Below are 288,358 nucleotides of genomic sequence, written 5' to 3' on the forward strand. Positions count from 1 at the left end.
TATTTATACTAATATTAAAATAATATTTAAGTCTCCTTAATTTTATATGATAGTACTTCAGTTATAGGAACAAAAAGAGCAAACAGAATTAAAGGACTTTTTCTTTTCTTTGGGGGAAGAGGACAGGGCATGCTTACTTGGATGTGGTATAGTTATATTATATTAAAAGAGTTGCAATATTACCATTATGTTTACTTGAATGTTAGCATTGTTTATCAAAATACATATAGGTTTCAACTTTACAGAAGGGGGATTTTCAGTGATTATTTTTATGTGTAAAAAGTAATGTGTAGCTGTTGAGAAGATGAGTAGGTGAAGGGCTTGCTCAAGCACAATGATCAGACATTGGATCCTTGGAAGTCACATAAATGTTGGACAGGTATAGCGGTGCCTGCAATCCCAGAAGTCAGGAAGTAGAAATAAATCTTCAGAGCAAGCCGACTACTTCAATTAAATAAACCAATGACCTCCATGATCAAATGGAAGAGTGTGTGTGTATGTGTGTGTGTGTGTGTGTTTCAGAGGAATCAAGGGAGACATCTCTACCACTGGCCTCACAAGTGTACTCATGTGTATACACACATAGGAGAGAAAGAAAAAGAGATTCGGAAAAGTGTGTAACTAAAGAGAATTTTTGCTAAGAATTAATAATCCCAGGTTCTTCAGATCTCCAAAAATGGAGTCTCCAATTTTGTAACCAAACACCCTAAATCCACCAGTCAGTGAGGGCAGAGCCACGAAGCACAAACAGGTGATACAAGTCAGGCTTATCCCTCTGAAGAGATGCTCAGCAGTCAAAAGCACCTTTAGAGGACCTGGGGTTGGTTTCCAGCACCCACGTGGGGACATATAACGCTATCACTCTGGTTCCAGGGGAACCATTGCCCTCTCCTGGCCTGTGCAGTCATCTGACATATAGGAAGTGAACTTACATACATACCTTCGGGTCAAAAATTCATACACAGAAAATGAAAGTGAATAATTTTTTAAATACAGGTTTATTGCTTGAAGAAGGAAGGAACACACCACAGTGCTGAAGATGGAACTCAGTTGACAGAGTACTTGCCTGGAATGCTTGAAATCCAGGGTTCAATGCTCAGCACGGCACACAGTGCGGGGAGGGGTATATACCTGCTATTCCAATACTGAGGGAGGTGGTAGCAGTGAGATCAGAAGTTCAAGGTAATCCCTGGCCAGCCTTAGCTACAGGAGACCTTGTCTTGAAAGAAAATAAACAACAGGAAAATCAATATTAAGATGAGTGGGGAGGCTCATGTCTGTAATCCTGGCATTCAGTAAACTGAGGCCAGCCTGAGTCCTGGGCCGATCTGAGCTAGAGAATGTGATCTTGCCTCAAAAGACACATGGAGAGCCCAGTGTGATGTGGCACACCTTTAATTTCAACACTGGGAGACAAGAGGCAGGCAGATCTATGAGTTCAAGTCCAGCCAGGACTACAGAGCATGTTCCAGGATAGCTAGAGCTACATAGAGGAACTCTGTCTTGAAAATCTTTGTCTTGAAAGAGAGACAGAGACAGAGCTAGAGAGGAAGATCCCCCTACCCAAAAAAAAATACAACAGCACACTATAGATAATTCACAAAGCAGTATCTTCTTCAAAAAAATTAAAATGCATTCATTAGAAATTTGCACACTGATGTTGGAAATACTCGTTCAAACATGGAAAGGCAGGCACAGTTCTGTCATGCAAAGCCCATATTCATATGCATGCATGTTCAAACAAAATTATATTTGGAATGCCTCCAGTAGATTCTTTACTAATCCAGTAAGCATGAGTTTCTCCACAACATATAAAAATAGTGAATCCAAGTAACTCGTGACTTGGCTAATTTGCTACATGTTTCATGGAGGTTCTTAGTGAAAACAAAATCCAGACGCTTTCAAGGTACCTTAACAATAATTCAAATGGGCAGAAGCCTTGGCCCTAAACAGCACTGTAACCCAGGTCTTCTAGAAGGCACAGCACTTAGAAGGTGGAGGTAGTAGAATCAAGAATTACCATTCTCAACTACAAAGTGAGTTTGAGGCCTAAGTTTCAAATGTTTTTGTCTCTAAAAGAAAATGTTATTCATATGAACAACTTGTTCAAAGGCCTTTTGGTAACCTTCTTACTTTAGTGTGTAATGTTTCAGGTATCTCACCTTGTCTCTGAGCTCAACTTCAGATACATCTTGTACCTGTACCTCTTTGTTTATTGAGAATGGCAGCTCATAAAGGGCACGGAATTGTCAATAAAGTGCATTACTAGGATTTTTGCTCATACAGGATTCTACAGTGACATAAATTAAGGTACTACAGTGACAGAGTCAGAAGCTCCCAGCCAAAAGCGTAAGCCCCTCCCTCCCCAAAGGACCTCTAAAATTCTAGATTCTACTCATAAAATACTCTAACTGCCCTAATTGCTGGGCCCTTCCCCAAAAAGTTCAATCTCTGGGTGAAATCCCAACCATCTCTACCCTGGAAAGCTCCACCCTGAAAAGTTCCACCCCTTTCCCAAGAAACTCTACATAAGCCCTGCATCCTGTTCAGATTGCTGCTGTTTCTCACCTGAGCAGAGGCAGCCACCCTCCAGGATTTTTCCTTTCTGATAAATGTCCTGTGTGAGGTTTGTTGCTGTAAGCATTGCAGTTCGAATAGAAAGGAAACTGATAATTAGGAGCCAAGGAACACCACAAAGCCACTGTAACAGTGTAACGGCTTACCGTTCTGCTCCAGGGAAAGGTTCCCCAGAGCAACAACTCTGGCCGGTTGGAGACAGTGTTAGAGTTCTGCTCTGCTCTGCTCCAGCTCTGCAGAAAACTGTTACTTCTCTGCTCAGCTCCTTTCCTGTAGAGGAAAAGACTCGCCCAAACCTCATTCAGATTCCCGATGGCTGCATCTGCCAGGGTGGAAAAAGGCAACTCCTAACTGAACCAGTACAGGGCTAATATAGGACTTCTTAGGGGCAGAGTCTTTCAGGGTGGAGATTCTCAGGGTAGTAAATGGCTGTATTTCAATCCTTGAGCTTGGACAAGCTCAGTCATTAGCTGGATTTCGTGCTCAGGGATTCGATGGTTTTCCTGCTCCGAGATTGGATGGGTTTTGTACTGAGTTAATCAGAGGCAGAGTATGTTTCGTCGGCCCTGGTTTCATGGCCAAAGTGTGTTGTTTATTTAACTGGCCCTTTTAGCCTTTTGACTCTGGGTTTCAGGGCCAAGGTGTGTTTCTTTGGCTGGCCCTTTTACCCTATATTCGTGCAGTGTGACGAATACCACAAATATTTGTAGTATTCCTTGGTTCCTGCCTGTGAGGATATCTTTCTATCCAAGCTGTAATTCTTACCAGAAGGATACAAAACCTATTCAACAAAAGGACAACCATTCTTAGTACTGGAACCTAGCTAACTAATCAGTGCTAGTGAAGTCGTGGCTATTGGAGGAGAATCTACAACCACTAGTTTATTAAACCAGCATAATACTTAACAATAATCTAGAGATATTTAGCTTTACACCCATAGATAAGTGCAGTTTTTACCCCAATCAAGGACTCTTTGCAGCATAGGAAGTACACTACAGAAAAGAACAACCAATCAAAATGCCAAACTGTAGAGCCCAGTACCAATGAATACAAACTGTTGAGCCCAGTACCAATGAATACAAACTGTTGAGCCCAGTACCAATGAATACATCTACAAAACAATCCACAGATAAGGCCCAGAGAACATTGCAGAAGATGGGGTAGAAAGATTATCAGACCCAGAAGGTTGAGAAGTTTGCTGTGATATTGTCTCCTCAGTAACATCGATGCTATACCTTAATATCTTGATGTGGGATGCCCTTCTGTATGCTGTGAATATGTCCTATTACCATTGGTTAATAAAGAAGCTGATTTGGCCAATAGCCAGGCACAATGAAGCTAGGGAGGAAATCCAAGCAAAGATAAAAGGAAAAACGAAGATGGAGTCTGGGAGATGCCAGCAACCACTAGAGAAGCAAGATGTGTATTAACAAGCCACTAGCCTCGTGGTAAAATATAGACAAATAGTAATGGGTTGATTTATATGTAAGAGTTAGCCAATAATAATCCTGAGCTAACATGCCAAGCAGTTTGTAATTAATAATTAAGCCTCAGAGAACTGGAGGGCAGGAGAGAAACCTCCAGTTACAATGGCTCACCAGTATGACTGCCCAAAAGTGAGTTGAACAAGGATGACACCAATGGACATACCAAATTAGACAGGGGACTGCCCACAATGTTTCAACCATACACAAAGAACTATGGGCAACTGAGGAAAGCTAGGAAAGAATACACCACTGTCCAGTGTCAAATAAGCTGCCCAGAAGGTACTCAAGTAATATTATCTGGAGTGGACAGATTATATTTAGGAATATGCATGTGCATACATATATGATTACACTAACAATTAGTAAAAAAAAAAAGAGGTCGTGACCTTAAATGAGGCAGATAGGGTTATTTATGAGGAATAAATGGAGGGAGGAAAGGGAAGAAAGAAATGTTGTAATATATTGTAACTTCAAAAATTAAAAAATTATAAAACAAAGTAATTAAAGTTTTGGTCACACAAAACCCAAAGTTACTTGCTGAAAGGGGACTATATTTGTACATGTCCTGAAGATTCTACCAAGTTCTAGGGACTTTGAATGTGGAGGCCTGAAATTATGAGCCTATTTCCATGTTGACCAAAGGTCAGAGTGTTGGGATTTTTCTCTAGTTTCTTCAAGGTTATTGTGCTTCTACCTCAAGCAAAGGCTCCACTCAGGGTTAGGGTTCAGAGAGTTCTGCTCTCTCAAGGTTATTGTTAACAGACACAGCTAAGAGCCAGACCTTGTACTCCAGGAATAGAGAAGTAGATTTGTTCCTACCTCAAATAAAAGTCCAAGGATCCAACTAAACTCCATATGGAGATAACTTAGGATTCCACCCAGGGAGTGCTTTACCTACAGAATGTTTTGGTCTAGAGTGTGAGCATGACTTAGTGACATTTTTTTTCCAACAATAGAATGTTTAATTATGAATGTAGCCTGCAACTTTCAATTGGTATGTGCATTTCCTATATCATGTTAATGCAGTCTTTTGTCTTCCTCCTACTTTTTGGGGTCAAGGGTATTTTAAGCAGTTGGAAATTAAATGGGGGTAAATTTTCAGTACTCACTGGAGCATCCCACCATGTAGGGTGGCCTTTCTGCATGCTCATAGGCCATGTGTCAAAAGCCCCTTAGTCCACAACCTTAGCTCTCCATGCCACGCTAAAACCGGCTCCCAGACTACAGAGGCTGCATCTTGGTGAGTCCCTTTTTCTTGTCTATTCTATACGGTTTTGGGAGCCCCATTCTTACTTACTTTTGTCAATTATCAGACTCTTGTGGAAGCCGGATTTTTTTCAATTATCAGATTCTTGTGGAAGACTGGGTCTAGCTGAGATGGACTTTGTTTGCTTTAGGGATGCCTAGCATTCAATTTTCATGACCCCATTAGGCCTAAGAGCTATTTTATTGGACACGCTGTATTAGACCGAGGCCATGTGGTTGGGCATAGACTTTAAAATGGGTGCTTGCAGTTCAACGCCAGATCCACTGTTGCCCCTGGGATGCCTCTTACAAAATCTTTATAAATTGGGGCTGTCCAATACAATCTGTCCCTAACAACTAATTTCCCTATGTACTAAGATTTGGCCTCAAGGTTCCCAGGTCCAGGGAGAGCTCCCCAGATTGTTCCTTGAGCAGCAGAGGAGAGGGTGCCTGAACTGGCCTTATCTCATAGCCACACTGATGAATATCTTGCATATCACCATAGAACCTTCATCTGGTGATGGATGGAGATAGAGACAGAGACCCCCATTGGAGCACTGGACTAAGCTCCCAAGGTCCAAATGAGGAGCAGAAGGAGGGAGAACGTGAGCAAGGAAGTCAGTACGAGGGGTGTGTCCGCCCACTGAGACAGTGGGACTGATCTAATGGGAGCTCACCAAGGCCAGTTGGACTGGGACTGATGGAGCATGTAATCAAAATGGACACTCTGAATGTGGCTGTCAATGAAGGCTTACTGAGAAGTCAAGGACAATGGCATTGGGTTTTTATTCTACTGCATGGACTGACTTTGTGCAAGCCTGGTTTGTTTGGATGCTCACCTTTATAGACCTGTATGGAGGGGGGAGGACCTTGGACTTCCCATGGGGCGGGAAACCCTGATTGCTCTTAGGACTGGAGAGGGAGGGGGACGTGGGGAGGGGGAGGGAAAAAGAAGGTGTGGAGGAGGTGGAAATTTTTAATAAATAAATAAATAAATGAAAAGATTCGGCCTCAATACTATCTTGACAATGGGATGCGTTGGCCACCACAAGGAAGTCTTGAGCTTACCACCCTCCAGAATCTAGAAAAGTTTTACCGCTGTAAGGACAAATGGGCTGAGCTTACATATGTCCATAGTTTTTGGCTCTGCATTCTTGCCCTACCCTTAGTAGCCAGTGTCTCACAGCACAGGTCTTGGTAGTTAAGGCTGCAATGCCTCCAAATTTGGGGTCATCTGGGAATTGGGACCCCAACAATTCCAGCTGGACCTTGCAGCCAGAGGCACTGGCCCCCTCCCTCACTCCCTCAAGCCCACACTGCCTAACCCCCTCCTGTGGAGCAACAGTCTTCACATTTCTCTCTTTCCCTGTCCACCCCCTACATTGAAAATCCAGAAGTTCAAGGTCAACCTTACCCACCGTACTATTCCCCTCCCCTTCCTACCTCATTTTCCTCACCCTTGGACCCCCTCTGCTCACTGGGCTAGCCCCTCCCAATCCTCTCCAGTCTCCTCCCACACCAGATCCCACCATAGCTCCGCCCTTCTCTGCCCTCTCTGGGAAGTGGCAGGAGTCAATGGCAGTGTGAAAGTTCATGTTCCCTTTTCTCTTCCAGATCTCTCTCAGATAAATAGCGGCTAGGTTCCTTTTCTACTAACCCTTCTGCTTATTTATATTCTACTCTCACTCCTGAGGAGCAAAATAAAATTCAGGTAGCAGCTAGGCAGTATGCAGACCAGACTCATTTGGTAGGCAATACAGTCCCCGGGGAAGAGGTGGCTCTGTCAGCCACAGAACCACACTGGGACTACCAACCGGGCCAAAGCGGCCAACAGAGGAGGGCCATTATGGTTTGTTGTCTCCTTCAGTGTATGCCTCAGAAAAAGTAGTTAATTTTTACAAACTACAAGAGATTACACAGCTAACAGATGAAAATCCAGCCATTTTTTTAAAGTTGGTTACAAGAGATCGTGTTCCAATATACCAGGCTAAATCCCCAGTGGGAGCCACGGTCTTGGCTACCCATTTTATTTCTCAGTCAGCACCAGATATTAGAAAAAAAGAAAGGTTGGGGAGGGACCCAAACCCCTGTATGGGAATTGGTGAAAATGGCCTTTAAAGTTTTTAATGCCTGAGAAGAAACAGCTGAGTCTTCCTGACAGGCAAGGCTACAACAAGCAGCTAATCTGCAGGCTCAGGCCTTAGCAGCTGCCCTAAGGTCACAGGAAGGGGGACAAGGGAAGTCAACCACAAGGCTCTACCCTGATGGAGCCCAGCCTAAGTCAACCTCACAGACAAGCTGTTTTAAGTGAGGCCTAAATGGTCATGTGGCACGATATTTCACTATGCCTCTATCGAGGTTATGCCCTATCTGCTAGCAACGAGGACACTGGAAATCACAATGTCCCTGTGCAGGCTTGTCCTCTATGCCATACCATGGAGGTCTGGCCTAACCAACATCAGCAAGTGAAACCAAGCCAACCTTTGAACTTCTCAGCCTTGCAGAGGATTGATGCTGCCCAGACTTGGTATATCCTGTAACCCTATCAGAGCCTAGGGTAAAGTTGCAGGTAACGGATAAGTCCATTACTTTTATTTTGGACACGGGAGCTACCTATTCTGTTCTAACATCTTACTTGGGCCTTACGTTCCCTCACCAATTTCAGTTATAGGGGTAAACGGGACCCATTCCTCTCCACTTAAAACTTTGCCACTGCCCTGCATTCTTGCAGTACAATTTTTCTCTAATTCTTTCTTAGCGATACCTGCTTGCCTTTACTGGGTCAAGATATCCTTAGCTGCTTCAGGCCCACACTCACTGTGGCCCCCACACACTCTCCTGACTTACACTTTCTTCTCACTTTAATAGCCTTCAGGTTCCTGCCCCAGACTGTTCTGTGCCTACTCTCCCTGATCCAGTAGAGCCCCAAGTAAGGGAAAATTCTACTCCTGTGATTGCTACTCACCACCAGTTAGTGCTAGTTCACCTTAAAGACCCTTCATCCTTCCCTTCCAGATCCCAGTTTCCTGTTTCTGAAACCCACCACCAAGGCCTTAAGCCTATCATCACCCGTCTCCTGTCTCAAGGACTTTTAATTACTATCAACTCACCTTGCAACACTCTAATTCTTCCTGTGTGGAAGTCCTCTGGTGCTTACCGCCTTGTTCAAGACCTCCGCTCATAAATGAGGCAATCATTCCGGTTCACCAAGTGATTAACAACTCTTACAATCTCCTGTCTAACATCTCTCCTACAACTTTCTACTTTACAGTTCTAGACCTAAAACATGCCTTTTTTACTGTCCCTTTACACCCTGACTCATACGTCCTCTTTGCCTTCACCTGGGAGGACCCTGACTCCTGGTCCTCCAGACAGCTTACGTGAACTGTTCTCCCTCAAGGTTTTTGAGACAACCCCCATTTCTTTGGCCAAGCTCTGGCTCAAGATCTCTCAAACTTTGATGCACGTTCCAGCACACTCCTCCTGTACATGGACGACCTACTTCTCTGCAGTCCTACATTGTCTCTGTCCCAACAGGCCACCTCTGTGCTCCTGAACTTCCTCGGATCTCTGGGATATCAAGTTTCACCAGATAAGGCTCAGCTATGCTCTCCTACAGTGGTATATTTGGGTGTTCAACTTAGCCTGGGGTCTAAGACCCTCACCTCTGACAGGGTGCAGGCACTGTGCGATTTACAGCCTCCAACTACAGGGGCTCAGATCCTCTCATCTTTGGGTATGTTGGGGTTCTTCCGTCACTAGATCCCTAACTTTTCCATTACAGCCAAACCTCTGTACCAGGCAGCCAGAAAGACGGCCACGGGCCCTCTCACCCACCCAGCCATCGTCTATCGTCACTTCTCTCTACTGCGAGACATCCTTCTAACAGCTCCTGCCCTTGCTCTTCCAGACCCCACAAAGTCTTACCATCTTTATAAAGATGAGAGGTCAGGAATGGCCACAGGAGCTCTAACCCAATAGGCTGGGCCTTCGAATCAGGCTGTCGCGTTTTTTGTCCAAACAGTTAAACTTACTCGGGAGGCTCTCAAGATTGCCTTGTCTGGGCCAGTCACGGTATATTCCACCCATTGCCTATTAGACCTTCTGAGACACTCCTCTCTCTCCCTCCTTGGGCCTTAATGAGTCGAGGCCTTCCACTTACTTTTTCTAGAAAACCCCCAAATTACTTTGGCTTCCAGTCCTGCCCTAAACCCCGCAACTCTCCTTCCTGTTCCTTCTCCCTCTGGTACCTCCTCTCACTCTTGCCCAGAGGCTGTAATGCTTTAACCTCACCCCTGCCTGCCAGGTCTTCAGGACCAGCCACTTGCAGATCCTCTACTCACCCTGTTTGTTGACGGAAGTTCCCTTATAGATAAATCAGGAAACTGACAGGCAGCGTATGCAGTGGTTACGTCCACTGACGTAGTCAAAGCGACCTGCCTGCCAATGGGAACCTCATCACAGAAGTCTGAATTAGTTGCCTTGACTAGGGCACTCCAAATTGCTAAGGGCCAATGGGCTAATATCTACACTCTAAATATGCCTTCTTGATAGCCTACATTCATTCTGTACTGTGGAAGGAAAAGGGTTTCCTTACTACCAAGGGCACTCCCATAGTTAATGGACCCCTTATAGCCAACCTTTTGGAGGCCCTCCAGCTCCCCACAGAAGTAGCCATTATTCACTGTCAGGGACATTAATCCTCCAAGGATCCAGTGGCCTTAGACAATGCCAAGGCTGACTCAGCAGCCCCCGGGGGTTGGCCTCCATCTCCTTGGACTCCATAGGACATATTTTCTTCTTAACTCCCTCCTATCAGCCCTGTTACCAACCTAAAGAGAGGGATGAGCTTATAAAAAGGGGGCGACGAAAACAAAGGATGGATGGTTCTATTTAAATAACCATCTCATTCTTCCTCAAGACCAGGCATTGTCGATCATTTCAGACATCCACCAGACCTTACGTATAGGCCCCCAAGCTTTGTCCCGCTTCTTGGAGCCCCTTTTTGACCCCACCCATCTCCGAGATTCTAGTTTACAGGTTCACTCCTCCTGCCATACGTGTGCCCAGGCCGACCCACAGGGGACTCTCCACATACGTCAGTCTCTACTCTAGCTTCGCAGATACCAATCAGGCGAAGATTGGCAGGTTGGTTTCACTCATATGCCTACTCATAAAAAACTCCTATCTCCTAACACTTGTGGATACTTTTCCTGGATGAACAGAAGCATTTCCAACCTCTAGGGAAATAGTTGCTGTGGTGGCTCAGATACTCCTGGACCACATTATTCCTAGGTTTGGTGTCCCACAAACCATCCAAATGGACAACAGGCCAGCCTTTACTTCCAGGGTTATCGAGCTTGTATCAGAAGCTCTCAACATCTCCCGGAAATTCCACACCCCCCTACCACCCACAATCCTTGGGAAAGGTGGAGAGGACCAATGGACTCATCAAGCAACAGCACCAAGGTCTTCACTGAACTCAGGTTATCTTGGCCCTCCCTTCTCCTCATTGCCCTCACTCGCCTCAGGCCCATCCCACATTCTCCTATGGGCCTGAGCCCCTTTGAGCTGCTTTATGGCAGGCCCTTGCTCCTTAACTATCATCTTCCAGTCCAAACTCCTCCACTGGAGGGATACCTACCCTACCTCTCCCTTTTAAGGTTCCCTTCTCCATTCACACGCTGACCGTTGTCTTCCTGCCCCAATACCAGTGGACCCTAATGCTTCTAAACCTGCCCCGCTCTCTCCAGAGGACAGAGTGCTCTTCAAACAGTTAACTCCTAGGTCTCTTGAACCTCGATGAACAGGACCTCACATGGTAATCCTCACCACCCCTTCAGCTGCCAAGTTCTTGGGACACCCATGCTGTACCATATTTCCAGGCTCAAGCGGGCACCTACTCAAGACACTTGGTCTGTCCAGCAGACAGGACCTGGTTTTCCAAGATGCCACAATGAAGGACCTACTTGTTCCTCATCCTGGCACACTCATCTTTGGTGATACAAACAAGATGGGTAAAGACATCTGCCTTCTCACCTCCCCCAAGGAACAGATGCCTGCATCTCAGGGATTGTTGCAAAAGGAGCGACAGGCTGAGTTTCGGCCCGGATCCCAGCTCCCTGACTAGTTTACTCCCGAAATAATTACACAGAAACTGTATTCTTTTAAACACTGCCTGTCTCATTAGTTCTAGCCTCTTATTGGCTAACTCTCACATTTTGACTAGCCCATATCTAATAATCTGTATGCTACCACTGATGCGGGAGAATTGTCTGTATTCTGTCAATCATATTTTAATAAAACGCTGATTGGCCAGGCAGGCAGTATAGGCGGGAAAACCAGACAGGAAGTAGAGGTGATGCAATGAGAACAGGAGAATTCTGGGAAGCAGGGAAGTTCCTCTGCCATTCCTGCGCAGACCACCGAAGAGGCAAAATGTAAGCTGTCACACTAAGAAAGGTACTGAGCCCATGTGGCTAATGTAGATAAGGATAATGGGGTAACATGAGTTATAAGGACTAACAAGAAGCCTGACCTAATGGGCCAATCAGTTTATAACCTTATGGAGTCCTGTGTGTAATTTCTCTTTGGAATTTGCCGGCTGTGGGGTACTGGGCGGGATGGAAAACCCAAACAAGCCGGCCCTTCATGTTACACACCACGAGGTCGTGGCTTACCGGCATGAGTCTAGCCAGTGTCCGTCTTGGGAAGGGGAATCATGGTGTCTGCCTGACTCTGCTTCCTTTCTCCTAGCATTCTGTTCTGTCTACTCCACCCACCTAAGGGCTGGCCTATCAAAAGGCCAAAGCAACTTCTTTATTTAACCAATGAAAGTAACACATAGACAGAAGGCCCACCTGCTCCAAGGGATGACTGTAAACAAGATGCCTTTCCAGCCACATCTCTTGCTGAGCGTGGACCCACCAACACCCAGCTTTCTCCTTCCCCACATTGCCCCATGCCCGCAGGAAGTAGCCAGACTTGAGTCAACGCTACTTTTTCCTAAGAGAGCCTAAATGTTAGTCAAAATATCACCTCAGCTTCCTGTTACCGCTTATACAAACAGTCTGGAATGTAAGTCCCAGTCTCTGGCCTCCATCTTGGGAGGCCCCATCCCTGTGCCCACCAAGCCTTGACCCCTCCCCAGAGGAGGGTCAAGACAGTCCACCAAAACCTTGACCACTCCCCCAGTCTATTTAAACTGCTTCCTTGGAAAGTTCCCTCATGGTCCCCCCTTCCTTCGTGGTCATGTTTGCAGCATCCCGCCCCCCCCCTCAGGAGGGGCCACCCAAGAGTACAGGAATCTCATTAAACCTGGATATTTTTAAATTTGGCTTGTTGTGATTTGGCTTGATTGGGATTTTTGCGTCGGCAGAGAGTTCGCATTAGGAAATTCTTAACACTATCCTATATGTTTCTCTGTTTTATTATTTTCATTCATGTTTTCATATTCTTTACTGTATTTCTAATCCCCACGCCTTTACCATGGCAAGAGGTATTTTTGTCGTGTCTGGTCCCTGACACTTGAAGCAGGAATTAAAAATTAGACATGTTTGTGTTCCTATTACTACCCCTAACTCTTAGGATCAGGTTTATAGTGGTGATTCAGTAAGTACATGATGAAATGGAAATTTTAATTTGCATAATTACTATATAAAATATTGCAAAGACTTTTTTGCATCTATATTTTAAATAGTTCTAAAACAGAACAAAGTATCAATTTGGGGCAATCACATAAAAATAAAAGATAATGTTATTTTTTATTGGTCAGCATATTTTATTGTAGTGCTGGCCTCTGAACCCAGGATTTCCCACATTAGGCAAGTGCTATACCTCTTGTTCACTATACCCAAGTGCTCTATTCTCAGCTCTCTTTTCATGTATTTTGATATAGACTCCCACGAAGTTACCAAGGCTGAGCCTGAACTTTCATCTTCCTGCCGCAGCCTTCTGAGTAGCAGGCCTCACACTTGGGCCCCATTAGATGGGAGATATTTTCCTTACCCTTAATTTTGCTTTGTTTTGAAAAAAGTAAGCATTTGCTATAGATAGCTCCTTTTCTCTTAGTGGTAACTTCAAAGACAAGGGACAAAACTAGAAAAGAATTTTAGAATCAATGTTAATTGTACAGCAGAAAAATAGAATTGTAATAGATTTACTAGTTTTACAGTATAATTTGTAAATCTCTTTTTAAAACATTGGAAACCCATGTCAATAGCTAAAGGAATACAGTAACATGTCATACTTGTTATGATGTTATAACAAGTATATTATTTTTGTGAGCTTAAATATAATATTTTTGTGAGCTTATGATGTTAAAACAAGTATATTATTTTTGTGAGCTTAAATGTAATTCACTCTGAAATTGCCTGGCGCGAGCGAGAAGGAAACACGGAACATGCAACAAACCCACTTAGAGGTTTATTAGAGGGGGTGCGTTCAGGCCTTGGGAGTCAGTGTGTAGAGAGAGAAAGAGAAAGATGGTGCATCCATCGTTTCAAAAGCTGCCTAGCACGTGCACACAGGGGGTTGGTGTGACTATGTCATACACAGGTGACAGGCTCATGCATGCGTGCAAGGGCTTAACTGAGTCATCATGGACATAATCATGCATGTGCACAAGGGCTTAGCTGAGTCATCATGGACATAATCATGCATGTGCACAAGGGCTTAGCTGAGTCATCGTGGATATAACCATTCCTGTATGTATGTGGGTCACATGGGGCCCTTTAACATTCAGGCACCTCCACGTTCGAGGGCCTATTTGCATGTGCATGGTTCTAGAACCCGAAAGTATGAGCCTTATGTGACTGAAATCACTCATTACACACTCTTTTCCTTAAAAACAAAAATTCAGATAAGAATGTCATATATCCCAGACAGCCCTGAAACTCATTATATAGTTGACTTTTAACTCGTCGGACACTGATTCCTCTGTGCTGAGATTACAGGCATTCACCACCACTGCTGGCTTTGCTCCTTTTTCTGTAAGCTCGCTTTGCTGTGTGTCTCTTAAATCAGAAACTATGTGTTAGTGAATTAAAGGAAATAGGTTAAGGAAATTTATACAAGATTTGACATTAAAAATACTCTAAGCTGGGGATGGGGGGATTGCCCAGTAGATTAAGCATTTGCCTTTCAAATGTGAGGACCAGCATTAGGATGCCCAGAACTCAAGTGAAAACCTAACATGCCTGTTGGGTACCTGTAACCCTGCCCATTACTCTGAACACAGAGATGGGGGAATCTCCTGATAGGCTGGCTAGTTAGCCTAGCTGGTTTCATTGAAATGATGTTTCAATAAATACACTGGAGAGAGATTGAGGAAAACATCTGCTATCAAATTTGAACTTTTACATGTTTATCACACTTGTAATCATGCATATATACATGAACTCAAAGCATACATGCAAATACACATACAAAAAGTGATTTCAAATTGCATAAATAAAATTAATACCTTATTCTTCTGCTTCCTCTTCTTCCTTTTGTGGTAAGAACACATTGTGTCAGATTCTATAATTTTCTCACAGCGTTAAGGTCACTAGGATAAGGCTTTTAAAAATGGGAAGATTTACCCAAAGCAAAAAAGGAATTCCCAGTACTGTGCTCTTGCAAGTTCCTTTAGCAAAGAATAAAGAGCCTCTCTTTGGAGACCAAAGGGTAACAGTGCTAGTAAAGCATGTCCTCTGATTGCAAGTCTTGGGCTGCAGGTAATATCTGCACTTAAAATACTTAGAATCTGTCTACAAATAATACAAAGCACATTTTAAAAACTGTTGCACAATGACAAATATATTTATTTTTAAAAACCACTGAAAATTTTCCTGTTAATTTCTTACTTCTTAGTGCTGTCTAATTTTCATTCGACATCTTTAGTAGTATCTCTGTCACCAAGTTGTGAATTTACACTTCCCTATTCTAGGAAGACTAGAGCGTGTTTTGTTTGAATTAGCTCCATTTAGCAGCAGTGAAATGTGATCTAAAGATGAGGTGAGGTGGGTGTGGTTATGCACGCCTGTGTTCACAGAGCTTGAGAGGCTTAGAAAGGAGGGTCATCACTTTGAACGTGATAGAAGAGAAAGTGGGAAGTAGTCTACAAGATATAGGCACAGGAGACCAGTTCCTAAGCAGAACCCCAGGAGCGCAGACAATAAGAGAAACAATGAATAAATGGGACCTATTGAAACTGAGAAGCTTCTGTAAAGCAAAGGACACTGTCAGTAAGACCAAAAGGCTACCTTCTGACTGGGAGAAGATCTTCACAAACCCCTCATCAGACAAAGGTCTGATCTCCAAAATATACAAAGAACTCAAGAAACTAGACACTAAAACTCTAATTAACCCAATTAAAAAATGGGGTACTGAACTGAACAGAGAATTCACAACAGATGAACTTCGAATGGCCAAAAGGCACTTAAGGTCATGTTCAACCTCCTTAGCAATCAGGGAAATGCAAATCAAAACCACTTTGAGATACCATCTTACACCTGTCAGAATAGCCAAACTCAAAAACACCAACGATAGCCTATGCTGGAGAGGATGTGGAGTGAGGGGAACACTCATCCATTGTTGGTGGGAATGCAAACTTGTGCAGCCACTGTGGAAATCAGTGTGGCGGTTTCTCAGGAAACTGGGAGTCAACCTCCCTCAGGACCCAGCAATTCCACTCTTGGGAATATACCCAAGAGATGCCCTATCATACTACAAAAGCATTTGTTCAACTATGTTCATAGCAGCACTATTTGTAATAGCCAGAACCTGGAAACAACCTAGGTGCCCCTCAATAGAAGAATGGTTAATAAAGGTGTGGAACATATACACATTAGAGTTCTACTCAGCAGTAAAAAACAATGACATCTTGAATTTTGCATGCAAATGGATGGACATAGAAAACGCTTTACTGAGTGAGGTAAGCCAGATCCAAAAAGAGGAATATGGTATGTATTCACTCATATGTGGATTCTAACCATAATTAAAGGTCTTTGAGCCTATTATTCGTGATCCTAGAGAAGCTAAATAAGAAGGTGAACCTGATGAAAATCACGTAGCTATCTGCCTGGAGATTGGAAATAGACAAGAGTCCCAGGTAACCTCGGGTGCATGGGGGGTGGGAGGGTTGTTGGAAGGGGAGAGGGTTATAGAGCAGGGAGTAGGGGAGGAATGGGGAAAGCTAGGTGGACTGGGATGGGGGGAGGGAGGAAGGATGGATATGAGATCAGGGAAGAATATATTTCAACTAAGGGAGTCATTTTAGGGTTTACAGGAGACTTGATTATAAATGGGATCCCAGGTCCAAGGAGAGATCCCCAGATTGTTCTCTGGACAGAAGAGAGGGTGCCTGAAACGGCCTAGGCCCATAACCATACTGATGAATATTTTGCTTATCACCATAGAACCTTCATCTGGCGATGGATGGAGACAGAGACAGAGACCCACATCGGAACACTGGACTTAACTCCCTAGGTCCAAATGAGAAGCAGAAGGAAAGAGAATGTGAGCAAAGAAGGCAAGATCAGAGAGAACCTTCATCCGACGATGGATGGCGATACAGACGGAGACCCACATTGGAGCACCGGACTGAGCCCCCCAAGGCCCAAATGAGGAACAGAAGGAGGAAGAAAATGAAAAAGGAAATAAGGACTGCGAGGGATGCTATCACCCACTGATACAAGGGGACGGATCTAATGAGAGTTTACCAAGGCCAGTTGGACTGGGACTGAACGAGGACGCAATCCAACCAGATTCTCTGAATTTGGCCGGATTCTCTGAATGTGGCTGGCCCGGAGCCTTTCTGAAAAGCCACTGACAATGGCACTGGGACTTGTTTCCTCTGCATATACTGGATTTTGCGGATCCAGTCTGTTTGGATACTCACCTTCCTGGACCTGGAGGGAGGCGGGAGGAACTTGAACTTCCCACAGGGCAGGAAACCCTGACTGCTCTTAGGGATGGAGAGGGAGGAGGAGAGTGAGTGGGGGGAGTGGGAGGGTGTTGGGAGGAGAGGCGGAAATGGAAACTTTTATAATTTAATAAAATTACTTAAAAAAAAAAAAGAAAGGAGGGTCATTAGTTTGAAACCACCCTGAACTGAACAGTGACTTGTACACAGTCAAGTGTACAAGTCTTGTAAGACTTGTAAGGGGGAGACTGGGCAAGAAGAGAGGGTAGAAAACTTGACTGCAGTTTATGCCAGTGGGGGGTGAAGTACTTTGCACTCTGCCTCTAAAAAAAGGGGGGGGGGGAGAAAAAAAACAGTGAAGACTTTTGGAAGCAATGTAAATTTGACATCTCAAATGCAATTTTGAAAGTTCTAATAACAAAAAAGAAAAGGTAAATCTCAAACATTATGAGAGTTTATTGTAAGATTCGTTTAAAGCAATACTGGAGATGGGAATACCAGGAACTATAAAACTATCTTCCACTTTGGCTTCAGAGATCGGAACACTAGGAGGAACAGAAAACCACCCGGAGAAATGTCGTGTTAGCAGGAGCACGAATACGCATATCCGCCCTCCTCCCCGCTCCCATGGCGCCGGCTTTAGGCCTGAAGGACTTCAGCTTTGGGTGTGCACACACATCCTCTGCGGACCCTGTCACCACTCTGGAACCTTCCTCTCCTTCTCTGTGAGGAGCCGAGGCCCCCACCTCGGCCACGCCCACTTTCTGACACGACGAGGCCACGCCCCTCAGACTCCCGCCCCGCCCAAGGCCCGGAGACCCGAGGCTCCGGAAACGCCTCAGCGGATGCCGGGACGTGATCGTGACGTCAAGCGCGCGTCTCTGGTCTGGGTCGTAGTGTTGCGCGGTCGCGGTCGCGCGTGGCCGCGGTCTCCTGGTGTGTTGCTGTTGCTGTCCCGGTGTCGCTACCCGCTAGGGCTGCACCATGTACCACAGCAGCAGTCAGAAGCGGCACTGGACCTTTGCGGGCGAGGAGCAGCTGGCGCGCCTGCGGGCCGACGCCAACCGCAAATTCAAGTGCAAAGCGGTGGCTAACGGGAAGGTGAGGTCGCGCAGGGCAGCCCCTGCGCCCACGCGAGCGGCTGCGGGAACTTGCGGCCTCTCCTGAAGTCCTCGCTTTGCTTGCAGGCGGGCGGGCAGGGAGCGCGTAGCGCGCTCCTGGCTGGAGCCGCTGCACACAGACGCGGGACCCAGGCTGGCCATGACAGGGACGACTAACATCCTGGGAAATGGCCACAATTAAGCCTTGGGGGATGTCGAGTTTGTGCAAGACTCGAACTGGTCACTTGTCCTGCAGGATGTCAGGACAAACCATTCTCAGTAGTTGGCAAGAGGGGCAAAGGATGGTCCTGCAGACACAGCCGTTGTTGCTGAGTGGGAAGTCAATCACAGGCAGAAAATCATGGTCGTTGTGGGCAAAACTGTACCTGTGCTACAGGGATTGAAGAACGTAGCCAAGGAACTTGTAAACGGAAGCATAAGGTTGAAACTCATGCCGAAACTGAAGGGAGTCTTTCCAAGACTTGAAATGGGGAAATGACTCGTTGGGTTTGCTTTCCATAAACAACCCTCACGCACAAGGTTGCACCAGGAAAGGAAGTAGACAGTTGACACAAGCCAGTTGAACGGGGTTTGATCTATGGTCCTCTCCCCGGGTCTTCTTTCTGTTGTACTGACTTAAGGTGACATTATACTAACTCCTACAGATTTCAAGTAAATAATATTTGCACTCCCAAAACAACCAGGTAGCAAATATACTGAGTCATTTGTTGCTGATTTCTTTAGATTGTGTGACACAGTGATTGACTGAAAAAATGGGAATCGGGAGATATCCAACCAATGAAAATAGTATCGATTTACAGATAATGGTATCAAACCTGGGACCATATTGGTACATGCTCTGTCATGGTTATTTAAAGATATTCAACTGATATTTGGGAAATTGAGAGATGACAGTTTAAATTCAGGTTATTTATTTTGCTTATTATTTCCTACAATATTTTATGTAATGCTTAGCAAACCTACAAAGAGAAAGTGGTGTGATGTATTTTCCCTTTATTGAAGATAGAAATCAAATTTAAGCAGGACGGAGAAGACGGTTTTACGATTAATTCACTGAATTTATGTTGAAATGTTTGCTTTGTTTAAAGGTTCTTCCAAATGATCCAGTGTTTCTTGAGCCTTATGAAGAAATGACACTTTGCAAATACTATGAGAAAAGATTATTGGAATTCTGTTCAGTATTTAAACCAGCAATGCCACGCTCTGTTGTGGTAAGTCATGGTCATAAAGTATAATGCCTTAGCAAGCTTGTGAGAACTGAACTCTTCTAAATTTCCTGTTAAATTCTTTCTTTACTCTAGAAGACTCTCCTTAGTTGTGCTTATTTTTGTCACATTTTTTTCAAGTAGCAAAATTGTATTTATGTTAGAATTATCCTTTATGTTAGCGTAGTCTTAACTATAGAACTAAGTAGGCCCCCAACTACATAACAGAAAAAAAAAAAAACCTAGTTGTTTCTTCTCATATTGTGGTCCAGTACAGGCATCTCAGCAGGAAGTGGCTCTCTTTAGTCTTGGCTAGAATCTCAGGCTCCTGCTCTCTTGTGCCCCTAACATTGGATCACCTTGCAGTCCTCTGCTTCTGAATGGACAAGAGGGAAGTCTGGAGAAGGCATGTCCACTGTTTGAACTCTGGGCTGAAAATCGGCAGACATTCCACTAATTCTGTTGACAGACAGAAGCAAGACTGAGGAATGTGGCGTCTGCCTCGATGCTCATTTCCCTGTGTCAAGTCCTGAACAGTAATGGATCTTAAGTGAAAGTTGTGTATGAGTCAGCTATAGTTTTTTTGTAAATATTAATATATTCATACACGTATCACTATGAGTGAGAAAAACTGATTTTTGTGAGATTTTTAAATAAAGGCCTTACATCTTAAGTAGCTATATCTTGTGAATAGGGCCTCTTCAACGTCATTTCATAGTCTGTTGTACAGTTTGTGACATCCTCATTTTTTTTTGGAAAAAGAAAAACCATTTTTCTTCTGGCCATCTTGACTAGAGAAAGTAGAATTGGGATCCGAGTATAACTCGAGCATTCTCAGTTCTGCGCATCTCATGCCTGTTTGAAACCAGCCCTTGCCTTTCAGCTGCAGCCCCTGCCCTAAGACATTTGAAACTTTCACTAGAAGTCGTTAGAGCTTTGTCTTTGGTCTTATTACTGGTTTCTTGGCAAGGTAGTCTCAGGTCATATCGGCCTTGTTCCAGAGAACGACCTTAAACTTGTAATTCAATCCCTTCAACCTGACAGGCTTGTAGGCTTGTAGACACTGCAAATCTAGTATTATTTACTACTGGAGTGCATGCATGCCTGGCTGGCACACTACCAACTGAGCTGTATCACAGGCTTAAATGGCTTAGGATTATTAGTTTATATGGTTCTGAGTGTTGTGTTTCCTACTAGAGAGAGTGGTCAGTGGTGAGAAGGAATAAGTAACTGGTATTAAAAAGCTAAACAACGAAGAAGTAAAAAAGCTGGTGTTAAGGCTTGCTCTCTCAAGCACCTTTGCCTTGCTTATTACTCTCATGGCTAGTTGTAAAGATCAAGTATTAAAGGCTGTTTTTAAGGTGAATGAATAGAGAAGAACTACCTAAGATTATCCATTTTTATAGTAGAAAAAAATGGAAGAATATTAAATACACATATTTATAGTTTATTTTTAAGTTGCAGACTTATCTGAGAGATGAAATAGTCATGAATAGTATCAGATACAGTTGTTTAGTTTCTATAATGAAATTTGGGTTTTGTCTTTTTCATTATGAGAGCTGTAGAATGAGGTGGTAGGATTAAATTATCTCTTTGGGTCAAGCAATTCTTGAATGAATGTTACAAAATTTGTCGATACAATGAATGCAATTTTTTTGTTGTTTAACATAAATTGTTAGCAAATTTTAGTAAAGGATTTTTCCTGATATCAGTTAAATAAATGGTTATTTTACTGTTTTGTCATGTGATAATAATAGTTGAAGATTCAGGTAGTCCTTAGTTAAGTATAGCCTCTAACCTTTGATAAATGTCTGAATAAATCAGATAACTTGTGATATTATTACTTTATAGAGGTAGCAATATTTTACTAATGTGTTATAAGGATTGGAGTATATTGATATTTTTGAGATTCACACAGTGGCTTATTTATTGGGTGGGATGTACCAGGCGGCACGAGGTGCTGCGGGTTGGCGGCAGTCGTCGTGGCTCACCACAGATCTGGAGTGACAGTCATTTTGTTCTGTTAGCATTTTTCCAAGATTGGGTAACCTGTGATCACTTATTTTAATGCTTAAATTTTTTCTGATTTTAAGTATTCATGTTGCTCTGAATTCTGACAAACATACACACACACACACACACACACACACACACACACAGAAAGGATTGTTCTTCGTAGGCTGGGGACAAGTAGCTGAACATAAAAGAGGCTCCTTTGATTGTCATGTTTTGTTCTATTGCATCCCAGCTTATTTTATACAAGCAAAATTCACAAGTATTGGTGTGGAGAACCTTTTCAAGTAAGCCTGAGCATGAGTCAGTAATCTTTTCAAAATGTAACATGGAACATGTAAGTAGATCCTGCTTTTATAGATGTGTATATTTCTTTCTTTTAATCTTAGGGTACAGCTTGTATGTATTTCAAGCGTTTTTATCTTAATAATTCAGTAATGGAATATCACCCTCGGATAATAATGTGAGTATAAATTTGTCTTTTTGTTTCATTGAAGATGTTTATAATGTGTGGGCATTTGTCTGTGGGAATTATATGAGTTTATTGACTTAATTAAGGACAGTTTAGTCTTGAATTTTTTTTTTCCCTATTTGAAGGTAAGGTCTCCTTCCTTGCCATTATCCTCTATATTGCTAATGGCATTTGAACTGCTATTTGCCTACCGTTCACAGAGTTTTTCTTAAACCTAGCAATTTTACTAATACCACTGTCAGTGGCATCTTTATGCTCCCGATTGTTCAGGCTAAGAATCTTCTGTAGTAATTCCTTTCTCCACTCCCATCAGTTTACAGATCCTGTAGCTTCATATCAATTTTGGTTAAGAAAGGTATATTTTGTTTCTTCTCTTTGCTAAGCATTATACTTACTAAAGATAAGGACAGAATTAGTATAGGACTCATCACGGAATTTGCTGTCATTCATGCTTCTGTTTTTGTTTTTGTTTTTCCCACTCTGTTCTCACCACCTTTATTCTGTGTGCTCTATTTTCCCGCTCTATTCTCACTACTCTGTTCTCAGGCCTTTATTCTGACTTGAGCTTCTGAAAGCTGTGAGCAGTGGCCTGCTTACTAGTTCCCCTCTCTGAACTTAATTTAGTACTCAGGTGAGCTTCCTGCTTGTCCATAAGCTGTTAACTCTACTCAAGGAACTTGAGACTTCTACTGACGACCTTCTGCAATGTTAATTATGTTTACCTGTCTTCTTTGGTCACAAGGTACATATATGTGTACTATTCTGTTTTTAAATTAATTCTTCATTTATATTTCTTGATACACACTACTTTTATTCTTTATTTTGTTCCAGTTTCTGGCTGGATTATATGAAATAAATGTTGACTAAATGCTGTAGCAGTATTAGATGATGGCTCTATTTAACTTACCATTTCTCTTAAGTCTCCTAATGAATAAAAGTTTGAAGAGGAACTCATTTTAACTTACATTTCATTTTTTTAATGTCCTGCAGTGTCTAGCATAGTCACATGTAAATATTAAACAATGTACAAAGTACTTTACGGAATATTTAGGTATTTCTGCCCTCCATTATTTCTTCATGTAGGCTCACTTGTGCATTTTTGGCCTGCAAAGTAGATGAATTCAATGTGTCTAGTCCTCAGTTTGTTGGAAATCTTCGGGAGAGTCCCCTTGGGCAAGAGAAAGCACTGGAACAAATTTTGGAATATGAACTACTACTTATACAGCAGCTTAATTTTCACCTTATCGTCCACAATCCATATCGACCCTTTGAAGGCTTCCTCATTGATATAAAGGTAAACTTACCGACAGGAAATGAGCTAATATATGTACTCCTTTGTTATTCTGTGCTAAAAAGATCTGAAAACTAACTAGTAATATCAAGTTGCAATGTATTTGCAACTTGAGAGTCTGTGCTGGCTCTTCTAGAGTAATAGTGTTCAAACATTAATGGGCCTTAGAGTCCACCTGAAGAGTTTGTTATCTTAGATTGTTAGATAGGAATTTCCAGGTTTCTGGTTTATTAATCTGTTGTAGGAGATTGTGAGTTTATAGTAATGCTCTTAAAGAATTATGGTAACTTCTAATCGATGTATATTGTCATAGATCTGGCCCTAGAGACTTACAGAACCTTAAAAAGGTACTAACATGAAACTAAAATGTAAATGGCTCCTATTTTTAATGTTTTATGAACTTAGGTCACAAATATAGCACCCAAATTATAAGTAAATAGCTGGGTCCTCGGGAAGTTTAGGCTGCAGGATCACTTGAACCTGGAAGTGTGAGACTAGCCTGGCAATGTAGTGACACCGCGTCACTAAACATGTAACACAGATATGTTCATGTGCATGTTTTATGGATAGAACTTATATTCATGTATTTATATGTGCCGTGCATTGATACATAGGTAAATACTGACATAGTCAACTTAAGTTGTTGAAAAGTCTAAGTAAAGTTGAAGAGAAGTCAAGAACTGGTTTTTCTCAGTTAAGCAACTATGGATATTGTTTATGCTAAATATGTCTGAGCATTCAGCCTGGAAACAAGGCAGTACATGACAACTTTCATAGGCCTTACAGTTAGTGTGTTAGATAGCTATTAGTGTACTAAATTTTATAGAGGGAAATATAAAGACTCCAAAAGAAGATGGCCAATTGAAAGGCAAGGAAGACATTGCTGAGAAAGCATTACTTGAAGTGAAATTCAAATCAAGAGTAGGAATTAGGTGCCAAAGGAACATCCCACCAGAGACCTTCCTAGTGGATCCTTCACTGGCAGTAGAACCTAAGGACAAGCAGGCAGAAAGAGGGCCTTCCTTCTTCCATGCCCTGTGAAGGCTTCCAGCAGAAGGTGTGACACCGATTAGAGGCAGATCTTTCCACCTTAAAAGATCTGGTAAAGGTGTATCTTCCTACTTTAAAAGTCTGGATTAGATGGGGATCTTCCCCCTTCAAATGATTTCATTAAGCAGAAATCCCTCACAGGTATGCCCAGCCATTTTTGGCTTCATTTAATTCCTGATGTAGTCAAAAACAGCCATCACAGCATCTGATAAGACTGGACATCTGTATGTGTCATGCATTTTGCAGAGAGGGGTAACAGTGAGGACTACTCATGGCAGCTGAGCAATGAAGAAACTCCTAAGGGACTAAAATTTATACAGGGTTGTAGGATTCATAGAGAAAACAAAGGGAGTAGAGTGTGCTTCTGTAAGAAAGCACAGCAGCTTTCTAATTCTGCTCAGATCAGGCAAAGAAAAAGTAGGTTAATAATGTTTGCTGAATTTAGTACCAGAAAGGTCATTTATGATTTTGTTGAAATTTGTCTTTGAAGTGTAGAAGGAAAAGAAGATTGGTGGCTTTGTGGGAATAAATTGAAAGAGAACAGACTGTAGAGATGGTTTACCAGTAAAGAGACTTAACAGGATTCAGTTTCCAGCACCTACATGGCAGCTTATAGTTGCCTGTAATTCCAGTTCCAAGGGACCCAGTGCCTTCTTCTGTCCCTCTTGAGCATCAGACATGCATGTAGTGCACAGACATACATACATGCAGGTGCGTGTAGTGCACAGACATACATGCAGCAAATACCTATACATATCATATGCATCAAAGTAAATAAAATTTTAAAAAATTATAATGAAAAGGAAGGAGAAGTCAGAATTGTGTCTGGCCAACTTGGGCTACATAGTAAGATCCTGTCCAGGAAGGGGAAAATAGGAAAAAAAAGTGTGTTTATTATAATTTTTTTCTTAATGACTAGACACATTTTGAGACACTACATGAATATGTTATTGTGTGAATTATGTCACTATCTTCCACCTTTATTGTCCTTGGCTAAGTGTACATGCATGGAGCAGTCATATGTTCTCATAACAGTGGCCTCTGTTACTCGATTATGGGCCTGCATGATATATTTTATAATTAGAGTTATTACTAATAAGTAGAATATGCTCTAAAATAATAATTTACAATATGTAGTGCAGTAGTAACATAGACCAGTAACGTAGTTGCTTATCATTTTTCAGAATTTTGTAATGTACATACTTGTGTCTTATGCTGAATTGTAGTCTTGTTTGCACAAGTATCACTACAAACGTACTTGTTATGGATGTGAAATCACTAAATAATAGGAAACATTAGAGCCTTGTAGAACTCATGTCTCTTACTATTAAAAGAAAAAACTGTTTTGTTCTCTAGAGATGGATACTTTGCTTTGGTATGGATCTTGGTTTATTGATACAAGTTTTAGGTCAATTTTGTTATATGTAATTTCTGCTCCTGACTAAGGCATTGTATTTGTACAGTTCGTTTAAAAATGCAATGTATAATTAAGAAGTACAGGTTAGTAGATAATCATCTGTAGTAGTCAAGATTATAGTCTTGTTAGGTTTTCTAGATAGAGATAGATTTCAGTTAGTTAGGTATTCTTCAAATCTTTCAGAGACCTTCAGAATATGGCATTTAAATGTTTTAAGAACTTAGAACTTTTCATAACAATGAGACACATCTGCTCCTGGCAGCACCAATCTACTTCAAGAGGAAGATGGGCATCAAAGAGTCTCCTTATAGAGTTTGCTAGCCATTTGGGCAAGAAACTGCTCTTGCCTGGACTGTTTGATGAACTGAACATGCAGGACCCACAGGGAGATGACTGCTAAACGTGCCTAAAGGTGAGATAATCCTCAAGGTTCCTGCTTCATGAAAGAGTCTGCTAGACATTCTGCAGGACACAGAAAAATATGACTGGCAAACTGCCAATATAGATGGAACTGTCTTTGAAATTTCCTGCTTAGTGGAAAAGTCTGCTGGATATTATGGGCCTGTGGGCTGAGGATGGATGCCCCAACGGTACAGAAGAAGTTTGGGTGACTGTCCAGGCAGCGAGATGTCTCTGTCAATTTTGTAGCACAAAATTTGCATACGTAACTTCAATTAAACAGTTTCTCTCTGAAGTGGAATAGGTAAGATGGATGAAATACTGAATGTAAAAGTGTTTAGTTTTGCAGAAAAGATTGACACGTTTCAGTACTGATCCAAGGAGCTAGTAATTTAAAAAAAGACTAAGGAGGAAGCAGAGACCATATAGTAGAGCTGTGGATTCTTTATGAACAGTATACAGGAAATTAGCATGGGGTTTGAAATGATACAGTTGGCCTTAGAAAGGGGGACAAGCTTTTGTGTTGATATGAGAAAGGGAGAGTCTGGGTGAAGATGCTGTTGTATCTGAGGATTTGGTGGAAATAGTGCTTTTCCTTTTTAAATGCAGAGATAATTTTCCACAGAATGATGGTTTTAAAGTCTAGTAAAGACATTAAGGTAGAAATACTAATCATCATCAGTAACAAATGGAAGAACAAATTTTCTAGGAAAACATTGGTAGACAAAGCTGAGAGAACAAGATGAGTAAATTTGGATTTATAGTAGTATCCCAAGACCGCTTTTGTAGATTTTTCTGGCAGTGCCCAGAAAATCAAAAGTATAGAAATTGGATTCATATACTGTTGAAATTGGTGCTTGCTGCCTTTCCAGAGTTACTAAGCTCAGTTCCCAGCACCCACATCTGGTGGCTTAAAATTGACTGGAGATCCGACACAACACCCTTTTCTGCTTCTGTGGGCACTGTGCATGATGCATACACTCACACAAACACAGATAAAAGTAAAAATGAATCTTAAAAAGTACAGGAAAGAAGTGATTGAAAAAAAAAAGAAGTGATTGAAGACTCTGATAAGTGGGATCAGGTGAAAGAATTCATACCCCAATGGTCTGAGGTTTGCAAGAACAGCATGAAGAAATTAAGCAAAATCCTGAGAAAGGGGGCATCTGCAGTCCGAATGGAGTGGTTCCATTATTTCAGGGTCAGACATTTGGGGAAAATGACTTGGCCATGTGTGGCTCCACATTTGAACTTGATATTTACAGGTTGTCTTACTGCTTCAGGACTTGACTATGAGCATCTGCAGTCGGACTGTCTGAGGGATTGAGACTTAAGTAATTGACAGGTGCTGGAAGGTCTCAGATTTTGTGTTCATAGTCTAAACACATTTCTTTAGCTATTTGGGAAGGCTGATGGGTCCAAAATCATGTCCATTTATTTTCCCCAACAGTATACATTAGGACATATTTGACATTAATTTGACATTACAGTTGCCTGTATTGCCTGGCTCAACTTTACCTGAAAGTAATACATCTTGGATCTGCCTTGAATGCAGTAGAAACTCTAGGAGCCTCCCCATCTAACTTTGAAAAGGACTAAATTTGAGAATAATATTAAGTATTACTGTCTTGAAGCATGTGTTTCTGTGTTGTTCTTATAGGCATATATCCAAAAGTATTTGAAAGCCATATCAGAGAAAACAGAATGAAATGTTGAGAATTCGATGTATGTAATTAAGCTACATTCAATTAGTACATACAATCTAACAGTGAAAGATTAGTTTTTGGGACATAGGAAAGGAGCTACTTTCAAAAATCATTTTTTATTAAGCCTCTGCTAGTTGCTGTTATGTTTTTTAATGGTTCTTGATCTTCAGTAAACTCTCAGAAATGGTGACATCTGTATACTTTCCTTCTAGACTCGATACCCCATGTTGGAGAATCCAGAGATTTTGAGGAAAACAGCTGATGATTTTCTTAGTAGAGTTGCATTGACAGATGCTTATCTTTTATACACACCTTCACAAATTGCCCTGACTGCCATTTTATCAAGTGCCTCTAGGGCTGGAATTTCTATGGAAAGGTATCAACTTGTTTATGTTAATTCAAATTTAAGTTTTACATCTTAGTAGAGTCTGAGTTTTTAAGTAGGGTTCATTAGATGATTGTCTTTGTATATATAATGTCTTATATCAGCTAAGTTTCATGACTGAAGAAATGAAATTGCCTTTAAAAAGGTATTTAATAAAGTGCTATTGAGCTAAGAGAATACATTCTGACGAAGGTAGAAGAAGTGAAACAGATAGTTTTGGAAGACAACTATAGCTCTATGACAGATTTACAAGTTGATGAACTTGTAAATGCAGCAAATCTGCTTTGTTATATCATTCATGTGTCATAGAGTATGTGTAACACATTCAGTAAGGATTTGTAGAAGTAATGTCTTAGGGTATATCCACATGAAAATTGAAGTTGAGCCATAAATAATAATATACAGCACATACACAGAGATGCAGACATTACAGTGAGTACTTTATGTGAATTAAATCCACTTAGTTTTTTAATATTATCTTATGCATATATTAATTCTTAAACTTGTAACAGTACTATAGGTATATTACTAGAGGGCTAGAAGAATAGTAAATTAGAAATATTTATTATATTCCAGTTATCTTCAAATTATACTAGTTTTTATTGTTTATAATTTCTCTTATGACAATGTTTTTATTTCATTTTTATAAATAGCTGAAGGAGGTAAAATTTTCTAAGCTTAAACTATCTTATATACTTACAGTTTCAAAATACAGTGGTAAGACAGTAGCAAACATGAACAGATGTAATTTAGTTTTTGGCCTCCCTCATTGGGAATATTTCTTATTATTATAGAAGTACCAATATTCCTGATTCTCAGATACCATATTTTATATAAGGCAGCATATATACCAAGCTAGCTTTATATAACTTAAATAGTTACAAATTTTGAAACACATTTGCCTCTAGGGTAAGGGATTGTGACCACTTTTTATCTATGTATACATGTAAATATATGCCATGAGTAGAAGTGCCTATGAAGACAAGCGAAAGGGTGTCAGATCCCCAGAGTTAGTTAGGTAGTCATGAGCTACCAGGTATGGGTTCCGGGAACCAGACTTGGGTCTCTAAAAGAACAGGATGTACTGTTAAACATTGAGATATCTCTTCAGCCCAAGTACAACTCTATGTAGATTTAATCCTATTGTGAGTTATATCCCATTTATTTACTAAGCAGACATTTAGTGAGCTTCTGCTATGTTACATTTAGGAATACAAGAATAAAACCCTGCACTAAATAGGAAAGACATCCATGTCAATAATTGACTTGTCTTGTTAGGTGTGGAGCCTCTGTAAGAGATAGCTTATCTTTAATTCCAGCATGTAGGAGATAGAAACAGGAATGTCAGGAGTTAAAGCTTGTCTTCAAAAGCTATAATGAGTTCTAACTGGGCTACATGAGACTTTGTTTTAAAAAAAAATCAAATTAGAATGATATAAAACTGAAAGAATAAACAGAAGCATAAGGAAGATGCAAAGGTGTAAGAAGACAAGAATAAGGAGAGTAGTTAATATGTACCATCATTACCAAAACCAAAGTTTCATATATAGTTTAATCTAGATAGTTTAAGATACTGTAATAACAGTTCTTAAAACTCTTTATTCATAACCTATTTATCTGGAAGAAAAATTACTTTTCATATTTATGTCTCAAAGATCTAGGATCATTTGGGATGATAGCACCTATACATGATGTATTTGCATGTAAAATTTCAGAGGAATTAAAATTTAAACAAAATGTAATTAGGGTTTATAAAACATTCATAGAAAGATTTTAACATGTTTGCTTTGGACTTGATAAGATGTAATAGAATTACAAAGCATGACATGATATCTTGTTGATAGATTTCTTGCTAATGTTCAAATCCAGCCACAGGTAGAGTGACATTGTTACTAAGGGGGACCATATTCTCTATCTTCTACCTTTGATCTTAGTTAATCTGTCTACAGCTCACACTTCTCATGAATCACAAAAAAGTTAGGCTGAGAGAATACCTATATCGAACATTTAATATAAAATGACACATATTTGTCATTAGTACTGTTATTTTATCTCTGAGAGGTTATACATAATAAAATTTAAATGAACTTTGAACAGTACACATCCCTTAAGCTAGCAAAAAATGGTAGTAAATCTTTCAGACTATAATAGCTGTAGGTTTTAGTACTGTGGAGTTTTCCAATATTATGTAATATTTTTTAAGTAAGTAATTTAAAAACTGTACTTGATGAAATAAGCATGGAGGGAAATAATTTATGCCTTGTCTTTTCAATGTGCTGTGTGATCTCAATGTGTTAAAATGCCGTTTTTTTTCCCTTCAATAGCTATTTATCAGAGAGTCTGATGCTGAAAGAAAATAGAACTTGCCTGTCACAGTTCCTGGATATAATGAAAAGTAAGTGCTATTAGCAGAGCTGCTCTCTAAGTAAATGTTTTGGTATTTAATGTGCAGTGGTAGATTGTTTACATTTACTTTTATTAAATTACTGTGTCATGATGCATTGAAGATACACTGGTGAGAATAAATAAAAGGTATATGGAAGGAAATCCTTTTTATATGTAAAAAGAGAATATGACTTTCAGATTTAGAAAAGGCCTAGTCAAAACAAGGTTCTTTTAAAAGTATCTCCAAATATGTGAGAGATATTCAGATCCAAGGGAGCTAACTGCCAGCCAAGTTTACAAAATAACAGATATTAACTAGTTAATTATGTTACTAATACAAAGGCAGTCATTTTCAAGTGGAGTTGAGAGGGATCAAGTGTCAGTTTCAGAAGACACTGTTAACAGCTTGGAGTTTGATAAAAATGTAGCTTGTCAGATGAGCCTGGATTAGGATTTGGTGGTAGAGCTTCTCTGGCATGTTCCAGTTTTGGTTCAGACCCTAGCACCAAAACAACAACAGCAAAATCACTACCACCACAACAAAAAGACATGACGGGTGCTACTAAAACAGTGGGCCCAAAGGGAGGTCTATGTCTTATCTGTGGAACCTGTACTTGTTACCGTAAACGAGAGTTGACGCTGTAAATGCTAGTATCATAGCTGCAGGTGCTGACTTGAGTTACTGAAGAGACGAGTCCTCGTGAACAAAAGGCAGAGATAAACTTGAGACAGACATAAAAACAGTGTCATGACAGCAAGAGGTGCAGTCTTGGCCTTAAAAATTGTAGCCGTCTAACAAAAAAAAAAAAAAACCAGAGTGCTGGCAGTCATCAGAAATGAACAAACAGAATAGATTTTCATCAGTGCCTCCAGGCAGAATTTAGCTCTTTGCCAATACTATGATTTTGACTCAGAAACAGATTTCAGTTTCCTGGACTCTGAAGAGTGAGCGAATACATTTCGTTTCTTTAATACATGAACTTAGTGATAATTTTAATAGTAGCCTTGGGAAACTTTTTAGGAAGATTTTGATAACACATACTAAAAACTTAGTAGTGCTGGTATTGAGGAATCAGCTTTAGAAATTCTGATTAGAATTTCTGCTTAGTTGACTGGCGCATAATACACACACAGACAAATACATATATAGCATATATATCACTCATATGTGTTTTTTAGAATGTAGCCCAGGCTGGACCTAAGCTTGGAATCTCTTGCCTCAATCTTGTGAGAGTAGAGATTGTAGGATATGCCACCATACTCAGTTCTCCGTTACCTGTCTTGGCAATTATTTCATAGCTACTGAGATGTACTTCAGAGGTAAAGGCGTATTCGCCTTTTAAACCAGTAAAATACAGGACTGCAGACCTTTATTTAGGTGATAGCAAATGTATATACATTTTAATGTTTATTTTAAAAACTGGGAATCGAGGTATGCAGTTCTCATGCCATGGTATGATTCTGTGAAGTGATTTTGGAGTAATGGAGTAAATGTTTAGTTTTTTTTTTCTTTGCATAAACTGTAAGTCTTCATATTTACCACTAGAGGGTTCACTTCCAAAGCTAATTGTGATTTGTAAGTTAGTTCCTAACAATTTGGTAGAGGAAGATACATAAGGATAATACACTGTTTATTTGAAGCTTAACGTTTAATTACTGGTTTCTCATCTTTATTTTGTTCCATTTTAAATAAATATGACACAAGGATACTGCTTCAGAAAATACTCAGCTTTAATATGAAGGTATATATAAATGGGGCGGGGACAGATATTGCCCTAAAGATGTTGACATAAGTACCAATTTCCAGTTTAGTTACCAGTCTGAAGCACATGACCATGTTTTCCTAAAAAAAAAAATCTTGAAATTTTTATCTAATTTATTATGTTGAATACATTAGAGCATATTCGGTTACAGAGGCATCCTTTTTTGATAAAGAAAAGGTATATTCTTAGGCACCATCTGTTAATGAATATGATTGGTGGTACAGAATAAAGAATATTTACTAAATCACATAGAGATTACTTCAAATGCCCTAAATTGAGCAAAGTATAAACATGGAGGTACTTATAAAAATACTACCTAAGTCATACAGCATGCTTATATTCATGCCTTATACTGAAATAAATAGCAGATACCTATTACTTGAACTTAAAAGACTATTGCTTCTTGATTTTAATATAGAATGCAAATCTGTCTTTTATTTCCTAAAGCATGTTATCTTCCTTTCTTTATATGAAAGCAAATTTTGTCTTTTTGAGACAGGCATAGCCCTGGCTGTCCTGAACTCCCTCTGTAGATCAGGGTGGCCTTAAACTCAAGAGATCTGCCTGCCTCCGCCTCTGCCTCTGGAGTGTAGACATTAAGACATGTACCACCACACCCAGCTTAAAACAGACATTATTAAATATTTCTGTATCTCTATTTAGGCATGAGAAACCTAGTAAAAAAGTATGAGCCACCCAGGTCTGAAGAAGTTGCTGTTCTGAAACAGAAGTTGGAGCGATGTCATTCTGCTGACCTTGCGCTTAATGTGGTTACGTAAGTAGTCAGGACTCCAAAGTTATGTTCATAAAGTCATTGAGTTCAACTTTATTTAAATTATTTTACAGGTACAAAGTTTTTTAATCTTGGGACCTAAATCAGACATATATATTTCAATTTAGTATACTGATTTTGCTTGTGCCGGGAGTTGAACCCAGGGTCTTGTCCTCATCCCTAGACTGGCCGGACGGTGTGTACATTTCTAGTGGGAGCAAACACAAGAAATATTTGGCTTTCATCCCACAGTTCTGATTCTGATCATTACTGTGTAACTTGGCTTTTTTTTCCCACTTCATGGAACTACTGGGAGTCAGTCTTCTATGAGATCCTTAATCTTTAATTTTTTTTTTTAACATCCCTGTAGTTGGTTTGAAAAACAAGTATACTGTTTTAGACTTAATCTTTGTTAACTAGTAAGGTAACTAGGCTCATTTCTGTTTGAGGAAACATTGTATCAGAGAACCAAAAAAATGTACTTTGAAGTTGCTTTTTGTAAGTATAAGAGCATACTTAATTTCTCTTAATTTATAGGCTAGTGTGGAATTTACCATAAAATCTGTTATGCTCTGCATAAAAGATCCCAAGATTTAACTCTTTTTAAACATGCCATAGCAATAACGCAAGTAAAAGAATTTATCTTTTGTGGACTGACTCAAAATTTCTATTATTTATTAACATGTAATGGGAATTAGCTGAAGAAATTATTGAAGAAATACTAACAAATATGTATGGAAAGCTGAAGAGCATACCAAGGATTTCAGTGCAAGGTAGCCATGACTTAATTCCTTAACTGTAGTTGTAGGAGAGGACTACTCAATGGGTGTACAAAGTGTAAATTATAGGACTGTTGTCTTAAAGCTGTGGCTTCAAGTAAATCTTGAAATCGTATGGTTTCAGTATCGTATTTCTGATATGAAGCCCAGCACCCACCAATCTATCCCCCACCTGTTTTTTTCTAGAAGTAGAGTTACTAGAACACTCAATGCCCTTTAGTTAATGTAATTATTTTGTTTTCATTCTATGGCAGAAAAGTTAAGTGGCTATGGCAGAAACTCTGTGTGAGTCTCCCTCTTCCTCAGGGATCCTTGGCCATCAGTCCATGAATGAGGAGGGAGTGAATCAGGGTTTAGATGGCTGTGAACATGAACAGAAATAGCCTTCCGGGAGACTGCTTCAGTGTTACAGCTCACCTTTATTCCAGAGTAAGACACACATATAAATGGGAACAGCAGCTGGGGCATCACCTTATTTGCATTTGGCAACGGGCTCGTATCAGACAGCTGGAGCACAATTCCTAGCTATTAAATGGACAGCAGAAGGGACAGTATCTGCAGGGATCTGTGTCAAGGTCAGGCCTCTGAGCCTAGAGCCTGTTCAGGTAGGGAGGGAACCCTGCTAGAAAGGGTTCCTCCATTTTGCACTGGGCCCAGAGAGTTGTCTGGACATGGACTGCAGACTTAAGTGCAGGGTACTCCAACTTGTAAGGCCTGCAGACCTTGAAGTACTTACTAACTTGTCCTCCTCATTCAACTACTAATTCTGTTCTAGCTAATAATGGAAGGGGTCATCACCCGAAATTTTCAGTTAACAGAGATTACATTTTACTCCAAGTTGCCATTTGCTTTGTACTCTACCAAAGAAATTCTACATTCCTGTGAAAGTGTTTTGAGTATTTCTTTATATAGGAAGAACTTACAAAAATATTACAGACATAGGTTTTTTATAAAATACAACCAAAATTTCTACAAAGTAAAATAGACTGAAAATTTTAATTTTTAAATTTTATTAGATTTAGTGGTCAAAGCCTGTCAGATAGTTGTGTGGCTTCTAAGTACACAGTGTACTACTATCTCAGTGCAGGCTGAGAACACCACCAAGTAGCATTACTTCAACACAAAGAATTTATTTTCCTTGATCATTAGGATTTTTGCCTCTATTTTTCATTATACAGTAACTGTATTCTTCTGTGTTGCTCCCTGAATAAAAACCAAAGTTCCCTTTGACCAAACTGCAAATCTAAATCATGGCCTCAGAAGTAACTTACCAGATGGGTCTATTCTCTGCCTATCTTTTCTGTGTATAAATGCATGAACTACTTTGTGTGTCCACGTCATGCATTTAATATTACTAATCTTTTACTCTTGCAAGTCTGAGTAAAGTAAAATAAATAAATCACCTTGGTCATTCACATTTACCCAATCACTATGTATACTGTTTCCAGGTTTGATAGCCATTTAAATTTTTTTCTGCATTGTTTCTGATATCTTATGCTTTCTATATTCTCACCTTTAAATTTTTAGTATTTATTTTATATATAGTATTTTCACTACTTTGATACTTGCTTTTTAAATAAAGAAATGTTTATGAATGGTAAGGTTTCCCCCTCCAATATTAGTTTTGTGTAGTTTGCTTTTGAATATTTCATGGTTTTCTTAGATGACAATTTTTTATCATAGGTAAATTCAAAGATGTAGCAAATGATTTATTTATTGTGTTTGAGTACAGATGTAAGTGGGTGCCTGTGTAGGGCAGAGGACAATCTGTTAAGAGTCCTCTTTTTCCATGTGGGTTGGGAGAACAAACTTAGGCTGTCCAGCTAGCTGTCTAAACCCAATAAACCTGTCACTAGATGTGTGGAGCCACTTTTGCCTGTCTGCTTTAATCACTGATGTATATGATACCACTCTCAATACCATAGCTTTTATACTGTACCTTTTTATTGTTGCTAGGCCTAAAACCTAGTGGACCTCAAACTCTGTCCTCCTGCCTCACTCACTCCAGTGTTCACATTTCAGGTGTGTACCACCACTGGGCTCCACTTTAGTATGCTTTTATAACTGAGACAAGCTCTTCCAACACATTTTTCCTCTAGATTCTCTTTGCTATTTCACTGTAAGCTCAGGATTATCCCAAAATCTCATTAGAGTAACTGGTACTGAGTTTTATAGCTATACTCAGCCTCTTTATAATCTTTGCAGGTTCTTGCTACAATGGGTTAAAGTATTGCTTTCATAGTCACAAATAATCTCAAGTTTTTAGTGCCTGTTATTCAGTAAAGATATATTTTTGCTTTTGAAGATAAGGTCTCACTGAGTTAACCTAGGCTAGCCTGAACGTAAAGCTGTTGCCTCAGTGTGAGTGCTGGCATTATAGCTGTGAGCTACCATATTGGGTTATAGCTCACATATCCTTGCTGGTTCCTGTTTCATATGTTGCCACCATCAGTTTTGCTAATTGCTTAATTATAGGAAGAAGAGGAAAGGCTATGAAGATGATGACTATGTATCAAAGAAACTCAAACAAGAAGAGGTATGTTTACTCCTAAAGGCAAACTTTTATATAATTTTTACATTTTTCTGGCATGACCTAAGTTAAGATGTACTGTTCTAGAGTAGTGTAAGCATTATAGACAGGTGGGGCCATACATGATTTTCTCTGTAGCTTTGGAATCCGTTCTGGAACTAGCTCTTGTAGACCAGGCTGGCTTCGAACTCATAGAGTTCGAAGAGCACTGCCTCCGGAGTGCTGTGATTAAAGATGTGTGCCACTACCGCCCAGTTCAAGGGGCCATAAATGTTTTAAACACTGTCCTGCTATGTAGCTCAAACTGGTCTTGAACACCCAATACTCTTACTTCAGTCCTCCCAACGAGTATCTCTGAAGTTTGAAATTACAAATTTTTACTCATCTCTTTATGTGCAGTCTGAATCAAGAAAAAACAAAACCAAAAAGAAACTTTATTTGAAAGATTTATTTTGGGTACCAGTCAGGGTGGTTAGAATCCACAGCAGGGAAGGTAAGGCAGAGGGCGAGAGCACTTGCAGCAGTTGTTTGTTGCTTGTTACAGGACTGACCAGGAAGAGGAGGACGTTGTCTAGCTTTCTTTTTTTTAAGGGATTTGTTTTTTTTTTTACACTACTGTATGAGCCAGTTCTAAAATTTGAAGAGTCCTTCCTATGTTAGAAGGCAGTGGTGCTAAATTTAATCTTATTCTCGAAGGATTCTTCCCCCTTGCCCTACCCATTTTTAAAATTGTCTCTGAAAGTCAAAAATAAATAAGGAGAGGCAAAAGGATAGCCTTCATAGAACTCCTGCTTAGAGTGGGTGGCTGAGTCCTGTCATAAAAGTCAGGAGCTGAACTAGTAGCACACTCCTGCAGTCCTAGTCCTTGGAGGGGCAGGAGGATTTAAGGCTGGCTGCAGCCCCAGGTGGTCTCAATAAGTAAATAAATAAATCTACAGTAGACTGTTGTCAGTCAGCATTTTCTCAAAGGGAAGTAAAAAAACTGGCTCACTGCTTCAATGTTACCCTTACCACATTTTTTTCCCCCTAGGAGGAATGGACTGATGATGACCTGGTAGATTCTCTCTAACCATTTGAAATGACTACAGCAGTGCTAAGCAGCAGAAGTAGGAAGCATGTGTGACATTTAACTTTCTTTTTAGTACAATGTGAAACGTCAAAATAATTAAACCTTTCTAATATAGTTTTTCTTTGTGATCGTTTTATATAAAATATAACTTCAAAAGAGGCTGAACATCATTTATTTTGGATAATTGTAACTAAGTTTAGTAGCAAAATGTCCTCCTGTGGTGGCCGAAGTCGTAGTGCGGTGTACTTCCTTATGCTGTTTTGAACAAAATGTGATTAAACAAACCTATCCATTTAAAAGAACTACAGAAAAACCAAACTTAGTAACAGTAAATTTTAGAAGTGCTAAGGAAATAGTTTTCATTCTCCAGAAGGTCTTACAAATGGCTTTTCAAAATGTTTCCTCAATAGACTGAACTATTTATGAATTACTGTGAGCTATAGAGTGTATTGGGCAGTTATTTAGTGCTTAGGTGCTAAACCTTATTCTAAGTTAAATAACTTAAGTTACTGACATCTGGGTTTAAATAAAATTTTTGAGTCTAGATAAAAATCTTAACCACAGGTAAGTTATAGCAAATTATACATTCAGTTTTATCATTAAATGATTTATAAGTGAATCAATATAAAATAGGCATTACTGTCACTAGAAATTTGTAGATGAAATAACATTCAAAAGCTTAAAAATGAAATAATATAAAAACTCACAACATGGAATTACATTATTTAGATATACCTTTGTTTTTCTATGACTTTCATGAATTATACTTCAGTTCTAGCAAGTAGAAAATGGAGAAGACCGTGATGTCTACTCCTGGTACCCACAGCAGTGCATGTATTTGTTGTTTGTTAACACTGTCGTAGTGTAGCAAGTAGTAGATATTGCCTTAGGACCAAAGTGAAGATAGGTATGTGTTTATTAGGCCAGTATTTTGTTTTGGTTTCTGGTTTTTGGATTTTTCTCTACTCCCCTCCCCCTGCGAAAACTGCCTTGAAGGAACTATGAAACTCAACTACCTCAAATGTAAATCTACCCAAAATCCACCCAGCTTTACACACTCGAGGATACATTTCCCAGAGGGTAGGTAGCATTTTAGTTCTGTCTAAAATAATGGTGATTTATGCTCATGTTCATCTCTAATAATTACATGTATGGCTTGAGTTTCTGTTTTCTTTCTTGTTCTGGAGTAAAACTGATAAAATGTAATGCTTTATAATAGACTGAAAACCAAAGCATATACGTCCAGTATAATTCAAGTTAAGCAATATGATAGACTATAGACAGAATTGCAAATGTTCAGCATGTCTTCTGTTCTTTTAGAACACTAAAGTTTGACACCAAAGCACAGTTCACATGTACCTCTGAATATTTTCTACCCAGCTCCATTAAAAAAAAGTCTGAAAGGTCACTAACCACCTAGCTACCACAGGGCCCATGAAGGTAAGAAACAAGCTTCCCACTCTAATTTAAGACACGAGCATGTCAGTAAAACACAAAAATAAGGATAAATCTTTCAGACTTCTTTAAAAATAAATGGTTAAAAAAGAAAAGCATGTCTGAAATGGTGGATAGGCCATCATGGCTGAACAGTCAAGTACAATTATTGAGGATAAACTAAAATGCTTTAAACTTGACCTATTTTTGAAAGTCCTTATCTACATTAAACAGTCTGTAGCCCTTCCACCTTGCAAACCAAGGAAATAAGATGAGTTACTGTCATAGTGCAGCCAATAAGAACAGGAACTATAATGGCTTACAGAGAAAAAGGGACTGCATTGATTACAACGCAAAACACAGTTTGTGGTTTTTTGTTTTTGTTACTACAGTTAATCTGGCTGAAACTAAATAAGGACAGTAATTTCGCTTTATGGCTACATTCAGACCCATATTTAAGCCAGGGAAATCTCAATAGTAGTATCTAACACCTTTCAAAAGAATACATTGAGGCCTCTTCAGTTTGTTCCGCAGCAAAGGGAAATAAACCCTTAATTATTTAACCACTTTCAGTATATACAGTATCTCTGAGGAATGCAATCAAATGTTTTTGGAATCTAGGCCTTCAGGAAAACATTTTTATTGAGGGAACATTTTATTAATACCTTCCTTGGTGTTTCTTTTTAAACAAAAACCTATTCTCTTTACTAAGGATAGTCTGATACATACTGTTTTTAAGTCTTCAGCACAAGACATGTTGCTTAACAAGTTGTACACTGAGTGAATAAATAAAATCCTTTGTGAAAGAAACAATTAATAAAAATCCTCCTGGGCTTTATTCTGGTATTAAAGCTTGAACTATCCCTAAGCAGAAGAAAATTAGAATGAAGTTAAATAGTAAGATGATTAATTATGTAGGCTATCCCTTGGTTTATTTTAACTTAACCCTGTGTATACTTCACAAAAAATACAGACATAAGAACAGGTGAATTATACAAACTAAATTATCCAGCAGTAAAACACGTACAAGAAGTTCAAAGATGTATAAGTTGTTAAGTGGCTGATGAGGTTGTCTGCATAATTAATATAGTAACAAAAAAATCATCTTAGGGTAGACACAAGTATTCTAGCAGTTTGTCTAAACATAAAAGACATCAGTAATCTATAAAATGGTCAAATGGGTAACATGCATTGATTGGTACAATGACCAATAATATTTATTGAATTTAAACTATTTACTTGTAAACATTTTAACAAAACCATGAAATCTAAATACAGTCTTTGACAATTTCAACAAAATAAGTGGTATGTTTAAAAAATAAAGCTGATGAGCATATATTCATCCATTCTATATATTGTCTTTCAACAGTTCCAGGAAGAATAGCACAGTATTTTTAAAAAGTATACAGCAAGATTGTTCCTATTATAATGTCAAACTCTGGAAACTGTAAATACAAATAAATTCAGTGAACAGTCAAATGGTCATATTCTTTAGAAGGAAGAAATTACAGTAAGAACAGTCTGCAATCCAGTTAAATTCTGTTGTCAATAGAATGTGTTTTCTTGGTCAGTTGATTTCATAGTTCGTTTTCCAAAAGACAACAAAACTTTGGCAATGGATATACTGAAAATATATTTTCAAAGTTCAAGACATAGCTTTTTTTTCTTTATTGTGAAAGTTGAACTGTACACCAAGGCTCAGAGTTTGGTAAAGATTCCATGTGGAAAAAGTGCAAATATTCTGCACAGATAGCTTACAAAGGTGCTGGCAGTTATTAGCCAGCAGAATCTTGGGTTTTTGTTTGCATAGCTTACACATCACTGGAATGTGGAAAGGTGTGCTAATTTTTTTTTCTTTCTCTTTTTTTTTTATTTTTTACTTTTTGGCAAGAGCAAAGGAGACATAGTGATGTGAATTCCCATGTTGGGCGTGCTGATCCATGCAGAACAACAGGCTGCTACCTGACATCATTGGTTTTTGTATACTGGTTTTGTTTTTGTTGAAGCAGTTCTGTTATAGCCAGAAGTTTTTTCAGTACATGCTAGACACAAAGAAAAACAGTGTGGGTAAAAATCATTAAGCAGAGTCCAAAATTTCAACACAAAAATTTTAATTTAATAAAAACTATGTCAAACCAATAGGATTCTTAAGGACCTAGCATTCTACTCCTTTCATAAAACTGAGTTCTGATTACTTAAACTGAGCATGTTTAGTTGTAACCAAGAAAGAGACAATCTTATATCACTTTATATTTGCCATTATAAACCTCAGTCATAAACTAATGTTTTCCAATTAGAACTCTATTATTTAGACTGTTTTCTAAACTTAAAAAAAAAAGTGAGGATTCTAGAATCTCAGGTTAAAAAAATAATCCATAATCACTGTTTTAATTTCTTTGTGAAATCTTTGCCAGACAGGAAAGGGGTGCAGTGGTAGCATATAGGATACATGTACCCTGATTTATACTTCCCCAATGCCTTTAAGCTCAAGAAAGACTGTCTGTCTCCAATGACTAACACTAGGTCAGTTAAGAACCCTTCCCAGGTCTAGTCCTTATTTGAATATACCCCTACATCTGTTGGCAAGGACAGCAGAAATCTATTATGGACTAATATTTTTTTAAGGTGTGAGCTATGATCCACACCGACTTGAATCACTATAATAAAAGTATCAACTGTAGACATTTCTCAAAATTCCCATATATTTCTCCTGTGTTTGACAAGTAACTTCACTCATGTATACTTGGTGTGAGAGTTGACTGAAGGACTAACACGCCTTCCTACTGACAATAATTTACTTGGCAATTTTATGTATCACTTGCCATTTTTATGTGTACCATCTTTTATGTAAAAGCATTACCATTCTGTAATGACCTACCTGCTGTGCACCACGCTCATTACTGAGTGTTCTCAGTTCATCTGAATGAGCTACACAAATCTCATGCAGGGCTGCTAAGTCACGAGACAGGTCAGTTCTAGAATGTTCTGTAGTGTCCGGAAGTTCAGGTACATTCTTTAAGGGAATCATAAAACTGCATTTAGAAATAAAAATCCTTGAAGTCTTTTCTAAAATTATCCTAACTACGTATAAAGCATTGATTTTCCTAAAAATTTTTATTCAAATAATTCTGCTAAACAGGTTCTAGAACCTCTATTCACAATGAAGGAAGCCGGGTTCCATACTCTTCCATAGGATAACAGTTATCTTGAGTTGATTTTTTTTTCTTTTGAAATTTAGAGCATATGTCAAATAAATAGTAACATCATTAATTGCTGATTTGGATACAATTTCAGTGCTTAGGCTGAATAAAACTAATTTACTGTATCTAAACTGACGAGCATCTAAAGAGGAACTACATTAAAGTGTAATAAAGGGTTCCTTTGCAGTTTCTGTAAACTACTCAAGATAAAAATGTGGGATCACTGGGCATTATAGTGTTTAACATTCGTGGTGTAAATTACCCATCATGATAAATTTATACTACTGTATTACCTTAAATGCCAGTAATATTTTAGGCCTTAAAAACTGAACATGTTGTTTATTAATCTTAAATGTATTCTACATTTTAGTTACAGTGTTTGTTAGACACTCCTAAAAGTTAAAGAGCGTTTTAGTTGTTTGGAGTAAAGAAATAACTCAAATGCATTCATTTTAACTGAATCACTGATTCGTTAGGTGATTTGAAAAATAAAAAAAAAAATCGTAAGATGAAACCCATTACAATCTTGCTTCCCTTCACAGAGCTTGAAGATTAGTAGAAACAACAAAAAGTCCAAGGAAAACTGACTAACTATATTTTTATTAGAAATACTCCAAATGGAATTTTCACAGGAGTTTACACAGAAGTTTCTTATAAATATGGAGCTTATTATATTGTGCTTACTTGCACCCCCCTTTTTTGTCAGACTGGTATGATAGTGGTGACATGTGCTTTGAAATGAATCACTGAGTTGGAATATACTAATGTAGTCGAAAACATAAGACAACCCAGTCTCCAATAATTCTGGTGACATAAACCTGGCTCAACAGAAATATGCTATTTTTGGCCTTTTTTTCTCTGGGTACACACACTAACAATATGAATAAAATATTTGTTTTAAAATTCATTCAGTCCTTGAAATGTATCTTTGGAATGATATAGAAAATTTAACTTACTATTTAGGGTCTCAGAGATTATATTCTTTAATTTTGTGTCATAATTTTATTTATAAAAATTCAAACGAGTTCTAATAATTACATTTTCATGTAGTTCTAACTAACTGGTTTCAAATCTTATTTTAGCTACAACTTAAAAGAATGAAAAGATGATCTAAAATATGACTGGTTGAAAACCACAATTGTGTATGCTTGTGTAAGCCATTTATGCAAGAGTAAGTGCACAAAAAGATTTTACTTTGAACTTCTGATTTTAAAATCTAAAGGTTATTGCCATATGACTAAATTCTCAAAAAGTGTGAAAATTATATACATACCCCAAGTTCATCTAAAAACATGATCATGCGATGTTTATTGCTTTTGATGAATGGATTAACACCTTCCATATAAGGTTCCTAAAAAATTAAAAACACAGGCCTCATGTGCCTTAACAAAAACTGCTTTACAACAACTATCCATAAAGCAAGAATTACTATATGAAACTTGGTAGAATTAGTAAGCTGTTACAAATTAGAAATCATTAAACATAGCTTGGCAGAAACAAATTATGCATATATTTAGAATTTATTATTGATGAATTATGAAGAATCCAGCATATTGTAGGGAGTTAAGAAACAAAAGAATTTCCTATGATTGCAATGGGACAAAATATGCCATGAATTTCAGATAAATTCAAAAGATGTTACAATTTATCGGTAACACAGTATCAACTATAAACCTCAAATGTTCAATTGGAAATTCCAAAGATGTAGGCATGAAATTTCTAAGACAGGTAATGAAACATAAAGAGGATTAACTTTGGGGCTGGAGAGATGACTCAGTATTAAGAGCACTTGCTGTTCTTACAGAGGACCAGGGTTTAGTTCCCAGCATTCATATGATGGCTCCTGTCATGTTGTAGGAAATATAGTGCCCTCTTCTGGCATAAGCGAGCACCAGGAACACAGCAGAGTACTTATATGCATGCATGCAAAAATAATCATACACATAAAAGTAAATCATTTTTTGGAAAAAGAAAAATTACTGAATTTGGCAAGAAATTAAGAGGAAATTGCCTATTTAGGCAAAAGCCTAAAATGTGTATTTAATTATTAATTATACCCCAAAGTTTACAATCAATCTGAAAGGAAGTATAGAGAATGCATTACATCTAAATATCTGACAGAGGACAGCATACTAACTAGTGGTTGGTAAGAGAGCAGTACATACTTCTGAGTTGGGCAAGGAGTTACAAAAGGAGGTAATTGTATTATTCCAGTATTTACATAGTAAACTGTTTTGAAGATCGAGTATGTTGATTGTGAAATAAAAAGAAAACATTTAAAATGTGGTCAATGAATTTTAATATCAAAATATTTTTACCTTAGCTCCAAATTCCACAAGGTTTGCTAAATTCTGCACAGACTTAGCCACTAATGTCAGTGTTCTTGCAGCAATAGGAGATGGGGAATCTAGAAGAGAATTGGGTACAACTAATGACACCAACTCCAAAGGTACATTGAGGTAAACCATTATAAATTTAGCACTTTTAGTTTTTCTTTACTCTTAGGCACTAACAATCCTTTACTCAGAATATATTCAGAATAGTCTGAAAAAACTGAACACATTTTTAAGTGCTTCTTGTTTTGTGAACTACAAACTTGATTAATTCCCAACTGGCTTATAATATTTCAGAATAGTTCAAAAAGCTGCTTTATTGCTAAGAAGATTGTCACTCTACAAACCTTTCAGAACCATTCACAAGGCTAATTTCAACCCACTTAGGGAACCATTTTGTAATCTTAGCAGTTCCCTGCTTCTAACATTAATAGTTCACTTGAAAGATCAGTTTTTGAGCTCATGAAAAACTTCCCTGTAGAACACGGAAAATGGAATACAGAAAAGAATCTGTAGCTACCAAACCAGAAACTGACAATTAATCCCCTCCCACCCCCGCTTTATTTCTCTTATGTCCTATGCTGGTCTAAAACTCAGTCTGAGACAACCTTGAATTTCTAACCTCCTGCCTTTTCTCCTTCCTGAGTTTCATCAGGTACAAGGCATTGAACCCAGGGTCTCATGTATGCTCTGCCAGCATCCTACCAACTTGAGTTACTTACCAGCCCAAGATTAATAACTTCACATCTTATATTCTGACTGTCAGAATGGCCAATTAATATTATATAACTGGGAAATCTGGTCTATCTTCTTTGTTAGATGTTTGCATCTTAAAAAAAAAGAAGTTCAGCTTACAGCAACCTGATGTAGACTAAGGACAAAAGAGGACTCCTAACCTGTAAACGCTGTAAGTGTGAGAACCAGTGGGCCAGTAACGTATCTCAGTGCCACCAAGCCTGATGACCTAATTTCAATGCCAGGCACTCAAAGAGTGAAAAGAGACAATCAACTCCCAGAAGTTGACCTGTGACGCCTGTACATATACACTTGTATGCTTAAAGTAAAAATAGTGCAAACTAAAGTCACAGAAACAGAAAAAAATCCAACATGTTGGATACTAAAAGAATAAAGAAGGCAGGGGATGGTGCATTAGTGAGCTTTATTTGTGTCTTAGATGTTTTAAAATCTGATTTAAAGTACAATATTTTTTTTCAAATGTTATGGAAGTAATGAAGCTTTTCCCAATTTCAAAGTTTATTAAAAGGTATTTACCTGAAATGATATTAAACATCCGTGGACTCAGGATAGCAGGGCAGATAAGCCGAAGAAAAACAAAACCACTAATTGGGAGGGAAAAATCTTTTAGAAAACTGTATGTTTACAGTATAAACATAAAAAATTTAAACTTAGAACCACAATCTTTACTTTCAACATGGGAAAGCCTAAACACAGTCATTAAAAAAACTGTAAGGCAAACATAATTTCAGATTAACTTTGGAATACTTGTTTATTGCAGATTAGTAATTTGTTTTTTCCTGGAAAGTACTGTATTAAAACACTGAGAACTGCTGAAAGATTATGAGGATTCAAATAAATGTTTTATAGATAGAGAAGGTTCCAAATTACCCACTTTCTTGTCTTTTTAAAGTTTATTTAAATAGAAAAGTGTGAATTAAGATGGTTGTATCAATATTGCTGCCGACTTATATAAACATTGGAATATGCTGTAATTTTCAAAGACTCCTTGACAAAATGCATACAATAAACATTTGAAAATTCTATACTTAATGCAAGCTTATAGATACCCTACTCTGCCTCCTTCCATCAGTAGTATTAAGTGTATGTTGTATTAATTTTTACTTCTTTTAAAAAAGAATCTTCGGTAATAATTAACCTTACCAAGCATTAATCCCCAGAGTTTATAAAATTCCTTACAGCAATTAATAAATAACTTTACAATTTAATATTTATTCTTAAAGAAGGTTCCTATATAAGGTTTACTGAAAATATTTTGATACCTAACTAGAAACCTAAATTGACAACATTGGTCCATTAGTAAATTTCAGTGAAAATGTATTTTTGAATTTTTAAGGTAATTTTAAATTAAATAATACATTGGTACGACATAATTTAAAAGCTTATTACCAGGAAGAGAAATCACGTTAGGCATGAAAAACCCCTAAAGCACCCTGCCACATTAAATTCAATTAAAGGATTCTCTGCTGTACTACTGTAACAGTTACACATTTAAAACATGTATTATACATAACAGCTTCATGTCCACCACATACAACTGCTCAAACAGTATGATTGCAATTTTTCTTCCTACAATTTTTGCATGTGTCTTAGTGAAGCTAACTAGGAGGGGTTTTGGCTGGCCTGTTTTATTCAGAGGTAGGAATCAAATCCAGGAGCTCTGAGTGTTAAAATAGTGCCTTATCTCAGAACTATGCCCTTAGGCCACTAATAGAAATTCTGCCTGCAAGAAAAGTAGAAGCCTCTTGACAAAATTTGTATCAGAAATGTGTCCTTAAAATTCATATTTTACATGTAGGGTGACTGGCAATGTACATTACCTATAATTACTAGAAAACTGTATTTGATGCATTTCTACTAAATTTCTCACCACTTTGTACTGGCTGAGGTATGCTTAACAACATCTTTGAACAATATTAACATATTAGGTAGTCATAGGAATTTTGCATTAGTTCTGCTTGGCTTTTAACCACGTTTGTAACTTAAGCAAACAATTTAACTCTATATATGATATGAGCTCTCAAATTAGCTGCTAAAGCAGTTCTTGATGTATGACAGACTAAATGAGAGCTAGAATGTATAGTTGGAAATTAGCTTGGAATCACAGATGTTCAAATCAATTAAAATCTAGATGGTTCAAGTACTGCACTTCTCCAGACACCAATTTCCTCTGTCTGCCTACACACACAAATCAGTGTGTACTGCATACAGTGACTATGACAGATGACAAGTGACTCTTACCTAACAACTCTTGTTCTCATGGTGTTATTTGTAGGCCACTTACGCTGAACAGATTTCTGCAGACACCCATAGATATATCTCAGTGTCCTGCCAAAATAACAAAAACATCTCAATACAGAAAGTTAGTATCATCATCATAATGGTGATTTACTGGCAGCCAAAATTTTAATTTACCCAACCAGTACACCATATTTTAATTCATTTGACCTTCTCATCTAAAAAAGGTATTTTGTCAAAAGTAAAAGAAGCATATTTAGTAACGAGTGTAGAAATATAATGCAGTATGTTTGGCTCCATTGATTTTAAGTTCTATTAGTAAAAACTATGAAACAAATTATTAAGCATGAGAATATAGAGGAATTAATGTGGCACATATTCTACTATTTCACATCTTCCATATAAACAAGTGAGTCTACTCACACTGACTTGTAAGCAGACATGATACTGGTATCTTGTGTAAATACCTGACTTTGGTTTTTCTTTCCTGGGAATCTAGTGCTAGACAAGAACTAAAACTAGATTTACAAATATTGTCCTCAGATCTGAGACATGTTATTCATTATCTAAGGTACAATATAAGCCAGGTTTACTCAGTCCATATGGACATACAGTTTATTTGTTTCTATTTTCCTCTTTTGTGAGACAGGACCTTGCTATGTGGCTGAAATTCATCATCATCTTGGCTCATCCACTTCAATACTGAAAATACAGGCAGGCACCACAAAGTTTATATTTTACTCTTGCTTTTTAAACCATTATTTCACTCATCTATTCCTTTTCCTTAAACGTAATCCATCTTTTTTGAGGGGAGATAGAAGTTTCTCTGTGTAACAGCCCTGGCTGTCCCGGAACTCACTGTGTAGACCAGACTGGCCTCAAACTCAGATCTGCCTGCCTCTGCCTCTCAAGTGCTGGGGTATTAAGACGTGTACGGCCACATCCAGTTCATAATCCATTTAAGGATTAAAAATCTCTAATACCAATACCAGTAACACCAATAGAAAGCATTCTTTAAAAGAAAACTTAGAAAACACAGATGCATTAATTTTTGGCAAACGATCTGACAACTTACGGTGGGAGTATTTCTGAAGCCATGAATATTTTCTCCACAAGCTCTGAAAGTATGTTCAATAAGTGTGCTAAATTAGTGTTCACATCTTCATTCTTCTCTAACTTTGATGGACTTAACTAAGAGAAGGAACAAGCCAACAAATTCATTTTGGTGACGGTAGGCTCAGGTGAGTAGTGGCCAATGAGCAGTTATTGTTTCAAAGATGTCAGCTCTTCCACATACGCAAATTCCATTCATTCTCAGTCACTCAACCAAATAGTAAGCCACTCCTTTCTATTTGTCTGAGGAAAAAACTTTTTAATGAGGTTCAAAGTAGGAGCTAAGATAACCAAAATGTGTAAATAGAATCATGAACACTTAAAACTTTTCAAGTACAACCCCCACCCCCAATTTCTGTGTTCTGATATGCCAGATGTACCTAAAAATCTGAAATACTTGTCAACTCTCATAGTAATTACTGGATTATCCTCAGCTTCTAACAATAAAACACTCATTTTGTTATGGCAGAATTAACATCTGACAGGTCCAAGTGTTACCAAGTACTTCCTTATTTTACTGACACCCTCTCAAGGCTTGCTTGATACAGTCTTCCTTTATAATTGCTCAGTAGCGCCCATCAAGTAGAATAGTTATATAAGCAGGATTCTGCTTATAAACTTGCACTAAAACCTTAATCATCTTTAAAATAACTCATAGAGACCTCTAAGGAAAAGATGTTACACTTACAAGTTTTTCCTTGAGTCTGACTTTGCATGCCAACATAGCACTACAAATGGGAAACTCCATGTCTGACTTCACATGATGGGCCCAAAGCTAACACAAGCCTCTTAGAACTCGGGTAAAATTAACTTCAGTCATAAATAAATTTTATGTGTAGACTTAAGTTCCATTCTCAAAGTTGTAGTTTATGAAATAGTTCCAAAATCTTAAAATACATTTTTTTTGGAATATGATACTCAATATGAATAACCAAAGTCCCTGGAAGAATGTTCAATTTATGTTACACACATTTTCTTAAAGTAAGGTAAACTTGGTCATTAGTAGAAATTAGGAGAAATGCCAACAAAGCTGTGAGTGCATGTACAGTCATGAGGTTTTGTGTGTGTGGAGGGGATTGTAAATTTATTATAGAGAACATAACTGTGTTGACAAATTTAGAAATAATGTACTTTCCCAAAGCTGTAATTCATTAAAATACGCCATTTGCAGCAAAGATTAAAACAATAAACTCTTACCTCACATGATTGCTTGCTTTCCATTATTTTTAAAATGGAGTCTTTTAAAGCATGATGAACAAACTGTGTGGCAGTGGCTTTCATATACTGCTCCATCAAGGTACTAGCAAGTGTTGTAGCTCGAAATAGGGTAGTGGCTTCATCTACACAAACATGGATGTTAGATGATACTCAGAAAACTGTACTAATACAACTAAGTTGGAAATTATTTTTCTTCAGTAACATATTTTTTACATAAATATTAATGAGAAGAAAATGAATACATTAAAAGCTGTGAAAAGCACAGTGATATGTCCTTTAGCCTCAGAACTGCTACAAAATCTAGAAATAAAATACAGGTGCCATCTGACTTCTACTCAGAACGTCCGAGTAAAACCTGAGGTAATAATAAATACTATGTATGCTACTGTTGATACTCACACACTGAGTCTGGACAAAGAAATCATTTTCTTACAGCTTCTAATACTTAATTTTCCATGACAGAATTAGAAACAGCAACCCATTCCCATATTAAACAAAGAATCTCAGCTACTTTGTAAAATGATTTAACAGTTTATTATGTTTAAAGACAGACCCCACATATTTGATATATAAAATTGTATTTTTACGTTTTTTTTTTTTAAAAAATCACACATCCATATTACCTTCCATACTTATCTCTCTGTCATTTAGTGTGCATAACAACAATGATTCAAGCTTTTCATGAAGAAAAATCTTCAGTAGGATGCTGGCAAGTAGTGTTCGGTCTTGTCCACATACATGTGATAAAGCATAGACTACATGAAGTTCCTTTTGTAGTATAAGCTAAAAAAGACATCAAAAAAATGCTCAAAGTACATAGCATTATGTATCCTTGGAGACCAATGGGAAATATATGTAAGGTTAAGTGGAGGAACATAACTACTGAATACAATTGATAATGGAGTGAGTACGTAGCCTATATATTTCAAGCCTTGTAAGATCAAGATCATACAAGTTTTTTTTTAACCTCTGGTTACTAGCGTGTTACTAATCTAGGACATTACTATTTAGCTTAATGGATTTTTATTAAATAGTTTAACATTTATATTTGTTGATAATTAGACTTCTAAATAATACCTCTTTAAATTCACTGTACTCTTCTTCTGGCATGATTTTTTCCATAGAGTATCGTGCCCGAACACGCAGGGATCCTGGTTCAATACCTTTTAGTGGTATATGGGAGCTGAGCAGAAACCATTCATCTGTGGCATGTCCTTTCTGTAATCTGCTCAACTGGCAACGCATAAATACTACAAAGAAAAACCACTATGGTCATACAATTACATTTTCTCAATCACTTTCCTGTAGTTTTAAATGCTTTTCATTAAGCAAGTTTTCAATACTATCACAAAGTCAACACTTAACTGCTTACTTTTTTCATTTAAAGGCCTGCTATGTGACATTCTGTCATAGGCTAGGGATATGGGATTAAGAAATGGTTAAACCACGGTGTCTGACATGCGTGGAAAATGTCTTATGCTATCAAAGAGGGTGCAATGTAAGTACAACAGTAAATAATATTTTCAACACATGGATATGTAACAGCCTAGAGGAGTTAAAAATCCATTCCACAGGAACCCATGAGTTGAGTTAGCTAGGTTAGGTAAAAGGGTAGAGCAATAAACACCAGAATCAAAATAGAAAGTATGGCTTTCTTTCTGTGCCATTACTAGAATTTTGTCATACAAGTAATGGAGAAATAATTACAAATATAAGCAATTACGGAATAAACATTTTACTCAGAAAGCTTCAGGTTTTGGTCTATGTCTGTCAGTACATATCACTGTTTACCCTAAAGCAGCCTAAGTTGTAAGACGGCATTAACCTATTTCACCCTGATATGAATCACTAAATTCCACTGCAATCTGTCCTACCAACAAAAAAGGAGGATGTGTCCTGCTCAGAGTACAAACAGAGCACTGGATGTTACAACAAATAAATGGCACACCTCAACATTCTGTGTCGTATTTCTTTGCAGGACTAGGGATTAATCTCCAGGTCACTGCAGGCTAGAGAAACTACCACTAAGCTGCAACTCTAGTCTGTAACAGAACCTTTTGGATTTCAAGTGTAGGAAATAAGGGAATCTAAAAAAGGAAAGAAGATAAAAAATGATGACCACTACCATTTTCTTGTCCTATTCTCTGGGTAAGGGAAAACATATTTGCATATCTGAAATTGTAAGGACTATATCCAGCACATTCACTTTAGCCATTTTGTTCTATCCTTCATAGTCTTGGGATAGTCAATGTCTAGTAGTAGACTGCATAGCATGTGTTTCATCTGCATCTTAGACATTTCAATTATACATTCTAAAAATATATACAACATGCTTTCATTACTTTAGAAAGCTTGAAATCAACTTACAGATATCTGGATCTTTGCTTTTCTTTGTTTTATTACTAAGCGTGATTTCAAATCTATTGATGTCAGGAGGAAGATCACTAAAGAAGAAGAAAAATTAGAAAACAATGTTCTAGTATCAAACTACCTTATTTTTGTTCAAAAATTCATTGTGTAATACTTAAAACAAGATTTACATTATTTGTTACACAAGAATGTTAATAAATATACATTTTCCAGTAATCTTAAAATTTCCTAAAACAATAATCTCTTAAAACAAGATCTAGAAAATATAGAAAACATTTTGTCATCACTTTTCAGTAGTTCATCTTTATTAATGAAGATGAGAAATCCAACAAAAAAATATTCTTAAAACACCTAGAAAACAACAGAAACTTAAACAGCATGAGGAAAATAGGGCTCTAAAGACGGATTAATATGATAAAATAGGACTTACTCAAAGACAAACTCCTCTGACCATACTGGGTTTTGCCCCTCCCTTGCATGAGTTTTTGCTACTTGGACACTATTCAGGTAGATGTTACAATATGGATTAGTAAAGTGTTTTACTGGGAGCTTGTGGGCTTCTTCAATATGTAAAACAAGGCTGCTGACCTAAAGAGAACACAAAAATTCATACCCAACATTTTAAGACCTATATATAAACGTGAAAAATAGTGACTTGTTTTTCTTAGTATTTCAAAAGACATAAGCTTTGCTAATCAACTGTCACCACCCATTTCCATACTCCAAATATCATAGCATGTTTATCATGAAGATTTTACTACTCTTAAAAGAGTCCCTGGCTAAGATGTTTTTAAGACACTGATTTTAAGGATTGTGTTCCATGAAACTAATGTATTCCCTATATGGGTGCCAGAGAAGTTCACCTACCTCCTACTATTTAACACTCTCTCTACCATTAGTTGTCACCTTCAGCAAATGTGTCAAATGTAAAAGACTGCATGCTGTGTTGTGTTAAGGACTGGAAACAATCCTTAAACCTACAGCACATTAACTTAGCTATCAAAGGGGATTGAGATATTGGCTGTTATTATATGTGTACAAAGATATGTGACAACTTGTATATATTAAATAATTGTGTGTGTGTGTGTGTGTGTGTGTGTGTGTGTGTCCTTGGGATAAAAGCCAGGGTTTTTGTTACAGAGTATTTAGTTACCTAGTAAAAACTGTTTTATACGTCCATGAAACAGGCTGTTAAATTCAACAAGCTTACTGGAAATTAATAGGGGCCACTTTGCACTGTCTTAACTTTCTTCAAAATTCTAACCACATTAGAGTTTGACTATTTCCAGTTATCTAGAAACCACTTTAATGAAACAACGAAAGAAAGATGTGAAGGCCAAGTAATAAGGGATAAGTCAGTTATGGTGGGTGGCTCATCCTTGTAATCCTAGTGTTCAGGACACTGGTGCAGGAGGATCACTGCAATTCTGACCCCAGCCTAGGCTACACACAAAACCCCTATCTCTAATGAAAAAAAAAAAAAAACAATTAAGAAAAGGTAATAATGCAGTACATATCTAGATAACAAAACTTGACTTCCTATAAACAAAAATATGCACAAAGTTCACGTTTTAGTTCCTAAAAATTGTCTAGTCTCAAAAACAACTATACCATAAAAAACAAGTTTTAAGGATACTCCTGTGAGTATGATTAACTCTTCAGAAGTACCTTTCTTTGATTCTACCTGAGATAATTTTCCAAGTGGAAAAAAGGTGCACAAAATAGTGTGCCTTGCTTTGACTTGTTCTGTTAGGAGCTGGCTCAGCAGACTGGAAGCAGAGCATGTACATAAAGAAGTCTCTTTCATAGAGCAACTGCTACCAAGTCAAACAATGACAGCAAGGTGTAGAAAACCTCAAAGATGAATAAACCTTTCTACTCTTAAGAAATGTTGGCAAAAGTAGCAATGTATAGGCAAAAAAAGAACTAAGTGATATATGAAAATAAGACTGTTGCAAGTCAGACACGAGGAAGTTTCACCTGACGAAGACGTTTATTAGATGTCCCTGGGCTACTTTTTCGTAAACTGCAAAATGCTTGCAAACCTTTCATCCAATCCTAAAAAAAAAAAAAAAAAAAAAACAGTATTGCAAAGAAACATGTATGAGTTTATCCAATTATCAATTTACTTTCTTTATATTTAATTATTTCCATCCCTAGACTGCCATTTTGAATCTCAGAATATACTAAACTGTAATTTTCTGTCTCAGCAAAACAAAACAAGAAACAAAACAATATTAGTTCTCTCACTCTAATACTTAAGGGTCAATCTAGGGTCCACAGGGATCTAGTCATGCAGTTCATATTCAGGGCTGAAAGATAGGTTCTATTGTCAACAAAGCCACTATCATTCACTTAATTCTGTTTGTTTTTCATAGAGTCTCCTCAGAAAGTCATATTTGTACAAAATATATTTAAACCCTCCAGAAATATTACAACTAGCTGGCTTGCTTCTGAAATATATGGAGGATGCCTCGAACTTATGGAAATATAATTATTTGTAAAGGATTAGTTTCAACTGAATTCACAGAGTATTTAATGGTGAATTTTAAATGTCACTTTTTATATCTAAAAACCCTTCACTGTGTTTTGTTAAAAAGAAAAAAGAAACAAGAACAACAAAAACTTAGACAGTTTCTCACTTGTTAGAGTATTAAGATTTCAGACACACTTTCTTAACATTGTCCCACAGTAGTTTTCTACCCTAGTTAATAAAGTTAGGCTAGCACAAAGATCTCAGTAGTTCAGGAAACAGTGATCTTACCTCTGCTTGTTCTGGAGTTTCTCCTGCAAAGTAAAAGATGTAATGTTCTTCACTAAAGTGTTGAACTACTATCTGAAAACAGTTTGGCCTTGGAACACAAACAAAAAAAGTATTAAGAAACTTAAAAAAAAATTATTAAAGTATTTATACAAGCTTTAAACACACAGCTAATGATTTAAGATTGTCATAATTATTAGAGAAGTAGGTAATTAATTCTGCCAGATTAAGATGCCACGTGCATATGTATTATAAAATTGAAATTTCATTAGTCTTTCAAGGTTTAAACTAAAAAGCAATATAAATTAATATTAAAATATAGCAAAGAAAAAAGTAAAAAAATAAGTAGACTTTCTAGAACTATACATAACTTATATGCAGAAACTGTGTACATGCACTGAAAAGTAAAAATATTAATATTAATTAACTAATTATTATTAATTATTAAATAATTAAAAATATTAATGCTTGTCTCTAAGCAGGCTGAAGGTAGTTTGAATGTTCTTTCTGTAATTTTCTATTTTTTTTCACTAAATCAAAAACACCATCTCCGTACATCACTTGTTCTGAAGGTTAATGACATAGCAGGGATCATACAATGTTTGTTCATGTCTTCCCCTAGTATGAACTACTACAAATCATTTGTCAGGTAAGTATATAATACTTAATAATTTGTATCTGTTTTGCAGATGGGCTGACTTTACAGTTAAACTGGATAAATCTTAATAAAATGTTTAACAAGGAAGGGCCTTTTAAGTTTTCACAACTCCCTAAATAATACTTCTATATTATTTTAGACAAATATTTTTATCATGTATACTTGTAAAAAAGTTAAAATTTTTTATGCTTGGGAAGATTATGAAATAATGGAAAATGTGAACTGAGAATTTCTGATCTGAATATAGTCTGACTGAGATCAACCCTCAAGACTAGAATAACAAATGGCCATGCCATGTGACAATATACAGAACAACCAAAATTGAGAAATCTGAAGAGAAAAACTCATTTTAAGGGAAGTTTGACTTTCCCCATATTGTTTCCTTTTCAACCCTTCAAAGTTATTGATTCTGAGGTCAACGTGTCAAAAAAAAGTAGCATGTGAAATGGTAGACCAAAAATCCAAGATTTCCAGAGTGACGAGAGAGGAAAGTGAATCTCAGGTCCTTCAAAAATGAAGCTTTCATGTTAGACTCCTAATGTTGACTGTGTCTTCACATAAGGAAGGCTGCCTTCCCAACTTTGGATCAGTCTTCACTTGACCCCCAAAGGCTTTAAGAACAGTGTCTTCTAGAACCAGTAGCATTACTCACAGCTTTTCACACACAACATCCATCATTCATTCAGACAGAAGCATATAAGAGCAAAGTGCTGGGAAGAAGCAATGGAGTGCATGCTCAGCCTTAGATAGAACACCGGTTATCAACGGCAGAGACTCTACCAAGGTTTAGGGAATTATCACGAAGAGCAGGGAAAATATAATGGAGAAGGAGTGTTGTAAAAGGCTGCTCTCTTGACATGGCATGGTGGTTGCACATAACCCATAGCAACAGTAGTTACCTCCTTAAAACCTGCACAAATCAAACCAGTTAAAGATTCCAGTATGCAGCAGGAAGGGCTCCCAAAGCCCCACTCCTAGCTAAGGAGCTACTAGCAGTTGATGGTTATAGGGAAAAGAAGGTCACCTTTCTTTAGAAGTGTGGTCACTAAAAGGTTGTCTATGCCCACGTGGAAGAGGCCATGATCAGTTTCATATGGGCAGAATTAATTAGACTCGGTGGGTTAAAAAATCTTTTTAAGTGTTTACAGAAAATTGCCCAAGAAAAATTTAATATCCAATGTAATAGCTTTCCTTTTAAATTACATTAAAAATGCCAGAGTGAATTACTCAGTCTATGGAGAAATAAGTGTAACAGCTCTGCCAACAATGGTCATTAGAATAATGGTCACTGAAGCAACTTCCAACTTAAGCTCTTAAAATGTTTCCTATATAATATACAGCATTATTAAAAATTCGATGTTTAATATGAAGAAACAAACAAAATCTGGGAAAAGTGCATAACCATGCAGGCAAACATCTACACAAGCAATGTTATTTCAACATTTCCTTATCAGAAGACAGAGCATGCATACAGATAAAAATAATACCTTTCAAAGAAAGCTATTGCTTTCTTTCACATTAGACTTTACTTGAATGCCACAATTCTATATATTAGGCTTTATACTCTCACACCAAGCATAAATGTGCAAAGCATGTTAAAAGATTCATATGCCTTTTTGTGCTTTGATATTTGTACTTTATAATAACTGGCAACTGGTATCAACATAATTTCATCTGTTCTGTTATGTGATAAGGATATCTTTACTCTCATGAAAAGAAAGACGCTTTGCTGATTTGCTTTCCTGGTCACTTCCCAATAAAGGTGCATACAAAAGAAAGTTGACCCTACCCAGCCTATTTCAGAAACAAAGATCTGTTTTCTTAGAGGAGAGGTTTTTACCTGTTTTCACAAACATATCTTTTCCTATCAGGTTTTGGACCTGGAATCAGTTAAGTATTCATAACTAAGATGCATTTAGAGTGTCATACTTACAGTTAATTTCTACAAGGAACTCTACACTAGAATCAAGAAATGATAATACAGTGATGGTACGTGTGTGTTTATTTTCCAACTGTTAGAACACAACTTTATTCTACCTTATTTTTGAAGAAGTTCACTCTTTATTCAATAAATAGATGAAGTTAGAATTATTTTCACAAAGAGGATATTTTCTACAGAACATATATTTTAACAAAACTCCTTTTAACTAATATTCTTTGATATCTAACAGTCATAGTCTGATCCTTTTTTCATATAAAAACAAAACATATGTAGCTGAAGCACCCTGGATTTTCTTACAGCCTTCGTATTTTTAAAAATGAAATTGTTTAATATGTATTCAGGTCCACAGACAAAAGCTATGCCTATTGCTTATGTTCAAGAACAAAAATGTTTGATTTGGTAGGCCTCAACTGGGTCCTATATCTTGCCCCATGACACTTCTCTCTACACTCTACTGCTGACAGCTGGGAAGGCAGTAACAATATCATTTCCATCCTGACTCCTTCAGTGGATCTTGTCTCATGTTTCTAAAATCAAATGACATTTCTGCTTCTAACTGGTTCCTTTCGCTCTAGTAAAGATACTTTTGTACAATAGTTTTTCCAATCAATATGGGAAGATTGTGACTGGAAGGTCTTATTGCTCCAACCCTAGTCTTTCATTTTCTGAGTGTGTTAGGGGTGGAATTCTTATCCTTATCATCATCCTGTTTTATTTTAAAAAAGGAAGAAAGAATAACAAGTGAATTCAAGTGAATTTATGAACTACTTCAATAGCTAGCTAGTCCTACTGAAAGGCCATTCCAAAGATGCCTGCCTGACAGAGTTGAATTGTCCACAGAGCTTAGTCAAAAGTTAAGAAAAAAAAACCTTATAATCAATCAATCAATCAATCAATCAAATTTTAGACAATTTATGTTCTTAAAATAGGTTATACTTCAAACAGTCTGAAAATATCCACAATTTTTATTACTACAACAATTTTAAGAAAAACCAATGTCTTACCTGCCAAATAGACTATCATGGACAACGTAGACGGAACATACACTGAGATCTATTAACCCTTTTGGTTTTGTAGCTCGTTTTTCACTTTCAAAATAAATAAGTTGGGCATCACTGCCCTCTAAGATAAAATATAAATTTTTCCAGCGTTTTCCTTTGCCTGTTGAAAAAAATAATTCTCTTTCCTTAGGAACTAAGAAATAGTATTTCAGAATACAAAAGAATTTAAATATATTTCAATTTTCATTCTAAGACTAGGTCAATCAATATATTATTACAAAATCCTATACCTGCGTAGAAAATAGTTTTTTTTGCTATTATTGCTTGCTTAATGAATTAACGAATGGTGGGTGAAGGTCACCATAATACTTTAACTGTGTCTTCAGAAATTTATTATTATAAAATCTTCAAAATTCCTATTTTAGAGTAATTGTTTTCCACCAACACCCACCCCTCAATATCAAACTGACATAGATCTATTTAAAAAAGAAGAAGAAGAAGAAGAAGAGGAAGAAGAAGAAGAAGAAGAAGAAGAAGAAGAAGAAGAAGAAGAAGAAGAAGAAGAAGAAGAAGAAGAAGAAGAAGAAGAAGAAGAAATAATTTAGTACCCTGAAGGCTAAGTGCTACCAGGAATTTCTCTAAGAAACCACAGGGAAAGCCTGAAACTAAGTCAGGATGTAATGACATACTTGGAATACAAGCTTGTTCTAAAACACTGTTTAGAACGTGGACTTAATCTCAAAGTTTGAAACACGCTCTGTGTAAGCTCTAAACAAGTATCTGTTACTTATAATCAATGACAAAACAGCTGATTATGCCTTACAGTAAATATTATATATATTTATGACTATCATATGGTGACCACTAAAATCCCTAAATTAAATTCTTAGTCCTAACAGTTGACTTACTCTTCTTCAGGAGGTAACCTTTCTTAACAATGTTTTTATAAAAGGCATCCTTTGTTTTACGGCGAATTGTATTATAGATTTCCTTTCCATCGACAGTATCATTGAGTACTTGTTCTTGATCCTGAATTGTAAAGAAACATTAAAATTATTTATGAAACCATATCCCATCACTAATTAAAAAGCAAGTGAAATATTTCTGTTAAAATCTAAATTTAAATCTTACAAAGAAATTCCCAGAAAGCTTATTATTTCTTAAGAACATGCTTCAAGGGCAAATGCTATTTCAAAACCTCAGTGAGCCTGTGTATTCTACATCAAATGAAGCTGTTTAGAAAGTATCTACTTATTCCAGAATTAACTGGCAAATCAGGAGGCAACATGAATTAGAGCAAAGTCATGCTGGTGAATACTATTATCTCTGAGAAACACCAAGTTGAGACTAGAAAACTAGCCAGTTGATTCCGGACAGTCCCCACGTTAACCCTCAGTTCAGCACACAGGACACAGAACACTGTCACATCCACACTTGGTATGTCTTTTCTTAAGTTTTTTATTTACATTTTATTGCTTTATAAATAATACCATTAAAAATTTCCATTCTTTACAAGCAATCTGAATTAAGAGTCTTTTCTTCCCACTACTTCATAGCTTCCTCTTGTTTCAATACTTTAGATGCCTATATCTTTTTTTACACTAAAGTACAATATTTATTATAATCTTTACATAGTTCTTTTTTTTAAGGATATTTAAAGCCAGACTACATTTTTCAGTTCCCATTCTATTATGTATCAATGATGAAATGTTTTACTTTGAACTCTTATTTTTCCTGTAAGTTCTAGGTCTTTATTGCTTGATTTTTACATAAAAGGCTTCAGTAATGCATATAAGACAGCTGACATCAATTGTTAAATTGACTAAAGAATTATGTCACAAAGAATGTACAAAAACATGATCTTCCTATATAAAATAATTTTCAATTGTATCAAGGTATGTTAAGCTGAATGTTAGTCTTCCTATTCATTAATAGCAATTCTTTTATTTTTGAAAGACTACTATTTTATGGTATTTAGCTATTTTGGGATGCTCTGCAAAGCCTACTCAACTTATTGTAAATACAGAACATTAAGCCATTTTCATGATAACCTTTATGTTCTATTTTTGGACATTATACTGTTCGTTTGCTTATTCAGCAATTATGCCCAGGCACTAAGATGGTAAGAAAGAGAAGCATTAATTACCTGATATAAAGGTGACAAACTATGGTATGCATGCTAAGTTGAGCCCATTTGTGGTATTGTGGTTTGAACCTAGGACATTCTGCATGCTAGGCAAGTGCTCTACTGCTCAATTATATCACCAGGTGCACCACCTCCAAACCTAGTCCTCAGTTTTCGTACAAAAAGTTTTTCTGAACCTCAGACATGTTTATTATATATTGTCTGTAGTTCTTTTCAATTACCAAGGGAGACTTAGCATTTGTAATTGATTGGACATAACCTGGACCTTTTGTCAGTCCCTGGTAAAGACAAGGATGCAATGGTGAAATAACCCCTTCTCTGTTGTATCACCGTTGTCTTTTAATGCACTGCCAGGTATTACAGCATCTTTAAAAGGGTTAAAAGGACACTTTCTTATCTTTTGTTATTAGTCATTAAACAGCTAATTAAAACTTTATAGACTTTTTTATCTTCTGCTAAGAATGGTAAAAAGGAAATGAGAAGGAAAAAGAATGTTCACCAGAACAATGAATGAATTTAAAGAAATAGCTGTACTCTGCGTTCTATAGAGAGGAAAATGACTTTAATAACAAAATCTCTTACTATGATATATACAATGAAATTATTCATATTTGTTAAAATTTTTACATCCTATTTATTCATAAGGGTAGTGAATTAATGATGAAAATTATATAAAAGGTTTATTAAAATAAAACACGTAAAAGATTAGAAAAAAAACACTGGAACATTTTACTTGGTATCTGTAAGTATAAAAATATTTTACAATTAGAGAACAATAAACCCTACTTTTCAACAAAATTTCCTTCAGTGTTTTCAAAAGCATCAGTTTTGATGAGGTGAACCACATTCGTGATATTTAAAGTTTGTTATTAGTACTGATTTTAAGAGCCAGAGTAAATACAAGCAGGACTTATCACAATACACAAGACAGGCTGTTCCAAGTGCACATAGAGAAGCTGAAGAGAAGTTAGCTGCACTCCAAAGACTTGCTAATTTAAGAAAGCTGTGAGTATACATGAGGAAAATAAAAAGCAAAAGCTTGCTATACTTAATCACTCATAACATTTTCTGTAAAACTTGTTTAGGTTTATTCATTTCTTATACACATTATGTGTTAAAGTACTTAAGTAATTTAAGCATTAAAATAGACTGAGATTAAAATTAGTATCAATTAATTTCCATGTTAATACAAATCTGTACTCATCACTTTTTATTCCATGGGTGACAGTCTGCGCATTAGCTATAGAATGGGGTTTTATCATTTAAAACATACCACATTCATACTTAGCCTTAAATACGTGGTTCCAAGGTAATCTGTAAGTGTTGTATGGTTCTCTGTATGCAGGTGTGTGTGAATGTGGAGGCTTGAGAACACGGACATTTCCCCATCTTTCTCCACCTTTTGAGACACTGCCTCTCCCTGAATTTAGAGCTTGACAATTAAGCAAGACTAGAAGGCCAGAGAGCTCCAAAGATCCTGCTGTCTCCACTGTCTCAGTTCTGAGATTAGAGCTGTACACCACTGCATCTAGTTTTTTTTTTTTTTAAATGGACTTGGGGAATCAAATTCCCAGTTTAGTAAACAGCAAGCATTTTACTAACTGAACCATATGTCCAGCTTTTTAAAAAGTTAAATTAAGGTATACTGACCTACAAATCATTACGGATTCCAGTATCTTCTAAGGCATGAGTAAGAATGCAGCTTCACTTGCAGGTTGCAATAAATCACTGAATGATAGCAAGCATTTCCTTATCTTGGCCCACTTTCTACACAGTTCTGAACAAGGAGATCTCATCTTACACAGTCCTCCCTGGGAGTAGTAGATAAACAGAACCCACAGGCTACAGAAGCCAGACTTCAATTCTGACTTTGTTACTCAATGGCTAAAAACACCATTCAACAATCAACACACTAAAAAAGTCACAGATGAGTACTTAAAGTTTTAATTAGAGAAAGTCAATAAACATAGTAAGTACATTATATGTTATAAACATAGCGATAAGTAGAGTGCTTTGCAAAGTAAAAGCAGAGGTGGTGTTGATCTCTAAATCTCATTGTAAAGCTAATTTTTTTGGTAAAATTTTGAATAACCAAAAAAAATTAAGTAGATTTCTGAGATAAAAAAAAAGTTAAAAGATTCAAAGGAAGAAAAAAAGCCTAGTATATTTATAAATCACAAACAGAGTCAAAATATGGATTCAGTAACAGATAAGGACAGTAGAATAAAGTAGGTTGGGAAGGCTGAACTATCAGTATGCAATGTTGTCTGCTACAAAAGGGATTTTATCTTTTATTCTGAAATATTGGACATCTTCAAGTATTAAACATAAGAAGGGACCCAACTCACATTATAAATGGACACCTCTGACTGTTCTATGGTGTAAGGGGGAAAAGACACTCACAATGAAACAGATCAGTATTTTTTGTGTTGTTCATATTCCGAACATATTTTGAAGTCAGAGTAAGAAGGATATCCCCAACAGATCTGACATAGAGATCTGACAAAGAGAACCAAGGATGATTTAGTCCCTGGAGAAATATGCTTAGCCTTTCTATAGTTTAAATTTTGTTATTAAGAAATATAAAATAGGCATATAAAATAGTGTCAACTAGACCAAACTGCTCAAGTAATTAATTAGAATGCATATAAAATACCTTAAATATATTAAGAAGTCTTCTATAATTTTGTATTTTTTAATGTTTCTATTTATTTTCTGTTTAGGAGCAATGGTGTGGGAGGTCCTTCTGTCTCTGTGTTGCCTTTATTGGTCAATGAATAAAGAACTGCTTTGAGCCTATGGCAGGGGAGATTGGACTGAAAGCTGGGAGAAGGAGGTAGAGTCAGAGGGAGGCCATGGAGCTGCCGCCAGAGTCAGATATGCTGAAACTTTGCTGGTAAACCACGGCCACGTAGAAATACACAGATTAATGGAGATGGGTTAAATTAAAATATAAGGGCTAGCCGATAAGAAGTTAGAGCAAATAGGCCAAGCAGTGTTTTAACTAATACAGGTTCTGTGTAATTATTTCAGTCTGGGCAGCCAGGACAAACATGTGCCTGTCTTCCAACAAATGATGGTATTCACATGGCACAGGACACGTGTAGGGCTCAGAGGACAATTTAGAGTCCGTTATTTCCTTCCGTCATATGAGTGCCTGGGACTGAACTCCTTACACAATGAGTCACCTCACCAACTCTTTTCTTCTAGTGTCTCATCCATCATATGCTAGCCTAGTTCTAGGACTTGTTTATTTCTATTTTAGCTAATGTCTGGGTATATAAGGGTTCAAAACTGAGGGGAGGGTTAGACTGATTTTGCTAGCTGGTCAGGTTGTTCATCAGAAAAAGGTTATTATTAATAGCATTTGTATTTTCTAATAAATGGCCAATTAAAAGACAGGTATATGTTTTGATTCTTCAAACAAGGAAACACCAAACTCTTTTCACAGTACTTTCTGTATCTTTACTTTACCCATTCTACTTAAAACAAAACAAAATTTCTTCTTTTTTTGCTATTGTTTAAAGACATGGCCTGGAACTTACCATGTAGACCAGCAATCCTTCTATCTCTGCCTCAGGAGCGCGAGATTACAGGTGTACAAACCTCAGTCACTGCTACAATCCTCTCACAGTGCACTTCGGAGAGGACGAGAGTCACACAGACCAGGCTACTTGGTCTGCACATTAAGCAATATTTATAGGCTCTCTGGTTCCACCATCCCTGCCTTATCTAGGACCTTATTCAGCAAGTGCTGCACTCATTACATCATTCTCACTGCCCTTTTACTCTTTACTCGAGTATACAGACGTGCTCTTTCCCTGATAAAACTAATGAATTAAAAAAAATTGAAACTTCTCTTGGCCTTAATATTATTTCATCATTCTGTTAAGCCTACATAAGACTGGCTGTGAAAAATCATGCCACCTTCATTTTTCCCCTCAAAAGAATTCCCTCCTTTCCCTAGTGTTAATCTGTCTTCACTATTGCTATCATTCCTCAAGAAGGTACCAAGTACTGTAAGCCTGGCAAACAACCCAGGTCTGTGGGGTACGGGGACGGGAACGCACACACAATTTACACCACTCACTTTACCACCCAGGCAGCAGAAAATATGTGAGAGCTGGAAATGGGTGAAGGCTACAAATGCTATTCTCTAGGCTCAATATCAACTCACAACTGCAGGTATGTGTATACTGTGTCCAGATGAGCCTGGTCCTGTCAACAATCAATTGCAGAACGGGGTGGGAGTCACTAGGTATTACTCTGTATGTATGATCTGTATGTCTGATCTGTATGTATGATCTGACTCTGGGAGAAGGGAGAATCACTGTCTTCAGCTGTGATACCAGTGAGCACAGCACGACTTCAACGGACAATTCCAAACACATGATTACACAGACGCCCTGGTTAAACTCTGTGGGTCACAAAACAAAATGAATAGACGGAATGAGAGGTATTTTTATGGAGGACATGGGGTGGACCAGGGGTGAGGAATAAAAGTAGTCAGTAGGTATGCATACAGGTGTAAAAGTAAAAAAAAAAAAAAAAGTTAATAAAAATAAAACAAACCAAAGAGAGAAAAAGAAGATACTAAGGACTTCCTTCCTTGGTATATACTAACGACTTACTAATGAGATTATCTAATGAATGAACAGAATTAAAAAGTAAGAAATTCTCTTACAATTCATGATCTAAATAATCTATAGTTTTAAATTTTATCTAGTTCTAGCAGAAGTTTATATAGCCATTACAAAAATTACTTTTAAAACAAGACACTAATTATTTCAAGCAAGAAAAAAAAAATCCACACTGACCTGCATTGGTACAGGCTCCTTAAGATAATAGCCTTCAACAATCTGTTCTTTCCGGTAGTGATCTATGATGTCCCCAATACTGTTAAAATAATATATAACTCTATAAATTTCTTAGAATACAAATAAACCATGTCACCAAGGACTATCTATTCATATGTAGTTTTTGATAGCACACAATCACAGAATAAACTATTATAAGAGTCACATTATTTTATAAAAATATAAAATTTTATAAAAATAGGTTCGCAGGAATATATAAGCTAAAGATTTTGGTTTCCCACATATATTAAACACACAGTCAAGTCAATGATACTACACACAATACTCTAACAGTGACATTCAGTGAGAAAATGATTACAAGTTATGGTCTTTGTTTTTCTTTAAAAGACAATCCTTCGGACATATGAAGAACTAACAAAAATTGCATTTATTTAGGAAATGATAAACTAAGAACTTATGTCATCAAATCGCTTATACATTTGTTTTTGCTCAAAATGTCATTAAGTCATAATACATGAATAGTTAGGTGAAAATACAAGTCAAAAGAAAAAGAAAAACTAACATAATTTTGCTTGTATAGTGGTCACTCTGGCAAGGAAGAATTAAGTAATATTGATTAAAAAGTACCAACAATTGTTCTATATATTTGGGAACTATTACTAATGAAACTAAAAGTAAAATGCCATAACACATCGTTTAGGATGCTGCCAAATTTTTTTTAAATAAATAAAAGCATCTTCTATAATTATTAGGTCAGATTAAAGACAGATATTTACTTTCTGGAATTTTAAACTTTCATTTTATATACTAAATGGAGGAGTAATTTTAAGATAACCAAAAAAAATATGTTTCCAAAAGAACTCTGCTAACCTGCCCCTTGATTTATTCTTTCCATAGTTCTTCAGAGTGACAGAGTAACTGCCATACTTTTGTGTGTGTATATATATAGTTTCAAGTATCTTTCCTATACTACAAAATTTAAATTAACTATAATATTCAAAAGTAAAATATAAAGATTAATAAAATAACTATAAATACAGATAAATATTAACACAGTAGAAAGGTGGAGTGAAAACAAGATTTTTTCTGAAAGGATATGGAAAATAAATTTTGAAAATAGGGTAAATCTAAAATTGTTTTAAGAAAAATGAAAACCAGAAAGAATAGAAAACAGCTAGACACCATCACAAAGATGACTGTTCTATGCATGGGAAGATAGGTGTAAAAAGTGTGTGGTCAATCCAGGAATGGAAATTTCAGGAAAATCTATAGAATTAAAATGCTGTAAAGTTATATAAATGATTCTTGGTAAGATAATTTAAAATTAAATTTTAGAAATCTTGAATGGAGGCACCCTGTGTAGGTAGCATTTGTATGATGGCATGTGTGTGTACCGTGGCATGTGTGTAGAGGGCAGAGGGCAGCTTTTGAGGATCAGTTCTCTTCCCCCAACCACGGGTTCCAGAAAGCAACTCATGTCAGGCTTGCAGAATGTGGTTTCTGACTCTGAGCTATCTTGTCAGCCTTTAGATTTCTTTCAAAGAATTAAACAAACAAGCAAACCTAGAAGTAAGGTACCTGAGCATTTTAAGATTAATACATCCACAAGGAATAGAAAGTCAGATTTTGGGAGTGGTAGAGACCATTTTTAATATTATTTTGCAAGCACTCTAATAATTTTGCAAAAATTTGTAAAAAGTTCCTGATTTATTTCTTCTTGTTCCATTGTGGTGTCTAATTACAAAGACTACCTTTATAAGTCTTATCAAGAACCCATTTATAAAAAAAAAAATTCCAGGTTTGTAGAGATGAAGTTTAGATCAAAACAAATAATAGCAGGTAAATTAGTTCACACTTGTAGACAGAATGGCAACAGCCCCCACAGACCCAGAGAGAGGCACTATTAGGTGGTGTGGCCTTGTACAAAGTGCATCACTAGGAGTGGGCTTTGAGGTTTCAGAAGCTCAAGCTAGGCCCAGTGTCACTGTCTCTTCTACTGTGCGCGCATGAAGATACAGAATCAGCTACCTCATCTGCCTACACACTGTCATGCTTCCTGACATGATAATAATAGACTAAACCACCAGCTCCAGTTAAATGTTTTCCTTTCTAAGAATTGCTATGGTCATAGTATCTCTTCACAGCAGTAAAACCTTCTTTAAAAAAAAAAATCTCAATTGGATATTTAGTAATTTAGTTGCATATGCATGCTTTCAAATATATGTTCCCAAAACTTTGATAATGGGAAAATCTAATTTAAGACAAATTAAATTTAGAGCAAGCTAGATTCAAGGTGAAGATGTCTAAAGTCAAGGTATTGGGTAGCTTAATATGAGTTGTGCAAATGTCTAAAATTATACCTTTGATTTAATGTTTTATAACTGTCCACTAAACTTCTGAAAAGCAAAAGATCTTGTCACTGTAATTTTGTTTTTTCCAGATAAGCCAGCTATTGGAGCTTTATTTTCTTAAAACTCAGACTAGAATTTAGGGAATTCTAATGAGATGGGGAATACTAGGGCATGACTAACAAGTTAAAAACAAGATTATGTCAGCCGCCAAAAGAGAAAACACTAGTTCTCTCTTATTAAAGTCGGCAGTGTTTCATTCAACCTTTTCTGTTCCAGAATATTGCCGCTCTGCATCTTACAATTCCTCTACTAATTTCTTTCCTAAGTAAGAAACTAAAATTTATTATGAGTTTTAAGACAAAGTTTTCTCAGAAGTTGAGAGGTATAAACTAATCACAACACACAAAAACTATCAACTTGAGAGAATAATCCAAATACATAATGACATTTGTAAAAACCAGATGACTCCTAGGAATTACCTACAATTAGCCTATATATAAATATTTGATTAAGCAACAAGGTATTTGGGAGTTGACAAGTTAATAATATTCATGTTTGACACTTGTTAAAGCCTTCTCACATAAGACTACAACTACTGTATTAGAAACTGAGAAAATTTTTTGAATTCAATTATTTTTACATCTAAAAGTTAATTTAAACCGTTTCATTATTTACCTGTTATAATATCGGCCTCCCATCATAAACTGGTTATTAGGTGTTGGACAAATTTTAAATCGCTGAATATTTTCATTGGTCCGAAAATACAGGGAATAATCACCAGGAGTATTATCTGAAGGCCTCACAAGAAAGCTGCAGACCTGGCCAACTGTAAAAATTAAGTTGTTAGCTTTATACTCTATCAAATAAAAAGAAAGTACATTATGTAATCTAATTAGGAAGTATATTCAAAGTCATAACCACATGCAAATTTTATCATAAAACTTTAAGACAGTGTTTTCCTGTTTTCAGTTTATGACTCACTGGTGCTCTTGACTAGTCTTTCTTAAACATCTCTAACAGTGACTTCTAGAGTAAGGTCTATGTCCTTCGTTCTTAGAAAGAAGGATCGGACAGTTAGTGACAGTAACTAAAACTTACATCGTATAATCTCAACATCTTCAATTGTTAAACTAATTTTGACTAATAGTCAGTACTTTCTCTGGATCTCCAGTAGATGACTTAAAAGCAAAACTTTAATATAACTAAGTGCTTAATTACTTAAATATCTGAGTAATTATCATAGACAATAAACACATCTCATATTTTACTCACTAGGTGTCATCCTGAAAAGGTGTGCACACAAAGGACCACCTTCAATTAACAGTGATTCCTAATACTATAATGTTTCCTTTGTGGTTAAGAACTGGTTAACAAAGATGGGTGGTGAAGCCTCACGCCTTTAGTCTCAGCACTCGTGAGGCAGGGGCAAGAGGATCTCTGTGAGTTTGAGGCCAGCCTGGTCTACATACTGAGGTTCCACAACAGGGTCCAAAAATACACAAAGAAACCCTGCCTCGAAAAAAACCAAAAAACTGATTACCAGAAAGATTAGGAATTGACTCTTGTAAGAAAGCATAACTAACACAATATCTATCACATGTAATTCCTGTATAAATGAGTGCTACGTTTAACCATCCAGCTTACGTTCCTGTTAGCAAGTAATTTGGTTGGTAATCAATACAAGGAAGTAAAATGTAAACCTTCTAATATTGAATTTTCAGAGTAAATAATAAAAATCTGTAGAAAGTGTGCAGTTAATATATAAAGAAAACTCTTGTCACAGTGCTGATACTCTCTGCCTCTTCAATGTAAGATGGGAATCACATGTAAATTTATACATGAATGCACTTGTGTAATTTCAGGAAAGTGGCCACTCTTTCAAAAACAGTATATAAATAAACAAAAATACAAACTAATATGGGAAACACCTTAGATTCTTTCCATGTTTATACACCCTAAAAAACTAAAGGATGCTTTAAAGTACCTGGTGACTCAATTTGTAAGTATTAACTACACCAACAACTCACTAAAATGAATAGTTCCCAATCTTTGTCAGACAGAGTTTACCAATAAATTAAGCTAGCAATAAGCAGTAATAATAAAGAGAAAAGTAACACGGCTGTTTCCTTAAATCACTGACTCTTAACCTTCCAAATGCCACAACCTTTAAATTTAGTTCCTCAGGTTTTGGTGACCCACACCAACTATAAAATTATTTTCATTTCTACTTCTTAACTGTAATGTTGCTAACATTATCAATTGTAATGTAGATGTTTTTGGTGATAGAGATTTGTCAAAAGTGGTCACAAACCATAGGTTGAGAACTGCTGCTTTAAGTAATAAACTCTTAATGTAAATTTGCATTTTCCTGTAACAATCATAGAAAATAGGAATACATTTTAAATTTGGCTAAACTGTGAAATTCCACCATGCACACAAATAATACAAGAATGTACAGTGGTGCACATCTTTAATCCCAGCACTCAGGAGGCAAAAGAGGGCAGATCTCTGTGAGTTTGAGGCCCAGCTGGTCTACAGAGTGAGTTCCAGGACACCCAGAAATACACAGAGAAACCCTGACTTGGGGTGGAGGTGGGGGTGGGAGTACATTATAAATGAATGGAAAAAAACTGCTAACATGGTATTCCTCTATTGATACATTGTATGTTATATGGTATTTGTAAACTAGAAATCATATGATCAATAAAAAGGATGACAAAAATTTGTATTTGTCAATATGAAATCTTTTCTGGATATATTTCTTATCATTAAAACGTAGGTTGTGTATCCTAAGTACATTATATGTAGGATATACCTGAGATACACACACAAAAATATTGTATCACAAGATCATAAGCTTTAAATACATGGTGAAGGAAACAGGGACAGGGGCTAAGGAAAAAGAAAATATACTTCACAAGAGTTATTATACATGTACACTTTGACTTAAAACAAAATCAGAAAAACACTAGCTTCCCAGCATTGGGAAGAAATTATAATATATATAAGCATAAATCAAATGCTAAAGGAAAGCATAGTATATGAGAAAAGGCTTTTTCAATCTTATATTCTATAAATAAAGACATTAACGAGTACAAAAGTACCTGTCATTAATAAATTATAAGCTTCTTGTTTGGAAATCTTCCCATGGAACCATCTGAAAAGGAGAACAAATTTGAGATGTAAATTAAAAGTTCATGCACTGCTGCTTTCATATACTCAAAAGTAAGCAAAATTTTTATAATTCACATTGACATGAAATAAATACAATGGAAAAAATCAAACTTTCAGTCATTACATTTCTATTGTATTTTGGAAACTTACTGTGCTTTACTTCAGCAAAGTAAGAAAGACTAGGAACTGTCAAGTATAAACTACAATTTCCATATTATTTATGCTATTTTAAAAAGCAATGGATTTTGTTCTAGTGGTATCTGTTGCATGCTTATATCAGAGCTCCATTTTTACTCTGATGGCTTGTAGGGGATAGGGGAGGTGATTTAAGGAAGAAACAAATTATTTTCTCATGTTTCTCTCAAAATTATTTTCTTTTAACATAAGATCTCTCCCAATAAAATTAAAATGCTAACACAGGAAGGAACAAGTACATACCAAGAGACAGAACTAAAACGATTTTTAATTCTGAGCCTATCACTCTAGACTGCTAAAGATTTTTATTATCTGCATTTTGGAAGTAAGCATTTAGAAATTATTATAAACTATAATAGCTGAAATATGGCAGAATAAAATTTCAAGTACTCAGTATTTGCCTTTTTATAAAATGACATGTTAAAAAATTACTTGAGGATCAGGAATGGTGGCACACGCCTTTAATCCCAGCACTTGGGAGGCAAAGACAAGCAGATCACTACAAATTGAGGCCAGTATGGTCTACACGGCAAGATCCAGGCTAGCCAGGCTCATACCACTTGAGTCCTTGTCTCAAAAATAAATTAAATCAAATTACTTAAAAGCCAAAGTTCTAAAGCTTTCCTCTTGTTTACATTAAATCCCATTTTCCTCGCACTGGTAATCTCAGATCTCTTCTCCACCTCTCTGATGCCTCTAAAGATCTATGAGTTAAGTTTCAGTTGTAAAGTATACATACTACAAGGCATAAAGCGTAGGTGTTCTAAGATGCAATGCTGCATGTTTAAAGTTCTTTCATTCTGCTTCAGATTAATCATTCTATTACTTGGGAAAGTTAAAATACAAATTAATTTTCAATTATTTCAACAATATAACTTACTAATTCAAATTTCCTGATGCTCTCAAAGCAGACATGAATAATGAAGAGGAAATAAACAATACAATCCAAAGCGATTTAAAATGTATGAGGCTATATACTGCATTTAAGTAAAGGCTAAACTACCATTTTCTCCACATGCTAGACTTGAACTCTATATTCTAAGAGAGTCAGCTAGATGGCATCCAAGACCAACCATATACTTTTCTACCCAGTAAAGAACAAACTTCAGAGTTAAAAAAACAAACAAACAAATAAACAGTAGTTAAGTTTTAAAGATGAATAATATTTTGAACTTTAAGAAAAATAGCCTCGAGGCAAAGGGGTAATGGGTAATATCATTTCCTGGAGTTATTCTTGTATAAAACTGTGTAATCCAATTACATGATTTTACTCAAGATAAAAAGTCCCTACTCTTAAGAGGTCCAGAACCTGATGGGAAAACAGTGTAGGAAGTACAGTGTGTGCTGGGGAGTTTGGAGAGGAATGGAGAAAGGACCTGCTTTGCTTTTCTGACCTTCAGGCTGAACCCCTGGGGTTTTATTATTCGTTTTACATTTAGTACATGTAAGGAACAACATGAAGATTCACTGAATTTAAATTTGCTAAGTTAGATAAATACATAAGCAATTGAAGGGTAATCCTCACCTGGGAAGCAGCTTAATAAAAGCATAAAGAAAAAAAATAAAGCCATGCATCAGAAACCCTTACAAGAGGAGAGTGAGATGATAGGATTAATAGAAGGTACAGGAGAAAGAAAGGTCATCACAGATTATCTTTTGAAGCTCTGTTGAACTAAAGTTGAGAATCAGCTTGGGATTTTAGTTGAGACAGTGGTACTACCTGATAAGTCTTTTAGATAAATCACTCTAAGTATTGGAACAGAAAATGTAAGGAGACTATTTGGAGGGCCCAGCAGAAGGTGACTGCTATATCAGTTGTTATTAAGAATGACTACAATAAAGTTATGTATTACTGAAAAGAAAGCACATAGTCAATTGATGTGGGATGCCCTACTGTCTATGTATTGCTTTTGTTCGTTGATGAATAAAGCTGTTTTGGCCAATGGCTTAGCAGAGTACAGTCAAGAGGGAATTCCAAAGAGAGATATAAAGAGACAGTAGGCAGAGTCAGGGAGATGCCATGTAGCTACCAAAGGAGAAAGATGCCTCTGCTGGAACCTTTTTAATAAGTCACAGCCTTGTGGTGTGGTGATAAACAGATTAATAGAAATCGGTTAACCGAAGACATAAAAGCTAGGTAGGAATACACCTAAGCTATTGGTCAAGCAGTGTTGTAATTAATATAATTTCTGTGTGATTATTCAAATTTGGGTGGCTAGGAAATGAACAAGCTGTCTCTGGTTACAATCAATAAGTATTTTAGAAGAAAAAAATTATTAGAATTTAGGTATCGCCCATATAGAAAATATGGAGCACAAAGAAACTAAGTTAGACATACTAGCTATTTAATCTCAAGGGGATTTGCTGTGCCTAAGGATACTTTAAAAGATTTGCAGTAATTCACTTCCAGAGTCTCTACTTTAAATACTAAAGAGAATAGGCACATACATAAAATAAATCAACACAAATTAATTTACGCTAAATACCACAGAAATAGAAAGTTCAGAAAAAGAAAAGACTAATTTGTGTTAATATAAAACATAACAGTGAAGTCTTATACTTGACATTAAAAATGAGTGAAGTTTTAAATATTTACTGTCATCTTAGACCTGTACTATTTAAAAGGGACACAGGAAAATTTACGCTTTATCTTGAATATCTGACAAATTTCATAATACTGATTTCAGATTCATTTAGTGTGTGTGTGTGTCTGCGTTCAAACGTGTGGACACCATGATAAACACGTGAGAGTTAGAGGATAAATTGTAGAAGTCTTTCCTTCTCCCATGTGAGTCCTAGAAATTTAATTTAAGTCATCAGGCCTGCCAATAAATGCCTTTCCCTGTGGAGCCATCCCAACTGCTCCATGAATTCACATTCTTGCATATATTAACGAGAGACAGTGGTCACCTTAAGACATACAAAAAATATTCAAGTTTTCCACTTCTGATAACCAGTAATACGGAACAATGAACGGCAGCTGCCACCTGCTACCACCCAAGCTGCTGTCCTTGTCTTCTGACAAGAGGGAAAGAAATGATGCTTTGCACTATGATCTCTATCAAGATGTTATAGAATGAAGATCAGGATTATTATGTTTGGAGCAAAATGGGAATGTGTGTGTGTGTGTGTGTGTACACATGCATGCACTTATCACATACAAACACACACATATATCTCCAATCTACTTTTGTTATAGTCTTATTTCTTCAAGCATTAACTAGAATTTGAAACTGCTGATACATACTTCGAAACAGTCAACCAGGTATAGTTGAGTATTGGATTCACTTGTATCCATATGGAGTAATAATCTAAGAATGTACTCATAAGATATAACATATATTCTATTAAGAAAAAAAGATAATGAAAGAACTACATGTTGTATTCGGTTTAATATATTTCCTCTTCTAATGGCTAGAAAACAAGAAAATAAAATGTCTGAGGCAAGCTTTAAATTCCATCTATAAATGTTGACAGTTTGATTAAGAATAAAATGGAATGAAAAGATAATAGATGAATATTCCATTGAAATAATATGAATAAAATGAATACAACTGAAAGCTAAGATTTTAAAAGGAATCCTGTACATATAAAAGCAGTCTGAAAAACTTATTTTAAAAAACCTTTCTGGGTTCTACTAAAATTGTCAGAAATTCTCGCACATGTGCATAATAAAAACTGAATTTCAAAGTTCATTAATGATTTGGCCACAAAAGTAAATACTATCATTAGTAAGAAATGAAGAGAAGGAGGAGGAGCTGTGCTTACTGATAAGGCTTTAGTCTGGCTTGGGGATACAAGATTTGTATACAGGTCTAGGCTGCTGCTTGCCTTTTTCTTAAGGATCTATTATTAAGATCCTTAAGAAATATTTATATATCAGTTCTCTAACCAAATTTTAAAAGAAAATCAATCAATCTAAAATTCATCAAGTATTTTTGACTATTTTTCTAATTTACAGTCTAACATTATTTTTTTTCTTTCAATAATTAATACAAACTCACATTTTGCCTTCATGTGGATCTTCTTCCCGGCCCTAAAGAGAAGAAAGAGATTAAAACAGCAATTTTTTTTTTTTTTTTTTTTGGTTTTTCGAAACAGGGTTTCTCTGTAGCTTTGGAGCCTGTCCAGGAACTAGCTCTTATACACCAGGCTAGCCTTGAACTCACAGGGATCCACCTGCCTCTGCCTTCCAACTACTGGAATTAAAGGCGTGTGTCACCACCACCCGGCAAAACAGCATAATTTTTAATATTAGAAAATTAAATCCTAATCTAATTTCATTAAAATTTCTAAGAATCCAATCTTCAAAACTATCTCCACAATACTTTCCCTAGTTGTGTTAGGAGAAAAGGCGTTTCTGTTCAAGAACTCGCACTATATAGTTGTCTGTTCTCTTCTCCCTGTTGCTGTCAGTTTAAATCAGACCCTTGCTTCTTTATAATAAATGATTAAAGTAGCCCAACTATAGTATATTACTGCTATGCCCATTCCAACCTCTCTGAATTCATTAGTGTCAACTGTAGATGTGCACTTAAGAATAAACAAACCAAATGAACAAACAATTTTAAAGTCAACCCTTTACTACCCTCTCTCCTGTCTACAGATTCCCCATGTTACAACCAATGCCCTTAACCATCGGCCTCAAGTATGTATTTCTGGCCTCATACTACCCACCTTCTTTCTAGGTGTCTCTGCCATGACCAAACTTAACTATTCATTTGCTAACCTATTTCACCTCTCTACTGGAGTTTGTGCTCTGTTCTGATTGTTGCCATCAGAATGTCCTTTCAATTCATTGTTACCTACCTCCTGAAAAAAAAAAAAAAAAAAACCAAGGCATTAAGGAAAACTACCTTAAATGCTACCTCCAAACAGTTTAACACTTTGACCCTAAAATGTGAGCACTTTCTTTTCTGTGGAATACAAAATACATACTCTCTTTCTGCCATCTTTAAAACCTTATCTTTTTCTAGTCTGTACTCCAGGTTTTAAAACTATTCTAATATTAATATTATTCATTCCAAAAATAGTGACTACCTTATTAAAGTCTAAGCTACTCTCTCTACCACCACCACCCAAACATGGTCTAAGTTCACAGTTTTCACTGAATATATAAAGAACTGTCATCATAGCAGCTTACACTGACTTTTCAATAAACTGATAATGAAAGGGAAAAAAGGAGAAAAAAATATTAGCAAGGACTTCTCTTAATTACATCCTCACTAAGTATTTAGTCAGACTAAAATCAGTCAATGAATGCTTACTATAGAAACTACAAAATGAATATTATAATTGCCCTCTCTCAAAAAAGTGCTCTATATAAGGAACACAGAAATAATGAGCACTGCGAAACAAAAGGAGAAACAATTTGGCCTAAAAAAAAGCATCTAGACATAAAATCTCTGCCAAAGGAAAAGAGAGAGAAAAAGAAGGAGACAGACAGACAGACAGACAGACAGACACACACACACACACACACACACACACACACACAGCAAGAAGCGGAGAAGTTGGCACTTAGTAATAAATTAAGTTTCAGAAGGCAACCTAAGATAACAGACCAAGAGTGTGAAAACCAGGGCCCACTACAGGCATGGAGACTACATTCATCTCCTCAAACTTCACAGATGCCAGAGAATCATTCAGGGCAACAGGGACAGAGCAGTGAATTAGAACAACACTAACAAAAGCATGTCTTTTCTTGGAGCGTACAATCTAGAAATGAGACTTAAAAAAATGTGCTGATCTCCATCTAAAAATATATGGGGTAATTTATATTATGTACTAAGATGAATAATAACATATAATATGATAGCAAAGAAAAGAGGGAGAATATACAAGCTGTAGCACTTTGGGATTACTTATATACAATTTAAAAATTCCTAGATTATTAAAAATTATAAACACATTTGAAAAATTATTCCAAACATACATTTAAAATTCCTCTATGATTCAAATATATCCGATGAAGAACAGGAACACAAAAAAATACCAAAACAAATACAAGTGATAACTGAATTCACAAGCAGAGAAATATTTTCTGCAAAGGCAGCTATATATTACAACATATTAATATATTGTCTATTTCCTTGTACATAAATATCATTTATTAACACCAAAAGTCGTAAAATTTTCTTATGCTTATGAATTAAAGTTTCTCAAAAGAAATTTGTTCCTATCTAATAATCCAGAAAATGGACCAATTCTAAACTTTTATTAAGGACTCAAGATTTGAAATTTAGGAAAACATGAAACTCACCACCTCTTCTACTAGGTCTTCAACAATAAGGCCTTGTTCATCTGTTCTTAGATTTGTAACCCACATCCATCCATCTTCTAATTCATTGTGAACAATGAACATATCTCCTTTTAAAAAACTAAAATAGAAAATGACATTAATTCACAGCTAACCATTGTGGAAAAAAAAAAGAAAAGAAAATGACATTAAAATGTTAAAAATGGACACTGAAGTAGTCCTAAACTACCACACTGGATATTACAACATTGAAAAAAATGCAAAAAAAAAAAACTTATAAAATCTAAAGTTCTGTGCTGTTTCTGACATTTTTAGTGAAACTGAAAACAGTTGATAATCTGAATCCTAATTTCATTATATGTACAATTTCATTATAGGTTCAAAAAGGGTGCCGATTTGCTGAATTACATTCAAATCAGAGTTCCTCTATCTACTTTGCTAGATTAGAGTAAAATTAAAATTCCTCTAATAGCAAACAATTATATATGTACTGGAAATAGTTCCAAGAAAACTGAATTTTACAGTTTAAGTTTCAAGTTATTCTTTCAGATGTATATGTAATAAAAAGCAAGATATGTATGAGAAATTCAGAAAATTTCCTTTAGATAATCTCACTTAATTTTACCATGTAAAACTAATATTAATTAGCATCTATAATCACATCTAATTTATTTGGTTCAAATGCCTACTGTGCAATGAGTACAGCTTTCTTTGTCTAAACATGGTACCCAGATGTGTTAGAAGCCATCTATGCTTCTTTTAAAACTATGTATTTCAGACTAGACGGATGGACACAGCTTAGCTTTCCTCTTTACTACCTAGATATTTTTAACCTCTAGACCATCAGGGTCATCAGTTGTTGACCGTTGTGTATCAACAATATAAAACAAAACCATCAGGAATTCTTTGCAATTTTTCTTCCAGGCTTAAAAAAAAGCCTCTAAACATTCTTCTGATGGGATGCTGCCACTGGCAATATGTCTATAAAGCATCTTCAAATAGTTTTCTGTAATTTTCTCTTTTAGCCTTAATACTCATAAAACTTAGTTTTAGTGGAAATTTTTATAAACAAACAAATAAAAATAAATAAATAAAAAATGTTGACATAAAAAACAATTTTACATTTAAAAAAAACTTAAGTTTTATTAAATGAATCCTTCTCTCAAATACTTGAAAGGTTTGTTTTCTCTAAATAATTACGATCATTATTGTTCCTCAAATTTCAGAAAACAAAGCTTGTACAAAGCAGAATTTATACACAGAACTCTGTATTCAAAAAGCCACAGAATAATATCATCTTGATTCTTAAGTCCTCCTTAATAGTGCCCAATATTTTCCAAGATAAACGGCAGCAGATTTTATCACTTAACCAAATCAATTAAGCCTTTCTAAAACCACTTTCCCAGCTGCTAGAATAACACACGTACCATTACACCTATATGAAGTGTTTTCTCTTTTCATTTACTATAAGAAATACTAGAAAGACATACAGTGAAAGGTCAAAACAGAATAGAATAAGCATTTTGCTTCCACATCCAGAACATCAAATGAAGCTATTTTTGTTTAGTCAGAGCACTAAGCACTTTAGTGCTGTTCTCTGTTCTATCCTCAGATTGGAACTTACATTGACTAAAATGGTCTCCTCAGGCCTCTAGACTTAATACAATTACAGCATTGGTTTCCTGAATCTGCCTCCAATTCTTGAAGTAAATTTTCTCTGGAGAAGCCAGAGCCAATGTGCTCTCTGAATGAGTGTCAGATCAACAGTCAGAAGGATTATACTTTGAGAACTGCTACCTTAGATGATCAGACTGGAATGTTACAAATTTTCTAATACTGTTATTTCAATACTTCTTACCTTTACTAAATGACTTTCTTTCTTGTAGTTGCTTTTATTCATTTCCCACACTAATTCACAAATAAGTGTGCCAATAAGAATTAAATGAGAAGTCATTATATTGAAGACAACTATATAAAAATGGAACCTTTATTTTGAGATTCAAACTACTAAATCTGTTTTCTAATAATAATTTCATAAGTCTTTGTTTTCTAATACTAATTTCCAAAAATTTTAGTGCCACAAAAAATGTTATTGTATTATCCTGCTATTTCAAAGAGACACTATATAGTCACCAACTATTCAGAAGCAGCCAAACATTTTATAGTTAAGAAAAAATGTTTCTATAGAATAAATATATAGCTTCCAGCGAAGGATAATTTGATTATGAAACCTTATAATTAATTTATAATCAAATTATATGCAAATCCAAACAAAAACTATGATTCTCTATGGTTACATAAGTCTTGAAATTTAAAAATATTCACCCATTATGCAAAATTCAACAATTATATTCAGTATCACTTACAGATGAGGCATGTTACAGGTAATAAAATACAGAAAATAAATAAATGAAAAAATGAATAAATGAACAAATTGTGAAAGAACTCTACTTTCTCAGAAACCATTTTATTAAAAAAAAAAAAAAAAGCTGTTACTTCCTCTGTCATTTTCACTGTGGCCAACCTGATTTACATCTTCAGTCTGAATAGACAAGACATCCTCATGAGAACACAACAGACCCAACACCACAGACAACTGTATATAGCTGTCGCATTCCCTCAGATTCAAAACCAATGCTTGTTTAAGAGCAATAAATCTTCTTTGTCCAGCTCTTTCAAATGCTTATATGTAAGAAATAGTATAAAATACCTTATTTCATCAGTCTCTGGTACTTTTGTATAGGGTAGAATGGCTCGAACACGTCTTCTATCTTCTACTGGCTGGAAACCATTGAAAATAGTAATACTTAGGAGCAAGGGAGATGGTTCATGCCCCTATCCCAAAGTCTGAAAACCCAAACTGGATCCATTGAAACTTACATAAAAATGACTACAGGTGACAGGTGTGCCAGCTGTCTGTTATCCCAGCATTTAGGAGGTAAACTATCAAGTCAAACTTGCCAAAATGAAAAGCTCTGGCTACATCCAGAGACTTTGCTTAATTAGTTAATTAAGTAGAGAACAATCAAGGCAAACACCCAATGTCAACTTCTAGTCACCAGCCATGAGTATGCACATATAACCCTGACAAAGATACACATGAGTCTCTATACAGTCACACACACCTATATATTCGCATACACAATCAAAAAAAGTTACTATCTGTATCCAAGTCAAAAAGATACATCTACACAAAGCTTAACGCCAACTGAATATTATAACTCCATAGAATTATTTAAATTAATCCTTACTAAGCCTCTATAAAGAACCTAAAAATGTTTGCTACTCTCGCTAGTCAATTTTACAGAAATTAGTGTAAAAGTACAACAGAGGTATTTTTTCAGATAATCTGAATAACCATTAAATAAGCTACACAGAATACATAAATTAATCTTCATTTTACAATGTAAGACATTTTAACTTCCCTAGCAATTACGGTAAGCTATAAATGCAAAGAATTATCTTAAAAATCTAGTTACTTTAATACAAAAATTATTTTAATAAGAAAACTAATTTTTATTCTGGCATTATAACCAGGATTAAGACACATAAAATTATAAAAGACTTAAGAAATTTAATCAGATCAAAATTCATTTGATTTTGTAAAATAAAAGTTATTGTATTTCATTCATGTTTTACTTGCCTCTGGTGGTGCAACTGGATAGAGTAATTTTTCTCCTTTAAGTAAACAAGAAACATGACTGTAATAACCTATTAGGTCTGAGAGAGAAGAAAAACGCCTTCCACCAATGTAGTAATCTCCACACATAGCAATAATCCTAGTTAGTAAAAGGAAAAAACAAAACAAAACATAGTTTGAAAAGTATCCTAAAAATCAGTCTCTTTTATTCTTTTTTGAGTGAAAATTAAACACAGGTTCTCTACCATGGTGCTATGTCCCTCTAGCCCCTATGCCCATCTTCTTTCTTTCTCCTCTCTTCTTTTCTTTTCTTTTTTTTTTTTTTTTTTTTTGGTTTTTCTGTGTAACAGTTCTGGTTGTTCTGGAACTCACTCGTAGACCAGGCTGGCCTCAAACTTACCTAGATCTGCCTGCCTCTGCATCCCAAGTGCTGGGATTAAAGTCTTGTGTCACCACTACCTAGCTTCTATGTCCAATTTTTAGAACTAAGTTTCATAAAGACAATTTTGTCAACTCCATGCTCTTTTCCATCAACATATATTCTTGTACTTCAAAAAACCATTTCTTCATATCATCATTGGCAACTGAGTGTTATTTTAAGTATTTATAAATTTAATATGACAACATATTTATAAGTTTCAATTATGTATCTCAATCAAATACTTGAAAATTTACTATCTTAAGATCTGTCTCCTCACTTTCTATATTTAAGACTCAGCTATTTTATAAAAATTGCTCTGGCTAGAAGTAGCTTACAAATCTCATGAAATTCATGTAGAATATAATAAAAATGCTACATAAAAATTATGATCAAATATTATTATGAAATTATATCTGTAAATAAATGTTTATAGAGATGACACCTTACTTGGAAATATACATACCTGTTTAACTCACAAAAGTTACATGTACAGAATTTAAGATAATGAAGCTAAAAAGACTAATTCTATACAATGTTTTCTGTTACTCTACAGTCCCAGTCTTTCATTTTAGCTTTCATCTTTTTCAAAATGTATCTGTAATAATACATTCCTCAAATCTGAGGAATATATTTGAAAACTGGCATCGTCAAGATTACTATTACTATCTTTAAACAAAAAGTTTCAACATCTCAAAAATATTTACTCTAAATCACTGATTAAATAACTTAATTGAAATCAAGTTAATTATACCATCATACACTTTTGTAAAAGTGAATATATTTATAAACATGTGTCAGATTAAATACCTAAGTGCCATATTAAATACCTTAAAGTCAGAACAGAGACTTACCTAAAATGGTTGACGACATTTGTCTGGCTAAGAAATGACAGTACAAAGGACCCCGGCCTCCGATCACTCTCTCTTATAAGGTAGCTTCCAGACTTTCCTGCCTGCCTGAGGCGTTCTTCTGCTATAGTTCTATCGAGTTTTCCATGATACCACCTAGGGGGAAAACAAATAATTAAAATAAAACTAGCCATCATAAAATTTCTGTGAAGACTGAAAGACATAATACTATAGGTATTAAACCCTCACATGCATTTGTTTAGTCTGAACATTTGTTTAGTCTGAACAATTCAATTTAAACTTCACTTTTCACCGCCTCTCAACTTCGCTAAGAACACCGTTTCACAAGGTTTTCTAATTTCTTCAAATAGTAAACTCTGTTATCTCACTGATGAGCATCTTCTTTCCTTCAATCCCCTTGCTCCAGATTTACCTATATTTGCTCAAAATAGAAACATTTATTGTATCAAATCCTTTCCTGGAACAAAGCAATTAAGCTGAATAATTAGAAATAATTTACAACAACTCTATATATTTAAAAAAAATCCACTGATAGAACAAAATACTTAGAATCTCAAAGAAAATAGTATTTTACCTAGTTTTAGTTTTACTACCCTGATAGGAAAACAGTAACTATTTAAAAGACTGCTATTCAAATTTCTTTAACAGGAAACTGATCAGTGTCCTGGATTTTAAGACAGCCATATATTTAAACTCAACTCTTCTTACAGAGAATACAAGTACTTTTTGCGTGCCAATTCAATGGCCAGGGAATCCTTTGTTACCTGAATTACATGGTTGTGTAGCTGATCATACTACTTCAGAGATTTTCTGTTACTTTCAAAATGCCATCCAAATTGTCTTACACAATACATGTCTCTTCTAAAATTGGTTATTTTAGACTGGTATGAACTTTATTATTTGCTAAAATTATAAACCCCCTAAAACAAATGAAGTGCAGACAATTCAAAGGACAGTGTAAAGGGCTGCAATATTTCTCTTAGCCGAACTAGAATGTGATGGAGGCGGGTCATCTATGTGTTACTTTCACTGGCTAATAAAGAAACTGCCTTGGCCCTTTGATAGGACAGAAAATTAGGTAGGTGGAGTAAACAGAACAGAATGCTGGGAAGGCAATGAGGCAGACACTATAGCTCCCCTCTCCAAGATGAATGCAGGTTAAGATCCTTCCCGGTAAGCCACGACCTCGTGGTGATACACAGATTATTAGAAATGGATTGAATCAATATGTAAGAGTTAGCCAATAAGAGGCTAGATATAATGGGCCAGGCAGTGTTTGTAAGAATACAGTTTCCATGTAATTATTTTGGGTAAAGCTAGCCGGGATCCGGGCGGGAACGCAGCCCGCTCGTTCCTTCCCAACAAGAATGTCTGTTGTATCACAGATATTATTTAGCACACATTCTTTCACACAGAAACTCACCATCCTGCTTCTGCTTATCAAAATACCAATCAAGGTCAAGATCCTGTCAAAGTGTACTTCTATAAACCCAGCTGCAAGCATTACATTATCCTTTTAAACTATACTACATATGGACTTTAGTCTCAAAAGGAAAAGCTTTATCTCACAGAGAAAGTTTTCACCAGATAGGGTGCTTCATGCAGTCTCCGTTTTCATGTAATCTCAGTATCTGGGAGTAGAAGCAGGAGGATCAGGAATTCAAAATCCTCAGCACAACAAGAAAAATTAAGAAAATAAATTTATTAAATATAAATATACATCAAGAAAAGAGAAAATATAAGTATAACTATAAAATAGAAGCATAAAAATCAAAATATTTAAAAATAAGTAATCAAATTTACAAAATTAAGAGCTAAATGAGATTAGTAGGAAATTAAGCATTTAATAAGAGGCAGATTAACTTGAAAACAGAATTTGCTTGCTAAACAACAAAACAATTAAAAAATACAGAAAAGGACAAATAATAGGGGCTGGAGAGATGCTCAGAGGTTAAGAGCACTAGCTATTCTTCTGGAGGTCCTGAGTTCAATTCCCAACAAACACATGGTGGATCACAACCATCCAAAATGAGATCTGGTGCCCTCTTCTGGCCTGCAGGCACACATGCAGACAGAACACTGTATACATAGTAAATAAACAAATCTTAAAAAAAAAAAGATAGATAGAACATAATTTGCATATACGCTGTGAGAGCATTTGGTTGTGAGGTCATCCAGAGTTTTGGGCATTTAGATACGTGGTCCTGATTGGTGGCACGGTGGACAGAAGCTTAGGAGGTATGTATGGCCTTGTTGAAGGAGCTGTGTTACTGGAGGCGCTCAGTTTGCTCTCACTCCTCTGAGCAACTCAGATGTGAGCCCTCAGCTCCTGCATATGCCGTCATACTTTGTTCCACTATCATAAACACTATCCCTTTGGTTCATAAATCCAAATAAACTTTTCTCTAAGTTGCCTTGGTCATGGTGTTTTATCACAACAATAAAAAAGAAACTAAAACATGGGGAATTCCTAAAACAGAAAAGAAAATGAAAGAAAAAATAAAATATGGAGAAAATCTAAAAAATTTTTAGTCCAGGAAGACACAAAAAACTCAAATTCCATATATTACAAATAAGACATGAGGCAAATACAAAAGCAGACTGGACCACATCAACATGTTGCCAAACTTGATAAAATCCAAATCAAGATTAAACCATAAAATTGGAATATGAAAGGCATTATCTTACAAGAAACAATGGCAAAAACTTTTGTTAATTTTCCAGTATTAACACTGGCAGCCCAATACAGTACTTCAAATTTTTGTAGTAAATTTTTTATTACTTTGGGCCTGAAATATTATGCATAAAATATCTTTCAGAAACAAGAACAAGCATTGTTTCAGACAAAAAGAAAATAAAAAAATTAACAGATGTTAAAAAAGTTCCATAAGGGAAAAAAAAGTGATCCCTATATACAGTGAGAAGGCAGTACAAAACCAAGCACTACTCAAAGGACAAATACATGGGCAAATCTAAATAAATACCAACAGTATGAGTAATAATAATGTCCAGTGAGTATTAATCCATATGTAAATGAGAATGCAAAATAATATAAAAAGCTGGGGAAAAGCAAGTTGAGTTTAGATGTCCTAAGTTCTTAGCATTATTAGAAAATAAGTAAAAGTGTTTTCAAAAAGCCTGCAATAAACCAATGATGCATATAGTAATCTCTAGAAGAACCACTAAAAGACCAGGATTATCATACTGCATAAGATAATAACATCCATATATTATAGAAATGCATATTTCCACAACAAGTGACTACAGGCAGTTACCTAACACTGACTATATGCTGAATCAACCATACCCCATTAAAAATAACCAAAAATGCTCAGAGTACATTACCTAGCCTAAATATAATTAACCAGAAAATTACTAACTTCAAGCTGGTGAGATGGCTTGAGGCTCTCGCTGAAAGTCTGACAAACTGCTATCAAACTCCACAGTAGGAGACAACCAACTGCCACAAGTTGTCCTCCACTCTACATGTGTGCTTGTGTTCTCTTTCTCTCACACATATGCATACAAAACAAATGTATTAAAAAATGACATTAGGTGTCAAAAGTCCCTTGACTACTTTTAGGTCGTAAGTTTAGAGAGAAGAGATTTCCAAAGACACACCTGGTACTATTCTAAGACATGAACCAAAATAAATGTAAAAATTTTAAAGTATTAATTATTCTTTACTAAAACTTTAAAGGTTACTAATTATTTATAAATTAAGCATTTTTGTATTTGTTAATAGCTTGCTAATTCAAAGAAGCAAATTAAAAAGTGGTAGCTCATCTACCAATTTTGACTTACAAATGGTGCAAGAGAATTGTCTGTATTCTGTCAATTATGTTTTAAATAAACGCTGATTGGCCAGGCAGGAGGTGTAGGTGGGAAAACCAGACAGAAAGTGGAAATGATGCAAGGAGAGCAGGAGAATTCTGGGAAGGAGGAAATTGATTGCTCCCACTCCTGCCCAGATCACCGAAGCCGCAGGATGTGAGCTGCCCCACTGAAAAAGGTACTGAGGCACATGGCTAAAATAGATCAGAAAAATGGGTTAATCAAGATGTGAGAGTTAGCCAGTAAAAAGCCTGACCTAATGGGCCAATCAGCATTATAACTTATAGAGATCTTTGAGTGATTTTCTTAGGGCTTGCTGGCTGTGGGGTACCTGGCGAGATAGATACCCCAAACAAGCCAGCCCCCTTCATGTTACAGAATGGCAACCATGTGGATAACTGCATCCACAGAAAGCCTGAGAAAGCTTGGGAAAGACTAGAGTAAAGCATTTCAGTTTTCAGCTGAAGCAGGAAAAAAGCTGCGCTGTTTTAAGGTGCCGGTTTTCTGGGCCATCCTGCCAGGGAAAACTCTTGACTCTTTAAAGCAGGCAGTTCTGATGGATACAATGTTGCAGTTTGCTTCCTGGCAAGGACCTTGAAACACCATAGGAGCTTTTGAGTGTTGTCTTCTCCATATTCCTTAGCAAATTAAAGACCCATGTGGTCAGAGAAAGAGAGATATACAGTAAAGAGAGATTCAAAGAGGAAGAAAACCTCTAAATGGTTTACAGTGTGTTAAAAATATATTCAGGCTTGAAAAAAAAGGTTTAAAGTCTTAAAATAAAAAAAAAAAAGAAAGAGAGTAGTTGAGTGTGGTGATACACACCTTTAATCCCAGCACTGGGGAGGCAGAGACAGAGGGATCTCTGGGAGTTCAAAGATAGCCTGGTCTACAGAGGGAGTTCCAGGACAAACATATGCAGAGAACCTGTCTCAAAAAGCCAAAAGTTAAAAGTAAAAATAAAAGAAATAGAGGTTAAAATAAAGCTGCATAAAGATGGAAAATACACAGAGAATCTTGATACTGTATGCTATTACGCTCTCTTTGAATTGTTTAAATGCTGAGGAAGGAGCAACAGCTGCTAAAAGATCTTTGCTTATGAATGCTGCAGAATTAATCCAAGACAGGTATTTTGAAAATACCTTGGCTTCAAAATTGAAGTCAAAAGGTATGTTACATTGGAAAAGAGATTTTGCTTTTGTTTCCACAGAAAACGAGAGGCTCTGGATTTATTCAGAGTGAAGAAAAATCATTTTTGACCAAGGGAGACCACCTGAGCAATCTCCGGTAGGAACAGGTGGCCCAGATGTCTGAGTTCTTCATCCAGAACAGGTTCAAGACTGCTGCCTGAGATGATCAAGACTCACAGGACTTGATCATAACTCTAAATTTTCTTTAGGTCCCCATAAGATTAACAGCGCCCCCAACCAGCAGGAAGTAGCCTGGAATACTACGCCCACATTCCCAAAAACTGGACTATGGATATTTTCCTTTGTTTGGTTTTTTTTTTAAAAAAAAAAAAAAAAGAGGGGGAAGTGGCGCGGGAGAATTGTCTGTATTCTGTCAATCATGTTTTAAATAAACGCTGATTGGCCAGGCAGGAGGTGTAGGTGGGAAAACCAGATAGGAAGTGGAAATGATGCAAGGAGAGCAGAATTCTGGGAAGGAGGAAGTTGATTGCTCCCACTCCTGCCCAGATCACCGAAGCCGCAGGATGTGAGCTGCCCCACTGAAAAAGGTACTGAGGCACATGGCTAAAATAGATCAGAAAAATGGGTTAATCAAGATGTGAGAGTTAGCCAGTAAGAAGCCTGACCTAATGGGTCAATCAGCTTTATAACTTACGGAGTCCTCTATGTCATTTTCTTTGGGGCTAAGCAGCTGGGGGGCTGGGCAGGACAGAAATCCGAACAAGCAGGCCTGGCCTTCTCATGTTACATACAAATACTATACTTAAAGGGAAATCTAAATAAAACCTGAATAAAATATCTTGGAGTAGCTCTAACCAAAGAAGTGGAACATTTGTATGACAAAGACTTTAAATCTCTGAAGAAAGAAATTGAAGGAGACACCAGAAAATGGAAAGATCTCCCATGCTCTTGGGTAGGTAGAATTAACATAGTAAAAATGGCAATCTTACCAAAAGCAATCTACAGATTCAATGCAATGTCCATCAAAATCCCACCAAAATTCTACACAGACTTTGAAAGAACAACACTCAACTTCATATGGAAAAGAAAAAAAATAAAAAAATAAAAACACAACAACCCCCCCCCAAAAAAAAACAGGATAGCCAAAACAATCCTGTACAATAAAGGAACTTATGGAGGCATCACAATCTCTGACTTCAAACTCTACTATGGAGCTACAGTACAGAAAACAGCCTTGTATTGGCACAAAAACAGATAGGAGGACCAATGGAATGGAATCGAATTACGATAAGCACCTGATTTTAGTGAAAGAAGCAAGAAATATAAAATTGAAAAAAGAAAACATATTCAACAAATGGTGCTGGCATAACTGGATATCAACATGTAGAAGAATGAAAACAGATCCGTATCTATCGCCATGCACAAAACTCAAGTCCAAATGGATGAAAGGCATCAATAATCACACTGAATCTTACAGAAGAGAAAGTGGGAAGTACCCTTGAATGCATTGGTAAAGGAAACAACTTCATAAATAAAACACCAGTAGCACAGACACTGAGAGCAGCAATTAATAAATGGGACCTCCTGAAACTGAAAAGCTTCTGTAAAGCAGAATGTGGTCAACAAGAAAAAACGGCACCCTACAGAATGGGAAAAAGATTTTCACCAACCCCACATCGGACAGAGGTCTGATCATCAAAATATACAAAGAACTCAAGAAATTCGTCATCAGAAGAATAAGTCATTCAATTTAAAAAATGGGGTACAGACCTAAACAGAGAATTCTGAACAGATAAATCTAAAATGCTGAAAGACACTTAAGGAAATGCTCAATATCCTTAGTCATCAGAGAAATGTAAATCAAAACAACTCTGAGATTCCATCCTACACCTGTAAGAATGGCCAAGATAAAAAACACTGATGACAACTTATGCTGAAGGGGACGTGGCATAAAGGGAACACTCATTCATTGTTGGTGGGAGTGCAAACTGGTACAGCCACTTTTTGGATATCAGTATAGTGATTTCTCAGAAAATTAAGAACAATCTACCTCAAGACCCAGTAATACCACTTTTGCATATATACCCAAAGGATGTTCAATCATTCTACAAACTCATGTGTTCAACTGTGTTTATAGCAGCATTATTTGTCATAGCCAGAACCTGGAAACAACTTAAATGTACCACGACTGAAGAATGAACAAAAAAGATGTGGTACATTTACACAATGGAGCACTACATAGCAGAAAAAAAAATGACATCTTAAAATTTGCAGACAGCGGATGGATCTAGCTACATCATATTGAGTTAAGTAATCCAGATGAAAAAAGACAAATACATGTACTCATTCCTAAGTGGTTTTTAGACATAAAGCAAAGAAAAGCAAGCCTACAATTCACAATCCTAGAGAACCTAGACAACAAAGAGGACCCTAAGAGAGACATACATGAATCCAATTTACATGGAAGGAGAAAAAGACAAGATCTTCTGAGTAAACTGGGACCGTGGGGATCGTGACAAGGGTAGAAGGTGAGAGGAGAGGGGAGCAGAGAAAAATATATAGCTCAATAAAAACAATAAAAAGGGGGATAAAGATATATTACCAAAAAAAGAGTAAAAAATAAAGGCTGAAATCAATAAAATTTCTACTTCAAGAAATCAGAAAAAGTTAACCTAAAAAGGTAGAAAAATGAATAATGAAGACAGAATTGGTGACACCAGAATAAAAAGTACAATATAACACCAGAAAAAAGTGAGTTCTCAGACTAATAAACCTGGAAGATTGTAGCTGAACTATTGTAGGTCGAACAAATAGAGAAAAGTCACCAACGACTGATTTCAGTAATGAGAATGTGGTTCTGTAGGACAATAAGCTAGAAAAGATATTTCTTACTTGATGGAATGTAGTCAACAGAATATCTACTTTTTAAGTTAATCTTGATCATTTCCTTGTTCCACATACAAAAAACAATTCCTTACATACATACAAACATACATACACATATATTTGGAAAAGTGGGAGGGAGATAAAATAAAGTTTCTAATGAAAAAGTAAAGTAGAAAAGTGTATGTATACAGTTAAATATACACAAGGATTTCTTACACATGACCCCCAAAACACATCAAATATAAAAGGGAAAGTGAATCTATTAAAATTAAGAATATTCACCAACGCAGCATCTTACTGTGTCACAAATAATAAAAACCCAGAGACAGATATTGGGGTTCAATCTAAAGATCAGAAAAGCAAAGCAGCCAACCACTAGACAGACCTTTTACCTTTACCAAATCTTCAGACCGAAAGGGTGAGATCCTGTCTCCACAAACCCTCAAGATTCTGGTCTCTTCTTCTTTATATTCCTCTCTCCACCCAGCCACATCACTCCTGTCTCCATCTCCCTGGACTTGGGATTAAAGGCATGTAACCTCAAGTGCTGGCATCACCTTTGTGTGAGCTCTGTTTCTCTTTAAAACAGATTCAATCTTGTGTAGACCCTAGTGACAAAGAACTCACAGAGATCTGTCTGCCTCTGTCTCCTGAGCCCTGGGATTAAAGGTGTATGCCACCACTCCCTGACCTGTATGGCTGACTAGTATGGCTTCTGCGCCCTCTGACCTTCAGGCAAGCTTTATTAATTAAAACATAAATATTATACCACTATAGTTTATTTCTCTAAAACTAATGTATCTATAACTGTCCTACTGATCATAGTTCTAGGTCCAAAGGGGGAAAAACACAACAGCATAATTTACTGATATCACTGTTCTTACACAATGCTAACAATATTCACTTGCTAATCGAGGTTTCCATTCCTGTGTCAGTTGACCTCAGTATCACGATAATTTTTAGCAGTATCAGACAGTAAATGGTAGACACCTCCCTTCTTCCACAGGAACACATACATATATACAATGTTCACTTTGCACATATACTAAAAAATGGAATGACACAGAAATTAACCTGTTTGTGGTCAGCACTCTCTCCATATTTCTTCCAATTGTTTACACAGCTATCTTTAAAATGTTGGGAATATTAATTTATTTGACTGTAATAAATAAGTATGCTGCTAAAAAAAAACATTGGGTGTCAAGTACATAAGGAAAAGAACTGTATGTAAAATTTATATAATACATCATGTTAAGTAGTTTTGCTATTTATAAAGCATCAATATCACTATAAATCCAAAAAGAAAATGCTACCAGATTCTCAAAAAGAAATACTGAATCAAAGGAATTTAAATATACTTTCAATACAATAATTCATTAAAAGAACTAAAGCCACAAACAGGTTTTCCGAAGCATTTCTTCCCCAGTATTATTCTATAAGCACCAAAAGCTTAGAAAATTATTATGGTGATAGTGCTATGTTCCTGAAACTGTGCAAACAACCACTAATTATGAAAATTTAGGAAAGGCTGAATTAAAGCAAGAAAGAAGTTTACTATATTTAACAATCTTACGAGAATTCCTATACTAATATCCACGCTGGACTGCAGATAAGACATACCTGAAATACAGAAGATCCTAAGTTACTTAACTGTCTAAAAGTTCAAACATTACCTGTTCTTTATACTAAATATCACAGTTTACAGTGGTTAAATATTACTGTACACTTATATAAAAAGCTGGCATATTGACTTGCTATAATTCCTTGTTATTTATTCAAAACTGCTTCCTTCTGACAGAATACCTAGGTTTTAAACACATTAATACTGAAAATACAGTATTTTTATTAAATGTACAGAGGTAAATGTTTATTTCTCAGACTTTTCTGTCTCCTCAAGAGGCAGCTTCCACCCCCCCACCATCTTTGCCTTGCTGCTCTTCTCTCCTTCCTTTCCCCTCCATAACCCACTAAATATTCAACCTCACTAAAAAAAAAAACTTCAAAAAACTACCAACTAAATTTCATCTTTTTATTATTTTGAACAAAACTCCTCACTCTATGATCTTGCATACCCATTTTTGTTCTTTTACTACTTTATTTTGTACACATAAATCACTGCTCTTTGCTTACACTGCTAAAAAGATGCTCAAACTTCCATAAACCAATCTCTCTATTAAAAAGTAAGTTAGCATGGGGGCACATGCATGTAACTCCAGCACTCAGCAGGCTGAGGCAGAAGAATTACCATGAGTCTAGCATCATGTTAGAAATAAATTCCAGACCTAGATCTAGGGAAACACAGTGATGTTGTCTCAAAGTAAACAGGAAGGAAGAAAAAAAAAGCAAAAAAAACACAAAACTTTAAACATTTTCAAAGACACTTCCATCTTCCTGTGTAGCATGTAAGAAAATCTAAAGAGAATTCATCCTTTTAAACAGTAATGAGCAGGATAAAGTTAAAAATCCACAAGTCTCCTACCAACTTAAAGATGAAATGGGAATGATGGGATTAAAGGTGTGACCACTACACCTATCTCAACAGGAACTTAAAACATTCTTCTTTTATTCAGTACTAGGAGTTGAACTTGAGGCAAATGTTCTACCACAGGGATATGCCCCAGCATCAAAGAGTAATTTTAGAAATTAGATACTCTAATATGCAGTATAATACAAAGATGCACTAACTTTTTATACAGGGTATGGTTTCTCCCTTAAAAAATAATTTTATTTATTTGTTCTTGATTATTTCTTTATATTTTTTACTTATTTGAGTAAATAAATTTACTACCATTTTATGCTATGTACTTATGTTCTTCTAACAATACCTCCCTTCAAAGAAATTTAATTTACCAAAGCCTAACTAGGTAGGTGGAAGATTCCAACTGCCTTTAGCCTTTCCTACAGAGGAAGAGAAACAATAGACTCCTATAGCAATTCTGTCCCAGTTAAGGGCAGGAATGGCAGGAGATAACTAAAAACACTGGTGAGAACATAGAATCACCAAAACTCAGACCCACTCATGGGACATACACTGTTTGCTCTGTCACTGCATTCCTAATGGCCTGCTTATAACAGTCCTTCCATGTAATATATCGCATTCACTATTTATATACTAAAAAATACAAAATATAGTTTGAAAAGACAACTCAAGTACCACAACCAGACATGTCAAGAGTTTCTGGACTCTTGGGATGGAAACTTTAAAACACTGTCAGTAATATACTGAGCAGTCTAACAAGAGAGGTAGAAAACAAAACACATGGATAAGCTTGGAGACAAAAATAATAAGAAAACATTTAAAAAGCATTAGGCATCAAAAAAAAAAAAGCTGTAGGATGACTCAGCAGTTAAGACTAGCACTTGCTGCTCCTACAGAGGACCCAGGCTCCATTCCCAGCATCAACATGGAAGTTCATAACTATCTGTAACTCCAATTCAGGGGATTGGACACCTTCTTCCGACCTTTAAGAGCACTCTACTTATGTGGTGTGTAAAGATACATGTATGCCAAACAATATAAAAATATCTTATTTTTTTAAAGTTGGTTCTTTTCACCACCCAAAAATTGATGTTTTTAGCTAAGCTAAAAATTACTAGTATCAGGAATTGAAGTATTATTATAGATCCCATAAACTCCAGAAGAATAATAAATTACAATTATAATAATTCACTACTCAGAAATTTAAAAATCTATATGAAGAGTACTCATCCTTTGAAATACATAATCTGCCTAAATTCACACAAGAAAAAGATAATCTGAATTGAAGTTATTTTAAAAAATTAAGTCAACAATTAATAATTTCTCAAAAATGTATACTCCTAGTCCAGATGTTATTCACTGGTAAATTTTAATTGGCATTTAAGGAAAATATTATTTACACAGATATTAAGGATTTAAGAGCTGACAGCTACCAAACACTACATCTGCTATCTGGTTTCTGTTACATACTCTAAAGGTAAAAAGAACACAGAACTTGAGATCTGAAAATACACAAAATGTGATTAGTAAACATTTTCAAATTGACCATAAGCTATTTTTAGCAAGTCTCTTTGCTAGTCCCACTATTTCAAGAATTCAGCCTAAGATTGTTCCCTTTGAATAACTGCTGCATAGTATTCCTTTTTGATAATAATTGTGTAGTATTTTATAGACAACAGCCACTCATAATAAAAAGAGAAGTGAACAAGAAAACATACAAAAAGCCTGTGAAAAATGCAATACCTTTGTTTTACAGTTACCTTTTAGTTAACACCAAAAATGTTATTGTAAAAATACTGTGCATAAATATACTGTCCTCACTACAAAATCTACTTATACAATAACAAAATTAAGCATCCTATATGCCATAATTTGGATGTGATTCCCTCAAGGATTCAGAAGATCTGATGCCCATATATTGATGCTAAGAGGCAATGGAAGGGTTAAAATACAGCTCAGTGGAGCAGTGCTTGCCTAGATACATAGGCTAGGCCCTGGGTTCACTGCCTAGCACTGAAAGGAGAAAAGTGGCAGATCTTTTAAGAAGTGGAACCTAGTGGGAGATGACTTGGTTCATAAGTTATTGAAGGCACTTCCGCGGGGTGGGTTAACGTGTGAGAGTTGTTGTCTTAGAATAAGCTATCTCCTCAGTTCACTGTTATAAGTGTGGCTACTGTTTTTGATTGACCTAGTCCACATAAACTTGGTTCACTCCCACTTGTCTGTCATTTTGTGATACAGCTAAGGAGATTTCTGCAGTGTATAGATGGCACAGCTCAATCATGAGTTTTCACTTTCTGATTTACGGAATAAGCAGCAGAGCATGGAAGAACAATCCTGAAGAACAAGTTAAGGTGACTTTAATGTTTTTGCTTAATGTCCAAGTCCCAGGTATTGGGACAAGAAATCATCATATATTTTCATTAAATGGGATAAACAGAGGATTTTTTTAAGAAAAGAACTATAAATAGGGTGCATCACAATGTGTAAGGGTCTTTATCAAACTGTTGTCTCCATTCTATCTGTTAATGTACATATGCTATATCACTGATGAAGGCCTATTTTTGCCTCTTTGTCAAAATTAGGTTTAAAAGCTACTATTGTCTAGACAAGGATATTCACAAAAGGTTTCAAGAAACAGTCTAAGATTTATCTGTACAAGATCATTCTGGGAAGTAATATAAAGAAATTTTTAATTTAACTGATTTCTACCAATATTTGTTTTAAGTAGAACAGAACAAAATTAAAATGAGACTAGAACACATCACAGGCAATAACTTTAAAAGGCATTTTTCATTAAGCTTTAGGCTTCCTTTTAGACTAATATCATGTACTATTTCAGAATGTATAATGATTTCCTTAATTATTACTTAGGTTGAAATAAAAAGTTTACTCAAGAGACTTCTTAGTTGAGGAAAAGACAGGATGAAGAGGAAAATTAACACAGTATCCCAAAAGGAAGAAAGAGAAATGTAAGGTTTAAACAACCCCCCAAAAGGAGAAAAAAGTGGAGGTCAAATTTTAAAGCAATTAGAACAGAAAATTCTTGGTAGCTGATTGGATTAGGATAAAGAAGAAAAAAAACATACAAATTTAACATATTAACAAAACTAAGAAATTGTCTTGAAAAATTAAAAGGACTTTCTAGATCCCATATATATCTTCCATATAGTATGTAACCCTTTTGTGGTCTTCAAGACACAGTAAGCATCTACATTATTACATTATTCTTTTATTGATCCTCTCAAAGTTGCATGAGGTACATAACAACACGCCCAGGAAACTTAGTGCTAATTTCTCCACAGCAATCTAAGATCCTGGATACTTTGTAATTCAGAATTACAAATCCATGCTTTTGTTGCCACTCTAAAACATAACTGACATGGGCAGATAAGCTCTCTATACACTGATCTGTTTTACACCAACAGACACAAAAGTACTGGTGAGATAATGTGTCAAAGAATGTCTATAAACTGCTGCTTTGCAGTTAATGAGACATAACAAAAAGAAGCACATGACTAAATTCTATCAATAAAACAAAGAGAAAGGTACAAACTGAGAACATTAGGAATAAAAAGGAATACCCCTGAACAATCAGATTTTCAGAAAATAATTAGCATGGATGAGGAAAAGTGCTTGTTCTTCAAGGGACTTCATTAAGAGGTGGCAAAGACAAGTTACACACTGAGAGAAAATCTTCGCAAAGCATATAGACAAAAAACGCATGACTAATATTTGGAATACATATAGAACGACTGAAACTTAACAAAATAATTCACCAGGCAGTGATAGCACACACCTTTAATCCAAGCATTCAGGAGGCAGAGGCAAGAGGATCTCTGAGTTCGAAACCAGTCTGGTCTATAGAGCAAGTTTCAGGACAGCCAAAGCTACACACAGAGAAACCCTGTCTTGAAACAACAAAACAATAAAAAAAATTCTAAACTTAAAAATGAGTGTTTAAAAAAAAATGGCCATCAAGATTGCTCAGCAGGTAAAAGCACCTGCCTCCAAACCTGACAATCTGAGTTTGACCCTAAGTCCCCATCTTGAAGGGAGAGAGAACCAACTTCCACACGAGTTATCTTCAAACATTTACATGTGCATCATGGGACCTGAATATGCACACACCTGAAATAAGTAGAAATACAGTAACAAAAAAAAAACCAAAAAGTTGTGTAAAAAAAAAAAAATTGGAAAGAGGCAAAAGACAGGAAGCTATTTCACCAGAAAGGATATACAGGTAGCAAATAAGCACATGATAAGATTTAACACTATTAGTCACTAGGAAAAAGTTAATTCGACTCCTAATGAGTTACCATGAGCAGTGACACCAAAAGCTGGTGCTGCTTGCTGCTGCTAGCATCTCTCAGCCACGTGACTGCAACTGCGACACCTGCTGGCCAATAACTATTATTACATTTACTCTAAATCATTGTAATTGCCTTAGGGGAGGTAAGATCTGAAAAACTACAAAAATTACTAATAACATAACTATCCAGAAGTTCAATAATTAATTTGCTTACACTATGAAAGGTATTCTGCAAGACTTAAGCAATTTTCCTTCTAAATCCCTTTTTGAATATAGGAATTAGTTTTGTTTTCAATTATCATCTCACTTAAAAAAAATGGTTCAATAAAACGGCCAAAATGAGGCACTTTTAGAAATAATTTGAGATTTTCAATACTATGGAGAGGGAGAGCATCAATTTGACAAAATTATTTGAAAGAATTTGTACTGTTGAATTTAACAATCGGAATCTGGTGAACAGTTATGACAGATAAACTGATAAAATATCTCTCCAGGAAGGTAATATGCACACAGTCAAAATTATGTACAAAAATGAGATACTATCTTTACTGGACAAGTTTCATATCTTGGAATCCTCAGAGGATTAGAACATTATTCTAATAATGTTAGAATCCTTAGGGCAATAGAACAGAACACTGGACAGGAGAATCAGACTTTACAAAAGGCGGTAGTAAAAAGATTTGAAAAGATTGAGGAATTTATTTAAATTGATGAGCAGAAACAGAAGGTACAAGGGCAGACCCTGGGATGACTTACAAAGAGTTTTAATTGTGTATCTGGTAATTTCTTCGGTAAGGCCATCTGGCAGAAAGTACCCTAAAGTTTTCAAAGAATATTCATGGGAACCAATACGTATGAGTGATCCAAAAAGAAATAAAACCAGCAATAGTTTCTTATGGGCTACATTCACCATTTGTCAGAGAAATGATGAAAACATGGGCTTAAAACGAAGGCTACCCTACATGTTTGGCTTCAATTAAATTAACCTTAGTGGTCCTAGAAGATGGACCTCAGCTACTTTGGAAATGTTATTAAGAGAGAAGAGGCAAAAATTTTAGAACAACAGAGGAAAACAAAAGGATATGAGACTTCCCAAGATCAAACTGTTGGTGAGAGTCATTACTCTGATCCTCAGGAACAGGCTCACCACAATGAATGCACCTTGTCACTATGTAGCACAGCAGCCTTAAATGCTTGGGAAAGGATTCAGGAGCTAGGAAAAAGGACTGAATTGTATACCAGGGTTAAACAGGGCCAGAGAAAATCCTTTAGTGACATCTTACAAAGATTAACTAAGGCTATACAAGTATGAGTGACAGACACTGAAGCTAGACATGTACATACTGAATCTTTGGCTTTTGAAAATGCCAACTTAGGATGTAAGAAGATCCTCCAGCATTTTAAAGGTTAGCTCAGCACCCAAAGATGAATGGATAGCGCATACAATGAAAGTTGAAACATTTGACTATAGTACTGAGGCCTGGGTACGAGAAGAGATTTCCAATGGTAGGGGTCAAAACCAAAATGCCAAATGTTTCAATTGTGGTAGGATAGACATCTAAGAAAGAACTGTAGACAAGGAATTCTTAGGAATAATGTCTCCTCTAGGAATGGCAAGAACAGGAGGACTCAGCCTTCTGCAATTATGTAGGAGTTGTGGCAAAGGCCTACATTGGACCAATGAATGTAGGTTGACAAAAGACAGACAAGGCAACTCGATACTACTGGGCAACTACTTGGGGGGACTCTTGCAGTCCCCCATGTAAAACAAGGTCCAGTCATTCCCAGTCACTGTGGAAAATGTATCTCACCAGGAAAATTAAATAAACCAGGGCCTACTGCAAAAACCATACTGTTCTGGATGATGGAACAGACACAGAGGATGAATCAAAAGCTCCAGTAGGAAATAGAAAACATATATTTTGGCAGACTTCTATAAATGATCAAAAAACAAAGCTGTTCATAAATAACATTGTAATGAGCTAAACACGGTATGGATGTGAATATCATTACTCCAGAATCTTGGCAACCAAATTGGCTTCTTCAAGAGGCAGATATTCAATTCCTAGGAATTGGAACCCTATCTCAAGTGAAACAAAGCACAAGGTGGGTTGAATACATAGGGTAGAGAGGAAGGCTGAGGCCATATGTTGCTAATATTACAGTGAATTTATGGGTCATGACCTATTACAACAATGGAATAGCCAAGTTAACATTCAGTCCCAAAAACTCATGTTTCTGAGAAGGATATTGTAAGATATTATAAACAAAGGTCACCAGCCATTCAAGCTGTATAAGAACACAAAGCAACTGGCAAACCTTCATAGGTACTAACAGCCTTGCCTTTAAAATGGTTAACTGAGAAACTCATATGGGTTAAACAAGGGCCTCTGAAAGAAGACAAACTGCAGACTTTAGAACAGCTGATGCAAGAGCAAGTAGGTGCTCACCATATTGAAGAGTCAACCAGTCCCTGGAATTCTCCTGTATTTGTTGTTAAGAAGGAATCTGGAAAATGGAGAAAGTTGACAGATCTAAGAGCTGTCAACAAGGTAATTCAACCTATGGGCCCTCCACAGTCTGGAATTCCTCTGCCTTCTCTATTACCAAAAGGATGGCTCTTACTGATTTAAAAGATTGTTTCTTTACAAGAAAAGGACAGAGAAAAATGTGCTTTCACAGTGCCTACTTATAATACTTAATAATTCTCAATCTACTAGGACATGCCAGTGGACTATCCTCCCACAGGGAATGCTCAATAGTCCTACCCTGTGTCAATACTTTGTAAATCAGCCATTAAAAATAATATGCAAGCAATTCCCTAAGTCTATAATTTACCATTACATGGATGACATTTTGTTATCTGACTCAAATGCAGACACTTTAGAATGTTTGAAGTAGTAAAGAAAGTTTTGCCTAAATGGGGATTACAAATTGCTCCTGAAAAATACAAAGAAAAGATCCTGTCAATTACCTAGGTTACAAAATACGTTTAGAGAAAATTAGAACACAAAAGGCACAAATTAGGAGAGACTGTTTGTAGACTCTTAATGACTTTCAAAGGTTGTTAAGAGACATTTCCAGTCTACGACCAGCTGTTGGGATACCGCCTGAACTAATAGTTCATTTAGGCAAAACCTTAGATGGTAAGAGACTTAAATAGTCCCAGAAAATTAACAGCAGAAGCGGGAAAAGAATTGATGGTTGTTAAAGAGAAATTAGAGGAGGCAAATGTAGATAAGTGAATTTGAATCTTAACTGTATTCTAGTCACTGCCTTCCAGAATTTCCCCTACAGGAATTTTAATGCAAAGGGAAAATATTATCTTAGAATGGATCTTTTTACCATAAACCAAGTAAAAAATTAAAAGCTTTTCCCACATATTAGTTCCTGGCTTTGATACTGTACTTTAGTTATACAAAATATTACTATTGCTGAACAGTTGAATCCCGCACATCCTTCTCCAGGGTCTAGCCTGAAGACTCTCCCTGATCCCCTCCCTCCTTTCACCATACCAAATCTAGCTTCTAGGTCCCATTGCTCTAGACTTCCACCACAACTGACCCTGCCCACCAATTCAAAGTCCACTTCCACACAATACCCAACCTTTCCACCCACAGTCCAGGCTTAGACCAGAATACACATCCTGTACACCAGTTCAGGCCCCTCTGTCCACCTAACTTCACTCCACCCAAGCATTTCAACCTTTAGGCCCAATCCCTGACCCAAGTACACAATCTCTCTTCCACTCCCACCTGCTCTGACAGTGTCAGACTTTAAACTAATAAAAGTTCACATGCCCGGATCTCCTCCCTAAAACAGGAACAATATGAAAGATCAAGTCAGTATCTCCTCTTTAAAACTACCAGTTGAAGGGACTCTAGCCAGCCTGAGCATGACAAACATGGCTTTGACAGGCCTTGCCTTTCTCCCCTATTCCCTCTACCTTGAAAAAAAAAAATTAGATTACATTCCTAAAGCTAGACCTGCCAACGTCTATTCCCTTATTTAGCCACTTCCTCCTCCTGAGGATAACTACCAAGGTCTAGCTTTCAACGTATTAAAATTGAGCAATCAAAAGTACCCTTTGGGTCTCTATTTAACATGCCCAATCAAACTTAAACACTTCATCCTAACACAGGGTTTCCTCTTTTATTTTTATAAACTGGTATTTTCTCCGTCTCCTCTCTATCCAGAAGCAGTCCTTTGCCCCACCCTGACCCCCAACAAATATCCCTTTCCCCCCTCTCTTAAGTTCCTTTCCCCCTTCTCCCTTGTCATCTTTTTGTTTCTTATTCCCTGCCCTTTGACCCAATGAAGTAAACTCCTTGTGTTGAGAACTTGACCTTGGGGGGGTGTCTTGTGCCAGTCCTATAGAAATATTTACCAGACAATACCCTGGATTCAAGGCAAATTTTTATAAATACAAAAAGACTGAAACAGCCCCATGTATGTTCTCTAAGGAAAATGTAATAAACAAAATTGACAACATTTTAAAAAAAACTCTAGGAAATAAACTCATGGAGAGTAAATAGTTCATTAATGAATAATGAATAGGTCAAAGAAGACATCAAGAAAGAAATAAAAAAAGCTTCTTGGAACTAAATGAAAATGAAAAGACAACACAACAAAATCTCTGGGACATACTGAAAGCATTCCTCTGAAGGAAAATTATAGCCTTATAGGCATCTACATTTAAAAAAAATCAGAACGAGCACAAATAAATGACTTAAAGGTACAAACTCAAAAATTTGGAAAATCAAAAACCAACCAAATACAAACCCAGTACATGGCGAGAAATACTAGAAATTCAGAGCAAAAATTAATGAAATAGAAACAAAGAAAAAAACAATACAAAGAATGAATGACCCTAAGACAAGGTTTGTTAAGAAGATAAAAGACTGAGAGCCCTTTGGTGCCACATTAAAAGAATCATAAATTAACAGAGAAACATTACATACACCTAAGAAATTCAGAATATTATAAACACTTTAAAACCCTGAACCTGTATTTCATTAAGCTAGAAAACCTGTAAGAATAACAGACTAAATCAAGTGACCAAATTAAACCAAGAAGTCAACAAATAAAAAGACTCATAGCAATGAAGAGATTCAAATAATAATAAAAAGGCTTCCAGCAAAATAATAATAATCCAGGACCACACTGATTCATAGCAGAATTCTAGTAGACTTCTTGATTCTTAAAGTATTCAAAAAAGAAAAGAAAAAAGGAGAAGCAGCAGGTACACGGCCAATCTTTTTCTATGAAGCCAGTGTTTAATATCAAAACCATGTAAAGAAACAAGGGGGGGGGGGGAGAAGGAGAGAGAGAGAGAGAAAGAAGAAAAGATCTGCAGGCCAACATCCCTTATGAATATGGACTCAAAAAAGCTCAACAAAATACCTGCAAACAGAATACAGATATACATCATAACCAAATTAGCTTTTATCCCTTTAATAGAGTTCAATATATACAAGTCAAAAATGTAATAAACCACAAAAATGGACATAAAGCAAAAAACCACATGATCATCTCAATAGCTATAAAAAGGATCTTTGAGGAAATCCAACATGTCATTATAAAAATCCGAGAAAATGTAGGACTAAAGAAAACACGCCTCAATGTAATAATAGCTATTCATGGAAAGCCTACAGCCAATATAATCCTAAACAAAGAAAAGCTTGAAGCAATCTCACTGAAAGTTAAGAATAAGATAGGATGTCTATTCCCCACTCCTCGTTAATATTGTATTACTGGAGCAGTAAGGCAACAAATGGAAATTATAGGAATACAAATAAAGAAGTCAAAGCATTCCTATTTACAGATGGCATGATACTATACATTAGAGATCCCAAAAATTCTACCAAAAAAATCTGAACACTAAAAGTAAATTCACAGTGTGGCATGATACAGATCAACTTGCAAAATCAAGAGCTCTTCTTGCCACCAACAACAAACACATAGGAGGAGGACATGGACACACGACCATTCCCAACAGCCTTAAAGACAATGAAATACCTAGGAGCACACCTAATCAAGGAAAACCTCTACAATCACACTTTAAAACTCTGAAGGAGATGAGAAAGACAATAAAAATGGAAAGACACGGATTTAGAATTAACACTGTAAAAATGACCATCTTATCAAAAGGTATTTACAGATTCAATGCAATCTCAATTAAAATACTCACCTCATTCTTCACAGATATAGAAGAAAAAACTATCATAAAATTTATATGGAACTACAAAAGATCCTAAACAGCCAAGACAAACCTGAGCAAAAAGAGCAAAATAATTATAATTCCAGACCTTAAACTATCGCAGAGCCACAGCAGTAATATTATATATACACACATACGTATATGTATTATATATGCATGTATGTATGTACACACAGTACTAGCAAAAATAAAAATAAAAAATAAAAAAAAACAGACATGTAGACCAATGGAACAAAATCAAAGACCCAACATGGGTACACAATTTCAGTCACTGACATTTGACAAAGACGCTAAAAAAAGAAAGCATCTTCAACAAAGAGTGCTGGTCAACTGGAAGTCCATGTGCAGAAGAATGAAATTAGACCTGTGTTTTAAGAATTACTATTGCATTGCTATGGTGAAACACCACAACCAAAGCAACTTGGGGAGGAAAGAGGTTATTCGGCTCACACTTCCACAGCACTCATCACTGAGGGAAGTCAGGACAGGAACCTAGAAGCAGAAGCTGATACACAGGTCACACGGAATCGTGTAGCCTACTGGTTTGTTCCTCATAGCTTACCCAGCCTTCGTTCTAATAAAAACCAGGACCACTGCCTGACAGCTGGCACCACCTACAATGGACTGGGACTTGCCCTATCAACCACTAATTATGAAAATGCCCTATAGGTTTGTCTACTACCTGATCGTATGGTGCCATTTTCTTGAGGTTCCCCGCTCTCAAATGACTTTAACTTGTGTCAAGTTGACATAAAACCATACAACACAACCTGTATCTGTAAAAACTAACTCCAGAAAGATCAAAGACCTAAACTTAAAACCTGAACCCCCGAAACAGCTATAAGAAAACATAAGCAGCACCCTATATGATACAAGTGTAGAAAAGACTTTCCTGACTAGAACTTCACTTACCCAAGAATTAAGGCCAACAATTAACAAGTGGGCCATCATGAAACAAAAAGATTCTGCACAGCTAAAGAAACAATCAAATGTGTGACAAGAAAACCCACAGAACTTGAGAGAATTTTTGCCAGCTATTCATCTGACAGTGGGTTAATATCCAAAATACATAAAGAACTCAAAAAACAAAAGAAAGCCAGGTGGTGGTGGCGCATGCCTTTAATTCCAGCACTCAAGAGACAGAGGCAGGCAGATCTCTGTGAGTTCGAGGTCAGCCTGGTCTACAAGAGCAAGTTCTAGGACCCAGGAAAGGCTCCAAAGCTACACAAAGAAACCTTGTCTCAAAAAAAAAAAAAAAAAAATGAATGACCCATTCAAAGATTGGGCCTGGGAACTAAACAGAGAAATTTCAAAGGAAAAGAACAAAATGACTAAGGAATATCGTTTAAAATGTTCATCACTGCTAGTAATTAGGGAAATGCAAATTAAAACAATTTTGAGAGTTCATCTAATCCCAGTTAAAATGGCAAAGATGAGCAAAAGACAACTGACTACAAAAGCTGGAGATGTGAGGAAAAGCTAACCTCCTTTACTGTTGGTGGGATTGCAAACTCGTCTAGACACTGGAAATCAGTGTGGATAATTCTCAAAAAGCTAAAAAAATAAGCCTACCATACATCCCAGCCAACTCCTTGGAATATGCTCAAAGGACTCCACAGATACTCAGTTATGTTCATTGCTGCTCTATCACAATAACCAGGAAATAAAAAGAACCTAAATGTTCTACAACTGAAAATGGATAATGAAAATGTGGTGCACATAGGCTATGGAATACTATGTGGCTGCAATGAGAAAAATAAATCATAAACTTTGCAGGTAAATGGATAGAACTAGAAAAGATTAATCTGAGTGAAGAAACCCGGATCCAGAAAGACTAAGGTCCACGTTCTCTCTTATTAGAGGCTTCTAAAGAAAAACGGTCAGATGTGAGTATATAGCCTAAAGTAACTATAAAAACCAAGTAAAAGGGATCATTGATAGGTTGGGGAGCAATAGAAAAGAGGAAAATTAAGAGTACAAGTGATCTGATTGGGAAACGGGAGGTGGAAGTAATCTTCAATTAGGGAGGGGGTAGGGAGATAAGTATAGGAGGAGGAGGGGAGGGGGAGAAAATAACAGTAAGGGGCTTTGAAGAGTTATAAGAAACCATACTATTTACTATCTACCTAAAAAGAGAGAAGCAGCAGCCTATAATGCACACAAGTCTGTGTGTAAGTATAAATATATAGTCTCGTCTGGGTCGAGAGTGTGCCAAGACCTACCTCTTTTGAGTTATTGGTCAGAGTTGTCCAAAAGACTCCCAAACATCACAGGCTATTGCTATTGCCTCTGTTTGCCTCTCAGAGGTACAAGGTTAAGTCTCTGCAGCGGAAGACACCCTGACCTGAAATGCCTCTTCCCTGAGGACTACCTTTCATGGTACAAGAAAACACCATGCAGCTTCCAAAGAAGGGAAGCAACCAACAGACCTACCCAGCTATGAACCTATGAACCACAGCAGTGACCAGAATAGCACAATAATCTTAAGGTTACAGTAGTAGCATGTATACCTTGGGATAACCAGCAGCTTTCTAATAGGCCTTAAGACCCACTTAATAACACAGTAATCATGCCTGGTACTTGAAACCTAGACAACTCCCCAGGGTCACTGAAGTCATGATCTTAGAGGAGAACCTACAAAGTCCACTTTACTAAACCAACATAATTCCCATCTACATTCTATGTATTTGTCCTGTTCTTATTCCCACAGGCAGGTGTAGTTCTCACCACCTCATCAAGGAAATGTCTCTTTGCAATAGACAAAGACCATTACAGAAAACCATAAACCAGTCAAAGCAGAAAGTTGTGGAGCCCAGGTCCAATGTATATACACATCTACGAAACACCTCCTGAAACTGAGGCTCAAGAAACACTGCTAAAGAGGGGGGCAGAAATTTTAAGTCAGAGCATCAGGGACTTTGCTGTGGGATTGTGCCTTCTAGGAATGTCAGAAGCTACCTATAAAGTCTCACCAAAATAACTGTCTAAACCTGAGCTGAACAAGGGCAAGAACAAACACGCTAATGTGGATGGGGGAAAGCCCAAGAGGCCTCAACCCAATGCAAAACACAGGCAACTATGGAATGCTGGGAGGGAGAAAACAAACCTTCCCAAATGGAAGAGCCATCCTATAGCAAACAACCAATCTTGCAAGCATAAAACAACTAACATTACACAAACTGAGCAAGCCACATTTGTGTATTTAGATATATACATGTATATACATGTATATTTACATAACAACAGGTGGGGGAATAAAAGGCCATGACTTTAAAAGAGTGTAAGGGGGTATATGGGTGGGTTTGGAAGGAGGAAAGGGAAGGTGAAAAATAATGCCATTTTATCATAATCTCCAAAAACAAAAAATTGATTTTTAAAAGTATGGAACCATAATAATAATAATAATAAAACTGATTTAAAAAGTGCTCTTTTTCGTTGTTGTTGCTGCTGTTTTGGTTTGGTTTGGTTTTTGATACAGGGTCTTACTAAGTATCTCTGGCTGTGCTAGAAGTCACTATACACACCACACTGGCCTCAAACTCAGAAACTGTCAGCCTCTGCTTCCTGAGTGCTGGGATTAAAAGTATGCACCACCACACCTGGAAGCATAATTGCTTTCTTAGTGTCATGCTAAATGTTCAATCACTTCAAGAGAAATGTTATCTTAAAAACTGAAAAATCAACATCTCACAGTACAGGACAAAGAACAGATATGGTTCTATTATACAAGGTTCTTGATCATGAGCCCAGTCTAATAAATTACACCCACAAAAAAAAATTCAAGTGTTAAGAAGAATCTTTCTAAGCCCTTTTCTTTAGTTTGAGACAGATGTACTATAGAACAAGGATGTTAAAAGAAGGCTGAAGATGGTAAAGTGACACAGCCACAAAGACACCTGCCCAGGCCTGCTGACCTAAGTTTGACCCCCAGAGCTCACGTGGTGAAAGGAGAGAAGCAACTCCCACAAGTTGTCCTCTGATCTCTATACATATGCAGCGATGTGTACACCCGTACATGCATACATTCACACAAAAACAGGAAATTTTTTAATTAGAAAAATATATATATCCATACCCAGGTAAGTCCGGCTCTCAGATGTCATCCAAGGAATTTCTTTGTGCAGTGGAGAGCAGTAATGCAGAAACTCACTAGTGGTCCACATACAGAGAATATGCGGCCATGAAATACTCAGCTATTAACCCAAAATCTCGTCACAAATCATCACTAATCTTTCAAGGCTCGGGGACTATCTCAGAATAAAGCATAAAAAAAAGCCAGAGATCAGGGGAAGACTAGGGCAAAATGGTTCTTCTTCTGGACATACCAGAACTACTGTGCTCATGAACTCAGGCAGCTATAGCTGGTGGCCTGCGTAGGATCAGGCCAGTCAACGTTCTGGTAGAGAGGCACACACCGGAGTAACTACTGACAGTTGACAGTTTCTAGTGAAGAAAGGGTCAATTTTCTTTAAGGGTGTTGTCCCTGGTATGTCAACCATGTTCCAATGGATGATCTCACATTCATGCATATATGGGCATCACAAATCAAACTCAATGAGTTGTGTGGGGGTGGGGCAGGAGGCTGAGGGAAGGTGAAGGAGGATGTAGGAATAGTTAAGGGGAGGAGTGGAAGTCATCAAAATACACTGTATTCATGTATGAAATTCTAAAAGATGAAAATATTGTAATAAAAATTTATTCAGCCAGGCGGCAGTGGCGCACGCCTTTAATCAGTACTCGGGAGGCAGAGGTAGGTGGAACTCTGGGAGTTCAAGGCCAGCCTGGTCTATAAGAGCTAGTTCCAGGACAGGACCAAAGCTACAGAGAAACCTTGTCTCAAAAAAAAAAAGAAATTATTCAAAAATTAAAAGACATCAGAAAATTTGCTGTAGTAATATTCCATCCACACAATTTTCAATACCTATCATAATCATGTGAAAGTTCTTTTCATACAATTACAGACATGAATTTAAATGTATTTCCATCTGAATGTGCCTTACTTATCAACATAGATATAGCCAAAAGAGAAATGTTATTGACACACAAAGAAAAAGGGTAAAATAACACAAGCTTTTCTTTCCTACAGTGATAGAAGGGAATAAAATCACAACTCTTCTCAAAATAATGTTTGTTTAATCACCTCCAAAAAAATTATCCAACTCAAAATTTTAATATGTAGAATTAACCATATTTTAATTCAGGCTGCCATAAAAAAAGAAAAGCAAAACAACAAGAAACAAGAATAGTACAGTCTAAGTGACTTGAACAACAGTAACTACTGTTTCACTGTTCTAGAAGCTAGAAATTCAAAGACCAGGGTGTAACAAGGCTGGTTCTCTCCTTTGCACCAGATGGTGAACTTTTCATTATCGTGACATGATATCCTCTGTATGTGCACACTCCCAGCATCTCTCCTAAAAGACAGCCGTGCTGCTAAATTTGTGAACCATGCTATTTATGAACTTGTTTAATATAATTACCACTTTAAAGGCACTATCTGCAAATATAGCCATGCCACGGGTGAGGGTTTCAAGATGAACACTGGCAGGGACATAATTCAATTCAGAACAAACAACAGCAATGATAGATAGCTTTGAGGTATTAATTTTTAAATAGTGCATATGTGTGTATGTGTGTTCTCTATCATAAAGACAAAACAAAGAAAAACAAGCAAAATACTGTTGTGGAATAATATTTTTGTACACTGTGAAGATGTCACTCTGACGGGCTTAATAAAAAGCTAAACAGCCAGTCGCTAGGCTGGATTTCCAGGCACAAAGGATGCTGGGAAGAAGGGCAGACACACCATGAGGTACAGATTGAGCAGGATGGACACTATAGAGATAACATAATAAAGCCACAAGGCAGAAATAAATTAATAAAAATGGGTTAATTTAAGTTATTAGAACTAGTTAGAAACAAGCCTAAGCTATTGGCCAAGTTTTCATAAAAAGTCTGTGTCATTATTGGGGAACCAGCAGTTCCGACGTAAAAGTTCTATTACAAAGTACAGATTGAGTATTCCTAATCTAAATATCAAATTTTTAAGAGAATTCAAATTCAGCATATCCAACTTGACTGATAAAATGTACACATATATTCCAGAATTTGACAAATTGAAATTTCAAATACTTGCCCCACGTATTTTGGATAAAAAAAATAATCTGTATTTTCTTCATCATTCAAGTTTTCCCAATTATACATATTAGTGTGGCATCAACTTTCATTGTATAGTTACAAAAATTAAGTAAGAAAATCTGTAAGCTGGGCATGACAGTACACACAATGAATCCCAGCACTCAGGAGAAGTAAGAGAAATAATGAGTTCTAGGCCAAGGAAGCTGAGCTACATAGCAAGAAAGGTGGAAGGGATGAATGGCTTGTGTGTATATGTGTGCGTGTATATATGTATGTGGGGAGTGGGGGGGGGGGGTGTGCATGTATGCGCGCACGTGCGTACGCGAATGATTAGTAAATTTGGGGTACTAAGACGTTGCCTTGCTACCCCTCAAAAACAAAATGAAGTCAACAGTTATGAAAATTTTTTGAATATAAATAAATCTGAAAATTTATGAGACAGGATTCCATCTCAGATCTACCGTTACGTAGTTATGTGAACCTAAGATGCTACTCAGAATTTGCTTCTATACTTGCCAGGGTTCCCTCTGTCATTAATGATTATTGTATCATGAATACAATAGCAACCATCAACACTACAAAGTAAGCATCAAACTTTCCAACCAGATTATGTTAAAAAATTTCAATGCCATTCTTCCATTTACTTTCAGTATTTTAATTCTTCAAACAACTATACTATGAATCTGAAAACGTTACCTACACATCTCGATAAACTAATTTTTATCTTATTTCTCTGAACAATATCTCATCTATTTTCCCCCGTGATGTTCTTTTATTAACCCATTTAAAAAAAAATACAATCACCTAAATGCCTCAAATCCTGCTGAAAGTGTGAACATATTTAAAAAAAGATAATCATTAAGCTGTTCTAACAACTATTTTTAACTTCCTCTAAAACAAAACACACTGCACGTGATTCCATGGCACTACACCTGCAAGTGTCTCCACACTCAAACAGCACACCATAACCTGCACTGATGTGCAGCATCACATCAGACAACAGTAACTAAACACATCTGCTGTGTATGCACAGCTGAAAAGCGATTTATGTTATTCTTATGGATGCAACTTGCATTTGCCTTTTTTCCTACCTTGACTGTCCCACGAAAAACATTCTCACCATTGACAACTATAAACCAGTATCAAATAATCAGCCAAGATTTAATTCCTTAGATAAAAATAAATCTATTTTAATTCGCAATTTGTCTTTAATTTTATATATATATATATAAACTGTTGAAAATACATTTTCTTTATGAGTGATTATCAGTAATTGTCTGATTTATATGCTTATGTGTTTGACACCTTTGTAACAAAGAGTGGAAAAAGTTTAAGCCCTGTCCTAAAGCAGCACCTGAGCTCAACACGTGACGCACACCTACTATCCCAGTATTCTCAACACGTGACGCACACCTACTATCCCAGTGTTCTCAACACGTGACGCACACCTACTATCCCAGTACTCAAGACAGAGTTCTCAAGACCAACCTGCGGCACACTCTAAGAGTTTGTCTCAAATAAGTAAATAAACAAAAAATTAAGCAAAATAGTTTTCTGAGCCAGTGATAAGGCCATCCCTATAATACCAGCTACTCAAGATTCTCAAACAGGATAATCACTTGAGACCAAAAATTCAACCTCATCTTGGGCAACATCTTGAGATCTTGATTTAAATAAATAAATAAATAAATCAGCAAGACATTAATCACCTGCTACCAATAAGGGTATCCCTATACCAAAAGAATTAGTAAGAATTTTATGATAAGAAAATTATATTGTTATTTGGCAGAATTATTTATTTATTGGAATACAACAAGCAAGTATATGTGCTGGCTGCTGGCCTAGCCAAAATGAATTAGATCTCAAGGTTTAGGGAGACCTGGCTTCAAAGGAATCAGATGAAAAGTGACAAGAGAATACCTGACAGTCTTTTTTTTTGTGCCATACACACAGGCATGAACATCCACACATACGTGAGCAAACATCATCACATGTGTGCATCACACTTCACACATACATGCGTGCGCGCGCACACACACACACACACACACACACACACACATCAAATAGAAAAGACGATGATCAAACCATTAGTACAGTGGTTCTCAATCTTCCTAACAATGTGACCCTTTAAAACAATTCCTTTTGTTGTGGTGACCCCCAACCTAAAATTTTTGTTGCTACTTCGTAACTGTAACTTTGATACTGTTATGAATCATCCCATGAAAGGGTGGTTTGACTCCAAGGGAACCTTTGCACTAGACAGAGGGAACTGAGTCCCCTGAACACTGCATGGAGCTGAGCTTCCCCTACAACCACTTCAGACTGTGACATGAAGAATAAATCTTATTTTAAAAAGGAAGAAAGGAGTGAATTTTTATAATCAATCAGTAGTAAATTTTAAAACCATACTAGAAAATTTGCCAAGGGAGACATACAGCTTGGTGGTAGAAAATCTATCTAACAACTGGAAAGCCCTGAGTTTGATTCACAACACTAAAAAAAAAAATATGAAAGTTAAGTATGACTCAACAGGTTATATCAAGAAATATATATGTACATACAAATATGTATATACATGCAGTAATAATGAAAAAGAGACTATAAATTTGAAAGCTTCAGGGAGGTATATATGAGAGGGTTTGGAGGAACAAAGAGGGAGAAATTAATGTAATTATTTGTAATTAAATTACAATCTCAAAAATAACAAAGATATATATAAAAATATAAGTATCGAAGACTTTTTAGAATATGAATAACTTGGTCAAATTTTATGTTTCTTTCTAAATATATTTTAAATATATAATGAAAGTCACTAATAGACTTTCCAAACAAAATTTTCCCCAAATAATCACACTTGGTCTTAAAAATTTGGTGTGAGAATTTGTATTTTTCCATTCAACTTTGCTCTCACCTTTAAATTCCTCTTTAAAAGCCTATTAGAACCTAGAAAGTGAAGATGGATGATGGCTTCTTAAGCCTATTTTCCCAGCACCTGAGGGGCTGAGAGGGATCACCACAAATCAAGGGTATCATGGATGACGTGGTGAGTTCCAAACCATCCTACACTAGGATGACAGCCTGTCTTAAAGAATAAAATAAAGTAAATGAATCCACTGGAAATAATTTAAGAATAATATACTCGGTTCCCACCACCCACAGAGCAGCAACCATCTGTAACTCCAGTTCCAGGGACTCTCATGCCCTCCCTCCTTCTGGCCTCTGTCACTGGATATTGTCACAATGCACATACATATAGATAGGCAAACACTCACAAAATAAAAATAGCTAAAGCTTTAAATGCCTTTTAAAAAGAGTGAGGCAGAGGCAGGCAGATCTCTGTGAGTTCCAGCATAGCCTGGTCTAAAGAGCTAGTTCAGGACAACTAGTGCTGTTGCACAGAGAAACTGTGTCTCCAAAAAACCAAAAAGATTTTAGATATTCTAAATATGCCGAAATTAATTCAATTGCAAAACTGGTGCAGAATCACATTCTTTCAGTATTAAAAACTGTATTATAATAAAAACAATTGATTTGGCAAAAAGGTATATTATATACAATGCTGCAAATTTTCTAACACTTCCAGAACATTCCTGGGACAGACTGCAATACAAAGACACAAATTAGAATAAAATTAGAAAGAGAGCTTACACTTTGTGCTGAATTTCACCATAGTTGGGAAGTTTGCAGACACAACAAACACCAAGCATTCTTGCATTTCCCAAACACAACACCCATTAAAAGAGCAGAAAATGTAGCTTAAATCAAAAGTGGATTACCATTTACAAAATGTTTCCCTGATTCTTTTTAAGATATTTCTTAAGCCTCTTAAGAAGCTGACCCTCCCAAACAAAACTTCTGAAGTGTTCAGAAAGTGTCAGTATATGAACCAAATCCTTTTTCCTAATATTCACCAATATTGTTGAAATTCTAAAGGCCAATTATGACAGACTCGAAGGCTCTATAACACGTTTTGCCAATTATTGCCACTTCGTATTTCAACATCTTCTCATCGAGATCAACCTACGTTTACAAATGCATACCCATTTCACTTATGAAAAGAACACATCAAGGAGACAAGTCTAACTTAAAAGGGAAAGCCACGTGTCCTGATTATGTCACAATAAACTATTAAAATTTCCAAACAGAATACCGTATCAGCCATTATCAACGTGCTGAGAGCAGTATTAACTTGTTTTATTTTAACATTTGTATACTGTCTCAGTATAGAAGTATTACACGAATGCTAACAAATAATTTGAAGGAATCAGTGTTCAGTATGTGCGCCCTCAATTGCACCTGTAATTCACAGAACTTCTTTCCATACTCTGCAGCTTCTCCAAAGGAATCTAGTCTTTTCTGAATCATATCGCTCCCAGTAAACGTTAAATAGGGATTTGCAACTGCAGCAAAAACAAAGCATTCTGACTACTGAATTTCCAGCTTCCATTAATGTAATACCATTTAAACACCTGTACTCATGGTTCCCACTAAAACCTAGCTTGAGCAAGGAGCATGGGAGTTAGCATGGACCATGGCTGCCTTTATAGTGCCAAGATCTGCTGAAAACCGGCCACTATCTCAATTAGGAAGGGGCCGAACCATATCCGGTTCTCACTGGATACAGTTTCCCCAGCTTCCCATCTTAAAACTTTACGTCGTCCCAGAAGAGCAATAAATACACGAGGCGGCCAGGGGGAGTGCCTGTAGGGAAGATGACTGATCAAATTAAATCCCTATATATGGAACCTGAAACTTCAAAACTTTTCAAACCAATTACACCCGCAGGAGCATGGCATGTTTTGTTCCTTCTTGCCCATCTCTTTCACGGTGCCAGCTTCCACAATTCCTCAACATCATTTCTGACTTACTGGTTAGTTGGAGGTGCGGTCAGCGGTATGGCCACCTCTTCCTCCTCATATTCTGGTCCATCCAGGGAGTCACCTTCATCCACCGTCCCCAGACCGGAGCCCAAAGGGGGCAGCAGAGGAGGCGGCGGCAGAGGAGGGAACCCGCCACCGGGCCCGAGGGTCTCAGAAGCCAACGATAGAGTCCCCTTGGTGAAAGCAACATCTCCGGCAGGTCCGGCAGCAGCAGCACCCGCCACGCCAGCAGCAGAACCACCGGGCAGCGCGGCGCCCCCCAGGACACCCGCAACTGGCCCCGTCCCAAGGAACCCGGACCCCAACGCGGCTCCACCGCCCAGGGCCGCAGCCAGGTCGGTGTCCGCCAGTCCTGGGCAGGGGGCGGCGGCCACCGGCAGGGCCGCGGGTAACTTCATCCGGCACGCTGCCGGGTAGGCGCTGGAGCCCGCGGCCGCGCCGCCTCCGGCCCCCGCGGTCGCCGGGCCGCCTTCTTCACTGCCGGCCTCGGCCGCCATCATGTTGAAGCCCGCTCTCCTCTAGCTACCCCGGCCGCCCGGGAGCCCCGGGGGCCAGCAGGCCCGGGCTGCGAGCCGCCCCACCCAGGCGCGTCCCCTTGCAGCTTTCCAAGCAGAGGAAACAACAACAAAAGGAGAGCGCCCGCCGCCGCGCCCCCTCCTCCGGCCACAGCCCAAGCTCCGCGGCGGCTGGCTTACGGGAAGCGACGCGGGCAAAAAAGCCCAGCGCCTGCAGAAACGCTACCCAAGCTGGCCGCGCACACCCACACTCACGCGCACACATGCACAGGGCGCCAAACTTCCTGACTGCGCTAAAGAGGAAGGGGAGCCCGTGCAGGGGCCGGGGCAGCGCTGCCTCCTCCGCCGCCGCCGCCGCCGCCGCGCCTCAAGGCCCGGGTTCCGGCCGCCCCCACCGCAGCCACCGCCGGGGCTGCCGGAGCCGCGGCCGCCGCAGCCTCATCTCCGCCGGCTGGAGACCCGAGCGCTGGGAGGGGCGGAGGAAGGGGGCGGGCGCGCAGAACCCAGCTCGACGGCTGCCTCCTGGCCGCTCTCGGGAGCGAAACCCGAGAGAGAGAGAAAGGAGGGCGGGCCGGGTAGGAAGGGAGGGGAGCAGGAGCCCGAGGCTTCTGCGCAGGCGCCTTCCGGGCGCGCGGCTGGAGGGCGGCGAGGGAAAAGCAGCCGGGCAGGAAGCGGCGGGCGCGCGCTCGGAGGCGTGGCACGCTCGCCAACCCAGCCGCGAGCGACGCGTGGCGCGGTCCCTTCACGCCAAGGGGCTACCTCGCCCGGCTTTGTTTGTTAATGGGGCGAGAATCTCCAGGCCCGAGGGACTGGAGGGACGAGGAGGCAGAGGAAAGGAAAAGATGATGCCAGGAAGTCCATTCCCTACTTTCTAACTTTTTATAAAAAATGGTCTCAGCCTCCGGTGCCATCGGCAACGAAGGTCAAAGGAGTCCTAGCTTATTCCTTTTCGTTGAATGGTATAAATAATTCAAACCTAGAATCTGGGAGTCAAGAGAAAAAAAAAATGGTGAAAGGATCCAGAGGTAACTGTGAAGGTTGAAACAGAGGTAGAGCCAGATTGCTACCACTATATACTTAAGTTCCCTTTACGGGCCTTCTCTCTGCACGTTTGCAAGGCAGATAGGAAAGAAGTGTGAAAAGAAGTGCCACAGAAAACAAATCATAAATGTAATTTGTCCTAGTTTGGATGCAGGATTCTGCAAGACATATCAAAGTTTGAACTTTCCAAAATTACCAAACACAGATCGATGTCACCTTTCATGCAGCCAAGGGAAAGGTTTTGTTTATGTATGTGTGTGTATATAAATTCATACACACACACGGTATTATCTTTTAGCGTTCCGTGGGGATAACTTCCAGAGCTCTGGTGAGTTCCAAAACATGATTATGATTTAGTTTCTTATAGAATTTGTGCATACTTTCCCATATATTAAATCATTGATAGGTAATTTTCAATACTTAATATGACCTAAATTTCTTTATGTAATTACTGTTGAGGAAGAAGAGCACAAACAGTGCCCATTCAGCACAGGTGCAATTTTTTCCTAAATGTTTTCATATAAGGTGTGTGCCACACATGAATATAGAGCTGGATGATACAGAGAGCGGATAGTTCATAGGAATTCATATAAAGAGGTCATTCTGACTATTTGAAATTATCTGTTTTAGGAATTTGTCCTTCAGGATTCATGGACCGTACTACCTTTTCGAGAATGTCAGGTTGAATGCCGCTGAATACTGATCGTATATTCTCTGGGAAGTTTGACCAAACCAACCTGTTGAAGATGACAAGAGGTTGAGGTACCAGAGAAAAGGGGGTGGGGGTACTGTTAAAGGAGATGACAGCGTACTCGCAGGACATTCCCACCGTCAGTCTGAGTATTCCGGTACATGCTGTCGTTAGCAACAATCCAACACAAATAGTGGTGTGTGCCACTTCGGCGTGTCAGCTGAGGAGGTGAAGGTAAGTTAGTTAAGGGACTAGTTCTACCCTGAGGTAGAACTATGACCAATAACTTGTAAGAAACTTTCATCTTAGCCTTTCTGAATTAGAAAATGCACCATTTGTGTTTAAATGAGTCCTTCCAGTGATTGTCAACACCCTTAAACTTGAGAACTTTTATCTATACTGCAACATGCTAATTAAGGCGGCACTTTGTCATTCATTAGGTGGATAGGTAAGATGTGGGTATTGGTTTGCTAAGGTCTATACTATTCTAAAACAGTTAGCAAATGAGAACAAAATGAAGCAGATCCATGATCGTTAAAATAATAATGATGAAATACTGCTTCTTACAGTGGCCTCCTTACAACAGATTTTCTTTTAAATATAAACTAAAATCCCACCTGTGCCTACTGAATGCCTGACGCACAAATACAAACCAACTATCTTCAAAGCCAGAGGTTAAAAACCTGTGGTATATAAATTCTACTTCTCCAACTCTAAACCTCATCACCACCATCGGAGACAGAAGTTAGGTTGTGAACTGGCTTGGGTTATCTGTGACAGCTCTCCTTACCGTCTTCCTTGGTATATGTTCAAATGGCATCTTCCTGAAAATCCTGGTCAGGCTCTCTAATCACAAACCTACCTCCTCCTTTTCTGAAGCACTCATTTATCAATATCTAATACAGCCTGATACCTCTTACACACTTCCATATTGTTCCCAGTTACTTTTACGTATATGTAACTAGAAAACTTTGCTATAGAAAAAACCCATTGTCTACCTTTTCCCCTAGCTCAGTTCTGGATATGCTTACAGCTTTTAAACAGAGCTTCATTCTTTAAAACCATAAATAAACACTGTAAACATCACCGTACCTCTTTGGAAATAAATTTCATACTAGCAGACAGGAACTAGAATATCTATTTGTAAATTGTGTGTGTTTGTGTGTGTGAGAGTAATGTAGAATATATATTTATTCCTATTTGCAGTGCCAGGCAACTCACTTTTAGAATATTTCAGTTTATATGCATGAGGGGTTTCCTTTTTTTTTTTTTTTTTGACTGCACGCATGACTGTGTACCAGGTGCATGTGTTATCTGCAGAGTCCAGAAGAAGGCACTGTGTGTTTTCCATGGAGGTTAGAAAAGGACTTCAGATCCTGTAGTAGCAAATAGTTGCTAGCTGCCATATGGGTGCTGGGAACTGAACCCAGGTCCTCTAGAAGAACAGTCAATGCCTTCAACTGCTAAGCCATCTCTCCAGCCCCTACTCTTTTAAATCTCTAATGTCTTCTATGTTTTGTGACCAAAACATAGTTTGCCCAAAATTATTTAATGTTCCTACTTCCTTTAGTCTTGTCTTTGCCCTCTTTTCCTTTTCTACTTTCCTCACATTTCCCCTGCTACTTCCTGTTTCATGTTGCGCCTCTATGGCTTCTTTTTCTTGTAAGTCCCTAAAGTTCTTGAAGCTTCATGAGTCAAAAATTGAAGAACAATTTTTACTTAAACACTAAAGTATTTGTTTGGAGAGGGAACTGACAAACATTCTGCAGGAACTGGTGTTAGGTATGGACTTGTGTAACATCATGTAACAAAGGGAAGTAAACCGTCTTAATTAAATTCACAGAGAGTATTAAAGGTGCTGGATGGCAGAACAGTTTTTACATTCAGTAAAATAACTGATTATATCTGTGATTTTACAAAAATTGTTTGGGTCATTTAGTATTAATAAATGTATTTAATGATAATAAAAACCTAGGAAAGGCATTCATGAGGAGATATTGAAAGTCTACAATATATTTGTTCTCATTTCATTATTAAATCAGATATTAATATAATACACTCCTAACTATTTCTGTATCTTCTGTATATCAAGTAGATAAAAAAGGTAATCCTGACTCAGTCATTGAGCACAGCAGAGAACCTGAATGTGTTTATACAAATATGTGAAAACTTGTTGATGGGGCAGCTAAGTGAGAAGTAATAGATTGCTTATAACTATGTTTAGGAATTCCAAAGTGGGTTTGTGTCTACGCACATTCTCGGCTATCCCAACTGGTTTGTATATTTGTCTAATGTCAAAACATTCCGCTGAAGAAGCCAGTATTACCACCAACCCTGATATCCCCCACTGCATTTGTTGACCTCCATTATGATTCCTCAGAACACATTTTCTAATTAGGAGCATGTCTTGAAACTATAATGTTGAAGGGGCACAGGCTAGGTTACTTTTCTATCACTATGAAAAAATACTGTGACCAAGGCAATTTATAAAAGAAAGCATTTAACCAGGCTTTGTTTTAGAATTAGAGTCCATGATGTTGGGACAAATGTATGGTGGCAGAACTGGCGGAGAGCTCCATCTTAAACTGCACGTAGGAGGCAGAGAGGGGGCACACTGAGAGTGTCAGGAGTCTTTTGAAACCTCACAGCCAGGCTCCAGTGACACGGCATAGCTCCTCCTTCCCAAACAGTTCCACTAGCTAGAAAACAAGCATTCAAGTATTTGAGCCTATTCTTATTCAAACCACCACATTCCAATCTCTGGCTCCCACAGGATTGTAGCCATGTCATGATGCAAATACCTTTATTCCAACATCAAAAGTCCCCATAGCCCTTCAGTCTCAATACTGTTTAAAGGTCCAGAGTCTCTCCTGAGACATCTTAATGGTAACCCCCCTGAAAAGTCAAAAGCAGATTACATACTTCCAACATGCAATGACACAATATGCATTACCATTTCAAAAGGTGAGGAATCGGGAAGGCTGAGACTTTCTGCACCCTGAGCAGATGTGATGAAAGTAATGCGAATTATTCAGAATGTTTATCATGGCTTTCCGGTCCCTGCTTTGAAACTTTAGCTATCTTGGAATAAAAGTTTCAGAGAAGCCCAGTAAAGAGGTCTTGAGCAGTTCACATAAAGTCCCATGGTTCTACTGAATCTCAAATTCAACTTCCATTCCTCGGCACTGTTCATTGGTGGGTCAGGAGGATATTCTTCTACCAAAGAAATTAGTATACTGCTTTTCAATTTAGCCTCTAACAGATCCTTAGGATAAGGGCCAGGTTGCCGCAGCATTGATCTCCAGCTCAGTCACAACATTGTTGCCCTCTAAAAACTCTTGATCTTCACAGCCTCAGAACACATTGCTGCCAGCCCCTACTATCTTTCAAGATCCTTCTAGGATAGCCCACTAAGCTCCACTCACATAGTCCAAATACATTTCTTACTAAAGTTCCAAAGTCTTCCACATTCCTCCAAAGACCACACCACACAGTCAGATTACAGCAATAGCCCTCTTCCTGATACCAACTTTTGTGTTAGTTATTTGTCTATTGCTATGAGAAAATATCATGACCAAGACAACTCATAAAAGAATTTAATTTGACTTACAGTTTTAGAAATTTAGAGGTCATAATGTCTGAGCAAAGGTGTGGCAGCCGGAACATCTGGGAGCTGCAAGGAGAAGACAGAATACTACTGGAAGTGGAATCAGCGCTTTGAAAAGTCCTACCTTTCCCCTAGTGCCACACTTCCCCTAGCAAGGCCACTCCACCCAATCTTTCCCAAATAGTGCCACCAACTGGGGACCAAGGATTCAAACATATGAGCCAATGGCGGTCATTCTCATTCAGAGATTACTTTATGAATCCTACTAATTTAGAAAGATCTATAAAACCTAAATATTATGGAAAAATTAAAAGAATAAAGATTTATAAAACCTAATTATTATGGAAAAATTAAAAGAATAATTTGATCTTTGATGCAGTAAAGCAACCTTCAAAGAAATTAAGAGCCTTCTAGAACATCCAACTTATTATAAAGTCTTTAAAATATAAAATAAATATAGTCAAACATATAGTATAAAATATATAATAAAAATTTTAAATATAAGAAGTACTGTTTTGAAAGAGTAAAGGATAAAAATTATTCTTTAAATATAAAATAAATAATAAAATATATAATATGAAATATATAATAAAAACTTCAAATATAAAAAATATTCTTTTGAAAGAGTAAAGGATAAAAATTATGTCTACTAATGTCTATATTTATGCACTCTTTTTTTGTATTTGGCAGATTTTTTTTCATTATCAGACACTTTTCATCTTCATTATTTCTAAGTTGTTTCTTTTTTGCCAATTATTTCCCTCTGACCATGAACTACACAGGTTCCTTTCTGTGTCTTGAATTCTTGTCAAGGTGTTAAGGTAGAAGAAAAAGTAAAAGGGAGTGAATGGCTTCAGCAAAGAGCCGAGAGTGGGTTGGATTCCAGTTCCCATCCACTTGCTCTGCTCCTTCCACAGGTGTTCTTTGTGCATGTGAGCAGTGGCTTACATAAGGCCTGAAGCACCTTCAGAAACCCACCTCTGCTTTAACATTCAGCTCCTTATCTAGTTCAGGTGATATTGTTTGTTCTACCCGAGCATCTTTGTGGATCCACCTGACTTCCAAACCCCCCTGAATTCACAGTGAGTACTGTTTTAATACTATAAAACAACTATACAATAAATGATGTCCAGTGTGGGGGCACACATTTCCACATACACAGAACCAGACGTGCCTTCTTAGTCCTACAGTATCCCACAAGTGCTGCGCACTAAGCTGAGTCACATGGCAGCTGACATGGCAGCTTAAAAGAGTTTTCATAAAAAAGTATCCCTCTCATTATTGGGGATCTGGCTGGGGAGACAGAGAAAGACTGGCTACAAAAAAAAAGGCTCTTTAAATCTGCATCTGTCTTTACTGCATATCTCTATCTTTTTCTGACCACGTGAGTCTTAAATTACTAAGCTAAGCAGAGGTGGCTAGGCCTGAAGCAGTGGCTTTAGCAGCTGGCTCCACCCACTCCTTGGTCTGTGCAGGCTTAGCTGCATGGTGGAAGTAGCGGTGAGGAGCCACATTTATTGCCCCAATTGTGGGGTTCATACTGTCACCAAGTAGTGTCTTGACTCTGCTCATAAATCCCATTTAAATGTTCCATAGCAGGACCTCAAAAAGAGCCATCCAAAGCTGCATTGGGATGCCGCAGGTTAAAAATGCCGTGGTTAAAATTACTGCGACTTAAAGAGGCCATGGATGAAAGAAAGATGCCTCCTCTTCAAAAGAGGCCACCAGATGAAGATGATCCATCTTAAAGACACCATGGATAAAGGATTCTTCCTCTTCAAAAAGAGGCGTGGATAAATTTGCCGCGTCCTAAAGAGGCGAATAAATTTGCCGCGTCTTAAAGAGGCCGCAGATAAATTTACCACGTCTTAAAGAGGCCGCGGATAAAGATGCCGCAGACTTTGCGGATAACAGATACCTTCTCTTCAAAAAGAGGCCATGGACAAATGGATGGATCTAGAAAGCATCATATTAAGTGAGGTAACCCAGACCCAGAAAGACAATTATCACATGTACTCACTCATAAGTGGTTTTTAAACATAAAGCAAAGAAAAAAAGATTTGCAAAATACAAATCACAATCCCAGAGAACCTAGACAACATTGAGGACACTAAGAGAGACTTACATGGATCTAATCTATATGGGAAGTAGAAAAAGTCAAGATCTCATGAGTAATTTGGGGGCATGGGGACCTTGGGAGAGGGTTGAAGGGGAGGAGAAAGGCAGGCAGAGCAGCAAAGAAAAATGTAGAGCTGAATAAAAATCAGTAAAATTTTTTTTAAAAGGCCATGGAAAAATTTGCTGCAGGAAAAATATGCTGTGTCTTAAAGAGACCACATGGAAGCCGAGTCTTAAAGAGGCCGCAGATAAAGATGCCGCATCTTAAAAAATATGCGCGGATAAAGATGCCACGTCTTAAAGAAACTGCATCTTTATGCCTTTAACCCCAACTCGGAAAGCAGAGGCAGGCATATCTCTGTGAGTTTGAGGTCAGCTTGGCCTACAGAGCAAATTCCAGGACAGCCAGGGCTATAACATAGAGAAGACCTATCTCGAAAAAGCAAAAACAAACAGAAAAACAAAAGCGGAGTTCCAAAGGAGCCACGCCTCTGTTTGCCACAAACAGAGTCTACCGAAGGGAAGGCAGTTACCAAGAAACTTACAGTTATATTACATTTACACTTACATTTCCTTGTAGTTTTAGAACCCCTTTTTAAGCCTTTTTTAGGCTCCGTGTAAATGTCCTGAACATTAGGCGCCATGTTTAGGCGGAGTTTTTCCATCCCGACCGCCTGCTCCCAAAGAGGCTTAGTATAAATTATAAATGCTGGATCAATAGCTCAGGCTTGTTACTAACTAACCAATTTTTATCAATTTATGTGCTACCCCAAGGCAGGTGGTGGTTACCTCTATCCTTATTCAGCACGGCCAGCTCGACTGATCCTCCGACTTGGCTGGCGACTCTGACTCGGTCTCCGTCTGGCTTTCGATTCCTCTGACTCCTCCCTTCCTCATCCCATCATTCTGTTTGGCGTTCCTGCCTTGCTTTATCTTGTCAGCTATTGGCCAGTGTCGGTCAGCTTGTTTATTAAACCAATCATAACGATATATGTTAATACAGTGTACAAAAGGATTATCCACCGGAAGGCAGTGCATAGGATCGCATACGTTTCCTCACCCTATGTTTCTTATAATCGTTCTCTCTCCGGAACTTTTTCCATGTTGTTCTCTGAGCCTTATGTGTAGGAGCTCTCTTGTTGTATAGCCATTGGGGCCAGAAGCCACATTATCAGATGTTGTCTGCGTTTTTACCAGTTGTGGTTTTCTCTAAGTCTCCATCTGCGGCAAAGGGAAGCTTCTTTGATGCTGCGTGAGAGATTCGCTTATCTGTGGCTGTAAGGATGAGTATTAGAATGCAGTTAGGAATATAATGCTTTAGTAAAAAGGAGGTAGTAGGTTTTCTTCCCGAATCCATGGTGTCAATAACCTGGGGAAGTTGGCTTTGTTACTCGTACCAGGCAAGATTTATCTCCTGTTCAGCAGGCTATAAATCCAAATAGACCACTAAAATCAATAAGTATTACACCCTTAGAGATAACCTGCCATGCTTGTCATTGTAGTTCATAGGTGTCACAACTATTTAGAACTATTGGTTGCTTAGCTTTGTGAAAGTCTTATCACTCAATCTGATCTAGAAAAGTAATGACATAGAAATAAATAACTGTTATGACCAAAAGTTAGCCAGGCATAGTGGCACATTCCTGTAATTCCAAGGCTGGGGAAATGTTGGAAGAGGCTATGTAGGAAGACTTTGTCTCAGAAAGAGAAAGAAACACAACAGTCCAACTATTCTAAGTGAAATAATCTGTCTCTTTGACTAAAATGTGTGTTTGTTATGTATACATCTAATCAAAATAGAATTGAGTGGTACAAATATATTAGTACTTACTAGTACTTAATATAAGCTTACTTTCTTAGAAGATAAAATGTAAATAGATATGCAGTTAACCTTCCATGTTTATAAGTTATGCATCTTATTTCCTGGACATTACAGTATAGGTATTTATATAGAAAAATCGTGCCTAAAGTATTATAAGTATTCTAGAGATGATTTAAAGTATATGGAAGTATTACATAGGATATATGCAAACATTACATCATTTTATATCATCCATGAAGTTTAATATATGTAGGGATCTTGAAATCAATCCTTGTGAATTTTGAGAGACTACTATATGCATATCTTTGTACATACCTTTTCTTTTCTATTGCATCAGTACTTTGTTTTTATTTGAAAATATACTGATATCAAATCACTATAAATGAAGAATACAATATGTGTAGCTGTTAAAATCTAGGCATAAAACCACAAGAATGTTGTATGTGGTAGCTATCATTTGTTTGGATCCAGCTGCATATAGTATCATTAGAATCTGGCATTGATAATACTTGGTACAATTAGCAGCTTGCGAACCACATTCTGCCAATAGGGTAAAGAAAGGTTAGGAAAGGAGCAGTCTCCTCGGGATGCTGACACTACCCTAAAATGGGAATTAGTTTCAGTCACTAATCTGTTTTTCCACATAGTTTAATGACCTGTTCTTGTTATAAAAATATCTTAGCTTGACCAGGCATTATACTAAACTATCATTCATGCATCCATTCATTCCACAATTATGTATTACATATCTGATATAACATAGTATTTTTATTGCTATGTCACAAATCATTACTAATACAGCAGCATAAAAGGACACACATTTATAAACTTATAGGAGTTTTTATTTAACTCTCTGTTCTGGGTCTTAGCAGACTGAAATGTTTTTACTGGCTCTACTACCTGAGGCTCTAGTTACTGCCCAAGTGTGTTTTTGTGTTGGCAGAATTCACTTGCTGTAGTTGCAGGACTAAGTTCCCTGATGCTTTGTTGATGGTAGACTGGGGGCTGCTCTCAGCTCCTGGCCATGGCTCTCTGTTACACAGGGTCGTATTTACAATGCAACTATCGCTTTCTTTTAGCTCGTCAGTGATTGTTTTGTGGTTTCTAATACAATTATCAGACAAAACTGTTTTTAAAGATTCCCGTGATGAAGTCAGACTAATCATCATAATATTCCTATCATAAGGTCACTAATTTTAGGTATTAGTTACATCTATAAAATCCCATTACATCAGTATATAAGTTCACATTTATGCAGTTGAGAGGAGGTATGAATACACAGGGGGATGGGAATCTTGAAAAACCATTTCATGATTCTGACATAAAGAGCTGGATTTTACTATGTGTCCTAATACTCAAGATACAGTGGGAAGAGAGCGAGAGAGCGAGCGAGAGAGAGAGAGAGAGAGAGAGAGAGAGAGAGAGAGATTCTCATCTATATGGAATGTACTCTCTAGAAAGTTAAAGGGGAAAACATTTATACCATTTTTCAGCATCCCATTTCAGATTGTTTAAAGACCGAATAATTAGAATAGACTATACCGGCTTTATATTTCTTATGTATTATTAGCTCCAGTTAGCTTCATTTTTTTTTTAGCAGATGGCATTTTTTTCTGTTTATGTTTATAATATGTCTGTCATCAAAAAATGCCTACACTGAGCATTTATTTCTTATTTTACATTCATGGGATTACAGGTTTGGTAGCAGGGAGGAAAAATTAAAGATCATGCCATGGCCATAACCATGCTGATGTATATTTTGCTTATCACCATAGATCCTTCAGCTGGCGATGGATGGAGATGGAGACGGAGACCCACACTGGAACACTGGACTTAACTCCCTAGGTCCAAACGAGAAGCAGAAGGAAAGAGAACGTGAGCAAGGAAGGCAAGATCAGAGGGAACCCTCATCCGACAAGGGATGGCGATACAGACGGAGACCCACATTGGAGCACTGGACTGAGTCCCCCAAGGTCCAAATGAGGAGCAGAAGGAGAAAGAACATGAGAAAGGAAATCAGGACCGCGAGGGGTGCGATCACCCACTGATACAAGGGGACTGATCTAATGAGAGTTCACCAAGGCCAGTTATCTGGGACTGAGCGAGCACCTGTAATCCAGCCAGATTCTCTGATTGAGGTCGGATTCTCTGAATGTGGCTGGCCCGGAGTCTTTCTGAAAAGCCATCGACAATGACACTGGGACTTGTTTCCTCTGCATATACTGGATTTTTGGGATCCAGTCTGTTTGGATGCTCACCTTCCTGGACCTGGAGGGAGGGGGGAGGAGCTTGGACTGCTATTGGGGATGGAGAGGGAGGAGGGTAGGGAGTGGGGGGAGTGGGAGGGTGTTGGGAGGAGGGGCGGAAATGGAGACTTTTAGATTTTAATAAACTTTGAGGAAAAAAACAAAACAAAACAAACAAACAAACAAAAAGATCATGCCATGGTTTATTAGTATTTAAGGGAAAGGAAGTTGAAGAGAGTCTTTTCCTGCTTACACTTAGTAAACCACCAAGGTGCACATCTATTTCTTTTGAATATGTGGACTTCTCAAGTGATAACAGATGTGGCCATCCCTAACGAGTGCCTTTCTTAAAATAGAGGAGAAACCTAAATAGCAAGAATGGACAGGATACCAAGGAAACGGACTAATCAAGCAGATGGTGGCTGTTCGTGGGAAAGTCTGAGTAAGCCCTAACTGCTGCAGTGGGCTGAAAAGGGCCACCAGGAGCATGGGAAACTTGGCGTGCTTTTCTTTGAATGTCTCACTACATTGCAATGAACCACCAGGTACAGATTTTTCTGTAGATTTTATTATAAAGTGTTGTTTTCTTCATTAAAATTTTTCTTCTTCACAAAAGCAAACTTCTGCCTAAAACATAACGTTTTCATGATGAAGACACCACAATAGATTTCTTTGTTTCTTCTTGTCTATTTTCAAGTCTTTGCCATACTTTTTGAGGTCTGTTGAGCTTAACAGCATTTAATAATTTTGTTGTGAATTCTTTTTAAATTTAATAAAAATAGGAGTACAAACAACAGGACTTTGCCTATTTAAAAATAAAAGTCATAGTCAACTGAAGTGTATTTGGCAAATAATGGAATTTTGCATGAAACAGAGGCAAAAAAAAAATGCTACCAGGAAACCAGAAACGGAACAAAAACACAAAAGGTATCTCTGGCACAGTGCCCTGGAGGTCAGCAGCCATGGCCAAGAGCGTGAGGTAATGTCAGAAACAAGAAAACACCCTGGGCTGGGTCTTTGTCATTCTGACCCCAAGATCATTAGTGTTTGTGTCAACTATGGTCTGTATAATGGTTTGTAAAGATGTGAGTTGAATATTTCTCTTTATTTCCATCGCAGTGTACCCTAATAGGATAAAACAGCTCTTCTTATTCCTGATCTCCAGTGAATAAATGTGTACCGTAGAGGAAATGGACTGCTGGAATTCCAACCTTTGAGAAGCAACTAAAACTGACTTTTTTTTTTAATATATAAGCCCAACACACTGTGACTGAGGATTAGAATTCAGAAGAGAGTAGCAGCTGACTTAGTCAAAGAAATGAACTTGTTTTCGTTCATTATCTTAATATATATGCATCCTGAAATTTGGCTGTATTCTTACCACAGCAAACTACTTTTACTTTACAAGATAATGCCTTGGTGTCAGCATTATTAATTATTATTATTGTTATTTTAATCCCAAACACACCTACCACTCACCATCCCCAAAAAACTTCTTTTCAGTATTGTTTGGATACTGATGAATTTGAATAATTTCAGAAAAATTCAATAGCATTGTCACTCATATCAGTTAAAGAAATCAAAAGGTACAACCACAAAATACTGAATCGGTGACGGTTTGCAAAATGGATCATCCATACTGAGTTCATGATGATAAAAATGCCTTCCTCAAACACTGGAGTTAGTTAAGGGAAAATAGGAAGGATGATTGGCAAGGGCAAGTCAAAGGAAGCAAGCAAGCCTGGGGTTGCACGGTGAGCTGCTCTGCTTTACCCTTCCAACAGAGCAGCTGTGACAAACAAAACAGATGTTTGGTGAGAGTCTGACCTCTTTCTTCTTCACAAAGTAAGAGTGCTCTATTTGGGGTTCAGGGAGATGGCTTAGTTAGTTATGTGCTTGTTGTATAAGGGTGGGAGTTCAGCCCCCCAGCGCCTGTGTAAAAAGCCGAGCGTAGTGGAACACCCATACAACCTCCGCACTGGAGAGGTAGACAGGTGGATCCCCTGAAGTCCCTGGACAGCCAGGATAGCTGACTGGAACATACACAATCACAGATAAGGGTCAGTGAGAGGCATTGTCTCACAAAACGAACAAAAAATAAAGTGGAGAGACATTGAGGGAAGACACCAGACATCCACCTGTCTGCTGCATGCTCACATGTATCCATGCAACTACACATGTGTGTCTATATACACAACTACACAATACACCAATTATATACAGGAGTGAATAGAATGTGCTTAATATCCCAACATGATCAAAGATATAGTGTGCATGCCTTCTTCTAGAACAAAGAGTCTACATACAAGTGTGTATAATGCTATGGTCACCGAACCGCAGCCTCTGCCACTGCTGAGCGGGTGGGAAGAAAGAAATGAGTGCAGTCTGCAGCCCAGCAGTGTTCTGGTTTCCGCTCAGAGTGTAGCCTCACACACATGCGCTGTGGCCAGCTGAACCTGCTCACCCTGTGCTGCGGAGCCAGGAAAGGCAGAAGACAGAAGAGCTTGGAGGACTTTGTCTCCCACACAGTCAGCCCTTGGAGCCAGTCAACAAGAAATGACTAGAGGCTACTTGGCCCATGAACCAAGGAGACCATATGAGTAAATCTAAGCTTTTAACAGAGAAGAAGATTCAGGAATTCTCTTGATTTTATGATTACAAGATTTAAAATAAAAAAACAAGAATAATAAAAATCGGCGTGGCTATACCGGCCTAAGTTTGTGGACATGGCCGTCTCGAAGCCGCTGCAATGGCGGGTACCTGGGAACCTGAGCTAAATTTGCCATCTGTTCAAGGTCGTGGTGGGATCGCTGACCATGTACCCCACCCAGGTACAGCAGCAATGAGTGACCCGCACCTCCTGGTCCCAAGATCCCAGAGAGAAAGGCGGAGAGAGCCCTGCTCCCAGCTTCAACTGCACATTGCAAGCTGAGCTGTTTTCTCTGGTTCCAAGTCTAACAGATAGCTGAGGGCCACAGCACAGCTTTGCCCCCAGGGGATTGGAAGCTGTTGACCAAAGCTTGCCTATCAGGAGCAGATTATCTGTTGTGGAAAACTGAGTTTGCAGAACAACCTCAGGCCACTCCTGGGAGAAACAGGGCCCAACAAGTTCCTATGTCCTATGAAATGCTTGTAGGTGAGGGACCATATACAGGGACAGAATCAGCAGTCAGACTTTGATATGGCAGCATAAGCCCAAATAAATGCAGCTGCTAGGATGACCTGGAATAGACGCCCATCTTTTGAAGATTAGGCTGAGGCATTGTCCAGTCTAAGACAGGGACCTGACGAATTATTGCAAGACTTTGTCTCCAGACTGACGGAGACATCAAAAACGGTGACTGGAGATACAGAAGCAGGAATTTTGATAGTTAAACAACCAGCCTTTGAGAACGCTAATGCTGAAATGGACTAACTAAAAATGCTGCAGATCCTGTGTGGCCACAGGCCGTGTGGCAGTGGACAGTGGGCAGGGAGTCCCGAGAGCAGCCAATCCCAGGCAGGGACGGTTGCAGGTCCCCAAGTGGTATGCTGGTCCCAGGCAGGGAGACAGGCGTGTTGAGCAAAAGACAGAGACATGGATAGGCACGCCATGCAAAGTGAGATTGGATATTTATTTAGTGGGTTATGGAGGGGGAAGGAAGGATAGAAGGGGGGGGGGGAGACAATGGAGAGAGGCAGAAGCTGCCTCTTCGAGAAAGAGACGGAAAAGAAAGAGACTAATGTAATAGATTAAATAAAAAAATGTTGCTGCTCCCCGAGTGGCTGCAGCAGCAGCCGGCCATGAGACCATGCCAAAGGTCCCCGAGCAGGGGCAGGCAGCGGGCCCCAGAGCAGCCAGTCCCAGGCAGGGATGGTGCAGGAAACCACACTTCAGGTCTCTGTAGGCGGCTGGGCCTGGTCTATTGCAAGCAATTTTTTCTTCTTTCTGTCTTTTTACAAGTGTAAATCTTACTTGTTAAGTTGAGAGCCAGTACAGTCAAGCTCAGATCCAGCTCTTCAGGCAGATTCTATACTGTAGTTTTACCTGATAGACAGCCCTCAACTGCTCAGAGATCTGAGGAATATGGCATTTAAATATTTAATTATTAAAAAAACTTTTCATAACAAAAAGAGACAGTTTGGCTCCTAGCAGCAGCACTCTACTTCCTCCAAAGAAGACGGAAGACAAATGGGCACAGAACAACGTCCATCTGCAATTTGCTTCAACTGCCAAGCGCTGACCACTGGGAAAAATGGCTTTTAGGCCTTTTTGAAAGAAAAGCATTATCTGTGATTATATTCGGATTTGTTCAGATGTTGGCCACTCGTGTACTCAGGTACAAACCAGAGCTGCCGCTTTAAAGGGAAATACAGTTAATGATGGTCTTTCCCTACGAAAATCTTATTTACAAAAGATGTATATATGGAAGTCTTAGATCCAACCTAACCCTTGTTTCTTAAGTTTTTTTTAAGTTATTTTTGAACAAACTTCTAAATGGTACCCAGCATTCCTTACAGTTAAGGCACACCCATCAGTCTGAATGGAGACAATGACAAATGAGAGAAAGTGTGTTGGCTGCTCTAGCCCAAGTGTGTGTGACTATGTGGGATCCTTTCCCCTCACGCTGGATGTTGATGTCCAGGCTGTTCCTGGTAGGCATAGTTCAGGAAACTCAGTCTGTTGTTGTGTGAGAGAAAATTTCAATATTTTGGGAAATGAAATTATTGCAGTGCTTAGGCTACCTTAACACATTTAGTGTCCTACACAAACTATCCCATCAAAGAACATCCCTCTTTGATATTCTTAATTGTCAACTTGACTACTTCTGGAATTAAGTAAAACCCAAGCAGCTGTCCATAGCTGTGAAGGAATTTTTTTTCTTAATTAAATCATTATAAGTGGAAGGCACACTTTTAATCCAGATCTTTTGAGATAAGAAGATTCATCTTTAATCTGGGCCACATATATTTTTGGGGAGCCTGGATAAAAGTCATAGAAGAAGAAAGCTTACTCTAACTCTCTCTTGCAAGTACATGCCTACTTCAGGGTTTCAGCATATACCGGAGACCAACTGAGACATCCAGCCTCATGGATTGAACAACTGCTAGATTCATGAATCTTCCTTAGGTCATTGCTGGACTAACTGGTTGGTTAGCCATACACACACACACACACACACACACACACACACACACATACACACATACATACACACACACACGTATATGTATGTGTTTATGTATATTAATTAAATTACATTAATTAAATTAAATAAATTTAAAAATTTATTCTATCAGTTCTGTTCCTCTAGAGAACCCCCTAAGACAACATTTCTGATTTTCCTCCCTCTTCATGGATAAGAACAGCTACAGACTTTTTCTCTGTAGTCCATGCTTCCCCTCTGAGATCCTTCACCATGTCCTCAGCATGGATATTCATGGAGATTTGTATCATTTCTGAAGAAAACTATATATCTTCATGTCACAGTAGCTCAGCAACAGTAGCCCACTTCAGCACTAATCTCAGTACTTCTAGTGCTTTAAAACTAAGGATATGGGTCAGTTCTGTTTATGCTGATGTTTACCGACTACAATCTTAGATAAGGAGAATTTAAAATTCCTGGAGACAAAGCCATATTATGCCATGAGGCCACTAGAAATCCCAGGGTATTATCTTCTCTCCAGCACCCATTCTCTGAGTTTGAGTCACCAGGGCTGTGAATCTAACAGGCTATATATAGTCATTGCTGTAGACTTCTGTCTTTTTAGTCAAAAAAGTATCAGAGGGAAAGCTTAGAAACATATCTGGGAGAGTTACAAAAGAAGTTCGTAGAAATCTAGATTCCTGGTAGAAAAAGGCAGGCTAAGCATTTTATTCTGCTAGCTATACTGAAAAGGGGGCAAGGGATACCTTATCTGTAAACAAATTTGCCTGTACACAGCAAATCTAATGCTATCCCTGGTGGAGAATCGAGAACAAGAAGAATAGCGACACCTCATAAATAGGCCCCAGAATCTTCTTTAGCTTTGGTAACAGCTTTTCACCAACATATGAGAATGACTGGACTTTATTTGTTTAGCCCTTTATTTACTAACATTTTATTTTTAAAAACCTAAGGGTTATATAAGAAGTTATATTACAATGAATTTCTTTATCTGCTTTACTCAGCATGCTCTGACATTGACACCTGAAGCAAGATGACTCATCAAGCAAGAAGTCAATACAGAGGAAACAGTGATAGCTAACGCGCATCCTTACTCAGCTGTCTTCAGTTATTCTTCTAATGCCTGCTCCTGGCCCAGGATCCCATGGGCTTTGCTTCCACGTCTCCTTGGTCTCTTCCAGCCTTGGGGCTCACTTAGGCTTCTCTAACTTTACTTCATTGCTGAAGAATGCTAGCACCCAAGAGTGCAGGAATCCCCTTAAACCTGGTTATCTTTTAATTTGGCTTGTTGTGATTTGGCTTGATTGGAATTTTTGCATTGGCAGAGAGCTTGCGTTAGAAAATATTTCTAATGTCTGGGGGTCCTACCGTGATGCAGGAGAATTGTCTGTATTCTGTCAATCATGTTTTAAATAAACGCTGATTGGCCAGCCAGGAAGTATAGGCAGGAAAACCAGACAGGAAGTAGAGGTGATGCAATGAGAACAGGAGAATTCTGGGAAGGAGGAAGCTGATTCCTCTCAGTCCTGCACAGATCACCGAGGAAGCAGGATGTGACCTGCCAGCTGAAAAAGATACCAAGCCATATGGCTAAAATAGATCAGAATAATGGGTTAATATAAGTCATAAGAGCTAATAAGAAGCCTGAGCTAATGCCCCCCTCCTATCTCATCTTCCCACCTTTGCACCCCCTCTGCTCACTGGGCTAGCCCCTCCCAATCCTTTCCAGTCTCCTCCCATACCAGATCCCACCATAGCTCTGCCCTTCTCTGTTCTCCCTGGTGGGAGTCGATGGCATTATGAAAGTTTATGTTCCCTTTTCTCTTCTAAATCTGTCTCAGATAGAAAAGCGACTAGGTTCCTTTTCTACTAATCCTTTTGCTTAAAGAGTCTCATTACAGAGGTGAAACATTATGGTTCGTTGCCTCCTTCAGGGTATGGAAATGGTCTCAAAAAATTTAAAAATCCAGCCATTTTTTAAATTGGTTACAAGAAACCATGGCCCAATATATCAGGCTAGATCCAGCTTCCCCAGTGGGAACCAAGGTCTTGGCTACCCATTTTATTTTTCAGTCAACACCAGATATTAAAAAAGTTAATAAAGGCTGAGGGGGGTCCCCAAATCCCTAGACAGAAATTGGTAAAAATAAAGTTTTAATGCCTGAGAAGAAACAGCTGAGTCTTCCTGACAGACAAGGCTACAACAAGCAGTTAATCTGCAGGCCCAGCCTTAGCAGCTGCCCTAAGGCCATGGGAAGGGGAACAAGGGAAGCCAACCACAAGGCTCTACCCTGCTGGAGCCCAGCCTAAATCAACCTCACAGACAAGCTGTTAATCACAATGCCCCCATGCGGGCTTGTCCTCTATGCCACACCGTGGAGATCCGGCCTCACCAACATCAATAAGTGAAACTGAGCGAGCCTTCGAACTTCTCAGCCTTGCAGAGGATTGACGCTGCCTATACTTGTATATCCTGTAACCCTATCCGAGCCTAAGGTAAAGAAAGCTACAGGTAGCGGGTAAGTCCATTACTTTTCTTTTGACATGGAAGCTAACTATTCTGTTCTAACATCTTACTTGGGCCTTACGTTCCCTCACCAATTTCAGTTATAGGGGTAGATAGGACCTGTTCCTCCCCACTTAAAACTTTACCACTGCGCTGCATTCTTTTTTAAAAAAAAATATTTATTTATTATGTATGCAATATTCTGTCTGTGTGTATATCTGTAGGCCAGAAGAGGGCACCAGACCTCATTACAGATGGTTGTGAGCCACCATGTGGTTGCTGGGAATTGAACTCAGGACCTTTGGAAGAGCAGGCAATGTTCTTAACCACTGAGCCATCTCTCCAGCCCCACTGTGCTGCATTCTTGCAGGATAATTTTTCTCTCATTCTTTCTTAGTGATACCCGCTTGCCCTGCCCCTCTACTGGGTCGAGATTTTCTCAGCCTCTTCAGGGCCACCCCATGTTCCCCTACAGGCCTGAGCCCTTTTGAGCTGCTTTATGGCAGGCCCTTTCTTCTTAAACATCACCGCCCAGTTCAAACTCATGGGGTACCTATCCTACCTCTCCCTTTTTAAGGTCCTTTCTCCATTCACACGCTGACAGTTGTCTACCTGCCCCCACACCGGTGGACCCTAATGCCCCTAAACCTGCCCCTCTCTCCCCAGAAGACAGAGTACTCCTCAAACAGCTAATTCCTAGGTCTCTCAAACCTCGATGTGCAGGACCTCACATAGTAATCCTCACCACCCCTTTGGTTGCCAAACTCCTGGGACACCAATGCTGGTACCATCTCTCCAGACTCAAATGGGCACCTACTCAGGACACTTGGTCTGTCCAGCAGACAGGACCTTCTACCTCCGGTTTTCCAGGATGCCACAATGAAGGGCCTACCTGCTCCTCATCCTGGCACACTCATCGTTGGTGATACAAACAAGACAGGTAAAGACCTCCCCCAAGGAACAGATGCCTGCTTCTCCGGGATGACAGTACAAGGGATGCCTTTCCAGCCACACTTCCCGCTGAGTATGGAACCACCAACACCCAGCTCTCCCCTTCCCCATATCACCCCATTGTAATTAACCTAAAGCAGATATTCTTTGCTTTATCTAGACAACTGATTCTCAGGGTTGTGGGCTAATTGTATCATTTGCCATATCTCTGTCAATTTTCTCTCACATTCCTGTCTGTACCTTCCTGGTGCATTTGAATCAGGGGAGACCATAGAACCCATTCATAATGCAGGTATTGATAAGTTAACACCAGAAGACAGTAATTTCCTGTGAGAAAAAAATTGCCCAACTTGAAACAGAACTAAACTTAAATTCTTCTCTTTTTATTGAGTTGTAATAATTTAGACAGTCTTTTGGACAAGACCCTATGACAAGTAATCAGTTGGATTACTGTTACTTGTAACAGTAACGCGATGAGTATTCATTCTGATATACCTTGTCTCACACCCCAGAGCCAGTGAGAGAAACATTTTTATCCCTGAACCCAGAACCAAAGAAACACACCCTAACTTGAAACCAGTGCCAAAGAAACACACTTTGTCCCTAGAATCAGAGCTAGTTAAAGAAACATGCCCTGGCTCTCAAATAAGAGCCAAAAGACTAAAAAGGACCAAAAGCCAAAAGAATCAGTGAAAAAAACAAGAAATCAGAGCCATCTCTACCCCTGATCAACTAAACTAACCAATTTCTCAGCAGGAAAACAAACCAACCATTGAACAGAAAAACTTCTCCCTGAGAAAACTCTACCCCTAAGAAGCCCTATATAAATCCCTTTGCCAGTTCATCTGTGGGCTGTCCTTTTCCACCCCCACAGAGGCAGCCACTCTCCTGGACTTTTCCTTCCCAAATAAATCTCTTTTTCAAGAGTCTTAGGTTTGGAGATGTCCCTTACGGGAACTGAGCAAGGCTGAGCAGAAAAAGTAACAACTTTTCACAGGAGCTCGAGAAGATCGCTACACCTCTGGAAGGGCTTCCCCTTTAGCAGAGTGCAGCAGAAGTAACATCTTGGGCTGCAAAAATAGGAGCGGATAGCTCTGCTAGGACATTTCCTTAGGAGAACTGAGCAGAGCTTAGCTGTAGCAGAACTCTAGGAGAGGCACAGCATTGCTACATCCTGTGGGGAGACCAAGCCATGCTGCACCCCAGCTTCAGGTAGCCTGACTTTTAGACAAGTCAGGACACCTTTCCCTCCAGGGCTGAACTGTCCTAGTGTGGCTTCAGCCTCCAGACCTATCCTATTGTGGCTCTAGGTGGCCTGGTTTCTGGACAAGTGAGGACACCTTTCCCTCCAGGGCTGATCTGTCTTATTGTGACTCTAGGTAGCCTGGCTTTCCCCACAAGTCAGTACACCTTCCCTCCAGGCCTGAGCTGTCACATTGTGGCCCTACCCTCCAGAGCTGACATTTTGTGACTCTAGATATAGCCTGGATTCCTGATAAGTCAGGTTACTTTTGCAGCTTGTTTACAATAAGGATATACTTTAAAAACCTATACTCCTCCAAAGTGGAAAAATCTAAAAGAATTGGAGAACTTTCTCAATAGGTACCATTTGGCAATGTTAAATCAATATCAGAAAAAAAAACATTTGAATAACCCTGTAACCCTTAATGAAATAGAAACTGCCATTAAAAATGAAAACTGAAACAGTTTTAGTGCAGAATTCTACCAGACTTTCAAAGAAGACTTACCACCAATACTTCTCAAATTATTCCCCAAAATATAAACAGAAAGAACCTTGTCAAAATCATTTTATGAATCTACAGTTACCCTGATACCTAAACCACATAAAGACTCAACTCAGAAAGAGAATTACAGGCCAATTCCCTTGTGAACATAGAGGCACACATACTGAATAAAATACTTGCAAACTAAATCCATGTACACAACCAAAGGGTCATCCACCATCATCTCACCTACTTTCTATCAGAGATGCAGGAATGCTTCATTCTATGAAAATCAGTAACTATGACCCATACATAAACAAATTGAAGTAAAAAACACAGGATCATCTCATTAGACACAGAAAAAGCCTTTGACAAAATCCAACAATCCTTTATGATAAAAAGTCTTAGAGAGATCAGGGATAAAAGGGATGTACCTAAACATAATAAAAGCACTTTACAGCAAGCCTATAGCCAACATCAAATTAAATGGAGTGAAAGTCAAAAAATTCCACTAAAATCAGGAACAAGACAAGACTGTCCACTCTCCCCAAATCTATTTAATATAGTACTGGAACTCTTAGCTAGAGCAATAAGACAACTGAAGATCAAGGTGATACAAATTAGAAAGGAAGAAGTCAAATTACCATCATTTGCAGATGATATGATAGTATAACCTGAGTAACTCTACAAATTACACCAGGGAATGCATACCTCTGAGAACACTTTCAGAAAAGTAGCTGGATACAAGATTAACTTACAAAATCAATAACCCTTCTAGATACAAATGACAAATGGACTGAGAAAGAAATCAAGGAAATAACACCCTTCACATTAGCCACAAATAACATAAACTATCTTGGGGTGATTCTAACCAAGGAAGAGAAAAACCTGTGTGACAAAAAGTTCAAGTCTTTAAAGAAAGAAATTGAAGAAGATATCCAAATATGAAATCCCATGCTCCTGGATTGGACTAACACAATAAAGTGGCCAATCCTACCAAAAGCAATCTACAGATTCAATGCAGACCCTATCAAAATTCCAACACATTTTTTAACAGACTTTGAGAGGACAATTCTCATCTTCACATGGAAAGACAAAAATCCCAAGATAGTTAAAATAATCCTAAGCAATAGAAGATCTCCTGAAAGTCTCACCATCCCTGATTTTAAGTTGTATTGCAGAGCAACAGTAATAAAAATTGCATGACATTACATAAAAACAGATACATTGATCAGCTGGATCAAGTTGAAGACCCAGATATAAATTCACACACATGGAAACTTGATTTTTGATAAAGAAGTCAGAAATACATACTGTATAAAAACCAACATCTTCAACAAATGATGCTGCTGAAGCTGGATGTCTGCATATAGAAGAATGCAAATAGATCCATATTTACCATGCTGTACAAAAGTTATGACCAAGTGTATCAAATACCTTACTCAAGATAAAACTAGATACACTGAACATAGAAGAGAAAGTAGGGAATAGTTTTGAGTATATTGGCAAAGGAGATGTTTTAAACAGAACACTAACACTAAGATCAACAATTAATAAATGGGACCTCATGAAACTGAGAAGCTTCTGTAAGGCAAAAGACACTATCCAGAGGACAAAATGGCAGCCTAAAGAATGGGAAAAGATTTTCACCAACCCCACATCTGACAGATCACTGATCTCCAAAATATCCAAAATAAATAAAGAACTCAAGAAACAATATTTCAAAAACCCAAAAAGTTTAATTAAAAATGGTGCTGCGGGAGCTCCTTCCGCTCCGTCAGCCAAAAGCCGCTGAGATACCAGCCCATTGGGGTGTGGTCTCTCTCTTTTTAAAAAAGCAGCGGCTGTCCTCCATTCTCTCTCTGGCTTCCGACTTCGCTTCCGGCTCCTAGACTCCTTTCCTGATCGCGCAGAGGGGCTGTTGTGTGGATGGTAATCTGTAAGTTTTTTCCCCTTTGAATAAATAACCATTCTATTAATCATAATTCCAAACTGGTGTGGGATTGTTTGTGACTTATGCCTTCATCTGGCTCCCAGTGTTTACAAAATGGGGTACAGATCTAAAGACAGAATTCTCAATAGAGGAAATCCCAGTGGTTTAGGACCACTTAAAGAAGTGTTCAACATCCTTAGCCACTAAGTAAATGCAAATCTAAATGACTCCAAGATTCCATCTTACACCTGTCAGAATGTGTAAGATCAATAACATAAGTGACAGTTTATACTGGAGGGGATGTGGAATCAGGGAAACACCCCATTATTGATGAGAGCGAAAACTTGTACAGCCACTTTTGAAATCAATATGGTGGTTCCTCAGAAAGTTGAAAATCAACCTACCTATACATCCAGCTATACCATTTCTAAGCATATACCCAAAGGACTCTTCATCCTACCACAAGGGTATATATGTTGGACCTGTTAGTTTATTTTTAAAGGGACTTTTGAATGTGAGAATGAATGGTCTCTGACTCTTCTCACTGCCTTGGGGACTCTTTTCCTTCTGTTGGGTTATTGTGTTCAACTTCAATATAATAGTTTTGCTTCATCTTATTATATTTTATTTTGTCATGCTTGGTTGTTAGCTCTTAGAGACAGAAAGGGAATGGACCTGGAGGGAAGGGAGGTGAGGAGGAAATGGGAATAGAGGAAAGGGACAGTACAATCAGGATATAGTGTATATGAAAAGAATCTATTTTCAATAAAGGGAAATGAAAAGAAAGTTGTGTGTGTGTGTATGCACGTGAACATGTGTACACATTTATATGTGTGTGTGTAGGTGTTTGGGGATGTGTGCACACACATATGGAGGCCAGAGCGGGATGTTCGAATCACTCTTCACCTAATTTTTAGAGATAAGGTTTCTCATGGAAATTGGAGCTGACTATTTGGCTTTCCTAGCTGCTCAGCAAGCTCGGAACATCCAGTTGTCTCTCTCCCTTCCTTTTGCTGAGATTACACGTGTGTACCAGTATTTCAGTTCCTTATGTGCTTCAGATCCAAAAGCAGTCCATCACACTTGCACACCGTGCACCTTACTGCCAGAGTCACCTCCCTCCACAACTTCTGAAGGCAGTTTTAATTTATATTTCTCTGATGGCTAAAAATAGACTACTTTCAGAAACATTTATTTGGCTATTTTTAGTTATTATTTTGAGAAATATCTGTTCAATTAATTAATTTATTTATTCATTATTCATTATTTATTGATTGGAAACTGGATTTTGTTTTGTTTTTAGTTGCGGTTCTTTCTGTCATCTAGAGCTACTAACCCCCTGTCTGATGTTTGGTTGGCCACAGTGTTACTGAATTCTGTAGTTTGTCTCCTCACTGGTGGTTATTTCCTTTCTGTGCAGGAGGTTTAAAATTCCTCATAGTCACATTGAGGTTATTTCCTGTGGCATCTCCTTCCTTTTCAGCAAGTTCTTGAGTATGTTTGTGTCTTAAAGTTTCTCTCTTACAGTTCAAACATTTTGGGTCTTATATTAAGGTACTTGACCCACTGGGAATTGCTTTAGGTGTAGGATGAAAGATATGAATCTAGTTTTAAGCTTCTGCCTGTGCATATCTTGCTTTCCCCACAACATTTGTTGAACAAACATTTCCAGTGTATGTTTGTCAAATACCGAGTGGCTGTAGCTGTGTGGGTTTATTTCTGAGTCTTGCCATGTTGTCTTTGTCAGTGTGTACCTTTCTAATGATTTAAAATTGGGTATTATACCTTCAGAATTGTTCTTTCTGATTAGAATTACTGTGGTTATTCAGGGCCTTTTATATTCCCACATGAATTTTAGGGCTATTTTCTTCTTTTATGGAGAAGGTCACTAGAATTTTGATGGGAATTATGCTGAATCTATATAGTGCTTTGGTGTGACAGCTGCTTCACATTATTGACTCCATCAGCCAATGAGCACAAAAGACCTTTCTAACTTCCACTTTCTTCTTTGACGTTTTCATGCTAAAGTTTCTTCACCTCCTTGGTAAGATTTATTCCTAGTGTTTTAAAAATAAAGTTATTAATAGACTATATTTTTTTACCAATTCATTTTTCTACACATTTGTTAATGTTATGTAGAAGCTTGAGTTTTGTTTGTTGCTTTTGTTGATTCTGTTAGCTTGATTAATGACTAATGATTAATGATATATAAGAGTCTTTTTTTTTGGAGCAGTCTTTAAAGTTTTTAAAGTATTGGATCAAATTATCTACAAATAAGAACAGTGTGACTTCTTTCTTTCCTGTTTGTACCTTTAGTTTTCTACTCTTTGTCTTACCTCTCAAGCTAAGACATTGTTGACAGTATTGAATGTTATTAAGAATGCTCACATCTCATTTCATATTTTTCATGCTAAGTATAATGTTTTATATATATATATATATATATCTAGTATAATATATATATACTAGTATAATATAGCTAGTTCCAGAACAGCTAGAACTGTTACACAGAGAAACCCTGTCTTGAAAAACAAAAGCAAAAACGAAAAAGAAAGAAAAAGAATGTGTTATGTCTGCAAAGTCAGTTTATATATTTGATTTGTGGTGAAGTAACCTTGTATTCTGGGGTGAAATCAGTTTGGTTTTGATTGATAATATTCTTTTTATGGTGGGTTCAGTGGACTTTATGGATAGTATTCAAGAGAGAAGATACCCTTTAGCCCCTCACCTTCTTCTGGGGGTCTAGGATGGAAACTGTGCGGTGAGATGATCAGTGTTCTAATCTGAATTGGGTTAGAGACTCCTCATCACTGCAGGTCCTCTCTCTTGCCCTCGTATTCCTACTAGGGTGGATGGTCCAGAACATCTTATCCCTTGGAGGCTGTGTAGTCCACCACCCTGTTACTGCAGCCGTATTCATTGTCATACCAGGAAATGAACTTTGTAAAGTTGCCATTGAGAACAATGCCAGCCCCAGCAACAAAGGTGGAAAGAGTAAGGTGTCACTCTTAAAGTCACAGGAGGCACTCTGGTCCTCAGTGTAGCTCAGAAATCCTTTAGTGGATCCTCTGATACCTGTTTCTTCACCATCTCGATGTCATTGTCCTTGGCAGTTTTCTCCAGTCATCGTGTCAGATCCACAGTGGACAGGTTAGGGTTAGGAATATAGAAAGCCATGCCAGCAGCTTTTTGTTCAGTTCTGGGATGACCTTCCCCATAGCCTTCATAGCCCCAATGGATGCAGGGATGTTGCTCTGGGCAGCCCCATGCCATCACACCACAGCTTCCCAGAGGGGCCATTCACAGGCTTCTGGGTGGCAGTTATGGCATGGACTATGCCAAAGTTGTCTTGGATATATTTATAGTTATGAAATTTCCTCTTAAAACTGCCTTATCTATTTCCCAGAAGTTTTGGTCTGTTGTTATATTTCTTTTTACTTAGTTCTAAGAATTTAAATTTTCCTTCTGGATTATTTCATTAACTTTTTTATTCAAATACATATTGTAGGGCTGGAGAGATGGCTCAGCAGTTAAGAACACTGGCTGCTCTTCCAGAGGACTCAAATTCAATTCTTAGCACACACGCACACGTGCACACACACACACTCACGCACACACACCACACAATGACTCATGCTGCCTGTAAAACCAGTCCCAAGGGCTCTGACACCCTCTTCTGCTCTGAGGGCACTGGGCATGCACAAGGTGTACAGACATCCACAGACAAAATGCATTTACATTTACAAGTAAATCTTTAATCCTAAAAATACTTTGTTACCCTTCATAAATTTGTGTGCTTTGCATATGGCTTTTCTTACTGCTGAAATTTAGTTTTATACACTGTGATGTGATAAGATAACAGAGTTCCCTTTTTATTTCTTAAACCATTATTTGTGGCCTACAATGTGCTCAGTTTTCGAGAAGGTTCTGTGGGCCGAACCTTCTCGAAACTCAGAACTCTGTGGGTTCTGAGTTTTTATTGCTGTGAAGAGAAACCACGACCGCAGCAACTCATAAAAAAGAAAATATTTAATTGAGGGGGCTTGTTTCAGAGGTTTAGTTCATTATCATTATGGCAGGGAGCATGGTATCATGCAGGCAGATAAGGTATTGGAGAAATAGCTGAGAGTCCTGAACCTTGCAGGCAATAGAAACTCAACTCAGACACTGGGTGATAGATATCCTGAGCATAGGAAACCTCAAAGTCTACTTCATAGCGACACATTTCTTCCAACAAGGCCATACCCACTCCAACAAAGTCACACCTCCTAATAGTGCCACTCCCTATGAGATTATGAGATTACATTCAAACAGCTGCTAAGAATAGTGTATATTCCAGATGTTAGGAATATTTTCCTAACGGGAGCTCTCTGCCAATGCAAATTTCCAATCAAGCCAAATCAAAACAAGCCAAATTAAGAGATATCCAGGTTTAATGGGAGTTCTGCACTCTTGGGTGGCACCTGGGGAAACCGGGAAGCTGTGCAACAATGGTGACCATCGCAACCACCAGGAAGAAGAAAGGAGACCTCTTTTGGGAGCTCATTTAAATATCCGGGGGAGTGGTCCTGACACCCCCCAGGGAGGGATCAGGACCTGGCCTGCTGGGATTTGGAGTTCAGAGTGCTAACTCTCAGGGTCAGGGACCTAGGATAGATGTAAGGGGCTGGAGCCTAAGCTCCCAATTTAACACTAGATTCATTAGATGGAAGGTTCTGTAGATATTTGTTAAAGTTTCTCTGTTATGTCGACTTTTAATTTGAAAATATATCAGGAATGGGACATTGCCATGATGGTACTGCAGTCAGGGTCTGTGCTGACATCTCTGACTCCCTTTACCATTGAAGGCCAAGGGCATACCTGGGAATGGGCTGCCATCTGGGGACATGTTAGTATTCAAGGGCCAGCTTGCCACTGGGTGCCAATATGGGTGCCCTGCTAGGCCACAATGACATCCATGCCTGGGATGCTGCCAAGGACCATGTCTGGGTTTGTGGTCTTTCCACAGCCTGAGTCTGTATTGATGATTGTGGCCTGTGTTTCCATCAAAGGCCACTTAGACACCCAAGACCTGAGCTGCCACCTGTGACCATGTTGGTGTTCAAGGGCCAGACAGATGTGAGTGACAAGTGCTACCATTCAAGGCCGTGGAGTCCTATGGGCCTGAGCAACAACTGGGGCAATGCCTGTTTTCGTGACCCCGCCACAGCCAGGGTCTGTAACATGAAGGCTGGCTTGTTGGGGTTTCTGTCCCGCCCGGCACCCCAACAAGTCGGCAAGTCCAAAGAAAAATCACACACAGGACTCCATAAGGTTATAAACTGATTGGCCCATTAGGTCAGGTTTCTTGTTAACTCTTATAACATATATTACCCCATTATCCTTATCTATGTTAGCCACATGGGCTCAGTACCTTTCTCAGTGTGACAGCTTACATGTTGCCTCTTTGGTGGTCTGCGCAGGAATGGCTGAGGAACCTCCCTGCTTCCCAGAATTCTCCTGTTTTCATTGTTCCACCCCTACTTTTTGTGTGGCTTTCCCGCCTATACTGCCTGCCTGGCCAATCAGCGTTTTATTAAAATATGATTGACAGATACAGACAATTCTCCCACACCAAGGGTCTACACTGATATCTGAGGCTCCTGTTGTCATTGAAGACTGTGGGAATGCCCAGGGTCTGGGTTTCCACCTGGGAATATGTTGGCGTTTGAGGGCCATGCTGTCGCAGGGCCCATGCTGATCAGAGTGATCCCCACTGCCAACCTGGTCCATTGCGAAATCAGGGCATGCCTGCTCCCAAGGACCATGTCTGGGTCCATGGTTTTACCACAGTCAGCATCTGTGTTGACAGTCATGGCCCGTGTTGTCACTAACGACCAGGAGGATGCCAGGGGTCTAGGCTGCCTCTTCTGGGACCATACAGATCTGAGTGGCCTGCACTGTCACCCAGCGCCATGGTGTCCTCCGGGCCCTTGTTGGTGCCAGGGCCATGTCTGGGTCCACGGTCCTGTTGCAGCTGCAGTCTATGTTGATGTCCTGTAACCACCGAAGGCAGTGAGGTTAGGTTTGCACAGAGTTGGCCCGGCTTCCCACTGGCTGCAGCCCTGAGGAGAACTAAATCTGTCCCTCACCATCTGCAGCACCTGTGGTACTGTGCGCATTGGCAGGGGTGTAAGTGAGCTGACCCTGAAAGCGGGAGAGTGGGAGAGCTAGCGCCACGTCTGTTACCCACAGTGTGGCTGGGCACTGGCTGGCTGGCCCACGGACCACAACTATGAGACTGGGCACTGGCTGGCTGACCCACAGACTACAACCGTGTGGTTGGGCACTGGCTAGCTGGCACACTGACCACCACAGTGTGGCTGGGCACTGGCTGGCTGGCTGGCCCACGGACCACACCGTGAGGCTGGGCACTGGCTGGCTGGCCCACGGACCAAAATCGTGAGCCTGGGCACTGGCTGGCTGGCTGGCCCACGGACCACACCGTGAGGCTGGGCACTGGCTGGCTGGCCCACGGACCAAAATCGTGAGCCTGGGCACTGGCTGGCTGACCCACGGACCACACCGTGAGGCTGGGCACTGGCTGGCTGGCCCACGGACTAAAATCGTGAGCCTGGGCACTGGCTGGCTGACCCACGGATCACAATCGTGAGCCTGGGCACTGGCTGACTGACCCACTGAGCACCACAGTGTGGCAGGGTACTGACTGGCTGCTTGCTTGCTTGCTAATGAGGGCTCATGGCGAGTTACTTCTTTCTCTTTGTTTATTTTTCCTATGGGCATCAGTGTATTATTACCTTTATCCTAATTCTTGTCTTTCACCAGGTTGACAGAGGCAGTGTTTAATTTATGTGGACGTAGAAATAGGTTGTCTCTTAAGCCTCCTATCTTCTTCAAAAAATACTCTATTTTTCAAAAGGAATAAGTAACCACCAGATGAAAACAAAAATCTGGCAGAGCAATTATTCCTGAGATTAATTTAATGACTCGTTGTTGCCTTAGCAGAGAGAAAGACCTGCACTTCCAGGGCTGATATGCAAAACTATTACGTAACTCCCCATTCTTTGGCAGTGTCCTCTCAGCCGTCACATCCTCTCTTGACTTTCCGTCACATCAAATCTGCCTCTCTTCTGTTGTCCAAGTGTCCTCAAGCCTTTCCTGCTGTCGTGGCATCTGTACTTCCTGTTCCCTCACCATTTTGCCGATCTAATTGTCATCCTTCAGCCCTCAGTTTGACCCGCGTGTCTGCTAAGAGTTCTGTACCTGCCCAGGACATAACTGCTCTGACGGTGCTCACATCTGATCGTGTCTCCCTTGGTAGTGATTTTACAATGTCCATCTGGCCTATATCCATCTCTTTCCTTTCATGGCACATTCTAGAATGCAAGTCTGATGTAGGAAGAAGTTGTTTTCTGTTTATTATCATACTCTCAGGGTTTAATAATCTGGTATACTGTCTTAATGACTGTTTAAAAACAAAATCTTTTTTCAACATTATTAATTTATTAATTTTCAACATTTATTAATTTTTTATTTACTTACTGACTGTTGTCATTTTGACTTCACATTTCTTCATGTACCTCGAATAATCAACCGTCATGTTCAACTCAAGCTGCCATAACAAGATATCATAGGCTGAGTGACCTGAACAACAAGACTTTCATTTCTTCACAGTCTAGAAGCTTCATTCTTAAGCTCTTGACTAGATGTACCTGGAAAAGCTTGCCTTTCACATTCTGACTTGCAGACAGCAATTTTTCAATACAACATAGAAACATGGAGATTGGAGCTCGAGGAAAGGGGCAAACTTGCTGGCACCCATTCGCTATTTGTTTTGAATAAGGACAGGAATTCTATAAGATTGACACTCTACACTTAGAACCTCAGGCAACCCTAACTACTCCCTCAGAAGCTCCATCTCCAGACATAGCAATCAATGTTGCCAATTAATCCATTAGTTTATGAATTGTCCAGGGCACACCATCTTTTTCTCAATTGTTTCATTCAAATATGCAGTGTTCATATTGTTGCTACTGAACTCCTTTTTAAAAATGATTTATTTATTTTTATTTTATGTGCATTGGTGTGCCTGTATGTGTGTCTGTGCGAAGGTGCCAGATTCCCTGGAACTGGAGTACAGACAGTTGTGAGCTGCCATGTGGGTGCTGGGAATTGAACCTGGGTCCTCTGGAAGGGCAATCAGTGCTCCCAGCCTCTGAGCCATCTCTCTAGCTTCCATACTGAAGTCCTTTTTAGGTCTCATTAAAGTTTATTCTGTTTTATGATATCTTTGCAGAGAGAAATGTCTTCATTCACATTTTAGTAGCTATTCCCTTATCTTTCTCCACATAGGACCCTACAAGTAATAGTTTCTTATGTATTTATTGGCTGACTAAATTCACTTACACATTTCTAATAATAAGCTTTCATCCAGCACCATATTCTTTATCTCTAGCTGCTAATTATATTTATGCTTGACCCATTCATTTTAGTCCTAAATTAAGTGCACCAAAACTCGCCCTTTGCTGTTTCCCTAAGTTTCCTCTCACGCTTTTCTCTCCCACTGCAGGGCATTCTGATCATTCAGGCCTAAACTTTTTTTTTTTTCCAGGCCTAAACTTTTGCTGTAATCTGTGACTCATTCATTACATTTTCATCTGCTAGATCGAATTGGTCACTAAGCAAGTTGTCACTTCCTTAAAATTTGTCTCATGTTCTAAAAATTAACTTTCTTTTAAGAAACACTTCAGGTCTACAGAAAGTTACAAAAAGCATTCGAATACCCTCTTATTTCCTACACTCACCCCCTTGCCATCAGCACCTTGAACATTTAATTTAATTAATTTAATATGAATGGCTAATGAAACAGTGTCAACATACCATTATCAGGTGAAGTTCAGACTTCCTTTCCTTTATATGTTTCAAAATTTTTTGAGAATGCCACATTATAATTATCATGTTGTAGTGAGCTAGTATAGTTTTATGTTGCTTTAGCTCCATTTAGAATATAAGTTGACCTTTCTTATGTCAGAGGAAGGGCTCCATCATCCTGACACTATGTCTGCTTTGACACCTTTTCTTAGTTCCTCAATGTGGTCCATATAGACATCAGCTTTATATAACTTCTGCTCTCTGTGGGAAAGCTAGGTAGAGGCTCCGTAACTCTTGCTGCCCCAGAGCCTGCAGGAGCACTAGAGATGTGTCTTAGTGACTACTTCTTAGTTACATGGGACCTGTTGGAACATGGGTCTGGCTGCTTTACACCCACCAGTTAACATTCTCCATAGGAAACTGGAGCAGAGGGATCTCTGCAGCCATGGTGGGAATTTATGTGGGCGTATATACCCTCCTTTTAATTCTAAAATAATTTGCTGTCTAAGTTCTTAATGGTATTGCTTCACAATAGCTTGGTCCTTGGATTGTAAGAGATTTAGTAACATGATTAATGTTCTATAAGTTGTAAAATTCCTCAGATTGTTTGCTAGTATAAGCAGGGCCATTATTATAGTCTCTGGTTGTAATGGGAGCACTAGAAAGGACACTTTCCAGAGATTTGACAAAGTCAGGTTCCAGATATGACATAATGGTATTTCCCTGGAGCTCTTAGGGCCCCATGCCTTGCCCAGGACCATGCTCTGTGGCAGTCTAGTTAGGTAGAGGCACTGTGCAGTGAAATCTGAGCACTCCTAACCACAGAGAAAGACCCAGGCACAGACAGTCCTAGCCCAATATCAAGCTGCTGTGAAAAGCACACATTACTAATTATGCAGCAGGAACTTGGAATACTGTGTAAAATATGCCCTCAATATTGAGAGTATGTGTTCTCACGAACCTCCTCTAACCTCCTCCCTTGCCACAGGCTGCTCATTTATGTCAGACCAAAGGCAAGCACAAAACTAAAAAAACAATCAAAACCTACTTAATTAACAATGGTCAATAATGGCTAAAGATTTAAATCTGAAGTTGTTTACATAAGATCTGGGATCTTTAAAACTCAGCGCAATTTACGTTCTGAGCTCTAGAAGACTCTCCTACTAGGTAACAGGACAGTCAGAAGAACATGAGAAATGACCACAGAAAGCCCTGTAGGAGAAAACAATTGTGTTTTCCCATGCAAGTATGAAAGTACATGCCTAGTAGATACTACAGATGAAAGGAAAATGTGAACTGCACCTAAGTGTAGCAGAGCCATGTAAGAAGAACTTGCTGGAAGGATCTCAGTACATGTCACAGACAGTCTGATATAACAGATTCTCTGGCTGTACCAAAAATAATTTGGTGAAAATTTCAAAATAATTTGACTCCTACTGATTGTACCCTTTGTGCCCCCAAGGAAACTAGAGAAATGTTCAATTACATTTGCATTCCTTGGCCACCATATTACCAGGAGAAATATTCTAAAAAAAACTTTCTTGATTCCAGTTTACCCCAGTTTTTCTTCTTATACTTCTCCCAAGCCTGCTCACGTTGTTAAATGCTTTGTTACTCTGTACAAAAATACGCATTTAAAGAATGAAGTCGTAGTAATCATAAATACAAAGGAGCCTAATAGATTGGGCTCTCAGTGCCTGAAAGGCTGGAAATGAGAAAGTCTCCACTTTTGATGTAAAAGACAAGATAAAGTCCCTTATTTTGCTAAGGCTGCAACCACACTGTTGGATGTGTTTGACCATGATAATTTGGTGGATGATTATTTGACCTTGCATCTACAGGAAAAGCATTTATTGTCTCAGTGTTTGCCTGGAGGGCAAACATCCCAGCTCCTGGCATAAGTTCCCTCCCCTGGGAAATTGCCTTAGTCTAAACTCCACCTCTGAGAAAGCCCGCCAAATGGCGAGCCCTCCCCAGGGAAGGTCAGGACAACTCCCACAGGCTATTTAAACTGCCTCCCAGAGAATGAACACGTGGTCTCCAGGTTTTCCATGGTCTCCTCTTCTCTCTCTCTCTCTCTCTCTCTTTCCCGCTCCAAGTTTTCCTGAGGCTACCTGAGAGTATCGCATTTAACATGGACAACTTTAATTTGGTTTAATTTTGTCTGATTGGAATTATTTGCATCTGTGGAGAGGTTTGACTTAAATACCTAACATTTGGAGGTTGGTGGGGTGTTCCCACAGGCCCAGGGCCATGTGTTGGAAACTGCCCTTTTCTCAAGTGCTCTCTCTCTGCCAGGCTAAGATTGGCTTCATCTCAGTGAGTACCCTTTTTTGAATACATGCTGCTAGGGTTCAGGGACCCCTTTGCACTTGTTTTTGTCAATTTTCAGGCTTTCCACAGAAGCCACCATCGTGCCAAATGCCCGATTCAAGCAGTGAGCCAGGCCTCGCTGAGACTGGACTGAGTGGATAGAGACGTCTGCCGCTCATTTCTCATGACCCTCTGTTTCTGACTAAGACCCTGTCCCGGTGGACACATTGTGACAGGCTTGAGTCCCAAGATTTGGCATAGGGTTCTAAATGGGTTCTTGTGATTCAAAGCCGGATCCCCAAACACCCTTGAGCTGCCTTTTACAATAAATCCTTTTAAATTGGGGCTCTCTAACACCTAACATGAAAATAAACAAGGCTCCAAAAGCCCATGGTTTCTAGATGTGTGCTCCTGTCCCCACACCCATTCCCCATCCCCTCCCTACTTCTCTAGCTGTTTGTTCTCTATAATGGTTCCTGATCTATCTGCCACATTCTTTCTAAAACTCTATTGGTGTTCCTTCTTTGTTTTTGTTTCCTCTTGCAGCATGTGCTAACTGGTCCTTAATGAGACCACCTCTGTGCTTCCCTGGCTTCTGCCACTTGCCTACATCAGAATTTTTATGTTAGTCAGCTGACACAAGTTCCTAAGAAAAAAAGTTGTATTTGTTTGTTAAAATAATGTGGCCACAATGCAATGGTTGTGCACATTTCTTTAAGAGACAAGCCATGCCCACTCCCTCCCCCACCCACTGAGGCAGGCTGATCTTCAGCTTCCGGCCTGAGCTCACTCTCTTTTCCATCTTCCTCTCCCCACTTCTCTGCTTCCCCCTTCTCTGTCTCTTTCTCCTCTTCTCTCTCTCTCTTTCTCTCTCTCTCTCTCTCTCCCTCTCTCTCTCTCTGCTCCCCTTCTCCCTTCCCCCCTCCATAACCCCCTGAATAAATATTCAACCTCACTCTGCATGCCATGTCTATCCATGTCTCTGTCTCCTGCCCGCCCGCCATGTGTCTCCCTGCCTGGGACCAGTCATTGCTCGGGGACTGGCAGCTGTCTCTGCCTGGGACTGGCTGCTCCCAGATCCCACTGCCTGCCGCCACATGGCCTGCCACCACCATTTGGACCGAGGATCTTGAAGCATTTTTTAAAAAATCATAAAACACAGTATGTTTACTTTATGTCTCTGTGAGTATTTGTGTTTGATTTCACAGTATGCTTGTTTTATTTCTCTCTGCGTATGTGTGCGTGTTTTAAGATCTGTAAAACTTATAACTCCATATTACAACAACTCTGAAAAAATACAAACATGTGGGTAGCCTCCATTTTGACCCCACCACCATCTTGGGTAAAAGTACCCATATGTGTTAGTATTCTTTGACTTATCAAAATATTCCTTTAATCTTCTTACATTTACTAGCATTGGTAAGCTGTAACTAATTGGATAAAATACATGTCTAAATTTAGCTTATATGTCTATTTTAAATATAACAAGTAATGGTACCCAATTCTCAAGTGCCTTTATAGATCTGAGAGTATGGCATTTACCAAAAGAACTTCTAACACAGAAACATGCCAGATCCCACAGTACTCTCCAAAAAGATACATAATTACAAAAGACCTTCCACATTGAGGCTTGCCTTTGTGTTTGGCAAAGTTACCCACACAGCAAAAAGTGGCCTTCTACCTCTTCAGCATCCTGAATGCCACCCTGGGGATCGATCTTCTCATCCTGCCAAGACAGGTAGACTAAATCTTCTCCCCACAGGAAAATCTTTGGACCTATTATACTCAGCAGTTAACAGCAAGCACTGTTTCTAGGCTGGTGTTCTCCAGGGGCTAAGAAGAGACTTGGGATTGCCTGAGTAGCTAAAAAAAGCAGTCTTATTTCTGCTCATTTATCCCTCTTAGATCTGTCTAATGGCATCTGATGACTTAAGGTACTGGTAACTTATCACTTCATTTGTTGTTTCCTGTTAAAATGCACAGGTGTCCCTCTTTAACAGGCTTCATAGTCCTGGACTAACAGGTTTCAGGTGTGTCTTCAGAGGTTCAGCGTTTCAATTCCCTTTACTTGTCTTCTAAAATGTTTATACCTTTTTAACCTAAAGCAATAGCCTTTTGCTATGACACCAATATGTAAATCTGTTCCAGTTATTTTGGAGATACCTACAGGTTCCTGGGCAAAAGTTCTCCTGCTGTATCAAGAAATCTGGTCTGGTAAAAAACTAACAGTCTCCAGAGCCTATTTTAACCCCACCCATTTTCAAGCATATTTTACAGGGCCCTCCTGCTGTCTGGGCCAAGACCAACTTCCAAAGCCCATTCCAGACAATGTCAATACCTACATCAGCTCATTGAACTTCACCATTGGTACCAACTCTCCTGGATCAAGAACACCTACCAACTAAAATCTGGTTTTATCTGCTATTGTGTCCTACTTATACAACCAGAGCACTTCTGACGGTTAATGACTTTCCATGGCTAGCTCCATTCCTAGGGCCAATAATAACAATATATTTTGTTCTCCTAGCCACCTGCCTTTTCATCTCCCTCAAGAAATAGCTGCCTGAGGTCTGCAGGATGACAGTAAACTGTATGCTGCTCCTGCCACACCTCTCTCTGAGTGTGAGCCCACCAACTCCCAGCTCTCTCCTCTCCCACATCATCCCATGCGCGCAGGAAGCTGCCAGACTTGAGCCAGTGCCCCTTTATCCAAGGAGTCTAAAATGTTTGCTTGAGGGGCTTCACCTCGGCTCACTGACACCCCTTTATCCAAAAAGCCTAGAATGTTTGGTTGAAAGCACCACCTCAGCTCTTTAACGCCCCTTTTTACAAGAAGTCCGGATTGTTTGGCGGAGGGGCTTCACCCCAGCTCCTGGTATAAGATCCCCCCTCCCCGGAAGTTGCCTTAGTTCAAACTCCACCTCTGAGAAAGTCTTGCAAATGGTGACCCCTCCTCAGGGAGGGTCAAGAAAGCCTGCCAAATGATAACCACTCCCCAGGGAAGGTCAGGATCACTCCCACAGGCTATTTAAACTGCTTCTGTGGTCTCCAGGTTACTCGTGGTCTTCTCTTCTCTTTCTCTTCCCCACTCCATGTTACTCTGGGGCCACCCGGGAGCATTCCATTAAACATGGGCATCTTTAATTCTGTCTGAGTTGGTCTGATTGGAATTATTTACGTCAGCGAAGAGGCTCGTCTTTAGGAAATACAAACACTCAGTAACAGACAGCTCATGGCACCAACCCTTTGGAGCAGCCTCCTACCATCAACAGCCAGGGCTGCCCCTGCTTCTCTTCTAGGCTGGCTCTCCCTGCTTGTGTTCTGGAGACAGAGCTGACCGGAAGTTCATTATTACTGCCGTGTTTCAGTAGGGTTGCTTTTATTTTTCTATTCACTTTTTATTATCAAGGCAAGGAAACTCAGATGAAAGAGTGTGCTAAACTTTTCTTCTGTTTCTATGTCCAAGCTCAGATCCCATTGATTCCCACTTTTCTTTGACTAGACTCCATCTCGTAGGACCTCACCGCAAATATTTCCATCTTCCCCTACACTTTCTCTACAGTCTTAGTCCTTCAGCAACATTCCTTTCTACCCAAGTTGGGCCGGTTTTCATTCTCAGGGCTCCTCTAACTGTTCTTGGCTAATCTATACTTTTGATCAGTTACTGTTGAGCTTCGGTTGTTTTTTCAGGATACCCATTTGGGATGAAGATGTGCAAACCGGAGCTCCAAAGCTACCCAGGTGACTGGGAAACTCTGCTTCCTCCTCAGTCTATCCAATAAACTACTACCCAAATTTAAATAAATGCCTGAGTCTGGATTTTGAAGACCCATCTCTGCCTCTCAGCTTTTTTCGTTCTCCTAAGGTCAGGGACCTTGACCACTCTGGCTATCCCTAGTGTCTTCAGCCTGCCTGACAACTTCATCTTTAGTTGGCCAACAGCAGGATGTAAAGGAATAGAGAGAAATCAGGCTTTTAAGTAAAGTATAATTATTGTTCTTTAAAAAGAATATGATGATGGGATGCCCTGGGCGGCTCGCAGAGCAGCTACTAGTCCAACAAGGATGGCTGTGGGTCCCTGCAAGATCTCCAGGGTGGCAGCGCCATGCGGCCGGGGGGAGTCAGGTGGGCCGTTACAGCAGATAAAAGGCTCATAGGACATAGTATTATTTAAAGAAGAGGGAGACATTTATTGCTTAAAGAAGAGAAAAGCAGAGAGACATAAGAAAAACATAGAGAGAAACAAAGACACATATACACATGACACAAGACATACACAAGAGAGAGAGAAAAATGGTGGCAAGGGAGGTCAGAAGTTGCTGGGGTGGGCGTGGTTAGTTCTTAAAGTGACCGCAAAAGAATAACATTCCCGGATCCTTTTTATAATAAAAAGTAGAAGGTTAGACATTACAGTTTGAAGGAATTGGGGTGGCGAATTCTTAAGACTACTTCCGGCTGATTTGTGGGCGTCGTCTTTGGGGGGGGTGTGGGGAATTTGAGAGAAGGCTGGATGCTGGTCACATTTTGGCATAGCTGGTTTCTGCTCCCGACAGGTGTCTGTGGCATGGAAATGTCTGGTGTCCCTTGTACCTGGTTAGGGTATTGGCAGAACAGAGGACACGGTTAAATTAAGAAAAAAAAAATTTTTAGGACCAGGGAATTGAGGGTTTTGTATCTGACCTGTTTATGATGGGTTTTTTAATTTGGCTCCCTGGAACTTATAAGAAAAACAGAAGTTTTAGACATATATATATATATATACATATATATATTGTATTAAGAACTTCTTGGATTTATAAAAACAGAAATTACAATGAAAAGTATTTCTATTTGGTGAGACAACCTGGCAAAACCTCTCAGCTATCAGACTGTCAGAGATCTTTGAGAAGGATAAGATTTTATTTGAGTTACTGATTAAAAAATGACAGAGAACTTACTTCGTTGGCATCTAGAGCTACTCTTTTGGGTCCTCCCTGGTCGCTGAAGTTTGCATTTGACCTTGGCTGTTTAGCGCAGTGCCTGTCAGGCTTTAGAAGACCCTGTGGGCTAAGAAATCTGTAGGAAGACAGGCCTACCTTACCATGAGCAGCTAGACTGTCGATTCCAGTGATTTTGTCCACTTTTGGAGGTCTCCAGTTTAGGTGAAAGGCAGTTTTTGCCCAATGGTCAGCGCTTGGCAGTCGAAGCAAACTGCAGATGGCTTCTGTCTTCTCGGAGGAAACAGAGTGCTTGCTAGGAGCCAACCTGTCTCTTTTTGTTATGAAAAGTTTTTTAAATAATTAAACATTTAAATATCGCATTCCCCAGATCTCTGAGCAGTCGAGGCTATTTATTAGGTATAACTGCAGTATAGAATCTGTCTGGAAGGTTGGGTCTGAGTTTGACTTTACTGACTCTTAACAGGTAAAAAGACAGACAGAAAGAAAAAAACTACTTGTAACATTAAGATTAGTGGCAGAACTGACAATGGTAGAAAACAGCTTAAAAGTACATACCAGTTTATGATTTTGTAGTCTGAAAAGAGATGAAATGAACAATCATTATACATAGAAAGATTGAACAGGAATTAGGCAGAGTGCATGCCTCTGATGGGCCCTATCAGAAGCACGTCACTATGCAAAACATAGTCACAGCTAAGGAGAGGATTTCAGTGAACACCGAGGAGGGGGAAGGGAAAGCGGGACACACATAACAGTGGGAGAGCTTGGTCGCGTGATCTGGCTCTCAGTGAATCTAACGCTAAAGTTGCCTGACCCCAATGAACATGGCGGCGGACATGTGTTGTTGCTTGAATGGAAAAACCGCGGGAATTTTAAAAGCCGGGGGCCGCCTGGTTGTTATCCAGAGTCTGAATCATAAGGCATATTTAGGCTGGTACGACTTGCTTTCCCTGGTCAAGACCATGAAAAACCCACAAAAACCGTGGCATCTTGAGCCTATGGGGAACGGCTCCCCATTTGAGATGCAAGTGAACATCCAAAACATGTGCCCAGGCATCCAAGGTGCCCATGTGGGATGCTAAAGGCTGAACCGGATCAGCCCTTCCATTCGTGAGAAAAATAAGAAAGAAGAAAAGAATGAAATAAGAGAGGAAGAGAACTGGGGACCCCGGGTTCCCAGTTTTGGGAATGCCCAGGCTTAACAGGACGCAAGCCGTAGTGAACGCCAGCGATGGGGCGGAGAAGTACCCCCCAAGCCCAGAAACACCGGGAGGATCGGTCAATTCCGGGTTAAAAAGGCTCAGATAAGCTGACTGAAGTGAGGAAACTTACAATTAGAAGCCGGTGTAGTTTGTAGGAATGAGTCCAGGCAGTTGGAACACGTGGGTCGGTGTTGAGAAGGCCCTCGGTCCCAATTCAGTCCCGGAAGTTGGTGCTCAGAGTCCCAGACGAAAGGTGAAGCTGGAACCCTGGCCTTTGGCGGGTGAATCTGTTGAGTCTGTGGCACGAAATATTGTTCTTTAAAAAGAATATGATGATGGGATGCCCCGGGCGGCTCGCAGAGCAGCTACTAGTTCAACAAGGATGGCTGTGGGTCCCTGCAAGATCTCCAGGGTGGCAGCGCCATGCGGCCGGGGGGAGTCAGGCGGGCGGTTACGGCAGATAAAAGGCTCACAGGACATAGTATTATTTAAAGAAGAGGGAGACATTTATTGCTTAAAGAAGAGAAAAGCAGAGAGACATAAGAAAAACATAGAGAGAAACAAAGACACATATACACACGACACGAGACAAACACAAGAGAGAGAGAAAAATGGCGGCAAGGGAGGTCAGAAGTTGCTGGGGTGGGTGTGGTTAGTTCTTAAAGTGACCGCAAAAGAATAACAATAATAATTAATGTCCTTGAGGAATCATAGCAGCAGGGAAATCTAGTTGGAAGGTCCCTTTTCACATATAAGGTTCACATAGTAGCATTTATGTCCCTAAGATCATGTAACCGTCAACCCCCCCTACACTTAGGAATACAAAAATATGGGGATTTCAAAGACCAACTGAAGTTCTATATATCCCAGTCATAATTGTTCCTATAGTAGAATTTGGGCCTATGTTAATTTTTTCCAGGGAAGGGGCCATAGATCAATCAATACAGGCTCATTCTTGCTGTGAGGGAAAACAAAAAGCTTGGCCTGGGGCAGTCCAGGCCTTTGCTCAAACAACTGTGGGGCCCTGGAGTAGCCCAGGCCTGTTGTTGCTCACGAAAGTGTGGAGCCCTGGGGCAGTCCAGGTCTGTTTCTTATACAAGTGTGGAGCCCTAGGGCAGCACAGGCCTGTTGCTCAAGCATCTGTGGAGCCCTGCCTGCTCCTTAAAACTCAAACAATGAAAATTAGTTTCTTCTCAGTGTTCTGTGGACCCAGGCACCCAAAAGGGCCATGAGACTAGAGGACAGTGAGTTATGATCAAATGGGTAAGCCTGAAGCACACCCGGCTCAGTAACCAGCAGGTAGTCAGAGAGGCTTTGACGTTCACTTGGTCTGCCTTGCCAAGACCTGCCTGGATGTATCCAGCAGAGGTTTTTGTTTGTTTGTTTGTTTTAATGATCCTTCTTAGAGGTTCCAAGCAATACATCTCTGTAGTTCAGAACGAAAAATTTTTGAAAGACATTTTTATTATAGGCTTTTTTTTTCTTTGCATTAGCTCCTATGTGTTTTGAATTTCAACATCAATGGTTCCTTGTTTAGGATTCAAACCATTTAGAATTTAATTTTACAGTGACTAGTATAAAGTTGCAGAGCTGTTGCTTAGTGTTTTGATTCTCTGGATCTTTAACAAACAGCTCGATAACTGTATAAAATGCTTTGCCTCAGAGGACTGAGGGAAACCCTTGTTAGTTCACGCTCTCACTTGCGGTTGCAACCCCTTGGATTAGAGGACTGAATTCCTACCCTCTGCTTCTACTTAAAGAAAAATTTTCATGTCTTCTCCAAGGGTCAAGCTCTACACATTGGGCGCCAGTTTTAGGGGTGTCTGTGACCACCACAACCTGCAGAATAATGATTCACCAGAGGCAAGAAGGTAGTTAGGGGCAACATGACTCAGTAACTGGAGTTGGCTCAAACTTTGGGAGTCTGATTCTGAGTGGTTTATTTTTGGCATGTTTAAGCACAGCCCAATTTGGTGAAAACTTTCCTGGTGTTAATTAATGCAATCTATGTGCACAGTAAAGCTTGACACATGATTACATGGAAATTCTTGCATTCTTCATGACCATTAATTTCCTAAAACTCCAACAGGCCCCTGCCACTTGTTAGTTAAGTTAGACTCACTGCCCATTTTAGACCTTTATCTCTTATTTAGGTGATTTACCCCTCTACTTTCTTTTCTTTTAGTGCTGGTTCTGAATATGTTAAGTAGTCACTTTACAATTGAACTACAGTCCTTGGCCCTGCCTCTTAATAATGGATTTTGGTTATTTTCTGGATATTATCTACCTAAATACTTCCTATGTGTTGTAATTTTAAAAAAGTTGCATGAGAGAGAAAGACGCCATGCGACAGAGCTCAGGCTTCTTATTGGGGGAAAGTGGGAAACTGGGAAAAGTGGCAGGAAGAGGGGAGTCTGGCCTCTGTGGACAGGAGTAGCAGAAGAGAAGAGAAGAGAAGAGAAGAGAAGAGAAGAGAAGAGAAGAGAAGAGAAGAGAAGAGAAGAGAAGGACAGAAAGAGACAGACACACAGAGAGAGACAGAGAGAGAGACACACAGAGAGAGACAGAGAGACAGAGACAGAGAGACAGAGAGAGAGATGGGAGGTGGGCAGAGCCATTTTAAACGGGAACGTAGTGAATGTGCACAGTTTTGTTCTTTAAAAAAATAATGCTAGGGTGACTGCAGTCGCTAGTCCAGGCAGAGATGGCTAGAGCGGTGCAGATTCCCCGTGGTGAGCGGAAGAGGTGGCGGGAGGGAGCGCATCCCAGACAGGCTGGTACCAGCCATGCGGCTGGGAGAATCAGGTGGGCGGGTGACCGAGTGGTGGATAAAAGGCCTACAGGACGACATAGTAAATAGACGTAAGGCTAAACATAAAGGTAAACATTTATTTCTTAAAGAAGAGACAGAGAGACATGGAGACAGACATAGAGGAGACATGTGTGCACACGCCAAGAAAGGGAACAGAAGGAAGGTTAAGATGACAACCAGAGGTCAGAAGTGGCTGGGAGTGGGTGTCCCTTAAAGGGACCAGACCAAAAGAATAACACACAGTACACACTCTTAGTGGCTACAGGTGAGGAGTGGCTTGCTAGCACCCCAAGGGCAGGCCAGTACAGATGCCTGAATACTAACACTGTGTATTTAATTCTATTCAGGCTTGAAAATTCTTTTTCTAACCATAACTAATATATTCTTGTTAATATGAATATTTCCCTTCTTTAAATCCTCTAGGTTTTAAATGAGAGCACCTACTACTTTCTGTTTAAAAACTCAAGTAAGGAGGGTTCAGTGGAAATCACTGAACACATTTTCAAATTTGATTTCAATTTTCAAATGCTTTTTAGGGCTAGGGTAAAATTCACTGTCTTGTTTCTTCACTTCTTTAAGTCCACAGTTGTCAAACCAAAGTCTAATGACTCTTATCATACTTATTTTTTCTATTTAGTCAGAATAAGAAACTTATTTTTTTTTAAAGATACCTTTAATGTGTAAAAAAGGAAAACTCAGATTAGTAATTTTTTCTAAAGATACATGGTGTTTTTTGGTTTTGCTTCCCCCCCCCCTTCTTATACTTTTGGCTCTTTTAGGGGGGCCACCACCTAACTTCTAGATAAATACATGGAGTTCATGGAGGCTTATTCTTTCTTTTGAATATCCAGCCTTAGTGTGACTTGTTCTTAGCTAGTTTTTCTTAATTTAAATTATTCCATTTATCTTTTGCCTCTCTCTATTTCTGTATACTTTTTTTTTGCTTCCATTTATTCTCTCTGCCTTCCAGCCCTGCTTATCCTTTCTCCTGACTCACTATGGGTTGTTCAGCTCTTTATTAGATCAATAAGGTGTTTTAGACAGGCACAGTAACATAGCTCCATAGTGTTAAACAATGCTATATAAAAGAATTCAACACATCTTTTCATCATTATAACAAATGTTACACAGCATAAACAAATGTAACACATCTTAAAATAATATTCCACAACAGATATTGTATTTTTGTGCCCGTGTGTGTGTGTGTATGTGTGTATGTTCACTTAGCGGCCAGGAGAGGGTTACAAGTGATTACGAATCATTTGACATGGGTGCTAGGGTCCTTTGTAAGAACACTGAGCACTTTTTACTACTAAACTACTTCTCCTCCTCCAAGGTTAGTAATTTTCAAAAATATTAACATACGAAAGAGTCATCTGGGAAACCGACAAACGGCAAATTCACCTATATCCCAAAATCTTGATTTGTCATTAGTTTTTGTTGAAGTAATTACTATAAACTTAGAGGCTTAAATAACAACTATGTGACCTTCCTCTTTTTGTAAACTAGAAGATAATTTAAGATGGCTCTTTTGGGGTAAGTTGGTTCCCTTTCTGGAGTCTTACAGGATAATTATCTCTTTACCCTTGGCAGCTCCTGGAAAGCATGCTTAGTCTGCTTCCTCCATCTTCCCAGCTGGGACTCTCTTTGACGGCGTATTCTCCTTTTACAAAGCATGTGGGTGCCTGGATACTCTCCATATTTTAAGGTCAGCTGACTGGCAATCTTAATTCCATCTGCAACCTGCTTACTTGTCAACCAAAATAGTCAACAGATTTGGGGATTTTTGACATGTTATCTTTAAGGAGTCATTTATTCTGCCTACTAAAAGCGTGGGGTGATAGGGCATAGAAGATGGCTTTATTAATAGGCATTCCAGATGATTCTAATGAAAACAGCCAGGCAAGGGCAGTGAGGAACCCTTCTCTAGAGTCTTACACATAGCAGTTACAGGTATTCACTTTTGAATCCAAGCACAGAAGATTTGGTTTAAACACATTTGATGCGAGGAGACCATCGCAATCGGACGTTGGTGAAATGACGAAGACTGTGTATACAGAAGCGCTGGAGCTGGCAGAGCTCGGCTTTCCAGGCCTTCATTTTCGCATATGATAGCTTGGAAATGAAATTTAAGAAACATTTGGAAGCCTGAATGCAGAATATCCAGAAAAACAATTAGAATATAATTTATGAGCCAGGCAGTGGTAGCACAAGCCTTAATCCCAGCACAGGGGAGGCAGAGGCAGGCAGAGCTCTGTGAATTTAAGGCCAGCCTGGTCAACAAGAGCTAGTTCCAGGACAGGCTCCAAAGCTACAGAGAAACCCTGTCTCAAAAAACAAATGAAACAAGCAAACAAACAAACAAAAAAACCAAAAAAAAACCCCACAAAAAACAAAAAAGCAAAACAAAATAAAAATATAATAAATTATTTTCTAATCTAGGTCATAATATATAAAATTAAATCCTCACTTGGTTTTAATACTATGTTTGGCTAAGTGTTCCTTATTATTTTCTTGGCTATATTAACACTTGTATTTGTATTATTTATATTTATTTGTGGGATATTCACATTACATATGGGAATATGCCTTTTATCTACCCAAACCTGCAACCATACTATAATTATATGAGAAATCATGCTTAATCTCCTATCAAATATTAATAAAAAAGTGATGTGATTTACCTTACTTGATAAAGATTAATTAAACTAATTGCATAATTAATTCTTGCTTAGTGCATTTTAAAATAGCACCTGCTTTCAAAAACTGTGCATTATCAATTGTGTGTGTGCGTGTGTGTGTGTGTGTGTGTGTGTGTGTGTGTGTGTGTGTGCGCGCGCGTGTGTGCGCGTGCGTGCCATGATATAGGTGTGAAAGTTAGAAGACAATACTGGGGGAGTTGATTTTCTGTTCCTTATGGATCCTGGAGCTCAACTTCGGGTTCTCAGGTTTACCGGTGAGCATCTTTACTGGCTGAGCTGTCTCATCAGCTCCAGACATCAGCTACCTGTTCATAGCTTTGGTGTTGATCTATTTTTCATAGCTTATGGTATATGAAAGTTCAATAAAGATTTATTAAAAATTCTCTTTGAAAAAATATTCATAAAATTTAGTAATAGATAGATGTTGAATTAGTCAGATATAGTGATATTTTGCTTGTAATCTAACAAATAAAGCTTTCCTGAAGATCAGAGTGCAGAACTAAGTCACTAGTTAGCCATATAGGCCTGGGAGTGGTGGCCTTTAATCCCAACACTCGGGAGACAGAGGCAGACTGATCTCTGTGAGTTTAAGGCCACCCTAAGCTACATGAGATTAAATTTGTCTAAAATAGAAGCAGAGCTCACACAAAGATGATCCCAGTATTTGGGATTACATGCCTTTAAGCCCAGCACGAGGGAGGTGAAGACAGGAGTGATATGGCTGGGTGGAGAGAGGCAGGAAGACACAGGAGTTCAGATGCAGTCTGAGCATTCAGTCTAAGAGGCAGTCTGAGGATTTGTATAGACAGATGTAGTCGGAGAATTCAGTCTGAGCATGTAGTCTGATGTTTTATAGAGACAGCAGTCAGTCTAAAAATTTTGTAGAGACAGGATCATCTCTTTGGACAGAGCATTGCTAATCTTAAGGACTCCCTAGTGGCTGACTGCTCTGCTTCTCTGATCCTTCAGTTTCTACCACCTAATATCTGACTCTGGGTTTGTATTATTAAGAACAATTAGAATTCATGCTACAGTCAGGGTTCTCTAGAGGAATACAACTGTTGTGAAATAATTTTTTTTGTATACTGTGAAGATATATCATGCTGTGGGACAATGCTCTTGTACACTGTAAAAATTTGTTAGATTAATAAAATGCTGACTGACCAATAGCCAGGCAGGAAGTATAGGCAGGGCAACCAGACTAGGAGAATTTTGGGAAGAGGAAAGCAGAGTCGTCAGCCAGATGCAGAGGAAACAAGATGAGAATGCCTTACTGGTAAATGGTACCAAGTCACGTGGTTAAATATAAGTAAGAATTATGGGTTAATTTAAGTTGTCAGAGCTAGTTAATAATAAGCCTGAGCAATAGGCCAAATAATTTATAATTAATATAAGCTTCTGTGTGTTTTCATGGGATGGAACGGCTATAGGACCAGGAGGGACAGAAACTTCCATATATAAAAGGTGACCGATCAACATTTGACAGCTACATCCACATTAAACCCAAGAGAGCTTGGAACGGGATTCTAGACACAAAAGAACAGAGTCAAGTACAGCTTCTTGGTAGCAGCATTTTCTTAGGTGGGCTCTGTTTGCTGGAGGCAAGCAGAGGCGCTGTTCCTTTAAGAGATGCTTCCTGAGCCTTACCTTCTCTGAGGAGTAGATGGGGTGGAGGGTGGAATGTGGGGGAATGGGAGGAGGGGAAAGGAGTGGGAACTGGGATTAGTATGTAAAATAAGAAAAGATAATTTTTTAAAAAATAAATAAAAAGAAAAAGAGAGACTTCCTGACTCAGTGTTAGCAGCAAAAACCATGCCACTCTTCCAAGAGGTTCTGCCACCAAACACTTAAATAGTGCTTGTGAGCAGCAGTTGATATGCTTCTTGGTGATGGCATGAACCTAGAAACTCCACAGAATTGTGGCAATAAATGTGGCTCCCACCAGTACCTCCACCATGAAGCTAGATTCTCAGGAAGCCAAGGAATAGGGCGGAGGCAGCTGCCAAAGCTGCTATTTTAATTCTAGCCTTGCAGGTTAGCAGATTAAAGATTCATGTGTTCAGAAAAAGATATAGATATATAGTAAAGACATATTCTGAAGGAAAGAATGGTTGTCTGCACACTGGAAGGAAAGTTGAGAACCTGTGAGCAGTTTAGACCCTGAGGTCAGATTCCTCCACACACTCAACTGGCATCAAAGGTCCAGAGGATTTTGGAGAGCCAAAAAAAGGCTGGTCCCGAAGCAAGAGCTGTAGATACAGGATAGATGGACTCATGGGCAAGGAATGAGAGTTGACAAGGGAAAAATCAGCTTTTATTTCCCCACAGACTTCATTACATCTGGGCCACAACCTGAGGATGCTACCTACTCTGTGGGAAGATACCTGCTCCCTCAGTTAACTTTCCATATTTGTGCTTTTCAGCTGATCCCAGGTCCAATCAAGTTTACAAAGAATACCAGCAACCACAGATGTGAGTACAGAGCAGAATGTTTCTGAAAAACCAGTTTTGTCAGTTTAGTTCCTGAAAGAAGATGGTTAACCATATTTTCACTATTAACTTTTTAAAGTACTATTTAGAGATGAAGCACTCTATGGAAAAATCTATTTACAGTATTAATTTTGGAAGTTTTAGGAAGAAAAAAATGTTAGTCAATCATGAAATCTTAATGAACAAAATAATTAAGGCAATATTTTGTCTGGTCCAACTCATCTAAAATATTAATTCAAATTAATTCTCATTACAATCCAGAAGTAAAGAATAATTATCCTTCATTTCTGAGAGAGGAAACATGATATGTTGTGTGATTTCTCTTCTAGCTATTAAGTAGATCTAATTAGCTATTCAAACTTCAGTCTCTGACTCCAAGGTAAATACTTTTCATTGCATAAGCAGGCTTCAGTGTGTTTTATTCAGCCTGCCACTTGCTTTTAGTGGAGGTGGGTTACTTTATTTATAACTCACTAGTCTACAAGAGTAGAAAGCAAGCACAGACAAGCCAAGCTTGCCAGTATTTACCCTGGAGTTAGGAGGTGGTATATTTTATGGCTGACTCTATATGTTCAACCAAAGAGCCATTCCATGGAATTTAGTAGTTGGTTGAGAGTTCTTACTTGAGTGCATCTGTGTACATTTGGGCCATTTGTAAAATATGAAAATTAAATTTTTACATTTCGAAAGTTGTGATGTCAGAAATTAAGGTGCTGTCATCTAGCGAGGACCCCCTGCTGTGTCCTCTCATGGGAGGAAAGGGGGAGGGTAGAAAGATGAATTCTCTCAAACAAGCCCTTTGTAATGGCGCTAATCGTTTCACTGGGACACAGTTGTCATCTCCAAAATATCTCTCCAAAGCATTACTTTCTGAACCAACTGGGTTGGAGGTTAGGTTCCCCACATGTGAATTTAGAGACCTTATTCAGCCCACAGCATTGAATAACTTCACATAGTTCAGTCTCTTTCCAGAGAAAATGAAAGTGTCCCTATTTATGAATATGTTCTCTGAGTGAGGAGTCTCTTTCCTGCTGTAAGAAGACACCAATCAATTAAAATATAATTCTATTTTTAACTAAATACACAGACAACCATGAACAAAACAGGTAGCTATGTTTGCTCTAACTTGCTAAGATTGTAATTAAGAAAGTTTTAAGTTGGCACTAAATCATCAAAATCAAGTAATTCTGTTTTGGACCTGAAATCCAGTTAGTAGTATCATAAAGCTTTTTTTTTTCCTGGTTGTTTTAGAGTTTTCTGAAAGAGGAATCTCAATCGAGAAAATGCCTCCATCAGTTTGCCAGAGCCCAGGTCATTGTGGGAAGTGTCACCCCTGGGCAGTTGTTACTGAATTATATAAGAAAAGAGGATGGCTAGGCATGATGAACACACATGAGGAGCAAGCCCACAACGGGACTCCTCCATGGCCTCTGCTTTAATTCATGCCTTCAAGTTCCAGACTTGAGTTGCTGCCCTGACTCTCCTCAGTGATGGAATGTAACCTGAGAGCTATACAATAGAATAAACCCTGTCTTTTCCAAATTGTTTTTGGTCATGGTGTTCTTATCATATCAATAGAAACTCTAATTAAGACAAAAAGTGTGAGCTCTCTGCCTATGCAAAAATCCCAATTAAGCCAAACGACAATGAGCCAAATTAAAGGAGGTCCAGGTTTAATGGGATTTCTGAGCTCTTGGGTGGCCCTGAGGGAAACGGGGAAGCCACAAACTCGACCACCAGAGGGAAATAAGAAAAGGTCACACGGAGACTTTCTTGGGAGCAGTTTAAATAGACTGGGGGAGTGGTCAAGGCTTTGTCGGGCTATCTTGCCCCTTCTTGGGGGAGGGGTCAAGGTTTTGGCAGGCACAAGGACAGGGCCTTCAAAAATGGAGGCCAGAGACCTGGACTTACATTCCAGTCTGTTTGTATAAGGGGTAACAGGAAGCTGAGGTAATATTTAGGCTATCTTAGGAAAAAGGGGCATTGACTCAAGTCTGGCTACTTCCTGCAGGTATGGAGTAACGTGGGGAAGAGGGAGCTGAGTGTTGGTGGGTCCATGCTCAGCGAGAGGTGTGGCTGGAAAGGCATCCTGTGTACTGTCTGTCATCCAGAAGATGCCAGGCATCTATTCCTTGGGGGAGGTAAGAAGGCAGGTGTTGTGTGAGGTCCTGCTCATTGAAGTTTGAGAGACCTAGGAGTTAGAAAAATTGTCCTGCAAGTATGTAGGACAGTGGCAAAGTATTAAGTGGGGAGGAATGGGTCCCGTCTACCCCCATAACGGAAACTGATGAGGGAAATGTAAGGCCTGAGTAAGATGTTAGAACAGAATAGTTAGCTCCTGTGTCCAAAAGAAAAGTAATGGACTTACCTGCTACCTGCAGCTTTACCTTAGGCTTGGATAGGGTTACGGGATAAACCAACTCTGGGCAGCATCAATCCTCTGCAAGGCTGAGAAGGTCGAAGACTGGCATAGTTTCAAGTGTTGATGTTGGTGAGGCCAGACCTTCATGGCGTGGCACAGTGGACAAGTCCACACAGAGACATTGTGATTTTCGGTGTCCAGGTTGCTGGCAGATAGGGCATAACCTTGGAGGAGGCGTAGTGCAATATTGTGTCACATGACCATTTAGTCCACACTTGTAACAGCCTGCCTGTGAGGTTGGCTTAGGCTGGGCTCCATCAGGGTAGAACCTTGTGGTTGGCTTCCCTTGTTCCCTTTTCTGTGGCCTTAGGGCAGCAGCTAAGGCCTAATCTTGCAGATTAACCACTTGTTGTAGTCTTGTCTGTTGGGAAGACTCAGGTGTGTGTGTGTGTGTGTGTGTTTCCGGGCACCAGGTTGATGGCAGATCTTTACCTGCATGGTCCAGCTAGAATTGTCGGGGTCCCAATTCCCAGATGACCGGGAATTTGGAGGCATCACGGCCCTAGTGACCAAGACCAGTGCTGCGAGACACTGACTACTGAGGGAGGAGCAGGAGCACAGAGCCCCCAAACCAAGGACTTATACAAGTTCTGCCCATTTGCCCCTATGGCGACAAAAATTTCCTAGGTCACAGAGGACAGTAAGCTCAAGGCTTCCTTCTGGTGACCAACACATATCATTGTCAAGTTAGTACTGAGGCCAAATCTTTGTACATAGGGAAATTAGCTGTTTGGGACAGACTGTATTGGACAGCACCAATTTATAAAGATTTTGTAAGCGGCGTCCCAGGGGCGACAGCGGATCTGGCTTTGAACTGCAGTGCCCGTTTTAAAGTCTATGCCTAAGTCTATGCCCAACCACATGGCCTGAGTCTATTACAGCGTGTCCACCAAAACAGCTTTAGGCCTAGCAGGGTTGTGAATATTGAATGCTAGGGGTCCCTAAAGCAAACAAAGTCCATTTCAGCTAGGCCCGGCCTAGCAGCTGAGATCAGACTCTTGGTATGGTCCGCGGCTTCCACAGGAGTCTGATAACCAACAAAAGTAAATGGGTCCCCCAAACCCCTAGAGCATAAACAAGAAAAAGGGACTCATCAAGAGGCAGCTGTTCTAGTGTGGCATTGAGAGCTTTGATGGTAGACTAGGGCACTTTCGACGCATGACTGGAGGCTGCAGGGAAAGGCTGCCTTATCTTGGTGGAACCTCCAGATGTTAGGAATTTTCCTGACACCAGCTCTCTGCCAACGCAAAAATCCCAGTCAAGCCAAATTAAGAAATATCCAGGTTTAATGGGATTTCTGTGCTCTCAGGTGGCCCCAAGGGAGACCAGGAAGCTGCCAATGCGACCACGGTGAGGTGGGGAGGGGGAAGGAGGCCACACAGAGACTTTCTGGGGAGAAGTAAATAGACTGGGAGAGGAGTCAAAGTTTTGGCAGGCAGCAGTCTTGCCCCTCCTCAGGGGAGGGGTCAAGGCTTGGTGGGCACAGGGACAGAGCCTCCAAAGATGGAGGCCAGAGACTGGGACTTACAAAAAGGTTTATTTAGGGCTTAAAGTTCTAGTGGGTTAGGGTCCATAATGACAAGGATGCCATGGCAACAGACTTGGCAGCTGGAGCTGGAAGTCACAGCTGAGAGCTCACATCTTGAATCCCAAACAGAAAGCAAAGGGGGCAACAGAAACATGTACCTTTTTGAAACTTCCAAGCCCATCCCTGTGACGTACTTTCTTCAGCAAGACCATACCTCCCAATCCTACTCAAAGAGTGTGACAAAGAGGAGACCTAGTACTCAGACACCTAGTAGTCTAGACTACAGAGGGTATCTCACTCAAACCACCACAGAGCTTAAAACAAACACTGAAAATTTTAAAATAACCAGGAATAAGGAATCAAGTGACTCAATTTATCAAACCTAATGTGATACCATTGCACAGTGTTTTCTATAAATATGGGGTAGGCAGCACTGGTCATATCATGATGATGGCATTGGGATCTTGTGAGATCTGTGACTACAGCTTTACTTGGCAGTGAACCACTTAAAGACAAAGTTACTGTTAAAAAAATTTTAATCTCTATATTAAAAGGAGAGTGTTGCCAGGCAGTGGTGGTGCACACCTTTAGTCCCAGTCCTCGGAAGACAAAGGCAGGTGGATGTCTGTGAGTTTGAGACCAGCCTGGTCTACAAGAGCTAGTTCCAGGACAGGCTCCAAAGCTACAGAGAAACTCTGTCAAAAAAAAAAAAAAAAAAAAAAAAAAAAAAAAAAAAAAAAAAAGGAGGCAAAGTCTCGGTTGTGAAAGAGGGTTTCTAAATTTTCTTATCATGTTTAAGAAAACAGGTTAGACATCAGGTGCATACTGACTATAATACAATGTAGGCTTAATCCTCATTATATAAAATGCTTAGGACCATAGATTTGCGATTTTTTTTTGATTACATGGAGGAATGGGTATGCCTGGAGCAGGCACATCGCAGCTGAGGAAGATGGAGAAGTCTGAGAAGGCCTTTTCTAACCTGAATATCCTGAATAAAATGTGAGGCGCTTGTGTTTTGACTGGGCTCTATCACATGAGGTCAGTTGTAAGATTTTCCACTGACAGCATCATGCCAGCTCTCAAAAGATTTTGAATCTGGGAGCATTTCAAATTTCGGATCTTTTGATAGGGATATTAAAACTGTATCATATTTTATTATTTTTGACTATACTTCTAAATTCTAGAAGGGTTGTAGTAGCTTATATGCACTCTCATTTCAGACAACATATTTCTTTGGAATAAAAAAATGAAAGTAGAGAATCTCAGGGAAACCTCAGTGTCATTAACAGATGTGGTATCATGATTTTAGACTTTAGATTTACAAGGATATAGTACAGGTTTTCCAGAACACCCAGATTCCTTGTCCATTCACAAACTGTCCCCATCTGAGCTCTATGATGTCACTATTTCTTATTACTTATTTATATTTATCATAAGAACTTTGGTTTTATATTTGTGATATTAAAAGGTAGAGATTTTTCTTTATGTAAGTTTATTATACAATAACCAAGTTAATTTAGATGGGAAATTTACACTGGTAGCACCAAGATGAAAAAAAAATTCTTCACAGACCTCAAATTAAACAGTACTCAGCTTCATATGAAAAAGCAGAAAAACCAGGAGAGCTAAAACAATCCTGTACAGTAAAGGAACTTCTGGAGGCATCACAATCCCTGACTTCAAACTCTACTACAGAGCTACAGTACTGAAAACAGCCTGATATTGGCGTAAAAACAGACAGGAGGACCAATGGAATGAAATAGAAGACCCAGATTTTAATCCACACACCTATGAATACCTGATTTTGGACAAAGAAGCAAAAAAAAATATCAAATGAAAAAAAGAAAGCATATTTAACAAATGGTGCTGGCATAACTGGATATCAACACACAGAAGAATGAAAAGAGATCCATATCTGTCACCATGTACAAAACCTAAGATGAGTCCAAAAGTGAAGGCAGACAGAAACTGATGAAGAGTGACATTGAAGAGTGACCAACACTGGCAGAGAACAAGAAGAAAGCTGATCTAGTTGTTCAGAGGAGATTCTTCAACTCACCTGTGGGGTAGATTTCCTTACATTACTTAACATTTCTGGGTCTCAGCTTCATCTTCTAATGAACACTTTCAGGCAGATACTTTCTGAGTCTCTTTTTAGCAATGAAATATGGAGTATAACTATAGCCAATGCTGAGGGTGAGATTAAGATAATTTTGTTGGCTAGAAATAGATTTTCATGCCAGTTAGGATTTCTTTCATAGAGTCTCTCCATGGGCAGAAAGGGAAGGTGAAGTTAGTTAATGGCGCCTCCCAATTCTATTTCTGCTACTCGTCTATGTCTTTGTAGTTTCTTACAATTACATGTTACATGGGCACAACAGCCAGGTCAAAATGACCAACTTCCGTCCTTCTACTCATACTTTGTGTATTCCCACCACCCAGATTTCTCCCTGACAGCTGCTACTGTGCAGTGACATCTGGATGATGTAATCAATCAAAGGTTCTGCCCCAGGAAGCATTCACCACTGGAATAGTCAATGTGATGTGGTTGTGCAGACCAAGACAAGGCTCTATCATAACAGAATATTGCAGCAGATTGTCTGGAAAACTTAAAGGTTCCTTGTAAGTCAAAGAGAAAACTGATAAAATTAAAAATCTCATCTTCTAAGCAATAGAAAGCTTGCAATAGATTGTACATCATGTCTTGTTTCAGACAATGCCATTATTTTTAAATTAAGGCAAAGAATTTTTTTATTAATTGATGTAGTCCCATGATTTTAGAATTTAGATTTGTATGGATATCCTTGAGTTTTCTAGACAGCTCAAACTCCTTGGATGCTCACTGAAGGCTTCATTGGAGTATATTGTCAAGGTTCCATATGCTGGTATTATTAGAGAATGGATATGAAAGTCTTGGTTCTCTTGTCTTAATTTTAGTCTAGACTAAAATGTGCAGTTCTGGGATTGCTTATACTCCCACACTAATATATTTTTAAATAAAGCAAACATGTGTATTCCAATCCTAATCCTGGAAGAGTCCCGTCACAGATGCATACTAGCATTCAGATATGGCATGGACAAATTCTTGTGAGAGATACTTGCTGCTGATGGTGTTAAGATTAAACTGCACCTCTGAAGGTCTCACTAGACAATATCACAAGCAATTCCTTGTTCTTGTTTCTTCCCTGCTGTTCATCCAAGTTTCAATTTGTGCTGAGTAGTTGCACAAATGCTGCCTGTCTTGGCCCAAGATCAATGTCACTTTCCTAAAGTACATTTCTGCCTGGCTGACTATGTATATATGATGTTATTTCTACTACATTAGGCAGTTGTTATTTTTTCTTGTTGGCTGTAGTCCCAGTAGATCCTGATACTGAAAATCAGGTTGGGTTAGTATGGTCCATGTGTGCCAAGTTCAGGATCTTTGGGCGGAGTAAATGATTTAGATCAATCTCACCCACTTTTAAACACTTTCATTAAGCACCGCTTACAAAATAATGCATATGGATTATGAAAACATAGCCTTAAATAACTACCATTACAAAATCTATGACAAATTTTCAAATTTTCCTTTAAATGCCTCTTTGCCCAGAGCAATTTACATGTTTCTGCCACCATTTAATTATCTAGTCTAGGAGGAAAGTTAAAATAGAAAGGCAAGGGAGTATCTTTACTGCATCTATAGCATCCTAATATACAGAAAAAACTGAAGTTATTTTCATTGCTGCAGCGAATGGAATGATAAACATGTATCACATACTTAACACTTAGCGCTCCAGGCTTGTTTTAGGGGGGTGGTGAGATGAATATGGACACGCATGCTTGGGGACAAATGATCCAGCAATTCAAAGCTGCACATCTTGTGTACTGCCTTCCTGGATGAGGTTGGGCAAGTTACTTCACCCCTTGTAGGCTCAGTTCTCACATCAGTAAAATGGGAAAATATCCTCTCATAGAGGCATTCTGTGAAAAATGCCTTACATACCTGATAATGTCAGGGTCTTTGAAAAGTTGGATGTTTTAAACTAAGATATATCTAGAGTTTGACCTGGACCATTTCTAGGAATATTATCATATGCTGTTTGTAGTCAGATGCTGCTCTTTCGTTCCCGTTCATCCAGTCCCAAAATAATCACAGAAACTATACTTTTTGCAGCACTGCTTGACCAATGATTCTAGCATATTGTTAGCTAGCTCTTACATCTTAAATGAACCCATTCCTATTATTTTATATTTAACCATGAGGTTTGGTTTACTGGTAAGATTCAAGGCAGGCGGCTCGCATCTTTCTCCTCTGGTGGCTACATGGCATCTCATTGACTTTGCCTTCTTTCTCCCAGTATTCAGTTCAGTTTTCCCACCTAGCTCTATTCTGCCCTGTCATAGGTCCAAAAGGCTTCTTTATTAACCAATGGCAATAAGACATATTCATAGCCTACAGAAGGGAATCCCACATCAGCTGTTGACTGCACAGTTGTCATTGTTGATATAAAAGTCAGTTTTTGCCTTAGCTCTGTAACTGAACACTTACCCCTGCTCCTGTAGTAGTATCAGAGCCACAAAACTTCCTTTCTAATTATATGATATGAAAGCTGAGTAGTTAGCGTGGGTTAATAATTTTATGCATTTGTAAAATGAATCAAATGCATGGACAAACCTTTGTTACCCACTTGTTGGCACTGGTACATGACTCTTTCTAAGGTTCATAATGTAATTTCATTTCTGTGCAAACAAGTAGGTGGCTTCTAATGATGTATTGTGTTTATAATTGTTGAACTGCAGTACTGTGTATAGTTCACAAAAATAGATAACTTTTTCTTATGACTTAGAATCCTTAATATTTTCTTATAGTCCATCATATGACATGGTCTGATAGCAAAATGGGGCAATCACAGTCCTAAGAGTTTATGATACAGATAAAGAAAACCGCAATACTGATCTTCTGCATTGTGTTGTAGTGCAAGATAATTTATGAAAGTCAGAGCTTACAACATCTAATGAATACTTGATGACTAAGCGGGCTTAAATTTATTATGTTATTAAAAGCAGTTCTTTCATATCTCTGGGTTTTTTTGTTAAGGTTATACCAACACAATGCAAATTTAATATTACCCAGAGAATCATTTATCAAACATACCTTCATGATGGAAACATAAAAGATATGCTTTTATCACCAGAAAAAATTATAATAGCATCATTATTCTTCAAAACAAAATAAATTGGAAATAATTTTAGAGTATTTAATTTAAAATTGACATAAGTTATAATCATCTTACTTCCATCTCACCCAGTTGGTATATTTATTATATATGCATGTATAAAGAATATATGCATATATACATGCTTAGAGATATTATATGTAGTATTTAATTAATTGATTTAATGTGAAGACACTCTCTGCTCTAGTTACTTTTATGTGTTGTCGTGATAAAAAAACACCATGACTCAAAGCCACGTGGGGGAAGAAAAGGTTAATAATGATTACACTTCCATATCACATCCACAATTGATGGAAGTCAGGTCAGGAACCCAAAGCAGAAACCTAGAATCAGTAACTGAAGTAGAAAGCATGAAAGAAGGCTGCCTACTTGCTTGCTCAGCTTGCTTCCTTATCCAATCCAAAACCACTTTATTAGAACAGACACGACCACAGTGGTCTGAGCTTCCCACCTCAATCAGTAATCAAGAAAATTCTCCACAGACCAATATTACCAAACCACCTCCTCAACTGATGTTCCCTCTTCCAAGGTCACTTGGAAAGTGTCAAGTTGTATGACACTAACCAGTTCACTCTCCAATAAGCATCTGCTTGGGAGATCTATCTTCATGCTTGGCATGAGGTAGAAGTTTAATGATTGTCTATTAAGTGCCTCTAATTCAGTGAAATATTCTCCTATGCATATTGCTTTCTGTCATTTCTGTTTCTAATAAACATTGAATTTTAAGTGTGTTGTAATGGCAACAATAGTCTATAACGCTTCAAGCCTTTGGTACAAGTCAAGGCATTGAACCAAGTTGTACCAAGTTGAACTGAAGCAACTGGCAGCATTAATCAGTCAGTTGTTGTAATTATTATTGTTCTTGTGATACTCTAAATCTTATGCAGTTTAGATACAGGTCAAATTTTATTTGTGAAAAGTGTAATAATTTTTAGGTTTAGAAACTAAACACTAAAACTCTAATTAACCCAATTAAAAAATGGGGTACTGAACTGAACAGAGAATTCACAACAGATGAACTTTGAATGGCCAAAAGGCACTTAAGGTCATGCTCAACCTCCTTAGCGATCAGGGAAATGCAAATCAAAACAACTTTGAGATACCATCTTACACCTGTCAGAATAGCCAAACTCAAAAACACCAATGATAGCCTATGCTGGAGAGGATGTGGAAAGAGGGGAACACTCATCCATTGTTGGTGGGAATGCAAACTTGGGCAGCCACTGTGGAAATCAGTGTGGCTGTTTCTCAGGAAACTGGGAGTCAACTTCCCTCAGGACCCAGCAATTCCATTCTTGGGAATATACCCAAGAGATACCCTATCATACTACAAAAGCATTTGTTCAACTATGTTCATAGATGCGCTATTTGTAATAGCTAGAACCTGGAAACAACCTAGGTGCCCCTCAATAGAAGAATGGTTAAAAAAGGTGTGGAACATATACACATTAGAGTTTTACTCAGCGGTAAAAAACAATGACATCTTGAATTTTGCATGCAAATGGATGGAAATAGAAAACGCTTTACTGAGTGAGGTAACCCAGACCCCCAAAAAAGGAATATGGTATGTACTTACTCATAAGTGGATTCTAGCCATAGTTAAAGGTCTTTGAGCCTATAATTCATGATCCTAGAGAAGCTAAATAAGAAGGTGAACATGAAGAAAATCATATAGATATCCTCTTGGATATTGGAAGTAGACAAGATTGACAGGCAAACTTGGGTGTATGGGGTGGAAGTAAGGGGAGACGGTTAGAGAGAAGGGAGAGGGTGAAGATTGGGGATGGCTTGGGGGAATGGGATGGGGGGGAGGAAGGATGAATATGGGACTAGGGAAGTATATATCTCAACTAAGGGAACCATTTTAGGGTTTGCAAGAGTCTTGATTCTGGAGGGATTCCCAGGCCCAAGGAGAGGTCCCCAGATTGTTCCCTGGGCAGCAGAGAAGAGCGTGCCTGAACTGGCCTTGGCCCATAACCATACTGATGAATATTTTGTATATCACCATAGAACCTTCATCTGGCGATGGATGGAGATGGAGTCAGAGACACACATTGGAACACTGGACTTAACTCCCTAGGTCCAAATGAGAAGCAGATGGAGGGAGAACGTGAGCAAGAAAGGCAGGACTAGAGGGAGCCCTCATCTGACGATAGATGGAGATGGAGACAGAGACCCACATTGGAGCACTGGACTGAGCCCCCAAGGTCCAAATGAGGAGCAGAAGGAGAGAGAACATGAAAAAGGAAATCAGGACCGTGTGGGGGGCGTTCACCCTCTGATACAAGGGGACTGATCGAATGAGAGCTCACCAAGGCCAGCTGAACTGGGACTGAACGAGCATGTGATCAAACCGGAGTCTCTAAATGTGACTGACATGGGGTCTGACTGAGAAGCCATTGACAATGGCACTGGGTCTTGTTTTGTCTGCATGTACTGGCTTTCTGGGATCCTAGTCTGTTTGGATGCTCACCTTCCTAGACTTGGAGGGAGAGGGGAGGAACTTGAACTTACCACAGGGCAGGAAACCCTGACTGCTCTTAGGACTGTAGGAAGCAGGGGAGGGAGTGGGGGGGAGGAGGAGAGGGAGTGGGGGGAATGAGGATATGGGGAGGAGGGGAGGAAGTGGAAATTTTTATAAACAAATAAATTAATTAATTTAAAAAAAGAAAATTATTCCCTAAATGTGGCATAGTATGGAGCCTGAGGTGTTGGAGGAAGACAGAAGCTTCGTTTCCTAAAACATCTGAAAGCAATAGAACGCTATGGAAAACGTATAATGATAATAAAACTAGTTCCTCTTCACCAACTTCTTTCATTTTTTATGTTAAAAATTGCTGATATTTTTGAAGAAAAAGACTTCGATAGCACTAAATTTACATTAAAAATGGTAGGATTGTTTTAATCTAAATAGTCTCCCAGAACTTAGATTTCTTGGTGATCCATAGTAATTAACACCTTCAAGAAGGAACTAGTTTCTTAATCTGGAAAATGACTGTCATCTTGTAATTATTCACTATTGCGAGTGAAAAAAAATCTTGATATGACAAAAATTAATATATCAGTCTCCAACTTGACCACAGATTTCAACACACACACACAATTATTTGTAAACTTGCTATTTGAACATTGAGCAAAACTTTTATTTTTTAAGAGAAGCAAATTTTTAGCATTTAGTAAAATTTATATTTCCTATTTTGTAATGCATAGAGAGGAGACTCCAACTATAGATTTGCTCAGAGCATCATTGCCGACCAAACTGGTTATAGTTACAGGACATTCAAGAAATGCCTAGTAATCATATGCATGCTTTTAGTCAATATATCACCTATAAATCTTTGAGTTTCATGTGAAAATATCACAGACATAGACCTCAAAAATACTGAAACTATAAATATTGCTAGAGGATGTGTAGAATTACAGATAACTTACAACATTATCATGTTATGACAAAGATGAAGTTTATACATGTTTCAATTACTAATGCCAGACACCATGCCCTTATCTAATTATACCCTGCAGGATAATTAGAAGCCAATCATAAAGAGTAAACAGAAATATTCCTTCCCAGGTGACAATGACTTGATAGGAAGTAAGTCTGCCCATGAACAATCAGCAAGCTCAATAAATTTTTCCTAGGTGAAGCAATGGACAGTAAATAATTGTCAGGTAAGTGTTTAAGTCTTACAAACAGGATTCTACCATGCTATTTTTCCATACGGGGACTAGGTGGAACCAAGTACTTATTTTGTTTTTCGAGTTCATCTTGTGTATTTTATAATTTTTCTACAATCATTAACCATCTACTTCTTAGAATTGGAAATATAAAGATCTTTTTTAAATGATTTATTTATTTTTATTTTATGTGCATTGGTGTTCTGCTTACATGTATGCCTTTGTGAGGGTGTCAGGAACTGGGGTTACAGACATTTGTGAGCTGCCATGTTGGTGCTGGGAATTTAACCCAGGTCCTTTGGAAGAAGAGTCAGTTGCTCTAGACTGCTGAGCATCTCTTCAGACCCCCAAGGAAATACAAAAATCAGGGAATAGAATAGTACACCAAAACCTACTTTTAGAGATTAGCTTATCTAAGGAGCAATCTAATTTCTTCATGATTATAAAGCCTTTTTGTATGTTGACATTTCACACATGCCCACACATACACACTCTAACAATAAAACCACTTATTACATGCAAACACATATTTGCTTTAGTTGCCCGAGAGAACAGTAAATGCAGTGTACTGTTTTCAACATTCATTCTGGTTAAGGGCAACAAGGAGACTTGTTGAAACAGTCTAAATAAGTTGAGCAGCAGTTGGGTAAGGCCTGCAGGCCTGCAGCTGCTCTGCTTCTGTCCTCTGGCTACCTTGACGGTCATGTGCGGTGCTGGGTGGTTGCAGTCAGTGTCTTGACAACCTGCCTCAGCACTTGGGGCTCTGCACTGGGGTCTTATCTGGCTACTTAGAGGAATGCTGGGTCTGCAACATAGTCAAAGCAAGAGTGACTTCTTGTTAATATTCCATCCTAATCCCTGGAGCAACCCTCAACAAGGATGGTAGAGAGATTTCTATCCTTCCTGACTGCTCATTGCAAGGTGACATTCTCAGGCACTTCCCACACAGTTTTCCAGAGAGTCCTCAGCAGGGCCGAGCCTCAGTTTCCACAACACGAATCTTTTTATCATTAAGCACCCCTTTTTGCTCTCTTCCTTTACCTTTTCCTTTGCCTCACTTCCCCACTCTTAGCTTGCCAAATAGATAATACACCACCACGCCACAGTGGCCTTTCTGAAAGTGAAATACAGTCTAAGGGTTTATCCTAGATATTAGGTAGTTTCTGGAAGCCCAGGGTTTTATGTGTGTGTGTGTGTGGTGTGTGTGTGTGTGTATAAAATTGTAGATTTTCTGAAACTTAGCATTACATTATAAATGGGACTGAAGTGATTTTTTTTTCTAGGCTTTAACTAGATCTGACTTTAGTAGGTATGAGAGAAATACTCCACAGAACAAGGTATATTGGACTCATTTCTACTGAAGACATGGTGAACAAACTATGACAACTGGGCACAGATTATACTCATGGGGATCTGTGACACCTTCAAGGAGAAGGTAGGATTACATCAGCTGTTTGAAAGGCATCAAGGATTGTTGAAAGTGAGGGTAAAAGAATGAAATGTTGTTTTGAATCAATGATAAACCAGTGACAAGGTAATAGAGGTATGGAGGGACATGGGTTATTCAAAGAGGACACTGTTCCTCAGCTCTAGCCTGTCTGCAGCCGGAGGGTGGAAAGCAGGCTGGATCTGAGTTAGTCAGAGGCAGTCTGGGCATTTGCGGAAGTCCTGGACAGAGTGGGGGAAGAATGCTTCAGAAGTGTACTTACCGAACTGTTTTTTTTTCTCATGTGACTTCTAAAAAAAAAATAGAATCTCACCCACGTATCATCAGTCACTTCCTGTGCCATCATTATTCTGAAAGTATGACTCATTGATAGAACATTTTCCCTGAAGCTCAAGACATCTTAGAATCTGTGTATATTTTCTTGTGCTCTCAGAATAAGACAAGATTGCCTAGGATTTCAACATTTGTTTCTGTCTTACAATAATTCGTTTATTTGAAACTTCCACTTTAAGGTATGGTGCAAGCTCCCTGTGTCCTGAAGGGGACTGTGACTGCTTCTTTCCCAAATAAGAAACTTAGGAACAAGAATAAAATCATGGGATCCAAAACAAAGCTCAAGTAGAATCAGGGACTGGGCAAGCACTGCTCTGGGAACCAGAAATTCAGGTTTCTAGCCGTGGATCTCCTGTATATGGCTCGTTGGTCCTCCGTAAGTGACTGGAGCTTTTCCCATCTGTAGTTCAGTGAAGAGCTGGACTGGACCATTTCCAAGATCTCTGCTAGTCACAGCTATGTGTGGTGCGTCAGGATCAAAGGTACAACTGAGGCTTTCCTGTGTTCAATACTTAGAATTAATAAAAGGATTATTTGAAAATTGATGATATTCCTTTAAAAATTAACACAAATACCACTGCTGCTAATTCATTTAGGATATCTATTTTTGATTCCATGTAAGTCCTGCCAATTAAAAATACATAATCATGATCATATAAAATAATTTTCTAAAACACATTCACTGGCATTGGGTCTTGGGATATTCACTGGCTGCTGGAAGGATGATAGCATTTTATTAAGATATGATTCATAACCACAGGACTAGATATTCTGAATATACTCTCCACTGAAATGCAGACATTATAGATGACAGACAACAACCCATTTTAAGGGTTAGTATTCCTTAAGGCGTTGTTATAGCATAAAACAAGATTGTTCAATGAGTGATTTATCTTTCCCCCACATGATCATGATGGGACTTTGTTTGTTTGTTTTGTTTTGTTTAGGTGTATGAGAAGAAGACTAGTAAAATACAGGTGACAAAAGGGGGAAAGAGGGCTAACGACAGAAAGGTGTCATCTTCCAAAGAAATAAAAATGGAAGTGGCAAGGTTGAGCATCGTGACGTCAGAGACAGCAGGAGCTGAAGAAGTCTGCCCAAGGGTAGCTCGTGATTAAGAACACTGAGAGCGGCAGCACCCTCACAATAGATCTCTTCTATTTAGGAATCCAAGGAGAGTGTCATCTGGGGGGGCGGGTGTTCAGGAAAAGGTCCTGTGCTTAGTAACTACTTTTAAAAAATCTTATTAGATTTTAGAAATCTTCTGGGAAATACAATATCAACTACACTTTGAACCTAATAGAACAAGGAAAAAGAGCTGCTTTTTTTCTAAAACATTTATAAATATATTCACGGTACCTATAAGGACACTGTACTAGATACACCAAAGATTGGTTTTGCTGAGAAGGGGTAAGCATCCTTCCAAATAGGAGCAATGGAGATAATGGGCTTTCCTAGGATCCTGCTGTAAGCCAATTGCCCTAATATGCACTTGATTTAAATAATTTATGTAATCTTCACAAATTTAAGGAGTAGTTTTAGAGTGGAAGCTCATTAGAGTTAAGATGGCCACACTTTAATAGGTGTTAATATCAACACTCTCTCTCTCTCTCTCTCTCTCTCTATTTTAAGAGCTGCTTCCCAAAATGATGATGTTTTCTTCATCAGAATAAATGCCTGGTCTAATATAAGACACATGCTGCACACTTACTTTTCCAAAAATCAGATCACCATCATTTGATGTTAAAATAAACCTAGCAGAGGTTCCACGACGAAAGCCCGTCATTGTTCAATTACCTGGGATTTGAGAATCACAAGGTACACCTGGCAGTTTAGTTTGATTGGGGGTTTGATGTATGGGGGAAGATGAAGACTGGGCTGTTACAGGACAATAGTTGGCCACCAGGAATCTTCAGGACCCTGTTGTTTTGTGGCAGAACCCTCTGTAATAGGTGGAAAATTTAGGGCTATGCCTAACTCAGCAATAAAATACTGCTTTAGAGTCACTTTCCAAGCTCAGCAATGACAGACCAACCAACTATTTTTATAAATGTGAAAGGGACTGAGAGCTCCAAATGTCTTCATTCTATGCGACATCTCTGTCTCTCAGTGGCCTAAGGAAAAAGGATGCACTCTGAATAAAATCAGAATAAGGAATTACCCCTGCTATGTTCAGGTGCCATGTTTGTGGGAGGATGGGAATAATATTGTCTGTAGTTTCACTCCACAGGAAATCTCCAATTTGACTATGAAAACGTCACTTACTGTGGCCAAGTATCCTGTTTTGTTCCCGTTGTCTGGGTTTTAGTACTGAAAGGATTGCATCCTTGAGGTTCACTCTCTCCGTTAAGCTGTCAATCATTCTAACAGAGGGAAAATGCTGGATGGTGGGGAGAGGGAGAGAGAGGAAGGGGAGAGAAACTAATTAAAGTGTAGTAGAGTTCATACTAAATTTGGTTAGTATAATTAGAGGCATTTTTGTCTTTTCAGGCTACACCAGCCTGGGAATGTAGTATGGGGTATCAACCTTATTTAGTCCTCTGTGTTTTTCTTCTGTTTGGTGCTGTGCTGAGGAATCTAACCCAGGGCCTGATACCTGCTAGATAAGTGCTCTGCCATTGGATTCTGCCATCCCACTTCTCAGTGGTTTTCACTGCCAGCTGCCTTCAGCCCTTCAACTCAATTCCTAGTCTGTTTTACTTATCACTGAAGTCCATAGGAAGAATCAATGCAGCTGCAATGTTGAGCAAGTTCATGTAGCTTCCAATATTGCACATGGACATTAGTGACTATTGATGTAACTGAGGGTTTGGAATTTTCAAAGCAGATTGACCAGCTGTTGCCAATGTTTCCTTCAGGGGTGGCTTTATCCAGTCATGCTAACTGAACTAAGAAATGCTTTCTCAGTTTTCAATGAGCTCCCTGCGGCTCTTATTCCCTTTATTCAGACACAAATGAAATCTAGTGACCCTCCCTCCGCACTGCCAAACCGAGGCAGAATCACTGTTAAGTTAGAGAAATTGAATGATATTCTAGGGATCTCAAATAGATTATTGCTAAATTTTAATAGGTTTTTCTAACAACTAAAATGTTGGGGACTGAAAGTACCGATGACCTCTTAAGAAGAGGCGATCTCTCTCATATCTTCTCTGTTCTTTCCCCTTCTCCCCCCCCCCCTTTTCTTTTTATCATGTAAGAACTGTAAGGCAGGACAAAGCCCACTGCAGAAACTCATCATGCTGACATTTCAGTTTTGAGCTCCCAGTCTTCAGAACTACAAGAAAAGTATTTCATATTGTTGAAGCCACCCAGCCTGCATCATTTATCACAGTGGTCAAAGCACGACAACATGATTCAGCTTGTATCTGAATATCAGGCATGCAGATTGGAATCAACGTTTCTGTCTTCCCTGGTACTGCATTACAGAAGTAATTTATGATTCGGAGCAGCAGCACCAAGTCAAAGACAGAAAGACTTTCTAGACGGAGATTGACAGTTTGACTTCTAGGAAGACAGTTCCAAATGTCAGGAATGGTAAGAGAAAAGAATAAAATCCAGAATGATTTTTAAAAAGTTCCTGCTTGCTCGATCCTAGTTGCTCTACTTTCGAGCACCGCAGTGGGAGCAGGTTTTGGATGTCAGTGAGAGACGGGGGTGCGGGGGGGGGGGTGGGGGGTGGGGGGGTGGGGGGGTAGAGGGTGGGGGTGGGGGGGTGAGTAAGGAGCATGATGGGTAATAGAGGGGGTCAAAGTGAGCGCTCCCGGGGTTGCACAGGGAAAGTGGACCTGTGGCTCACTCTTTCCTTGATCCAAATTCCTTATCAAAAAAGGGGGAAGAATTCTAGTCCCTTTATCATCAAACTTCTCTATATCATAGATTTTATAAAATATATAAAGCATTTAGAATGATTGCCTGGTACATGGTAAATATATAACGAACTTTACCTACTTTATTTATAATAAGATGTTGCCATTGTTCTCAAAATGAATGGAATTCTTATTTGAATAATAGTATAACCCTTGGCTATATTCTGTGCATTATATTCACATGTACTACATTCCAATGTATTTTCTTGTCTTCAAAATATTCAAGTAATTCATGTCCTTCCACCTCTAAATCAGAGGCATATTTTCTGAATACTCAGAGTAAAGGATTTTTTTCCTAGTCTCCTGCAGGGAGAAGAACATGGCTAAACATCTTCACATGAATTCAAATTTCTACTATTTGCTCCAATGGCCTTCTAATCCAGTTAGCTTTGCTTTCTGCCTCCATTTCTTCTCTATTCTTCAGGAAGAGTGGACTTTCCAATAGGAATATCCGGCAGATCACTTTCTTACCTCTCTACCACTTAAAAATTCTGAACTGTTGACTTCAATGTGCATACCCCTCATTTGCCAAGCTGCCCCTTCCTAAGGGGAGTTTCTGTGCGACCCACCAGGCCAGGCAATCCTCAGCACCCCTCAAGAGGGCCGCTCCAATTCTATGCAAACTCCAGGTTCCTTCTCTTGTTTACTTCATTCTTTGCACCCCCTTCCCTCCTAGAAAAACTGCTTGTGTTGCCCGATGTGAGTTTGCTCTCTCTTACTTACTGATGGTAGTCACATGTACAGTGTGTAGATGTGTGATTCAGAGTTGCATAGCATTCAGAGATACCCGAGAATAAATGGGGTTTAATTCTTTATGGTTTAAAAAGCCCCAATGGTTTTTTAATTCTCTTGTGATGAACTTACTTTCTACGTTGTCCTTTCTCAAACCATAAGTTCCATGTGCAGACACTTCAATCTTTCACAAATGAACCCTTCCATTTTACATTTCTTTAATTTTGCTTCTACAGTAAGGTAGGAATGCATGACAATTTGGAAAATGATAATTGCATTATTCCATGTCATATAATTTGCTGGAAATTGGCACATCTTAGAGTAAATTGCCAAGACCAGGATTGCACTGAAGTGAGGTGCAGTTGTTGTGCTCCTGTGTACAAACATTTCCATTTAAGAAACCTTCTAATAGTCTTCAGAAAGAGTACCAGCAAGTTTCTCATTGCCTTGGGAGGTAAGTCAACTGAGGTAGGAGGCTTAAATTTATTAGAGTCTCTTTTGAAACAACTTGGTCAAAATTATTTTTTAAATAGAAGGTAAAATTGGCCTAAAACTATGTATGTATATATATTTTAAAATTGTATCTATATTTAGCTGATATAAAAGTAAAAAATTATTTATATGAGTGGTGTACAATGTGATGTTTTAATACATGTGTGCATATATTGTGTGATATTTAAATCAAATTAACCTTTTAAAATGTTAACTTTGTTGCAAGCATGCATGTATGCTCACACATGTGTATTTGCTTGTATATGTATTTGCTTGTGTGTGTGTATGCATGTGAGCATACACACATGAGTGGGCTAGGATATCAACACTGGATCTTTCCTCAGTCTCTCTGACTTATTTTTTGAGGCAAGGACTCTCAGCAAGCCTAGAATTGACTACTTTAGCTATTTGGCTAGTGAGAGAAGTTAAGAGTTGCATCTGACTCTGGTTCCACTACCTTCTGCAGTCTGGGATTCCAGACCCTCACCACTTTCCCCAACTTTTACATGGGTTCACATGTCAGGTCTTTACTAATTAAGTCATCTCCCCTGTCTCCACACTACCTGGTTAACTCTGATTTTAATTTCCCTTGTATCAGTCCCACATATCCTCTGGGGAACTCCTGATGTGGAGATTTTTGATTTTCCAGTAAGTAGTTTCATGTCAAATCATATATCTAACCGAAAAAGCTTTTCATATCTTACTGATTATTCTTACATTACTACAAATCCTAATGCTGTACTGACATCTATTTAATTATGTCTATACAGATAACTTTACCTATAATACAAACAGAAATACTTAAATCCTGTTTATTGTTTAAAAAATGTGGAGACTGTAAAATGAAGTAAACTATTATTATTTTATTTATAGACAGTGGAAAGTGCAGAGAAATAACTGGTATTAATTATTATTATGAATTACATGGTTAATAAATTTAAATAAAATTTCACTGTTTTAACTAAGAGTACAATGTGACTCAATCATGAACTTGGCACCAAACTACAAAAAATTCATAACCCTACTTCCAATATACTCATTCATTTAGTATAGACTTGGAGAATTCAGTATTATGGATATGAGAGTAAGGAAATTTTTTCAGAAGAGGGAAAGTGTTAGAGATGTTAGGTTAATGGCAATAAATTATAGAGAACATTCTCACTGATACCACTGTATAACCAAAGACAGAAGATATGGATCATTTTGGATTCTATGTCTGGATCATCATTTCAGAATAGTACGAGCAAGGAAGTAACAAAAGAATCTTGAAATAAAAACAGGCCCAAATCAGAGAGGGAATAACTCATGAAAGGAAATAAGATTAGTCTTTTATGATCCAATGCAATATGGGATTCCTCTCTGTTTGCTGTGAATATGCTTTATTACCATTGATTAATAAAGAAGCTGCTTTGGCCTATGGTAGGGCAGATAATAGCTAGGTGGGAAAACTAAACTGAATGCAGGGAAAAAGAAGGTGGAGTCAGGAAGTTGTCATGTAACCTACCAAGAAGCAAGATGTGAGGTAATAAACCATTAGCCTCATTATAAAATATAAAATAATAGAAATGGGTTAATTTAAGATGTAAGAGTTAGTCAATAAGAAGCCTGAGCTAATAGACCAAAGAGTTTATAATTAATATTAAGCCTCAGAGTGGTTATTTTTTATTGTATAAAGTTTTTTTATTTGCCCCCACAAAACAATAACTAGGTATTCAATGCCACACACCAAATAAATGATCCATTCATTATCCAGTCATTTTAGAATTCAGCCCAATACAAGTCAAATAATATGGAAGATGGAACTTGTAAAATGTTCCCTTCCCAGATGGAAAACAGTCAATTTCAAAGTGGTTGTTTTTATAAGCAGCTTCAGGACCAGGAGGGCAGAGAAAACCTGGTCCAGGGGGACCAACAGAACAGAAAATATTTGTAGTTAAATACAATGAGTTGAGAATTTCAGCTTGTGTGAATACCATTGTCATCTTTTATGCTATTCTGAAAGGAGCATGGAAATGAGCCCAGGACTTTTTGCATGCTAGACAAGAACTCTACCATCTAAGTTACATCCCCAGTCTAATCTGGGTTATTATATTGCTGTTTGTGAACAGCAAAGGTTTATTGGTCCTCTTTTGAAGGCTGGGAAAATCAAGATGATGCCTTGTATTTAATGGTGAAAGAGGTGGACATGCTTCCTCAGTTCTGTTCATAATCTTCTACTCCCTCTTATGTGGGTAGTTTTCTCATGACATGCTCAAATGAAGACCTGACTTCTAATACAAACTACATATGAATTATGGGAGTGGGATACAAACTTTCAAGGCATAGCTCCATGAGTTTACAGAGATAGTTTTTTTTTTATGACTCTTTGTTTTTTGCCCTGTTTGACCTGAAACTCACCATCAGCCCACTTCAGCCTTGCAGGGAGCTAGGATCACTGGCATACATCATCAAACCTGGTTTATATTTTTACTTTAATAAAAATATTCTTTAATTATATGTTTTATATCTAAAAAATTAATGAGTATTTGTTGTGCGCAGGGCATTTGCATGCAGCTGCATGTGTGTCCACATGCACAGGCCAGAGTAGGACCTTAGGACGGTAGGTGTGCTAGTGTTCCCATCTTTTCTCTTGGAGAGCCTCTCACTGAACCTGAAGCTCATCATTTTAGTTAGGCTAGATGGCTACTGAGCATTCAGGATCCACTGTCTCTGTCAGGTAATGATAGGTTACATACACATGTGTCATGCCCCACTTGACCTTCTTTTGTTGCTGCGTTTTTGTTCTTTTTTTTTTTTTAACATGAGTAATAGAGATTACAACCCAGGTCCTTTTGCTTACCTGGCAAGTGCTGTTACCCACTGAGTCAGCTTTCCAGCTGGAGCAACATAGTTTCTTTAAAAACCTTTATCTATATATTTAGATTATTTTCTTGTCGAAATTCCTAAATATGCAATTAGTGGAAAAAAACTCATGAAAATTTTAAAATATTTGGTAGATAGCATTAGGTCTTACAAATTGGGGGCACATGGCTAGCTGAGAGGCCTATTAACATATCAAGGTGGACTCTGGCGAGCTCTCCCAGTATCTGGGCTCTTCCCAGCTTTCCCAGTATCCCTCAATATCTGTGGCTCCTCCCAGATCTCCCAGTATCCCTCAGTATCTGTGGCTCTTCCCAGTTTTCCCAGTATCCCTCAGTATCTGTGGCTCCTCCCAGATCTCCCAGTATCCCTCAGTATCTGTGGCTCCACCCAGATCTCCCAGTATCCCTCAGTATCTGTGGCTCCTCCCAGTTCTCCCAGTATCCCTCAGTATCTGTGGCTCCTCCCAACACTCCTCACCTCATCCCCTACTCTAAACTTCTCCTTCCCAGGGACTAGGCTTCTTTCTGCTTCCCTTCCTCCAGTCTGATTCTTATATATCTCAGCTATTTTGAGTACACCCGTGTCTTGGTCTCTTGGCTTGGGTTACCTTTCTTGGTTAGTGTTTCCTTTCTTGTTCTTCTTCCTCTACTCTCCTCTCATGATCTGGTTTAGTCTGCTGACTATATTCAGCCTGGACTCTTTCCTCTTCCTGCTTTCTCCCCTATATCTGCAGTAAAATTTTTCTCTATCTCTGTTAGTTTTTCTATTGCTGTGAAGAGATACCATGACCATGGCAACTTTCATAAAGGAAAACATTTAATTGGGTCTGGCTTACAGTTTCAGAAGTTTAATTTGTTATCCTCATGGCAAGAAGCATGGTGGCATGCAGGCAGACATAGTGTTGGAGAAGGAGCTAAGAGTTTTATATCTTGATTCACAGGCAGCAGAAAGAGACTGTGTGTCATGCTGGGCTCAGCTTAAGCATACAAAACCTCAAATCGCTGTCCCCACAAGTGACACACTTTCTCCAACAAGGCCATCACTATTCCAACGAAGTGGCTACATCTCTCAATAGTGCCACTCTCTACGGTCCAAGAATTCCAGCACAGGAGTCTGTGGGGGCCATTCCTATTCAAACTGCTACACTACACTTTAGCATAGTCACACCCTCCTTTTACTTCATTTTTCCATTCAGTATATTGCTTTTTGTGATAAGATGTGCCATTTCCTATTAGTCATGGCTTCCTAAGGCTCTCAAGATAACTCAGCCTTTTTTCTTCTGTCTTTTATCACTGATTGATTAGTTAATATAATGATTTTGGTCTTGAAAACTGGCAGAAAATTTTGTAGAATATTTGCTTAATCCATTTCTTTCTTCTCAGGGGAGTCCATGAGATTACTCATACACATGCCTTGTTTTTCCAATTAAAAGAGAAAATAACAGCTTGACCTCCTGTGAGGGATGGGTTTCAGAAACAATATCTTACCACTGCCAAGACATTTGTAAAGTTGGAGACTATGGCATTTCAGTACAGGGAGTGGGAGTATATTGGGGAGAGGCGCATGGTCAGAATTAACCAAACTATTTTTAGGAAACCGTATAAGCATAGATGACTGTTAAATTTTAGGGTTCTCTGTTTAAACTGCACCAGTTAATAGCCCCAACTAAGGAAAGAGTACACACTCTGTCAAATGTGTTCCATATGTTCAATTCCACAGTGATCTTTCTGTGTTTATCCAGGATCTCTTGAAATGAACCCTTTCATGCTAAAGAGCTGCTGTTTTATCCTTGCTTATTATTAAAAATTCTCTTAAGGTATTTTGAAATTCAAGTACTTGAATCACAAGCCTAAACAAAACAATCATTTGTTAGCTCTATTGTTGGCAGAATATGGATATAATAGTTAATCTTGATTGTCAGTTTGATGAAAATTAGAATCACCTAGGGAAGCTAGCGTGTCTGAGGGGGCATTTGCAGAGACTTAACTGAAGTGGGAAGATCCACCCTCAGCGTGGGTGGCACTGTCCCTAGGCCTAGAGGTGTGGACGAATGAGAGGGAAAGAACATGAGCGGCATTCATCTCTATCTCTTTGCTGTGGTCACAGTGTGACTGCTACCTCCTGTTTCTGCTGCCACAGCTGCAGTCTCTTCCAGCTGCACACCTGCCAAGGTGTCCCAAATTTAGAGCCAAACACCAACTTTCCGTATATTGCTTTGCTCATGTGCCTTATCACATCAGTGAGAAAAATAGCTAGAACAGAAAAGCTGATATTAAGGAGTAGAGCCATCTCTGTTCTAACCTAATTGTGTGCTCTCAAGCCTTTGGAAGTGGTTTGTGGAAGAATATGGAAGAGAGTGGAGACTTGGGCTAGAGAATGTTGTAGAATGAGCTTAAGCAGCAATTCTGGTGGGCGTGTGAAAGATAATGGTGAGAGGCAGACTGGTAATCAAGATGATGTTAACAGACAGGAAGGACTGTTAGCAACGGCATAAGTGGATCAGAAGGATGTGAAAAATTTGCAGATCGCTGAGGTGAGAAGCATGAGCAAACTCACAGCTGCAGACAAGGAAGAAGTGGGGTAATTGTAAAGAGAAACCCCAGCGTTCAGTACTGGTACAAAAGGAAAGGTGCCTTGAGGGGAGGTAGTGCGCCACCAGTGGGAGACTCCTACTGGTGAAAAGGCAAAGTCATCTGAAAGGAGAGAGTCTAGATTTAGAATATTACTACAGGGGACTGGAGAGGAAGGTGACCCTTAACCAGCTGTAACACTCAAGTTACAGGGAATCTGATGCCCGTTTCTGAGAATCTCAGGCACCACGCATAAACATGGTGCACATACATGCATGTAAGTAAGGCATTTACACTTAAAATAAAGAGAATAAGAAGTAAAAAATAATTAAAATTAAAAAATAGAATTACCACCATGTTGACAGAGGTTTCTGTCCTGCCTGGTCCTGTAGCCATTTAATCCCAAAGAAATACACTGAGGTCTATGTTAATCATAAACTGGTTGGCCTATTAGCTCAGGCTTCTTATTAACTTTTACATCCTACATTAACTCATGATTCTTGTCTGTGTCAGCCATGTGGCTTGGTACCTTTTATCAGCGAGGCATTCTCATCTTGCTTCCTCTGCGTCTATGTTATGACTGCAGACCGAGTCGTTCTTCTTCCCAGAATTCTTTTGTTCTCATTGTCCCGCCTCTACTTCCTGCCTGGCTACTGGTCAATCAGAGTTTTATTAAAACAATACAAGTGACAGGATACAAGACCATTGTCCCACAACACCCCCACAATGGGTCCCCTAATAGAAGATGAACACCAAGGAAAATGCTTTCTCCAGAACCAGACATACATGTGGTGAGAAAAATCTATAAGCTAAAAAAGATTTTAAGATAATCTTATTGACTAGGTAAGAGTTTCAAGCTTTTTGAAGTTTATTGTAGTAATAAAGGCATGATAGTGGTGAAGGAAAACACAAAGCTAAGGGCAACAAATGTGTTCTACAAGATTGATGTAGCATCTGAGAAGAGTCAAATATTCAGCAAAAACAATTCTTAAACAAAAACTGAAATCTTGCTTTTAAAATATAAAGCACTGAGCCGGGCGGTTGTCCTAGTGGGCAAAGTGATTGCTATGCAGGTGTGATGGTTGATTTCAGAACCTCAGAACCAATGTGCACCCAACAGATGTGGTAGCGGTAGCTGAAGGGTGCTAACAGGCCAGAGCACAGCAGACAGGACACCAACAGGATTTGCTCTTCACCTTTCTCTCTCCCCCTTGCTAAAATCCATTAGATTACATTCCTAAAGTTACCCACCAAGATCTATTCCCTTATTTGGCTACTTCCTTTTCCTGAGACTGACTCCCAAAGTCCAGCAAACAAAAGCCTCCTTTGGTTCACCTAATTAACATGTCCACTTTAAATTAAACTCCTCATTCTAATGCAGAGCTTCCCATTTTACCTTTATAAACTGCCATTTGCCTATGAGCCACGTCTGTCTCCTCTCTAACCTTTGTCCCTTCAGGGCAAGTATCCCTGCCCCCCTCCCTGTTGCTTTTCTTCCCTTTAGCTTGTTTTCTATCCCCTGCTTTTGTCCTTTGTAATCTGTCTGTAATCCCAGCACTCCCATAGAGAGATGGGGGTGGAGACTGGTGGGAATTTATGTGTCAGCTAGTCTGGAGTGCATGGTAGCAAATGATGGGAAGCCCTTTCCCAAACAATGTCAAAGGTAAGGACCTCTACCCAAGGTTGGCTTCTGTGCTCTACACATGTGCCATGGCATCAGTGGTCACTCTCACACAAACAAATCAAAAGCCTTATCTCTCTTTTACACCGAGCGGGGAGGGAGAGAAAAAGGGAGGGAGATAAAAAACAAAAACAGTATGAGCATAAGTTTATTAAGTTTACTCTGAAACTTCTTGAAATGTAAGCTTTAGGGTGAGAGCTATTAGGCACTGTTTTCTGAGTGCCTTCCTTTGGTCCTGTTTCCAGGGTCCTTTCCAGTCACACACAGCCATCTCAAGTTCCCACACATTTCAGCAGCTTCACCTTGGGACTTTGGAACTAGATTTTTACTTTCACAGACGGCTCTTCTCCAGAAAATTCTGCAGCCAATCATCTCATCCTAAAGTCTCCAATGTCACTCTCTTTCTCCCCAGTCGTGAATGTGAATCCCTGGGAATGAAGGAACCCTGCTGTTTCTGAACGGTCCCTCTTAGGGAGCCTAACATGGAAAAGGTTCAGTGAGACTCAATGAGTTTCTGTTATATGAACAAATTAAGATTTATGCAATCTACCGGCGCCTTAAAGTACACGCTAGCTAAGGAAGTCAACAGTTGAGACACTTTCAAATGTATCTGCCTTTGTTGTACGTGGGAGGTACAGAAACAGGAAGCCAAACAGGCTGAGGAGAACTATTTAGAAATTAGTCCTTTTGCGTCCCTGAGCACCGTTTCCTGAGGTTAGCATCTTGCATTTGGATAATGCATTAGATTTTTTCCTCAATGACTGAGTCATATTTTATCCTACCTCAGTCCCTGCCTTACAATAATAGAATAAAAGCTCTGCAAGGTAAAACCTTGCCCACTGTCTCGCAGAAGGTGTGGTCTCCTAGGCTGGTGTTCGGGTTTCTCGACTTCATGTGCTCCATCTCCACAGGGAAAACAGAAGCACCCTGCTACTGTGTGTGTGTGTGTGTGTGTGTGTGTGTGTGTGTGTGCGCGCGTGTTACAGTGTGATATCTGTCCATACAATAAGAAGAGAGCATAAGAACAAGAAGAGATTGAGACAAAAATCTGTTGCCATTTTCCTGACCTATATTTACTGATCCATATTTAAATCATGTTTTAAAAGCTTAAGTGAAATCTGAAGTATATTTCACAGTTCTCGTTTGTGTCTTAACCGGAATGTAACCTTTATAAACGGAGCGATTACCACATTCTCTGTTTCTCTTCATGTAAACTGTTTTCCCAAAGGGAAATCATCGCAAACATTTTGTCCTTACTTTCCAATAGCTCTTGGCTCCCCAGCTACAGACTTTCAGCATTAGATGCCCATTTTCTCCATTGTAATCCCGTGGTTTATCAGATAGTTATTTCGGGACCCACACCTGTAAGCTGTAAAACTCTTCTATGAAGTTTCAGTCTTCAGTCATTGAACCAGTTCCTTTCTATTTTTTCCCCTAACAGCTGTTCTGTTGATTAACTAGAAATTGTCTCTTCCTTCTTTAAAATTAAAATAGCATGCACAAAATAAGAAGATTATATATAAAACAAGGGTGATGAAATCGTAAGAACACAAATGCTGTGCTCCAAGAAACTAAGATGCGTGTATCCTCTGTGTACATGCACAATTTGGGATGCATATATATACATGTATTATGTTTATATAATGTGTATGAATAGTTGACATTTATGGGTATTGACAATTCATGAATAATATAAAAGCATAGAGAGCCTACTATGCACTAGTGTTTTTGCTAAGACTGAACCAGACCACATCCTGCTTTGCAGATGAGGACTGATGGTGAGAAGGAGAGCAGTTTGGCCGAGGTCCCTGCACTAAGAGGAGTTCATCTTTCTGAGTTCAGAATTTGAACTTATTCACAATTTTTACACTGTGTTAAATGTATATGCATCTGAGAAAAGTAGATGGTGTTACTCGGTACCTTTCCGGATTGCGTAACTGCTGGGAGATTCACGTTTCACCTAACGCTGTAGTTTTTAGTGAGTTCATAGGGACTTACTAGGATCCCTGATGCTTGGTGTATTGGTAGCTGTTCAGGTTGTTTCTGACTATTAGCACTAGTTTAAACCTGGATACATTTGTTGGGTATGAAATAACAATTTATTTTCATTGGCACATTCTTTGTCAGTACTGAAGTGGAATATTTTTATGTGTTGGTATTTTATACACAGTGAATTGCTGGCCTGAGTACTTTGTCCCTTGGTTATCTTAAGTTGGCTACCTCTTTCTTATTGATTGTAGGTTGATTATAGCTTATAATCTTCTTACACATTTTCCTCAATTTATTTTTCTTATATCATGCCTTTTCATGTATGAACCTGGGTCCTTTGGAATAGGGGGCAGGGATTGAATGCATGAATTTACTGACACGTTTTACATTTAAAGCAAATGTAATATTTTTCTGTGTATTGCCTTTTCCTATGCTTTGTCAATTTTCTGCTGGGACTTTTTGTCTGTCTCTCTTTTTCTTTCAGGTTTTACTTTTTAAATTTCAGAGCAGAATTGTGTATTCTTTTTTCCTATTTTGTGGATCATTTTCTGACTTTTGTGCTTTTTTTCTTATAGAAGATGAATTTTTATGGATATAAATTAATCATTTTTTCCTAGTTTCTGAAAATTGGTTACATTAGAAAAACCTTCCTCATTCTAAGGTTATAAACAACTAATTTTCTTCTCACATTTCTCTACTCTTGTAGTCTGAATTTGTAGTTTGTATCCTTTGACAGTTTTTTTTTTTTTTTTAGTGTGACATAGTCTTATCTTGTATAAGGCTATGCGTAATACTGGAACAATATAATTTGATAAATATAATTGTCACTGCAGCATTTATTAAAAAGTTATTTTGTTGCACTAATCTGAGATGCCACTATATTCTTACATCTATTTATAAACTTTCTGTTCTGTTCCCTTGTCTGGTTTTGTAGCTTTACCCCCCCTATTTTAGCATATGTCTTTAAAATACATTATGATACATGATACACTTATTTGGTTCTGTTCCTGTCTTTTAAAACGTTTTCTTGTTTACTTTTGCCTTTTAGTATTTCTATGTGACCTTTCATATAATAATTTCAAATAATAATTTGATTATTTCTTTAAAAATACTTTTGAAATTTTAAGATTTCATCTAATTTTTAAATTAACTTAGAATTTATATTTACTTACGCATTCCAAGGGATTTGTCTAATCATCACAGATGTATAAAGTTATAATCAGAGAAAGGTTATTAAGGACACAAAAGTTGACCCACAATAATTCAGCTCTGGACTTGCAACATTTCAACCTCTACACATCATTATGTTATAGCCTGCCACTCAGCCTTTATTGTCACAACTCCTTTCCAGAAATTCTCATTCATGTACCATTTAAGACTCAAACCTTAACTGAGAGAAATCCTGTATGTAGAGGGAAATTAGTCATCAATTACATGGTGTCTGACTGCATCCAAACCACATGGTAAAGAGAGAGTCAGCTGAGAGGGGAGCTGCAATACTGTTTACAACCTAGTGTCAGGACACAAAATGGAGAAATTCTTGAGTTTGGTTCAGCAGATTAACAAGGATATGTATCTTTAGACCAAGATGCTCGATTTACAGGAGTTCTGAAAACTTCTAAGTGAAAATGTTATATATATGAATACATACAAATATTACGGTGTATGTGATGAAAAAGGAGTCAGTTAGCTGCCTGTTACAGAAGTGCTCAACAGGATGAGAGAATTCTCTACATTTTTCTACCGCATCTCAATCTGTATTTCTAACTTGAACAAAGCAAGGTCAACTTATTTGGAATATGCTTTGCTTCCTATAAATAAACAAGCAAATAGAAAACCCATTTATGTATTTGTGTTTTCAGGAATAAACTAGAGAAGGTTAAGCCAGAAACTAATAAAAAAAAGTAACATAGAGAAGTATGGAGCATGTGGAAAAGTCAGGATGTGGAGATGGGATCTCAGTGAATGTGTTTCATCCTGCTTTATAAAATTAAGTACAGGAATAAATAAAGCAAAAATACCTAGACAACAAAAACAAGAAAGAGTGAAAAAATGAACTTGGCTCTTGTAGTCATAGTAGTGAAAGGCTGGTGGCTCACTCACACTGAGAAATGAATGGTATACATTTAAAAATAGCATTTTTCTTGTATATTTTAAATATAAACTTCAAAAAGCAACTGAAATAAACTGTGTTAGGTGAGCAGTCTGGTAGGCGTATTGCTATTTTGAAACTGGTGTACACTTTAGCTGGAGTATTAACTGGCATGAATGTTTTAGAAGTTAAGAATTTTCATATAAGAAATACAGGCATAACATACTGAAGAATACAACACTTTGCAAATTTATGTTTGAGTTGGAAATACCAGTGAACATCTAATTCCACACCAACTTATCCAATAAAAACCCCACTAATTATGCCTATGTGGTGTATGTATGAGGTACATGCATGTAAGCATGTGGATATTATGTGAGGCCAGAACAATACGTGGTGATGTCTTCCTCTGCTGTTCTCCATCTTGTTGCTTTGAGACTAGCAATCATCTCTCATTGAACCTGAAACTGTTTTGACTTGGTTGGCTCGCCAGTATGCTCTGTGGATCTGCCCTTGTCTGTCCCTCAACGCTGAGGTTACAGGCATGTCCAGCCACGCCCACGTTTACATGGGTGCTGGGGATTTGATCTCAGGTCCTTCTGTTTGCACAGCACGTGCTCTTGCCCATAGGCTGAGCTATCTTCACAGCCCCAGTTTTGTTTTTTTGAAATGTCTTAGACATGATAACCAAGCAATATCTGAAAATATGATTTTCTAATGAAAAGTTACTGATATCTTTGAAGAATGACAGAGTATCGATCACAACCATTCAAGAAAAGACACTATCCCCACAGGAACAGAAGTTCCCTCTTGCTTATGTGGCTGCATTAAGTGGGAAGAACCTACTCAAAGAAAATCTCATTATTGTGAAATGAGAGAACTTGAACTTGAGAAAGATCAATGACTATAATGAATTAGAACATATAAATCATAAAAACCTGTGAGTCTATGAGGTCATCACCACCAGACAAACAATACCAGACTAAACAAACCAATGTCAAGTATTGACTCTCGATAGAGTTTGTTGGTAACCAGATATGAGACTGACAACAAGGTAGTTAATTTTTCTATCTGAACATCAGATGATGTGGGGAAAGATATCTTTAATAAGCTAATTCCAGATAATAACCCCAAAATAATAGTAGAAGAAAATAATTAAGAGATTGTTGAATCATCAATAAATGCTACAGTATCAGTTAAATTTTGAGGAGAAATCAGGTTAATGCCTTTTTAATGCTCTGATTCATCCTACAGATGTGCCAGTCCTTTGGGCCTCATGATACGGAGCAGTAAGAAGCAACAAGTAGAATTCTTGTCTAAAATGCATCTAGCTAGTGTTCTGTGTACTGTCGTATATACCATTGAGCTAAGGAAAAGACTCAACGAGTAACACTTCACAAAACCGTAAGACAAATCAAGAATGCTGGATCTACTACAAGGTGGCTGCTACAGATTCCCAACAAACTGAAAGGATTGGTAGAAAGTAATACTTAAAAAGAAAAAGCCAATTATAATGTATTGATCTTACTAGCATCAAAATTCAAATAATTAAATAATTGAAATAACAAGTAACTCAAATACAAACTGGTTGTTGATATTATGAAGGAGCTATTAATTCCTTATATTACTCCATGTTAATTGTATAAATAATGGGTTTCATTATGTCATTTTCAAGCATGTGAATAATGGACTTAATCACACTGGCCATTCATTATCTCCTCTTGTTTTCTCTTCACCATCTTATTGATCACCTTCCTCTTCTTAAAGAGTTCCCTTTTAATTTTTATTTTATTAAAAAATCCAGATTTCTCAAATAAAAGAAAACATTCAATTCCAGTTTATTGAACTGAACTGATTATAGTTAATGCAATGACATCTACTTCTACCCACTTCCTTGAAAATAGCAAGGTAGATATCCTCTTTGTGGCCAATAATACTTCATTGCGCCTACACTCTGTATTTTCATTTATTGATTCACCAAGTTCACAATTTGGCTATTACAAAAGTACTATGTGGATTTCCAAGTACTGGTGATATATGCTGACTCTTATTCCTTTAATTGATATAGCAGAATTATAATTGTATGCTATAATGATTTGATCATACTTTAAAGTAAGGTTTTAAAATTAAAAATAGAATTGTTAAAATGATTCAAGAAATTATAGGTAAAATATCCAAAAGTCTTATAAGATTTTCTTTAAAATGTTCTAAGAAAGTAAGCATTATGGAGAAGCAGAAGAAATAACTGCATTACATATTAAAAATTGTTAAATCTGCATGATGATGTGGTTAAAGATTATATTCTTTATAATTATGTATAATTAACGTTAAAACCCTGCTTTTATGAACATTACATTTTAGTATAACATAGAGATGAAATTCAAAACCAAATAGTATTATAGCAAGAGGCACAGATGAGGAAATACAAATCAAGCATGCAGGCCTGGGAAATAACACGGAGATTCAAAATCTTAGTCAAGAGACCAGGGATTCCTTCAGTAATAAGATGACAGCTAAGTAAAGATCTGAAGAAAACGAGGACGTAGACCACTGAGGTAGCTGTGGCATGTACTTCCCAAGCAGGCTCACAGACCGGATGCAGAAGCATGAGTCACTGAGCGAACCAAGAAGAGCCCGGTGCGACAGAACACTGAGTGAGAAGGTGGGTACCAGATGATGTCAAAGGGGAGGAGGCATGCATGGGAGGTGCAGCTCCTGTTCTGCTTGCTAGGTCAATGTTGGGGTAGCTTTTCAATTCCTCACCTTTTAGGCCAGCTGCAGAGAGGCATGTTTGTCTTACAATATTCTCACACAACTGCAGAAACCACTGGTGTCTGAGCTTTTATTTCAGAAACTTAATCAGAAGAGTACAACTTAAAGATCTATCTGAAGGAGGTGTATCAAAATTTTTAAAATGGAGTTGTCTTAGTTAAGGTTTCTTTTGCCATGACCATGGCAACTCTTATAAAGGAAAAAAACTTAATTGGGTTGACTTATATTTTCCGAGGTTTAGTCTATTATTATCATGGTGTGACATGGTGGTGTACAGGCAGACATGGTGTCGGAGAAGTGGCTGAGAGTCCTACATCTTGACTCAAAGGCAACAGGCAGTGATCTTAGATACTGGGCAGTATCTTCAGCATAAAACCTCAAAGCCCACCTCCTCAGTGACACACTTCCTCCAACAAGATCATATCTACACCACAGGAGTGCATAAGATTAATATTAGAGATTTATATGCTGTGGTGAGACCAAAGCAAGGTTAGGATACAATATGAAAGAAAATTCTGTAGAAAGGGAATTAAAATTCTTTCACTAAATGTACTACTTTAAGTGGTTGTAGATTTCCATTGCTTTATATTGTAAACATAGAAGGCGGGCGTGGTGGCAGGCAGGCAGACAGACATGGTGCTGGAGCAGTAGCTAAAACTTACATCTTGATAGGTAGGCAGCAGAAATAGAAACAGCAAGAAAGGGACGTGTGTGAGCGTTTGAAACCTAAAAACCCACCCCAAGTGACGCACTCACACTTCATCCAACAAGACCAGACCTCCTAATCCTTCCTAAACAGTCCAGCAACTGAGAACCAAACATCCAAGTATACGAAACTATGGGGGTCATTGTTATTCAAAGCACCACACACATCGATGGCAATGAACTTAGAGGATCATCTGATAGCCACAGGAAATTATTTCAAACGAGCAAGGGGAGTTCCTTCTAAAGTCAAGTCTTTAGATAAATATAAAACAAGGCATTATGAAATGTTTTCAAGCATAACTTTAATTTTTTCCAAAAGAAATTGCCAAGATTATGGATATTGTTATTGTTTTATTTATTTGTCACAGAAATACTGAATTGTAGGGGCCAGGTCTACCCCTGTTCCTGGGGTTCATCTTGAGGACAGTCTCTGGCCAGCCAGTGTTTATGTTTAAACCTGTGCTCCCTCTGCCCCGCCTGGTGATGTGATTAGCTGTAGGGCATTGTTTACTCCATCTTTGGTGTGGCAATTTTCCACCTGCCTGGGGGGAAACCCTTGTGCAGTAGCTAGGTATATAAGGATTTCCTCAAAGTTGGATAAACGGCCTTCAACTGATCTCCTTTCGAATGACCCAGGTCACTTGTGTGTTCTTTCAATCTCTAGGCCCTTGCCTGGTTCTTGTAAGGTACAGTGGCGTGCAAACTGTACCGAGAGGGTAACATAGAATCGGGTGGAGGCACCGCAGGGATCATCAGGAACTAGAGTCAGAGACCCATCAGCGAGATTGGGTAATAGGGGATCCCTGAGAGGTTGCCCTCGGAAGGCTGGCCAGCAGGTAAGAAATGGAGTGGTGAGGCTGTATTGATAATGGGTGCAAGTAATTCTGTTTCAGTATTGATGGCCGATTAAAGGGCCAATTGATAGTGCTTTTAGAGAAGCAAGGCAAGGAAGGCACCGGTGTTAAAATAAGACAGCACAAGAGTTCCCTTAAGACGGTTTTCTTTTGTGTAAGGTAGTTTGTTGCCTAATTTTTTGGAGAGAGTTTAGTCCCTGGTTTCTGCAAGCAGGGGGCTTTAATATTACTGATTGGGAGCAGGTAAAGGCTGACCTTCAAAAAGCATTGAAAGAGTGAGGGCCAGAAGAATTCCCCATAGCGATATTTTCATTTTGGCATCTAGTTAGAGCTGATCTTCTCAGTTATGATATAAAAGTAAAAGAGCAATTAGAGAATTTGAACAAAACCTTTGAGGAGATTCAGAAAGTAGAATCTGTGAGTTCTATTAAGAGCTTTGAGGAGGGGGAAGTTAATGTCAAGTTGGGTCAGAACCACTCCCCAGGTATTTTTGTGATTCCCCCCAAAAGAGGTCTCCCTTTCTTCCTCCTGGGGGATTGTATTCCTGCTGTTTCCCGGTTCCCCCTCGGGGCCACCGGAGAGTGCAGATCTCCCATTAAACCTGGATATTTCTTAATTTGGCTTGTTTTGATTTGGCTTGATTAGGAACTTTTGTATCGGCAGGGAGCTAATATTAGGAAATATTCCTAACATTTTGGAGGTCCCGCCGAGCTAGGGCAGGCCCTTTCCAAGTGGCTATGCCACGCTTAAAACCAGCTTTTGGGCTACAGTGGCTGTGTCTTGGTGAGTCCCTTTTCTTGTTTATGCTATAGGGTTTTAGGGGACTCATTCGTACTTATGTTTGTCCTTTTCGGATTCCTACTTTTGTTCTTTAAAAAGATAATAGGTTGAGATGCCCCGAGCGGCCTGCGAGCCAGGCAGAGGCTGCGGCCAGAGCAGTGCAGGGTCCCCGGGCGAATGGCAGAGTCAGGCGGCTGGATGCGGTGGACGGCAGAGTAAACGGACATAAGGCTATACATAAAGCTGAACATTTATTATTTAGAGGAGAGGGAGATATTTATTACTTAAAGAAGAGGAAATCAGAGACATAAAGAAAAACATAGGGAGAGACAGAGACACGTGTGTACACACCAAGAGACGGGGGACAGAGAGAGAGAGAGAGATTAAGATGGCGACCAGGAGGTCAGAAGTGGCTGGGGAGTGGGCGTGGTTAGTCCTTAAAGGCACCGCAAAGGAATAACTCCTGCTGAAGTTGTGAGCTCACACCGGGAATTCAAGTCCCAGGTTGTGGTCAATGCCGCGGGATCGGACTTTGCTGAGGCAGAGATCTATCTGTATCGGGACGCTGGGCATTCAATCTCCGCCCCTTTTGGACCTAAGAGCCATTTTGGAGGATGCTCTGAAATGGACTTAGGCCACGTGGTTGGGCATAGACACTAAAATGGGCACTTACAGTTCAAAGCCAGGTCTGCTTTTGCCTCTGTAAGCCTCTTACATAAAGCTTTTTAAATTGAACCTGCCTGATACAATTGAACAGAGCTTATACATATGTCCATGGTTTTTGGACTCTGCACTCTTGCCCTTCTCCCCTTAGTAGCCAGTGTCTCACAGTACCACACTGCCAGAGGCACTGGCCCCTCCCACACTCCCTAAAGCCCACACTTCCCAATCCCCTCCTGTGGAGCTATATTCTTTTCCCTCCCTTCCCCAATTCGCAGGTTCAAGGCCAATTTCCACCTTCTTCTCCCCCTCCTACCTCACTGCTCCACTCCTGGACCCCTGCGCACTGGGCTAGCCCCTCCCATGCTCCCTTTTCTCTTCCAAATCTCTCTCAGGTAGAAAAGTGGCTAGGTTCCTTTACTAATCATTCTGCTTCCTCAGTCAGTACCAGATATTAGAAAAGAGTTTTAAAAAGGTTGAGGATGGTCCCCAAACTCCTCTACGGGAATTGGTGAAAATGGCCTTTAACATTTTTAATGCCTGAGAGGAATCAGCTGAGTCTTCCCAACAGACAAAGCTACAACAATCTACAGGCTCAGGCCTTAGCAGCTGCCCTAAAGTCACAGGAAGGGGGACAAGGGAAGCCAACCACAGGGCTTTATCAAATGTGGCCTAAATGGTCACATGGCACAATATTGCACTACACCTGCTCCGAGGTTGTGCCCTATCTGCCAGCAACCTGGACACTGGAAATCACAGTGCCCCTGTGTGGGCTTGTCCTCTATGCCAAGCCACGGAGGTCTGACCTCATCACCATCGGCAAGTGAAACTGTGCCAGCCTTCAAACGTCTCAGCCTTGCAGAGGATTGATGCTGCCCAGACTTGGTATATCCTGTAACCCTCTCCTAGCCTAGGGTCATGCTACAAGTGGCAGGTAAGCCCATTACTTTTATTTTCACTCGGGCCTTAAGTTTCCCTCACCAATTTCAGCTATGGGGGTAGACGGGACCCATTCCTCTTCACTTAAAACGTTGCCACTGCCCTACCATCTCTGGTAGACATTTTTTCTCATTCTTTCTTAGCTATACTGGCTTGCTCAGCACATTTATTGGGTGGAGATATCCTTAGCCGCTTCCCCAAAGCCTTGTTCCACTTCTTGGAGCCCCTTTTAACCCCACCCATCTCCAAGATTCTATTTTACAGGTTCACTCCTCCTGCCAGACGTGTGCCCAGGCCAACTCACAAGGAGCTCTCCACATGCACCAGCTTTGTGGATACCAACTGGGCAAAGATTGGCAGGGAAACAGCGGGTGTGATGGCTCAGGGTCATGGAGCTTGTATCAGAAGCTCTCAACATCTCCTGCACAATGGGACTCATCAAACAACAACTAAACAAGCTCTCCATTGAACTCAGGTTATCTGGGCCATCCCTTCTCTCCATTGCCCTGACTCATCTCAGGGCCAGCCACCCCATGTTTCCCTATGGGCCTGAGCCGTTTTGTGTTGCTTTATGGCAGGCCCTTTCTCCTTAACCATCACCTCCCAGTTCAAACTCTTCCACTGGTGGGGTACCTACCCTATCTCTCCCTTTTAAGGTCCCTTCTCCATCCACACGCTGACGGTTGTCTTCCAGTCACCACACCAGTGGACCCTAATGCTCCTAAACCTGCCCCGCTCTCCCAGGGGACAGAATACTCCTTAAACAGTTAACTCCTAGGTCTCTTGAACCTTGATGGACAGGACCTCACACAGTAATCCTCATCACCCCCCTCGGCTGCCAAGCTCTTGGAACACCCATGCTGTACCATCTCTCCAGGCTCAAGCAGGCACATACTCAGGACACTTGGTCTGCCCAGCAGACAGGACCTTCCACCCTCTGGTTTTCCAGGATGCCACAATGAAGGGCCTACCTGCTCCTCATTCTGACACACTCATCTTTAGCGATAATAATTTTTTTTCCTAGACACCTGTCTTCTCATCTCCCCCAGGGAACAGCTGCCTGCCTTCTCCAGGATGACAGGTCATGGGATGCCTCTCCAGCCACACCTCTCCTTAAACGTGGACACCCGTCTCTCCCCTTCCCCATGCTGTCCCGTGCCCGCAGGAAATAGCCAGATTTGAGTCTACGCCCCTTTTTCCCAAAGAGAGCCTAAGTATTTGTCATAATTACCATTCCAATTTTCTGTCACCCCTATATCCAAAGAGTCTGGAATGTCAAGTTGGGAGCGTAGGCCCCAGCCCCTCGCATCTATCCCAGTTCCAGGCCTGGTCTGGACTCCAAATCCCAGCAGGCCAGGTCCTGACCCCTCCCTGGGGGTGGGGTCAGGACCACTCCCCAGGGTACTTAAGATCTCCCTTTCTTCCTCCCGGGGTCCTATTTCCATGGCTTCCCGGTTTCCCCTCTGGGCCACCGGAGAGTGCAGATCTCCCATTAAACCTGGGTATTTTTTTAATTTGACTTGTTTTGATTTGGCTTGATTGGGAATTTTTGTGTTGGCAGGAAGCTCCTATTAGGAAATATTCCTAACAGTTAAAAGTATTAGAAGGGATATAGAAGAGAAAGAAGAAATTTTAGAAAAGGAGATCACACTGATAAAAAAGAAGTTAGAAAAAGAAGAAAAGAAGGAAGCAAACAGAGATGTCTCCATGAGACCTCTGCCGCAAAAAACATTCCTTGCCATTTCAAATCCTTGTACTGCTGCTTCTGCCGCTACAGACTTAGAGGCGGAAATATGAGAGATCCAAAACAGACTAAATAATCTAAGTAGAGAAAGGCAGATTTATCCTGTTGTGGAAATTATTGATCCACAAAAACAGAGGACCAGGCAGCATAACCCCCTGACCTTGAAGGATATTAAGCAGTTAACAGAAGCAGTTGTGGCCTATGGAGCTCATGCTCCTTTCACTGTGGCTTTACTGGAATCCTTTGTGGAACTCAACCTTACACCCAGTGACTGGTTGCAGCTTTGCAGGGCTTGTCTTTTGGGGGGAGATTATTTGTTATGGAGAGGCGAAATAAGGGAAAATTGCAAAAAAAAAAAAAAAAAACAACAACAAAAAAAAACACCGCACTGAATAATGCCACTGCAGGTTTCCCCCAGCATAACCTGACATGTTAACTGGTTTAGGGGCACAGATTGCATATGATCCTGCGATTTTTGCTCAGATAGCTGCCGCGGTTGTTAAAGCTTGGAAAGCTGTACCTAACAAAGGAGCAGGAGAACAGATTTCTAAGGTCCTTCAAGGAACTTCAGAACGTTATTCTGAGTTTATTGACCGGATGGAAAGTAGCATTTTTGGGGGACATGGACTCATCTATGCCGGTCATGAAGTGATTGGTGTCTGAAAATGCTAACAAATACTGTCAAGAGACTATAGGCCCCCATAGAAATAAGAATTTAAATGACTTTATCTGGTTAGGCACTCATGTGATGGGTCAGGTAATTGTTTCTGCCCTTAGATAGAGTCAGGTGGAGCTACATCAAGGAATTGTTTTGGATGTGAGAGGTCAGGACACATCAAGGAATTGCCCTGTGGGTAAAGGCGCAGTTTATCAGCCTAGGGAAAAAGCCAGGTGTGGTGGTGCATGACAGAATGAGTTCAATCCCTGCAAGTTTGACCTTGTTTTTATGCACTATATTGACTATAGTCAGCCGCTGCTATTGATAATTTTTCCCTCTCAGCATAGTCCTACTGGAGTTTTTTTGGGAGCAAGGACCCATCCTATGCGTACATGCACATGTGTCACCTGTAAAAATTGTTACCTGCCGTGCTACGTGTTATTCAGAAAGGGTATAAACTTGGTTTGCAACCTGATAAGGTTATTACACCACCCAGGCAGAAATAACTTGGCTACAAAATTTTGCTGAAGATTTTAGAGCCGTAACATACTGCAGGGAAATCCAGATCCAACCTCCTTCTGTAAGTTAAATGCATAGTGCCATCCACTTCTCCATGAAATGCTCCTATCTTTGTTATTAAGAAGTTGGTCACCTTTTTCAAAAATCATCAGGTATCCTTCCCTAAAGTTATTTCTTTGCAACCTCTGACAGGGGCATGGAATCTGTTTACTGATGGGTCTTCCATTGGAAGAGCTGTGGTAGCCTCCCCTCCTGATTTTGATATTCAGCCTGCTAATGCTAAATCTGCTCAGGTGGCTGAATTGATCGCTGTACAAATGGCCTTAGAGAAATATGCTGATATTCCATTTAACCTTTTTACTGACAGTCAATATATAAGCAAAATTCTTGCACCTTTGGAAACTGCAGCTTATATTATCTCTGTATCTCGAGTCCAGATGCAGTTATTGGCTATTCAAACTTTGCTTTAGGGCCAATCTGTTCCCATTTATGTACGGCATTTGCGAGCTCATACTGACCTCCCTGGTCCCTTGTGTGAGGGGAATACATTGGCTGATGTGCAGTGAGTCAAGAATATTATGAAGATGCAGAAAAAGCTCATAATAACTTTCATCTCAATGCTGGGTTTTTAAGATTTCATTTTAAGATATCTCAGGATCAAGCCACTGATATTGTTAAAAAATACTCTATTTGTGCAGAACTTTTAACTGTTCCCCATTTAGGGAACAACCCCTTGTGGGCTTGCTTCTAATCATTTACGGCAAATGGATGTTCTCATCTTATTTTTGCCTCAGCTCATACAGGAGAAAAATTATGGGATGTTAGAAGTCACTGTCTCCAGGCTTTTGCCTACATGGGAGTTCCAAAAATTGTAAAAATTGACAATGGGGCAGCCTACACCAGCACTGGCTTTGCTAATTTTTGCTCTAAGTTCTCCATTTCTCATAAAATGGGAATACCTTATAATCCTCCAGGACAAGCTATAGTGGAGCAAGCACATTGTATGCTCAAAGCCTGTTTGCATAAAACAAAAAAGGGGAAATATGGTTCCACCCCCAGAGACCATTTGTCTTTTATTTTATACTGTTGATGCTCAATCTCAGACCACTGCTGACCAGCATTGGCAGCCAGTTTCTTCCGGGACGCCTCATGTCAAATGGAAAAATCTAGCAGATGGCACCTGGTATGGTTCAGATCCTATACTGGTGTGGGGAAGAGGGGCTGTTTGTGTTTTCCCCCAGGATGCTGACAGTCCAGTATAGGTACCTGAGTGTCTAGTGCTAGTGCATGCTGTGGATTTTCCTGTCCAGAATCCTGAAGACAGGATAGAGCCAAGAGATCAAATAGACACTGGCTTGTCAACTGAAGAGTTGCTGGGTTCCTGAGGAGTTGGCAGTGGTGGTCCGAGTGCTAAGGATTATTCCTCTACCTATCAACACATCCCATGATATTGGCAGCCATTGCTGTGGCTGCCAGAGCAGCTAGAGCTGCTGGATTTTCCATTAGTCAGTCAGTTGCTTCTGCTAGCACAATGGATACTGTTATTCCTTTTGATCTCTGGTCCCTTTAAGGGACAAGCCACGCCCACTCCCAGCAACTTCTGACCACTTGTCGCCATCTTGGTCTCTTTCTGTTCTCTCTCTTGGCCTGTGCACACGTGTTTCTGTCTTTCTCTCTCCTTTTCTCTCTGTCTCTGTCTTTCTTTTTCTCCCTCTCCCTTTCTCTCTCTGCCCTCCTCTTCTTTTCCTCCATAACCCCCTGAATAAATATTTCAATCTCATTCTACATGTCCATGACTCTGTCTCCTGCCCACCTGCCATGTGTCTGCTTGTCGCCACTGCTCTGGCTGTTCCCAGAGCCCGCATTGCCTGTTGTCTCTCCTGGGAACCACCCCGGGATCTCGGGCAGGGTGCTGGGGGGGGCATGCCAGCATTTGTCTCTGCCTTCTGCCCGCCTCCCATGTGCCTGCCTGCCCACAGCCAGCCACTCTCCCAGGATGCGCTCCCGCTGCTCTGTGCACTGCCGTCTGCTCACATAGCCCCCAGGGATCTTGCAGGGACCCACAGCCGTCTCTGCTCACATGACCCACCCCCCCATAGTCATCTCTGCCTTGGGACTAGAGTTCGCTGCCTGCCTACAGCTGCCACCTGGGGCTGCCTGGGGCATGCCAGCATTTTAAAAGAATATTAGATAACCTTCTCAGGGCAGGTTGCAAATGCCTTGGCCATTCAAATTGAGCTATTGCCCTGGGAGAATCTTTCAGTGCAAATCTGGCTGAACTTGGTGATGGATGACTAGTGAGCCAATGACAGGAAAAGTTTTTGGGGGGTTGCCCCAACCTAGAACAAGAAAAGTGTTTTGACGGGTAAGGTGTTGCCTGACATCCAATGCCACCTAAGACAGGCCTAGTCATATAATTTACATAAAAGGGGGACCTGTAGGGCCTGGGTCTACCCATTCCTGGGGTTCATCTTGAGGATAGTCTCTGGCCAGCCAGTGTTTACATTTAAACCTGTGCTCCCTCTGCCCTGCCTGGTGATTAGCTGTAGGGCATTGTTTACTCCAGCTTTGGTGTGGCAATTTCCCACCTGCCTGGGGGGAAATCCTTGTGCAGTAGCTAGGTATATAAAGATTTCCCCAAAGTCGAATAAACGGCATTCAGCTGATCTCCTTTCATATGACCCAGGTCTCTTGTGTATTCTTTCATTCTCTAGGCCCTTGCCTGGCTCATGTAAGGTACAGTGGAGTGCAAATTGTACTGAAAGGGTAACCTAGAATTGGGTGTTACACTGAATGATTTTGGCTATGTAATGGACAAATTTGTAACTTCACTGCATTCTGGAGTGAGATGGAAACTTGGGCTTCTGGGCTGGGTTGGAATTGCAGATTTAACGTCTGATGTGAGTGTGGAGAGCTACAAGGCACATTAGAAAGAAACGAAGACAGTCAATGATAAGAAACTTTCTGAAACTAAAGGTCGGCTCCAAAGGAGAAACAACAACAACAAAAATCAGATGTAGTTGAAATATCTCTGATGAGGCTCGGTGAAAGTGTTTGGAAGAGAAAAATGAAATGGTGTTCAGGGACAGGGTCACTCTATAGAGCAAAGGGATTCATGTTTCTGCATTCTTTGCCATGAGTTAATTCTGAAAAAAAAAAATGAGTGTGCATTTTCTCTCATACTGTTGTCTGAGAGTCAGAACCTGATCAAGCAGACCGTACCAGGGAAGATCTGAGAACACTTCCAGGGCCCAGTGGGAATGCAGAGCCCCATGATTCTCCTGCAGTGATTTGATTCTGGCTCCTGACAGGTGACCAGTCTAGGTTCATTTACATGTTGTATTCCTCTTGAAACTAAGTAGGCAATATCTGGATTGTCTGTTATTGAGTGGACAGCAGTGACTCTTTCATGGGAGCCAATACTTTTGCTCACTTGAGAGCTCACTTTGACACACCACAACTGTGAAGAATCCAATTTTGTCCTGATTATAAAAAGTGACATTATGTCCATTTTGCAAGCTTACAGATATGACATTAAATCTCAACACGTAGACTTTGTGAAATTTTATAGTGACAAAAAGGTCATTTTCATGGCATACTTTCTCAGAGCTAGCTTACTGATTATTTTGAAGAGGCACGAGGCCACATGCACAGTTCATTTAGTTTTATAAGGCAACTTATTACAGATTCTCTGTCTAAAACTATTTGCATTCTTTTCTATACTTTCCTGATTGTAAACCTTATATTTTTAATGCCAAAATGATAGCACTTGTATAGCAGTTTGGCAGTAGCCTGTCTATAAATTAATGATTAACTTACTTTCGTGAATTCTACGTTTTCCTTCCTACAAACCAGGCAGCCAAGACAAACTTTCTAGAGGGAAGAGGTCTCCCTAGCAGTGGAAGGCCCAGAGTTTCCTGGTTAACTCTCCTTTCACTCAGTTCCTCAGACCCAGTTTGTGCTACATTCTAAGCTGCTTTATGATAAAGTTTACTAGGGCAGAGCTGGGCATGATGGTGACCCTCGGGGAGTCGGAGCTAGAGCAAGCTGCTTGACGGTTTTAGAATAAAAAGAAAACATACAAGCATATTTTCTGCTAGTTTCCCAACTCCTGTGATCTCTTTTCTTATTTCACAGTAAATTTTGGGCTTTATGGGCAGATGATCGCATCCAAATTCCAATTCTTTTAGTCTCTCATTGCGTAAGTAACTTTGGCAATTTACCAAAAGGTAAAGCCTCAAAAATTGAGGTTCAAGGCTAGTATGGGCCATATGAGACTTCAGCAACCCACAGAAACGTTAGAAGATATGCTGCCACATCAGATTGCATATGTATTGGTAAGTAATGAAATTTAAAGACTTCATAGTCAATTCATTCACGATATTGACAAGAAATTATTTGAAGAGGAGAGTGACAAATGAATCTTCTCAGAGGAAATGAAACACATTTCCTGACTTCAATTACCCAGTGAACATATAGGCAAACCCCAGCCATGAAATACACAGCATTAGAGAATTGAATTTAACCATTCACTGCACAAAACAAGGAAATATTCTCTTCTTTTGCTAGTCAGTTGCTTTGTAGCTCCCAGGAAAGCAGAATATCCCACTGAATGTAAGGTGGTACTCTTCTGAGTTGATGTTTTGTGTTTTATTTAATATTTGCTTTCACCTTGCCCTGAACATTATTCTAAAGGTATGTAAAATGGAGACTGGAGCAGACTAGTTCAAATGCAGGAAAATGGAACACATCAGTTGAGTATGCATAGGGCAAAAAAAAAATCAAGTTTATTATTTTCAGGAAACCTAGTAAGGACTAAATTCTCAGTTGGGGAATGACTGTCCAATTTTCAAAATGAGTATCTATCTCTTACTCTCTCTCTCTCTCCCTCTCTCTCCCTTTCTCTCTCTCTCTAGGTGTTGAGATAGGGATGGCCTTAAGCTATCCCAGGGATGCCTTGAGATTCTAATCCTCCTAATAGTGGAGGCCTGTATTTAATACACATTTTGTTTATAAACATTTATTTTTAAATACCCATTATGATGGCTATTGTTGATTGTCAACTTGACTACATCTGTAATTAGCTAAAATCCAAATGTCTAGGCACACCCATGAGGAATTTTTTTCTTAATTAGATTGTTTGGAATGGGAAGACCCACTTCTAATCCAAATGTTTGAGGTGGGAAAATCCACCTTTACTCTCGGCCACTCCTTCTGTTGGCAGCCTATATAAAAGACATGGATGGAGGCAGCTGACTCTCTCATTGCCTGCTTGTTCTCAGTCTCACCAGCAGGTCCATTCCTTCACAGGCAATAGAGCCGACTTCTTTGGGATTCTGGCCTATAGTAAAGACCAGCTAAGACATCCAACCTCGTAGATGGGCCAACTACAGGATTGGACTTTTCATTGGTAGACAGTTACCATTGTTAGACTAGTTTGTAAACTACAAACTATATTAATAAATTTCTTTTATATGTAATATATATTCATTTAATAAATTTTATTTTTCTAGAGAGTCCTAGAGAGAGAGAACCAAAATGGATGTTAGTAATTGCTACTATAAAGTTTTATTGTGTTGTGCCTACATATAAAAATTATTGATTGACACTAAGAAATAGTTTGGTCCTAGACATGTCTGGTTTTTTTCTTTTTTCTTTTTTCTTTTTTCTTTTTTTACTTTCAATGATAGCAGTGATAAAGCAATAGAAAATAAAATTTAAATCCCATTAAAAGTATCATTTTCTGAATAAAAGCCACTGACCATTAATAGAACCAAAAGATTACAGGTCAACTTTAAGAGAAAGAGCCTAAGTCACAATGCTAATTATCAAATTATGATGGAAGCTATAGCATTGCTTTCTGTCTGTGTTGTACTTTAAAGTCCTTTCCAGTGCCTTTGCCGTTCATAGTCCTGCTGTTCTGGTTTCCTACACCTAAATCTAATCCTTCTATCTTCATTTCTTCCTACATTTCATTCCTTACTGTCTATGCCTGTTGTCTATGGTACTTAGTGACACTGCCAACTTTACCTAGTGCTTGCCAGCGTTTGTTCTTAATCATGCAATGCAGAGTACAGAACTTTCCCTCCTTCCCTCCCTCCCTCCCTCCCTCCCTCCCTCCCTCCCTCCCTCCCTCCCTCCCTCCCTCCCTCCCTTCTTTCTTTCTCAAGACAGGGTTTCTCTGTGTAGCTCTGACTGTCCTGGAACTCACTCTGTAGACCAGGCTGGTCTCAAACTCACAGAGATCCTCTTGCCTCTGCCTCCCTGAGTGCTGGGTTTAAAGGTGTGTTCCACCACTGTCCGGTCTGGCCTCATTTCTTAAAGAAATAAATGTTGGTGTCTATCCTGTGGCTTTATCCACTATTGGTTACCTGGGATTCTCAAATGTGCTCACTCTGCTGACCTCTAACTGGTTAAGGTTACGACATCTAACTGTGTTACAATATGGCATGTGGGAATGTTGACGGAGAATAACCCTACAGTGTTCACACTCTACCCAGAGTGTTTTAATTTTTGTTTATGTTCCTATCCACTAACAAGTCCAGAACATCAGGGAAACACAGTAGGTACCCAGGATCTGTGATGTTTGGGAATAGCACCTATTCTCTCACAGTTAAGGTAAGCAGATGCACTCTGAGATTGAGACCCTGGGGGCTGTCTCTTTAATGGCGCCCATATGGAGGGAACCCAGCCTGAAAACTTCCTAGTCCTCACTCGTAATTTGACTGGGTGGTGTTCGATGTCATTCAAGTTGTTAGGCACTTCTATCAAACCAAAGCCTGAGGTTTGGGTTTTTGTTCCATGTCTTGTCTTTTCTTCTCCTGTACCCTACTTACCTGACTATACTTGATATTTACTGTATTTCAAGTGTAGCTATGTATGCTGCCTTTGGTGCTTTCACCTTGTACTTATTATCTAGACATAGCTACTTACTGCTTGTGTATATACATTTATCCCCTACTGCTGTCCCTGATACCAATGTGCAGCTGAGGATAAATTTGATTTTGCTGCAAACATCGAAAAAGTCATACATAGCTACATTTGAAACGCAGTGAGTAAATGTATTTATTAATATGTAATAAATAACTTATTATTTATATTATTATTATTACATTAATAAACTCTTTGAGATTAAGACAATTACATCATTTGTTTCTTATGACTCCTGTTTTCTGACATTAAGGTGACTGCACCAATGTGTGTGTATGTGAGAGTGTATGTGTGTGTGTGTGTATATGTGAGAGTGTATGTGTGTGTGCGCATATATGTGAAAGTGTATGTGTGTTTATGTGAGAGTGTATGTGTGTTTATGTGAGAGTGTATGTGTGTATGCATATATGTGAGAGTGTATGTGTGTGTATCTGTGAGAGTGTATGTGTGTGTGTGCGCATATATGTGAAAGTGTATGTGTGTTTATGTGAGAATGTGTGTATGTGAGAGTGTATGTGTGTTTATGTGAGAGTGTATGTGTGTATGTGTGTTTATGTGAGAGTGTATGTGTGTATGCATATATGTGAGAGTGTATGTGTGTGTGCGTATATGTGAGAGTGTATATGTGTGTGCATATATGTGAGAGTGTATGTGTGTGTGTGTATATATGTGTTGGTGGGCATTGAACCCAGGCTTTATGCATAGTAGGAAAGTGTTCCTGAATGTATTTTTAAAATGTTTTTTACTAGCTACTAAAAAAATTTATGTGCACTATAAAGATTTCAAAATACTTAGCAAATTAAAGGCGAGAAAGATAAATAATACCCTTAAGAAAGCACATTAGTTTTGTGTATCTTTTTGATTGCTTTTCTTAATGTATAATGTATTTATGACTTTAGTTTTTAGTAAAATTTTAGTGCTAGTATGTAACATTGATAAATTTTTGGTATTGAATTTTGTTTTCGAAAGAACTCACAACGCCTATGGCTACCTGCATAGGATGAGTCCCATCAACATCCCAGGATGAATGGGAAATGGCTCATGAAGCGCCACTGTTACCTGAGGAATTATTGGCAGTTGATGGCTGCCTTGAGATTGTCATTCTGGAGTTGTGTGTGTCTATGGTAGGTTGCCTGTGCTCTGGTGGATAGACACACATGTATTCACATAAACAAATTGTACTTTGGTGTTTGTGTGTGGACACGAGGTGGAAGGGGATCTATTAAGGAAGTAGAAGCCAAGAGGAGCTGGTGTAGATGTGATCTGGATATGTTCTATACATGTATGAAGTTGTCAATCATTAAATAAGCCTATTCTTTAATAAACCATAATAAATTTACATATGCTTATCAACAGTTATTCTTCAGACATCCTGTTTTATCTGTACCTTCTCCTGTGCATTTAGTATGAAGAAAATCCATGTGGCCAACATTTAAACACAGATAAGAAATTTTAAAAATATTCTTTGAAAATATCATATATATGTATATATATATACATATATGCATATATGCATTGTTTCTTGATTATATCCACTTCTTATTCCCCCAACTCCTCCCAGGCCCCCATCACATCTCTCTACTATTTCACATCCTTTTATAATTTTTCAACTATCTATTTATTTATTGAAACCTATCAAGTCCAATTAGTTTTGCTTATATGTATCTGGACATTGAGTCATTTTCTGGGGCTTTTGGCACCTACTTGTGATCACATTCCCAAAGAAAAGTGACTCTTTCTTTCCAGAAACCATAAATGCCAATAACTGCTAAGCTAGGTATGGGGACTTGAGGGCTCATCCCCGACCCGTGTCGGGTTTTAAGTGACTTGATCCTGTACAGGTCTTAAGCAGGTAACCTCAGCTGGGAGGCTGTGCAATACCTGGGCCACGCCCAAAAGACAGCACTTCACAGCACTCCTCCCTGGCCTCCAGCAGTTCCAGTCTTTGCTTTCTCTTTTGTAAACTGTACGTGTGTGTGTGTGTGTGTGTGTGTCTGTGTCTGTGTCTCTGTGTGTGTGTCTGTGTGTATATGTATGTGTGTGTCTGTGTGTCTGGATATGTGTGTGTGTCTGTGCGTGTGTGTCTGCATGTGCCTTTGTGTGTCTGTGTCTGTGTGTGTGCCTATGTGTCTGTGTGTGTCTCTGTGTGTGTTGTGTACGTGTGTGGTGTGTTATGTGTGTGGTCTGTGTGTATGTGTGCTTGTGTGTCTGTGTGTGTTTGTGTGTGTATGTGTGTCTGTGTGTGTGGTGTGTACGTGTGTGGTGTGTGTGTGTTATGTGTGTGGTCTCTGTGTGTGTATGTGTATGTGTCTGTCTCTGTGTGTATGGTTATTGATGTAAATATTTCATCTATGGTAGAGCACTCACAATCACTTGTTTTCAACCCAGATCTCTGTATTAACTACTAGTATCCTCTGTGGTAAGAAGCTTCTGTTATCAATGTTGAGACAAGAACAGCACAAATATATGTAAAAACATAAATATTTAGAAGGCATGACCATTTAGAGGAACAGTATTAATAGCCTCTCCTCCAGAGCCTATATTACGGCGCTCCCCTAATATCTATATACACGTTTAACCAAGGAAACAGAAAAACCTCTGTATTAAAAGCTGTAAGACACCAAAAAAGGAAAGAGGAAGAAAATAGAAGATGAAAAGAACTCTCACGCTCATGGGTTGGCAGGAGTAATATTGTGAAAATGTCCATCCAACCAAAAACAATCTAGATAATGCAACCACCAACAAAATGCCAGGACCTCTCTTTATAGACATGGAAAAAATTTCTCCAAATGTATATGGAAGCACAAAAAGCCCAAAAGTAGCCAGAGCAACCCTTAACACAAAAATATTGCAGGCAGTATTACCGTACGTGATCTCAAATTCTTACAGAGTCATAGTAATAAAAGCAGCATGCTATTGTTGCAAAAATAGACACACAGATCAATGAAATAGGATAGAGGGTCCAGTATAGTTCCACATAACTACAGCTATCTGATTTTGATAAAGACTCCAAAAATATACATTAGAGAGAAGATAGCATCTTCAAAATAAGGTGATGGGAAACCTGGCTTTCATCATGCAGAAAATAAATTCAGATCCTTAACTTCACACCTTGCAGGGAAGAGCTCATTAACAGGATATAAAATTAACATATTAACAACTATCCATATCACCAAATAGCCAGCCAAACAGGGTGTTTTTGCTTTTAATATCTGAATTTTGTTCTATAGCAGTATGATTAATTTTCTTAGTAGTGTAAGGGCTGGTGGGTTAGAAAAGCTGAGGTAGCATATTATCAAAGTGTGTGAGTGCTGGTTTTCTTGCATTCTGTCCCTCACTGGATTTTTATCTTCTCAACCACTGAATTTGGTCCCCAGCACCATAAAAAGGTAAACTTTGGTTCATTAATTATCATGATTTTTACTTAGATCCTATGGAGATGGTTTTCTTATTGATTTGTAAGCATTCTTCACACATTTGTCTTTGTCCTTAAATCATCACACTTTGGCCATTTTATAATTATACCTTAACTTTCTCATTGAATACCAATCAGAGCATTGGAGAGAAATAGCTGGTAACCGTTGGTTTATTTGTATTTTGGTTGAGCATCATTTTCCCAGCAGAAGGCTGATCTTTCCATCCCAGTAAGAATCCGTTATCTTTGTACTATGTATAGTAACATTTAATTACATGTGCTTCAAAAGTTTTTCTCATTGGTGCAGAGATTTTTTATTTGTTTACAGTAAAGTTTTCTGCCCTTGTATTTTCATATTTCAAGGTGAATATAGTTTATTAATTTTATTCTTATACATTTATCATTTAAATTTTCATTTAAAATATTTAACTCAAATTGAAATTATTGTAAAGCATCAGTTCTTAAATTTACCTTCATACTCAAAACTGAAAACTGATTGTTTCATTGTTTTTGAATAAATCATCTTTTCTTAATGATTCAAATTGTTGTCTATGTCATTTAAGTTAAATATTTTTATATTAACTAATTTAAAATATATACATTAAAATATGTGTGTATACACATTAACTTTAGCAATAATGGGGACCTAAGAAAATGGTAAGGTTTTAATGGGAGTGGATAAAAGGCAGTTTGTCCCAGACTGATGGATGCTCCACTGAAAACAGAAAATAAAGGGAAACTTTAAGTATTTTTCAGAAATAAATGATGAAAACAGTTCAAAGAAAGAGCCAAAAAGACAGAAATTTTGTCTACCGCACAAATCTGCTGAAGGCCAATTTGCCAGACACTAGCGATGGCGTTTCTGAGTTTAATGGGCTCTGCCCTCAGACCTTCTGTTCCTTCAGTGTCATGGGTACTTTGGTCATATACTGTTGCTGAAGAAAAGGGCAGGATACAGTCTACAACTCTAAGGAGTTCATATTTTCATTGGTTATGCTTTTTCTGTTGTGTTGTAGTTGACTTTTGGTATACCCTGTTCTCATCCTGGACCATGGCCTTAGGACAACATTTACCAGGCATTTATGTTCTCACCCCAAAGATTACACCTAATCTAATTTTATTTTTAATTAGATTTAAATTTATTTTTACTTTATGTATATGGGTGTTAATCTATGTGCCATTTGCATGTCTGGTGCCTGTGGAAGATTAAAAGAATGTGCTGAATCCCCTAACAATCGACTTTCAGGGAATTGGAGCTGTTCTGTGGGTTCTGGGGAATTGAACCCAGATCTTCTGGAAGTGCAACCAGTGTTTTAGTGTTTTTAAACTAGTAAGCATTACAAAAACGTCTCTCTAGCCCACTGAGTAGTTCTTGATGCACAGTGGCTGCTGTTAAAAAAAAAAAGTATGCTGGATTCAGTGGAAGCAGAATCCTTTAATTTCCAGAGTTTTTAACGCCCATATCCACCTTCCAAGAGGAGATGAAATCCATCAACGTTGAAGAGCAGTAACTTCCTTCTCTACTCTTCCTCCTTTCAGTGTCCACGCAGGGGACTTGGCCTACTTGCTGCTTTTCTTTGGATCAACTTGCTGTCAGTCCCGGCTTAGCTTTTCTCCTCCCAGAGTTAACTTGTGTTCACTATCTCAGTCATCTGCAGCCCTGTCAGTATTTTGGTTGGGTTTGCCAAGGACAAGGCTAGCAGGCGCAGCCGTGGTAGGGGGAGGACAAAGTGTTCAGGGTGTTTATTTCCCTGGTTTCCTTAAGCAGGCTCCAGGAGGGCAATGAGATTCCTCTGCAGAAAGTCTCTAGCCCTGCCTCTGAATACTCCAATACCCTCCTCTCCTTCCGTCTTCCAGTATTTTCTTCTTCCTCTCCCCTATTATGGTGTTGGTTGACTGGCATGTAGCAACTGGCCACTGACAAATTTTCATGGATCTTCTGTGTTCTATCCACTTATTTTTGAACTTTGCAAATAAAACCTTTTTATAGAGCCTTTGAAGTGTACCAATACTCTGTGTGCTATCAGTTTGCTGCCTTCTCTGGAGAGCCAGTTAGGGTAGTCAGCAGAGTGGGCAGCACCAGAAAGTGTTTAGACCTAGAAGAGTCCAATAGGCTGAAAGGTGATCTGGAATACTAAAGTCATAACATGGCAGTAAGTTCTGAAAAAAGAAGAGAGGTAAAACTCAGATACCTTTAAAAATAAGTTGTATTTACTTATTTTTGTGTGTGTATATATGTATATGAGTGTGGTATATGTGTATTTAGTGTGTGTGTACATGCATGCGCACCTGGAGACCGGAAGAAGGCATCAAGTATTCTACTCTATAACTCTCCACTTCTTCCTTCTAGACAGGGTCTCTCGTTGAACTTGGGGTCAAGCTGGTTCTAGCAATCTCCAGTGGTCCTCCTTTCTCCCCCGCAGCATTGGAGATACAGACACATGTGTATCTGGTTTTTCATGTGGATGCTAAAATCTAAATCCAGTTCCTGATGCTTGAATTGCAAATGCTGTTACCTACTGAACTGAATCTCTAGGCCTGTGTTTCCTTTTTTTTTCATTTTTTTTTACATTTTTTGAACATTGGTCAATCCTGTCTTAAGACTCTATAGTTTCCTTTATTTTTAAAACTATTTTCCAAGAAATTCTATTTGTTGTTATTATCTGAAGATGATAATGTCCACCCAAGTAGTTTTGTCCATACACAATAGCTAAACAACAAAATTCTTCAAAGATTTCAAGGGAATAAAATAAATCAAGCTTCATTGCTCTGGGTTACTTACTGGCTCAGGAGGCTCATTTATCAAATGGTTGGTAATGTGTTTATTTTCTATATTATAGATAAGTATTTTCTGGACGAATGTACTTATTTTTTTCATTTATAAACTTTTATGAGAACCAAGCAAGTAAGAGATTCCCTGCAAGTTATATGCGGAGGGGTCAGATGTAACAATAAGCTAAGGAGCTGAAATATAGATCAAAGGATTATAAAAAATGAGCCTTGTTACACAGAAAGTTGCTGACAAAAAATTAGGAAGAAACCCTTTGCCATCACCATGAGCTTTTCAAATAATGCTGACAATATCACAAAGATTGGGTCCAAACTTGTACATATTATTGGTTATTGGAGTTTCGAGTTGTGCCCAATATGTATGAATTAACCACTTCCAGACTCTGAGGCTTCTTTTTCAGTATTTATAATTTTGTAATGGTGCCAAAGTTGTTGAACCTTGGCATAGCACGTTCAGACAGAAAAACCTGCAAGTCTGATTTTGGTTTTGATCTAAGGAAAATAGACACTGTATACACTGTTTACAATAAATCCTGTGTGCAGAGCCATGGAAAGGATAAAACTTACTTGGTGTATGAGCTATTAAAATAATGACAATGGGTGTTGATGTTACTCACTCTAGCGTTCATGATATGGAAATCTTTTTTCTATGCATTGAGTGGTTATGTTACTCTGTAACATATTATGAGTATTACCTTACATGCTAACATACTAGGAGTATTACCTCATCACTGCCCTCTGAGTAAACTTTAGCAGGCAAGTGTTATGCACTGCAGATGAAGGAACTCTTGTGCTTCTAAGACACTATTTAATTCATGACTTTGCCGTTACTCTTGTCTCCTTGTATTTTCTGCTGGCTCTCCTCTTCATTAATAATAGAAAGCCTTCCACCTTAACACGCTGCTCTTATACCGTGAAGTGCTTTAAGAGTCCTCTCAAGTTTCAATCCTTTCATAGGGCAGAAACAGAATATTTTAATAAACCTTGAATTAGGAAAAATATTTAATTTATGTGCAATGTAGATAGCAAAATAATAGATGTCAAATAACAAGTGATTTTATCTTTAGCAGGTTTATAGGTTCACAGGTTGCTTATCTTCCTTTATAAACAGAAGGATGTTGGCATTCTTGGTAAGCTATGTGCCCTATTTCCTGCCATTTATAGTTTTAACCAAGCCCCAAGCCCTATAAATATCCAATGATAATTAAGGACATTTTCATATATTTTATAATTCAGTAAGTATTAGCAAGAATAATCTCTAGATTATGCTTATCACTGAAAGCAAAAAAATCTGATTCTCAAGAGAAAAATACTTCAGGAACATAAGGTATTAAATGTTCATTACCACTGGCTGCTTTGCTTTATGAGACAGCCAAGTTTCCATTTGTTCTTACACACAAGATAGTGCTGCATTTCAGAAACAGAGAGCCTGGAACACTTAACGAATGGTATAAAAACACATCCTTTAATCCCAACACTCCAGTGTGAACAACAAAAGCAAAAATAACTAGATTGATTATTTAATGATGATTAGTTTTTTTATTTTTATTTAATATACTAACAAATGATTTTTAAATTTAAGACATGGGAGAGCCAGTTGAATATGCAATATTTATACCAGGAAGCTAAGGAAGACAGCAATGCCCTAAGTACCCTGTACGTGTTCTTACTCCCATGACTTCACAGGAAGGGACACTTTTTCTTGACCTGTCTCAACTGGATTCTTACACAGGTAAGTATCCAAGCAATGTTAAGTGACCACATGAATGACATCAGTCTAATTTAGTTTCTGGATTGTAAATGTTTAGAAGTAAATAAATAAAACACCAGGACATTTGTTAAAAGCATTTAGAATATTTTTAAAATACTTAAAATTTTTATTAAAGATGGTTAATTAAAACTAAAGCTAAAATTTATTAAAGATTAAAACTAAATTATAAATAAGGTTTCATTCAAGAATGCCAGGCACAATTTCTTTTTGAACAAAGACAAAGCTTGTTTTTTTCCCCTCTGATTCTTAAATTAACTTGACTGGAGAAATGGTTTTAAGCTGTTATAAATATTTAATCAAGATATGCCATTATATTTTTAAAGCATACATTTTTGTCCAGACTTCAATGCTCTCATTTTAAGAGAGTAGTCCTCAAAGAGAAGCCAATGCATCTTTTTTAAGCCAAAAATATGATTGCCTCCACCTCATTAATATGTTCCTGGCATTAAGGAAAGCATTCTATTTTAGGTAACTTTACAAACAGTCCTGCAAGACTGCTGATCATTAGCATCCTTCCCACAGGACCACTTAAATGGTTTATCATATAACATAGCTATATTTACAAAGGTAGAGGTCTTTCTCAAGTACAAAACATCTTTGGTTACTTACATTTTTGACTGTGATTTTAATTTTCTTATGAGATTCAGTTAACCTTACAGCAAATACAAACATTTTCCTTAACTAGATAAATGTGAACGCAATCCAAAGGCCCCAAAGTTAGTGCACAGTGCCTATAAAACACAACCATGCTTTCTCAAACTTCCAAGTTGTCTTAATTTAATTTTTTTAATCATCCTCATCACTAGAAGTTTGACTTATTTTCTTTTGAGAGCTTTCCTGTGTCCTATGTCCCACATGCTCAGGAGCAGGTGGTCTCCTCGTCACACTGCTGTTTCTGCTGCTGGCCATCCTCACGAGACCATTAAACATACAGGCTCCTCTCTCTTTCACTCCAAGTATGGCAACCGCCACTATTGGTTTTCTGATCTCAAAGAAGTGTGACACTTTCATTTCTTTCCCAGATAACAATGAGAGAGACCCTTACTAACTTCCCACAGCACAACTGAAAGCAGGTAAAAATGTTAGCCCAAATGCCAAAGGTTCAGGCATCAGAATGAGCACAATGAGGAGATGAATTACAGTTGTGGAACTACTCATAATTTTAAATAATTTATTTGTTTCTACTTTATGGTATGTGTACCATGTGCATGCTTAGTGCTTTCTAAAGCCAGAGGAGGGTGCCATACACCATCCAATAGGAGTTACAGACAGTAGCAAGCTACTATGTGGGTGCTGGGAACTGAACATGGTCTATTGCAAGATCAGCTGGTGCCCCAGCTTCTGAGTCAGGGATTGAACTCAGGAACCTACACTGAACTAATCAACCAGCTCACTCATAACTTTTAAGATAGCATCCAAAGACTCTCCTAAGTATTGCAAACGGCAGAGAGGGAACAGTATGAAGAGGAGGTCATCCAATTAAAACAATAACACCTCACGTTTTGAGTACCTGTAACGGCCACCTTAAAACATCTTTCTTTTAGGTGAGTCTCAGGTGGGCGAGACTGCATGTCAGGTCAGACCTACACCACAGGTTCATTCTGGAGTCTAAGATCGACATGAGTAGGACATTTTTTACCACCGTAGTTTCCAACATCTCAGAGAGCAGTAGCAACCACACAAGTCCATTTCATATGCTTGACTAATATCCAGAAATATCCATTGATCAAATGAAGGTAGATGGTCAAATCAGTAAGAGTCAAAGAAATCGAGGTGGTTCTCTCCTCCACTGGTCAGGGCCAGAGTGTGGGCATACAATCTTATTACAGCAGAACAACAGATCAGTCTACCTACTAATTTAATTTCCCTTTTTTAGAAACTAGACTTTGCTTAGCTCTTTCTTTCCTCTAATCTTACTCCATTTTCCTATTATTTATATTTTCTCATTTTATCCTTTAAATTATAATCCCATAATAAGTGAAATAATAATAAGAGAAAACTCTTAGGAAACCCAATCAGTTCATCCTGGTTGATTTTAGAGCATCTTAGAGTTTGAGTCTCACTCTCTTACCTACTTTTTTTTTTTTAACAGCTCTGCTTTCTCTGAATCTTTAAAACTTTTTAAGGCTGACTTGTCATACCGCCAAGGCAATAGGACAGGGTGGTCATGGGCTAAAACATTAAAAACTGTGAGCCACAGCCTTCACCAAAGAAGTCTCCTCCTGGAGCAGATGAGAGCAAATACAGATTCTCACAGCCAGCATTAGGAACAGAGTGAAAGATTTTGGAACACTCAACCCTAAATGGAATGTCTCTATCAAATCTCTCCCCCTCAGGGATCAGGAAACCCTGTAGAAGAGGAGCTAGAAAGAGTGTAAGGCCAGAGGCTGTAGAAATCACCCAGAAATCAAGGCCTCCCCAAGTCAACCGAATCAATGCACTTCTGAACTCACAGAGACTCGGGCAACTTAAGGTCTGCCCCAGTTGGGATCCTAGAGCTAAAAGAACAAGTGGACATGTGCCCCCATCCTGAACCAAGAAGCAATCTCCGACTGATAACCACTTGCAAATGAAAATTTAGTTCTCTCCAAGGGAGTCTCACTCAGGAAACAAACTGCTCTGATGGGTGGGCTGCATGCCCATCAGTAGATGGCCAGCCGAAATGAACTCTGGGGCATCTCTGGAGGTTCCCTGTTGTCTTACAATGTCATACCAGGTTACCCCCTTTTAAATTTGATTTATTTTTTATTTTTATTTTATTTCACACTCACATTTCTTCTATTAACCCCTCTAGGTTCTCTATGTATGCATTATGGCTTACAGGTTAGTGGTTTAGTGTGATTCCCAAGTGTGTGAGTGAGTGGGCTTACAGGTTAGTGATTTAGTGTGATTCCTGAGTGTGTGAGTGAGAGAATCTCTTTATTTTTTGTTCTTATTCTTGCCTTCTTTCCCCTCAGTTTGCTTGTTGTATCCTATTCTGAATGTGTCAGTTTTCACTTTATATTATTCTATTACATATTAGTCTTATGCCTCAGAAGCCTATTTCTTTTCAAATAAGAGACAGAAAGGTGATAGATCTAGGTGTAAGGCAAGGTGGGGAGGAATTGGAAGTAGAGTGAGGAGAAAATGTAATTAGAGTATATGTATATTGTGTGAGGGGGAAAATCTATTTTCAATACCAGAAAAATTAATAAATAAACAAGCAATAAAAGAGAAAAATGACAAGACATTGTCACTGTTTTGTAACATTCGAAGCAGAGAGAGGATTTTAATCATGTTTTCAAACACGAGCTAGCAGCTTTAAATCCTCTGCACAAGAAGACTTACTTAGTGGATGTCTAGGTCATAGGAGATGAAATGTTCCACTTGGGAGGGAGCACGAAAGAAGGAGCAGGGAGACAGAGCTTCAGGGCTTTGGAGACCCTCCTCAATTTCTCTGCTGTTGTTGCTGGTACAGACACCACCTCAAAACCGCAAAACTGCTTTAAATAAGTAGTGTGTCTGGCCAAAAAAAAAAAAAAAATCCAATGAGACACAAGCCACAACAATCTTTCTCTTTTTGTGAGTTAATTACTTCAGGCACTTATCAAAATAATGGAAACATGACCATTTTTTCTTGGTATGGAAACAGATCTCCATTTTTTAAAAAATATGGTTAATTATAGAAAATAGTAACTATATTTCTTGTGTGTATAAGATTGTGAGACTTGATTCTTCTGTATTAATAGGTCATTTCTATTTTTTTACTTGTCACTTTGTATTATGGTTAGGGAAGTTCATATAGATTGCAAATAACAGGAACTTGGAGAATTTCTGTTGATTTATTTTCTGCACCTAGTGGTGTGTAGGCAAGTGCAGACTGACTGGATTACTGAGGTGTCTTTAATGAACCATCTGTCACTGTCTTCCTCTATCTCCAGTAATTTCCATTCAGTTACAGTTTTAAACTGTGAATATGAAGTCCACTAACATGTAGTTTGGACTTCAAAATCCTTTGCTCTCAGACGTATCATTCATTTTTAACTTCTTCCTTTAGTCTTACCTTTTATTCTTGATGCAATCTGTTGAGAACAAATCAGATAATGTAACACACGAACAATTAAAGGAAGGTGTTCATTATCACAGTATGTGGTTTCCGTACTCCTCTGTAACAATACTGACAATAGATGTTTTCTAGAAGACGATGCTGATGTGCAGGGGGAAAACACACAGTCCATAGAGGACCAATGCCACGATGAACAATGACAGATCACTCACAGCTCTCAAGGTCCAGACAGTCCCGTACTGTCACCCAAAGGAAACTCCGGCAAGGGACCAAGATCACTCTTAGCATCTAAGCACACTTGATGCCAATCAGGGCCTTTGTTGGCTTCTGTGATGACAGACCCTAGCTTGTTCCTGAGCTACTTAGTCATTTCCTTCTGATTCCAACATCTCTTTCGTGCTTTCAGGCTTGTGTACATGACAATTCTGCGCTCTTACTCACCCCAAATGGCTGTTTCTTTGATTGGACAAGTGTAATGCTTTAAGCTTTGCTTGCCTTTATAGAGAAAGATTGAGTCAATAATACCAAAGCATTTGTATAAAATCTCAGGTATAAAGCCAACCTCAAGGCTCTTGAAGAAATGTAAAGGTTCTTATGCTGAATCCCTTATCCACGCAGCAATATATGCAGCTAACATGAGGAAGCCTCCTCATGTTACTCTCGAGCAGAGAGTAGAGGCATCCTGAGGTACCCAAGTCAGATGAGAAGACAGAAAGGGGACGTAAGATAGAAATTGAGGACGCAGAGAAGGCAGAGAAGCAGATTTTTTTTTAAAAAAATAGATGCAGAGCCTTGTTATGTAGTCCAGGCTGACCTACAACTTTCTATTAAGTCAAACTGACCTCCAACTGATGATCCTCCTGTCTCAGCTTCCTAGAGGCCAAGATTATAGATGTGTTCCACTATCCCCATCTGAAAGAGATTATTTGCTTGTTTGGTTTATCTTGCCCTGACTGGCTGTGTATGTGCCACTAGCCCCTGCTGAGTTAGACCTTGAAGATGACTTAAGAGTTTGTCAATTGGCTCAGAGAGGCAATTACACGCAGAAAAAAAAAGGAAAATTATTTTGGAAGACAGAGAATTCCTAAAGATTATTTGTGAGTTGGAAATTGACTGTGAGAGGAGCTGCCTAAGAAGTGAAATAAGGACAGAAAACAAGTCTGTTATTGGCTTTGCATTCCACACTTACCCACCAAGGCATTGTTAAGGATTTTACTAAAGGTAATTTTTTGGAAGGTCGTGAATTATTCTGTTCCTTGGTTGCAGACTCATGTGACAGTGCTACTTCTCACATTGTTGGCAAACATATGTTGGTATTGTTTGAGTGTGGCTAAACTCATGAGGACAAAACCAAATAAGTTGCATGGTTGGATATAATTCATATAAACATAGGCTCTCCCATAATGGATATCCAATTGTTCTGACTCACTGATGTTTGGGTTTTGTGAGTACATGCACACACTGTGTGTGCAGGTGTATGCACATAGGGTTTTTTTTTGTTTTGAGTCTGTAATTTTATATACAAGTGTGCTGGATTTGGAATAAAATTCGTTATGCCTCTGCTCACTATTATGTGAACTGAGTTGCCATTCAGGGTCTCGGAAGACATGAGAAACAGGCATGATGTGTGCATATTTCTTTGACTCACTCCTCCCATAGTCAATGGGGAGGATTTCAGTTCATGCACAAAATAGAAGCATAAAGGAACCAGAACAAAAGATAAAATCACTGAAAGAAAGTTCTTGCTAGTTTTTCTTTGGGATTTAGGTCATCATTTCTAACATGGCAGTGTGGGTCCCTTCTTTAGGGAGGCTTTCGATGGCAGCTTTGAGTGTTCCTGATCATTTATTGTCACAGTCATCCTTCTGACACAAGGGAAGGCCCTGGGTTCCATGGTGGAGGTGGAAGGGTCCTGTAGTTAGAGGAAAGCATGGATAATATTGCCCGGAAAATAAGGAGGTAGACAAATCATCCGAGGTCATTGCTGGCCTCAGTTACTGGCAACAAGACTTTCAGAGTGAATAATCTAGGCAATCTCTAATCCTATCTGAAAGAGAAGGTGGTAGAAGATGTGGAGGTGGGGCTACATGAACAGATGAACCGGCCAGGTGGGCCACTCTTTTTTTTGGTAATCTGATCCGTAGTATCTTTTCTACTGTTTTTTTTTTTGTGTGTGTGTGCAAATTTAAAGCCTTGAATCTTACAGTGTCTTGATATTCTGGATCTAAGATGCCTTGACAAGTGGATATTTAAGCTTCAATTTCTTTGTGACTCAGTCCAGTAATTATCCAACTGGGTAAATATATTTAGCTTTGTTCTAAAAACTTATTTGCCTTTGCAAGCCAAATATTGTCTTGCAGCAGGTGCAGATGCTGAGTTCTTAGTGACTATAAATCCCTAGTGGAGATAGATAGTTTTCATCTCTGCATATTCTCGGCTTAAAAATTATTCTGCTAGTGATGCTTGTAAAACACAAGGAGTTACTATAAAGTCTGAATTTTGGGGGAAAATATGAGGTTGCCTGTGGGTTTTTTGTATATATATATATCTGTGTCTGCAAGGTTTGCTGGAGTTAAAAGTCACGATTTATTTTACCTCTCTGTGCTCTTAGAGTTACTCAGCTGTTAAAACACAATTTAACATGATATATTCTGGAAATAAATGTGATCAATCAGGGAAGTATTCCAAGGTTCCTTTAAAACCTGTTTCCCAAACTCCACTTAAAATATAATTTGGGTGACCAAAAGGGAAAAATGAAAGCAGTGTTTTTGGTGTATATAATTTATTCCATGCATTTCCGGAAGCAACAAACTATTTACAATTCTCTAATTCATGTCGCAATGGTTCTGTCTTACCTCCCTTCCTCCTTCCCCCTTTCTCCCTCTCCATCTCTTCTCCCTTTCCTTTCTTTCATTTCTCCTCCTCCTCTTTCTTCTGTCCTTTCTTTTCTTTCTTTGTTTCTCTTCTCTCTCTCTTTCTTTCCTTGATAGAAGCTATGGAATGTTGTTCCTAAATTAACTTTTATATTACCTTGCAAACATAGATAATGATAATTTCATCTTTACAACTTATTCTTGAAGATTCAGACTTACCTCTAGAAAGATGGGTTCTTATTTCTCTCTCTACACTGACCATGATCCAGAGATAATATTTAATATCCTGTCATCTGACGTTTCCTCGTACGTGCCTTGTTTTTAATCCTGTTTATTTCTGTGCCTCTATAATTATAATATCTGAAAACAAAACACCACAGGGAAAAGGTTTACGTAAGCCCTCAGCTTCAGAGGTTTAGTTCATAGTTACTTGACTCCATGCCATTGGCCAAAATATCATGGGGACTGAATTCATGGCAGCAGACAGATGTTCATATTCTGGAAGACCAGGAAGCAGAAATGAACCTGGAACCAGGACCTGGGCACAACTGTCAAAGGTTTTCAACCCTAATGACCTTCTTCTGAAAACTTTGGATCCTGTTTCCACTTGGCGACTGGGCATTTAAATACATCTAAGTTGTGAGCCTGTGAGAGACATTGGATATTTGAACCATAGCATCACCAGAAATCCATTCAGTAAAGCAAAATTGAAATAAGCTTGGCTTTCTCACCTCAGTTCCGCAGCTGTGTTTGCTCTTTATTTCCTTCATTCACTTGGTGGCTGAGACCCATTAGCTTTGCCTTCCCCCTTCCCTTCTTTTCCCCTTCTGCTATTCCACTCCTTCCTTTATCCCTTTGTGCATTTTTTAATCAGTACAAGTTAAATGTGTCCTTTTTGCATGTTTCTGGGTACTCAGACATCAACCTGGCCTCTATCTACCTGACTCTCTTTCTTTTCTGAGAGAATGACTAAAGGTTCCTTTTCTAAATCTTTGTGTTCAGGCTCCTTCTACTTTTCCATACTCTCTTCCTACCAATCTCTCCTCCATCCTATGTGCTATTGCTAAGACAGTTTTAGAAGAAGGAAACTAAACAAACCATTTTCCTTTGGAGTAAGTTAATCTTTTCTTTAAAAAGCCTTACTTAGTCTTTGGAGAATAGAACTGTAGTCAGGTCGAGAAAAGGGTTTCTTTCCTCCTTGTCTGTCTGAGGCCAAGCACCTCTGTGAGTCAAGCCCTGTCCCTCTTTTTCACACATCCTCATAACTTTCCTCATAAGCTGTTTCACGGCCACATGGGCACACACTGCAGTGAGAGAAACTCCCAGGTAGTTTACTTTGCTTATTCTTTTCTCAAGACTCAGTCCTCCTCGTTCTACCAGTTCTTCCTTTATAGATAAGTCAATGATAAAGCTGGCTCCTCTAGACTGGGATTGATGGATATTTTTCTTTGATGGGCAGATAGTAAATATTTCAGGCTCCCTGAAGTACATAGTCATAGAAAACTCTATGCTGCTATACTCCACACAAAGAGACCTAGAGAGTCTGACAAGATGAGCACAGTTGTGTTCTAATACAGCTTGGTGAGCACTGAAATTTTACCTTCAGACAGTTTTCATGTTTTATGATTTATTGTTCTTTTTCAATTTTTGCACAACCATTTGAAAATATAAAAAGTACTCTCTGATCTTAGGCTATTGGCCATATAAAAACAGGTGCTGAGTAGATTTGGCTTGTGGGCTGTATTTTGTAGGCTCCTGTTCTAGAAAGGCTTCTCTCTCAATAGTAAATCACTTGTCTGAATGTTTCTGATGTGATGGCTTACAAGGCATTTAAAGTGTGTTTATTAACTTTGCTGCAACCGGAATCCATGAAAGTAGGGCTTTTATTCTTTTTTTCCTTTTCTTTTTCCTCATCTTTTCACAACAAGGAACACCTGAAAGAGGAACTTAAAGGGAGGAATAGCTGCTTTGCTCATACTCTCGGTGGGTTCAGATCGTGGTTTGTTCATGCAGACCTGTAGTGGAGCAGAATGTCATCAGGATAAGATCGCATGTAGTGGTCTATTATTTGTATTTTGATAAACAAATCTTGCCTGAAGACCAGAGGCAAAGCTAAGGCCATCAGAGGTCAGGCAATGGTGAGACATACCTTTAATCCCAGGATTTAGGAGACAGAGGCAGATGGATCTCTGTGAGTTCAAGGCTACTCTGGTCTACACAAGACAAATGTAGAAACAAATCTATTTTGTTTGCTCACACCTTTCATCCCAGCCTAGGGAGCCACACATCCTTAATCCCAACACTGGTGGGAATATAGAATGAAAGGAGAGAGAGGCTTCATCTGCTTAGTCTGTGGTCACCCAGTCTTAGTAGAGATAAGACTTCTCTACTGGCTTGGCCACTTTCCTTTTCTGGTTTTCTGATTGAACCCCAATTTTGTTCTCTGGGTTTTTATTATTCAGATTGCAATCATTTGGTGGAGTTCAGCCCCAGTGGGATAGAAAGCAAAGACACTAGAGGGGAACCAGGAATCAGATATATCTTTATATATATATAAAGGGTATGTTCCCAATGGTGCACTTCCTACAGCTAGGCCACACGACCTACTTTCACTCCCCAGTAACATACTAAAATTAAGAATCCGTAAATGAGCAAAGCTCTCATCATTCACTATCTCCTAATGACAGGACTGACTGGTTGAACACATGAGCCTTTTTGGAGACAGATCATAATATTCTGTTTCCACCCCCTTAAGGCTTATGGTCACTTCACAATGCCAAATGCATTTAGTCCATCTCTACATGCCCCTAAGGTTTAAATGGTTCTGACATTGTTCAAAAGATACATTTCTCTCCACAGTTATAAGTTTCTGTAAAATCAAAAGTAAAGTTACATACTTCCGGTATATGATGGGCAGGGCAGATGTTGCTGTTGTAAAGAAAGAGAAAGAATACAAAGAAGGATCATGTCAAAGCAAGACTGAAAGCCAGCCAGGCAGACATACTCTACCGCTCTATGTCTGGCACCCAGGGTATGGTTGAATGAAATGAGCTTGATATAGTCTTCATCACTATAGCCCAGATAACATCTGCTCATGCAGTATCTTATGTAAAATACAGTTTAAGTTTGACAGCAATGAAAGTGTCATGTCCTATATTACAGCTACTGCAAGAGTCCTCATTTACACCCCAAATCTCCTGAGAAAAGTCCATAACATTCTGGTCTTCTGAGGGCCCACCAGCATCCCCCCATTAATGTCCTCCTTACAAAACTCCAGGACTCCCCTAGCATGCGTGCCAAATGACTGCTGAACTACATCAGGATCATCAACAACGACTACTTCTCTGGACCAACCTTCTGTGTTGATGAGACTTTTCATCATTGTTAAAAAAATACTTATAAGAAACAACTTCAAGGACCAAAGCATGGTGGAATTAGAATAGTTAAAATGGTCTAATAATAATGGTCTAATAATAATCTTATTAGAATAGTCACCTTGTGTCTTTTAGTGTTAATGTGTAGGTCAAAAGTAAACAAAAGCAAAGAAAAAAACACTAAACTTTTCTATAGATAATTCATTGTGGAATCATTTTCTCTTAAAATGTACCTTAATATAAATAAGGGAAATAGGACATAGCAAGTTTGTCTTTTCTTACAACTGTTATATCATTAACATGATGCCATTAATTTGTTGTCTTGACCAATACAATACCACAATAAAATAATATAGTAGCCATGGAAACTCCTAGAATATATTTGTAGAAATAACACAACTATGTTTATGACCTCCTAGTTTGCCTGGAAATCAACATTACTCAGTATTCCAGTGGGTCTGGACACTGTTGCTGTGGTAGGTACTGTCACATTCCTGTGTCTGTCATGTCTATTCTTCTTATTGGTCTTATTGGTACAGATGGGGCGGTTGCATGTGTCCCATATCACAGTCTTGACAAGTAGTTTGCATTTTAAATTTAAATAGCAATCAAAGAGTTGAACATGTAACTGACAGGAAAGGTAGGCATTTACAAATCTGAAAACATCGCAGAAAGGAAGAAAGTGAACACATTTGATTCATCATCAGTTTTAAAACATCCAGTTACCCCAAAACGCTAGAAGTCTACCATTCTACAGAGATGAGGGGCAGGGGAGCTGTGCAGTTCCTCTGTTTTTCATGTTTCTCACTATTTTTTAGGTTAGCTGGCTAAGCAGGGACTATTTCTAGCCCTAAAAAGCTGTCAGAAAGCCCTCGTGATTCAGTTGCTAAGCAAGTGTGTCTACAGATGCTGTTGTATTTAAGTGATGATGCCCTGTTTTGCAGATGGAAGAACTCTCCCCCGATGTCCACTACTGGTGGTCTAAAGATGCTGGATGTTATTTGTACAGCATTGCCCTCAGTGGGATGCAAACTTTTCTCTTGCTCTGCGACTCTACTGGTGTCTGAAATTTGAGTGATGTTAGGCAGAACAGACCCTTGTTCCCTGTTAAGAATAGGAGGAGATTTTGTGAAGATCCTGGAGGTAGAGACCAGAGAACTTTATCATACATAGCTGCAACTACACACAGTTATGTGGGTCACTTGGCCATACCGTTTACTTCCTGCTTCCGAGAAGTGCTAGCTTGTGCAAGGACAGGATAAACTCAAGTTTGTCATTGTTGATCATAACACTTTAAATATCTCAGATTATTTTAGGTTAAGCAATATTGATTGTTTTAACCGGTGGGAGCAAATCATAAAGAATTTATTTTTAGTCATTTTTCACTTGTCTTCTTTGCAAACTTGGCTTTATGACCTTGTTCTTTTGGAATCCATTTCCTACCTTATATGGAATCAAAGTGGTTTATAGATTGAGTTGTTTTGTCCAGGCACACAGGAATTCCTCAACCTTTTTTTTTTTATTGTTCTGAGTCATTTGGGTGGCAGAGCTGACCACCCTGGCCTCTAGAACATGTCATGGGGACATCAACATGACTTGGGTGAAATACTTGTTTTATGATTCTAACTCTGATGTTGGCTGGTTCTACTACACTGAAAAATCATTTAAATTCCCTGAGCTAAATTTTCCAAAATGTTTTAATAATTCATTGGTAAAGCATACAAATAATTGAACACGCGCTGGAACTCAGAGTAGAAGCACAATTAAACGGGCCTTCTGCTTTCTTTTCTTTACTTAGGCCTTTTTACTTTTGTTTTACTTTTACTGTTGCTATATTATAGCCTAATAACTGGGTAATCACTGACTTTCAGAACTGCAATAATACTTTGTAGCATTATTTATTTAATTCATACTGAATGCTCACTCACCCACACACATGCCAGAGTAAATGAAACAAATATCTACTGTTCTGAAGAATGTTCTCATATAGGGAGGGTTGGAATAAAAAAGTAGTTAAAGTCAAGACCAAAGAGAGGAAATGAGGGAGGAGGGACTTGGATCTGAAGTTCTTGCTCTCCATAATGCCGAGATAAATGTTATTAGATCATGCTTTGAATGTCATATCACCTATTTGTGAATGTTATTCTTATCAAATGCACAGAAAGATAGTTTAATATTTTTTAAGAGAAATAAAAAATAGTCCCAAGAAACTATGATCTCTGACAATTTTTTAGAACATGAACACAGGAATTTAAAAATCAACAATAAAAATTAGGTAAGTAGTGGCTAGGGAGATGGTGGCTGGGTCAGCAAAATGCTTGGCATACAAGCATGGGTTTGAGTACTGGGCACCTATTTGAGAAAGTAATCACAGTGCTAGTGAAGTAGAGCAGGAAATTTTCTGAGGCATGCTGGCCACCCAATGTAGCCAGTTTGTGAATTCTTATCTCAAAAAATAAGGTGAATACTCTTTGAGGAAGACAACCTATGCTGATGCCCTGGTTTCCACACACATGTCCACCCACAAATACACATGCCTGCATAAACACTTGTAAGCACACAGGCACACACATAAACACAGATGCATGCATACAAGCACAGTCAAGTTAAATGAGTAGGTATTCCAGTCTATTCAAATAGAAAGTCTGCTATAGTACTGAAAACAGTCTGGTATTGGCATTAAAACAGACAGGAGGACCAATGGAACTGAATTGAAGACTTGGACATCAATAGACACACCTAATTACACTTAATTATTTACAAAGAAGCAAAAAATATAAAATGGATAAAAGAAAGCATATTCAACAAATGTTACTGGCATAACTGAATATCAACACATAGAAGAATGAAAATATATCCATATCTATCACCATGCACAAAACTCAAGTCCAAGTGGATCAAAGACATCAACATAAAACCAACCACACTAAATCTCGTCAAAGAGAAAGTAGAAAGTACACTTGAATACATTGGCACAGGATACCACTTCCTGAATACAACTGCAATAGCACAGACACTGAGAAACAATTAATAAACGGGACTTCCTGAAACTGAGAAGCATCTGTAAAGCAAAGGACACAGTCAACAAGACAAAATTGAAACCTACAGAATGGAAAAATATCTTCACCAACCCCACATCAGAGGGCTATCTCCAAAATATACAAAGAACTCAAGAAATTAATCATCAAAAGAACAAATAATCCAATAAAGAAATGGGATACAGACCTAAACAGAGAACTCTCAGTAGATAATTCTAAAATGGCCAAAAGACACTTAAGAAAATGTTCAATATCCTTAGCCATCTGAGAAATGAAAATCAAAACAACTCTGAGATTCTATTCTTGTACCTGTAAGAATGACCAAGATCAAAAACACTGATGACATCTTATGCTGGAGAAAATGTGAGGCAAAGGGAACACTCCTCCATTTCTGGTGAGAGTGCTAACTGGTACAGGGACTTTGGAAATCAGTATGATGATTTCTCAGAAAATTAGGAAATAACCGTCCTCAAGACCCAGTAATACCACTTTTGGATATACACCCAAAAGACGCTCAGTCATATCACAAGGACATGTGCTCAACTACGTTCATAGCAGTACTGTTTGTCATAGCCAGAACCTGGAAACAACCTAAATGCCCCTCAACTGAAGAATGGATAAAGAAGATGTGGTACATCTATACAATGGAGTGGAAAAAAAATGACATCTTGAAATTTGCGACTAAATAGATGGATCTAGCAAACATCATATTGAATGAGATAACCCAGACTCAGAAAGACAAATATCATATGTAACCATTCTTAAGTGGGTTTTAGACATAAAGCAAAGAAAAACCAGCCTACAATTCAGAGAACCTAGACAACAAAGAGAACCCTAAGAGAGATATACATGGATCTAATCTACATGGGAAGTAGAAAAATAGATCTCCTGAGTAAATTGGGAGTGTGGGGATCATGGGAGAGGATAGGAGAGAGGGAAGGAAGGGAGGGGAATGGAGAAAAATATATAGCTCAATAAAAATAATTAAACAAATTTAAAGAAAAAAATGTTAAACATTGCTGGCATTGGATTTCTTGATCTTAGGCTCCAGAATGAACCTTCATTTAAGGCCAGGCTCAGTTGCTTTTATTTAGTGTGTCAATGTGTGCGTGCCTTTGTATGTGCATGTGCATGCACATGTGTGTACATGCACCCACTGGCACACCCATGTCAAGTCATGAATTTGGAAGTCAGAGAATGATTCTTAAAGTTTTTTCCCTTAACTCTGTAGGATCCAGGGATTGAACTCAGATACTCAGGCCTGTGTGGAAGCATTTTACTGGTTGAGTCATCTCAGGTCTTCTACACTCAATTCTTATGCTGAAATCCCAATCCTGGCAAGCCTATGTTTAAAGATAGCACCTTTAATAAAGCAGCTAAGGGAAGTTAAGTGATCAGGTTAGGTTTTGATATAACATGATTAGTGTCCTTATAAGAGGGAGCTTAGAACAGAAACACAGAGGATGGCAGTGTGAAAACGAGAAGAAGACGGCTGTTTGCACTGGAGAGAGACCTATAAAGAATCAACTCTGTGAAACTTTGATGTTGGATTGATGACCCTCACAATTTTTGAAATCAATTTCCTATTTTGAATATTAATATTATGAGATTATAATGTAGTTGTAGTATTCCTCCTTTTCTACCTCTAAAACCTCTTATGCATCCCCACCCAACTCTCTTTAAAATTTATGGCTCTGTCTAAAAATTGTTTATACATACATGTATATATATATAATATTATATTTTAAGATATCTAACTATAACATGCTCAGTCTGTATAACGTTACCTGTATGTATATGATTTTAGGGCCGAATAATGTTGGATAATCAATTTGTGTGCTTTTCACTGGAAAAGATTATTTCTCATGCTCTCAGCCTTCCTTAGTTGCCTGTTGTTCTCTGTGTAGGGTTGAGAGACCCTGTGAGCTTTCCCCTTCTGTGCTAGCCTGTGTCTTTGTGTTATTCTTGTTCATGTGTTTAGTCAGCCTTGTTAGTGAAACTTTATAGGTGTAATTTCGCTGACATTTATTTTTAGGAGATATAATATCATAGTAAACCATGCTTCTTTTGTTTTTACTCTATTTCTGTACCCTCTTCCACAATGATCCCCGAGCATTAGGTGTAGTAATTGGGTCTGGGTTCTATGACAGTATTTGATAGGCTATAGTTTTATGTTAAGGTCTGCCTCTGTAGTAAAGAGAAATTCCCTTGGTGATGGTGAAGACAAAACTTACCTGTGGGTATAAGGACACATATTCAGAATATTATTAGGGATTATCTTAGTTCAGTAAAGCAGCTGTTCTAAGTTCTCCTCTAAGACCCAAGACATCACTAGTCTTGCTAGCTGGTTAGGTTTCCAATACCAGACACAATTTTCCTCTTTTTGAGTCAGTCTTGAGTCCAATTGATAGATGGTGGTTACTGCCAAGGTATGCATGCCACAGTTGCACCTTATAACCATAGGGTTATAATGGTGTGATAATGGTCATGGTATATAGAAATCATTTCTGGGTAGAACAGCTGGTTGCTTCCCTCCTTTGGAAGCAAACCTGACACCTGGTACCACAAAGAGATCGTCCTCAGAGAGGAGGCTTTTGAGTCAGTTCCAGTTCAGGGGCCTCTGGTTCCTGGGTCTGAAGTGAATGGTTTCTTCAGCAATAGGGACCAAGGGAAATAGCGATAGATTATAAAGTTTCGTGGGACTCTTGGACAACCCTGACAACAACTTGAAAGAAGGTCTCTCATGCCTGATGTTGGGGTCTTTGTTAGATAGTTTATGACTCTTGCCGGAAGAATTGTCCACCAAGTTTGGTAAATTTCATTTAAATTATTTGTAAATGTCTTTGTGTTCACTGACTTACATGTATTTTATGTAGTTTTTGGATAGATAATAGCATGACTCCTTATGCTTTTTTCAGACATCCTTATTATTTTCCCTCTCCTCCTTCATCTGCATTTGTCTTCCATCCACTAGTTTTAGCACTTTTCAACACTTCCCCTCAGATCACATGTATGTGTACAATATTTTCATTAACTTCTTAGTTGTAGGACATCAAGGCTATTTCCATATCCTAGCTATTGTAAATAGAGCAGCAATTAACATGGCTGAGCTAATATCTGTGGAGTAGTAGGATGTCAAATCTTTTGATCGTTTGACAATGAATGGTATAGCTGGGTCATGGTAGAATTGACTTTAGCTTTTTGAGGGCTTTCCACACTGATTTGCAGAGTGTCTGGACCAGTTTGTAATCCCACCAGCAAAGAATGAAGGGTCCCCTTTCCCCTTATTTTCCTCTACAGTTGTTGATTGGTTTTGATTTTAGTCATTCTCATTGGGATAAGATTAAATATCAAAGTTGTTTTTATTTACCACCAAGTCTATGTTCTTTTCCTATGGTAGCAACAAGTAAACAATTGGTTAACATTGTCTAATAGAAAAAGCATTTTATGTGTGACCTTTTCTTTTTGTTAAAATTCTATTTAACTTTTTGTATCATCAAAGTGGCAAATTTCTGTGCGTAAGAGTATTAAAATATCCTTACTCACAAATCTAGGACAGATCAAATTGATTTTTCTTCTTAATTGTAACAAATAATGAGCTCCTGCTGAGTTATCATCCCTGAGATAAGTTTACAAAATTGCTTTTAGGACAAACTCTTCCATATTCAATTAATCTGTAAGCCTCATGGCCTTACTGTCTTTCTCTTGGAATGCATCACTTTATTGCCCTTTCCTTCCCATAATAATTCTGACACTAATGTTTCTTCTGGCCTCATTAAGTAACGTCTTACACCGTCGTCCTCTTCCTGGACTTATTTGTTGTGTAAGTGGAAAGTTACCATTACATTATGAAAATATTTCACGGCAGACTTTGTTGATAATTCCCCACCATCCTTGGAAGAAAATCTAAAGTCTGTTCAGTATTCATCAGCCTACATTTCATGTGATGCTATCCTTTGTGTTCCTGTCCTACTTCGTGTCTCCCACTAATCCCCAAAGCTCAGCCTCTTTGACAAGCTCACACTGCACTTTCTAGTTCCTAGCATGTTGGATTTCCCCCCTCACTAACCTCCCAAGTTCAACCTGTGTTATACTTTGGCAACTCACCTTAGAGTCCTAGAATGCTACCTTTTCTCTATGTGTTGTTCTTACTAACAATAACTTCCTCCAGCATTGTCTGATAAACTTCTCATCTTCATGTCTTAGTTCAAATGATGCCTCCTTTCTTCCTGAATTCAAATGTACCTTCTGTGTCTTTCTGTATTTGTCTACCTTGCCACTGTTCCATGTCTTTATGATAGTTATGTAGCACTTGGGAAGTTGAAGCAGAAAGAGTTCATGGCAACCTGGGCTGTGACAAAGCCTTGTCACAAAACAAAACAAAATAAAACAAAACACCAAAACCAAACAAACATGCAAACAAAATAGACAACAATCATTCAATCCATTTATTGAGTGAATTTGGGAGTAAAGTGGGTTATAACCTCATATAGTTGCTGAGTGGTACACAAGAAGGTCATGCATTCATCATATAGTATTGGTGGCAATGACCATAAGGCACAATTATGTCAACAAGACCATTTTTCTTTATAAAAATAACGTAATTTGGAATTGTATTAAAAATACCAATGAATAACAGCTTCAGTGATATGGAAAAACATAGATTTGATTGCTTTAAGAGGAAAAAGTTGATAAGTTATAGCATTAAACTTTGTGTATGTTATATATATTCTAGAGGTACCATTTTATGTAAAATTCAAATAAATGCAAATAAAGCAGCTAAATGACATCAGTTGTACTGGATTTTATAAAAGGAATTTAAGAAACTTCTTAGAAAATAAATGTAACTATACTTGAAAGAAACATTAAATGATATTAAATCATTAACAAATTACATAAAATGAAATTTCAATTTTAGTTCCTTATGGTAACTTATTTTGAAATCGTTATGGTGTGAACCATTGCCTCTTTTAAAATTACTTAAATTTGCATTTGACATTTCATAAAAATATTTAACTTAAAACCAGTTCAAAAAGTTTTATCTTTTGTTCTAGAATTGTTTTGTTTGTTTTGTTTTTTCAAGACAGGGTTTCTCTGTAGCTTTGGTGCCTGTCTTGGCACTAGCTTTTGTGGATTTAGTTAGCCATGTGGGTGCCATCTGTAACATGAAGGCCTTGAGATCACAGAGAGCCGCCTGCCTCTGCCTCCTGAGAGCTGGAATTAAAGGCATGTGTCACCACAGCCCGGCTATGTTCTAGAATTCTTAAATTGTCTTATGTGGCCTGGTATTTGTAGTTCTGCAAGAAAAGATGATTCTGGGAGATGAGCTTCAAAATATACAAGACACTTAAAAACTCATTAGCAAATGTATAAGAACATGGGTAAAAGCTGAACCAAAAGAAAACAAGGGAGTTGAGCAAATGTACTATATCTGCTCAGTAGAATAGTGTCCTCCCACTCAAACTTTAGCAACATGGTGAACTGCTAGTATTTTAAGATTGAAATAGCAAGATATAAAACTATACTGACGTAAGAACTCGGTTATGCTCTCTAAATATGCTGAAACTGGAAGAAAGCCTTCCCAGCACTAATGGTGCTCCTGAAAGTTGTGTTCTCAAAGGATCAAATTTACCTTTGTTCAGGGTCTAGATTTGACATCTATGACTGGAAATTAATAAACTTTGAAAATTACTTTGTTGGTATTACTCCCCATTTGGAGTTCTAGAGCAGATTCAGGAGGTACTGCTTCAACAGATGGGCCTCCTCCCTTTGGAGTTCTAGAGGCAGATTCATGAGTTACGGCTTCTGACAGATGGGCCTCCTCCCTTTGGAGTTCTAGAGCAGATTCAGGAGCTACTGTTGCTGACAGATGCGCCTCCTTCCTCTAGGGAATAATTTCAGGCGATGATCTTTCACTTTCTTCCTATTCTGCCATTTGGGTCCAAGCATTTCCTTATATTGGTAGGTTTTGATTTTGTGAATCGCTATTCTATCCCAAATGACACCAAGGCATTAAAGAGAGCCAAAGGCAACTTTAAAACCCTTTAGGGACTTGTGTAAATGGTTCTGGAGAAAGGAAGGTTGTAAACAGCTTACTGTGTGTGGTTCCTCCATTAGAGACTCTTCCATGTCTGGCAACTAACATCCGAGTCACGTTTGTACTCACTTCAGCAGGCATAATCTTCCCTGTCTCTCCATTGGTTCTTTCTTATTTTTAATATTTAACATTTGGTTTTGGCTTTCTTGGGATGTTTTTTATTCTTCTTTCTTTACACTTTTTAAAATTGGTTCTTTGTAGATTTGACAGCATATATCCCAATCCCCTCACTGCCACTCTCTGCCCACAAAATAAAACAAAACTTAAAAGTAAAGCCACTCCGTTGAAAGCAAACAAACAAACATACATACAAACAACAAGAAAAATATTGGCGCAGAAGCTGTAGTGTGGCCCAGTGAGTCACACAGTATACCATTTAGTCCATACAACTTGTAAACGTTCATCGTAATGAGCCATTGGTCTAGTTCAGGCCTTTGGTTTCTGCTACACTGTGAATACTGGCCCCTCACTGGGGTTCTTCTGGGATATCCTATTATTGCCTTGTGTCATGGAGATCCTTCAGATTTGTATCTGCAGGCCTGGCCCCTTCATATGCTCCAGCAGTACATAGATGAGGTGGATGTTGGGGGACGGGCTAACTCAGAGCTCTGGTTCTGGACCTGGGTGATAGCTGGGTTGGTCAGCCCACCAGCTTTCCCTGGTTGTCAGCTCCTAGCAGAGGCTCTCCAGTACTGCCCCAGCTAGCTCATCCAGCTCAGCAGGCAGCAATGGGGGGGGGAGTTCTGTCGCTCTCATGTCTTTGTGTCCAGCTCACCGGCACTCACACTACCAGGGGCAGCTCTACTGTTTGTCCAGATAAGCTGAAGGACCCTGTTTCCAGATTGCTTCTGTAGGTGAGGGGAAGGGCCAGTTTCTCTGTTCTCTTGCCGTCAGGCCAGCTCTCCTGCCTGTTGCAGGTGGCAAGAGGTGGGACAGAGGGCTATTTCCCACTTCCCTCACCCATACCACCACATGGTATATGAGAGAGGGGCAGGAGCTGCTCATGCGCCCACATGGTGCGGGAGAATTGTCTGTATTCTGTCAATCATGTTTTAAGTAAATGCTGATTGGCCAGTCAGGAGGTGTAGGCAGGAAAACCAGACAGGAAGTGGAAATGATGCAAGGAGACAAGGAGAATTCTGGGGAGGAGGAAGTTGATTCCTTGCACTCCTACCCAGATCACCGAAGCAGCAGAATGTGAGCTGCCCCACTGAAAAAGGTACTGAGCCACATGGCTAACATAGATCAGAAAAATGGGTTAATCAAGATTTGAGAGTTAGCCAGTAAGAAGCCTGACCTAATGGGCCAATCAGCATTATAACTAATAGAGATCTTTGTGTGATTTTCTTTGGGCTTGCCGGCTGTGGGGTACTGGGCAGGACAGAAACCCCCAACAAACAAACAACCCCTCATGTTACACCCACAGGACCAGTTTGCCTGTGCCCTCACTAGCAAGTTCAGCTCTAATGTACTGCCCAGGAGAAGTGCATGATGCAATCTCCTGGGTGCTAAACCCAGTGAGGGGCAGGGCCAGCTTTCCTGCCTGACACAAGTAGCAAGGGGCAGGGAGGTGGAGGGCATCTTTCCAACTCACACATGTCACCACATGGCAGACAAGGGGGAGTGGGTTCAACTCTCCCACTCTCCTGACCCTGGGACCAGCTTTTCTCACCTCTGGTAGCAGCAACGGGCAAGCATTGAGGGGCAAGGGATGAGGAGGTATTTATCCCTTGCCCATGCCATCGTGTGACAGACAGTGGGGAAACCGCTCTTGCTCTCACACCTTCACGGTTGGTTCACCCTCACCATCACTGGAAGAGACCGTTTCATTCTGCTGCTCGGGAGAGGTGCAGGGCCCGTTCTTTGGAGTGCCGCAGTTGATGAGGGGCAGAGCCAGTTCTCCCTAGTGCTTCAGCCACTGAGGGTTGGGGCCAACTCTGTGCCACTGTCCCCACTGCTTTTGGTGTAAAGGGAACCGTAGAGATCAACAAAGAGCATGGCTGCAGCAGGGGCATGGACCCAGACATGGAGCTTGGATACAGCGCAGGCCAGATGGCTCTGTGGCCCTGGTTGGCAGTGCAGGTCACCCAGGTCTGTTTGGCCTTGGCAGAGGCTCAGCCCTTAGATACTAACATGGTCCTAGATGGTGACCAAGATCCTTGATGTCCAGTTGGCTCTTGGGGGCAATACGGGCCATAGATAACAACATAGACCCCAGCTGTGGTTGGACCATGGACCCAGACATGGTCCTTGGCAGAAGTCAGGGTTTGGATGTCACCATGACCCTGGTCGGCAGTTCAAGTCACTCAGATCAACATTGACCCAGTGGTAGTGTGGGCCTGGGTGGCAGCACATGTCATTGTGGTCTGTATGGGCCTGGCAGTGGTAAAACCCTCGGACAGCAACATGACTACAGGTGGCAGCCCAGATCCTGGGCATCTGTGTGGTCTTTGTTGGCAACATGGGACACACACATCAACACAGACTCAGGCTGTGGTAGGACCATGCTCACAGACATGGTTTTTGGCAACAGTCTGGATGTCATCGTGGCCATAGTTGGCACTGTAGATCACCTAGACAGGCATGGCTTCACAGAATGTTCCTTGAATGTCAGTATGTCTCCAAGTGGCATCTCAGACCTGGGGCATCCTCTTGGCCTTCTATGCTAACAGGAGCAATGGACATCAATACAGACCCTGGCTGCTATAGGGCCAGGGACGCAGACATGTCCTCATTTGTACTCGGGTCCAGACAACACCATAGTCCTGGGTGCCAGCGCAGGCCACTCAGGTCTGTATGACCCTGGTAGCAGCTTGATCCTCAACAGCCAGCATGGCCTCAGGAATTGGCCCACACGATCTCAGGTGTCAGTCCAGTCTGTGGGCCTCTGCTCGGCTCTCAGTGGCAACTGGAGCCTCAGACATCAACTCAGAGCCCACTACAGCAGGGTCACAGGCCCAGACATGACTCCCAGCAGCAGACTGGATCAGACCATGGACCTGGATGGTAGCACAGGAATTCTGGAGCAGCACGGCCCCCTGGGGGGGCCATCTCTTCATACTACACGATCACAGGTTGTAGCCTAGAGTCCAGGCATTCCCATGGCCTTCTGGGAGGAAGAAGCCATGGAGCCATGGACATCAACACAGACCTCCACAGCTACATCAGAGCCCTTGGAAGCACTCCAGGCCCAGACCTGACCATGGCCCAGGTGGCAAGCGGCCATCTAAATCAGCCTGTTTCTCACTGCCCTCACTTTCAGCTCTGCATCTTCGCAAGCACACGAATTAATCGTTCCGCTTCTCTGTCTCTCCCATTTTCCCACCCTGTACTCGTTCATCAGGGTGCCCTCCCGGGCCTCGGGATGTTTTTGTTCTTAAGACACGTACATCTGTTTAACTCTTTGGTTCTGTTACACTGGTTAGTCTTGAGTGGCATAGTTCTTATTTCGTGTGCAAATATCTAACTACATTGCCCTAGAAAAACTTAGCAAAGTGCTTTAAGTGAATGATTTACTAAAAACATACCATTCGGGGGTCACTTTGAATGATTATTTCTAAGGATGTGAGTGGTTCCTTACCGTGGAAAGGTCAGTAGCCGACAGTCTCTCCGTCATTTAGAGCAATAAACCCAGAGAGAGGGAAGTATAACTCTCTGTGTTCGCTGAAGCCTTTTGGATTTATGAATAGCAAAAATAATGACTTGTACTCAAATGAATGAGTTCATCGATTTGCATACAGAGTTTCCAGTTTGATCATTTATGTTCCAAATCTATCATGTTGTCGTGACATTGCTGGAAATAAAACATACTTAAATTGTTTAAATCTTGTCTCTGGAGCCATTGGCTTTGGTGCTGCTGTGTTAAATTAGAATATTATCAAGTCATAATTTTGGTACAAAGACCTCCAAAATAACAGAGAAGAGAGATTTAGAACTAAAACATTATGTGAGTTAGCTTGCCCTCCTTACTGTGTACCGTGTGTACCATACTTGACAGGGTAAGTCATTCCATTATGTTGGAGGTTTGGTTGTTGTTTCATTGTTCTGTTTTTTGTTTCTTTATTTTCTTTTATTCCTTTTCTTTTCTTTACGTCTTTCTTTCTTTCTTTCTTTCTTTCTTTCTTTCTTCCTTCTCTTTTCTTTTCTTTTCTTTTCTTTTTTTTTAACATCTTTAGTGTGTCAGTAGGAAACACCAGAAAAGTAAGAAGGTTAAATATATACTTTTGTTGGGTTCCACGAAACAACGCAAAACAAATATACCTAATTCTGAGGAATCTCACGTTAAAAAACCTTGATTTTCAGAGCGAAGCCTTCCCCAGGATCCTGGTGATGTGTGGGTGGGCTGGAAGACGAGGACCTCGGAAGGACGCCTAGAGTGCAAGCACAGAAACAATAATAACATTACCTGTAAGGTGAGTCATTGGAGTGTTTCCAGGTAAAGAGTACTTATCTAGAGAAATAGTTTTAAAAAATATTTTATTTTTATGAATATTTGCCTGCATCTGGGTATACACACTACATGAGTGCCAGGTGCCTGCAGAGGCCAGAAGAAGAAATAAGATTCCCTGGAACTGGTGTTGCAGATGTCTGTGTACCCTTATGTGAGTGCTGGAAACACAGCCTAAGTTCCCTGCAGGAACAGCCAGAGCTCTCAGCTACTGAGCCATCACTCCAATATCAAAGGAAAAAAATGAATTTCGATAAGAAACTTCTTAAGTCTGACTCACTGAGTATATGGTCCATTAATAGTATTGCTTGAAATAATGCTTTATGTTATAATTAAGGTCAGGGAGGAATATAAACATGCGATTCTTCAAAAAAATGAGAAGAGTTACTTAGATGTTTGTGTATAGTTTCTTACGAATGAGTAACAAGAACATAAAGAGCAACATGAACATGCTTCTGTATGGGATGAGTGGAGTGGACAATAACAAATATGCATTTAGAAAGAGAAAGAGAGAGAAAGATCCAGATGAGGGAACAGTAACGATGAATTTACCGCTGCTGGAGGTCATTCTTGGGAACCATGATGGACCCTAGAACTCCCACTGTCTAATGGAATAGGCCAGGTTCATAGAGCACAACCCCCTACAGAGGTGCCCACAGGCCAGCCTCATAGAGACAACACCCTCTAGAAGTGCCCCCAGATCAGGCTCACAGAGCACAGCCCCCTATAAATGTGCCCACAGCCAGGTTCATAGAGACAGCCTCCTACAGATATCCCACAGGCCAACCTCACAGAAAAATCACTCACTGAGACTCCCTTTGTAGGTGATTCTAGATTACATGGTATTGACAATTAAATCCAACTATCACACTCTCTCACTCGTTCTTTCTTTTTCTTTTGTCTTTTCCTTTATTCCTTCAAAAAATTTTAATTCAATTCAGTTCTTCCCTTTATCCTCTTGTAGAATCTGTTCTGATAATTTTGGTAATAAGAGTACACAATCAAATGCTCTGATTTAGAGAAAATTATTATAATTATAATACTTAGCGATTTTTTGGATTTTGAACATTTCATCGAGATCCATCCTTATCTGACCTTACTGGGAGCTTAGGGCAAGCTTAGAGAACTAGAATTTGGCACGATACAGGGATAGACTGCTGAGTGTGTTTCAGTTAACAAACTGTGAACTTTTAGTGCCCACTGTTTTCCACAAACAGTTCAGAGCAATTATTAGTAAAGACACCTGTCTCTACCGGAGTGTCAGTCTCTGCTACTTGTTATTTCTTTCTTTGAAGTGATAAGATTGGGAGTGAGCTTATTATTGCTGACTACCCGTTCTTGTCCTGAGAGCGTGGAATGTAGTCTGCTATCTGCTCTAGCCCTGAACATTGTGTTCCCTAGTGATGCAAAAACCCCTAACATTTTAAAAGGATCAGTGTCATGTGAATAATAGCGTTTGTTTCTTTATTATGGCATTTATTATAATTTTAACTAAGTGATACCTCAGCAAACATCACTGAAAATATTCTGGAAGTCAGTTACACAGGTTGTTCCAAGTTTTATAATTTTTTCCTTTTAGCTGTTGTTTTGATTTAAGTACAGTGTTTATTATTTGTGAAAGTATCATTAAGTAGAATCTTTCCTAATGATTTTTTTCTTTTAACTAGGTTAGTATATTTACTAACCTCTGAATCAGTGTGTAATCACTAAATGATCTATATTTCAGTTAAGTGTTTTCTCCAATCAATTTAACTCCATCAAACTTTCTTCTTAAAAAACTTAAATTTTCATGTATTATATTTCATTCAACTGGAAAAAAACAACTTGAATACTAACATTGGTGAAAAATTACTTCCCTCAATCTTTCTTACAGTCTTTCTCGTAGGTATATTACAATGCCGGTTTGTTCTCCACACACAAACTTCTCTGGCGTCAATATTAAAAGGAGAGAGTATATAGCTCAGCAACAGATTCCTTTATGGTATGTGCTTACACAGAATGCCTGAAAAATACTGCTGGGGCTAAATTTATAGAGTGGGTAACTAGACTGTAACAACATGGAAGAACTCTGCTGGTGTGTATTAGCAACCACCAGTATTTCTCCAAGTTTTATTTTGTGTTTTATGAATGAGTAGTTACCTGATAAATACATAAGACCAGAATATTACAAAACTATTTTTAAAACACTGTGTGTTTTGGTACATACTTTTAATTACAGGACTTGGGCAGCAGAGGTAGGTGGATCTCCATGGGTACACACATGCGCGTGTGCACGCACGTACACATACATAGCACTTAAACACAGTAAAATAAATCATGCATAAACATGAAGATCTTGGTTCAGATGCCCAAAATCCATGTAAAGGCCAGAAGTATGTGTCTCTGTAACCCCAGTACTTCTCCCGTGAGATGGGAGTTTGAGACGGGAGACTCCCTAAAGCTCACCAGCCTGGTATATAGTAGTGAATAATAAAATATGTTGTATCAAACAAAGGGGAAAGTTAAGATGGCCACCTCACATTGTTCTCTGACCAGCACATGGATGCTGTGAGATACTCACACCCTCCTTCACATTCACAAACACAAATTCGTACACTCAGACACATAATACACAGATTAAAAAATGATGAAAATATAATATACTGAACGGATACATAGTACACATGTGCATATTCGCTATGTAATTGTCAGGGGTTGAGGATGTTTTGAAAATTGCAGCAATGAGAATTTCCAGTAATCAATACTTTTATACTTATCTTCAAAGAAAACATAGTAACCTCTGTTTTATTATAAATTATTAAATGCTTGGTATCTATTTTTAATTTCAGAAATATTAGTTAATATTGATAGATCGCAGATGGACGTTTCTTTTTGGGCTGCCCCAGCTAACAAAAATGACACAGAGACTTAGTATTAGTCATGAAAGCACTGCCTTAGCTTAGACTTGTTCCTAACTAGTTCATAACAAGTTAACCCATATTTTAAATCTATGGTCTTCCACATGCATGTTACTTCATCTTCATTATACTCATCCTGACTATTCCCTATCTGGCTGGCGACTCTGCCTTTCTTCTTCCCAGAGCTCCCTTTTTCCAGAAGTCCCACCTATATCTTCTGTCTAGCTATTGATCATTTAGCTTTTTGTTAAACTAATCACAGTGACACATCTCCACACAGTGTAAGGGAATACTCCCCAACAATAGACACTGACCAAGTTGTTCTTTACGTAGTCCTATTAGTTATTACTAGTTAGAAAGAGATTTTAAATTTCATGTTATACCATTCATTATACTTATCATTTACTCTAGGAAATTTTAAAGGCATTGTGTTCATGCTTACAAAAAGACTTTCAAAGTCCCTGAAGGAACTGTTTTTCATCTCATACTGAGTAGTAAGGTGTGTCTGGGAGTGAGCCCCACTCAAGAATTTTTTTTTAATTTAAATTCAAAGTTTATTAAATTATAAAAGTTTCCATTTCCGCCCCTCCTCCCAACACCCTCCCACTCCCTCCACTCCCCCTCCTCCTCCTTGTCCATCCCTAAGAGCAGTCAGGGTTTCCTGCCCTGTGGGAAGTTCAAGTTCCTCCCCCCTCCCTCCAGGTCCAGGAGGGTGAGTATCCAAACAGACTGGATCCCCAAAATCCAGTATATGCAGAGGAAACAAGTCCCAGTGTCATTGTCAATGGCTTTTCAGAAAGACTCCGGGCCAGCTGCATTCAGAGAATCCGGCCCCATTCAGAGAATCTGGCCCCATTCAGAGAATCTGGTTGGATCACGTGCTCGTTCAGTCCCAGTCCAACTGGCCTTGGTGAACTCTCATTAGATCAGTCCCCTTGTATCAGTGGGTGATCGCACCCCTCGCGGTCCTGATTTCCTTTTTTCATGTTCTTCTCCTTCTGCTCCTCATTTGGACCATGGTGGGCTCAGTCCAGTGCTCCAATGTGGGTCTCCGTCTGTATTGCCATCCATCGTCGGATGAAGGTTCCCTCTGGTCTTGCCTTGTTTGCTCACGTTCTCTTTCCTTCTGCTTCTCGTTTGGACCTAGGGAGTTAAGTCCAGTGTTCCAATGTGGGTCTCTGTCTCTATCTCCATCCATCGCCAGATGAAGGTTCTATGGTGATAAGCAAAATATTCATCAGTATGGTTATAGGCCAAGGTCGGTTCAGGCACCCTCTCCTCTGTCCAGAGAACAATCTAGGGATCTCTCCTTGGACCTGGGATTCCATTTATAATCAAGTCTCATGGAAACCCTAAAATGACTCCCTTAGTTGAGATATATTCTTCCCTGATCCCATATCCATCCTTCCTCCCTTCCCCCCATCCCAGTCCCCCGAGTTTTCCCCATTCCTCCCCTACTCCCTTCTCTCTAACCCTCTCCCCTTCCAACAACCCTCCTACCCCCCCCCCATGCACCCGAGGTTACCTGGGACTCTTGTCTATTTCCAATCTCCAGGAGGATAACTACATGATTTTCTTCAGGTTCACCTTCTTATTTAGCTTCTCTAGGATCTCGAATAATAGGCTCAAAGACCTTTAATTATGGCTAGAATCCACTTATGAGTGAATACATACCATATTCCTCTTTTTGGGTCTGGCTTACCTTACTCAGTAAAGCGTTTTCTAATGTCCACCCAACTGTGGAAATCAGTGTGGCGGTTTCTCGGGAAACTGGGAGTCGACCTCCCTCAATACCCAGCAATTCCACTCTTGGGAATATACCCAAGAGATGCCCTATCATACCACAAAAGCATTTGTTCAACTATGTTCATAGCAGCACTATTTGTAATAGCCAGAACCTGGAAACAACCTAGGTGCCCCTCAATAGAAGAATGGTTAAAAAACGTGTGGAACATATACACATTAGAGTTCTACTCAGCGGTAAAAAACAACGACATCAAGAATTTTTTAACTCATCAGGAGAAACACTTGTCCTTGCTACAAGGAATAATCTCTGTGCTCCTACAGTGGCCTTTTAATCCCTATAGGTGTAATTTGTTGTAAAACCTGATATTTGAACAGAATTGGAAAACCAATGAATAATTCAAACAGTAATGATTTACATAATACCACACAGGGTGTCATTTTAAGTTATTATTTCATAACTATTTCAAAGATTGCTCTTTGAATACCTCCATATTTTCATGTAATTATTTTTTGGTTATCTGTATCTCTAGATTAATTTTTCTTCTTTAGGACTAATATATCTGACTTTTCAATCTGTGTTATTATTCTCTCCAACACAGAGCTTAAAAACTGAAAGCAGAATCATAGAAGTTATGCTACAATATAGGGAGAAGCAGAAAGTCCAGGGGACAAACATGAATCACTATGGAACTAACCTAAAACCATGCACACACCTTGCCTGTACTAACAGATCCCTCTTGAACACAACTACTTTAAATAGAGAGGCTAGGTTATTGTAATAAGTTTTAAATCATTTAAAAACAATTTAGGGAAAATCCAATCATTTCTTGTATAGAAACAAGCCATATTCTTGAACTTTGAGGGCCAGGCCTACTGGCTAACACCATTTAGTGGTGGCTGGAAGAGTGTTATTTTGTGACAAACCTAGTCTCAGGATGCCATGAGTTGACAGTGGCTTAGCAGAGTGAAAACATTCTAAGTGGCCTCTGAACTACTCTGGAGTGTTAACTTCCAAATGAGAAGCTAGGTGCTGAAGACCATTTGGCTGGGTAAGAACAGATTTTTATGCCTTTGCAGAGTAATCTCAGTTTGCTCTTCTCATCATTCTAAATTAACCATTTATGCCCAGGAAATTTTAATATACACAAAAATGAGTGAGAAAGGCAGAGAAAAAGATGAAAGGGGTAGTAGAAAGGATCATTCAATGGTTATGCCTACTTATACAATATTCAGAAAAGTCTAATGAATGCTCTACTTACAGAATTGACAGGACTGAAGAAATTAAGTTTTGACAAAAATGTGTTAGAACTGTTGAGCTAATGCACTTGCATTTTGAAAGTATTTCCAAAAGGACGACTTATCAGCTTTTGCTCTAAAACAAAAATAAAGGGCCCAATTTTGATTATAGCTTCTGTCCTGCTTACAGAGACCTGATAGCATAATGATCAATTAACATTTAACAAATGTACCCCAAATAACCAGGAATGCTGCTCAAAGACTCAGAACCACTTGTTGATTCAAGAAACATTTACTGGAATCCATGAGTCTGGAAAAACGAGACTAATATGTTCCCCGTTTTTACCTAAATTTGCACCCAAGATGGATACATCGATTAAATAAGCATATATGTTCACAATGTAATTTCAGACCATAGAAAGTTCTGAGAAGAAAATGAATTTATGACAAAATGTGCCTCATGTGGGGTCTTGCAAGCCGGGTCCTGGCTGAGGACATACGTTTGCTAAAACCTGAATGAGGAGAAGTTTACCATGTGGAGATTTGGAGAAAGAGCTTTCCATATAGAGATTAATAGTTACCTAATCTTTGAAACGAGAGGGACCATCTCATGCTCAAACAGAAGAAGGTATAGTGAGGGTACAAAGGACCGTGTAACTGAGAACAGGCCAGTGTTGCAGGATATTTGAGCAAACTGTAAAGATATGCCACTGTTTTACCTTGCCTGCCTGAGGCACCTGATTGAATAATAAAGAGTTGAATGACAAATGGCTAGACATGAGAGGTTAGGTGGGGCTTCCTGGGGAAGAGATGAACTTGGGAAGAATCTAGGCATGTGAGAGACACCAGTGAGACACGGAGGGAGTTGGATATATGGAATGAAAGAGAGGTAAAAAGTCACGTAGCAGAACATAGATGAGTAGAAACAGGTTAATTTTAATTATAAGAGCTAGTTGGGAACAAGCCTCAGCTAAATGCCAAACATTTGTAATTAGTAAGAATTTTCTGTTTCATTATTATTTTGGGGCTGGTGATCTGAAAGAAAAGTCAAATTACAGGTCAGAGAGATGAGGAGGACATCCAAATATTTTTAATCTTGAAGTCATGGCAGATTAGAAGTCTGTTCGAACCACAACAGGAAGACATGAAGCAATAGAGACAAGAATGCAACACTAGTCACGAATGAAAACATCCAGTTTCTGTTAGGTAGGCTTCAGTTGCAGATGGGCAAACTCAAAATCAAGGAATTCAAGTGGGAACTTTATAGGAGAGCAGATGTTTGGTAGCTGTGGTGCTTTAAAAAATGGCATTGTATGAAGATAGCACCAAGGAGTGATTTCAGAATACATTTGAGAGGCAAGGTCTGTTTGCTAAGGGCACGGACACAGCGGATGAGAAGAGGAGAACCAGGTATTTCTCTTAGGATTTGCTTTGAGCAGCTGGAGTGACAGAAGGACACTTACTGTGGGAGAGGAAATGAGAAATGCTATTTCCATCACATGAAGTTTACGGTGATGCATAGTTGCCCAAGTCATCTTGACTACAATACTATATGTAACTCAGGGAACTCAGAACTCTGTGGCTTTATGTGCCCAGCAGAGATCTAGCCAAAGGGTGAAATGGAAGAAAAGTCACTTATCCCTTCTCTCAACAGGGATTTATTGACAGTGCCTGCCATAAGTGCTTCTGTCGCAGCAGATGTGGCCGCAACAATAGACAAGACGGAATGTTGTTATGCATGAAAGCTTTCTCCTTTCAGGTTCAGTTTCAAGAGTGTGGGTGAAGGAGCCGATGACTCACTTCCGTTCTGTTCTAGCTAGCTCGAGTCTGGCAGCCAGTTTGGTCTCTGCTCGCTTACTCTTCCCTGGAACTCAGTGGAAACATTCAGAAACAGACCTAGTGGCCTGAATCAACAACATCACCTGCCAAAGTCCTAGAATGCACAGAGAAAATGAATGCACAACAAATGGTAATATCTAATGTATTTCTTCTCGCTTATTCATTTAATGCTTTCTTTTATCAGTTATTATTTTATAAAGTATTAGAATAATCTCTTTGAATTTATGTGGTCATTAGAAATAATTAGATACAGAAACAATTTGGATGAAGTGTGCCAAACACCACCCAAGCATTCTTGAGTAATTGGGTATTATCACATCCTTGGAATTTAATTGGGGCTGACTGAGATTCTGAATCTAAGAAAATACCTGGTGCTTCTGAATACTGCAGCAGATTTGTTTTCCAATAGAATATTGAACCAAGGAAAGAAACAGAAAAGCAACGTCTTTGTGCTTTGAACTAATTAAAATTCAAGTAAACAAAAATTGAGACTATAAACCACAGGCAGGCTGACTGCTCAGCTTTCCTTGCCATTCTGCCCCACTTCCCTCCAAACTGGTTCCTCCAGTTTGTATCTAAATGATGCTATCATTGGAGCCAGTTGTGCCAAACAGACATTACTGTGTGCTGCAGTCATAGTCTGGCTTCCTGTCTGGTGGAGAACTATTTCATGGTGCTAATAGGCCAGCGTTAGTCAATTACAGTAGCATTTACATTCCGGCACTGCCGTTCACAGGCTGGATCATCTAGGGCCAGACACGTGTTCCCTCTGTTCCTTCCTTTCCTCTTCCATGTTTATCTGAGGCTTCAGTGAGCTAATGTAGGTAAAGCACTGAGAACAAGGCCTACTCCAAGGGAGGCATTTGCTCATGCATCTAAAATTAGCATGAGTGCTAGAGTCTTCTAAGCTTTGGAAAAAAGCACGGGCAAATTAGACAAAGTCTTTACCTTCATGGACTGGGATATCCATATCCTTAATTCCCTTTTTTATTTTGTTTCTAGGATGCCTCTGTGCAAAATAGTCCCAAAGAAGAATAACAATATTTTAAATGTACTTTCTTAACCCATGAGCACATTTTAACCAGAGTACACATTGCCTGTCTCAAACCCCATCTGTTTCTCCAAAGATGCCTTCCGAAGTAGATTCTCCCCGGGGGGAGGCGGGGGCTTCTCTCCATAACTCTCTCACCTGCCCTGGCCACATTGACCTGCTTAGTTTAAATCTTCCTCTCTTCCTTCTAAATCATGGTAGGCAGCTAACATGGAATCGTGGAATAGAGTCTAACTCTGGCACAGACTAATGGAGACTCCTCTTGAAGGTCTTGCTTCGATCCAAAAATGAATCTTCAGAGGCTGATTTTGATGATCTGAGAAGTAGGTGATAGAGAAGGTGCTGAGGGACACCTGCTATGGGACTTCATCCACAGCAGCATCCCTGCTTCCCAACACCTCTCTCGTCTTCCCTATCTGCCCATGCTTTCCTACTTTTGTTGACATTTTCCTTCTTTCTTCCTTTTCTGTGCCTGTGCTACCAATGTTATATAAAATATAGTAATCACGGTGCCGACTGAAATACCGTGTTTTCCAGCAGATACTCCTGCTGTTGCAAGGTCAGATAACTCTCCCTGCCCTGTAGCTCTGAGAGCAATATTTCTACAACTGTCAATTTCTAGTTATTCTCTCTCATTTCTCTGTATGCACAAGCTTCATATGAGCATCTCTTCGTGAAATAACTCCAACAGGAAGCTAAGATATGAAAGCCAGGCCAGAGATCCTCAATGATAAGGCTTGATTCCTTTCGCTTTATCAACCTTCCCTCTTTTCATTAATTTCATAGCTTCTTGTATTAAATAAAATGTTGGGATAAAAGATAATTTATTTTGACATGCAGTTTCAGAGAACTCAGCGCACAGTGAACTGGCTCTATTGCTTTGGTTATAATGAAGAATGAAGAACCAACTTGGTTATTTCACTACAGGAAGGCAGGTGCATGGCTCAGGGCACAAGATGAACCCTTCAAAGGCATGCTTTCTCTGACCCACTTCTAAGTCCCACTCCTAAAGTCTATTCTTTTTTGATGGGTTGATTCATTAATATTCTAAGTGAACACATGATTCAATCTCTTCTCAACAGGTGCCACCACCTGAGCATGTCTGCTACCCAGAAGCCTTCTTGGGGAATACCTCATGTCCAAACTCTTCCTCTTTTCTTTCCTCCTTTCTTCCACCTTCCCTTTTTCTTCTTCACTCTCTTCCTAGACTAAAACAAATTTAGAGTACAGTTAATATCAGGAATAAAAATTGAACACATCAAAGTATCATTTTGATCCATAAATTACAATGAAACGAAATATCTTTGTCTTAATTATAAGTTTACATGAGATTTTGTTTTAAGAGTAATTTGTGATAGATTATGGTTATCACATGGTGGGTTTAATTTTTTAATGACCAAGATTTTAAATAGAAATGAAACATTGTATTCCAAACTAATATGTCCAAAGAAATGACCAGATTTGTAGTTTGAGGTCTTAAGTGATTAGAAGGTGAATGGGTCCTTGGCCTGTATGATCTATCTTGTGTAAAATAAGCCATGAAAACATTATCTGGATAAAAACGAGAGACGTGACAGGAGTATGAGAAGATGTAGTAGTGGAGTTTTTCTGAAGGGTTGAAAACATTTGGGTAATGGAGCTCAGATGAACTCAGAACGGGCAGGGAGCATGGCTGTTTGAAACTCTCACAGGATCAAGGAAGCCATGAACCAAGAGACCCAGAAAGAATGTCTACCCATCCAGAAAGACTGAATCTTCATAGTGGTAAGGGACTTCTATCATAGGACAGTCCTGATAAAACCAAGGAGACGAGTTTAAGAGTTTAAAATGTTTGGGGACCATATTTGAATCATCTCTTCCTACAATCCCTTTTGCTGAGACCTTCATTTCTTATGAAGCAATAATAGCAGGTAGTACCAAGTAAATTATCATCTGCTTGTCTGAAAACTGGATGCAGAAGAGAGGAAACCAGAAATACAGAGAAAAACCAGAAATAAGAAATGGTGTGGATGTAGAGAGCAAACTGTTCTTTTACATCCATCCTTCTTGTGAGTCTGTAGACGCCTGGCTCTGGTTTCTCTTGGCATACAGTGTTATTACTGAATATGCCTTCATTTTATATTCTACAAGTGGATCGGATGTTTTGCAGTCATAAAGGTCTTGTTTAGGACTTTAACTGGTACATGTTGAAAGCTGTTAGTATCCTGTTGTTCTAGGAACTTGAGACACAGACACAGTGAGAACCATATCTATTTCCTCAGTACACAGTGAGAACAAAGTTTGGGCAGTTCCTGGTAATTTGGACTGGAGCTAAAATAAGGCAGAACAGACAATTTTTAATGAGACCTGAATATTGATAAGTAGGGTGTATTGTTTAGGGTAAAACTTAGGTCACGGAAACAATAGGCCCCTGAAAGAACAATGGTCTAATATGATTCAAATTTGTATCTTTTGTGACAGACATAATAATAGATGACTTCATCTTTTATGCATTCTGGAGTCCTTATCTACATAGTCACTAGTGCCACTACCGTGTTCTAACCTGTAAGAAGAGAAAAGAGAAGGGCAATCAAAAATTGAAGAAGCAAATCTGAACTTGGGTCACACTGCTCAGCAGTCACTTTGTGCTCCCAAGTCTTGGCCTTTCCACCTTATCCAGCTGCGACAGATGTGGGATAATATGCTCTCTAGTGCCGTGGTTGCACGGAGAGACAAGAATCTAGCTGGGGCATTAGTTCTAGAATGATTAGCATTCTTGGTTTAATGTACCATTTACTTCTTTGTGATGTGTTATTTCTTGCATTTGTTGTTGAACATTTTGTATTTCTAATTCATTAAAAGATAGTGTGTGTGTGTGCGTGTGTGAAGAGTTCAATGCCCCATGTCTTCCGGAATCACTTTTCCACTTATTTTTACAAGACACAGTCTCTCACTGGTGGTGGAGCTCTCTGACTTGGCTGGACAAGGTGGCCAGCAAGCTTACAGGATCTGCCTGTCTCTACTTCTCCAGCACTGGAATTACAGGTCTGTAACCACACAGAGCTGTCTACATGGCGGTTGTGATTGACCATAGGCACTTATGCTCCTGCAGCAATCACTGTTGCAACTAAGAGATCTCCTGGACCTATTAAAAAACAATTAAAATTAAAATTAAATGCCAGTTTATTTTGATCTGATTGCTAATAGCTTTACTGAGTTTTGGAGGGTGTGGTCAACTTTAGGCAAGTGAATCTAGAGTTCTGGGTGAACCAGCAAAGCAGGTGTTTTCAGTCTGCGAAGGCTCCGTCAGTCCGAGGTTGCTATTCAAAGCGGAACTATGTGCCAGGTAGTACTTGCTAGTGGTCGTAAAGTGCGGAGTACACAAAACAAACTCCTGAAATTTAATTAATTTTTCGAAAACAATGTGGGATAACTCTGGGGGCTCATGGAAGTCACACCTCTAGAAGCACAGTAAAAACAATCAGGCAAATTAAATCTCTAGAGGGCTGCAAGAACCCTGGTCTGAAGAAAGTCGTTGTAATTTAGTGGTTTTATGTAATGCATAAAATGCGATGTTGGTAGTATATAAAAAGATGTTCTGAGTATAAGACAGCAAACATCCAACTTTTGATCATTTTTTATTCTATCTTAGATTTGTGAGTCAGGAGAGAAGACTCACAGTTCCCTGATTTGACCCCCACCCTGCCTTCTGGTGCTGCTGGTGGTGGTGATAAGGCAAGGCCCTAGGCACATCAGATAGAGTTTGCCTTAAAGGGCCAGCCAGAAAGATTCCAGAGGGGTCATATGATTGAGAGGCTTAGGAAAGTTAAGAAAAAGTGAGGTCTCTGAGGGAAGGCAATAGGGAAAGGAATCTGAAAATTCCCTTCTTGGAATCTTCTGGATTCCCAAGTCTGTTGTTGCTCCAGTACTCAGAAGGTTTCAGTCCCCACTTTAGTTGAAATCTATGGTGGTTCTTTGACCCGAACATTTGTAGTAGATATTAAAAAAATTATTTGTGGTTGGAATGATGGCTCAGGGGTTAACAACACTGGCTGCTCTTGCAGAAGATGATAGTTTGGTTCCTAATACCTACCCAGAGGCTGACAATCACCTGCAATTCCTGTTCTGTAACCCTCTACTGGACTCTAAGCACCAGGCTGACATGTGATACACTGGCAAATGTGCAGACACAACACCCATATACACAGACTGTTTCTCTAGTCCTGAGAAATTTCTCTGGGCCTGCCCAATTTACATATGTAAATTTTCTGCCCAGTCTTGCCTCATATTTTCTAGGCTGGCTTCTTGTTGTGGGGTCCGTGGGACTCTGTCATCCTGGGTTGTTGACAATCATTTTAATTGTGTAGAACAGACTGAGAAATAGCATGAAAGTGGGTAAAGAAAGATCAGGAGGAATTTTAAGGTAAGAAACCAGAGTTGCAAACTGTTGACTAAGGCCTTGAACGTTGGGGTGGCCCCAGGCTGAATGACACGTTAGTGCCCGCAAAGCACTGAGGCAGCTGAACTTGTGGTTGATCTGCAGGAAACCGTAGGGGATGAGAAAGAAGCATGGGGAAGAATGAGTTGAGCTGCCCTACCTGTGAACTCCCTGCATCTCCCATTTCTGAACTTCCTCTTGACAGGCTCCCAGGGTCTTAAAGAGGGTTAGCAGCTCTGGTACTAGTTGAAGTTTTGATTTTGTTTAGTGCTAAGCAAGATTAGATAGGTTAAAAGAACAGGGAAGACATTCAGTGAGAGAAGTCCAAGACATTCCAGGGGCTGGGGAGACAGCACTTGGGCAGCACCCATAGAAATACAGAGTGGCTATGGAAGCTTGTTTATAATCTAGTACTCAAAGGCTGAGACAGCAACCTGGAGAACTAGCTGGCTGTGGAGACTAATCATATTGATGAGCTTTGAGTTCAACTGAGAGACCGTGTCTCAATAAATAAAGAAGAGAGCAATGGAGGAGACCCCCACGTGACTTTCTGCTTCCAAATGCGTGTACGCATGGTTGCTTGTGCACTCACACACACATACACCCTTCCCATGCAATGTGTATATACATGCATATGTACTACACACACATACACATGGATTAAAAAAAAAGGGAAAAGACAGTATAGCCCCAAGCATTCTAGTCCTAACCTTCAAGGCCTCTGATCTCTTGTTGATTAAAGTAAAACAGTGAACGAAGATGAATTTATCAATGAATAAGGCATAGGCAAAGTGATGGAGCCCGGGTCGCATCAGTGAACTTGATTTCACCAGCAAGCACTCGCCACTTTGTTTTCACGCCGTGATTTAATCATTACCTTCTGTTCTTCAGGAAGACACCACGGTAGATATTTTAGAGTAAATTCCCGTGTTTCGGCTACAGAAGAGCACCCACGGGGCATCCTCTGAAGCATTCCAAAGACTCAACACATGGCACCCTTAAAGCCACCTTCATACTCATTTTCACACTATGTTTGTGGGTGGAAGTTATATCTGGAGTTTAAAAACCACTTGGCAGGTTTATAAGGATTTTTAAAAAATCCTAAAATTTGAAAATGTCCTTTTAGCATATAATGTCATGTGCACTATGCTGGAGATGTGGGAATGGAAACTATCTCTCTGAGGCAAACAGTGACACCTGGAAGCCTTCTGCTAGCTTCCAATAAAAGCACTTCAGAAACTGCGATCAGATGCTATGCAAATGTGCTCCTATTTAGCAGACGGCATCGAGTACACTGTATCCTGCTATTTTGATACACATTGAAAAATAATTTCATTACTCATTTTAACAAAAATTTACATGACTATTCCTTATCACTCTGATAAGCTCTCACAAGTTTTATCTTTAAAAGGAGCATATTGTCTCCTCCAGGTCGCCCGTCCTCAGCATCCTCCTCTGTCCACACTGACAACACTCCTTATTTATTCTCCCTATTATCTTCTTGCTTCCTTCTCTCCTGTTTCTTGGATTGCTAGCAGAAACGCTCCACACTGTTTTCACTCATTCGCCATACAAGCTCATTGTTGCTCAGAAGGAAGAAAAGACTACAGAGTCACAAATGTTTGAAATTTGAACTATGAGCTCCTCGAGATGGGAAGAGAACACTGTTGAAAATCTCAGCACTTACTCTGTTTCTCAGTTTGCAGAAGTCAATAGGTAATTGTCATATAAGTCAACAGAAGCTGTATCCAAATGCTGCAGGTAATATACATTCCTGTGAAGCCGAGCTTCTGAGAAGAGCTGTGTGCAGACAGGGCAGCAACCACATGGGCTGGTGTCCTTGCCTCTCTGATCTTAGTAGCAGAAACTAAAGATGTTCCTAATAGAGAACGATGCTTTAAAGCATGATCCGGACAGGTGTTCAGTTTGTGTTCAGTTCTGTGGAGACAGACCCTTCCTAGGAGTGGTGTGGAGGCAGGTATGCTATAAACAAGCCTGTTAGCTGTTAGCGTTCCCAGCTGGAAACACTGCATTCTGTTTGCTGCAATTCCACCAACGCTATCTAAGGCAGAAGGAAGAGGGTTATTTAAAGGTAACTATTTTTGTGGTATGTGAGCTATTTTAAGTGGGTTGAAGTTGCCAACTGCTACATAGTTGACTCCACAGATGAGTGTGAAAATTATTCCAATGAGCTATTCCTGACAACCTTTTATAAATTAGCGCTCAAATCCTCACCACGGTAGGAAATAGGAGAAAAGTCTGGAGAAAGGAAAATAAAAATATCAAATCACCTTGATAATATAGAAGTGGTGTGAAGTAAATATAATCTGTAATTTTATGTTGCAATTTAATTAAAAGTTTTATAAGGATTTTGTTTTTACCCACAGCATACAAACCTGTTCTGATTTGGGAGCACACAATTTAGGGATTGTATATTGGAAACAGAACTGAGAGCCATGGCATTGATGGTTATAGGAAGAAAAAGGCACAGGATCCCATGATTTATAAACAAGTAGGTGACTTTTAAAACACAAGTAATAAGAACAAGGATTTCATATAAAATAAAAGTGAAATTAGTTCAAAAGGAAAGGAATTTTTTTTTTTACCATAAATGCATTAGAGTATATTCAGGAAAATAAGGAATCCAAATATTTCAAGATAAAATGATTTTACTTAAGTAGATGCTAAGCCTATCACTTCAGCTAGAGAACCTTTTCTGTAGCAATGGAGAATTGAGTAAAGTTTTAGAAGCTTGCTTTTGTTTGTTTGTTTTGTTTTATTATTATTTTTTTTTCTTTTTTGAGATGGGGTTTCTCTGTGTAACAGTCCTAGCTGTCCTGGCACTAGCTCTATAGGCCAGGCTGGCCTTGAACTCCCAGAGATCCGCCTGCCTCTGCCTCCCAAGTGCTGGGATGAAAGGCGTGCGCCACCACTGCTGCACTAGATGCTTGTTTTTATTTAGGTCATTATTCCACAGAAAATGCATTTGAAGTTCAGTCTGAACTTTACTAGAAGCAGTATCCACTTGCTGCTACTGAGCAGTGAAGAACGTGCTGTGGTGTCCTGGTGCACGGTCAGTGAGGAGAGCACCGTGTATGGTGTTGGGGTACTTGGAGGGTTGCGTGCGGTCAGCTGCAGAAGAGTACGGAAAAGGAGGCGGAAGTCGTTGTGTTCCATGCCAACACCAGTGTGACGATTTCACAATACTTAAATTCAAATCTGGAGTTATTTTGTGACTTTATTCCTTTATTCTCTTGTTATCTCTCTTCAGTTCTTATAAAAATAAGTAACTAAACTCCATACTGTTTTTCAATTAATTCTGTTTCTTATGCCGGCTTTCTTCTTGCTCAGGAGATGAAGAAGACTGCATTATGGCTCTGGGAAGTGATTCGGCCAGGTAGGGGTAGGTCTGTGAAATATTGTTTCTTGCACAATTTTTCAGGTGATGGTGTGATTGTGGCTGGTAATCCTCAGGCCAGAGGGATTGTGAAGCGTCTGCTCCATTCTCTACTGTCTGTGCTTTCCGAAGACAGGGCGGCTGCTGGAGGTTTGTGACTGTGCTCCTGGTACCTAGCTCTAGACTTACACTCCGTTTATTTCCAAAGAAGAATGTTCCTGAAGGAGTGTAGACCGCAGTGCCCATACTCCCCGGCAACCTGTGTGCGCCTGTTTGTGTGCCCTTGACCGCTCACACCAGCTCATGAGTGAGAATTGGTCCTTTCTCAAAGGCGTACAGATACTCACATTAAGCCTCTCGTCTCTTTAGCTAGACTGCCTTTCTGTATGGTGAGTTAATATTCTCATAATCTTGCACAGTTCTCAGACATTTACTTGCTATTCAAACTGGGCTTAATGAAGGGTTTGCTGGGCACCATTCAAGGAACAACCTTTTAGTCAGTACAGACTGACCCCTTGAGAACTTAGTACATAGATGAGAATGAAAGACAGGAGGGAGACGGAATTATTGACTTAGGATTCAAAGGCATAATACAGGATAGTGGAAGGGGCTGCACTTTGCCCTGTCCTAGCCTTTAGCATGGGTAAGAATCAGGGTTCTTTTTTCGGATATACACCATCAGTTTAGATATAGGACTATAGGACGTTTTATAGTTTTGTTTAGTTTCAATATTTTATAATTTATCTAACATATAACAGATACTAACAAAATCTTAGGACTGACAGTGAAAGCCCAATACTATTTTTATGCCTTTTCTTTTTGGTTTTTCTGAGACAAGGTTTCTGGAACTCTGTAGAACAGGCCTTGAACTCAGAGACTCCCCTGCTTTGGCCTCCTGAGTGCTGGGCCTTTGCCTTCTGAATGCTGGGATTAAAACATGTGCCATCATCACCCAGTGGAGTTCTTTGTGAGACTTGACATTTTGTCTTTTCCAAGAGAGGGTTTCTTTTTGTAGCCTTAGATGTCCTGGATTCATTCTGCAGACCAGATCAGTCTTCCACTCAGAGATCTGCCTCCCTCTGTTGTTTATATTTTCCTAAATCAGTTGAGTAAATAGCTAGTAGACACTGTCTTTGCAAAGGAGACTCTCAATAAATAATATTCCTTTTTCCTATCAGGATTTTACAGATGTTGAGAAGTAAGATAGATAAGTGACAAATGGTTGGTATTACACAATTATTCACAGAGGCCATGTTGACAGACAAGGCTCTAAATCTTTGCTACCAGCCAGGACAATGCTGAGACAGGACAGGCTCCCAGAAAGACCAAGAGCAGGATGAGGGGATTGTCTTTGTTCTCTGTCTTACTCCTTGGCTTTAATGTGAGCAGTTCCTCATTCTACACTTACTAACCAGGAAGGTCTTTCCTCAGAGGTGTAACGGAGTGAGTAGAGTATGGACAGCAGCAAGCACAGGGGATGCTAGGTCTTGATGGACATCCTGCAATAGAATGGTTGCTTCCACTTCCTACTTCCCCTACTGTATTGTGGCATTTGATGAAAGTGTATCACCTCTGAAAAAGGAAAGACAAATTGAAACTTGATTCTAAATGCCTCTTGCCTCAGCACTCTGATATTCTCTGACCAAATGTGACTTTGGAATTGCATGTCTTGGGGTGCGTACACAAACCTCAGGATGACATGGAAGAACACTGAGCTCATGTTAAAATACAGGTCTCCAGCTGTGGTATAGGATCTACATGTGGATGATAAACACCATCTACATCCTACTTTGAATCACAACCTCATTGCATCCTGCTTGAACAATAGATCCTTTGGAATCACTTGCGAAAATCCTTCCCTTAAATACCTGTAGCATTCCTTGGATTAGTACTAACACCCCACTGTTTCGTTAGTTTACCGAGACTCAGAATTGCTAGGTTGAACAGGCACAGAAGCACATTGTTTCTCAGCTTGCAAACTTATTTTCTTAGTGAACCAAGCCAAGTGTCTTCAAGCGTGGAGAGAACTATTTTCTGTTAAATCTCATTAAAACTTTCAAATTCAGAAATGAGATGGCAAAAGAAGCTTTTGTAAACTAAAATTCATATCCAATTCATATCTACTTGCAGGCACAAAACGCTAGTAACAACAGATGCCTGTGCCTGCAGTAACAGATTTATCCTAAATCTGGATACAATGGGTTTCTTTGATTTCCTTAAATAAGCAGACCTTTGTTTGCTAGAATAGTTCTCATGAAAGTGAATAAAATAACTTCAGCATACATTTTAAATGTGTGGCGTGATAGAAATTGAACTCTTCATTACGTTTTCTTTAGTGATGCTATACAGTGTTCTTCAGTGTCAAGTGCAATACTGACTCATAAAAACATTTGTTTGAGAATTAATTTTCTAATCCTCGTGAGTACTTCCAAAAACTAGTTATTTAATATTTAATCAGTAAAGATGCAGGATTCAGGCTTCTCTGCAGTCAGAAATTGCTGGAGAGGCTTTGTTGGCAGAGCAGGTAGGTGAGGATCCACAAGGCAAAGGTGCTTGCTTTGAGTCACTAGTCCACTGTCAGTAAAGACTAGATTATTCTCACATATGTGAAAGGTTACAGGGTGAGGAATATGTATTTTTATAAGAAAGGCTGGCTTTTGGAATATCTACACATCTTATAGTTCTCAGATAATAAACATTGAGTGTAATTTTCAAGAGAGCTGGATATCACTGATTTTGGACAAATACATAACAGACTTTAAACACATACCCTCAGACACTATCCCTTCCCCTTTCTTTGTGCCCTATGTGTTTTGCTAATTTTCTCCCAATCAATCCACATAGTTTGAAAAAGCAGTATTTTATACAAGAATCTTCGCAAACCTGGATTACTGGATTGTGGTTTTGACCTTTCACCCTCCTGTGGGAACTGCTCATTCAGCAATCTGGGTAAGTTAGTTAGAATATACGTTCCAAAATTTTACTTAAAGTTAATTTTTAAGTGATATCTTGGTTGTTGTTGGCTGTATACTATTTTTCTTTCAAAAAAATTTTTATTTTTATAAGTCTTAGTCTGCAGTGTATTCACATGCCTGGTACCTTTGGAAACCAGAGAGGACATAAGATTCCCTGGAACTGGAGATACAGACAGCTGTTAGTCACCACTTAGGTGCTGGAAACTGAATTTGGGTCTTCTGCAAGAGCAGCCAGTGTTCTAAACCACAGATCTCCTGCCTCATATGGGTTTTTCATACCTGCCTTATTCCTCATTGTCTTACTTCAACGACTGTGCTTAAACAAACGAAGTGTTATTGTTATCGATAAGGCTGCTTGCTTCTTGTAGTTTCATCTTGCATATTTCTTTTTTATCATTTTATTTCAAAATGTGATATACTTTATTAGGCATAAAGTATATGCTAAATATTTTATGGTAATAGAATAGAGAAAAATACAGGATAATGTGCTTACAGTTTATCTCAGAATTGGAAGGTATAGATAATACATGGTCACTAAATGGCTGGAAAACTACACAGAGGACAGCTAGCCAGCTCCATGAACTGTGAATATAGGTACTTATTTAGAGTAAGTTTATGGAGTAAATGTGAACACATTTTCATATATTTTGGCATACACACACACACACACACACACACACTTCATTTTAAGTAACACTATTGATACTTTATCAGTTTGAGTGACGTACCTAGAGAAGTGTAGGAACTGATCCTAAGTCCTTTTTTTTGGAGAATGCTTATGAGAGCAGAGAAAGGAAATGCCATTCACTCATGGAGTTTAGCAAAACTTGGAACAGGTACTTTGAGAAACTATGCTGCACATAATAAAAATGAGTGCAAGTGTTTCTTTTCTTTTCTCTCTCTTTTTTTAAAAATTTACATTCCAATACCAATTCTGCCTCCCACCCATTCTTCCACCTGTCCCACAGCCCACTCTGCAATCACTCCTCTCAAAGGCTAAGGTCTCCCGTGGGGAGCCAACCAAACCTGTCCCATTAAGCTGAGGCAGGATCAGACCACTCCACACTGCATTAAGGCTGAGCATGGCATCCCACAGTAGGGAATGGGCTACAACAAGCCAGCTCATGCACCAAGGATAGATCCTGGTCCTACTGACAGGGGTCTCTTAGATAGACCAAGTTACACAACTGCCTTCCACATGCAGAGCGCCTAATTTGGTCCTATTGGAGACTCCACAGCTGTTCATGAGTTCCTATGAACTTGGGTCAGCTGTCTCTGTAGACTTCCTCTTCATGATCTTGACCTCCCTTTCTCACCTCTTTCCTCCCCCCTCTCTTGAACTGGATTTCCTAGAGCTTGGTCTGCTGCTTGGTTATGGATCTCTGCATCTGGGTCTACCAATGACTGGGTGAAGGTTCTAATGACAGTTGGGGTAATCACCAATTTGATTTGGGTTGAAGGCCAGTTCAGTCACCCTCTCCACTACTGCTAGGATTCTTACCTGGGGTCAACCTTGTGGATTCCTGGAAATGTCCCTAGCACCAGGTTTCTCCCTAACCCCATAATGGCTCTTTCTATCAAAACCTCTCTTTCATTGCTGCACCATTCCAACCTTCCCCCAACTTGATCATCTCGTTTCCTCAAGTTTTCATCCCCCGTTACCTTCCCTTTACTGCCCCCCCCCCGACCCCAGTTTACCTAGGAGATCTCATCTAATTCCCCTTCCTGGGGTGACCCATGCCTCACTATTAGGATCATCCTTGTCACCTAGCTTCTCTGGAGCGGTAGTTTGTAGTTCGGCTATCCTTGGCTTTATATCTAGCACCCACTTATGAGTGAGTACATACCATGTTTGTCTTTCTGAGTCTGGGTTATCTCACTGAGGATATTTTCTTCTAGTTGCTTCTATTTGCCTGCAGATTTCATGATGTAATTGTGTTTACAGCTGAGTAATACTCCATTGTGTAAATGTACCACATTTTCTTTATCCATTCTTTGGTTGAGGGGTATCAAGGTTGTTTCCAGGTTCTGACTATTACAAATAATGCTGCTATGAACACTGTTGAGCAAATGTTCTTGTGGTATGATTGGGCATTGTTTGGGTATATGCCAAAGAGTGGTAATGCTGGGTCTTGGGGTAGATTGATTCTCAATTTTCTGAGAATCCATCATGCTGATTTCCAAAGTGGCTGTACATGTTTGCACTCCCACCAGCACATAATCTCCAACATAAGGTGTCCTCAGTGTTTTGATCTTAGTCATTCTAACAGGTATAAGGTGACATCCAGAGTCATTTTGATTTTCAATTCCCTGATGATTAAGGATGCTTAATAATTCCTTAAATGTCTTTTGGTCATTTGAGATTCTTCTGTTGAGAATTCTATGTTTAGCTCTGTATCCAATTTTTTAATTGGATTGCTTAATATTTTGATATCTAGTTTCTTTAATTCTTTATGTATTTTGAAGATCATTCCTCTGTCAGATGTAGGGTTGATGAAGAAGATACTTTCCCATTCTTTAGGCGGCTGTTTTGTCTTATTTACCATATCCTTTGCCTTATAGAATACTTTCAGTTTCAGGAGGTCACATTTATTGATTGTTGCTTTCAGTGTCTATGCTACTGGTGTTATATTTAGGAAGTGGTCTCCTGTGCCCACACATTTCAAGGCTACTTCCCATTTTCTCTTCTATCAGGTTCAGTGTTACTGAATATATGTTGAGGTCTTTGATCTTCTTGGACTTGATATTTATACATGGTAATAGGATCTATTTGCACTCTTCTACATGTTGACATCTAGTTATGCTGGCTCCATTTGTTAAAGATGCTTTCTTTTTTTCCAATGCAATTTTTTTGCTACTTTGTCAAAATCAGTTGTTCTTAGGTGTGTGGATTAGTGTCAGGGTCTTCAATTCTATTCCATTGGTTCATGTGTCTGTTTTCAAGCCAATACCACTCTGTTTTTATTACTATAGCTCTATAGTGGAGTTTGAAGTCAGGGATGGTGATACCTCCAGGTGCTCTTTTATTGCAGGATTGTTTTAGCTATTCTGTTTTTTTTTTTCCTATGTTAAGTTGTATAATGTTCTTTCGTGGTCTGTGAAGAATTGTGTTGGGATTTTGGTGGGGATTGAATTAAGTATGTAGATTGCTTTTGTTAAGATTGTCACTTTTATTATATCGATCCTACCTAACTAAGAGCATAGGAGAGCTTTCTATTTTCTGATATTTTCTTCAATTTCTTTCTCAGGACTTACAGTTCTTGTTAAAAAGGTCTTTCACTTTTTTGTTTAGTGTTATCTCAAGATATTTTATGTTATGAGATTATCTATTGCCTGTGTTTTTGTGGGTACAGCTAACTTGCTAGGATTGGCATTCTTATTCTATTGCTTTCTATAGGGCTGAATTTGTGAATAGGTATTGTTTAAATCTGGTTTTGTCATGCGATGTCTTGTTTTCTCCATCTATTGTGATGAAAGTTTTGCTGGGTATAGCAGTTTTGATTAGCATCTGTGGTCTTTTAGTGTCTGCATAATGTCTTTCCAGGACCTTCTAGCCTTCAGAGTTTCCAATTAAAAGTTGGGTGTTACTCTGATAGGCCTGCCTTTATATGCTACTTAACCTTTTTCCCTTTACAGTTCTTAATATTCTTTCTCTATTCTGTATGTTTTGTGTTTTAATTTTTATGTGGCAAGGGGACTTTTTTTTTGTTCAGTCTATTTCATGTTCTGTAACCTTCTTGTACCTTCACAGATATGTCCTTCTTTAGGTTGGGAAAGCTTTCTTCCATGATATTTTAAAAATATATTTTCTGTGCCTTTGAGCAGGATTTCTCCTCTTTTTTCCATCTCTATTATTTTTAGGTTTGGTCTTTGCATGGTGTCTCAGTTTTCCTGGACATTTCATGTTATGGTTTTATTGACTTTAATGTTTTCTTTGACTGATGAATATATTTCCTCTGTCATATCTTCAGCATCTGAAATTATCTCTTCCTTCTCTTGTACTCTGTTGATCATCTGTGGTTCCTGTTCATTTACCCAGATTTTCTATTTCTATAATTCTCTCAGTTTGCTTCCTTTATTGCCTCTATTTCAATTTTCAAGTCTTGAACTACTTACTTCATCTGTTTGATTGCTTTTTCTTAGCCTTTTAAAAGAGATTAATTGATTTATTACAATTTATGTTTTTTTTTTCCTTTTTTTGATCTCTTTAAGGGATTTTATTTCCTTTTTAAAGGTCTCTAAAATCTTCATAAAGTTATTTTTAAGGCTTTTTTTTCTTCTGCTTCTTCTGCTTTGGGGTGTTTGGGTCTTGCTGTAGTAGCACTACCAGGTGGGTTTGGAGGCAGAGTAAGACTTGTAGATTACAGGGTCTCAAGAAGGGTTGATTGATCAGCCTGCCAGCAGGAGCCTTGCCTTCTGTCTGGCTAGTGTAGCTGGGATGGGTGGTGGAGGGACCTGAGGTTTTTTTCCCCCTGGGACGCAGGGCCCAGATACTGGGCTGTCCAGTAGGGACTCCAGTCACTTACCTCTTAGTCCTATAGATGTAGTTGCTGTCTATGTCCTTGCATATTTCTTACTATTGGAAATTAATTTGGAAGAACTGTCTATTCCTTTTGATGAAATTAGCATATGAAATGAAGTCGTTTATACCTGCTGTTTGGAAACCATTGTTACAGTTTCTAAACAAACAAACAACGATGGATGTGACCTTTAAACATTAATCTCTAGACCATCAAGGAACCTGTTGGAATTATATCCTGAGTGGACTTACGACACATGGCAGGTACTAAGTAATCACTTCTAAAACTAGCAACTATCAGACTTGACTTTATTTTTAACTTTTTTTCTGTTAGCATACAAAAAAAATGAGTTTTTAAATGACATTTCATACATATGCATTGATACATAACATGAAAGAAACGTGGGTACTATTTGCGTGGAGAAAGGAGATGAATGGAAAAGGCATTGGAGGCAAGAGGATACAATGGGGGTGTGAATGTTTAAATTCACAATTTCATGTGTATATACATATGTATACATATATGTGTACTTAAATCCGGATCAAACATATGAGAGAAAAACATTTATCCCTCACGACCTATTTTGTTTTTACCTCTACTTTTCCTTTCGACTGTCTTCTTCCCATGTAATCTTCTTTCTTCTTGCAACTCAAAATATATGCATATGCATATATATTCACTATATATACACAGCATATATTTATATTTTGCATAAGATAAAAGCAAGTGCTATTTGTCTCTCTTGTTTTGGTTTATTTGGGGGGACTTCTAGGTTGGTTCCATATATTATCTGTTGGGAACAATATTACAGTAAACATTTAAGTACAAACATTGCTTGCTGTTGATTTAAATTTCATTACATATATACCAGAAGTGATATTGCTGGATCAGAGGATAGTCATATTCTCAGTTTATGTAAGGACTTCTAGTTTGATTTTCATAGTGTATGCATTATTTTATATTTCTTCCAACAGTGTAAAGTGTTCCCTTTCCCCATAGCTTCACCAGCACTTGCTATAATGTTTTTCTGATGTTAACCATACTGAGTTGGGTGATACGGAATCACAAAGTGGCTTTAAATTATATTTTCCCAAAGGCTACAGATTTTGAATGTTTTTCTTTGTGTACTTATTGATCATTTATTGTTCTTCTTCTGACAGCTGACTGTGCAATTCATTTGTCCATTTACTGACCAGAAGACTTTTTGGTGTTTATATTTTGCAGGTATTTACATATTCTTGGTATCAATCTCATGTCTTATGTATAGTTGGAAAGACTTTATGTCAATCTGTGAACAGCTGCTATATTTTGCTGTGAAAAAGCTTTTTAATTTCTTGTTATTCTTAATATTTCGTTTGACAAATCTTATTATTATTTCCTCAGATAGTGGAGTCCTTTTCTTTTCTTACTATGCTATTTATTTAATGTGAGTGAGCTAGTGTGTGTGTCCACACACATGCATGCACATGTGGCACATGGAGGAATTTGGTTCTCTTCTTCTGTCATGTGGATTACAGGATTCTAACTCTGCTCTCAGGCTTGGTGGCAAGTGCATTCAGTTGTGAAGCCATCTTGCTAACTCTTCAGTCTTTTCCAGAAGTTCCTTCTCCATACCTCCATCTTAAAGTGAAGTGTTTTACTTAAGCTTTATTCTAGCAGTTACAAAGTTCTGGATCTTACACTATTATCTTTGGTCCATTTTGCACATGGTGAGAGACAGAATTCTAATTTTATTCTCTATCTGGGTATAAAGTTTGCCCAGCACCATTTGTTAAAGAAGCTATCTTTTCTCTAATGTGTATTTCTGCAACTTTTGTTGAAAGTTGGGTATCTTTTGCTTTGTGGGTTTTCTTTTCTTTATTCTTTTCCTTGTAACCTCTATTATGTCCCATTGGTGCATTTGTTTTGGGGACAGTATTGTGCTGCTTTTATTATGATGGGTTTGTATTATAATTTTAATTGGAATTTTAAACACCTCCAACATCACTAATTCTGTTGAATATTTATTTAGTATTTTGGGTGTTTTGTGCTTCCACATGAACCTTAGGATTTTGTTTTTCTAGTTCTGTGGCGGATATCATCAGGATACCACCAGCACACAGGGAAAATATGACTGCTTCCTTTTCTGCTTGTATCCTTCTTAATTCTTTTTCTTGCCTTATTTTTCTAGATAAAACTTCAAAGGCTATATTGAGTAAAATGGAGAATGTAGTCACTCTGGTCTCATTACTCCCTTTAGGGAGAACGGTTTTATTTTACCCCACATAATTTTGTCAGTATTCTTGTCATCTATAAATTTTACTTTTTATGATATGCTACCTCTATTCCTAATTTCTTCAGAGTGCTTCTATCGTAAGTGGTGCTGAACTTTGTCAAAGGATTTATTTGCATTTATGAAGAGGATCATGCTATTTCTTCCTTGAGTCTGTGTGCTAAATTGCTTTGATTTTTAAAATGTGACAGCATTCTTTCATCCCTAGAATGAAATCAATTTGATCATGGTGTATCATCTTTATATTTGTTGAATTTAATCACAAATATTTTTGAGAGTTTTTATATCTTTGCTCATTAGAGAAATTGGTCTGTAGTTTTCCTTTTGTTAATTCCTTATCTGGTGTTGATATTAGAATGACACTGACTACATAGGATGAGTTAGGGAGTTTTCCTTGTCTTTCTTTGTTTAGGAATATTGATATCAGTTAAAATTTCAACATCTGGTAGAATTCTGCAATGACTCCATCGGTTGTTGAGAGACTATTGCTCTCTCAGTTTTGTTTCTCCTTAGACATCTTCTGTAACTGGTTTTTTTTCCTCTTCATATAATGTGAGTAACTTATAAGTATCAAGGACATCATCTATTTTGGCTTTCCATCTTCATGGAATGCAGGTTTCAAATTATTTCCTAATGGTTATCTGGTTTAGAAGCTGCTGTAGTGTATCCTTGTCCGTGCCTTATTTTATTAATTTGGGTCTTCTCTCTGTTCATTTTATTAGTTTGACTAAACGTTTGCTAGTATTATTTTTCTTTTAAAGAATAAACTCTTTATCTCATTGGTTCTTCATATTTTTATTTTAGTATATTTTCATTTCATTAATTTTTGTCTCCCTCTTCGGTATTATTTTCCTTTAGTGATTTGATCACTGAGTTAATATTTTTTAAAGTATGTTTTAATTGAAACGGAAGTATGACACTTTTACCCTTTCATCCCTCCACCCCTTACTATCTATTCTCCCTTGAGCTCTTCCATGCCCACTCCAAGCTGAATCCTTTTCTTTGATTATTGCTGTTACATGTATATGTAAATATGTGTATGTCCATGCATATATATGGACACATACATATATGCATGTATATATGTAATTGCACAAATATATGTAAATGAAAACTACTGAGTTTATTTTTGTTGTCTGTGTATATATGATTCCTGGTTTAATCACCACATAATGTGGGTGTTGGGTACTGGAACTGGGACCTCTGCAAAAGCCGTAGGCACTGTTAACCTCTGACCCATCTATTGAGCCCAATTGACTTACTATTTTCTAAAATCTTCAAGCATATCATTATTACTAATTGATTTTAATGTAAGCACTTATATGTATAAACTCTCCTTCTAGAACTGCTTGTTTAGTTTTTCAATGCTTCTTAGAAGATATGCTGTTATTTTCATTTGATCCTATGAACCTTTAAATTTGCCCCTCATTTCTTCAGTAGCCTACTTTTCCTTCAAACGTATATTCTTGAGCCTGTATGTATCTGCTCAGTGCTAATTTTCATTGCTGAGGAACTGTGAGGTCGTAGAAGTGCCATGGTGGGTTGTTTTGTGTTTCCTTTGTTGTGTTTCATGCACCCACTGGGACTGATAAGTCTTCAATTTTTATTTTTCCCTTTGTTCCCACTCTTGCTTTTTGTTTCTCTCTATGTGACTTTTTTGGATTTGGGTTTGCTATTTATGGGGAGGAGATGGCTTCGGTTTCCTTAAGTTATTTTGTCAGCATTATCTTTTGCATCCACCCCACTTGTATCCCCCAATAAAGTTCAGAGACACTTTTGCTTGTCTACTGATTGGGATAATACAGTTTATAGATTTTATTTTTAGAGTTATCAGCATTTGAGTAGTTAAATAAGAAGCAGTACAGAAAGCAGGATGTAAAGTATTAACAGGAGAGAGGAATGAGAGTAGAAAGACACAGAAATGGGGAAAAGAAGATATTTTTGTAGGTGAGGAAGAAGGGCAGCTGTGAAATTCTTTTCAGGGAGATCCAGGCTAAATAGAGTGTCTTAATATCCACAGTACAAAATTTAAAATTTTAAGTAGAAATAAAAATTAAAACAACTAAAACCAAAAGTAACCAGTAACACGAAATGCCTTTGGTCACTGTTTCTGCTGTGTTGAGATGATATGTCTTTTCCTTCCCATTGGACTGTCATTTGAATAGTCTTGGGAGGCATGTGTCAGGGGTGGGCGTGCTTGTCTTAGTAATTTAGACAAGTGGCCTTCTGTGACTGTCGTCACCATTCTGGTAGAATCCACTGAGGATCTGAAGAGATGAGGAAGGAGCCCCCACGGCTTGGATACCTTTGAGTGCCTAGGATGCTGTGATGAGTCCCACAGCACAGTTTCAGAAGTCTCATGTCACCTGCCCCTGGCGATGGCAGAAGAGGCAAGGATTGCTTTTCTGACGGGATGTCTCATGTTTAGTTTGGGTGGTCACTCGTGTACGTGCACTCATTCTTACCCTGCTTCTCTCTGCTATCCTTATCTGTTTTATCAACAGCCCTGACCCCCCTTTCCCTCTGGATTTCCAAGTGCTGCTCCTGTGAGCACTTAACCAGTGGGCTGGCAGCTGTATCTCAGCTGCGCCCCATCGTGAGGCAGACCAGCCCCTTTTCCTACTTTATTGAACACTCCATGCCTGACAAACCCAGCTTTCTCAGTGTGGGTCACAGGGTCTATTGAGTAAATCTATAGCTGAAGCTGGTTAGTGGGTCAGGGAGGTAGCAGCAGCAGCATGGTCTGGTGGCCTGGTAGCTCAGATTCTCTTCTAGCTGTATTGATTTACTCAGTCAGTCATATTTTATCATCCACTGTCTTTATTACATTTTAAATAACATTAAGCTTCTCAAAGTTTAATTTATGGCAAAGGCAAAGCCACTTTGGCACTCCTGGAAGCATCAAGATCACACCTGTCTTGTGCATTTTTAACTTATAATTACATTTTTAACCTCAGCATACTAACTTTAATGTGACTTGGAGAAGTTCTCTTTCTTTTGTGTGCCCATTTCTTTCTGCAGACTTGGAAATTTGCTTCTACAATTTCTCTCTTTCCTCCTTTTTTGAGATAAGTTCTTAGGTTGACCTCAAATTCGCTATGTAACCAAAGTCAAAGCCAGCCTTGAATACTTGATCCTTCAGGGTCAGCCTCACAAGTGCTTGGGTTACAAGTATGATCCATACTACCCACCTACTAAACTTCACTGAATACATTTTTCTATTCCTTGGATTTTATTTTATCTCCTCTTGCTCCATTTTTATCTTGATCTCTTGGTTAAGTCTCAGAGTTCTTTAAAGCAGGAGTTATTCTTGTTGCCCCTCCCCACTTGTGTGTGTGTGTGTGTGTGTGTGTGTGTGTATGTGGTGTGTGTGTGTGTGTGTGTACAGACATCATCCTCAGGTGTTTTATATATATATATATATATTTGAGACAGAATACTTCATTGGTCTGAAACTTGTTGAACTGGCTAGACTGATTGACCAGAGTGCTGCAGAAATCTTCCTGCCTCTGCTTCCCCACTTTTGGAAGTATAAGTGCATGCTACTATCTTGTGGTAAATTATTTATGTATTAATAAATAAAGCTTGCCTGAAGATCAGTGCAAAGCAGCCACACTAGTCAGCCATACAGGCCAGGCAGTGGTTGCACACACCTTTAATCCCAGGAGCCACACTAGTTAGCTATAGAGGCCGGATGGTGGTGGTACACACCTTTAATCCCAGTACTAGAGAGGAGTATAAAATGGGAGAAGGCAGCTCTCACACACAGTCACATTCTGAGATTCCTGGAGGTAGGATCACTATTTTCCGTCTGAGGTAGAAGTAAAAGCCAGTGGATGGCAACTTTGCTTTTCTGATCTTCAGGTTGAAGCCCAGTCTCTCTGTCTCAGGGTTTTTATTATTTGTGCTACACTACTATGCCTTGTTGGTCTTTTAGTGTGGATTTTTGGGATTGAACTCAGGTATTCATGCTTGCCCAACAGATGTTGAACTGAGTCTCTCCAGTTCTTCCCTTTGCTTCCTTGTCTTCCTCCTTCTCATCCTTGATTTTCTTTATTGAAATATAAATATGGTATTTCTTTGACCTTGTATTAGAGATATTCTTTTTCTGCTTAGTCTAGTCTGTTGGTGGTGTTTTTCGCTGTGTTTTTTGTTTGTTGGATGATTTCTTTTTTTAAATTGTTTTCATTGAGCTACCCATTTTTCTCCACTCCACTCCCTCCCGTCTCTCTTTCTACCTTCTCCTGTGACCCCAAACTTCCAATTTACTTAGGAGATCTTGTCTTTTTCACCTTCCTATGTAGATCCTTGTATGTCTTTCTAAGGGTCCTCTTTGCTGTCTAATTTCTCTGGGGTTGTGGCCTGTAAGTTGGTTTTTCTTTGCTTTATGTCTAAAAACCACTTATGAGTGAATGCATATTATTATACATGTCTTTCTGTGTCAAATGTCTTTCACTCAATATGGCCTTTTCTAGATTCATCCGTTTGCTTGCAAATTTCAGATGTCATTATTTTTTACAGCTATGTATTGCTACATTGTGTAAATGTACCACATTTTCTTTATCCATTCTTCAGTTGAGGGGGCATATAGGTTGTTTTCAAGTTCTTGCTATTACAAATAATGTTGCTATGAACATAGTTGAGCACATGTCCTTGTAGAATGATTGAGTATCATCTTTCAGGTATATACCCTACAGCAGAATTGCTGGGTCTTGAGGAAGATTGTTTACTAATTCTCTGAGAAATCGCCATACTGATTTTCAAAGCAACTGCACAAGTTTGCATTCCAACCAGCAATGTAGGAGTGTTCCCTTTACCCCACATCCTCTCTACCTTAAGCTGTCATCAGTGGTTTTGATCTTGCCCATTCTGATAGGTGTAAGATGAAATCTCAGAGTTTGCATTATTCTCATTTAGGTTGATTTCTTTTTGAGTTTTTTATTTATTATGTGTTTTTCTTTTATTTTTAAAAATCACAATTTTTCTTGGTCAATTTTCCTTTAACATTGCTCAACTCTTTCTCATTTTTGAATTTCTTGTCCAGGTTTTGACCTTATTTTCTTACTTGTCTTTATTATTTATTTCTTCTTTAAAGTCATTGATACATTTCATGATCAGATTTTAATTCTTTGTTTAGTGTTACAATAATTGCAGTGTCTTTGTGGCTAGTAATAGAATTATAATCTTTGGGAGATCTTGAGTTACCTTCCTTTTCTCCTGCTTTTGTTAATTTGTTGGTTCAAGATCTCTTTCAGTATTACTTGGAAATTTTCCTAGTAACATTTTATTCATGCAGGTTCAGTCTCCACTACCACTGAGGTGAGAAAATAAATCACTGCACAGCAATAACACCCAATGTAACAAGATTCAGAAATAAAACAGAAATTAATTAAAACCAACAAATATACTTCTAAGTACCATGGATAGAACAGAAAATGGTATAAGTAATATGAACATGCTTTAGAGTTAGTAATTATTTAGGATAAAATCAAGAACGAATAAAATAAAGGAAGGGATGGCAAAAGAGAAAAAGAAAGAATTGCATGATTAAAGAAAACAAAGCAAAACAATACATTTTTGTTATGTAGAAAGCAAGAGAGGAGCAAAAGTTAAAAAAAATTGGATAAAACTTTTGTTTTCCTTCAATGTATCTTAATTTAAATGTATATATCTTTATACATAGACTTACATGTACTAAAGTTTTCTTAAATAGTAGTTAATAATATGATTCCTTTCAATGTTTTCAGACACCCTTACTGTCATTTTACCTTTCTCCCTCCTTCTGTATTTCTCCCTTTCCTAGCTTTTCCCATTTATCCAAATAAGGCCACTTGTTCTTCACTACTCCCTTCTCTTTAACTCTCCCACATATCAAATTCAAGATAGTTTTCTTTTCCTCTCGTCTTTGCAGTTCTTCCAGGTTATGTATTCACATCTGAAGATTTAGGACAAGTAGCCTAATGTGAGAGAGAACATGTAATTCCTGCCTTTCTGTGTATGGATTATGTTACTCAATATGAGCTTTTATAGTTCCATATATTTACCTGTAAAGTTCATGTTGTTGTTTTTCTTTATAGATGAATAGTATTTCATATTGAAATGTACTACATTTTCATTATCAATTCATTAGTTAAAAGACATTTAAGTTGTTTCCGTTTCCTAGCTATTGTGAATAGAGAAGCAATGAACATGGATAAGCAAGTATCTGTGGATGTCATGTCCTTTAAACATATGCCAAGGAGTGGTATAGCTGGCCCATATGGTAAATTTATTTTTAGCTTCTTGAGAACTGTCACATTGATTTTCATGTTACTTTACCAGTTTTCACCCTTCCCAACAGTGTATGAGAAAACAGTGTATGAAAAAGAGAGAGAGAGAGCGAGAGCGAGAGCGAGAGAGAGAGAGAGAGAGAGAGAGAGAGTTCCTTTTCACTACACCCACTCTGTCCTTTGTTGTCAGTTGTTTGGTTGATCGTTGCCATTGTGACTGGGATAAGAAAAATTTTAAAGTTCTTTTGGTTTGTATTTTTCAAATCCTTAGAAATAATAAACATTTTTGAAGTATCTTTTAGCCATTCTGGTAGTTATTCAGTCTACCAGGCTGGATGTCTCTGCCTGTCTTCAGTCTACATTGGGACTGGAGGAAGTAGGTTCTAATGCCATCAAAGTAGATAGTAGATAGATGAACTTGCAGTCAAGGATAAAAGAAAATAGGCAAGAGGCAAAAGCGTCCTTCTCTCATGTCCTTTTATGAAGGCTGTCACCAGAATGTATGGCTTAAATTTAAGGTAGATCTTCTGTTCTCAGATGATGCAGATTTACCAGGTGTCTTCTTACCTCTTAATAATTACACCTTGATTTCAGTGATTATTTGATGATCCTTCAAATTTTAATAAACATTTTAATTATCATTTTTATTTCCCTAAAGGTTAAGTAAAAATAATGATTAATGTTTAATTCATAAAAGTAAATTTTTGTTCATAAATAGAAGATGGAGCTTCAGTGGTGGTAGCTCACATCGTTAATCCCAACACTTGGGAGGTTTCTCTTGTGTTCTTTTGCTATAGATAAGCACAGCACCAGGGAGAGTATTACTGAATCAATAAATTTAGGGATATGGTACAAGTCAAAAGCTCTGTAGCAGAAACATTCATAGTTAAATGGATCAGTGAATTAAACTTAATAAAGAGAAGTATAATTCACAAACTTACTTAACCAAACATAGTTGTGGGAGAGTTGGCCACCATTTTACATGTTTTTAAAGTGATAGTAACTCTTTACCCACAATTCCTGTTGACATTGCCCTTTATTCTGTCTTTGTATTTTCTTCTAATTTTCAGTTCTAATGAGTCCACACAAGTAGAATTCAGGACCTTAAGAAAAAGGAGAGAAAGAATAACAGTGACATCTGTAAGCCACCCCTGTATCTCTTGCTGTGAGGAAAACATACATCTTTATGTATTTGAGTTACGGTATAATCATGGTAATTATGTCAGTCATGCTGGTAGCTGATATAATATCAACTATGTTATATTTTTCAAAAAGTTCTGAGATAGCTTTTTAGATTATATTGCTGCCTCCCTGTATTTCTTTTGCATTCTCTTGACATGTGAGCTGCAATAACATAGTGCAGAATCACGCATAACACTATCAACTGGCCAAAGTTTGGGTTTCATTTCCTTAATAGAAATCTTTGATCAGCTTCAAAATCTGAATGGCCGTAGAATTAGACACACTTTCTGCAGATTGTTACAGCTTATGTATGATGTTGTTAGACATTCTGTAGGGAGCTGAAAGTGAGGAAGACCTACTCTGCCTCAGAGAATATGCACTCCAATTCCAAATTTTAAACAGTAAAATAGAGTTTGGTGCTCGAAAAGAAATAGGGGCTTCTGTTTGGAGTCAGGGTAATGTAAGTTCTTTATGGTTTGTAGAGAGATAGGGAGGGTTAGGGTATATAATTTTATAATTTAAAATTTTATGCTAGAATTTAAAAGAAGGGCATTTATATATTCTATGAACACTTTTGAGGCTGCAGTGATATGGTTGGTAAAGAGGTGATTATTGGAGATGTTTACCAGCTCAAGTATAGAGTGTTTGGTAATCCGAGTCAAAATCCACAGATTCAAAAGGCCCAGGAATGCTGAATTTCCATGGTTGCCAAATAAATGAAGAAATGAGACTTGAATCTAAACTTCAATGTCTCCAAAGTTCAATGCATAGAACACTTTTGCATTTTGATGGCAGGCCACTGGTGTTATCACAAGCCAAAACTGGTAAATAACAAGTGATAGTAACGGGGATCAATTCAGTTTGTTTATTTTTAAAACTTCTATACATAAAATAATAAGTTAAAATGTTAATATAATAGTTCATACTATATTTACAAAATATGTTCAACTTACTATGTGTGAAAATACTTGTTAGATGTTTATATAAATCTTAGTATATATAGACCAGTAGCATGAAATACCTTGAAGGGGCTGAAGGCTCCCTGATGGGGATCGCTCTCAGCTTCAAATGGATCTCCTGAACACACACACATACTCTAACGTCACTGTTATCTCCCTGTGCTCTTTTCACCTCTTTCCTGTTTCTCACCAAGTGTAAAGTTCCCCAGCCCGTCACTGTATAACGTAGGTTTCTACCTAACACCTTCACAGCTCGCATGTCTATAACTGACATAGGTTGAGGCATCCATACAAGAAACAGCATCAGGCTGGGCGATGGTGTGCATGTCTTTACTTCCAGCACTCAGAAGGCAGAGGCAGGTTCTGCAAGTTTGAGTGAGACCAGTCTGTTCCACATAGTGAGTTCCAGTACAGCCAGGACTGTTACACAGAGAAACTCTGTCTTAAAAAAATAAAAATAAAAATAAAAGGAAAAAGAAAAGGGAAAAAAAGCAACGTGAGTGTTGAGTGAGCAGTCTTCTCTCTGCCTGCCTTGGCCGGGTGGGATTATTTAAGTGTTTTCAGGTTGGTAAACAGGATGCTGTGCTTCTGATTTCTTCCCACACTTGATTTTTTTCCAGTTGTGGATTTCTCACAGGAGTCTCACAGCAGTAACAGGAAATCATAAAGACTATCCAGAATTGTCCAATTCTAATTTATCCTTAATTCTCAAATGGAGTCTATTGGTAATATTATAAAACATGGCTGCATTTATTTTGTTCTCGCTGTTCCTCAAAAGGTAAGTTCTCATACACATATTTCTCTTTTTCTTATTTTTCTCAGAATATCACTAGTCATAATATAATAACAGCTATTTCATGCCAAGAAGAATGGAAGGGATTTTGATAATCTTCTACGTCTGATAATCTCCTGAAATATCATATATGTGAAATTGCTTTAGCTGATCCCCAATCTCTGAGGCAGATAGAAATCACTGGCATTTAAAGTATAATTTTCTTCTGTGTTTTAATGCATATTTTGTTCACAAGTTCGATAATGGATTTTTTTTTAAAGACATCACTTATTCAGCCACAAGCTGCTGGCTGTCAAAAAGTGTCATATTGCTCCTCTGAGACAGTGGCAAGGTAAGAGTTCCACTTCTGAACGCAGGCCACTGTTGAAACTTCAGAGCTCAGCACCGACAGGAACAGTATCACAATTATGCTTCAGCAGGAGAAGAGCCACTTACATTTTTTTTTTTGGACAAGAAGAATAAAAGAAATAATGTGAATTTTCTCTCAGGACCAAACAAACTGGTAAGAACTGATCTCATATGTTGCAAGTTTCCTGCCAGTCTAGCTGTGGCGGAGATGGTGCTACTCTAGAAATTTCCCCACTTGAGTAAAGTCTTTAAAAGTAAACTCCTGCCGAGTCCCGCCACCTGTCTATATTTTAATATTGAATTACTTAAAGATAAAAATGACCTCTTCCAAAAATGTCATAAGGCCTTCGCAGTTTAAAAGGGGAGAGCTTGGTTTTCTCTGAAGGCTTTCTTTCAGTTGGTCTAACCAGCCTGCCTGTTCTGAATGACAGACAGTTGCTGTCCTGTGGTAATAATTCTGATTAAGACTCTCTCTCTCAGATGGTAGTAGCAAAGAATGCCTTTAATCCCAGCACCTTGCAGACAGACACACGTGGATCTCTGTGAATTTGAGGCCATCCTGGTCTACAAAGTGACTTCCAGGACAGCCGGGCCTATTACACAGAAAAACCCTGTCTACCTGTCTAGAAAAACAGAAAACAAAACAAAAAAAAAAAAAAGGAAAAAGAATTCTCTCAAATAGCTTAGAATCATCATCATTCCAAAAAAGTAAAGTTAAGTTCAAACAAAGAAAACTCAAAAGACTGGTAACTCTTTCCTCCCCTGCCAGACAAACTGAGCGCACCCAGGGAATCAGTGTGTGTGTGTGTGTGTGTGTGTGTGTGTGTGTGTGTGTGTGTGTGGCAGTTCTTTGGCCAGGGACTTCCACATGTCCCTGGTTAGCTATTCCCAAATGCTGTGCTTTGGATTTACCAATTAGAATTCAGGAAGCAACCCTTTTATCTTGCCAAAGAAATCTGGGCATGTAGTGGTATCTAGCTGAAAAATCAGTCATGGTGCAAATTGCTAAATAACACACAGTTTGTGTGTTTAATACTGTAGAAATACTACTAAAAACTGACATACATATTTTCACTTCAGAACATGCAGATACAAAATATGATTTAGTTACAATAGTTTCTGTGTGATCTCTTAGTTGTCCCTGATTTAGTGGTAGAGTCTTTTGTCCTTCACAAGAAGGATTGTCATTAGAATACTGCCCATTCATTCCCCAACAGGCTGAAAATAAAAAAAGAGATGGCGTTGCTATCTCCTAATTTTTGTCCCGGAGTAGAGACCTGGCAGCAGCAAGCGTTGCTTGTCCTCCCACTTTCGTTTCAGGGGTCACTCAAGGTCTTGGTCAAAAGTGTCCAGTTTAAGACAACAGAGAATTCAGAGCATTCATCCAAAACCTAACTGAATGTATCCATCTTGGTGGGCAGCCAGAACAGGAAAATTCTGGGAAGAGAAAAGGCTGAGTCTGCAGTTGTCATTTAGACACAGAGGAAACAAGATAAAAATGCCTCACTAACAAAAGGTACCAAGCCACATGGCTGACAGAGACAAAAATTATGGGTTAATGTAAGATGTAAGAGTTAATAAGAAGCCTGAGCTAACAGGCCAACCAGTTTTTAATTAATATAAGCCTCTGTGTGTTTCTTTGGGACGGATTGACTGTGGGACTGGGCGGGACAAAAAAACCTCTGTTAACAAAGAACTTTGGGAAGATTGTTTTATAGAAAAAGGAAAGTTTATACAACTAGGGGTTTGGCCATTGACATGAGACTGCATTCCTATTGACAAAGAAACAAAGTGAGCACAATCAGAGAAGGGGAGCGTGCAGGACTTTTCTCTTGTGCTAAGCCAGACTCAAATGTGAAGTTTCTGAGGAAGGAAGGAAGAGCACCAGAGAAGGTGAGGGGCCATTTGCAGAGATCCTTGCAGGCATGCTAAGAAGGTTGGCATGATGCTGTACTGCTAACTCATAACATTTCCAGACCACATGCCAAGTTGTTTCCTCATTTCAAAAGGAGAAGCAGCAGTGCTTAAGAAGCAATTGAACAAGTAGGTTCAGGGAATGCACATGAAGACCTTTTTAAATGTAAACTAAGTGGAAATTCCTGATGTTACTCATGTTAGCCAATCCTAACCAAAATTAATCGAGTTTACATTTTATATGATAAAAGAGAATTCAGTGTCCGCTTGTACTGCTTCTTGGCACGTTGGGTCAGATCTGGAGTAAATGAAACTTGTGCTAACTAACTAGTAGCTATAGAAGCTATTTCATATTTCGTAGATTCAATTTTTTCAGAAGCTGTTGATCTTGCTTTGTGGGACAAGGTTTCTCACTTGCCTAGACTTACCAAGTAGAATGAACTGTCAAACCCCATACATTTATCTGCTTTGGCCTCTTCTGCATCCAAATACCACTGCATCCAAATTTTTATGTGGGTTCTAGGATCAAAATCCAGGCCTCCATACAAAAACTCCCCTCCCACAAACCTAGCCTCAGCAGCTTTCCTTAACCATAGCAGAAGATTCCAAAACCCTTTTACTACTGTATCTTTCTTGATAAAGCCAGAAACACATGGCAAAGATGCCAAACTCTTCCACTTGCTTAGGATGGAGTCTATCCCTCTCTTTGAATTACACTGCATTAATTAGCTTTGACTTGTTGATAGCTTCCCTTGCTTCATAAACTTTATCTTTTACAACTGTAAGATTGCCTGGGTGGGATTTTGTCCTGAGGATATGTCCCTCATTTCTCTTTATGTCTTTCTTTAATTACACTTATATCCCTGGTCATGAGTTTACTGGTGCTCCTTTTCTACAAACTTCATTTAGTATTTCTTTTTTTGCCCAACTTGCTCTTTTTTCACTGTATTTCTGTATAAGAGTGATCATCTCCCTGAGAAAATTGGAGGTGTGGGGGTACTGGGAGAAGGGCTAATAGAAAAGAAGGAGGAGGGGGGAAGGGAAGCAGGAAGGAGGAGGGGAGAAGGGAAGCAGGTAGGAGAACTTGAGAGAATGGGACTGCCGAGATGGGGGGAGGACAAAGATGGAGACCAGGAAAAGAGGTATCTTGATCGAGGGTGCCTTTGTGAGGTTAGCAAGAAACCTGGCACTAGAGAAATTCCAAGGAATCCACAAGGATGACCCCAGCTAAGACCCTAAGCAATAGAGAAGAAGGTGCCTGAACTGGTCTTGCTTTGTAGTCAGATTGATGACTATCTTAAATGTCAACATAGAACCTTCATTTAGCAGCTGATGGAAGCAGATGCAGAGATCCACAGAGAAGCACTGAGCTAAGCTCCCAAAGTCCAGTTAAAGAGTGGGAAGAATGAGAATGTGAGCAATGAGATCAAGACCATGATGGGGAAACCCACTGAAACAGTTTACCTGAGCTAATGGGAGCCCACCAACTCTGACCTGACAGAGAGGGAACCAGCTTAGGACCAAACTAGACCCTCTGAATGTGGGTGACAACTGTATGACTGGGACAGACTCTGGGGCCACTAGCAGTGAGACCAGGATTTATCCCTACTGCTTGTACTGTTCTCTTTGGAGATATACCTTGCTCCTAAGATATCGTAGGGAGGGCCTTGGGCCTTCCCCAAAGCAATGTGCCTTATCCTATCTGAAGAGTGGATGGGGTGTGGAAGAGTGGGAAGAGGGGAGGGAATAGGAACTGGCATTGGTATGTAAAATGAGAAATGATAGTTTTTAAACTATTTTTAAAATAAACTATCAATCAATCAATTTTAAAAAAGAAAAAGAACGAACATTAATAACTATGTGATAGAATCAATCGTAGACTAGACTGTCTTGAAATATTTTCTGATGGCATTAGTCATTAGTCTCAAACTCTTCAATTTAGCCTACAGAAGATTTTTTTTAGCAAAATTCATAGCCAAAATACCACAAAAATGGTCTCTAGGACAGTTGCTACTGTTCCCTGTGAACTGACTTGACCTGGGCCTCCACAGTCCACATCACTCTCAGCACTACTGTCTTCCATGCTCCTACTGGGGTGGCCCATTAATCCCTGCTTACCGAATTCAACTGCTTTCCTCTAATCCAAAGAACCAACGTCTATAAACGAAACTTGTCAGGCCTGTCACAGCAATACCCCACTCCTGGTTCCAACTTCTCTCTTAGTCACTGTCCTATTGCTGTCAAGAGAGACCATGATCAGAGCAGCTTATAAAAGAAAGCATTTAACTGGGGGCTTGCTTACAGTTTCAGAGGGTTAGCTCATGTCCATTAAGGTGGGGAACATGGCTGCATCTAGGCAGGCATGGCTTTGGAGTCATAGCTAAGTTCTTCCATCTGATTCATAAGATGGAGAGAGAGAGAGAGAGAGAGAGAGAGAGAGAGAGAGAGAGAGAGAGAGAGAGAGAGAGAGACTGGGCCTGGTCTAGGCTTTTGAAACCTCAAAGTTCACTTCCACAGCCACACTTCCTCTAACAAGGCCATACCTCCTAATCCTTTCTAAACAGTTCACCAACTGAGAAACATTCATATAGCAGCCTAAAGGTGCTATTCTTTTTCAAATCACCACAGTGTGTGGTTTGCCTTTCTGGGTCTGACTTATGTCACAGAACAGAGTGATCTAAAGTTGCTTTCAGGTTGCATTGTTCATATTCATGTTAGAACACTAATGATGGAGTCAACACTTTGATTAGAGTCCAATCCCTGACACTTGATATTTAAAGCCTTTGAAAAGAAAATTTACCCATTCAATAACCCAGGTGCCTAACCAGTCCAATCATAAGTTTTCACTAAATGGTCTATAATAATCTTTTAATGCCTTGTGTTGGTTATGCCCTGATCTACTCGTATGGTTTTACAGACAACTGTGAGCCACCATGAAGGTGCTGGGAACCTAACCTGGGTTTTCTGTAAAACCCATCCAGTGTTCTTAACTACTGAACTATTTCTCCGACTCTATTACCCTCTTCTTAAATAAATTAAAGATCCCAACTTCTGTTTATAATAGAAAAACAAAAATGGCCTTTTGCTAGTTTCAGAATTAAAAAAAATGATTAGTTTGAGGTCATTGTTTGCAATTGTTCATACTTACAGAAGTATGTACGTGTCTGTGTAGTCCGAAATGTTTATCGAACAAGTGGCCGATTCTAGGCACTGTGATCACTTCTAGGGAGGCAGTGATGAAAAACCACAATGTCTCTCCCTTTGGATCTTCCATTCTGTAAAGGTAAAGAAGTATACCACAGTAGTACTAACAGCATAGACAATGTCTCTGACCTCCCAACTCCTTAAAAAGATAATGATAAGTCTCTGGAGAGAAGAAAACAATCATAAGATTGTATTAAACAGGATGCATATACACATATACCTGTCACACACATACAATGAGATTAAAAACAAAGATAACACGTGGCAATGACAAAGAATCAAAGACGACCACAAGACTTCCCAGAGATCACCAAGAGTAAAGGTCATCATTACAACTAGGTTTATTGGAAAACACCAGATTACCAGATTCTCAGGACTACTTTATCTGAAGAAACCTGGAGCCACAGAGCCAATACAGACACTGCTAGTCCCAGAGTCGAGGCGAGAAGAGAAATTCCTGATAGCATGAGCATGACAACCGACCGCGTGTAGCAGGAGCCCAGATGACATGCCAGCATTGAGCTGGTCTGCTTATTCATCATACCGACCGATTTGCCAGCCCAGCTACTAAACAGTTCAACAGCAGGTCAAAGAGGACCAGACCTAAAGTCAAATAGTCCCAGACTAGCTTAGAAACAGAGGGGGACCAGGAAGCTGAATAGTGATCACAGGTGGTCACACCATGAGGTGTGAACAGAGATATGAACATGTGGAGGAAGCTTTGGCGGTCTGAGGAGAGCGCTTCTGACAGGGACAGTAAGGACTGGGCTGTAAGTAAGAGAGACCTGGGAAGTCTGAACACCAGTATGAAGACTGAATATAAGAGCAGTAGCCAGTCTCCTTGAGAGTGCCCATGCTAGGGGTTCCCACAGTAAGGAATACGAGACTGATTATTATTTCTCTAGTTTTTACTTTTGTCTTCTGTATGTCCTACAGGTCCTTTGGAAACTGAGCATGATACTGCTTCAGATTTGCTTCCAAATGTAGAGAGAAATGACAACTTTTGTTTTATAAGGAGAGCATTGGAGTCAGGATGTCCTGCTACATCCCTTACTGTGTGCCAACTTCAACCTTAACCATGCATATGCTACTATAGATAACTTTGTGAATTATATTTCTCTTTATTAAGTTTAAATTGGATAAGCTTAACAACCCTTTTGGAAGATCAGTAAATGGAAGCAAATAAAGCAAAACAAAACAAAGTCTAACCAACCAAACAAATAAGCAAATAAAAAACAAAAAGCGAAGAAACCATTGTGTTTCAGGATGAAAACTTCTAGCTTAACTCACTGACCCGTTTGACTGCAATAAGTCCATGCACAGAACTTTCAACTTGAACCATGCACCTGAATTTATTGCTTCAGTAATTAATCTCTCCCTGGTGCTGTGCTTATCTTTGGGGGATAGAATACAAGAGAAACCTTCTCTTCTACCAGCTAATTAAGTTTTGGGTGAAACAAAGAAATCATCAAGTCATTCATTCCTTATTTTTTATTTTTAATTTGTGTGTAGATGATGTGTATGTGTGTACAATGTGTGTGTGTGTGTGTGTGTGTGTGCGTGTGTGTGTGTGTGTGCTGACAAATGCATGCCATTCTAGTCTGGAGGTCTGATAACAAGCTTCAATGTTGTCATTTTCTGCCTTGTTTAAGATGCTGTGATTACCATTAATGAATAAAGAAACAGTCCTGGCCTGTTGATAGGGCAGAACTTAGGTGGGTAGGGAAAACTAAACTGAATGCTGGGAGAAAGGAGGCAGAGTCAAAGAGAAGCCAAGTAGCCTGGCCAGAGATAGACGCCGGAACTTTTACCCGTAAGCCATAGCCTTGTGGCAATACACAGATTAATAGAAATAGGTTAAATTAATATGTAAGAGTTATCCAATAAGAAGCTAGAGTGAATGGGCCAAGAAGTGTTTTAAATTATGTAGTTCCTGTGTTATTATTTTGGGGCCGAGCAGTTGGGAACTAACTAGCAGCCTCCTTACAACATTTTCTCATTGTATAGACCAGGAAGGCCCCCATTTTCACTCGGATCTTCAATGAGCATACTGTGATTACAGATGTTTGTGTACATGTTTTGTCTTAACACTGGTCCTGGGGATTCAAAGCTAGATTCTCATACATACTCACACACATTTATACACCAAACCATCTCATAGGCCTGAAACTTAAAGTAATTCGTATTGTGGGTAATAGCATCAATGTGCATACAACCTTTGGTGAGTGTTACCTGTGTCTCTGTGCTATGCCTTCCACTCTGACCTTTCTACTTCCCCAGGCTAAGGAAGGAAGGAAGCTCAAAATTCAGGGCCTCCAGAAGGAACAGACAACTCACCTACTTTTCCAAAGGAAATGGAAGAATTGTGTAAATATGACAGGATTTCCGCACAGATCTGAAAGGCAGATGTTTAAAACACAGGAAACTATCAGTTAATGGTATAAAAGAGATACAAAATCAGCAAGAAAGAATATATTTTCAAAAATTAAACTTGTATACTTTATAAAACACAGAACTCTGAGACACTCTTGCCTTCCACTTTTTGTTTAGAATAGCTATACCAACACCTGGATGCCGAACAGTCACCTTGACTTTCAGCAGTGGGATGTCTGTTGTCAGAACACCACAGGATACTTGTAGAACTAGGAGAAGGTTAGGGCAGAATGCACACTTGAGGCATGTGAACCACAGCTAAGTGGAAATGGAGAGCAGACAGCGTGATAAGGCACTTTGGACCTTAAAGCTAAGGTCTAGGGTAAAAAAAAATGTAGATCTACTGCATCATACAAATGTTATTATAAAGTACATTCCAATTGCCTGAGATTCTTGCCAGTGGGCAAGAAAATGGTTTTCTTTCTTTTTTCTTTTTTCCCCAAAGTTTATTAAATTATAAAAGTTTCCATTTCTGCCCCTTCTCCCAACACCCTCCCAATCCCCCCACTCCCTCTCCTCCTCCCTCTCCATCCCTAAGAGCAGTCAGGGTTTCCTGCCCTGTGGGAAGTTCAAGTTCCTCCCCCCTCCCTCCAGGTCCAGGAAGGTGAGTATCCAAACAGACTGGATCCCAAAAATCCAGTATATGCAGAGGAAACAAGTCCCAGTGTCATTGTCAATGGCTTTTCAGAAAGACTCCGGGCCAGCCACATTCAGAGAATCCGGCCACATTCAGAGAATCTGGTTGGATCATGTGCTTGTTCAGTCCCAATCCAACTGGCCTTGGTGAACTCTCATTAGATCAGTCTTGAGAACTAAAGGGTTAAGAATGTTGACATGAAGGAGGCCATTACAACCAGGAGATTATAAGAGAATGGTGAAGACTGAGGTAAGTCATGGTGAGATATGGAACTTTAAAGGCAAATGCTGGTAGGGTGGGTACTCACAACATCTTTGAATTGGAGCAACTGAAGAGAGAAGGAAAATCAGGAAAGAGTGGTGTCACAGAATTTGATGCCATCCACAGAGGGTGGGAATTTGGTGAAGTGAGTTAACCTGCAGTGTCAGGTTAGTCAGATCTGGGAGCCATCCCGTGGCTGAGCAATTAGCAGGTTATTAATGACCTGACAGGAGGTGGGGACTCAGAGAACTAAAGGGGCATCTTTCCAGGCAAGGAGAAGATAGTAAATATACCTGCTCCTTTCGTGAAGCATGGCTATTGTGGGAAGCAGAAGATAGGAAATGTGGAGTTAAAAAAGTCTGGTTAAAAAATATCAGATTAAGAATGAAGTAATAGGGTCATTCAGATACAGGACAGGAAGTAGATAATTTATGAGATAGCATTTCTAAGTAATCTGTGGAAAATAGAATCTGGGGTGCATATAACTAGAAATTTCTTCCTCAGAACTCTGAGAGATGAAGCCTGAATTTGAACTCAGGTGTGTCTAGGGAGAAAATAAAAGTTAGGGGTAGATACTCCTTGTGGCTTCTGCTTTTTTGAGGGAGGAGGAGGATCAATGAGAATGAGGACTTATGACTGAGGTCTTCTAGAGAATGGTGAACTTGTAAACTGAGTGTTGGGGAGG

At 38.9% G+C, this 288,358-nt stretch overlaps 2 protein-coding genes and 1 long non-coding RNA gene across 5 annotated transcripts; 2 read left to right on the forward strand and 1 right to left on the reverse strand.

The window, feature by feature from the left end:
- Positions 1 to 18,076: 18,076 nt before the first annotated feature.
- Ccnh (cyclin H) lies at positions 18,077 to 88,145 on the forward strand. Of its 2 annotated transcripts, none has more exons than XM_085676879.2 (9): positions 18,077 to 18,315; positions 19,424 to 19,546; positions 21,943 to 22,016; positions 23,109 to 23,319; positions 28,101 to 28,264; positions 30,598 to 30,668; positions 33,085 to 33,196; positions 36,448 to 36,508; positions 87,512 to 88,145. In XM_085676879.2, the coding sequence occupies exons 1-9, from the start codon at positions 18,199 to 18,201 to the stop codon at positions 87,590 to 87,592; spliced, it is 1,014 nt and encodes a 337-aa protein (XP_085533005.1). In that variant the 5' UTR covers positions 18,077 to 18,198; the 3' UTR covers positions 87,593 to 88,145. The 2 variants fall into 2 exon arrangements, with proteins under 2 accessions (XP_085533005.1, XP_048311817.2); XM_048455860.3 differs by lacking the exon at positions 87,512 to 88,145 and adding an exon at positions 37,533 to 37,685 and having other exon boundaries at positions 18,079 to 18,315.
- Positions 39,912 to 115,288, reverse strand: Rasa1 (RAS p21 protein activator 1). Its single transcript, XM_087896766.1, has 25 exons — positions 114,359 to 115,288; positions 82,450 to 82,602; positions 81,181 to 81,316; positions 80,248 to 80,318; positions 77,541 to 77,658; positions 75,283 to 75,314; positions 71,014 to 71,066; positions 68,585 to 68,735; positions 65,559 to 65,637; positions 59,504 to 59,624; positions 58,599 to 58,755; positions 54,998 to 55,085; positions 54,214 to 54,291; positions 52,664 to 52,821; positions 52,231 to 52,307; positions 50,941 to 51,113; positions 50,487 to 50,646; positions 49,843 to 49,985; positions 48,608 to 48,723; positions 47,536 to 47,622; positions 45,811 to 45,878; positions 44,524 to 44,612; positions 43,479 to 43,556; positions 41,884 to 42,018; positions 39,912 to 41,047 (listed from the first exon to the last, which is right to left on the reverse strand). The coding sequence occupies exons 1-25, from the start codon at positions 114,868 to 114,870 to the stop codon at positions 40,964 to 40,966; spliced, it is 3,117 nt and encodes a 1,038-aa protein (XP_087752892.1). The 5' UTR covers positions 114,871 to 115,288; the 3' UTR covers positions 39,912 to 40,963.
- A 254-nt stretch (positions 115,289 to 115,542) lies between these two features.
- LOC125414081 (uncharacterized) lies at positions 115,543 to 126,464 on the forward strand. Of its 2 annotated transcripts, none has more exons than XR_015734960.1 (3): positions 115,543 to 116,254; positions 116,557 to 116,851; positions 125,940 to 126,464. It is a non-coding gene; the product is annotated as an uncharacterized LOC125414081 (long non-coding RNA). The 2 variants fall into 2 exon arrangements; XR_015734961.1 differs by having other exon boundaries at positions 116,557 to 116,688.
- Positions 126,465 to 288,358: the final 161,894 nt, after the last annotated feature.

Source organism: Myodes glareolus, chromosome 15 (assembly GCF_982192425.1).
Source record: "Myodes glareolus chromosome 15, mMyoGla1.1, whole genome shotgun sequence".
Taxonomy (NCBI): Eukaryota; Metazoa; Chordata; class Mammalia; order Rodentia; family Cricetidae; genus Myodes; species Myodes glareolus.

Bases quoted from the DNA above. Each gene is read 5' to 3' on its own strand.
- Rasa1 (XM_087896766.1), bottom strand. From the start codon at position 114,870: ATGATGGCGGCCGAGGCCGGCAGTGAAGAAGGCGGCCCGGCGACCGCG. The intron at 54,292-54,997 runs GTAAGATCACTG...TTTTTTTTTTAG, and splicing joins AAACTCCAGAACAAGCAGAG to GATTGGATGAAAGGTTTGCA. The intron at 49,986-50,486 runs GTAATATGGATG...ATGTTTGTGTAG, and splicing joins CAGAGAGATAAGTATGGAAG to ATGAAGCCACTACCCTATTT.
- Ccnh (XM_085676879.2), top strand. From the start codon at position 18,199: ATGTACCACAGCAGCAGTCAGAAGCGGCACTGGACCTTTGCGGGCGAG. The intron at 22,017-23,108 runs GTGAGTATAAAT...TTCTTCATGTAG, and splicing joins TATCACCCTCGGATAATAAT to GCTCACTTGTGCATTTTTGG. The intron at 28,265-30,597 runs GTATCAACTTGT...TCCCTTCAATAG, and splicing joins GCTGGAATTTCTATGGAAAG to CTATTTATCAGAGAGTCTGA.